This window comes from Corvus moneduloides, chromosome 1, assembly GCF_009650955.1.
Source record: "Corvus moneduloides isolate bCorMon1 chromosome 1, bCorMon1.pri, whole genome shotgun sequence".
Lineage (NCBI taxonomy): Eukaryota > Metazoa > Chordata > Aves > Passeriformes > Corvidae > Corvus > Corvus moneduloides.
This window is the reverse complement of record NC_045476.1, coordinates 75,840,577-76,106,812: the sequence shown is the minus strand read 5'-3', so window position 1 is coordinate 76,106,812 and position 266,236 is coordinate 75,840,577. Positions and strand designations below refer to the sequence as shown.

Genomic DNA, 266,236 nt, shown 5'->3' with positions numbered 1-266,236 from the left:
TGTGCCCAGGGAGCGGAGGGCTGCGGCGTGCGGTGCGGGAGCGGGCAGGTGCTGCCCACCCGCCTCTGCCATCCCGAACCCGTTTGGTTTCGGCCTCGAAAGGACTCTGGCAGGAGGCACCAGGCCTTGGGCGCCGGGGCTGCTGCCACAGCCTCCCGCTCCCAGCCCGTGCCGCTCCGGTGTGCCGGTGGCCACACGTGAAGCTGGGGCTGCGCGCCGAGCAGAGCCTCGCCCAGCCGCCTGTGCCCTCTTACGGCACCTGCGGTGGTTCCTGCTCCGTCATCCCAACCGCGCTGCGGGCAAGCTGCGATCACAGGTAGACAAAGGACATTCATGTCCTTAACTCAAACAGACAGGCACACAGGAGAGAGCAAATAGTTTGAAGCAAACATCGCAAGATCGTAGTGATTGAGATGGGAAGACCCCTCTGGAGGCTGTCTGGTCCAACCATCTTCCTCAGGCAGGGAAAGATGCTTATTGCTGAGCCTTAGCAGGCGCGGCTTCAAAACCATGCTCACTACTTCCACCCTCATGCTTTGCTACCTAATCCACAGTTAAGCATGACATGATAGAGCTGCATTCCTCTAACCATGGGGATGTTTTTCCGAGGTGTGGTGGTGTGGATCTGGTGGTTAGTGAGGGAAATTCTCTCCCAAGAGTTAATTTGATAGGGGATAGACACAGTTCGAATATGCAGGGACAGGATACTACTGCATAAGGTTTCCCATTAACCAGTGGAGTACCACTGCCTAAAAAACCTGAAATCTTTAGTGGCTCAAATGCAAAACAAAGGATGCTGCTGTGTGGCCACCATCAGATTCCCTGTGTGTTTATACATGCATCAGTGTAAAAAGTGAAGATGTCATTTTTTGGGCACACTTTGTGGAACTAGGCAGGTCAGGGGCATCTGCAGTCCAGCACAGGCAGTGAAAGGGTGAAAGATGGAGAGCACGGTAAAGCCAACAGGCAGCAAGGCCAGGTATGAAACAATAGATTGATGAACTCTGGAAACCTAGATTAGTGATGGGGGACTCTTACCTAGTGGCAGTGGTTGCCAGTAAAAGCAAACTCCAAGGGAACAATTTCACAACCTCCAGTTGCAGTCAGTTTGGCAAACAGTGTTGCCAAAGAGGCAGTCACTCGTCCTCATATTACCCTTGACAGCACCTCTGTTCCCCTTTCCTTAGGCAACCCTTGACACCTGTCTGACCCAAGACCGAACTAATTCAGAGAACAAACCCTGTAGAAAGCTGGGGAGTCACAAACCCACTCCCGTGGGGTCAGATCAGTGCACACAGAGACAGGGATCAGGACCAGCCTGATCAAGATCTGGTGCTGTTCTCACAGAAGCCAGTGACACACCTGAAAGCCAACAGAAGTTAAGCCATCAGTTTAACTACGTAAAAAGATGGAAAACCATTCTTGAACCTCTCCCTCCCTGAGGCTCAACAAAATTTGGGGGTGTATCATATCATCATCAGCCTCAAAAACATCAGAGCAGTCTCTCTGTAAGGCCAGGCAGAAGAGCCACCAGATTTAATGTACTGCCCTTCTCCCTGCCTACTGCTGAAAAGCATAGCAGTGAGCTTTATCTCAGATACTGGCTTTAATATTTCATTAGCAAAGCTCTCCAGAATGTAATTTACTTTATTCTCATTTCACGCAAAATGAATGAGGTCCAAACAGTATGAATCACAGCTTGCCATAATAACTACTAAACACATATCCCCAAAGTGAAAGTTGTCAGAAACTCTGGCAAGAAGGATAAAAAGTAAATAACATCCATAATAACTGCAGGGATCTGTGTTGTGCTCAGAGGTCCAGTATAACTGGAAGGCCTTGTGGTCAATTTGCTGGAAGCCTGAGCTCATCAATTTACTTCCTCATAACTCAGTTCCTTTATCTGAAAAACATAAATAACAATATTTCTTTTTTCAAAGAGCCTTGGAAAAGTACTGTGCATGGGCAGTTCATGTGAAATTATTACATTAAGCAAGACAGATGGAATACAAGTATATCTAACTTAGTATCTATTTTTCTGAATAGGAAGTGTTAAACATCCTCATTCTTCTGAATTGGAAGTGTGATCCTCTGTTTTAATTTCAAGTTTTGTGGCTCTCTTCAGGATGCCTACTTCAGCCTGCAGTGTTTTCTGATATTAAACTTTTATTGCATGCATACAACGTTTTACAGTGAAAGAGCAAAAACTGGAGTGGAAGAAGATAACATACGAAGATTAAAAAGCGGTGAGAGGAAATCCACTTCTCTCTTAAACATTTACCCTTGTGTATGATATACCCTTTGCCTCTCCACAGATCTACAAGGGGAATTCTGATACTGTTGCCAGACCTGCCTCTCTTGCCCAGTTATTCCAAAAAGTGATTGTTTTAGTTCTTCAGCAAATTGTTTAATAAAATATCACAGAATGCATTTATGGGGGCAGGTCTTTCTAAATCCTCCTAAATGGGCCTATATCCTCCTAAAGTGTTTATTGTCACTTTTCAAGATCTTATTCCTTGTGCTTAGTATCTGCACTGTTTTTAATATTTTGAAAGTTCATTTTAAAAAGCAAGGTATCCTGAGATGACTGGACTGAATTAATGAACTCAGAAAAAAGCAAAAAGCCCTTGCTGAATCTCAAAGTCTTCAATCAGTATCCCTGAAAAGAGATCACTTTAGCATTGCCTGTAATCCCACAAATCCAGGGATTTTCCTACTTCTCTGTGATATGAGGATCATAAATGGAGTAATCCCCACTTCTTGACTTCACGCACAAATGTATCTGGCAATGTCAAGTCTTCAACAGCAGAGACCATCTTCTAGGCAATTGCCTGAAAACTAACACCCAACCAAACTGATAACGAAACTGACCCTTCTTAAAAATTCTACAAAACTTCTGCTTTGACAGTATGTTGAGCTTACTGTGTTAAAAATAAGTAAGTAAATACTCTCTACTTCTTATCTTCTGATCTCACTTTCTCTAAACCCTAAGGTCACATGCAGCCATAGGCAGAAGGCATGTCAGCTATCCGTGATATGTCAGGGACTGATAAGACCTGGGCTGGGTTCCTGGGAAGCAGCGTCACAACTTAGTTCTCAGAGGTGGCAAGAAGGGAGATAAAAAGGATGATTGGTCAGAAATAGCCAGTAGGATGGTTTTCCTCTGAAACAGAGCAATTTGACAGAAAGGAACTGTTTCACCAAAAATAAATAATGAAACTTTAACATTCATAAATAGCACTGGGTTTGTTTTCTAACTGTGCTGAGAGGGAGGTCAATGGTAGGGAAAGAGCTTGGAGGACTCATTGCCTTCTCTTTTAATATTTCTGCATGGTAATAAACATTGCCAAAGCATGTCAAAACCTGTTTTCTCTGGATAGAAGAGATAACACCTTGATTTACTGCCACATAGCCTAAGATCAAAGTTTATGAATCATTTGATAAATTCACTGTCTTAAGGCCAAATTTGGCTTTTACTATGCCTCTGTGAATCTGCAACAGCTTCATCAAAATCAATGATTTTGCAGCAAGCTTTAAGTCCTGATAATGAAGGGAATTACCACTGTGGTTTACTTCAGTGAAAATCAGCTTTCAGGAAGCTGCTCTCAACAGGCAGAGTAGCTGGAAGACTGTAATTCTGCCTTGTACTCCTCTTGCTTCCCCTTACCATTAATGGATGGTATTCAGCAGCTTGTAGCGCATGCCAGGATGTGAGGGCTGAGCCTGCAGACGAGACCGAAGTGGCACAAAGAAAGGCTTTGCAGAAGGCAGGGCTCAAAAAAAAAAAAGGAACCAACAATTCAGACAGAAGGAACAATGCCAGAGAATGGCTGAGAAAAGCTTGTAGGGTAATTTAGACGTAGGTTAGCTGCCATGGCAACCATATACCAAATTACTCCACTTCTGTGTCTCTAAACCTGCCAGCAGCTAATTTTGTTTGTATGTACTTCAGGCTCAAAAACAAATTAATCCACCTTAAAACTTATGAGGGATTGCAAATGAAGTACTGGAACTGCTGTGGGGTGCTTGGTTTCAACATTTAGAAAATAGAGATAGAAAAAAATAATAGCCCTTGAAAATTCTGATTTCAGTAAGTGGCTAAAAAATACATAATTTCTTTAACATTCATAGCAGGCAGTTTTAACCCTGCATTTGTACTGTTTTGCCCTGCACATATTTATCAGGTCAGCTTTACAACTTTACCTCGAATGTGTTTGTAAGAAAAAAATTGGTCTTCGCAGCAGCTCTGTTTATTTTTCACTGCAGGAAACTGCCACGTTACAAAAAGAATAAGACATTCTCTTTTACTCCAGGATTCTTTGGAGATGTGGTAGAATATTAGATCCCTAAGGAATAGAAACAAGGCTATCAAAGAGCATGCTGAAAGGCACATGCATATTATTAGTTACTAAAAATAGCTCTTTGCTGAGTGTGAGTGAAAATATCCAAATGCATTCCCTTGATAAGTTAAGCATGTATTCCTCTCTCTGGGCACACGTCAAAGCGTCCTCAAATGGAAAAATCATGTTATAGCAGCCTAACCTCTGCTTCCAGGCCATATACATGTAATCCTAGAGGAACACAACAAAGCCTTTACAACACCTCTGTGGAGGAAGGCCACAGACCATTATAGCCATTGGACTCCTCTGGTAAGATCCATGAAAAGTCTTCAGAATAGAAGGAGGTCAGTTTTTGATGTGGCCACTGAAATTTGGTGAACATCATTGAGATGTTCATCCATTCATTGAGAGGCATTAGAGCTTGACCCCCCAAAATCAGCAGGAATCTTTAAATCAACTGCACAAAAAGCTGTGGTCAATGCCAGCAGATAGTTCCCCATCTCTCCATCATCACATGATACTCACTGTAGAGTGTGATATTCAGTAACCAGGGCCTGCCTCCAGGCAAAATGCTGGGCAGAGATCTTAATTTGATGCCAGTTTCCCAATAGCTTCTCTTTAATGGGTTTTGTCTTAAGATCTCCTGTGTTGGAAAAATTGAAAACAGTTCTCAATTCCATATTATGTTTTCTTGGCCGAAATTTAAGATAATAGCCCTTAAATACCACATATGAAAAACTAATCCAAATACTAATGTGACCACATTCTCCAAGAACATTCAGTTACCCTGTGAGGCCCTTGCACTGTTGCTTTTACTAGTGGCTCACTCTTGATACAAGAGTGTTTTCATCCAGGCATTAAATATTTGATTTTTCTTGCAGAATTTTCACTTGGTTTCATTATTTTAGCCTGTTGCAGTTATCTGACTGTGGCAGCAGAGTTGCTCCAAAGTTGCTTCCAAGCTATGTGGTTACCTAGAAATTCTGGCTCCAGTGCATCTGGGATTCAGCATGTCCAGGACACTTCATTGTGCTTTCTGGGAGTGGTTGGTAGCACAGCTAGGAATAGGAGATGAGTGGGAAGCAGAGCACAGAGTATGCTTACAGCCCGGAAACCTGCCTCTTGGAGTGTGTAGGTGTAAACCCTTAAGATGTTCTCAGGTTATGCTGCAAACTCTGCACTTTGCCTGCCTGCCTTCTGCAAGTTATAGTTAAAAATTTGTTTTCTCTCTGAGTATATGGCCACCTGAGACTCCCTGGGTCAGTATGATTGCAATTACTCTCAGCAATGGGTAAGGGCCTTTGTGGATGTGAATCATGTCAAGCTCAGGAAGCAGTAACAACGCCAGGACTTCAAATTCTGCTGTTTGGAAATACCTGTTCTTCTAACATCATCTCCTGCTGAGCACTGTGTCTCCTGAGGAAAGTATCCACTGCTGACAAACCATCCCACTGATGTGACCCAATTAAGTACAGATGGACACCTGATATGTAAATATGTTGATATGTAAATCTGTAGTCCCCTGCACATGGTGTAAATTAATGGTCATTAAACCGAAGATCTTTCCAGACATTATAATATCCCATATGCCTTGTCTGGTGCTACAGGCACAGTCATCAGTGAAGTTGTGTCACAGAAGCATTACTAGTCTGGGATGGCTATTGTTTCCTTTCAGGTTGGCAGTTCATTGGTCTTCTTTTCAACCAGTGCCTCCTTCCAAGGGAAGAACTACTAGAACTGCTGATACTGTCTTCTCTGCTTACACTCTGCTCTCTAAGCCGATGTCTGTCTCTTTTTGCATCTACTGGACACCTTGCAGTTCCAGGAGATATTGCTACGTCTGTCTCTGAGCTCTTCAGGTGTTTCTGTGATGTTTTATTGTTGTATTTTGGACTGTCAGTCAACCCCCATGCTAAAACACCAGAACACCCAGTAAGCTTCTAAGCTGTCAAGGGTTAATCCAGGGTCTCCTTGTGGTCTCTTCTGAGGCTTTTTTGTTTGTTCTGAATGCTTTGGTCCTTTGTCTGGGACCTGAGACGTTGGTTCTCAGGTTGTATACCTCTATGGTTTCACTTTCCTTTGTGCCTCCAGGTTAGAGCTACTCTCTCAAACTGTTCATTTGACATAAGGATATAAGAGCAGCTGTTCTAGGCCGTAGCAAAGATCCATACAGCTCCATCTTCTCTCAACAGTGGCAAGTAGTGGATACCTATGAGAAACAGGGTGAGTACAGAAGGTTCCTTCCCTTTTTATCTCTTCCAGTTTCTGGCAACCAGCAGGTCAAGTTTGTGAGCCAAGGGCACACCCAGTCCCTGGACTGAATGTTAAGCTGGTGTTTTTGTGGTAACACTTACAGTGACTGCAAGATCTCTTTCTTGAGTGACAACTGCTCATTCAGAACTGTTTGCATTTATTAGGGCTGTATTTTTTTCATAGGCACTCTTTATATTTATCAGCATTGTATTTTTCTGCCATTTTACTACCCAGTCAGTTGATAATGTGAGATCCCTGTGTTACTTTCTCAGGTAGACTTTGTTTTTGACTGTTGGAAACAACTTTGTATCATTAGCCACTTTGGCTATCCACCATCTTTTCCAACCCAGTTGTGAATGTGTTGGACAATGCAGGACCTGGCACGGTCCCCTGTGCTTGCCTTCCTCTTGCAAATTTCTTTAATTGTGAAAAATGATCAGTAGCTCCCACCTTTGTTTTTCATCCTCTAACCCATTACTAATTCACAAAAGGACCTTCCTTCAAACTAAGGCCTAACAAACCTTTTGCGATTTGGGATCCTGTGAAACGATTTCTGAAAAATGCCATTATACAAATGCATTGTAAAATTGGGAAAATGGAGTGGGAAGAAAGGTGGAGAGCAAGGAGATATATTTGTCTCTGAGACCAGAAAGTTTTAGTCTTCCTTAGGTTTAAACTTCTCCTTAACCTGAGAAAATAGTGTAGTGTTCCAGAGCACTACTTGTGAAAAGGCAGCATATTTCCACTGAAATCCATCCGGCAATGCTGATAACATGGGCAGAATGTTCAGCTTATCAGTAGAAATTACTAAGGGTTTTTTTCGTTTACTCATTTCTTTGAACCCAGTTTTGTAAGCAAGAATACTTTTGTCTCTTCATAGTGAACAATTGTTCAGAAAGAGTCAAAGCCAGTGGGAGGGAATGCAATAGTCAAACTCCAGTTAGACTTGGGTAGGGTTAATGTAAGTTTATACTGAAGTCCATGAAGGCACAGTCAGGGTTTGCATTTTTTACTGCCTAACAGGAACAGCTTATGCCGCCAGTGAAGTTAGAGTAGCTTAGTCAGTGATTTCAGTAGGAAAAGGAACACCATTTGTCATACAAGATTCACTTGACTATCTTTTTGTAAATAATAGAAGAAAACATTTCAGGAAATTTCACAGTGTCTTTTTTCATTTGATTATTATTCCACCTACTTTGATGGTTACTTTATTTGTCATCTGTCAGAAAATGAAACTCATTTTATACTCTTAATATCCGAATAGAGCTATAATGCGTGTACATGGGCTTGTATTTAGGAGTGGTGCCAACACTGAGTAATTTTAACATATTATATAGTTGATAATATCTGAACAAATATTCTACAATAAGTCACTATAGAAATGAAGGTAGGTTTCCTGTGTGGCTTACAATATTATACTAAAATACAAAAGAAACCTGACTGGGTTTCAGTTATGAAATAATAGATACTGAGCCATTTTCAGGTTTGCTCCATATTGCCAAAGTGTTTAAACAGGTGTGTTTCACAAAGTTTGTGAAACAAAAGCTCACCTCAAAGCAAATCAACATTAGGAAGCAAAACCAGTGCTGAGTGATAGTGCTTAAAAACTGAGAAACAAGAGTGGTTTTAAACAGCAACTGAAAAGATGCTTTGATGCTTTTTAAAGCAGTCCCCTATACTCTGAAAACATGTTACGAGTTTTCTGTGATTATATACAAGACACTGCATCTTATATCAGTTGTAGTTCTGTAGTTTGGATTATACATATCAAACATTACCTATTTTGTTGTAATATGAGCATGCCAGCAGTTTTTGATGATTAAGGAAACATGCTTATGAACCTAACTGCTAAAACCCATTATTTTTTATCCAGAGCATAACCTTGTATGTACAAATGGGGGAAAAGGACAATAAACCTAAAAGCCTTGTTAACTTCACTTGACCAGCAATTATCCTTATGGTTTGTAGAAACAGGCAAACCCCTCTGCAGCAAATGCAAGGGTAGGCCAAATATTGTTTGCCGAATTTAAGTGATACCTGTAATCAATATCCTAATTTGATGACAGCAGCGAAAGTACCTTTCCCTTGCACTGTGAGCTGAGCACCTCCCATTGCCGTGCAGAACAACAGGTGGCCATCCTCTGGAATGCAAAGCTCAGCAGTAGCACAGGCAGGAGTATTTGGGTCAAAGACTGCTAACAGAGGCAGAGGTAGGTAATGTGACCTGAGGAGAAATTAAGAAAATCTTAAGAGTTCTGTCTGATTTTACTTAAGTCCCAAAATCCTTTAATTCATTTGAATTCACTGAAGGCAAATCACTTCATGCCTTTAAATGTACAGAAACCTTGTGACAGCAGGGCTTGCATTGTGTAGCTCTCTGACATGACTGAGGAAGATAAGATGTGAACAATGGGGAGTTATTAACATGAATAATTTTCCATGCAAATTGGAAGCACTGCAGAACAATAGGATGGCCTGGCTTAATGGCATCAGGTTTTCTGCAGAGTTGAGTATAAAATATCACAGTAGGAAAGAAATAGTGGAGTCAAAAGCTGCTAGAACAAAACTGCTTTGAAAAATTAGCTCGGGCAGGTGGACTACAAGATCCCTTTTCCTGGAAGTGTTTCCAGAGATTTGGTGCCCAGAAAACAGGCCTGGAAATCCAGAGCTAAAGAAAAACCACAGATTTTCTAAATCTGAAGAAGTTTACACATACAATGCACGAATCTAAACATCTTCACCAGATTCACCTTCATTCCACACTTTGCGGTCAGCAGGTTTATGACAGATACATTTGCATCTATATTAATCAAATACGTTGCCTCCTTCAATACAGGAAACAGAGAAGTAACATAGAAAGATGAGCAAGTTAACTTTTCTCCATGTCTCTTTGTATGTTGTCATACTCAGAAGGAAGGATGTAGGAAGGAGGAGGGCTAGTGGAACATGTAGTGGAAGCTACACATTCCTTGGGGTGAGTAGTTGCTGGTCTGGCTTTCCCAAGACTCTGTCACATGTGATACAGCTCGCAGCTGAGCAGCAGAGCTGGTGCTAGTCTGGGTGGCAGTGTCTTATACTGGTTGAAATACCAGTCCCAAGAAGCTCAAGGGAAAAAAGGTTCTCACAAAAAATAACAGCTGTTCCACTCCCTGGCTCTTCTGTCCTCTCCTTGCTGAATCCTCCTCCACTTACACACACCTGACACCCATGGGAGTGATCCGACAGAAGTGTTTCCATTTGACATTTTGGTGGACAGTGTATGGAGCAGCAGAATGCTGTCTGAAACAAGCAGACCTCTTTTGATTTATTCACCCCAACAGTGGGGATCATTTTAGGGCACAAATGTTAGGAAATAATTTTTTCTGCAGTTCAGGAAACAGAACAGGGCAAAGCATCAGGTCTTAAGGAACAGGAGCTATGACAGGCTGCCCATGCTGCAAATTCAGTGTCTCTCTGACTGTAAAAGGAATTCAAAATAAAATGTTCATAAAAAGGGTTTATTTTGCTGAGTCAAATCAAACTACTGTATGTCTCTGTGTTCAAAAACTCCCAATGTAGTTTATGTTCTATTGGAGACCACAAGATTACAGTCAGCCAGTTCCAGTCCATCAAGTGCAACATTGGCTGCAATCAGCAGAGCTGTATCACTTGCCCCTAAGTCTGAAAGGTTTACAACAAATTGCTGACATAGAAGAGGTCACTCAACCATTTCTAGTACTAGGAAAGGAGGCAGGGAGAGATGGAAGGAATAATAGCCTCAGAACAAGATTGCTGTATGTTTGTGTTTGGGAAGTCTACATGCTGCTGCCTCTGTGAGCCTTTCTGTGGTTACAGGGAGGATTTCAGTCTCTGTGCACCTTCTGGCACACTTGGCAGTCTGGCACCTTCAATGCATACTTGATTCTCTACTGAAAGTGTTGATGCTAATTCTTAAAATTAAGAAACTGTTTTCCTCTGCCCCTGTGAAATGAGAAAGTGTAAATTTGTTTGCTTGTCAATTTCTGTTGCATTGATGAATCATCACTCAGTACAACAGCTTCTGTATTTTGTACAGAAGTTTTTTGCCTATGTGGAAGCAAGATTACCCTGTATCTGCAGTCTGATAGCATAAACCCAAACAGATCTGTAAAGTTTGTGATGGCTTCTTTCCTTCTTGAAACTTTTCTCCAGACTATCATATTATGTCCCTTAATATTTTCTATGCAAACTCATCGCTTTCAGAGTGACTGGAATATAATGTGACAAAAAGGGAGTGCTCCTGTACACATTGAGTCAAGGTGTGAAAGTCCTTGCTGCAAAAGACTGGACTTTTTCATGCAGAAATGTATCAAATATCACCTCCTTTAGTTGGTCACCTAGCTGCACCAAGGTAAAATCAGGGGAAAAACCCCTTCTTCAGTGCAAGCGATGATGACAGCTGTTCCTACAGAAGGTGGAATTCTTCCGAGGTGACTTCAGGACAGTGTCAGATTTAAACTGGCCTTTGGCTCTTCTTGGCTTTAGACACAGGTCTCTTTTAGTGAGCCTTCAGTGACCCTCTCATGATGTTAGTTTGGTGGCTGACCAGAGAAAAGTCTGCTATTTCAGCAAAAATGCAGGAGAAATGGTGACAGCTGCATGGGCAACAGCAAAGTCAGAAGCACTACACTCCTTGGAAATGAAAGACAGGCTTTGAAGCTACTTCAAGATTAAGAAACAAAAGAAAACTATCCAGTTCCTGAGACCAAGCACCAGCCTTAGCTGCATCCAAACATCAGCTTGACTGGTGTCTCACCCCAAAACGCAACTATGCTCACTGGCACTTTGGCAGTGAAGCCTAGATGCACAAACTTGTGAGGAGCTAATGTACACTCCAGCAGGTAATCTAAACTTAGACAAGGTGCATGTCTCTCCCTAGGACCTGAAATGTACTACTTCTACTATAAATTTTACTTAGCAGTTGAATAAACATCCAGGATGCTGTTTAGCTATACGTCTGATACATGCTTTTCATTCTTGCTGTGTGCCTGTGACATTCAAGCTATTGTTTCATTATTTTGTGGCCCCCTGAGACACCTTTTGATAATAAACTAGTTCTGCCTTGCCTTGGTCAGGGTGTCACACTGCCTGTGGCACAGAGGTGAGAAAACTGAGTTGATCTGGCACCTATACAAGTACATGACATTACTAGTTGTGCAATGTAACTCTCAGTCTCAAATATTATTACTTATACTTTTTTCCACCACAGTTAATATTCTGAGTGTTTCAATTGTCATCTATGGGTAGAATTTTCAAAACTGCAAAGTGTCAGCCTAACTCTGCTTTCAACAAAATCAACCGTATTTTTATTGCCCTTGAGTTTGGGTGATGGTTGTGCATTATAAACACTTGTGCACTAAATATATTTCATCTTGTATTGGGCCAAAAAGAACCTCCAAAAGAAGACCTGCTGCTGAAAGCATTTGGCTAATTAAATCTTTCTTTTTAATTCTGTCTCTGATTCCCCAGAATATTTTAAACATTGAGAAAGGTATCTGACTATGAACATATCAGACAAATGGGGGCAAAAACCTGGTTTAGAAATGTGGACAGGTCAACCATTGAAAGGGCTAACAGCTGCAAAAATCACGTAAGAATTAACTGTCTATCTACCAATGAAAATAAATTTTAAGTTTTCTTATCCCTAGAGCTCATAGGAGTGTTTTAGAAAAGTCTCAACTCTTTCTGTGCCATACTTCAAGGGCTTATACAAAATTGCTTTTGACCTGCCTTGTCTGAAACCTCATTCACTGACAACTTCTGGCACTTTGACCTAATGCTGAAATCATCCATTTAAAATTAAATGATGGTACCATTCTCCAGCATCCTACATGGTCTTCTAGAGTTCCACACCTGGTCATAGGGAGGGTGGTTAAGCACTCAAACAGGTGCTCACGGAGATTGTGTGCAACCAAAACCCAACTGGGCAAGGCCTGAGCAACCTGATCTGTCCGTGACATGCTCCCTGTTTTGAGCAGGAGCTTGTGGACTGCGTTACCTCCAGAGATCCCGTCCAACTTCAATTAAGTCTTGAACTTGATGATTTTGCTTCTTTTTCCCATACATCACCCCTTGCTAAGGGAGATCTCACATAAAAATGCAGCTATTCTAGCTGTCCCCTGCTAGCCTTGGCCTTTCACAATAATTTTTTCCTGGACCTTCCTTCTGCCTTCTTAATAAATACCCCGTTTCAGTATTTTCTCATGGTGTCTAGCCATCCAGCATAAAGGCAACACAGACAGAACTTCAAGCCTTTCTCCCAAAAACCTTCTCCTCATTCTCAGTCCTCAAGACAAAACAAACATCCTCAGTTCAATCTCACTGTTAGGTACCATCGTTTACTTATCCAGTTTTGTAAGACTACATATTCAAGCTGTATCTAAACATTGCAGTTTCTTTGTACATCAAATCTCTTACACTCATCCCTCCCTTTCAGTAATGAGGGACCTAAAATAGAGTTCCAGAGATGTGAGCTTTATATTATAGTATTCCATCTACTTCTATACATCATTTTGTGGGGGTTACTTGGTTGGGGTTTTTTCTGCACTTTTTGGTGACTCACTTGAGATATTCTACAGTTTCACAGATTGTTTTGCTTTCCATTTGTTTTTTTCTTTTGTTAAAAGACTTCTCAGACAAATTTAAAAAAAAAGGTAATTTCTATAAACTAAAATTAAGATTAATACCATGGTCATAGCTCTCCTTTCAGTTCTCATGTCACATCCATACTATTGGATGACAGGAAGGGTGGTAGCAAAGATAGTGGATATAAGATTCCTAAAACTTTGTGTTGTTTCCTGCATTTCAGTAGGTCCACAGTGCAGAGCTTCATACAAATTAGACAGCACTGCTTCAGTTGGAATATATGAAGACTTTGAGACATCTAATTTACATTTTGAAAGCAGAGTTCTTTGTTTAAGCCTGCCTTTGGTGTTTATTTACCTATTGAAGTCTAAAGGGTAAACATAACCAAAAGGTAAAAACTGCACCTCAGGAAAGTGAGGATAACACTGTTTCCTGTCTCTTAACCTTCTTCTGGGTATGACAATCTTAACATCTTTCCAGCAAGGAATATATTTTATGATATGTTTCCAAGGTATAACTGGATATCTACTCTTTTGAATGAGTGGAGAGATTTAAATGGAAATTAAGAAAAAAAGACAAAAAACCAAAACAACCAAACAACAAAACACCACCAACTGGTTCAGCTTTTAAACAGCAGCCTTTTAAGAAATGCATCTTTCCTTGTGCTTCAGCCTTTCAGAAGAGATTCCTACTTTCTAAGAAAATCAGTAAGAGTAACTTCTGTCATTTCATCTTGGTCCTATAAGTTAGGCTAGGAAATGCAGCTGAAACTAAAATCTTCCATACAGTTTCTGTTTCCTGAGAGTATTTTTGAATATCAGGTGACATATGTGGGTGGGGGAACTTCAAGATTAGCTTTAATCAAATCTCAGCTTTTGCTGGAACTTCCCAAAGCCTTTCTCACCCTTTGCTCCTGACTGAAACATTTTGCTGGTTTTGGGTGCATTCCAATTAGAACTTAAAATATTTTATTTTGGTTTGTTGTCTTGAGATGTTCCAAGTACTCCCAAGTTTCATTTCACCATTCAGATCTATCCCTTTAGGCTTCTGTTGTGAAGCTAGCTCTAAAATATTACCTCTGTATCTGAGATACAGACCACATTCAAACAAATCTGGTGATTTCCAGAAGACTTTTAGTCTGAATAAGGAAGAAAAAATTGATCTTTCACCACAGGCAATGAAGACGGAATTAACAGGACTGAAGCAAACTGAACTTATAGTGACAGCAGCTTCTTGATACCATTTTAGAAAGGAAAGATGCAATGCAGCTTCACTATGTTTCTGTGTAGAAATATCACTCATTCCAGTAGTGATCAGCAGAACTTTCTAATACAAGAGGGTAGGTTCATGAAGCGAGAGTTGGAGAGTGAACAAACAATCCATAAGTGCTTTTAACCATCTTTCTCACATGAAAAAAAATATTAATAAAAGAAAAAGGCAAATGTAAACTTGGATCTGGAATTTGTGATCAGAAAGAAGATACTTGTGGAAAGAAATTGATTTCACACAAAAAGGCCCAGCAGGAAAAACTGTTAAAATGAGTCCTTACAGCTATTTAGTGTCTAATATAACAGGTCTCTTTTCTGGTTGAGAACTTTCAGGATGTCATAGAACATGTACTAAATCATACCAGAAGCCATCAATTTCTTTCTGGTGATAACTGATTAAATACACTGTGATTTTCCTCCTCACTTTAGCTTATCTTCAATTGCTCATGCCTTTTCTTTGGCTTTCTCCTTCTTTGCACCTCACAAGTATAAATTTTCATCTGCTTTCCTTATTTAACATCTTGTCTTGCCATCATGATCCTTTCCTATTCCAGCTCCTGGTCTCTTTTGGACTTTCTTGCAACTCTCCTCCTCTCTTTTTCTAACCTTTTCTTGTCGGTCTGTTTCTCATCCCAACACAAATAATATTGATTACATTCTACTCTTAATTCTGCTACTTCTACAGATTTTTCTCTCTCATCTCTGTTGGAATAAGATTCATTAGGAAGGAGATAAATACAGTTTCTATCCATAAGGCAAAATGCCTAAAATTATGGCCAATATTCACGTACAGGACATTGATAGAAATGTGAGCAGCATATTTTTCTCTTCAAAATCAGTGCAGTGTAAACATACCTTTTCCTGTTGGTTTTAAAATGTATTTTTCTTGAACTCTATAAATTATTTCTAGTTGTTACTTTCCAATATCGCTGTTATTTTTCTTTCTTTTCACTATGTACCATTATTTGTTTGGGTTTGTTTTGATTAGTTTATATTGCATCAGTGAGGTTTTCAGGTTGCATGGGGTTTCTTTTTTTCCAAAGCATCTACTCAGGTGTTTTTTCTTTACACACATTTTTATTTCTTTCAGCTAATTCATCCTACACTACCAGTGTTCTACCTTAACTAACTACAGCTATTTCTTGCAGGCTTTATACTTGAAACATGGAAGAGGTCTTTCTTTTAGAATTATTTAGTAACATGGTCTCTACTTAGCAAACACATGCAACTGATAATTTTGGATACTCCAGGTATGTTGCACATGGCACCTGTAAGCATACTGTCTAGAGCTGGCTTTTTTAATTACATCTCAGGCCTCCCCCAGTTCAGTTCCTGGCAACTGAGCTCAACTAAACTGCTTTCATCATAGTCTCTAGTGACTTCTTAACTGCAGCTTACAGTTCTAGCACTGCAGGCTTCCCGTTCTTGGTCTGCTGCTTGTTCTTGGCACAACTACATCATTTCTGAAAATTCCACACTCTTTGGCTTCAGGGTCTCCATTCTCTCCTGATTCTCTTCCACCCTCTGTAACAGCTCACAAAGCTCTTTGGAGGCATCTTCATTCCACCCCAGCACTGCAAAGAGGATGGGGTGTTCTGTCAAACTCTGAGTTTGGTTCCCTTCTCTTCTTCTGCCCCTTATCTCTGAATAATCGCTCCCCTGGTGCACTTAACAACTTCATGCTCATCGCTTACAGATCCACATTTCCACTCCAGGCATGAATCATTCTAGCCAAGCTAACAAGACAGCCTGCCTTTCCAACAGCTCACTCTGGTTGTGTAATCATCAGTGTAAGCTTAATATAGTTAATCATTCTCCCCTAGTAATTTCTCTTCCTAGCTTTGGCAACACAGTCTTGCACCACGCAATGTTTCAGCAAAGACAAACTTTCTGCATTAAGATTTTTTATTTAATCTCATTTCTTGAGACACTTCTTATTCTTGCTTTTTTAAATCATATGAAATTTAACCCAACCAGTCTTCTCTTTGTAGGACTCATCACAGTCTAGACCCTAATCTACTTGACTGCATGTTTGCTATTGAAATGCTGAGTATGAGAGGTCCTTGCAAATATCTTGTGATACAGCCACCTGTCACATTTTGAGATCTACACCTTTGCTTTTTTCTTTTACCCTGCTTAGGTGTGCCTTCATGTTTCCCTGTAAAATGCTCCTTTGTTGTGAGTCCTAGTTATGCTAACAGTGAGATAATTCAAGTTCCCTCTTCCTTACCAGACAGTGTTCCACTGTTTTGTTTTCGACTTACTCTGAGTTTATAAGCCCCAAGAGGAGAGAACCACCTTGACAGCAAAGGGGTTTATGGTACCTGAGTAAAAATTCTAATTCTAATAAGAATATATGCAAATTAATAATATCTTGTCCTTGTATTATTCTATGGTACTGTACATAGTTCCTAAATACTATTGTATTACACATTTTCCAAATAAAATTTACTTCTAAAGTACCCTGGCGAAGATTTGTCAATTCTTGCGCATTTCAAATAATTGTGTACCAAATTCTGTAGTTTAATCCTATTTACTTACTAGAGCAGATGCATCCCATATTCCACAACAGTCCAGTAAAATGAGTACATACAACAAGTATTCTCAGACTGGAAACCTGGGAAATGAATAAGCAGTTAATAAATACAGTACAAATTAAGATTTCTGAGGAGCTCCCTAACACTTATACCTGAGCAGATTTATTTTAGAATACTTTTTTTATAAATCAGCATCCAGTGCATTGCAGAGATAATGTCTACATATGCCACTATTGGAATATGAGTTCCAAGTGAAGTGACTATGCTGTTGCATGAGCAGGGGAAAAAAAAGGCTTTTTGCATATAGAGATTTATTTAAACAGCAAAGATTCTTGATCTATATTTGAAATTTTATAACAGTGTAATTGGAAAGAACTGCTACAGAGGAATATCCTGAAATTGCTAGAAAATAAAAATGTGAATTGGTAACTAAAGAACATTTATAAATATACCATGTAACCACTTTACTATACAGAAACATATGTAAAAAATTTAAGAAAAGGTGGCAATGATAGAAATAGCTTAAGGAAATAGAAATTCTGCATATTATGCAAACTTCTTAAGAAGCAGAAGTAATTTGACTTTTAGATTTTTTCTGAATTTAAATTAATGAGTTTGCTTTCATTAAATGCTGTATGGCGTGATATATTTAATGTAACACTACACTCACGCTGAGTGACATACCTGATTTGTTTAAGGAGGTGCCAAGGTAAGGGAAATAAAAGAAACCTGTGCTTTTCACCTTTCAGGGAAGCTTTTACAGGATCCAAAATTGATCAACATTTTTATCAACATTTAATTATTTCTTAATACATTTTCTGCTGTCATTTACGTTATAGTTTTCATAAGATGGGAAAAAAACAGCACTGTGTTTTTTCTAGTCCTTCATCTATAGAAAGATCAAACCACTAACACTTCCATTATCATTCAGCTAGAAAATTATATTTTGGTCTAAAGATCTTGTGAAAGAAATAGAAAAACTTCCTTTGGTTTGGATAGGTTGAAAATTACTTCTTTTTCTGAGTTGTTCTCCCAGAACAAACTGCTTAAATAGAGACAAACTTATATATAGATTGTCACCCTAAACACAGCATAGGATGATGTCCACAGTTAACTTGGCGCAGTGATCTGTTGTCATAATTGGACCTGGAAATAAATATGGAAAGAATGGGTTTGATTTCTAGATATATTCACAAGCAGCTGAGCTACACAGCCTGGTTCCTGTCATGCTGTACCTGCCCATGTATTGACACTTACATAGATACAGATATCTTCCCTGCATAATGTCTCACCAGTCTGTGATCCAATCTGGTACATGAAATTCCTACATCCCAACTAGTAAACCTAAGCTTTATTTTTTAATTCTGCAAATATCAGAAGCTTCCTCTCTTCTTTATCTGATGAAATCTCGACATGTTCACTTAGCTTTTCCCCGCTGCATTATGAGGCAAAAGTTCCCATTACTTTCCACAACTTGCTTTCACCAACTTTCCAAACTCGTTATTTCCAGGGAGTGGCACCAAGACGGCCAGCTTGTTTCACCATGGGACTACTAGTAGGCTTAGATCTCAAGTCTACACATCTTCCAAGTTCAGTTACATCTACTGGTGTGCACTGAAGATTGCCTACAGAGATGCCTTAGTTTCTCTGAAGCAATTTCTAGGTCCTTTACCCCTCTTGCCTCTTGTCCAGTTGCCTGGGACTCCCCCAGCTGTGGCTGAATGTGGATTTCCCCCAAAATGGGGAAGTTCCCCAGAAGAGACAGGACTCACAGAGAAATAAATGCAAGTCTCCAGTTGTACTGAGCATTGAAAAGATTCCCCAAGGGACTAACAGCGGGACAATTTTCTTCCCATGAACTACCTTCTCTCTGAATCTTGTGCTCACATTTCAGATAGAAGAAAAAAAAAAAAAAGCAACACAAAAAGCAAAGACTGAAAAATATGTACAAGAATCACAATAGTCTAGCAGAGCATGCATAATCAGAAGTGGAAGCGAGGATTAAAAGGATCGTGCATGCAGATACAACATTTCCGCCTAATACTGATTTTGAGAAAATGGCCTGGACTTCTGGGAGCTTGACTTCAATAAAGGGTGAGGAAGATCTGAGGACCACATTCTGCTCTATCACACTTGAGAAGCAGAGAGGAGAGATGAAACTCTCAGGAAGGCTGGAACAGGGACAGTTGGCCCATGTAACAGCTTTCAGATCCAGCCCAGGATATCTCTGGAGGAAGTAACCAGAACAAGAGGGCAGGATATGTCAGTCCAACTGACCTTGGAAAGGGTCTGGCTGTGTCTGCAGATGCATTTTTCTTGTTAATGTTGCTCCTTTTGTGAAAATGCTGCCCTGTTGCTTAGCCTGATTACAACACATGAATCCAGTCCTACTTCTGGAAGAGTCAATTGGAGCTTGACATCAGTGGGATCATGAAAATTGAGATCCGTGCTGCACCAGACATTGTTCTACTGCATTTAGTTTAACCTCACTGAAACATGGATGAGGGCAGAAGAAAATCTCTTCATTTGGTGTAATTTTTTCTCTAATATCTACTACTTTGAAACCTCCCCTTTTTTTCCACTTTATACTGTGTTCTCTCCTCACAATTCACACACTTTCTATTCTCCATATTCTTCTTCTTTCATTTTGGTCTAATGATTCAGCCGCATCTTCTTTGGGGTCAAGAACAGTTTCACATGATATGATGTGTGAAACGTGGGGGCATTTACAGGAACTTGGAAGCATTTCTATAAGCATTCCTATCAAGAAAGGAACATTTTAAAACAGAATTTGGGGTAGGGTTTTTGGGGTTTTTTTCAGATTAATTAGTTTCACACAGTGTCTTCAGTGGTTTCCCTTTGTAGAAAGAAAGAAACTAAAAATAATCATTATTAAAGCTTAATGGTAAGATCTGAATAGTTTCAGAACAAACTTTAATTACCTCAGTGCTTTTTGTGTCTGACAGTGACATCTTTTGTTTACACTGAAGTAGTGCAACCAATAGTCTTTACTTTGGATTGTTGCTTTTAAGGGTAAACTTTGTAGCTGCAATTCAGTGGATGTACATTACATAGTATGAATTCTTTTACCCATAATTCCAGTTTTGCCTTTTCTCTTGTGTTGGTGATGAAATGAAGATTCAGACAAACACTGAAATTAATAACAAACATATTCTATATCTGAATCAGATCCTGAAGTTTCACACTTGACATCCCACTTCCTTTCTTGTCTTTATACTGCATCTTGAGAAAAAAATTTTCTACTAGATCATTATGCCACAGATACTAATCCATGCTAAGTTATTACTTTCTCCCCCTATTTTAAGAAGGAATGTCTGAGAAAGAGCCATAGGGGGAAAAAAAAATCTGTATTAATAGTTTCCTGTGGGTGTCTGTCAATATATCTTGTCACAGTCTAAATCAGGGACTGACTTTTAAGTGAAAAATATGAAAATTAAAGAAACTAAAACTGAAGAACATGAATCTCAATAACTCAATTTTAATATTCTCTTCTTTTGCATGTACAGATATTTTAATAGCAACTTAATTACCCAAGAAAAAAATGAACTTTAATCAATCTTGTAACCAAAAATCCTAGAAGGTACAAATGCTGGTCAGAGTAAGAGTTATTTTGCTACTTTGCACTAAGAAACATTTTTATATTTAACAAAGACAATAAAGCAGTAAAATGAGTATCAGTTAGAGACTGAACATGACTGTACCCACACCAGTCTTGCCTAGAGAAATTTGGGTTCATATTATGCTCTCCTTCTCTTCAGATTGATGAAGTAAGCAGTGAACAAACAATATAATGGAATATTTAGGCCCATGGCAAAGAAATATGACTCTTTAACTAGGTAGTGCAGCAAGATCAATGTGCAGGTGTTCATGTCAAGCCTTTTCAACTGTAATCTGTTTGTAATCCCTCTCCTAGAGTCTAACTCCATTGTGGATTTGAACACACCAAAAAGCCTCAGTGAAAAAACACCCCAGATCCAGGTGGTGATCATGCCAAATGGCCATGCCTTAGTTTACCTCAGTGAAAGACCCAAGTCAAGCTCTGCAAGAGCCATCAGAATGCACCTTTTGGTTAGCCTGACATGAAGCCTAAGCTTACGGTTGCCACACCAATCTTTAGTACATAACTCATATCAAACTGCTAGGCAGCAAGTTTGAGTACTAAATGCCATAGCAAGAGTAAATGCTGCATAGTTTTATTCAAAAATGCTTACACTATATTTTCAAATAACTTTGCCACGTGTAGCACAGTTACGGGTGAAACCAGCAGCTGCCTCTGGTCTAATGCCCCCATGCCAAAACCCCTCAACAGATTTGACTCTTCTTCTCCACCATCTGCTGCTTTGTTCCCCCTCTACGAGTCACCCTGTTCTAAGGACAAATTCCCAGAGACCCCTGCTTCCCCATTCCTGATGCCCTCCAGAAGGCATCTGCCAGTTGTCACCAACGAACAAGGATTTATTTTCAGACTTCAGACAGGTGAACCTTTCTTTCGCCAGCCATGATGTGTCTCTTACTCTGGGAAACCAGTAGCTATGTGGCAAGTGAAGAGTCTGCCAGGGTTTTTTTGCCACTTGAACTCAAATACAAAACCAGAAGAAACAGCAACCTTCTCCCCTAAGTGGCCACACTGGACCTGTCAACCAGACTACAAAGCATTTGTGCCCACACAAAAAGAGTGGGAAATCTCTACAGTGCTGTGCTAGGTCAAGAAAAGGGAGCCCCTTGCAGTTGTATGCGCAACTCTACTCCGCTCTGAAAACTTTTCTGAGTGGGAGTAGTGAGACAAGGCAGAAAGCTGGCTTAGCTCCTGAGAGTGCCAGATGGGCACTGGAGAGAAAGCTTATGATGAGATGCAAGCCACAGAGAACAGCTTTCCAGGAAGGGAAAGTCCCAGAAACTACCATCAGGAAAAAAAGCCTGCTGGAAAAGCAAGTCACAGTCTTTTCCAACCAAAATTAGCCTCACTTTAGGTATCATTGAACATTCAGTCTCTTGTGGTCCTGAAATACAGAAGGGAATGACCAACTACCAGATACAGATGGGGGTAACCAAGCAGCTTACATTTTCCAAAACCTTTGAGCTAATCTATATGCCTTTCCTTCATGCCCAAGCCAAACATCTTCTAAAGAAATTCCATTGGCACTCTAGGGTTCACACAAACTATTTGCTATTGATACAAACACCAGTTCATTTACTTGTTGTAGCAGGGCCACAGTGATTTTCAAATCACTTTAGATCAGGAAATGCACCAGATAATGACAGCTATTTAAAGAAACACCACACAATTTCTACACACTAACCAGGAAGCAGATTCCTCCTAGCACACAGAATGAAAACAAAACCTTCCACAGCAGGGCCACTTCTATTTTCTTTGCTGTCATCAGTTTGTTGACTGGTCCCTGAGAAACTTCTCTTTACAACATTGCATTTTGCTGTCATTCTATTACCTCCCACTCAAAACCTGGAGGAAAGCACAAAATGATTGAAGATTATCTCAAATTTGTGGCATTTGCAAGATATCCAAAGCTGTTTTGCCATAGACTTCCTCTGGATAGTGCTGGGCAACTTATTTCATCATTGTGCCAAGTCGAATGCAAGAACAATTTATTTTTCACCAGAGTACAGTGATATCAAATACTGTGCTAGTGGAGTAATTCAGATACCATAAAACAAACATAAAATTCTGTTTACAACCTTTTATGTGCTCTTCAAAGAAAAAGTCCAGGTGCAGGGAAGAGGCGTTGCCCTGCATTGGGGGCCGAGTAACATTTAGGAGTATTCCATCATTAAATAACCTCACTGTGACCTGTGAGTTGCAGGGAGCATGCGCAGCACCTTTATCATCCTTGTTACCTATTGCCTCTCACTTGCAGAGGATGTGGGTGCTGTGGGTTACCAGAAAATGTTGGTAGAATATGTTGCTCTTGCTTGAGAGCACAGTTCACAGTGAAACCAACCGTTCATGGACAATTCCATACCACAGCCTTGAACCTCATTCATATCTGCATGGGAATTGTCAAGCAAGCCAAAATGCAAGTACAGGGTTTGGAACCTGCATGGGAGCACTCTTTTCTCCAAGTCAGCTTCCCTTCAGGAACAATGAGCTGAAAACACTGCTCTTGTGCCCTGTGAAGGACTGAAAACATGTCAGGGATCTTCTATCAGTTTTAGCAAATGTTGGCCGTAAAAGTCAGTGTGGTGGTCAATTCAAACCATTCTTTACGGATTCCCATTTAAATTAACTTGAAATAAAATTGAAGTGCAATTTCATTCAGGACTTTCTTCTCTAGCTGACTGGGTATCATCATTCACCACATTAAATATTATTTATCATCTTCCTGTATATTTGGCAAGCCATTAGATCCCTGATAAAGAATGGAACTTCATAAGTGTGGCATGATTACTTTCAACTTTGCCAGGAAACTCCTACATTTACATAACTAATTGACCTTACTGTATATTTGCAATATTTCAAAAAACAGTGGTTATTGAGTATCCCAAGTGATCTCCATGAAATTAAATTTTCTAATAATGCGAGGGAGGTAAAGGAATTGTTTAGAAAGGAAACTGTGTAAGCCCTACAAATAAAAAACTGAAGAACTACAGTTCTAGATGGAGGAAAAACCCTCTCTGTAAAAAGCATCTGGGAGTCTACCAAGCAGCCAGGAAAGGTCCAAGGTCACAGAACAAGTAGAAATGCATTGATTTCAGTTCAAGTTTTTTTAATTTTATATGCAGTCAATGTATCAAGCTTTTGGACCTTTTGGAAATACGTGTTATATAAATTTTGGAGAAATGGCTACCTAATCTTTGCTGCATTTGCTAAATGTAAATATTTAGCAAAAAATTCTACTTTGGAAAAAAAAAAGATAATTCTGTGCTTTTGTGCAGGCCTTATACTCTGTCCTTTACTTTTTTACATATGAGAGTACACGCTTTTCATGTAAATACAGGCATATGCACATATATGTAGTGACTAAAAGGAAAAGAAGTTCACAGAAAATTAAGCCAAATTTATGTGACTGGAGATGTGCTGGTTTTAATCTTACTATCTCAGTGGAGATTGGGGTATGAAGAAACTTTGTCTGGCGCACACCTGAAGCAACAAGGCAAGAAGAGGTGCCTTCTGTAACATCTGTAACATACCCAGTCCCCTAACTGCACAGGAAGAATGGGAGGGATAATGATTTTCCTGGAGCCAATATGCCAGAGGGTAAATTTTTTCACATGACTCTGAACAAGAGGTGTCTTTAAGGGTCTAGATTTGCTTCACCATCAAGTGGGGTCTTCCCTTAATGGGGAAATCCCTAGCTTCTCTATCACAGTGATTTTCCAGCCAGGTCTGAAAGGGACTAGAGTAGCACCTACAAATCAGACCCTTGACATTAAACTGAGTGAGTTACAGAAAGCTCAATGAAAAATTTCTTAGCACACTGCATCTGTGTAAAAAAAAACCCAAACCAAAAAAAAAACCAAAAACAAAACAACCACCGACCAGAGGCAGCCCATCAGTACACCTCTATCCTATTTCTGATCCGTCTTTGATGTCAAATTTCAGCTTCTTATGGTGAGCACAGAAGAAATTGGCAAAAGTGCAATTTGTATAAATTGTAACATATCAGCAACACAGTATAACTTCATGTGAAACATCAGCAGCAGACTTCCTCCTAGTAACAGTCACAAGTTGAGCTCAAGAAAGATCAAGAGGAAATCATACCGGTTTAATTTTTTTAAAAGGACAATTAGAAAATTCACAAAAATAAAGGGACATAATGAGATTTTATGATCTTTTTTCTTTTTTAAATTTGGTTTCAAAATAAATTACTGGAGTTTCGGTTTAGCCTTCATCCCATGTCCATCTCCCCACACACTTCTAGAATTCCTTCAAACCAAATCAATTTCTTAAGAGATGAGCTTTTTAGCTTTTCTCCTCTCTTCTCAGAATTCAGCCATTCCAACCCAGAGGGCTCATGTTTCAAGGCAGCAAGAATTTACACTCATCAGTAAACTTGAGATTTGCTCAGTTACCAGGAAATACCTCTGTATTCAGGCAAAGCTCTTCTAAAGCAATAGAACAACAAAAAGGCACTGAAATTGATACAAGACAGCATGATGTACCTGTTCAGATTTTTGAGGTAAAATTATGGATCTTGGTGTTTTCTCAGAAATTTGGATTAAAGTAACAATACAAGTGTGGTCAATTCGCTGCCTGCTGGAAAAGCTGACACAGAATCCCATTGCTAGGACCATGCTGGGCCCAGGGAGCACTTGTAGGGAATATAAGAATAGTAAAATGAGAACTGTACAGCTTCACTCGGTTTCTGAAGAATTAAAGGGAAAGATGTTATGCGTAAGGTTCAGGATGGATATCCAAATGGCCAATTTTGTCTTGTTCAAAGCCTGGAAAGCAAGGCAGGTTACTGATGAAGGGATGGGTGTACTCAGAGAGGCAGCAACCATCAGGGAAACAGCAGCAATTGCTTCCACCATTCTTCTGTTGCCCCAGGAGCATCTGAAGGCTTTCCTAAGCTCCACCACATTTCATCTCCCAGTTCGTCCATCTTTATCTACCTCTACCCAGCCTTGGCATCCTTGGGCTAGTACTGGCACTGGGCTGCTCCTGGCCAACATGTTGGTAAGTCACCACAGAGAACATCGTGGCACTACTCATGTGTGAGACATTCTGGGCCACCAAAAAGAGAAGGGTTTTCTAAACAGGCATGGAAATGAAACAATGCCCAGTCACAGAATACAGATACAAGGAAATGAAGGCTCAGACAGATCCTGGAGAAAGGGAGGCCCACAGGCTCGGTGGTACTTTTGTTACTCATAATGTAATTTCATTATGTATGTGGTCCCTTTGCTTTCTCTCACAACTTCCTTTTCAAAAGCTTGTACAATACACGTGCTAAGATACCACACTACTGATACACCGGGACCAGCTTCTACATGGCTGCCAGACTCCTCAGGATCTCTGTCCCTTTTTAATCCCTTCATGCAGCCTCCACCATTTTTGTTGCATTTTCCAAGTGAGCTCAAAGTCTATTCTCTTCACAGGCCTCCAGCATAACCCTCAGCAAGGCAAATACAAAGTCAAACAAATACCCAAGTATTCAGCAGGACTTTGATACCTCTGCAGCAGTGGGAGGGAAGGAGGGAGGAAGGGAAGGAGGGAGGGAGAAAGGCAGGAAGGCAGAAAGGCAGGAAGGAAGGAAGGAAGGACAGGATTTTTTAAAAACTTCTCCTTTTTCACAAGCTCTTCCTGCAAGAGCTCTTGCAAGCCAGCACTGTAAACTGAGAAGCTGCAGAATCAGGCTGCAGTTTGATGCAATCAATTCACTACACACGATTTCCACTCATGGGGTTCAGTATTAAGGTGGGCACTTGGAAAAGCTTTTTGCTGCATGCTTCTTTTTGCCCCCCGGTAGTTACATGGGAAGGACACTATAGAGCAGACCTGAGCTCAACTCCTCCATAACAGCTCCTCCATAAAAGTGTTGATTGACAGAGATTAAGTCTCAATATTATTTATTAGGAATATTATACTACAGTGCTCCATGGATCAAATCCTACAGAGGCAGCTACTGGGGAGGTAGGTCCACTGAAGTTCTGTTACTAGGTTCCTGTTAGATTTAGCAACAGTAGCAGTTCAAATCCCTAGAAATTCAGCTCATCCTTCCATCTTTCAGATTACAAATATGAGATAAAGATGTGAGAGCTTTTCTGAATATGGCTTAATTTCCAAGGTGGAGTTTTGTAATACAGACACTGAGATATAACTTCATTAAAAACTGAGTTAAAATCTTCTGGCTCCTCTTTTATAGAGAAGGTGCCTCTAATTGCAGCTGCACTTAGACTTTCTGCAGTAACTGTTGCATAGCTATTTTAATTAATGTTAATCTAGGCCCTCTTAAACTGTATAAATACTTCTGATATTAAAAAACCGCCTGTAAAATTTAAGATATTTATGCATGTAACAGAAATGGCATCTTGGACTGCATGTGTTGTCTTTATAAACACAGGCTATCAGACAATAAAAGCTGACATTACGTACTGAGGTAACTCAGCTGAGTCCTTAAACCTTGTACCCCACAGATGTTAAGTAAAGACTTGTACCCAGGTTAGGATGAGCCATGTTGACAAAATAATTATTTCATTTGTTATCAATAGGGAAGATTTACTAAGACTCACAGTCTTAGTTTCATGCAAGTTATTTAGTTTTTATTCTGGATCTTACAGAAGACTTGTCCTTGGTTTTCATGCTGACAGCTGTTTTCCTGTTAGTCCTGCACTATCTTGGAATGCAGCATAAGATTGCTCTCTTTGGAAAATCACGTACAGAGGGAAACAAAGGCTCGCTTTCTCTTCTTCCACATTGCATGACATCACTTACATACAATCATTTCTCTCCACACACCCACATTTTTCATTTAAGAACCAGTATTATTACTATGACTTGGCACGTGATACTGCACGGTCCTGGGCTCTGGGAAAAAGAGAGTTAATCTTTAAAACCCAAAGCCCAAACTTGCGCAAGCTGCAGCTCAACCCTTGGCTCTGCATATGTCTTTCTAACTCCAGGGGAAGGCAGAAGAAATCATCCTGAGCAGCATCTCTAACAATGGCAGCACTACTGCAACATGATTTCTGCATTTTTTAGATGCTTCTGCCTCTGAGCCATCTCACCCTTTACACAACATGTCCCGTAGCACAGAGGGGTTAAAATATTATGTAACACGCTTTCAGTCTAAAACTATTCTTCTACACAGCCCTCACCTGTGAATTCTGCTGGGGGCCAGGAAAAAATGATGCAGTCTAGACATCTGACTAGACCACTGCCATTTCCTTCTCATCACACAGACTCTCCACCCCAAGAGGAGACCTGCAGTGGGGTTTAGAGGAAGGTGAACAGTACAACTGTTCAGTACGAGTGCTGAGTAGGATGATATGGATACAAAAGAATTGTCAGCAAGGTGCTAGCTCACACAGATCTTGGAGGCATAGACAAGCATGTATTCCCACATCTGTTCCAAACACATGGAATTTTCATAATCTTTTCTATGAATCCCAGCATGTAATTGTAAGCAGGCAGTTTTCCAAAGTACAATTGTGTTGTGGAAGTGAGAAAGCAAATAATCAATGCTATTTACTACACAAAGAACTATTACGGTGTCATTCTTCTCCAGAGACATTTTAACATAGTGAAAGAATGATTTTAGGTTTTATACTCCTCCAGGGTGGCAAGTCAAGCAAGGAGGCTGGATATGGCAATCAAAATGAAACTGAAATTTTTCTTTGAGAACAAGACTTTCCAGAAGCAATGTCATGAAGAGAAGACATGGGCATTAGAAAGTCAAGTATCAGCCCTCATCAGAAATCATAAGAAGAGCTTTAGGAGCATTTCCTGCCATGTGCATGCACACGAAGGAATTAGTCACTACATCACAAGGGATGGAACCATTAAAATTAGTGAACACTGCAGGCAATATATTCACACAGCCTTACTCCAAGTCATGCCCCAGCACATGTAAGGCTCAGGAAAAGCCTGGCTTGTTTCCAGCAGGCCTGAAAACACCACCGTGCTTCAGAAGATATTGCTGGGGAGAATGGTTTGACTAAATGCCTCTGCAGCATAACCACCAACACCTACGAGCTTATGCAAGCAACTCAGTGTTTGTTCTATGATATTGTTAGAGCAATGCTCAGAGAAATTCAAGTGTGATCCATAAACCATCAGGGTATTTATTCAATAGTATCCAAATCTGCCTGTACTGCAACAGATGAAGTAAAAAGTTTGAAGTCAGCCATGAAACAGAGATGTTTGAAGGAGAGCGGTGTAAGCATGTCTTGGTTAAAGGTTTTGGTAGGAAAAAAGGGAAGAAATTAGTTTCTGTTAGTCCCAGGCTAAATGTTCCTGCTCAAATCCTGTCAGATCACTAATAAAGCAGATGACGAGTTATCCACAGAGGTTTCTATTACCTTATTATCTTTTTAAACTCAATTCCATTACTCATGTACACAGCCTAGGAACATGTAGTGCATGTTCTTGTTCCCATTTCTCTCATATTTATGTTTATTTTTTCATATCCTTTCTTACAGTTAAAAAAACCTCAGTTGAAGAGATAATCCTATTACGTGGCAGCAAGGCCTCCTAAGATCAGCTCTAAACCACCATCATAATTTCCAGCTCTGCTGTGGAGCAACATTCAGTCACAGCAAAGATATTCTTGAGCAGAGAGCATCCAAGCTTCATCTCCCTTGGCCCCTTCTCAAGCCAGAGGGCAGAATGCTGTCAGGCTTCATATCACTTGTGGATCATGATTCCCCAGAGAAACAGCAGCAGCAAAGGAGACGCCCTTCTTCCCCTCACTCTCCTGGAACACTCATTTTGGGCACTAACCTACCTTTCGAAATAAGCATTCATGATAACCAGGATTTTCATAACCTTTGCCTTAAAGCCCTTCTTTCAAAAGTAGCTTTTTGTTTCTGGGGGCCCAATCTGAGTTTGCCCTCATGAGTGCCTACTGCCAAGGGTGCTCTAAGGAATATGCTGAGACAGGGGCTGAGTGGCCCTTTGGCACTCCCACCCCATCTGTTTCAAGATAGACATCCAAAAATCAAGATAAATTGACTTAAGTGAATGACTGTTCAAAACAGGAGTCTATGCAGCTTTCCCCTGGTCAAGGAGATTATCAGTGGAAGAAATGAATTGTTCTTACTTCCCAGACTTGCACATATTCCCCTGACTGCCCTGGCTCTAAACCACAGTAATTTTTCGTATTTTTGTATTCACTATCACAAACACTAATGCACACTTTTCCAGGAACAATTGTGCTATCATTGCAGTCATTAGAGGGGGCAAGAAATCAAACATATCCTGCTATGCTATCTTCCCCCAAGGTAAAACTGTAGTAATGAGTGATTCTGTTATGGAACATAGCAATTAAAAGGGGAAAAAAAGGCTATGATGCCTCTTTATCCAAAAATGTATGAAGAATCCTTTAGTTCAGTGTTTGAGTTTTCAGAGAGAGGAGAGGGAAAGGAACTAATCTCTCTTTCAATTTTCTACTTGGGGTTTTGCTGTCAGCTTTGACTGCTGCTACACTGCTCGTTAGGTTGAGCCCCTGAACCACAGAAATTAATCCCAGAACAAACTATTTGGGCTTGTGAGGTAGCGTGAACACAGGATGCTAGATGACAATAGGCCACAGAAAAGGTCAAAAAACCCAGTGGGGGAAGCAATGCACATGTTGAGTGCTGTGAGAGTCATGCTGAGTAGCTGCACGGATAACTGAGTTTGGGGGATTTCTCAGCTCTGCTCATTGCTCTTCGGGCTTGCAATACTGCAGGTAGCAAAGAAGAAAGGGGGAGGGGAAGGGGCTGGGCAGCACAGATGTATGGCAAGGAAGTAATTTTCAAATGTGAGGGCTCTGTGACAGCAGTGGTGGATCTGCATGACTAGTTAGGGTGCTGCAGGGAAGTAAGTTTGTGCTTGTACCTTTTGCGTAGGAGGTCTGGGAGAAAACGGGGATACCCCACAGCAACGTGAAAAAAAAAGAAGTATGCATATAGTTGTATGACTAATGCCATTTAGTGCATGGGACAGACCTCTCTGAGCCATACACAAGTCTTTGCCAACTCTATCATGCAGACCAAGCTAGAAGCAATCTGAAGTAAGGGGCACACTCAGTTGTGTGCGTTTTAGTTCACATTACAGCAACAAACTTAGTATTTCTCAAACCAGAACTCCCAAAACACTAAGCACAGGCAAAGCATTGAATTAACAACAACTTGTATGAGTATGTAATTTTGCATTGCTCTAACCTCCACTCTGCCAATTGCCAAAACCTCGTATTGGTCGTTCTGTAAAACTGTAACCTTCTACCCTTCAGGGCAGCTTACCAAGCTGGGTTCTGCACGTGCGCTGGAAGAACACCTCCTTATGCGGGAATGCCTTCCCCCTTTCCGTGCATGGGGAGGAGGCATATATGGGTATCGATTGCATTTCTGTGAAGATTACCCTTTCACACCTTTGATGACTGGGATCCCAAGAGGGCAGGAGTGGCTATCAGATACAGTAATGCTCCAGCCCTGCAAAGGCTTACATTGTATATTAATATTATACACCTAGTATTTATCCGAGAGAATCACAGCCCATGAGCAGCCCACAGCAGCACTTGGGCCCTGACCTGGCAGGGGCTGAGAGGTTGGGGTATAAGCAATCATCTTCCAGAGGGCCACCAACCAAACCCCAGCTGCTCCCCCAGGACAGCCTCTTTGCTGGCTGCAGCCTGCACTGGGGCCATTGACAGAGAGAGAAGAGCCAACACGGACATCCAGGCAAAGAGGCTTTGGACTCAGGAGTCACAGGGCCACAGTGAGAGAGGTTATCTGCAGCTAGCCAACAGTAATGCAAAAGCAAGTAATACCAGGAATATGTGTTGAATCATCTGCTTCCCCAAACGTTCTGGAATATCCCAAGGGGACAGCTACCAACAGGCCTCCATTCCCATACACAGAAGTCGGCACATATCTTTTCCCAAGTGTGCACGTGCTGATTATTTTATTTTTCCCCTTCTACGATATAGCCCAGTGATTAAGAATGGAATTGAAACCCTGTCTCCCTGGAGAGAATTTTATCACAGGTTTCACACTTCAGGGCACCTCAGCTACCAAGTCCCACGAAACTGCAGAAGAGCAGGAGGTGAGGACGGGGGGAAGGCAGGGCACGTCCGTGCTCGAGAGACTCCCACCGCAGAAGGGAGCTCTTGCAGCAGCACTACTGGGGCCTGCTGGCTAGCCCTGGTAGGGCAGAGAGAAGTTTGGATCCCAGTTCTGGCTCCAGGGACTTTCCCAGTGTTTCACGCTATACAATCATTACCTACAAAATTCCAGGTCAAATCCTAAGTCAGAAAGTTTGCTCCAGGTGGATTTTGAGCATAACAGATTGGAAAATGCACAGTTTAAAGGGCTGAAATTTTGCCCATAAGCAGATTGGAGGTGGCTGTATCTTTTTGTTGAGTCTCCCTTAGTCTCTAAGCATCAGTTTGCCTATCCATCAAATATAAACCATTATTCTTCATTTGTATCAAATACTATGATGACAATATCTGTTCTATGGGTAAACTGTTGAATGTACGGGTGAAACTCAAGATATCTAGATTCTTTATCCGACATATAAAATAGACCAAGAAAGGATGGTGGAGGTAATAAAATAGCTTCTCAGCAGAGCCACTCCCGGCAAACACAAGAAAGATTTTGATTAATTCCCAGTTCTTTTTGCAACTACCCGGGTAAGGGAGAAAACACGCTGGTATGGGGGTGGATCTGCTGCTCCGCGCGGCTCAAGTCGTTTAAAGCATCTCACGGTGCCGTTCTCGGCTCTCCAGCACCCCCAGCTGGGCTCCGGCAAGACAAGCGCCGTCCTGACTACTCTGTCGTTCACAGCAGGCTCAACTAGTTGGTGTCAGGGCACTGAAGACAATGAAACGTTGCTTTGCTCCTGTTGAAGCCCTAGGGAGTCTGGTTTTGGCAGAAATAAAGAGGGGCCTCACCCAGAATTATGTCCTCTGCATAACATTATTCTTTTGAACTTTGGCTAAGTAGTTGGATTTTTTTTTTTTTTTTTTTTAGCTAATTTTCACTGAGCTGCTCACTATTTCCAGCACCAGGTTGTTAATCTGGGCAGGACACTGTGTGTTAAAACAATGTTCGTTTGATTACTCTTTTACCAGGATGGCTAGCACTCAGATCACAGGATGGTGTGTTCCTGTACAGGACTTGATCCCATATTATAGCTTGATTCCAAGTCAATGAAAGGCTCAACAGTAACTGGGAAGCAATCACCAAGTTACTGTCATGGGTACACCCCATAACAAACTGCCAGGACAAGGTCATGGCACACTGAGCAAGCGGGTGCTCCCTCTTCATTTCCCTGGCTCTTCTCCCCATGTGGTCTGCAGGTGCACAGAGTGACCTGCCAGCAGATGTTTCAGACTAGTACTCTGGCATGCAAGAGGAACCTGTAAAAATTCCTTCGCAAAGAATATCTAAAATTAGTTGCTTCTGAAATACATAATGTCACATATCACTGGACTCACCAGAAGCAGCACCTTATGTACCTTCTGCTGCCTCTCTACACTTCATCAGCTGTACAGAATTGTTATCCCCCACCACAGCAGACTTCAGCCAGCACTCGGGCTCCTTTCCAGCATCAATTTTCAAATCTAAAGAAGCATCATCTTGAATATGAAAAAGAATGCCACCATGATGTATGATCATTTCTCCACAATAGACAAATGTAAATCTTACATGAGGGATAGAAAGTAACTTTGATGCACAATGACTATTGAAAAAGGTGTCCCAAGTTTTTGTTTCATCTAAGGGAAGAATTACTGGCATGGAAAATCTACTTACTCCCTTCTTCACCTCTTCTCTGAAAAAAACCACAACCTTTAAAACTCTATTTCGAATCTGTGTTCAAAGTCAAATAGGTAGAGCTGTAGAATATCAGGAGATTTTAAAGTACCTTCTCAGAAAACTATGCTCAAATGTATTCAAGTTTTTTAATAGCACAGCTAATGTATTGCCACTCTCAGTTCAAACACTCAATAACGTACCTTGCCCTGAAATTTAACTGCTTATTTATTACCTCTTTAAGTACCAGTTAATATTAATTTCACTCTATGTTTACATTAAATATTCCACAAGTAGTTGAGGGAGAGTGCAGACACTTCCTATTGCCTTTTGCTATCACAAACGGGGCAAAGAAAGACAGTCACATTTAGCAAAGATTCTCATTATTCAGATGCAAAGATATCTGAATAATGTCTGTGTGCTAGATCTGCTGTGCTTTACCCACAAAGACTAAGTTCACAGTCAGATTTGAAATTTCAGCCTCTCTTCAAAAGAGTATCTCAGGCCAGACTCCTCAGTCAAAAATTACAGGAGGCATTAACAATCTGAAAGTAACAAATCTGTACTTGAATGAACTAGTCCTCTTAGACCTGGCAAAAATCTGCTTGCAGAAGCTGCAATTAAGTTTCAAACAGATAAAAACCTTAGATAGATATTTCATTTATATATTTTCATAGTGTTAAATATTTAACATCACAAAGTTTAAAAAGAAGCTAAACAACTGATAAGAGCTGTTTCCCGGGACATTACCCCGTTCCTGGTTTGCTTTTGATTTAGAGACTGTATTATAGACTTGTTAACCCCAGAGGTTACCATTTTCAATTTCTGTTACTCATTACCATACAGACAGGCTGAGAAGAAAACAGGTCACAGTGAGAGGCTGTTAGTCACACAGTCCTCCTGCTTCCTTCCTTCCTTCCTGTTGCACAAGCCTATCAGCTTTTCTGCTCTACGGAGAAAGATTGATACAAGAGCGACTGTTGTCTTTACTACTTGACAGAACAAGCCTAGGAATATCGACGGTGTTATTGGGACATGTATGGGGGTGCAGACCTATTTTCTGTTGGATATGATTTCTGTTTCTCCTTTTTTCTTCCTTTTCAGTGCAGAACCACAGTAGTCACTGATTAGAACTCATTCTCCAGTGGCTGTGTTCTCTGCAAAAGTCACAGAAAACTAATCTTAAGTAGGATTTCTCTTACACTAACGATTTGTTAGCATCGTTTTTCCTTGCTGCTTACTATCGCTGGCAAGGAAGGTTCTTAAAACATTTTGTCTGGGACAGAATTTGCACTAGCGATTAAATGCTCATCCTTGGTGGAAGCTTCACTTCTGTTGTAAAGGTAAACCCTCGCACTGGGCGCTAGAGGGCACAATAAATATCCTTTAGATACACGGTATCTTAAAACCTTAATATGCTACTCCAGAGACGGAACAATGTGTACAATAAACTGCATATTAATCGTAGGAAAAGGAGTAAGAAAAGTTAAAGTAGTTCTTGCCTTGTTATATTCTAATATATTTCATTTATTCTAATTAATTTCTTCTCTAAGATAGACAACCATACCTTGCACTCTAACCCACAATATGTAATGCGTATGAAGAAAATGCACACACACACAAAAATACGACACCAGCATTTCCACATGAATTTATACAACAGCTATTATGGATCACAATATTGTCCGCTGTGTCATCTGATAAAGTGGGAGGGGGAAACTTCCATCTAGTTCATTTGCTGAAGAAATCAATCAACCTAAGTGCTGTATGTGTTGGTACTTTACAGTGGCATCTATAATGGCTTTGATTATGTTTATGACTCAACTCATTGTTGGCTTGAAGAAACAAGCCTGGCTATTTCAGAGTAGTTTGGATGGAAGTGCTGAGCTCTCCTGGATCCAGTGACAGTGGGAATGGTTCAAAGCTGCAGCAGGGCAGGTTCAGACTGGACATTAGGAAGCATTTCTTTACCAATCATTCAGAGTTGTTTCCCTCTAAACCTCCCCAAAGCATTTAGTAACAAAAACCTGGGTTACCCTGACCTTGTGCAGTGGGTCACTGCACCACCCAACTGCTGTTGCATGTTAAAAGTTTCAGCAATTCTTAACACAAAGACTGGACTCTTCCTGTTCCAAGGTCATCCCTGTGTCTAAGTAATAAAATGATGACTGCTTTCTCTCTTTTCCTTCACCCAAACACAAGATATTTTTCTGCAGTGAAACAGCTTCAACAAGAACTGATGATGCACCCACTCCAGAATAAACAACCTGAAGTTGTGGGGGTCATTCTTTAAGAAGGGATGTTTGATTTCCCTCAAGCTGAAGACAGAATTAAATCCAATTCATGAACTTTCTAAATAAGTGGACCAATAAGCAAATACTGCAGCTGTACAAAAAAAAAAAAAAAGTATTTCTTCCCTCCTCAGCTGTGTCCAATGCCCACCCCAAGAAAATCAAAGGAAAATCAAGTTTCTTTATTAGATTTTTGGAGAATAAAAGTTATTAATCTTCTTTAGAGGGTTTGAGGCTACAAATCAATAGTAAAAGTATTTTAGATACCATTAGGGAGGTGTACATATAATATATCTGAAGAATAGTATTTAAGCCACAAACCTCTGCCAAATTCCTCCGATAGCTGGGTTGTTAACAGAGCACCAGGATTGTTTCTAACCTGTATGGGAACTAAGACCAGCACAGTGTTCTGAATGCTGCTCAGGAGGTTAGACAAGTGGAGGTTATTTTTAGTCTCTGTGAACCTTAAGAGATGCTTATGGGAGACAAACCAACCTGCTTGGCCTCACTTTTAAGATAAAGGGCTTTGAGCTGACTATCACCACACAGGAGTAAAATCTTCTATTTATGAACGATAATTCCACACAGACATCAGCTCAACACTCCATAGCAGTCAAAAAAGTGCGAATTTTACAGTAGGAATTATTAGGACCACAGAGCAGAAAATCATCAGTTCACTGGGCATATCCAAGGCATGTCGACAGTGTGAAAACCATATATAGACCTGGTTCCCTCGCTTCAAGAAATGATACAGCAGAACTGGAAAGGGGCAAAGAAGAGCACTAGGAAGGACTGAAAGTACAGAGCAGCTTCTGAACACAGATCACCCCCAAAGAACAGTCCTGGGAAGAGGTGATTCAGCCGGCACACGCTGCAAGTCCACAAAATCACCAGCGGACAGAGGGGAAGAGCAGGGACTGACCCTCCACTGCCACTCACAGTGCAAGAACTACAGCTGTGGGGTATCAAATGAAACCAGATGCAGAGAAAAAAAAGGCAGAGCCGTGCCTGCGGGCTGCGCCGATCCTGAGCCCGCCCCGCGCTGGCGCTGCCCCAGGGCCAGAAAGAGTTGGACTCGATGATCATTGTGGGTCCCTTCCAGCTCAGGATATTCCGTGATTCTCTGAAGGGCCGCTCCCAGCCCCGCCGCAGGTGTGCTCCGGGTCCCAAGCAGCAGGTAAGGGCACCCGGCTTGCGCTGGGACTGCGGCGCCGGGGCCGCCCCGGAGCCGATTTCCAGAGGGCGGCACGGGACCGGGAGCGGCGCGATGCACCCGGCGATTCTCCGCGCACCTGCTCCTGGTGTTTCTCACCAGCAAATCTCTCACTTGAATTCTCAGGCAGTACCGGATTACCAGGAGACAAGCTCCCCAGCGCTCCCCAACAATGGCAGGTAAGAGCAAATGCGAATGAAAATGCTGCTCACTCCAGGCCTGGGTGCTGGGCACCTCAGGAATGGGGCCTCTCTGCCGTGTTTGCTTGGGACACTGAGGTCTTAGTTTTCCAAACGACTGAAATTACCTCAGTAAGTGATGCCTTGGAAAACTCCAGCCTCTCCAAACACTGTGTGTCCAAGTGCCCTCAGCTCTATCAAAAGGGATAACAATCTGGCAGCTTTGCAGAATCAAACTTAGCAACTTGGGGAGCTTGCATCTCCAGCCACTGAGCTCCCTGTTTGCTGGAGCTGGCAGGAACAGCAAAGAGGTGACTACTCCTGGTATTCCAGAATAAGATATATACAGGGGTTTAAAAATTTTGTACATGTGTTGAATTTATGATAGCATTTGACCTGCAAGTTTTATTAGTCTTTTTTGCATAGCTCTTGTTTCATGGACACTATGGACCCTGGAGAAATAATTACCCCTTGTCATTTAGGTTAAAAATGAGCTGTTATTTCATCAAATATTCAGCTCGGCTTCTACTAGATATCCCTGACACCGTAAATTTGCCTGTCGCTCAGCAGGTGTTGTTCTGAGCTGTGCATCCAGAAGCTATGTCCCAGAGAAACTGAGCTTAGGAGATGCCTGAGCTTTGGTCTTGGCAGTCAGAAAGCAAGAGCTGCATGTTTTACAGACCCTGTCATGTTCAATAATCCCTATAATTTTAGTTGTCTGGTTATCTATAAAAAACTCCTACCACACACAAAATATTTCCTCTTTCCTTGTTGACTGAATAGGAGGAGCAGTGTTTTCCTGATGTAGGGCAGCGTGATCTGCTATGGAATACCCCCTCTGCCCACTGAGTTCCACCTAGGAAAGCCCAGTGTAGCACAGAATTGATGGGCTGGGCACATCCAGCAATTAGTGCCTCAGGAGTCACTCACTGCTGCTGAGCAGGGGTCAAATGCTGCCACTGTCACTCTGCTTTCACTGATTTTGGGCCCCTGGGAAAGGACACTACAGAAAAAGCAAGGAACAAGCCCCAACTCTACAAACTCTTCTGCATCTGCCTCCTAAATTCCAAATGGTCTCCTGGTTTTCTTTCTGCCTCCAGGGAAGAAAGTTCTGATAGTCTATGCACATCAAGAGCCCAAGTCCTTCAACGAGTCTTTGTTGAAGATTGCTGTGGAAGAATTGACCAAGCAGGGCTGCAGTGTCACCGTGTCGGATTTATATGCCATGCAGTTTGAGCCCAGAGCAACAAGAAATGACATTGTTGGTGAGACCAGCCAAAATATACCTTTTTCAAAAACCAGTGACTTGTAAGCCCCCTGTCAGATATCAGAAGGTTGAAAAAAAAGTCTCCCTGAAATCTTCCCCATACTATACAACCCCAACTCTCAGTCTGTCTTGATAGGAGAGGTGCTCCAGCTCTTGGATCATCAAGAGATTAATAAGAAACTTATTTCATTAATAAGAAACTTATTCATGACCAGATATCTCCATTTCTAAAAGTCCACTCCTGAACATGAACTTTGTATCACAGTGAGATTACTGACAGGGAAAAACACATTAGCACGAGTTCATAATCAGTCTCTAAAGTCCATTTCTCATGGGGAGGAAATGTCTTCAGATACATTCTGGGACTTGCTACAGTTTAGTTCACAAGGCTACTACTGCCTCTGTCTTCTGCTAAGAGTGATGATGTGCTAGTTGAATCAGTAGAGCCGGCCAATACTGGTTCCCTATCCCTTGGTGAATTTCCCAGTTATAGAGGCTGGAAAGCAGCTCCATAATGCTTACAAGTGCATGATGCCTCAGTAAACCCTAAGGCAGAACAATTAACAGCATTCTCTTAAATCTTCTCCCTGCATCACCAGAGTCCTTAGGTCCTCATATTACACTTCCTGTGTTGCTACAGGAAAGTGAAGGCCCAGAACTCTGAGATCCTACATTCCTCTCCTGTCGTGGCATTTTGCAGTGCCAGATGGTGAGGTGCAGCGACCTTCTGAAAGCGTCTCCAAGGCGAAGCCACTCGGCAGGACCACCACACACTCACACACATGTACACGCACACACACACGGACAGCTCCAGGAAATGGGTCCACGACAAAGAGATGGGAAGGGTCCTCGTATGGGGTTCCACAGGAGGAGTTTAATGCAGCCACACCCGTGAAGGGTTCCAGGGACGAAGACAAAGAACATTGGAGGATCCAGGTTTACATATGAGAGCATCAGGAACCAATGGTCTGAGGGCATGGGGCCAGTACGCAGGCGGGGCTAGGGAATGGGAGCCAATGGGAAAACTCTGAGGGAGCCGCGATGGGGCAAGGGCCAATGGGGGGAACAGGGAGAGAAGAACCTTCTAGGGCAGGGACATATGAGGTAACAAATGGGCGGGGAGGCCAATGGCCAACCAGGGAAGCAGAACTGGGTACATTAGCAAAACAGAAGAATGCATCCTGGGGGAAGCCTTTTCTGTCACCCTAACCTGGGGAGGATCTTTGGTCTTAGGGACTGTCCCACCAGGGGACTCTTTTTGTCCCTTGATCCATAGGCCCACCGGCCTCCACATGCTCCATTTTAAAATCAAGTCACCATCATCTGAGATGATGCTGAATATCCAACAAAGACAAGAAAGGGGGAAAAACAGAAAGCAGTAACTCAGTTTAGAACTGTGAATAGCAACCTGCATTCAACTCTTATCTGGCTCTGATACTGGATATGGAGCAAGGAATGACTGTTCACTTCTACCCACAGGTCACCTGCACAACTCAGAAGTGTTCAATTACGGTGTGGAGACCTGGGAAGCTTACAAGAGAGGAGGTTTGTCCAAAGACCTGGTTGAAGAGCAGAAGAAGGTGCAGGAAGCAGACCTGCTGATTTTTCAGGTCATTATTTTAAACAGAATTCAGTTGAGATGTTCATTTTATCTCTAGGTAATGGTACAGTAAAAGTTACAGATCAGTAGTACAATTACCTGGGTCATTATTACAGCAAATCCAGTAACTGAGTAGCAAAGTGATGCAGGTTGAAACAACAGCAACCCCAGGAACTCCCCAACACGGGGCCAAACTTCCTGTCTCGGTGCACAATGTCCTATGTGACCATGGATGTCAGGCAGGCTGGCAGAAAGCAGAGCAAGGATTATTTTCTGGGCAAGGAGCTGGGGGCAGCCAGCAAGGTCAGGGAATTGGGCTTTCCCAAGCAGACTGTTCTCATTTGTTGCCAAGTTGCAGAAGCACTACTGGGAATTGCTAATGGATCTTTACAGCCCATCTCTATTGCCCGCTGTGTCAGCAGTGTCCCCGGTGTCTGCAAACCCCAAAGAACTGTGAAGGGAAATAGTAGCCTTACATTTCGTAGTGTGCCTGTTGGCCTTAGACATCTCTAGATATATTCCTCTGTCCAGTGTTAGATTAAATTTAGGATGGGGCCATATCTCAATGAAGCATTTCACTGTAAGTCATTGTCATTTTCACACTCTTGCTTCCCAGATGAGAACAGTAAGGCATGCCCTGAAGGAAGTGGTTGCTTGCTACTTTCTGTCTGTAGAATGCTCTGAAGAGTTGAGTGGGTTCTGGTGCAGAAAAAAAACAAGAAAAGAAAGAGATTTAAAAAGCCTCTAAGGGACATCATAAAGGAATTCAAAATTTGCTACAGACTAAACTCACCACTTGTAGTGACTGTGGTGTTTGCCCTGTGTCCACAGTGTTTCCACCTTGAATTAAGCCACGTGTGGTTACATGTTTATAGAATTTCTTCCTCTGTGTGCAGTGTGTACAAAGGTTTAGGAGTAGTGATGCAGCCTAGTATAAGAGCCCATAAAGCAGTGAAGATAATGCCACAAAGACATGATAGCTTTGGGATGCAGTCTCATGGGCTAACTGGAAGAGCTAGAAACCAAGGGTCCAACTGTTAAAGACGTCTTTTTCTTCTCAGTAAAGGGATTTGGGGTCATGATGTCAGCAGGGTTTGAAAAGAAGTCTTTCCTAAGATCCCGCGGCATTTGTCAGCAGACTGTCAGATCAGAACGGATCACCAGATGTCAATGCTGCTGATAAGATATTAGATCCTTTTGCATTTTAGCCATAGGAGACATGATTCTGTACAGTCGTAAATCTGAACTAAATGGCACCCTCCTACTTCATCAAATTCCAACTTTAATCTGGATGGGAGCCCTCACATGCAGCACGGTGTTGGTGTGCTGCAGGTGCTCAGGTCTGGCCCTGACGTTACTGCAAACAGCAAGCACTTCAGTTCCTTTTGCCAAGCAGAGTTACTGCCTCTCCTGACAGAGAGCTGCAAGAAGGCACGTACGGGATCTGAGCAGGTTCAGAGGACAGGATTTGTCCTGGAAACCAGGCCTAAGGGTGGCCCAGACTCTCTGTGCTAACCAGGAAATTTTCTCTTTGCCTAGTTTCCCTTGTTTTGGTTCAGCATGCCTGCGATCCTGAAGGGCTGGATGGACAGAGTCCTGGTCCAAGGCTTTGCTTACGATTTGTCAAAGGCTTATGATGGTGGTTTGCTCCAGGTACGTTTTTGGAATTGTTTTATTAAGGTCACGTTTTGCACCATGTCCTTTGAGGCCTTGGTCCTACTTTTCCATTGTAGGATTTAAAGCTCTCACTTTACACTGCTCTGAAATAATGCTTCAGTAACATGTTGTGTAGCTTTCTGGGCTGCTCACACTGTCTGAAGGATAGGAAAATAAGGAGACTGCAGCAGTTCCTGAAGATTTAAGCAATCTCCTAGAGATCTTTATTGGCCTACTATATGGGCTTCATCATTTATTAGGAGTATCAGAGTGCACTGTGATCACATACAGCTTGCAAACTGTTTAAGTCGATCCATTTCCTATAGCAACAGCCTATCATTCTTCCTACCACCGTAGGACTGCTCTTATCTGTAATGACTGACACAATAGAAGAGGTATCAAAGTCCTGTTCTGGGATTAGATGTTAAAAGTTGAACTATTAAACTTAACCAGAAATCTGAATATACTCAGAAAATACCCAGAGTATGAGCCTCTGTCAGAACTATCTATTTTGAACCTTTTCTTCTCTGTAGCATTTAATTTGGTAAGAACAGTATCTCTTGATGTCAATTCATACATTTTTAATTCTCCACAGCACTGGGAATATCCCTGGAAAATTCTGGCCCAGTGTCTGATAGATCTTATTTGGTAACAAATGGAGCATCAAAAAACAATCAATATTAGTTTCACATTTCTTTCACTGCATGTTAATCTCTGTTAGTTCTGATCATCTTAATAATTCCAAACATTTCAGTTTCTTCAAATGTCAGAAATCTAAAATTAAAGAAATAAAATCTAAAAAAAAAAAAAAAAAAGCCTTGCTGAGATAAATAGGCATAATCCCCAATGATTACAGCTGCATATGGCTACATATGGCTGCATATTACAGGCTCAAGACACTTGGGATACTGCACTGGGAAAATATTAGTTCGATTACAGAAGCTAAAACTGAGATGAGAGAAGCTGAGTACGTGGCTAATACCATAGTCACAGAAGCAGAAGAAACATGGTGGTTAAGCAAGGCCAAGTTTGAAGGGGGACTTTAGCAAAAATTTCTGCAGTCAGAGAGGACAGGAATAAAGATTTCCACAGTAACAGAGGGCTTTCCAGCCACAGTTTTCCAAACGTTGCATAAGGAAGAACAAGGATCAGCTCTCCTTCACACAAGGGTGTCAGACACATAATTAGTTTTCTTTTTAACCCATCTCTGCCCAAAGCCCAAACACTCAGTCCATTGATGTAATTGTATGACATCGATCTTTGCCTTACAACTGCCAATCGTTACAATGTCTGGGAAGGAAGAGGACACCCCTTCCTCTAGAAATTCATGCTGTCCAGGTTCCCCTGAATATCTCTTGAACTGTTTGGCCACTCCTCTTAAAACATGTCTAACTCAAGCACTGCTTTCCTAATTCTAGGACAAATTATCCCTGTTTTCTTTCACCACGGGAGGAAGCAAAGAGAAGCATGCAACCAGAGGTGATATTCGCTATCTCTTATGGCCCATGCAGGTATAATACAGGAATATTTGGTTACTGTTTGCCATAATTTTTACTATTCCAGCTATTTATAAACAACATTTTTATTGATTATTTTATACAAAACATAATAAGAAATAATTAAGTTGCCTGCTCCAAGCATCTGCAGGTTATAAACAGGGCCCTAAAATGCTGAGACTACTTCAAAAGTCCACAGAGTCTTAAAGTTGTTTTGTCCCCCTTCCTCCAGCTTGGAATCTGGGGAAAGCTTCTGCTGTCAGCCTTTCCAGTGTCTCTGGTGTTACAGGATTTCCTTTAGCTCAGCCATATAGGATTTCTGTTCCCTGTGGTTACCCAATTCATGTAGGATGTGGGACAGGAGGGGAGTCACACATAGTCTCCTCCCCACTACAGATACAAGCTCCCATACCCCTGAGGAGCTGTCCAACTTCAGAGCTCACAAGTAAATGTGACAGAAACATGAAACAATTCTAAATTCAGAAACACACAGAGGGAAAAGGGCAAGCTGAACTTCCACAGGCACAAGCCTTCATACAGGATCATATGGCTACGCCAGAGGCAAAAACTTGTAAACAAAACAAAACAGCAACAAACAAAAACCACCAAACAATCCAAGAAACCAACACAGAAGTAGATGTGAAACACACTGCAGTTCAGGAACAATGAGAAAGTTTAAACCGGACAATGAACTTTTGACTGTCCCTTTTCCTTGCAAATTGAACAGCATACAGCATCCAAAGAGAGCAATTAGCAGCAATTTCCTTCCCTTCTCCTGATAAATGCATAGATTTAGAGAACCTGACTGATATTGGGTCAAAGAAACAGAACAGATTTGACTCTTCCATGTTCTTCAAATGAAAGTAAAAAAGTAAATATTTCCTGAGGCATTTCCTTCTTTGTTTTGCATCCAGCATGGAATCATGCACTTCTGTGGTGTCAAAGTCCTTGAACCTCACATCTCTTATGCTCCAGAGCATGCCTCTGAGGAGAAGAGGAAGGAGATGCTGACTGCCTGGACCCAGCGTCTGAAGACTCTTTGGAAGGAAAAACCCATAGACTGCTCTCCTGAGTGGTATTTCAAGTAGTGTTCAGATATGAGACTACAGAGAGAAGATTTTTTTCTCCATTCTTTTGGATATTCTATCTAAATACCTGAACACTAATGTCCTAATTCAAATACATTTGAAGAATTTTGAATACTGCAGCTAGCAGTTTAACTGACAATATAGCATTTACCTTCACTGATTCCCAAGGGATTCCCTTCAAGGATGGGTGCAAAACTCTCTCTGAAGTTCTCCTTGCTCACATTGCCATCCTGCCTGCTTGTGGTTGCTAACACTCGTGGTATTTCATGGCAGATTATACCATTGCTGCTTGTCAAACAGCAAAGTACACGGCCAAGTTTATTTTAACACTTTTTGTACCAGTTGCCACTTTTTTTCCTTTACCAGGGAATATGGTGCCCATACTCAACCTTTAAAAGCCCAAGACTGATTGTGAGAGCACTACACTTGTGCCTTGGAGCAACAAAACCACATAATGAGTAGTGTTGCAAAAGGATATACCCTTACAGAGTGTCTTAAACAACTGGAAACCCTTATGGGCAGCCTTAGGCTTTTACACATACTTACAAGGCAATAGTAAAGCTATGACAGATACCAGAAAAGGGAAAAAATAAGTGCAAATTTTGTATATTGATATGTGCATGAATTGCCTCCCTTTGTAGACTACAGCTCCCATTTGTAAAGTATGCAGCTTCCTAAAATCAAAGGGACGTCTCTATTTTGATTAGCCTTAGTAGAGACAAAATGGGATCCTGTTTTTTTCCTGCCCTCTCACACCAGTCATGTGTTCCTGTTTGCTCCCGTATGAAGTGAAGGGCCACACCTAGCAGAGATATTTCCCAGGAAGCAAAGCTGCCCCAAACTGTAGCCCATGTCTGTTGCAGGGCATGTTAGCCAAAGTTTTCAGGTCACACAAGGATGCTGCTGTTGCAACGCTTTGGAAGCCATCAACTGTGCAGTGACAGTGGGTGCTGAGCTAAGAGTTATTGTCCTTGTCCTGACATGCTTTCAGTGCCTGCTATGCAGGGCACTGTGCTGGGCTGCACATGTGTTCTGACACATGCCTTCCAAAACTCAGGAGAATTTTACCACATAGAAAACCAACAGAGACAGGTCTGTGGTTAATAAGGAGAGACAAAGGAAGTATTACTTTCTTAGTAGCACTGGAAATGTTACAGCCATTTTAAACTAAAGAATGGTTGTCCTTCCAAATCACATTATGCTAAAAGTCAAATGTTACCCTGCCAAACCAGCATTGATTTCATGAGAATGAAACTAGAATTAGGTGTGTAACTTGTAGCTGCTCTTCAGGCTGGGGAGAAGGGTATAAGGAACATGCTTTCCACTTCCATTTAGTCTGAGGATTGGTTTTGTGTTGCTGGTGGTCCTCCTCTCCCACAGATGTCTAGGCAATGCTCTGATCTTTTTCTCTGACAATTTTTTCCAGAAATCATTACTGTATTTCTTTTATTTGATGTTCTGAAATGGCAGGTCAAACATGCTTGCAACTGCAGAACAATTGAGGAAAGCAAACAGATCCCCATTTGAACTCTGTTACCAAGAAGCTTCATAGCCTACAGAAACCAAGACTGATATCTTGTGGTAAGGTGCCTTTAATCCAGGTTTCAAAAAACCTGACATTTAAAGCCAGGTATAGTTCATTCTGTGGTTTAATATTTGGTTCCTGAAGCAACATCACTGAGATGAGCTGACTGCTTGCAGAGGAATAGACTAATTATCAAAAGGTTGTGCTGAAATGAGAAACAGCCAATAACAAATACCATGCATAATGCAAGTACGGCTTTTTTTTTTTTAAGAAAAATCCTACTGTGTTATTAGATATTTTAAAGCCTAAAGAGCCTACACTTTACAGAAGAGATGCAAAGAATTTAAGCTGAGGATGCACTTGAATTAGTGCTGGGTAATTGTCTCATCATTCTAAGAGTATTAAAATGCTCAGTTTCATGCCGCCTGAATGCACAGGAATTCCGGTATGTTTGAAAAACTCAGGAAGGAGACAAAAGAACAGCTTCATCCCTAGGACTGTGGAGTCAAAATACCCCATAGTTGTTTCTGAATTGATGAAATGAGAAAGCATTTTGTTGACATCCAACAGAGAGAATAAACCAAGACCTAACCAGCTTGTCCACACAAAAGATTGCCAAAGCTGCAAATACTGTTGTACCCCAGTGAGACACACAGAGCAAAGGTGGTTCTTCCCTGGAATTCAGCAAGAATCCAAGAGAAAATTAAATCCTCTCAATGTACTCTACACATACACCCTTGTATTTCTGTCATCTGTTGCTAGGCCACAGCTCAGCATCTATGGGAAACGTCAGGTAGTCGTCTTCTGAACTTAACTGCAGTGAAAAATTGTGGATGCGGTCAGTCACCAAACACAGTGGTTCCTAAGGCCCTTGGGCCTCCCATTCTGCATTCACACTCTCAGGGGAATGCAGCCCTTCTCCACAAGCATCAACTCTGTTGTTGCTGCAGTTTCTCCCATCGCAGCCCTCTGAGGGCTCAGAGAAAAACAACACAAGTTTTGGTTCACGCATGATCCAAAGCTAGCTGAGATCACGGCTTCTTTCTCTAAAATTACCTCTACAGCATAATATCTTGATGGCTGTTGGACAGCAGGGGGATCAATCAGACCAGATAATGCTTTATTTTTAGATTTAAAAGGTAGATTACAGAAAGATTATAGACAAGTATCTCCTTAGAGTTTTGCCCACTGATGACCCCCCGCCCCAGAGTTCTGGACAGGGTGTGGAGCCCAGAATTAACATTCCAGCATTGAGTCATCTCCGGAAAGCTCCTGTGTGAGAGAACACTCATCCTTGCTGGGCCAGGCAGAGTGTTAAGCCAGGGAGAGCCAGAGAATGATTACGCTCAGGTCCCTACAGAACTTGCAATTCATCAGAGAAATGGAGGAGGAAAAGTCTCTTTAGAGATACCTGGCAGCAAACTACAGGAGGAGAGGAAGGAGAGTTAAAAATTAAACCTTTGTTGGCAAAGCTTACTACTACAATACAGCCCTTAAAATGAATACCAGGAAAACAGATTCAAAGTTGCCTTCCCATTATGACACAAGCTTACTGTGACTGGATTTTTAGTTAAGACTAAGGAGCTAGGTAACCATTCCAGGTTGGTCTGGCACTGTGAAGATTTGATGCTTTTTATTCATCAGTCCCTACAATTTTTCCAGTGGTGCAATGAAACCTGCAAATTTCACACACAGCAATTTTCATCCTGCTGGCAAAAAAACCAGCTACATATCAAAGGTGTAACCTATAAGCACATGCAAATAGATGCCAGTTTCTCCCTTTATTTGCCTAGTACATGCTGGCAAGACCCCACTGAATGAGACTTAAACCTTTTGAACCAAGCAATTCTTATAAATTCAGCCATTTCTCTTCCTTCCATCAGCTCCATAAATAATGCAAAGCTCAAAAGTAGAAGAACCAAACAAAAACAAAAAAACAAAACAAAACAAAAAGCTGAGAAGTCAAATGTTAAAAAAAGATTTCTGTAATGTTTGGGATTGCAGGAGAAGACCAAAACTGCACAATTGGCCCACCAGAGGTACCACATCTGTATTTGCATTTGCTTTATTTAGCTGACAAATGTCCCAGACTCTCTGGACTGCAGGTTCAATAATGCTCTCCTTGAGATACCTCACAGTGTGGATGGACACAAAATTGCTACATTCAAACTACAGTGAGCTCAGTGTGGCAATTCAGCATTTGGTCCTGAGTCTCCTCTTTACAGTAGGTGTGCTCAGCCCTTGCATCGGGAGCTGTCAGAGCATTAAACTCCTGTTCTGTCTCAATACCAGCTGATCCAGAATGGATGGAAAACAGGAATGTTTTGTTCATCATTGCATCAGTTCCACTAGTTCCACTGTCAGCTTTTTTTTGAGGAGAAACAATTGCGCTCAGCCTTTTTTTGCTTTTTTTCCACCCCCCAAGGTCTTGGAAGGAAGCTGTTTATTCAGGTTGTCCAACACGGGGCAGTCTCAATACCCAGAGAGAAACCTTCCCCTTGAAAGTAATCAGCAAGGCTGTCCTACCTCTCCAAACCCACAGCCGCCCGCATCCTTCTGTGTCCCACCTGTCTTTGCCATGAGACACCTTTCAGACAGCTGGAAGGGAGGAGCCCCCTGCTCCGGGCAGATGCACGTGTGGGCCAGCCCAAGGCACAAAGGAAGAGCAGATAAGGGTAGATGGATGGTTTAGGAGTTCACATACTACGTTGCTGGGAGAAATGAAGGACGAGCTCTGTACTTGGAGAAGAGCGAAAACCCAGAATAACAAAAATATCTAGAGATGATGTAGGTCTCACATGCGGTCGCAGCAGCGGAGGCGCGCTCCCGGCCGAGCGCGCCCTCGAGCGGAGCCGGAGCCGTGGGCGGCGCCGATCCCGATCCCGCCCCGGCGCTGCCCCTGGGCCCGGGGCGGGCGGACAGCGGGGCCGCCGGGAAGGAGCGCTCCCAGCCCCGGCGCCGGTGTGCTCCGGGCCCCGAGGAGTAGGTAAGGGCACCCGGCTTGCGCTGGGGGCTGTTCCGAAGCCGCTTTCCAGAGGGCGGCACGGGACCGGGAGCGGCGCGATGCACCCGGCGCAGCCCCGGGCCGTGCCGCGGCCGCCAAGTGCCGGTCCGGCGGCCGGAGGAGAATTCCTGCTCCAGGGCTCGGGCCGAGAGCCGGGGGCTTCCCTCCTGCTCCCCAGGAATGCCGACGGCCCGGCCCGGTCGGGTCCGGAGGGTCGCGCTTGGCCAGTGCCCTTCTGTGCGTGAGCGCCTGTACTCACACCATGGCACATTTCCCACTGACGCAGCGATTCTCCGCGCACCTGCTCCTGGTGTTTCTCACCAGCAAATCTCTCACTTGAATTCTCAGGCAGTACCGGATTATCAGGAGACAAGCTCCCCAGCGCTCCCCAACAATGGCAGGTAAGAGCAAATGCGAATGAAAATGCTGCTCGCTCCAGGCCTGGGCGCTGGGCACCTCAGGGATGGGGCCTCTCTGCCGTGTTTGCTTGGGACACTGAGGTCTTAGTTTTCCAAACGACTGAAATTACCTCAGTAAGTGATGCCTTGGAAAACTCCAGCCTCTCCAGACACTGTGTGTCCAAGTGCCCTCAGCTCCACCGAAATGGAAACAAATCAGCATTTTTGCAGACTCAAACTTAGCACCTTTTGGAGCATGTGACGCGTCTGGTCACTGAGCTCTGTTCATGGAGACCTGGCAGAAACAGCAAAGCCGTAACTGCTCCTGAAATTCCAGAGTACGGTGTAGAGCAGGGGTTTAAAGAGTTTATATGCACATTGATTTTATGACAGCATTTGACCTGCAAGGTTTAATAGTCTTTTTTGCGTAGCTCTTGTTTCATGGACACTATGCACCCACATCCAGAAGCTGTCCTGCAGAGAAACTGAGTTCAGGACATGCCTGACTTTTTGTCTTGGCAGTCAGGAAGCAAGAGCTGCATGTTTTGCAGACCCTGTCATTTTCAATAGTCCCTGTAGATTTCCCTCTCTGGTTATCTACAAACAACTACTACCCCATACAAGATCTTTCCTTTGTTTTCACAAATTAATGATTTTTAATAGAATTATTAAAATTGAATTACCTAGGCGCAATAAAACTTTGAGCACACCATGGAGCGCTTTAAGCAAAACCTTGTTACATGCCTCTAAGAAGCTCCATCCCAACACACCCGCTTGGCCACTCAGTTTACCGTGAGTCGACTTTGACAGGAGTTCGAGATACACACAGCAGTCTATCTCTGAGAAAAAAATCCCGTTGCTGTCTATAGAGGTCGCTGTGATGGTGCTGAAGCGGGACAGAGGCATCTTAAACATGTATCCCGAGGCTGTCACTTCCACAGCACTAAACTGAAAGATGACGGCATCCCCCACTGCAGTAGGAAGGTGTTCTCGCAGAAGTTGTTTCCGTGACACTTTGAGGCAATCTAAGCCGGCACTGGTTTTTCGGCAGTAGTGGAATCAGACCAACAGAAATGTTGTCTCAGGAGAAGTGGGGGATTGTACTGGTGGAGGGCAGAGTGACCTGCTGTGGAATATCCCCTCTGTCCACTGAGTTCCACCTAGGAAAGCCCAGTGTAGCACAGAATTGATGGGCTGGGCACATCCAGCAATTAGTGCCTCAGGAGTCACTCACTGCTGCTGAGCAGGGGTCAAATGCTGCCACTGTCACTCTGCTTTCACTGATTTTGGGCCCCTGGGAAAGGACACTACAGAAAAAGCAAGGAACAAGCCCCAACTCTACAAACTCTTCTGCATCTGCCTCCTAAATTCCAAATGGTCTCCTGGTTTTCTTTCTGCCTCCAGGGAAGAAAGTTCTGATAGTCTATGCACATCAAGAGCCCAAGTCCTTCAACGGGTCTTTGTTGAAGATTGCTGTGGAAGAATTGACCAAGCAGGGCTGCAGTGTCACCGTGTCGGATTTATATGCCATGCAGTTTGAGCCCAGAGCAACAAGAAATGACATTGTTGGTGAGACCAGCCAAAATATACCTTTTCCAAAAACCAGTGACTTGTAAGCCCCCTGTCAGATATCAGAAGGTTGAAAAAAGTCTCCTTGAAATCTTCCCCATGCTATACAATCCCAACTACTCTGTCTTAATAGGAGAGGTGCTCCAGCCCTTGGATCATCAAGAGATTAATAAGAAACTTACTGACCTGACATCAGCATTTCTTAAAGTCCGCTCCCAAAAATAAACTGTAGATTGCAGCCTGTATTTAACTCTTATCTGGCTCTGATACTGGATATGGAGCAAGGAATGACTGTTCACTTCTACCCACAGGTCACCTGCACAACTCAGAAGTGTTCAATTACGGTGTGGAGACCTGGGAAGCTTACAAGAGAGGAGGTTTGTCCAAAGACCTGGTTGAAGAGCAGAAGAAGGTGCAGGAAGCAGACCTGCTGATTTTTCAGGTCATTATTTTAAACAGAATTCAGTTGAGATGTTCATTTTATCTCTAGGTAATGGTACAGTAAAAGTTACAGATCAGTAGTACAATTACCTGGGTCATTATTACAGCAAATCCAGTAACTGAGTAGCAAAGTGATGCAGGTTGAAACAACAGCAACCCCAGGAACTCCCCAACACGGGGCCAAACTTCCTGTCTCGGTGCACAATGTCCTATGTGACCATGGATGTCAGGCAGGCTGGCAGAAAGCAGAGCAAGGATTATTTTCTGGGCAAGGAGCTGGGGGCAGCCAGCAAGGTCAGGGAATTGGGCTTTCCCAAGCAGACTGTTCTCATTTGTTGCCAAGTTGCAGAAGCACTACTGGGAATTGCTAATGGATCTTTACAGCCCATCTCTATTGCCCGCTGTGCCAGCGGTGTCCCCGGTGTCTGCAAACCCCAAAGAACTGTGAAGGGAAATAGTAGCCTTACATTTCGTAGTGTGCCTGTTGGCCTTAGACATCTCTAGATATATTCCTCTGTCCAGTGTTAGATTAAATTTAGGATGGGGCCATATCTCAATGAAGCATTTCACTGTAAGTCATTGTCATTTTCACACTCTTGCTTCCCAGATGAGAACAGTAAGGCATGCCCTGAAGGAAGTGGTTGCTTGCTACTTTCTGTCTGTAGAATGCTCTGAAGAGTTGAGTGGGTTCTGGTGCAGAAAAAAAACAAGAAAAGAAAGAGATTTAAAAAGCCTCTAAGGGACATCATAAAGGAATTCAAAATTTGCTACAGACTAAACTCACCACTTGTAGTGACTGTGGTGTTTGCCCTGTGTCCACAGTGTTTCCACCTTGAATTAAGCCACGTGTGGTTACATGTTTATAGAATTTCTTCCTCTGTGTGCAGTGTGTACAAAGGTTTAGGAGTAGTGATGCAGCCTAGTATAAGAGCCCATAAAGCAGTGAAGATAATGCCACAAAGACATGATAGCTTTGGGATGCAGTCTCATGGGCTAACTGGAAGAGCTAGAAACCAAGGGTCCAACTGTTAAAGACGTCTTTTTCTTCTCAGTAAAGGGATTTGGGGTCATGATGTCAGCAGGGTTTGAAAAGAAGTCTTTCCTAAGATCCCGCGGCATTTGTCAGCAGACTGTCAGATCAGAACGGATCACCAGATGTCAATGCTGCTGATAAGATATTCGATCCTTTTGCATTTTAGCCATAGGAGACATGATTCTGTACAGTCGTAAATCTGAACTAAATGGCACCCTCCTACTTCATCAAATTCCAACTTTAATCTGGATGGGAGCCCTCACATGCAGCACGGTGTTGGTGTGCTGCAGGTGCTCAGGTCTGGCCCTGACGTTACTGCAAACAGCAAGCACTTCAGTTCCTTTTGCCAAGCAGAGTTACTGCCTCTCCTGACAGAGAGCTGCAAGAAGGCACGTACGGGATCTGAGCAGGTTCAGAGGACAGGATTTGTCCTGGAAACCAGGCCTAAGGGTGGCCCAGACTCTCTGTGCTAACCAGGAAATTTTCTCTTTGCCTAGTTTCCCTTGTTTTGGTTCAGCATGCCTGCGATCCTGAAGGGCTGGATGGACAGAGTCCTGGTCCAAGGCTTTGCTTACGATTTGTCAAAGGCTTATGATGGTGGTTTGCTCCAGGTACGTTTTTGGAATTGTTTTATTAAGGTCAAGGTTTGCACCATGTCCTTTGGGGCCTTGGTCCTTCTTTTCCATTGTAGCTGTTTAGAGCTCTCACTTTACACTGTGTTGAAGTAGTGTATCAGCCCTGCTTCACAGAAGGGTGTCAGCCATATAATTCCTTTTCTTTAACCTATCTCTTCCCAAAGGCACACAGTCCACTGTCTAATTGTATGACATCAATCTTTGCCTCGGAACTTCCACTTCATGTAAGGTCTGGGAAAGAAGAGGTCACCCTCTCCCCTAGAAATCTATGCTGTCCAGGTTTCCCTGAATATCTCTTGAACCATTCAGCCACTCTTCTTTAAACATGTCTTAATCAACCACCACTTTCCTAATTCTAGGACAAATTATCCCTGTTTTCTTTCACCACGGGAGGAAGCCAAGAGATTTATTCAAAAGAAGGTATCAGTGGTGATATTCGCTATGTCCTGTGGCCCATGCAGGTATAATATATGAACACTTTGTTGTTGTTTATGTCAATTTTTATTATTCCAACTATTTTTAACAATTGATTTATTCTTTGTTTTATATGGAATATAATAAGAAATAATCAAGTTATCAGTTCCAAAGATGTGCAGGTCATAAACTGTTACCTAAAATCCTGGGACTACTTTAAAAGTACACTGACTTTTAAAGTTGTTTTGTCCCTCTTCCTCCAGCTTGGAATCTAGAGAAAGCTTATGCTGTCAGCCTTTTCAGTTTCCCTGCTGTTACGGGATTTCCTTTAGCTCAGCCATGCAGGATTTCTGTTCCCCATGCTTACCCAATTCATGTAGGATGCAAGGCAGGAGGGGAGCCACACATTACCCTGGCAGTAACAATCAATACACAAAAGTTAGCATTCCTCTTCTAATTGCTACTCTTTTATCAGAAGTGCTGAGCATGGTTTGGGAAATACAGGCGGTAAGGGAAGTTTTGCCAGCTTCTTCCTGATACAATACAACAGATGAGCTAAAATTCCATGGTCTCCTCCCCACACAGTTACCAGCTGCCTGCTTCTGAAGAGCTGTCCAACTGCAGAGTTTGCAGGTCAACATGGCAAAAACGTGAATCACAACTCTGAATTCAAAAATACGCACAGGGGAAATGGCACATTCCAATAGAGCTGATTCCACAGGCACTAGCCTTCCTACAGAATCATTTGGCTAAGCCAGAGGCAAGAGGTTAAAAAAAACCCCATCTTAGAAGTAGACGTGAAACACACTGCAGTTAGAGACCAATCTGAGGAGTTTCAAACTGGAAAATGAACTTTTGGCTGCCTGTGATCCTTGCAAACTGAACAGTGAACAGCTGCCAAAGGGGACAGTTCTGTGGAATTAACAGCAGCTAAAAATAAATTCCACAGAGCAGAATAAATTAAGCTGCCCTTATCTTTCAGTGTCTTTTATGCCATTCTGCTGAATGCCTTCAATAGTGACTGCCCGGATAGGTAGTGAATTTTTGCAATTTATTTTCCTTCTCCTGATAAATGCACAGGTTTAGAGAACCTGACTGATACTGGGTCAAAGAAACAGAACAGATTTGAATCTTCCATGTTCTTCAAATGAAAGTAAAAAAGTAAATATTTCCTGAGGCATTTCCTTCTTTGTTTTGCATCCAGCATGGAATCATGCACTTCTGTGGTGTCAAAGTCCTTGAACCTCACATCTCTTATGCTCCAGAGAATGTCTCTGAGGAGAAGAGGAAGGAGATGCTGACTGCCTGGACCCAGCGTCTGAAGACTCTTTGGAAGGAAAAACCCATAGACTGCTCTCCTGAGTGGTATTTCAAGTAGTGTTCAGATATGAGACTACAGAGAGAAGATTTTTTTCTCCATTCTTTTGGATATTCTATCTAAATACCTGAACACTAATGTCCTAATTCAAATACATTTGAAGAATTTTGAATACTGCAGCTAGCAGTTTAACTGACAATATAGCATTTACCTTCACTGATTCCCAAGGGATTCCCTTCAAGGATGGGTGCAAAACTCTCTCTGAAGTTCTCCTTGCTCACATTGCCATCCTGCCTGCTTGTGGTTGCTAACACTCGTGGTATTTCATGGCAGATTATACCATTGCTGCTTGTCAAACAGCAAAGTACACGGCCAAGTTTATTTTAACACTTTTTGTACCAGTTGCCACTTTTTTTCCTTTACCAGGGAATATGGTGCCCATACTCAACCTTTAAAAGCCCAAGACTGATTGTGAGAGCACTACACTTGTGCCTTGGAGCAACAAAACACATAATGAGTAGTGTTGCAAAAGGATATACCCTTACAGAGTGTCTTAAACAACTGGAAACCCTTATGGGCAGCCTTAGGCTTTTACACATACTTACAAGGCAATAGTAAAGCTATGACAGATACCAGAAAAGGGAAAAAATAAATATGAATGTAATGGTATGTGCATGAATTGCCTTCCTTTGTAGACTACAGCTCCCATTTGTAAAGTATGCAGCTTCCCATAATCAAAGTAGAGAGAAAAAGGAATCCTGGTTTTTTCCTGCCCTCTCACACCAGTCAGTGTTGGTGTTTGGGTCTGGAGGGTGTTTGCTTCCTCTCCAGCATCAGCATCAGTGGGCTTCCTTGGAGATCTCCAGCACCAGCAGTTGGTGAGCCAGAGTGCCAACCCGAAAGCCTGCAGGAGCACTGTCTGTCTACGGGTCAGGATCTATGGGACAAATGAATTGTCTTGCTCTTAATAGCCAGGATTTTTACCTGGAACTGTAGCAGGATTATTTTTGTGCTCTAGAGTTGTTAACCCTGTTTGTGCATATGGCAAGGGGTGGGTTTCTTGCTTAGCTACTGAATTTCTAGCTTTGACCAGCTCACTCAACAGCTGCCTTTGCACTTGATATTAAAAGAATGTGGCCTCAATAAGAATCCGTCTCCTGAGTCACTGTCAAATGACACCTAGGCCTCTGTGCATCTGCCATACCTGCTTTGCAGCAGTCTTGTCACACCCCAGCTTTACAGTCCCTTAGGGACTATTTGGATAATAAATGTGCTGAGCCCAGACTCTGGAGGCTCAGTGTAAGCTGATACACCAGACTGGGAATTGCCACCACAGGGAAAGGGTCATGTGTTCCTGTTTGCTCCCATATGAGGGGCCACCTCTAGCAGAGACATTCCCCAGGAAGCAGAGCTGCCCCAAGCTGTTGCAGATTGCTGCAGGGCATGTGAGCCAAAGTCTTTACGTTGCAGAAGCAGGAAATTTGCTTTGGCTCAATGGCTCTGTTATAGGAAAAGGAAAGTGAAAGGGAGTAAGGAAGAAAGTGTTATACATCTAAGTTGCGGGGAAAGCAGATTCGTGCCTAAAAGACTTAAAGAGAACAACTTAAAAGTTACCAAGAGAAATTTGATGACAAATTTTAAAATTGCATAGAAGAGAAATCATCCTTCTATTCACTGTGTTCAGTTAGCAGACTATTCAGGAAAGAAGGAAATTGAGGTGAAAGCAGAAGTTGCAACTGTCAAACCAACATTACTGCTTTGGATCAATTGCAGAGCTTAGTGGGGTTAACTATTAGATGAAGAATGCCAGGCTGACCTGTATGTTGAGGATCCTGTACTTGACACTATCTGGCAGACACGTGCCAGCTCCCACACGCATGGTAGCACTGTTTTAATAAGATGGCTGAGATTTTTCATACAAAGTATGTGAATGGTTGAGATTAATGCAAGTTCAGTTCAAGTTAAAAGAAAATGAATAGGTTTATTAAATTTTCATTAATACTAAAATTGAAGACTTCTGCTCAGATAAAGTCATTACTGGGAAAAGCACTAAAAATGTACCGATCTTTTTGTCCATTTCAAGATAACCTTTCCTTCTTAATCAGAATTAAGACATGTCTCTGTAAATTCAGATTGCATTTCTGGATCGGTTTATTTTCCCTATTCACTTAATGAAGGAATGTCATAACTGGCAACACTGACCTCTAGGCACATACAAATAAATGACAATTTCTTTCTTTGCCTAGTGCTTGTTGGCAAATCACCACTGAATGAGACTGACACCTTTTAAACCAAGCAATTCTTATAAATTCAGCCATTTCTCTTCCTGCCTTCAGACCCATACACAAAGCAAAGCTTAACAGCAGAAGGACCAAACTAGACAAACCAACTAACCAAAGAAAGAAAGAAAGAAAAAAAAACCTCAGAAGTCAAATGTTATCAAAAGATTTCTGTAATGTTTGGGATTGCAGGAGAAGACCAAAACTGCACAATTGGCCCACCAGAGGTACCACATCTGTATTTGCATTTGCTTTATTTAGCTGACAAATGTCCCAGACTCTCTGGACTGCAGGTTCAATAATGCTCTCCTTGAGATACCTCACAGTGTGGATGGACACAAAATTGCTACATTCAAACTACAGTGAGCTCAGTGTGGCAATTCAGCATTTGGTCCTGAGTCTCCTCTTTACAGTAGGTGTGCTCAGCCCTTGCATCGGGAGCTGTCAGAGCATTAAACTCCTGTTCTGTCTCAATACCAGCTGATCCAGAATGGATGGAAAACAGGAATGTTTTGTTCATCATTGCATCAGTTCCACTAGTTCCACTGTCAGCTTTTTTTTGAGGAGAAACAATTGCGCTCAGCCTTTTTTTGCTTTTTTTCCACCCCCCAAGGTCTTGGAAGGAAGCTGTTTATTCAGGTTGTCCAACACGGGGCAGTCTCAATACCCAGAGAGAAACCTTCCCCTTGAAAGTAATCAGCAAGGCTGTCCTACCTCTCCAAACCCACAGCCGCCCGCATCCTTCTGTGTCCCACCTGTCTTTGCCATGAGACACCTTTCAGACAGCTGGAAGGGAGGAGCCCCCTGCTCCGGGCAGATGCACGTGTGGGCCAGCCCAAGGCACAAAGGAAGAGCAGATAAGGGTAGATGGATGGTTTAGGAGTTCACATACTGTGTTGCTGACCATCACAGGGAGAAATGAAAGACATGATTTGTGGGTTGCTATTGCCCTACCACATTGATCCACTACTGCTCTTCTATTAGTGCCAATTTAAAGCACCGTGGGGAATGCAACAGTTCACCAGAATGGGAAAGATCACGGTAAAGACCGTGAGACACTCATCATCGCCATCTTTTTCACAGAAGAATGGCAAAGGGATCGCCCTCATGTAAAGAAGCTGTATTAACTACACGCCTGACCTCCGGAGGAGGCTGGGCTAGGTGGTTTACGGCAATCCTTTTGGTTATGTATTTCTGCAGCTGTCCCCAGGACTGTTATCAGTGACAGTGACTCTGTTGACAAGCAGAAACGCCTGCCTCCATCCTTCCTGAACAAAAAAAATCCCCACATCTCCAGCGCCAAATCTTCCATAGAGAAAGGCATTCCCAACACGCCTCAAAATCCCAGCTGCTTGGTAACGCCGCCAGGTTTTCACGACTCATAGTGCGCAAAGCACTCAACCAGTAACCGAATCACTGCGCGGCACCGATCGGAGCGCCCAGAGAGCTCAGCCAAGGACAGAGGCACTGCGCGGCACCGATCGGAGCGCCCAGAGAGCTCAGCCGGGGACAGTCACCGCGCGGCACCCGCGCCGCTTCGGGCCTGCCCAGCTGCCTCGTTCGCTCCGCCTCCCGCAGCCCCGGGACTGAGGCGCTTACTCCGGGACCGTGAATGCGCACCCCGGGGCCGTCCGGGGAGACGGCAGGACGGAGAGCGGCCGGGGCGCGGTAAGGCAGGAGCGCCGGGAGTGGGGGCAGCGGGAGGGGGCCGCGCTGCCGCGCCGAAACCGAAAGCACCGCGGCGACCCTGCCGAGCGAAGGCGCCGCTGCGGGTCCGAGTGGCGGTGCCCGGGGGCTGCCGGGCTGCGGGGCGAGATGGCCCGGCGGGGGTGCGGCGCTACATTCCCCCCATCCCGCCCCACCGAGGAGGGTCTCCTGGGCACGGGGGAGCGGTGCGTACGGGAGGAGGCGGGCGCGGCGGCAGGAAGCCGCCGGGAGGAGAAGGGTGACATGGCAAGTCAACCAACAAGGAACTAGGCCGGAGCAGCCCCGCGTTAGGGCTTCCCGGCGCCGCGGCTGCGGCGGGGCCGCGCTGGGGCTGAGCGGGAGCGCCCGGCAGCGGCTGCAGGCGCCCGTCTCTGACAGCCACGGCCCGACGCGGCGCCGCAGCCGAGACAGCCTGCCCCGATTCCGTACGGAATGCACACCTTTGTGACCAGAACCGACTGTGACACCTTTGCACGGGTGCAGGCCACTGCACAGACCCCATCCTTTCCTCTTCCCACGCTGCCCCTGCTCGTGTGAAAACTTGTGTTGCATAACACCTTTGTTTCCCTTGTATCGGTTTCTCCTTCCCACGTGATCCTTTCTGTAACATGATGAAGATCTGACACAGGTATTTTCTTTGGTATTTCCAAAAGGAAAATAGAAAAAAAATATATCATTCCTTAGTGAAAAGATGCATCAGCTGAAAAACCGGAGCAGAAGGGAAAGGTTTAGATGAAGTGGGTTATGACAGTTACAGCAGCAGATCTGAGATGCCCTGACAGCTTTTGAAACATCATTCACACATGCAGTATTTTTGTCATCAGCTGTAAGCAACCCTTCTATTTCTCATGTTACTCATTTGGGAATACCAGCTTTGGCTTCTCTTCTGTATTCCTTTCCGTTACTGACTGATAACACAGTGGCCACGATTTTTGGCACTTGTAAACGTGCTAATCTCCAATTAAAGTTTGTAGCACCTCTGAAGAACTTATGTGCTGTGAGCATCATTAGACTACAAAGGCTGCAAGAAATGTTTTTTCATATTACTGTGCTAATGTGCTCAGCACTCCTCCTTAACTGTGCAGGCCCCATCAGATCTGCATCAGATCAGTTACAAATCATTAGAACTGAGGAAAGCACTTTTGAACAGTGATTAGGGAATATGACCCAATGACCTAATGTCCAGGGTGTGACTGTTGTGAATTTATATGCCCTTTAGGAGTTAGAGGAGAGGACGTAACCATGGTGTTAAAAAGAAAAATGCCACAAACCCACTTATTGCACTTCTGTCCTTCTCTAAGGAACACCAGTCATACTGGTGGACAAAAATCCCTCTCTTTGAGAAACCAGTATTCCAAATTTTCATAGTACATGCTGGCACTTGGTAAACATGAACCCACCCTAATACAAATGTTCAGAGTAGTATATGAAAAAACCTGCTTTGTAATTAATCAAATATACAGATGAGGGCTACTTCACAGAACATAAATTAACCGCTAGAAGTATGCATAGCTTCTCTAAGGGTAGGCTAAATCAAACTACAAAATTTCTGTTCTCTTAACCACAGATACATAAAGTATGAACTGGTGTGTCCTAAGTACTGAGGATACACATAAATTACCCTGTATCAATAAGAAGCAGTAAGGTTGGAATGAACCTGAGTGTTTGAGCTTCCGTCCTTGATTTTTTATCGTCTGACATTTCAAGGTATCCTAAGCCAATATCTCATGTTAAATAGTATACCAGAATAAGCAGTCTTTGCTTTAAAGCCTGGCTAGAGATTGTTTTCCTGTGATAGTCATTCTACAAAACACAAACTTTCGGTTTGAAATAAGTCATTAGATCTTAGAGAGCTTCTATTCAGGGTACCTCATTACTTAATAAGAACAGCAAAAAAAGTAGGAGCATCCTACCATGCCCAAGGAAGGTTCCCTCCCACCTCATTAGAAAATTCCATCTTCTTGAATGTTATCCAGCTCACTCCAGCAGATACAATGTGATTTTAGATAATTATGATGTTACTTCTTTTGAATTTCCAAGACTTCTGGTTATAGTGACTACATGCGGCTTGGTAGGACAGGTAATTAACAATGTAAACAGGAACAAGGTTCTGTATTGTTGCAGCTTTGGGCAGAGCTGTTCTTTGCCAGGTTATATGGTATTGAATGCCAGTCCCAAGCTATCAGTGGTATTAATGCAACTTTAGAGATTCACCATTCAAAAATACACATCTACTTTGCATTCACAAGAAAAGCACATGGAAGTCTTATAACTACTACCTAGATGCATAATTGCTGTTAGCATGGAAAAATTAACATACATAAGTGACTTCAAACCAATTCTTGAAAGGGAGACCCGGACAAAGAAGCAAGATGTTAGTTTATGCCACTTTTGACTCTCATGACTGAATTAAGGCCCTTGTACATGTGATATCCACCCCATCTGCACAAAAGTGAGTAGTACCACCCCAAGAAATCCAGAGAACCATCACCAGAAACTTTCAGGGAGATGAAATCTCAGCTATGAAAGCAGCAATGGCACTGCTATGAGTCATTTGTTGCCTACTATTTGATAGGCTGTTAAGGAATTAAAACAAAAAACCGAAACCAACCCAAAACAAAAAACAAACCAAAAAAAAACCAAAGAAAAAAACCCAGCTACCACAACAAACAAAACACAAGAAAAATTTCCTCTAATCATTTTTAGGTGTAGCAGGACTTACCTTCTTACTAAGTGAATACAGCCATATCTGCAGTCTAGTGCTCATAATGCAGGCTAGCACTGCAGCAAAACAAAGCCTGCATCCTTTTGAAGTCAGGAAAGCCAAAGCAGACAAGTCTGAAGAGGGGACACTGCTCTGGGTGTAGAGAGGTTGTTCGCTATCTGTACCACAGCAGCCCCTAGAGTCTCTATGTGTACTTTGAAGAGAAAGCTCTTGCTCTAACCCTTCTACAGGCACAATTTATTTATTTTTTAAAAATTAAATCTACTCTTCCCTGTTTTGACTTGTCAGTATTGAACTGATCAGACCATTTCCAGCTCAGCACTGAAACATCTCTCTTCCCTCAGATACCTACTTTCCACACACTAGCTCCTTAGTTCCCAGGCTTCCCAAAGAGGCTGTGGTAATGAGGCAGTCAAAATTAGGCTGCAGCTGGTGTTCACAACAACATTAAGCAATCTTTTCAATTAGAGATTTGATGATACAGGTGCACAGTAGTTTACAGGAGCTAGCAGTCATTTGTTGGTCTGGAAAAACTTGGGAGTCCCTTTGCTACACTATTTAGAGCTCTTAGTTACCCCAAGGAGCCAATCTGCTGTTGCTGATAGTGGCACTTAGAGGCGGTGCCTTTCTTCCAGCTCTGTCTGTGTCGTTGTTATCCAAGATGAGTGGAAAATGAACAGCCCTGCCAGTCTCTTGGACTTTGTCTTTTCTCAGCAAACTCTTTCTTTACCTGATGTAAGGTGCTTAAGTTAAAAACTTAGTGAGGGGGAAAAAAAGCAGAGCTTGTTGGCTTGCAGCAGTGCTACCAAAGCAGCTTGCTGGCATGTGCTGAAGGCAGGGGCTGGCCTGGGAAATATATTAGGCAAGAGAATACCACAGCTTTATCAAAGGATTAACATAATTCTGGTTTCCGCTGGTGTTTACTTACCTATTACTTATCTATTATTTACTTATTTTGTAGGATCCCCCAAACTCTCTTTTTGTCTTGATGCATGTAGGAGTTACTACAAGCCTTCACCATGTCTTTGTTCCTCTTCTTTAACGGGCAGAAGAGAAGTTGCCATACATATTGTTTCCTAGCACTTGTCTCCTTGAGTTCATGTGCAAATAAGTTTCCCATAGAAGCTGAGTCCTTCATTTCACCCTCCAGAGGAACCTTTTATTTGGTTGCTTGGTTTAAGCTTTAAGCAAAACCTTTAGAGCTAGGTTTGCAAAGATGCCTAAAAGGTAGCTTTAGAATTGTATAAGAATCTGAGCACCTGACAGGCCCATGTTCAGGCAATTCAGAAAACAAGATACCTATCAGAATCATTAGGCACTACCTGCCTTTGGGATTGTGGCTCTTGATTTTTCTGGGGTTTGGATTTTGCACATATGAAGTGTAGGAACAGTACTGATCTACTGCATATTGTATGGCTAAAAACTATTTATCAACAGCACTTTGAGATCCTCAGGTGAAGAAATGGTTTTACATCAAATGAATATAACTGTAGTGGGTTGACAGGATAAATCATTGTGATTCTGTGAGAACCACAGCGTTTTTGGTTTCCAACTGAGCATTCATAAGGGTCGTGAGAGTTTATGTTTCTGTCCCACTCCTTAAATGTATACTTATTTAGTGGAACAGCTAAATGCTTTTAATAACACTTCTTTTTCCTCCTTTATACTACAGGTCCAGAAGCACAAGGGCTACAATATCCCAAATTGATTTTGTTTTAATTGCTAAGCCACAAAGACTGCAGCCATGTCTCTGGAAGACATCCACATGAACACCAAGGATTTGCTTGAACAAAAACAATTAGATGCTGGAGGATTTGGAACAATTTCTTTATGCTTTCACAAGAAACATGGATATGTAGTATTAAAAAAAGTGTATACAGGACCGCAGCGCACTGAGTAAGTTACAGATCTCAGTTCTGATTTTTATTTCAGTTAGTCTAAGTCCTCTAAATTCAACTAAGATAAACCTAAATAGAGTGTAATAACTTTGGGTCTTTGGATTCTGGAGATGTGTATGTGCGGGAAATAAGACAATGCTAACAGCTGTCCTGCAAATTTTACTTTTTTCCCCTTTTAAGACAACTTTTTTAGTTTTAACTCATTGTTCCAGTGGAGTTCCTGGTTTTTGTTACAGGGTGAGCACTATCATGAATTGTTAAGAATCAAAAGGATTCTTGCACACTTATGGAAATGCAGGAACTCAGTGGCCACACAGTATCTTCAAACTTGCAGATATGTTTTCAATGAAATTATCCAACTGTAGATGTCCACTAGGAACACACATAAACTATCAACAGGACTCCAACACCATGTGTGTTAATACCAGGAATGTAACTCCCCCTCCCTTGAAAAAGAGCAGAGTGAGCCAAGCCCACTGATATAATTCAAAGATTGAATTAACTGTTGAGTTCGGTGTATTCAGGTCACATTGCAGCTCTACTACCTGACAGCCATAACAATACTAAAACTCTCCCATGAGTCATCCACTAGAAAGAGACATCCACTAGAGAGAGACAAAATTCCGGTTTTTTTCTACTTTGGGTTATGATAAATAAATTAACTGAGTTTTTATTTTGCTGATGGAACACAAATTAAGATATTCTAGTAGTTTGTAGCCTGCAATGACCGTTTGAGATGACCACAGGTAAAATGGACAAGCCTGCCAAATGTATTTTTGGGTTTGTGTTTTCATCTTCTCACTATGCAGGCTTATAATTTTGTTATTTCTTAAAATATTGAACCGAAAGTCTTTATTAAATTTTTTAACTGAGCCTAATGCAAACAAAACAACCAGTTTCTTCTCTAGAAATGTGGATGAACATGGATGGAGAAAGCAATTTCCTTTTAAGTCAGAGGGTAGGAAAGCATTAGCAAGCAGTTTAGTTTCAAGATTTTCTTACATCCTTTTGTCTGATGACTAGAACAGGAACAATAATAAAAATACCACCCCTTCTATTCATTATGTAATGGATACTATTCTTTTTTAAGACCCTTAGTGAGCTCCCAGCTATGTACCTGTGATTATTGATGGGTTGTACTGAGGCCCAAGTAAAGAGGTAGGCTCTGAATTCATCCTAAACCAGTAATTGTTAGTAAATGCTGTAATCATTTTGTGTGTGTGTGGTTCCCTTGTAATAAATCCATTTTGAACAAGAAGCCCTTTGGAAACAAGAACTCTATAAGTTTCCTGTACAAGAAGTAGTGGAGTGGATCTTGATCCTCCTTGTTCCAAGGCTCTTTCCAAGCCCTGCCCAGATCTCACCCCAGTTTAAAGATTTGGGCATCCATAGGTACTGACAAGAAGAATGCTTATGCAATTTCTGAAAAGCAGGCCTTAATCAGGTTGAGCAGACAGTCTCTGTGTAAGGCATTTGAGCAGAATCTTAGAGAATATAACCTGGTGTGAACAAAGCTGTATCAATTCAAAATCAGCTGAAGGTATGGTTAATTTTGCAGGGGCTCTAGGAATGGTGACATTTTTTGGCCATGGTTTTCATCATTAATCAGTAGGATTTTCATCCCTTTGTTCTCTCTAGGCTGGCACCTAAATTCAGGGTAATTTCTGTTTCACAGGTACAACATTTCCCTTCTTGAAGAAGGCAGGATTATGCGCAGACTGCAGCATGACCGTGTAGTAAAACTTCTGGGTGTCATTTTGGAAGACGGAAACTACTCACTTGTGATGGAGTATGTGGACCGGGGGAACATGATGAAAGTGCTACAGAATGTGAGCAGTCAATTACTTCATCCCTTAGGGCTGATGAGCTGCTTGAAAGGGACAGGATGTTACTGCCAGAGAATGGAGTCTTTCTTTTTTTGCTTTTTGTATTAAAAAGCCAGTGGCAGCACTGCCTTCTCTAGAGACAGCAGAAAATGACAATGGCTTTCCTGTGCATCATAGAGGAGCAGACCAATTACAGATTAAAAAGTTATAGAAGTGTCTGTTGAGATATATGGAGAATTTGCTAAATGTGTAGCAAATATTTTTAAATACGGAGTGACTCTAAAATTACTAATGCCAAAATTTTGATCCAAGAAGGACCTTAGAACCATAGAATATTCCTAGTTGGAAGGGACCTTGAAAGATCATCAAGTCCAACTTGCACAGTACAACCCCAAAAAACACAAGCACCCTCTGGGTGAAGAACCTCTTCCTAATATCCAACCTAAACATCGCCTAATCCAGCTTCATGCCATTCCAACAGGCCCTATCACTGACCACCAGAGAGAAGAGATCAGTGCCAGTCCCTCCACTTCCCATCATGAGGAAGCTGTAGACCATGATGAGGTCTTCCCTCAGTCTCCTCCAGGCTGAACAGACCAAGTGACCTCAGCCCCTCGTCATATGGCTTCCCCCCAGATTCTTCACCATCTTTGTGCCTTCCTTTGGACATTCTCTAATGGTTTTATATCCCTCTTAAATTGTGGCCAAAACTTCACACAGTATTCAAGGTGAGGCCACACCAGTATGGAGTAGAGTGGGACAATCACCTCCCTCAACCTGTTGGCGATGCAGGTTTTTCTTACCATAGCTTAAGCAGAGGTATTCTTGGGACTGAGGAGCTTTTTTTAAAGACTGAGTTTTAATTTGATTGTTGTAGTTGCATTTTTTAATAGATGGCACTTCTTGTTATTTCTTTTAGCTCTCACTACCTTTGTCAGTGAGAGGGCGTTTCGTGCTGGAGATCACAGAAGGAATGCTTTATCTGCATGAGCAAGGCTTTGTACACAAAGACCTAAAACCAGAAAACATCCTTGTGGACAAAGACTTCCACATTAAGGTACTTGTTAGAATGTGAATGGAGAAGGCTGGTGATTTGGGTTGAAGAACCCATTTCAGCCATGCTGGTTAGAGTTCCTAATGTGGTAGGACTGGTAGATTACTGCCTTTGTAGTTTAGCGAGCTAACACTAAGAGAGTGTTAGCCCTGGATCGCTGAATTGTGGTGGCCTATACAACCTCTGAGTCTGAGATTTGCACCGTACTCCCCCAGTTGTGGGAAAAAAAAAAAAAAAGGCATTAAAAAATATATTGTTGAGAATTAATGAGCTATAAATAACAACTAGAAAGATAAAACAAATGTTAATACAGAGTTTGAAACAAAATAGAACGTTTTATGGATAATGTCTTTTGTCCTTTATTGCTGTAATTTCTCCTCCTGCCTTCACCTCTTTCCTTCTTTTGCCTGTTATCTTTTCCTCTTTTGTATCCCTCTTTTCCCTTAGTCATCATTTTAAAATGACATCCAGGAGCTACAAAAAAAACTGCATCAGGACACTACTTCAAAGAATGGTTTATAAGCCTGTTCCAAAGCCCTTCTATTAACTTTAGTGGGGTTTTGGATCAAGACACATAGATATAGAGGCTATTGCGGAATAAACCTGAGGGGAATTTGCAGCAGTCCTCATCAAATATCATGTCTCTGGTCAAGGTGAGTTGTTGAAATAATCACCCCATTACAGTTTGAAACTACAGAATAAATTTCTGTGAAGAGAGCTCTGTCATTTTCTACTTCTCACACATAAATTAGTGAGAAGTTCTTTCACAAGGTTAATATAGTGGCAAGTGAAGTATGAGCACCTTGCAGATAAGAATTATAAATTTATTTATTTTCCAAAAATAAAAACCCCATAATGATCTGCTTTAAATGTAAATTGTATGAGGGGTTGGGTTTTGGCTTGCTTATATGGGCAGGACCAAACTAGGCTATCATCATATTTCATGACAAACTGATCTGGAGCCCAGGATCAAATTTAGAATCAGATGAGACTTCCTTAAGCATCTTGATCAAAAGTATAACTTAAGGCAGCTGTTGTATGATCTGCTTGAATGTGTCTAACATTGATAATTAGAAAGGGAAATAGTTGTTCCAGGAAATTGTAAATGTAGAAAGATTTATGTCATATCCTTCTCTATCCCTAGACCTCCTCTCACTTGCAGACATGAAGCTGGACTCCTACTTCCTCAGCAGAAGGTCGCCTACATTTTCCTCTGAATATACAATCTCTAAATGTAGCCCAAGGCTTCAGAAATTCAAGAGGAACAATAAGCTAGTTAGAGGCAATAAGAGAGAAAAGTGAGTTACAAGTGAGGCAAGATGTCACCTTACTTTTATCTGAAGTAATTGGGTTACACAACTCTGTTTGACAGCTGCCTGTCAAACAGAGACAGGCCCATTTTCTTTCAGTTTTCCTCTCCTATTGACCTCCTGTTCCCTTGTGTTAGCACTGGTGCTAATCTGAACACCGTGCCTTGATTTAGGAAGCCAAACCAGCAGATTACCATTTACCTTGTTGGCAGTGCTACCCTTCTGTTGGGGAGCACTTGGTTCAGCAATCTGCTTGACTGCCTTGCACTGCGTCTTCCCAGGTAAGTGTCAGTGCTGGAACAAGAGGAGCAGAGGGAGCACATAAAAGGAGAAAGGAGGGAAGGATTACTTTCTTCACCAGCAACCATTAGTCTAGTTGCAAAACTGAACATTAAAGTTTCAGTAATGTCACATTGTCAAGCACACAGTACCCAGGTATCTCTGCTTTAACTTTTTCCGTGCTATTCTTTTCCATGCCTCCTTGGTATACATATCACATCATTTTAGATCCTCCTCTTCTCCTTTTCTGAAGTAAGATCTAAAGAGGTTGAGTTAAATGGAATCTAAATGGAAAGGGCAGTGAGGGAGGAGGCACATCTGCCTATCTCATAGATTCTTCTCATATGAATCTTCTGTTCTTCCATGAGTGCTGCCAGCAGACCACGAACATGATTGTCAATATGAGTGAAACCAAATTTCTTCTATCCTCGCATTGTGCAAGTATTCCACAATCAATAATAGAAGTTCAGCCTAATGGCTCGCAATTGGCAGTGATACCTTATTTAGGACAAAAACCAAACCAAACAAACAAAAACAAGAAAAAAAAAATCAAATAGTTTGTTTCCGTTTCTTTAGTTGTATTTTTTCAATATTTAATTTTTAGATAAGTTATTAGATTACTATTAAGTCTTGATAAAATTGAGCACTGCATGCAATACTTCTTTATCTCCTCTTCATTAGAGCACTAGCTCTGATGTGTCTCATTTTTCAGATTGCAGATCTCGGAGTTGCCTCCTTTAAGAGCTGGAGCAGGCTGACCCAAGAAGAAACTCTCCGGCAGAAGCAAATCAAAAGCACTTGCCAGAACAATGCTGGGACTCTTTTCTATATGGCCCCGGAGCATTTACGCTGTGTTAACGCAAAACCAGTGGAGAAATCAGATGTTTACAGCTTTGGCATTGTGATCTGGGCAATTTTTGCTAACAAAGAGCCATACGAAAGTACGCTACTTCTCAAAGGATGCTATCAGAAAAATAAGTTACAAATATTAAGCAATTCACATTATAAAATTAAGATTAGTAGATTGAATCATCCGTGGCCTAGAATAGCACCGGTTTGGCACCTCATGGCCAGTGACAGGAATTAGTTGCATCATTCCTGAGTTCTAAGCATGGACAAGAACATCTGAAAGAAATGCAGCCACGAGCTGAATCTACTCACATCTACATGGTGTGGGCACAAACCAGACTTGGTGCCAGAAATTCGGCAAACCTCAGGTGGGCCAGGATGGAAACTTTGACAGACACTGTTTCCTGAGGTGGACTAGTTACACGTGGAAATGGGAATGATCCCGCAGTCAGTAACCGATTCTCAGCTGCGTGGTGCTGATTTCTCAACATGCACCAGTGGGCTTATGTAGAACAATAGGAGCCAACTGTGCAATTCCAGAGTAACACGTTTATAATTTTGATTGGATTTTTTGCTAATTAAGTGGCTAAATGTTGCCTGTGTGGCCATCTTTGTGTTCATATGTAGTGCGGAGCTGATGCACCTGAGATGCAGGTTCTAGAGAGCTACATCTGTCACCCTTACACTGCACATGTCTCACATACAAAAGTAAATCCATTCATCTTAAAATAATTCTCTAATCCATGGAAATCAGGGCAGTGGATTCAAATTCACTAGTATGAAAGATTTGTAGCTGTAACCTGGACATCTTTGAAATCATATTTTACATATCCACAAACACACAGGGAGCCACTTCATTGTTTCTTTTACCTATGGAAAGGTATCAAAATCCACGAGCAGAACCTGATGGGAAATTTTATTTTTCAGATGGTATAAATGAAGCCCAGATTTGCTTTGGCATCATAAATGGAAACAGACCAGACTTAAAGGAGATCACTGATAAATGTCCAGTGGAAATTATTGACTTAATGAAGCAATGCTGGGATGAAGAGTCAGAGAAACGCCCAACCTTTGCAGGTAAGGCATTACTTTGGGATTCGTTTTTGTTTGTGTCCGTTGATACTTTATAATGCAGCAAAACAAACCTGAGTATTTTCCTCTTGAAATAAGGTGGGGGGTTTTTTGAAAACTGAAATAGCAATTCACATATTCTGTAAAGCGTGCTCTCTGTACTATGATCAAAAATGGGATCTGATCCAGCATTTACAGGTTTGAGAAATTCTAGTAAGACTTTATACCTGATAATTTCTCTTCAGCATAGTATAATCTTACTGCTGAAACCTACAGAAAAACTAACATCAAGTGATACAGTAGATCTTGACCATGACTGGATCCTATTCAAAATATTCTAGATTCAAAAGCTGTCCTAGTTATTCTTCCATAAGCAATTCAACTGACTTTGACTAGCTAATAATCTTTTCATATGGTCAGATGCCAAAACACTTCCAATCAGTAGAAGTCTTGGCTGAATGGTCTGGGAAGGAGACTAAGAGCATTCAGCAAATAAGTCAAAATTCTATATCTCGTTGTCTCTTCTTTCTGCCTCAATATAGAGTGCCAATAAAAAAAAAAAAACCCAAACCACCCCAACCCACAGAGAAGACCCCAACATATAACAGAAAACTGAGGTTTGTATTTAGACAGGGGCATCAACAGCTTCATATACAGCAGGCATGTACTTAAATACTCAGAGGAAATTTGTATACCAGAAGGAACCCACCTATTATCTCCATATTTAACATACATAATCTACTGCTAATAGATTAATCTTATGCTTGTATTGGGTCTTAGCTCCTGATTTTCCCATATGCAAGTCAAGATGCTCTCAGCTACAGATCATAGACAGAGATTTCACTCTAAAAAGCAATACAACAACAACAAATCCCTAGAAGTCATCCTGTTCTTGCTACTGCTTTAAGATTAAATGTACCATGTGAGTGAATTCCAAATGTATATATAACTTTCCTGTTTCTGACTTCATAGAAGTCTTTGTTCAATCTTTATCCATCAAGATCATTAACAGTACAAGTCACTTTTCTTTCCATTGAAAACCACTTTCATTTAGTTCTTTACTTTTTGCAGAAATCAGTGAAATATACAAGCCATTTTACTATGAAAATCTAGGAAAAACTATTGAAGAAGACCTGAAGAATTTAAAAGTGAGTAGCTTTCTAAGCATTTTAAGGTGTCAGTTCCCCACATTGCCTCTTCCCAACCCCAATTATGGTCAGATTCTGCCACTTCAAGACTGATCATGCTTGACTGACATGATTTCCTTCTGTGATAAAATGGCTGGATTTGTGAACAAGGGGAGAGCAGTGCATGTCATTTATCTCAACCTTAGGAAGGTTTTCAAGACTCTCTCCCAAAATACTCCTGTATCAAAGTTCAGACGTTACTGTCTGGATGAGCAGATGAAAACAGGTTGGATGGCAAGTCCCAGAGGAGAGCAGTTGACGGGTCCTACTTCACCTGCAGGCCAGGAGCAGCTGCAGTAGTGCAGGTGTCTGGGACCTTCCCTTCAGTGACCTGACAGAAGCGACAGAGCACACATAAGGTGTGCAGGTGACACCAAACTAGAAGTACCAGTCAATACAGTCACAAGGACAAGGCTCGTAGCTGCAGGCTGGAGGAATGTGGCAGCAGAAACCTTGTGAAATTCAGAAAGGACAGGTGGAACATGTTGCACCTCGGATTAAATAACCTCTGGCTTCAGTGCCAACCAGGGCCTGCCCAGCCAGGGAGCAGCACTGCTGAGAAGAACCTCAGAGTGGTGGTGAGCAGTGACCTGGGTACCAGCCACAGCCTGCCTGGCACCAGCAGTGTCACAGGCACTAGATCTGCTCAGCACTTGTTAGTCCTGCCATAGGAGATGTGCCTGTTTAAGCCCAGACGTGCAATGGCTTTGGGGGACATAAACCAATAGCAACCTGCCCCTACGTGTGAGGAGTTTATTGAGAAGACAAAGCCAAGTTCTTCACAGCGGTGCATCGTGTGAGGACTAGAGAAAAAAGACAAATACAGAAATAAGAGAGACTCAAACTGGATGTAAGAGGGAAACAAAAAACCCCAAAACTTTTCCCTCTGTGGACAGCAGAGCAGTGGCACAAGTTACCTGAAGAGGTTGTCCAGTCACCTCATCAGAGGTTTTCAAACCCAACTGCACAAAGCTCTGAGCTACCAACTCTGATTTCATAAGCAACTGTGTTTTGAGCAGGAGGTGGCCTGAGGATTCCTCCAAGGTCTATTTCCACCTGAGTGACACACTAATTCTATGATGATACTTTGCAAAAGCTCCTCATATATCCATTAAGTCTCACTCATGAAATAAAATGTTATTCCTAGCAATTCAAAAGTGGCAGAATCTGATTTAAAGTAACTTTGTAAATTTTTGGTAATTTTTGCCCTGCCTTCAGGCAGTGTCTAAGGAGTCTCAGCCTGCTTGAGACCAGGAAGCTATAGCACAGCAATATCAACAGGTAAAAGTTAAATTCAGATAGTTTTCCTGAGTGTCCAAATTGGTTTCTCTTACTTTTCTGGCTGTAAGTTTAAAAATTATGATAAAAAGAATAATTTCCTGACTGAAAATAAGAACTTCTTGAACAACTGGGCTGATAATGGAACCTTTTTATCATAGCTTTTATGAATTTAATCACTTGACTATACAGACTTCACTCACAGACAATACAGACAGTATTTTTAACTAAGAAAAAAAACCAAACCAAACTTCCTTGTGAAACCATTCTTTCACAATTTTTTTAAAAGTGCTTCCTTCTCACCAAGTTTTCAATTGTGGAAATGAAATTTACTCATTTCATGTGATGTTTACAAAGCACCAGTAACTGTTCAAAAAAGCAACAGAGCTTTGCAAAATGAAATTGATGAAACAGATTTCTTGGACTGATTTGATCAAACTCCCAATGTGAACTGTATATATGTCCAATATATGATAGCAGTCCCAAATCAGGACCATGGCCAATTTTACTAGGTGCATTAGCTTTCTGCAGATGCACCTCTGAAACCATAGGGACAAAATGACTATTTAGAAAATGGGCTGTGAGTTTATTACTTTCTCAGGAAGGAAAGCACCCATTACAATCAGGGCACAGACTGTGAGTAGTGGATCCAAGCCAAGTCACTTATGTGAATTACTAGTACAGCTTCAGTAGCAACACGAGTTAGAGGATTTGGGCATAACCTCCCTGCCACCTCCCCAGCAATCATGGAAGCCTCCTAACTAAAAGGATCACAGAATGGTTGAGGTTGAAAGAGACCAGAAGTCATTTGGTCCAACCCTCCTGTTCAAACAATTCCATCACTCAAACTCTAAGGACCTATGGTTGTAATGTGTGCTAGAAATTCACCTTTTGCTTTTGGAAGGAAGTTGATTTTTTGATAAGAGATAGATAGGAATTGTTGATTTTTAATCTATGAAAGTACTTCTTGGGTTTAATTAATTAAAAAAAACCCACACAAACTCTACTTTTGGAAATTATGAGTAAGCAGCACTTCAGATGAAGTTAAGAAATAATTTTTCCAGGTTAAAAAAAAAATTACTTTCAGCAAAGCCTAGTAATGGGAACATCAAAAGAGTAGAACAGGAATAGACTTTGCCTTCACTCTGGTGAAGTGAGGATGAGGGTTATAGAAAGGAAATTGGACTGCTTCTTTTTGAAAATTTCCTCTAAACTCCTCGTTCCTACTATCTTCATAAAAGTCAATGTGTCTATACCTGAATGTTCATTATTTCTCACCTCTTCTTCCCTGTTGATGAATGAACTTACTAAATATAGATGCACAGAACAGGATGAATGTTTGCTACCTTTACCTCAGCAGCATCCCTTCACTGCGATTGGTTGCCAAAAGTCTGGCTATTAAATAGAAGCCAGACAATCCAGAGCCACTCTGGATTCAGCTCAAACTCATGGAAGCAAGGCTATTGTTTGGCCAACCCAGAGTATTATATACTGCAGTTGCATTGCAGTCCTCCCTCCTTTCATTGAAGAAAAGATTTTGCCCACCTGTAGCAAAGCAATGGGTATTTTCTATCAGGCTGTGCTCTCCTCAAGAGTACGGGATTTTTTCCCAGAGACACAGAATCTGTTCATCCAGGTTACTTCACAGTGAAGCTGTGCTGTTTCCTATTCTACAGGTTTCCTATTCTACAGGTTTCCTATTCTACTCCCTTTGGTTAAGCTTTTGCCTATAATTTGATCATTTGTTCCTTCCCACATGCAGAAAATGTGGCCTGAGTCAAATGAACTTCTGAATAGGATGGAATCCCTTCAAATAGATGCTGTACCAGAAGATACCAGCACTGGTCAAGTAGGTAAGCCACTAGCACGTAATTATTCTGTGTATTTTGCCAAAGATAAAATTGTGTACAAAGCAAGTAACCTTACCATTACGGGTTACTAAGAGACTCAATTATTCAGCATCTCAGAAAGAATTGTAATCACTGAGATGTTGTTTGCTCCCAGAAGTCACACTTACTATTTCAAATTTTCTATCATCTACAGTTCAAACCCATCTCCTTTTACACTCTTCTGCTTTCCTCTTCCATGCCAAAAATTTTGTTTAACATTAAGCTTTTCAATGGTCACTTTGATAATTACTTTTCATACTTGATCTTTCCTCTCATCTTTTTAATCATGCCAACTGCTTGGTTTGCAGGCTTTAATTTCATTAAGACATTTCTTTCCCCTCTCCATCCTTTCTTATGAATGATCTGAATATGACCAGGATACATAATTGTAAAGTATTCCTTTGTTTATGACCTCGCTCTCTAAGGAATCTGAGGAACACTAGTAGATAGTTTTTTCTCTCCTTTCCCTCATACTTCCATCAAATCTTAGATGAGTTGCATGTTTTGTGATTTTATAGAGCTGGCTCTCTAAAACGTGATGATAGAGTTTTGTAGTAGTGTATCTGGAATTTTCTTACAAAGTTTCTTAATGTCAAGGGACACAGGATCTTATTTGCAACACTGATTTACAAGAAATAATAAAAAAACCCAGTAGAAATAAACTGCTGCCAAGTTAAATCACATCACTTGAAAGACACGATTAAATTAATAATGTTGAACTGTAACATGCAACTAATAAATCTTCCCCAAAGCTAGGTTTGCCACAACTGTTCCTCAGTAGAACTGATGGACTTAGGGCAACCTCTCTGCTGTATTTTTAAGTGAGTGTAGTTGCATTTCCTGAGCAGAAAGAATCATGTATGACTGCTGCAGATTGCAGAAGCTCTCATGTTTTAAGTACAAAAGACTTTGTTGTGAATCTCCACTGCAGAAAGATGCCATCTTGACAGCCTGTCAGAGGCAGGGCTTTTTTCCTCTAGTCAATGGGCATTACTCAGACAGTGGCAGTGAAAGGCATCCCACAGGATCTGTTCATACATCTCAAGCTTGCTCTGGAGAACAGATGCCATACAGTTTATGCTAATACTGAATTACTAAGAGCTGTCACTTTGGATGGGGTTATTTCTGTATCAGCCATTCCTCCCACTCCCTCTCTAGCAGTGGTAGCAAAACAAGCAGAGCAAGTCAGACTGAAGGTGTACTAATATACAGCCATCCAAAGGAACTTGTTTTGGTCCTGCCTAATGTGGGCTGAAGTAATGTAATTTGTGGGGGAAAAACCCCTCAGTTCACAGGCATTATCTGAGCTAAATAGAAGTACATACATACACTTTATTCCAGTTTTACGGTGCTCTGTAAGTGTCCCTTGCTTCAAGCAATGTACGATATTTTCTAGAAGAGTGTGACACTTTCAGAACCTTAGGAAAGCATGTGTAGTCCTACCTTTAAAAATATTAGTACAAGTAGTAACAAGCAGATTTTTGTGTTTCTTGTTTAGCCTTGTAATGCTACAGCATCATACATATTGTAACTCCATCTAGTTCAATACTGAAGTAGAGCTTCCTTTGATACTGAGCATTAGTTTGAAAAATGTAGATGACACAAACTATTTTATCTGGTAGACATTGCTTGCAAAATCGCGTTCTTTGGGACCAGAGTATTCATCACTAAATACTCATACAGGATACTTTACATCATCATTTTTAAATATTATTTTAATGATAAATTATTTTTGCTGTATGAAGTTACACCTATTATTACAGTGGTGTTATTTTCCATCCTGTTGCACTTCAGTTTTGCACTGATTAAAGTCCAGTTAATGCCAGTGGAGACACACCAGTAAATCAGACCCTGCAAGTGCTTTCAGGAATGTTTGTTTCAATGGTTGAAAACTTGGTATCAATATAAGCAGAGTATGCAGTGAATTCTTACACTACTTGAGTGAGATTTTGACACTGATAGCTTAAGCAAACCTGTACTTCCTAGATAAAAATCTGTTCTACTTGTCAGTAAAGCCGTATTTTATTTTATAGAATGTCTTATGCTGGAAGTAATGTTTTATTTAAACCTTTTAGTATACCATAACAATAAAGTAGGTTAATAGATTTTAGTATCATTGCAACAAGTTAAATACTTGCATTTGAAATGTTTTCAAACATTTAATGTTCCTCCCTTCAGATCAGCCTAATTCTCTACATAGCTCTCAAGGTCCCATGACCAGCCAGGTTAATGAAGCCCTGTTTGCTGCCTCCCCTGAGAATCAGCCTGTTGAGAGCTGTGAGACCTCATTTGGACCTGCTGATAATCTGGAAAAAAAACTTCAGCATGAATACAACTACCACGCATTTGGGAGCCGGATGGATAAAGCAGTTCCATCTGTTGCATACAGCCCTGAAATGATAGAGGAGGAAAGGAGACGGAGAGTTTCCTGCGATCCGTTTGCAAAGCCATCTCCTACTTCTCAACGGAGTGAACTGTATCCAAGAGCTGAAAAAACAGCATCAAACACTAATCCATATTTCTGGGCAAGCATTGATCCAAATTTCTGGCCACGGGCAGCTGCAACAACACCAAAACGGGGAAATGTAGATGTTTTTTATGGGCCATACCCCAACAGTCTTCCAACAGGAAACCCAGAGGATGCCTATGGATTGGGTTCAGCCAGTAACTTTAGCCTAAGTAAACCTCCTGTGCCAGAATCTGGACAAAACCTGCAGTCACCGACCAACGTAAATTGGTATTCAAAGAATTCAGACACAGATATAGGTGAGATTCCTCTTTCCCCAACACCTATCTTTCTGAAAACACACTTTTCCACTATTCAGTGAAGTGGTCAGGAGAGTTTTGTAGCTCATGGAACAACCTGCTTTTTGCAGGTCTCTACAGGCTGATCTGTAATATAGCAAGGATGAATTTATTTCATTAAGTTCTCTTTGTTTACTCAAAGTTAAAACACTCTAGCTTAGACTTCACTATGCTGCTTTCACTGATGTCAGGCTGTCAATTTCAAATGAACCATTTCTAAAGCATCAGTGTAAGAGAACAGCACGAGACCCAACACGTGACTCTTCAGCTACCAGCCAAGGAAGAGCAGACAGCAAGTACTGCTAAAGCAGCTCCCAAAACCAGGAGCTGCTACCAGTCATTCTAGGAAAGCTGAGGAGAACATTGACTCTCAAAACCATAACATTCATACCATAGGTTCTGCTCGTGCAGAAACAACATTTGCAGCATTTCAGAAAACAGATGGGTATTTTGTAACTTGATTTGCAGCAAGCTGAGAGACTCCTGAACAGAAGGCGCCAGCAAGGAGCTAAGGCTCATAACTGGTGTCTCCAGAGAGCTCTGCCTGGTGCTGGGGAGAGCTGTTGGTGTTTGCTGGTAAGCCATGGAGTAGAAAGGTATAGAGAATACCTTCTAGGTATTCTCTAGGAAGAGAATATTGGGCATTGACAAAACATAAATAAGTGGTAACTAGAGACCTACAAGACAGAACTTTGAGGAACTAGAGATGGCATGAGATGTCTGCTCCTACTCTTGGATATTTTTAGCATGGTGTTATTTTCCAGGTCATCTCACAAGAAAATCAAAGATCCCTGGCTTTTTACAGGCAGAACGCCAGAATAGTGTTATTCTGTTAAATTATTTATGCAGAGGCTGTGATTAGTTGTTTATGTGAGTTTATTTACTGAAATGAATCCGAGGGCTGGCATGTCAGAAGGCAGGCATTAGAATTGGCAACATCACTCCTAAAGGAAAACCTTCTGTTCGAAAAAAATAAAGAAAGCAGTTATTATAGGAAGGCTGTGTGAAGCAGTGTAGCAGATACCAGACTGAGGTACACAAGAGCTGCATTTCAGCTCCTCACTGACTTGTTGGGTGACTGTAACCCAGCTGCTCTTGCTGCCCCAGTATGAGTTGCTCATCTGTGAGCATTCAAAAACTCACACTTGGGAGTTTGGAATTTGCCAGTTTGAATACTTGATACAAAGCAGCTCAGTCTGTAACTGCAGTGTGCTGTGATTCCACACTGCCAGATATTCCTACACCCACATGAAAGTCCATTGTCCTCACTGAGATCCAAAGATGGTTAAGGCTATTAGTAACTGAGCAAAACCACAATAAGATCATTGCTTAAACTAGAGTTATTCAAGGAGACACAACCCTGCTAATTAAAAAGCTTCTCATCTCTGTACTTAAGAGCACTGTATACTCACACTGTTACAAATATTAAGGACAATGTTAAGGACATCTACTTTTCTATTTATATAATGCTTTTGACATTTCTTGGGGTTTTTTCCTCTTTGTACAGGTAATAGGGATTCCACTTCTTTCACAAGGGGAACATTTGCATACTATCCTAGTGCACCCAGAGTAAGCCCAGGTAAGTGCTGTGGCCTTCATCTGCCCTGGTAGCCAACAGGCTATGCATTGCATCCTGGCCAGTAAAGCAAAAAACTTCAGGAACTTGAAATAATTTACGTTATTGCTTAATACCTCTAACCACAGCTGAAGTTTTCAGTACCAGAATGTAAAACTAATTCTCTAGCAGGACCTAAACACACCATTAAATGTGTATTTGATAAATCAAGGACAACATATTCTTTTATGTAAGAACTTCTAAAATATGAGAGCATTGCAAGATCTCCTGTACACCTGAACTAGTCACTTCCTTAGATTAAACTTCAAGTTGCTGTCACTCTGCCCAGCTCTTGAACACACACACACACATTTGGGACACTTTGTCCTATCTTGCTTTAGATTTTAATACAAATTTCTAGCTGCAGGCTTCATGGGCTTTCATTGGGGCACAGGTTCTACTGGCTTGAATCCCTAAAATCATGTAATGTCCTTCAGGAGCTGTTAATATATGCTCCTTTCAAGTTGTGTTGCTTGGGGCACTCGAATTCTTTAATTACCCTTTCAAAGGCTTGTCCAGTTTCTAAGTGGTCTACACTGCAAAGAAAACTTGAAAGAGCAGGTTTCTGTCTTTTTGACTCTGCATCCCTTAAATGATGACCCAAACCTGACAAGCTGCAAAGTGTAAAGGCTTGGGAAAGGAGACTCATAAGCATAGTAAGTTTTACTGTTAATACTGTAATATTGACAAAGTATTTGTATACATTTTCGTATCTTATGCTAAATTCATTTTGTTACCAGATAACACAGCAAACATGAGGCTTCTTTATATTTTTAACTACAAATACGAACATATTTCCTGAGTCCTCTGGCTCTTTAAAAAAAAAAAAAAGGATACAGGAATCAAAATGTTATGAGTAGAAGTTAAAATGTTATGAGACATGATAAAATGCATTCCTTTTTTACAACTTCAACAATCTAATCGTGCATACTTAAAATATTTCTGACTTGCAGTCTCAGGTTAGCATATATTAAGTGCACTTAGATTTTCACACTTCACATTGCAATTGAGTGTTTAACAAGGATGTTTGTACATCTAATCATGATTTCAGGTGATTAAATACAGAGCTTGGTGTATCATTTTAAGTATCTGTACTTCAATTTTAGACCCAGGTTATGAGATTCACCATTTAAACTAGGTTTAGAATGTTTAGTGGATGATTATCCAAGCAGAGTTCAGAAAACACTGTCCAGAGAACAGAAAACTGACATGACCTAACATGAATAGTGACTTAGTTTCACACTACATGTGGAAATCAAACAGTAAGAAAAAGATCAAATTATGTGTTTAACTAATCATATCTTAGGAGCAACATGAAATGATTTGCTGTAGTCTCACAGAACTTAGAAGTCATAACTGTAAACCCGAACTTACAGCTATGAAAAGTAAAGCTGAGAGGAAGAAGTGAGGCTTTAAGATAAAACGAAAAGAGCATTCGAGTCAAGGCTGACCTCCTGAAGCTGTTAGGCAGCAGAAAGCAAGACTGCTACTATGCATTCCCAAGGCACAGAGAACATTATTTACAGTCTAGTAACTGTCAGCTTGGTTGTGGCACTCTGTCATAAAATAGACTGGGCTTTCACTAAAGTACATTTGTGTCACACTGCATAGTGAAAATACTCTCAGCACAGTTGCCAGTAAATGGGTATTTCTACATCAAGTGCAATGAATATCACTTCCCTTACTAGTAGAACTGCTTCCTCCTTATGCTACTTCTTGAGATTTGAACCTTATGCTGATATTTGTAAATTTGTGTTAAAGTTCCTTATACAGAAGATTCAATCAAGTACAACATAAGTAACAGCTCTGGAATTCAAATTGGATCCTACAATCATATGAAGATTGATGAGCACAATCAGCATGTCAGCACTTGTCCTGTTGCTATGGAAGCAATTTATACACAGTATGAAGCAAGGGGTATATTTGGTAAGAGAAATATCTCCCTAGTTTTCATGTATTCACCCCATATAATTATCTGAGAATCATTTGGTTTGGAACGTATGAAACACTCAAACTGGTAGAAGCAAGGTCAGAATTGGAGAGCCTCACCTGACTTCTAGTTTAAATTACAGAATATCCTGAGCTGGAAGGGACCCATGCAGATCATAGAGTCCAGTGCCTGACATGACACAGGGAAAACTAAAAGTTAAACCATATATTCAAGAGCCACAACAACTTCATTCCAGTAGAAGTTGGAAGATTTTGAAATGTAATTTATTTTCATTGGTCAATACTGAATTAAACTATCCTTGTGTATTCCTCAGTAAATAAATCGTTTGTGTCTCAGAATATAAAACATGTACAACTCTTTAGGAACTCTTGGAAGGGTTTTTTCAATCTTGCAGGTTTAAGTAACAACTTATGATAGCTTCAGATCAAAGAGCAAGTCCAGCAACTGATCTGTGAATACACATGTTCTGACTGGACATTTTTTGCCCGCCATCACTGGGTTATGCTGCCTCCATGAAATCCACTTCTGATTGCATCACTAAGATTCTGTCTCCATATACTACCAATAAATAGTTGGGGGAGGACAGGAGAGAGAGTGAAAGGAGCAGAAAAACTGTTGAATTATGCCATTTTCTTACACTCTTCTTCTTTTTGCAGACAATACTACTGTCCTGACACAAAAACATTTGAATCTAGTGAGAGAAAATCTGGCTAAGCAGTGGAAGCACTGTGCTCGGAAACTGGGCTTTGGTGATCCCGAGATTGATGAAATTGATCATGACTATGAACGAGATGGACTAAAAGAGAAAGTTTACCAAATGCTGCTCAAGTGGGTAATGAGGGAAGGCTCCAAAGGTGCTACAGTTGGAAAACTTGCCAAGGCCCTCTTTGGCTGCCAAAGACTGGATCTCCTTACTAGTTTGATGCAAATCCAAGAAGAATAAGTTTACTGAGAACAGACCTTCCGGAGTTCTCCTTTTTGCACAAACTTTTGGAACATATTTTTTCCACCAACCAGTTCTCAGTGGTTGAGAACTCCAATAAATCAAAAATATTTGGTCTTCCAAAGGATAAAAAAAAAAAAAAAGCATCTTCCTTCCGAACATAACGATTGTCCAAAGATGACAACAATAAAATGCAAGACAAATGTCAATTGAAGGAGAATGTATTACATAAAATTTCTACATTATAACCTTTAAACATGTTGGTACTCTTCTTCAGTTCTGAACAAATAAGTAATAATATGTGAAGATTGACCTACTCCTTGAAAAACTTGTATAGAAGCCAAAATCAACTCTTACGTTTTGCTGGAAGTGCCAATACTTATCATGCCAGTATTATGTGACTGGTATAAGTCAACAATATTTTCAAATCTTTTTATAATTTTTATTAAATATAGATGTCTAAAATTATGCAGAACAGCAGCATAAATAAAAGCAAAACCTATTTCTGGCTTTAAAAGTCTACAATTGATATTTTATAGGTTAATGTTGCATTATATTTTTACATTGTTTGGTAGAAAAGATTTTACAGGGTAAGAGTCTCATCTGCTTTATGAAATAGTGAAAAAATAAGTTCAATCAGTATGCAATCCAAAGTAAAAACTCAGGAATACAAGAGCTTTGGGGAGGGAAAGGTGCCTTATTACGTCTTGACGGAAGACCCATTCTCCTACTCGCTCTGGGGGCTCAGAGTGTCACTACTTTCTGAATCCCTCAGGCTGCATTTATATTAGTAGATTAAATGTGCCTGGGAATGTTATTGGGTGCTGAGGTTAAACTGACATGCTGCAGCCTGCTGCCAGGAAAACAAATTCTTTAAACCTCAAGAATGTTGTGCAAAGACTATTTCACAGTGCTCAGGTTGTTTTTGGGGAACATTGAAACAGCTCTGTAGTGTAGGTGATGGTATCCCAGTGCCTGGAAACGTTCCTTCTCACTCTGACTTCCTAATATTGACATAATCTCAGTGTGTAGTATCTATGAAAGAAGAATTACTGGAAGTCCTTTGCCCAAAGAATAATTATGCCAAACTTATTCCATCAGATATTTCAAGCAGATGTTTTGGAGCAGGTAATAGTTTATGCTGTACATAAAGCACTAGGTGTTGATTAATGTTCATAACTATTCATTTTAGTTGTCAAAAAAAGCTAATTACTTAGTGGAAGTGTAGTTAGAATGGATTTCTGCTCCTTGATACAGCACCCACCATTTTAGCGGAAGCAAAATGAAACTGCATCAAAGCAAGCATCAACATATTTTTCATCTTTAAACCTACTTAAAGTTTATTGCATTGCCTTACAGTTTTAGCAACATGCTAAATTTTCTATAAACTCTTGAGTATAATAGAACAATGTGGTTTATCTAATGTAATAAGCATACACTTCCCAAGGAAAAAAAAAATACTCTCCTTTAAGCAGATAGAGAAATGGGGTAGGGAGTGTCTTCTCTATGTCAGTCTGCAGAGAGTTACAGCCAGCAGCTACGGTGTTACTTCCTGAAACAGATTCCTGAACAGATCACAAAGTCGGTTTATGTTCTGTTAACTTTGGTTGCACTGTATTGCTACATTGATTCGAGCCCTCATTGGTTTTTAAAATCTCCCATATCTGCAGTCTTTATTTATATAATACACAATTCTTCACTGATAAGATCCTTGTCTTATTCGATACTCAGAATGAGTGGTGACTATTTAATGGGCATACATTAAATGCTTCACTTGCTCATTATTAAAGCAAGTCTGGACCTTACTTTCTGAGACAACAAGAACAGAGATGTAGAGCACAAACATGAAGCATTTTAGAACAAGACTTAGGCATAGGGCAGTCCTAGATCTTTAAAGTAGAATATGGGAGATGAAGGTCATTTTAGCTTTGGTGCTTGTCAAGTCCAACTCTAGACTAGTGCTCATAGTTCATGTGACATTGTAGATGGTACAGAAAACAAACAACTGAACTCATCTAGAGACAAACTCCTTCAGTACAGCCCTTGCAGAACTCGATCACAGAGAAGATTCAGCTTCCTGGGCAGAAAGGCTAAAGTACTACAAGTCCCTTAGCATATTGTGGAAAACCACATAATAGGACACAATGCCTGGAAGCTGCAGCCAGGCATGCCAAATTAGAATACATATTTAATCATGAGGATGATTAACTATTGGCATAAACTACCTAGGGATTCTGTGGATCTTCTTGGTATCTCAATTAAGACTGGTCTTGTTTCTTAAGATGGCTATAATTGAATCAAAGCTATAAGTTTCAATACAAGGTTATCTAGGTGACACGTAAAAGCAAATGGTGTACAAGAGGTCCAAGGAAAAGAGTTAGTGCTCTCCCCGACTGTCCTGGGTTGCAGTGTATTCTATTACCATCCCCATCAGCTGTTAAAATCAGGTGGGGCAGTGTTTCCTTGCCTCCTCCCCCCAGACTATCTTTCTGTTAATTGCCCATCATTGTCCTGCCGCCTGACTCAGAGATAACTCCCTCCGGATTATCTTCTGTTAATGAGCCTGATCAACACTCTGCCTCATGACTTGTTACCCCATTGTGAGATGCTCCACCCAGAGGGAGGAACCAAGCATCCCAGCGTGGATATAAGCTGAGGCTGAACACCAGAGACACCGGCTTCCCACTGGATTTCCAGAGGACAGGAGCTACACAGCCACCATTGGACTTCCTGAGGAAGAGCAGACTGTTTTACTACAGGATCACTGCTTCAGAGGACTGCAGCCACCATTCTACCAGACTGCTACCACCACCCTGCCTAACAGGGTGTCAGGTTGTACCTTGACTCTGTCACTTTGACAGTGTTTTCTTTTACCTTTTTTTTTTTTCCCCTTTTCTTTAATTGCCATTAAATTGTTATTCTGACTTAGTGCCTCCCACTGGTTTGTTTTCAAACTAGTACACCGACCTAAAAATTTACAGAACCATTAAGTATGGAAGAGAGAGATAAGGATAGAGCTGATTTTTGAAAAGCAGGCTTTCATGAGAGATCAAAAATGCAGGAAAATAATGGGGACATGGACTAAAGAGAGTCATGTATTATGGCATAGATCTGATACATTTCACAGCAAAACAAAGGAGAGAAAGGACAGAAGAGTAATTTCACATCAAACTGGCAAGCTATCAGCCTCAAGGGCAGAGGCAGTAGTAATGCAGCAGACTTACAGAGATTTTTCATAAGATTGGTGAGGTGCAAGACAGGGAGGAAAAGGCTGGGGGTTGCAGCAGCAGACCTCCTCCTCATGGTCTCTCCTTGAAGAACAGGAGGTGAACTCATCCACTTATGCACAAGGACATTATGTTTTCCCATTTTAAGACAGTAAGTGCTTGGAGACTTTAGATCAAATACTATTCAAGTGCAACCCCTGCCCAGTAGTCACACAGCAGTCAATCTGTGCTGAAACTCTTCAATGCAGAGAGCACTGAGTCTATGTAATTCAGAGCAATTCACCTGGTTAATTTTGTTACCATGCCCCCACTAACCATGTACAAGCAGCTAAGGAATGTGAGGAATTTTTACTCCTTCAAAAATAGTTGCTAAATAATACCAATTAATAATGCTGAATTAAAAACTCAGAGAGGACATTGTTGCGAGTATTTGATATGTGACCTTTGAACCGAACTGGCTACATACAGTTCCTCTTCCTCAGAGGACAGTTTCCAAGGAGAGGCAACACTCAAGAACTTGGCCTCTGACTGATGAGCAGCTTTAAGTAAACTATGTCACTTTTCTCTGATAGATTTTTCACCACTGTTTGATATGAAAACCATCTTTCAGCATGGAGGCACACGGAAAATAGAGTGAGAATCCCTGAGCCTCCAAAACACGCCCAGCCATGTACACAATGAGAAGGAGCGACAGGGAAACAAAGTAGGAAGGATCATCCAGTACAGGCTGGGACACATTAGAGCTAAGTAGCACTTGGGAGGGCTGTCCTCCTGATCCTAGTGCCCTCCAGGCGTTTATTCCTACCCCTTTCTCATCCCAGTCTCTACAAACTGCAGAAAGTGCTCCTTGCAGCATGCTAGATTTTCCTTCTAGCATACCAATTAGCATTAGGAGTCAGCCAACCATGCTCATTTGCTCCTCAACACACAACAGCAGCTAGTGAAAGTGCAGCTCCTTAACAGCCCCTGGGAAAAAGGGAAGGGGGAAGCTAGGATCAGAACAGGGTCTAGGTTGCAGAGACTAGAAGCTATCTTTGTGCTGGAGGAAGTATTGCCTATGAGTGAAACAAAGGAGACCAGAGTTCTGACTTATGCTGGTTTTCCCCCTCCTCTACGACTCTAAGTAGGTCACTTCCTTTCTCCTCAGCATGGTTTCCTCATGTCTTTGGTACAGACACTAACTTCTGCCACACCTAAGATGTGATCTGATAATGAGCATTGCAGCCTACAGAGCTCAGAGAGATGGTTGATAAGAGCTGCTTGAAACAAAACCCCCTACTGATTTCCTTAATAAACCAGTAATACTGCTGGATTTTGAATGATGGCTTGCAACTCCTGTGCACCCCACACACACCCCTCTCTCATCAGTTGAGAGAACTAAATACAGCACTGGAAAGGATGCCTTGGTCACCGGGTTCATCAAAACAGCTTCACACAACCTCTTCCATAAACAAATCAAGAACCATCTTCTAAATGTTACTCTTGCCTACTCCAAGAGACAAGCTGTTTCCTCCTTTGTACTAGAGTATTTGGAGTAATTTCAAGTCTCTGTGTCTAGAATGTCCTAAATATGGTCAGAAATTACACCAAGACTACACTTGGATTTACAAGATGGAGATTATATTCAGCTTTGAAATTACAACACCACCTTCCACTGAAGTGCCCAAGTGCAGGCCTGTCACATTTATAATGCAGTTGTTCATGAACATATGAAGGATATGCAGACATTGTTTAAGTTGACAGACACTATCCTTTGCTAGCATAAGAAAACTGCAGGCAAGCAAAGAAAATCATTAAATATTGTGTCTATGTTTTAGATTCTTCATCAGTCTGAAATATTCTTTGAGTAAAGGTATCTGGGATCTTTTTCTATGAGCTATTCTGCTTATGACAAAGCATCCTTTCCTTTGTGATGTAAGTCTGATTGTTCTCATCTTGGCTAATATTCTACCTAAATAGGCCTCCTGCTACAAAACCGCATGCTGTACTCACCACACTTCACAGCTTCAAAAGTCATGCTGTATTCATTCAGTGTGTTTTGTTTAGAAGGTCAATACCAAATCACAGAAGTATCAGCACTTTCACATCCTTGTTCTGAATTTGACAATTCCCCACTACCTCTTTGTGGAGCTGAAGCAACAAGATTTTGTCCTAAGGTGAAAATGTAACAATCAACATCCCAGAGGCACAAGAGCCCAAGCAACAAAACAGGCCTGAAATAGCAGGATATATCACCTCATAGAAGCAGCTAAAATAAATGAGGCAAAAATGATCAGTCAATGTGTTCACAGACTCAAGAAGCAAAGTCTACAACAGTACCTGGATCACTGGAGACCTCAACAAGTCACAGACACGGCTGTAAGACAGCTGGAACAGAGGCAGGGACTGATGGCACTGTGCTGAACTGAAATTAGGCTCCAGGACCCATGAGCCAGGGTGTGGGAGAGGCCCCAGCTGAGGCTGATCATGGCCATTAAAGCCTATTAGTGCCCCGATGGCCCTGATAAATGAGTTCCTTCTTGAAAACTCCACCGTTAAATCCCTGATAATCCTAATGATTCCAGTGTCTTGTATGGGATCAGAGCTCCTGATAGGAGAATCCCATGTGTGGGTGAAAATAGTGCCTCTTGAGAACTGGAATTAGTCTTTTTGCCGGATGTTCCAGCAGATCTCAAGGGACCCACTATGTCAATAACTGACTAGGTCTTTTCTAGTTTTTCTACCACCTGCAGAAGTACAAAAATAGTAGATACATATTTTCTATCCAACCATGAGTCAGAAAACTCCTCCTTGCAATTTAATAGACATTGAAAATCTCACTGTCCTGCAGTTTTGTCCCTTAGAAGAAGTTCTAGAAAACTTTCCCCTGCTGTTCAGTTCTATAAGGAACAAATCCATGCAGCACCAACAGTGCAGCCTGGCTGCAAGGACTGTGATAGTTCATCATAGGTGACAAAGTCCCACAGTGTAGCAGTGATGCTCTCCAGAGCCTTACCTGGATGTGAGGGAAACCCTGCCAGTAGTAAATGACCCTACTGAAGAGATGGGGCAACACCAAAGGGACCAAAAAAATGACAGGGACAGTTAAAAGGAAAATCTGTCCTCAGGGACACATCCCTGGCAGAGCAGTGCTACCTCTTCCAATCACCTTTTTTTTCTTTTTGCCTTTCCTTTTTCCTTTCCTTTTCTCTCCTTTTCTCTTTTTTCTTCTCTATGAAATGGCCAGAAACAGGTAGTTTCCAGCCTGAACCATCAATAGTAATCAGACAAATAAAAATATTTCATGGTAGTGGTCAGGAAAACTAGTGCTCCAGTTGTTCTCAACTCTTTCATGTGTGTAAAAGCAAGCCAAAAAGCTTTGAGCAGCCTGTGTCTGGCTTACTCAAAGCTTTTTGTCCCCTTTCAGCCAGTAATTTATGAAAACATATTTGAGGAAATAGTTGAACTGAAATACTGTATTCTCCCAGGTGCCCATCATGTGGAAATCTGCTTTACCAACAAGACTGGATGGTCTGGTGAACTGAGTAGGTTGAACACAGTTTGAATCTGCAAGTTTACACTCTGCTTGTCCTCGGATCATCCACCACCTGCATTCAGCCTTGGCACAGTGCTGCTTCCACAGCTGTACCTGGGGCCATTGCCCTGTGGGCCCAGAGAGAAACTCTCCTTGAGTCACCCCTCACAATGCCAGTCATTTAACACACACACAAAAAAAGGGTCTTTTGCCAATGCCATTTCTGCCCAACTGCCACCTATTTTTCTCTCTTTGGGCCAAAGAAGGCAGGACACTGCCTGTGGAAGAGGTTGCATGGTCCAGGCACTTGGGAGAGGCATGGCCACTTTACAGGCCTCCTATGCTCCAGAGCTGTGATTGCAGATGGAGATGACACACGGTGCAACAGGTTGACTGTGACAGCCTTTTCTACAGAGGGACCTCTCAATTTGTGTCACACTGACGACAGAGCTAACCCATCTGAAACTTTCCCAGTTCCCCTACACTGTATGACGAATCCTTTCTACCCTATCCTTCAGCACACATTCTGAGAATTTGCTATGTTTCCTTCAGCCTTAGTAGGTAGACGATACAGAGGAAGAATAGATTGAAAGGCATTTTAACCTGAATGAAGTTGGAGACCTTTCCCTCTGAAAGCTCATAGTGACACGAGATAGGAGCCTCTTTTGATCCACAGAAAATGCAAAATTCAGAAAAAAAATTAAATTTGTACAGCAGTAGACCAAGCTACTTCTTTGTCCTAAACACAGAATAGTCATCTATCTCCTCCGGTCATTTTCCACCAGAAAGAAACTTAGAAGGTGAGACTCACAACAAAGATGAGCCTCTGAAAGTAGCCTAGGAACCAAGGAAACTGCAGGGGCTTGTAAATGTCACCAGGCAAGAGTGAAGGCAGCTTGTCCTGATGAAGGATTGCTTGTAATTATCCATACTAAAGACCTTAATCTTAAATAGTTTGATCTGCTCAGGGGATAAACTGAACCAGTATGCTGACACAGTTGAGTTAATCTCTTTATGCACTGGGATTTGTTATGACTGTCATTCGCCTCTAAGACTTGTTAGTCCCATGCACACATATGGCAATGGGGTGAGAAGGCTGACAACTGTTCACTCTCCAGGCTGTCACCAAGGTTCTGCTGGGCTGGAATATTTAACACTGACCTGTCTTGAGGAAATTCCTCTCATCCAGGTATAAGGCAGAAGACCTTTAACTCCAGGTCTGCTTCAAGCTTTGTACCAGCTCTGCAGCTTTCTGCTATTTTCCTCACTACCTTCTCCACCACCACCCTGGCTGGCTGTGACTCAGGCTCATCCATTCTCCTCCACACTTGGAAAACAGACACCAAGGAAAGCAGTTGGTCTCCTTCTTGTTTTATGAGCAAATTGTAAGAAGATCCAGAAGAAAGCCAGGCTAAGTGCTACAGCAAACAAAAGCAGTCAGGCTGCTCCAGAGGTGGCTGGGCCTGATCAGTATGGGCACTTGTCAGGCCAAAGCCCTTGGCCAGATGTTCCCCACAAGCAGGCCCTACAAATAACATTGGTGAGGCAGAGTTAATCATTCCTTCCACGGGCCTGGGAACGCCTCGACTCTCGGATGCTGAAGGCACCACCACAGGGGAGCTGCAGCCCCCAGAGCTGCCCTCACTGTCCCAGCTGCCCAGAGAACAGTTCTCCAGGCAGACCTGGAGCCACAGATGACCCCGTATCCTCTATGTTCTCACAGTCCATGCAGCTTCTGCACCACGGGCAGTGCTGGAGGGGCAGTTCATGGCTTCAAGCCCCACGTGTCTCCGAGGGCTGGGATCTTCGCTCCCTGCAGACACCCCGGGTGCTGCCGTATCTCAGTGCGTCTCCGCCTCTTGGAGAGCACGAAGGCGCTCACAGTACCCCGCTCCCCGCCACGGCCGACGGTGCAGACGAGCACCTGAGCGGCGCTGGGCGCTGCTCTACTCTCGGACACGGCTGGAGAGGGCAGAGCCCTCCAGCCTCGCCTCCTGCTCTCAAGCGGGGACAGCACTATCCCTTCCGGGGCTCCAAGGCGGGAGCAAGAACCACGAAAACGACCCGATAGGAGGCACCAACACACCCGCTGCGGCCCCTCAGCTCCCGCCGTCGGGTGACCAATCAGAGCCGCGGAGGGGCGGGGCCACAGCCCAGGAGCCAAACCCTCCCCGCCCTGCCCTGAGTGACAGCGGCGGCCACCAATCAGAGCACGGGCAGCGGACCGCCCCTCTTCCCGCACGCTCCGGCGCATCCCGGAGTTGGCCGGCCCCGCATTCCGCCCCGGCGGAGGCAGGGAACGGGAGGGGAGGCGGGCCGGTCCCGCATCCCGCCCCGGCGGGGGCAGGGCATGGGAGGGGAGGCGGGGCGGCCTCTCCGTCTCCTTCTCTCCCCGCCGGGCCGGCCTCGCTGTGCGGAATGTTTTGCCGGAGCGCGGGCCGGGCCCTCCGGGCGCTGGTGCTGCTGCAGTTGCAGCCGCCCGCCCGGGCAGTGCCGCTCACGGCCCGGGGACCGGCCGCCTGCTACGGGTAAAATCCACAGCCGCCACTTTCTTCCTTTCCCCAACTCCCTCCTCCCCTCCCGCGGCTTGGGGAAGGGGATATTTGTCAGACGGGCGGTGGGATGGACAATGTGTTAGCAGAGGGGGTGTGGACTGGATTGGGAGGGCGGGATGACAAGGTGGGGACTCAGGCGGTATCCCGAGGAGCCTGCTCCTGCTTTTCCTGTGCCGCAAGGATCTGTACCAGGAAGGCTCCGCAGCCCCGTCTGGTCACCTGTGCCTGTCACCCTCCCCTCTGGTGGTCCCCGCAAGGCAGGACGTGCCGCTGACCGCCTGCCCCTTTGGCCACCTGCTGCTGGTAAGGGGCTCCCTGGAGGTCGCCGAAGTCGCAAAGAGAACACATGTATCTAATCTGTATCACACTGCTTATTCCGCAGATCCTGTTGAGGGAAACTGACATAGTACCGTAATTTTTTTTCCCCTGCACAGATAAAGACTAGGTCGTATTGTAGCACAGCTGGAACAGAGGTAGTTCCCAGATTAAGTTGCATTCCTACAGAGTACGAGGTGAAGTACAAGATCTGCCCACTGCATCTGTGCTGCCTTGGTAAACACAGGCAGTATGTATCCAATGCTCCTCAAAGAGCTATACACCTTGACATTACTAATTCAAAATACCAGGGTGGGTTTTTTGTTTTGTTTTTCTTTACCACATTTTCCAATTCTATCAACCAATGGAAAAAACATTCTTGCTGACAAGCGCACTATGAAGTGATTTCAGGCTCACAGCAATTTGATATTGGGAAGACCAAGTCTGCCTTAGGTGTTGCCAGTTTCTCAGTGCATAAAAAAACCAACTCATTTGTTGTTAGTCCAAAAAGTATTGAAAATACCCTCTGTGTAAAACTCGTGGATTTCAGTGGACTTCACACCGAGGCACAATCCAAGAATGGAAAAGCATCGCAAACTCGGCAATTTTCTCAAGCCCCTGATGTTAATAATTAATCCTAAAAACGTAGAACTATGTGGAAAAAAAAATCTGAGTCAGGAAAGCAGAATATGTAACTGTCTATTAAACTGTACATCTCTAACTTGTTTTTAAAAAGGTAACAAAATGTTGATTATTTCTGTTTTGTTAGGAACTGAAAGTGGTTTTGGCAGTTATTATTTATAAAGAAAAAAATCACAAAATTCTTAAAATTCAATGAGAGTGATGTGCTGATATGCTGTGGTGAGAACTATAATAAAATACCTGTTGAAATTAATGACAAACCAAAAGATGGCATATGAAGAATAAAAAAAACCCTTATAAAGAGAAGAAAGTGAAAGTCAGTATTCATAAAGGAGGTAAGGCAGCAATCTGAGTGCTACATGCAGAATTTGAGTTGTGAGGTGTATAAACCACATCAAATGTGATACACAGACTTTAAGGAGGTTTAGCATTACAGTCAAACTAATAATTTGGATCATATTAGCATAGCAATTCAGCAGAACTCACTGAAGTTATAATGGCATAATGAATTTCTTGCCACAGATTTGCATTTGCACTCCAGTTCTTAAATTGGATCTGCACATAAGGAGCTGATACTATTCTGCACAGTCACAGCTTTTATTCAGGCATGTGGCATGGGTTACATAGACACAAGATTTTATGTAAAATCAAAAATGGCTTTGTGTTGAACAGGGTCTGTGGCTTAACTTCCACTTAGGTATTGGGACACTGCGTTTGCAAGCTATTGTTCATTTTTCTTATGAAAAGGTTTTAAATTAGTGGGATTGTTTTTACCTGTAATCCACCACTTTCAACTCTATACATACTGTAAGTAGTTCAGACTTTATGTATTAAAATTGAATTTTTAATGAATTGCCCAATGCATATCATGTAATAGAGATTATTGTTACATCTAAGACTGGAAAACAACATGTCTCTATGCACATGAAATCCACAGTGATTGGATTCATAGAGCAAGAATATTTAGTCTAGAAAAAATGAGGGTTAATCAATAGGTAACCAAATGGGAAGATTTTTATCATATTACCTTTAAATAAAATGTGTTAGGCTATTGAAAAGATGTTTTGCAACCATTAGGGCACAAATTTGCCTGGGAGAGCAGATGCAATGGTTTATACTGTTAAGAAGATACTTTGAATCTATGCTACTTCTGCTTTCTCATTAGGTGTTTGTATCTAGACCTGTTTCTCAGGTCACTTATCTGCTTACACGTGTCTTGCTTTGTACTGAATATTAGTGTAGGGGTTTAAGTGATGGCCTGTGCAGTCGGTTTCTGTGGTGGTTTTCTAGTAGGTGGATTTATTGCTCATGTGGTATTTTCCAATTAAGCATTATCTCCTATTGAGATTACACTGACAGAAATATTATTATCACATTCTTCTTCTCTGCTCTCATCTCAGTGCAAAGTGGTTTTCATTGCAGACCCTGTGGTTCATGAGGGACAGCAACAATAGATTGTGGTTTCTCTGGCAGATGAAGAGGCTCAGTTTAGTAACAGCAAGGTGAACACCAGCCATTTTGAAAGTTATGCTGTGACAGAATGAGGTTTCTCCTCTCTGATGTATTTATTTCAATGTTTCTGTAGCCATGTAAAACTGCCTTTATGTTTTCCTGGTTGTACCGTCAAGACTTTTTTTTTCCCCCCTATCCTTTAGCCTGGGTATGAATGCTACATAGTGGTCACAACTGAATACTTCTCTGCTCCTGAGAAGCTGTTTTTAGTCTTCTGTGCACCCATGAAAGGCAAGCAAGCCATTAAAATCTCACACTACTGTCATTAATATCTAGGAAAAGTAATTATTCTGTATTCCTGGAGTGACTATGTAGTAATGAAAATTAACTGTCTGAATGTTTTCCTATTTCTTTCCTCTTTCCCTATCCCTAGTACTTCAGTAACATCTGCCAAAATCCAGGTGAACGGAGTCCACCTGCATTATCAGCAAACAGGAGAAGGAAGCCATGCAGTTCTTCTGCTTCCAGGAATGCTAGGTTTGGAGATTTTATCTTGTCTTTGTAGAGCAACCACCTCTTTATCCATCTGGTCTCAAGCAAGAATGCATAAAAATATTTTGTAATGCATTCAACACCTGATTATGGAGCGTTTTCATTTAAAAAAAAAATGCTATACTTCAAACAGAAGGGAAAAGGCAGAGTTGTTGCCATCAGTTAACAGTTTTTAGAGGATTTCATTTATCTCACCAGGCACCTTTTATACAATGTCTGGACTTACATAGTGGTCACTTCCACTTTTGGATTTAACTGTGCAAAGGTGGCATCCAGGACAGGTGGCAAATAGCTACACAAGGTGGAAAATAGCAGAAGGGGGGAAAAATCAGGTCAGCTGTATTTGTTACACAGACAGAATTATGCATTCCTTTTTAGAAGCTGGATGGACTCCAACTGGATTAATAGACATAATGTAACCCTTGCAGTTTATTGTGGAAAAGTCACTGTTAAAACTTTTTTTTTTTTTGCTTGAAGATGTATTTTCACATTTTGTTTATTCAGGGCAACATCATTAAGATTCTCAGTGGCTTTTTGAGATGGACAACAGGTTCTGCTAGCTAAGTGGTGTCTGTCCATCAAAACCACTGTTTTTGATAACAACCTTTTAAAATTAACACAGCCTATTTTTTCTGGGTTCTTGCAGTTCTAAAGGGCCCATCAGACTTACCAACAGTTCATGGCAGGCTGTCAGTAGGACTGTTACTGGGCTCAGAGTTGGACTAATGCTTACTAGAATTGCTGGATAAGATGATAAAATGTCAGGAACTGAAGAGCAGGAAACATTTGTTCTTCTTGGCAGCAACATTTCCAAGTCTTCATGAAGTGGTTCTTTCTTTCAAAGAATTCTCAAGGGGAGGGTGGAAAAAATGAATGCTAGTTGTCCTTCAAGCAGTCATATGTTTCAACCTATTGATTTTAAACAGCTTTTTAAACTGGCAATCCTGTTGCCAGTGCAAACGCTTTAAATAGAAATCATGTATTTCTTCAGTTGTGAACAATATTATTATTGTTGTTGTTGTTTACTGTTGTTATTATGTGTACATTGCTATTGTGCAATTAGCGTTATTGCAAACAGTAAAACTTAGGCTTAGTGTCTTTAGCCTTATAAAGTTTATAGTTCAGCGCTTTTGGGCAACATGTGGGAATGAACTTCACATTCTGACCAGTGCATCCTTCTTCCCTTTGTCAGAAAACTGACACTAAGTTTTCAATATTATTTTATGCTACTTACAGTATTAACACACTAATAAGTTTGTTGTGGCAACAAGGTAAGTGCTTTTAGGTCACCAGAATTAGTCTCTAGACTATTTGTAGACTACATTCAAACAAAATAGATATATCTCTTTCTAGCTACAAAAATACTAAGAAAACCAAGAGGACACAGCATTTATATATGCTCTCAGTCTTGTGTAATTTTTAAGTGATAAAAATATAGTATAACAAGCATGCTCATGGCGATGCAGAGGTCACACAAGGCCTCTGTAAGAATATGAGATTAATCAGTTTGTGTTGGCATTTTTCTAACATCCTGATATTTTGCTTCTGACGAGCTGTTAATTGGTTTTGCAAGAGATCATGTCACTATGTAATCAGTTCATCACAGAAGGCTGTATACAGCCTCTTGTATAACTTAGACCTGTTGGTGGTATCTGAGGACAGATTTCTCCAAGTAAACAGAAAGAAAAACATTAAATGCCTTTAAATGGCCCTTTTAATATAGCAATGGATAGCCAATTTTATATTTCAGCACATTAAATTTGAACGAGTTTTACCTAAATAGCATTTAATACTGTTACCACATGACCACAACACAAGACAAACTGCAGTCTTACCTTCATGCTAGATTACCTTCATTCGTAGACAGCTTAGTGCAATAGATGGGAGTACTTCATTTTTAAATCCTTTGAAGGTCTGAGTCATTAATAGAATAAATGGTTCTGCTTCAGAAAAATTGGCTGTATTTGGCTTATTTTTACATATTAGAAAAATCAAAATATACAATTTTACACTTCTGTGTCACCACCGTCCCCTCAGCAAACAAAGTATTTAAAGGTCAGCTTTGAGCACCAATATTCTCATAGAGGTGCTTTATCAAATAACAACCGTCTGGCATGGTGCTTTTCACTTACAAATTTCTAGCAGAATATTCCTGCCCTTTCAGTTTCACCTGTGATGTCCAGGTAAACAGCAATGACCATACTACTGCTTTAAATCTGTTAAAGATAAATCCCTACTCAGTTTAAGAGAATGTATTTAAGCACATGTGAGAGCACTGTTCTTGATAACCTTTCATACCTACCAGAAATGGTTTGCTCTGAACATACTGCAGATGCTTCTAAAGATTTTAGTTGTGATACTTCCTGTCTAAGAGTTGCAATGGATAGTTACAATTAAAGAGTACTTCACTCGCTGGATAATCTCTTATTTGGAATAAAGTTACAAGTTTTCCCCAGTTTCCCTTTAGAGTATGTATACTATGTATGCATTATGGTGGTTAATAAAATTGAAAAATTATAATGTTTCAGGGAGTGGTCAAACTGATTTTGGGCCGCAGCTTAAGTCTATGAATAAGCAACTTTTCACAGTTGTTGCTTGGGATCCTCGGGGATATGGAAAGTCCATTCCTCCATCTCGAGACTTTCCTCCAGATTTCTTTGAGAGGGATGCAAAAGATGCTGTGGATCTTATGCAGGTAAATCTATTATGAGATTTCATTCTTTTATTCTTCTTTTTTTTTTTTTTTTAAAGCTGTTTTCCTTAAATTTTGAGAAGGACAAAGGTTGTTTCCAGCAGACAACAGATTATGGAAAGACCATACAAATGAAGGCTTAGAAGTGAGCATATACACACTGTTCCAGAAAATATTTTCTTCTTCCACCTATTCTGCAAGATGCATAAAGGTTCAGCAGTGGGAATGTGGGAATTAATATAAAGCAATATGCTTTTATTCCAAGACCCTACCCTAAGAGGTTTGCAGCCAAGAACTATGTAAGTTTAGGTAAAGTGTGTGTAAAAAACAAAGTCTATGCAAAGTAGCTTAGTTGAAGGGATTACCATACTGAAAGGCTCATAGAAAATTTTCTATTGAATAGAATCTTGGTGTTATGCCTTGAGCAGCCCATTTAGGAAACATTTGATTCTAAAAATTAATTTGATGCTTTGCATTTTACAGCAGATTACTGAAATCATTGTGAGAAATCAAAGTCTTCCTGTGACCATACCAAATCTTACTAACTAACACAGCAGTTGCGGTTATAAAGAATATGGCCTAAAGCTGTTATTATTTCTCCTTCTTGAAGAATTTTTTATTCAAATCTGTGTTTCTGTGTTCCTCTTTTATTCTGTCCTATAGCTGCTGACACTATTTGCTGGTTTAGTTTTAACTAATACTTTGGCTTTTTTATATTAAGATGTACAGTCTCTTCAGTCATGTTAAGAGAGTTGGCAGAGCATTAAAATTCAAAAAATATGAGGCAAGATTCAGACAGTCAGTCCAACTGTATTTCTGTAATAAACAATAACCTTGCTGAAAACCCATCTGAAACTGGAAATGTGGCCTTCCTGGTGTATTCTGCACAGTGAACCAAAGTAAGTCTGACAGCAGAATCGGGATTAAGACACAGATTTGCCCTCTAACCATAAAAGCAATCTCTCTGCACTGTAAATCTCCAATGTTTTCTGCTACACTAGCAAAGAAAATAAAGATGCTGCCATGAATAGGTGACAGACTTGCAGTCTAAATGGTTGTAACCCCCTTCTTGTCTCTGTTCAAATACTAATAAATGCAAAATATTAAACAGAGCTTTCCTCAAAGGGAGTGTAACCATGTAGCTTGCAGCCAAACAGGACAGCAGCCTACCAATCTCTAGAGCTGCCAAAGCAAATGAGACATAGCATCCTGTTTTTTTGAAGATGTTTCTCAATATAAGCATGTAATAACAACTTACTAAAACGTTACCAAGCGTGGGTAACTTGCTTCTATTTTAGGATGTTATAAAGGATAGCACAAATCCCAAGGAATCATTCCAACTATGATTTCCAGAATATAATGGTTTACATTCATCATCCTGCCTACAATCAGCCAAAAAACACATCCGTATGGGTGAGCCTCTAGAACCTTTGTTCTAGTCTCCTTCAGATTCTGGTGTCTCTGCTGGAGCTGTGAGTGATGCAAGGTTTCTATGAAATAACAAAAGCTGAAATTCTGCAGAGTATTTAGCACCTTTATGCAGAAGACACTGTTCTGTGTCCCTCTTTGTGTTCAGTGAAGGAGTTTGCTTGAAATAGGAGGAGTATAATGCACCTAAGTCCTCTTTGCTATCTTCCACCCCGATGTCTAGCTAGCAAAGTCAATAGCATTAAAACAATTATTAGGAAAATAATTTGTGTTGATATTTAAGAAGTTCTTACTCTTCAAAGCTACTGTCCTAGCAAAAGGATGATCTTGGGCTTCTCTATGTTTTTGTAGATCACCTGTAACTTTTGCTTGTGCTACACTCCCTGTGATGCAGTAAAAACATACATATAGTGCTGAGTGATGTGGTATTGCAGCTCACTGTTGTATGTGGTAATTGGATTGCATTTCACACAGGCCTGCACAGAGAAGGTGACTTCAAAATAAATTTTGTTCACTCACAGGGTGAAGGCAGCACAAAATCACCCACAGGACTGTGCTGTGCAACCAGCTTTCAGGTTACTGCCCATGTTAGGTTAGCAATCTGTAGTTCAAAATTAAAGTAAGCAAACATGCATACCTTATCCAGCATAGCTGCTGTATCACGTTGTTTTTCTGAAGGCTGCAAAGGATAAATTAAATTTCTCCTGCTGGAAAGGCGTCCTAAGATACCCCAAAGAATTCATCAAGATAAAGGCTAGTGAACAAGAGAAATACTGGAGGCAAATAGGTCTCAAATAACCTGTCATGAAGAATAAAAATTTTAATCAGCTATTCCATCCATCAGCCAACTTTGAGCTCCATAATTTGCTATTGTCAGTAGGGGAACAGTAGCAACATCAAAAACTTAACCTCTACAAGCACTGCTGCCAACCCCCGAAACCTGCCAAGACACCAGGAACACTTCAGCAGCACAATAATGAAAGTTGGACACAGACTAACTACCTCTTCAGCAGACCAGGGCCAACTTCTGATCGGCTGCAAAAATTCAAAGTTTCCTTTTCTTGCTATCAGCTCTTACACTACATGTCCCTTTCTTTCCCCTACCTTGTTTCTTTTCTGTTTAGTAATTACAGCTTTGCAGAGTGAAATCTAAAATTGGTCAACACTACAGTGAGCAGAATACCAAGGATGAAGCCAAAAACTTAATAGGGATAGAAGTCTGCTAAATATCGAGTTGATTAGTAAAGTTATGCCTCACTTGAGCATCAAGTTTACAAGCACAGTAGAAACATCTTTTTCTCTCTCTGTAGTTGTTTCTCATTACCTGCATTTTTCGTTTCTTCTGTCACAACAAAGCAGGCCTGGACTTCCAACACCACCAAATACCAAAGCAATTCATTCAACTAACTTGCTCTTTTCCCTCCAAAAGTAAAATATCCTCCTTAATTACATCTAAAAGTCTGTAATTTCTGCAGAACAAATGCAAAAAACCCTGTGAAATATATTTTCTTGTGAATGAGTTCACAAACCAAAGTTTCTGTATGCAAAACTGCAAGGATTGCCTAACCACTGAATATCATTCCTCTACAACCTTCAGATGCATTTTCTCATGAGTGCCTTTACCTTCCCCACTCTTTCCCCACAGAAAACATAACATAACACACACAAAATCCTCTCTCCTGTGACTGCCAGTACTCCCTACCACATATAGTCATTTATGAGGAAACAAGAGTTTCAAGTTGTAGTAGAAAGCATTATCACAGAATCACAGAGTAAGCTGAGTTGGAAGGGACCCATCAGGATCATTGAGTCCAACTCCTGGCCCTGCACAGGACACTCCAAGAGTCACACCATGTGCCTGAGAGCATTGTCCAAATGCTTCTTGGACTTTGTGAGGCTCAATGCTGTGACCACTGCCCTGGGGAGCCTGTTCCAGTGCCCAAACACCCTCTGGGTGAAGAACCTTTCCCTGATATCCAACCTAAACCTCCCCCAACTCAGCTTTGTGCCATTCCCTTGGGTCCTGTCAGTGGTCAGAATTAATTAAGGTCTTGGTTGTCATATTTTTTGCCCTATGCTTTCCTTTTCAAGGAGGAATTTCATTATTAATATTTTGAATTGCAACTCACCATGAAGTAACATTTAAAATATACACTTAAAAGCTTCAGAAAATGTAAATTAGCAACAAAAAATTGATACAATCCTTTAGAAAATACTTTAAGTATTTTTTGGTTGTTACAGAGCACATTTTTTTTTTTAGCTCAGCTAGTATCAGTAAATCAGATAGCTGGTTTCCATTTTTCAAGTCTTAAACTTTTCTTTTTCTTAAGTTTAGCCTAATCTTGGATTGCATACCATCCATCCTGTGATAGTCTTTGCCCACCTCGCACCAAGAGAATCCACAGATTCTTCATATCATCAGGCTCTCTGAAAAGGTCTTTACCCTCCATTTTCAATCAATTTTTCTTTTTTTTGGAGGGCTTTTTAAAATGCAGCAAGAATCTAATAGGACTACTGCCTGTTTCATTAAAGAGTTATAGAAAATTGAAATGGCAGGAGTAATTTCTTGTTTTCTAAATATTTGACCTGGTTTTTAGTATTTTTATGTATAGCAAGAAAATTATATCTTCTTATGAAAGCTAACTATAGTTCAGCTGTGTGTGTTGTGCCTAAAACTGTACAGTTAATTTTCAAGAAATATTTAACGTTTGGTTGTAAAACCAGCTGGTGATTTGCATGTAACTTTCTTGTATGAATCAAGGCACTAAAGTTTAAGAAGTTCTCCTTGCTGGGGTGGAGTGATGGTGGAATTACAGCGCTCATTGCAGCTGCAAAGTACCCAAATCTTATCCACAAGTTGGTTGTCTGGGGAGCAAATGCCAGCGTTACTCAAGAGGATGTGAGAATTTACAATGGTATGTACAAACTGCATGTTGTATTCTAAATGAATTATTTTAATTTCTAGTTGACCCAAGAATCTTAGTCATGCAACAGCTAAGTGGAGACAGAGCTGAGGACATAACAAACCTAAAGAGACAGGACACAAAATTCACTACGTTGCGAGGTATAGGGATAGATTAAATTTATAGTGAGAAACTCTCCAACACTTACTCTAGGGGCAATATAACAGATTTTTTGACAAGCCCTTACCAACTTACCCTGATGAAAGGCAGAAGTTATAATAGATTATCAGTAGTTTTCAGAAAGTCAAATTTTTGTTGTTATAACAAATTCCTAAAAATAAATTCCAAATAATACTATCAAACCCCAGATTTGATTTCTTACCTCAAATCTTGCACAACCTTTTTTGAACCAGGTCCACAGATAATCACTGGGCTAGTTCTTAACAGCTTTTGCTTCTAGAACCTATATAATATAGACAGCAAGAAAGCAATTTCATAACTTACTGTTTAAATTCAGGAAGCAAATGAATAATTCAAGTAAATGTCCCAAGATGTCTTTACCATTTGCATTCCTTTAGTTAATTATTATCATTAGAAAACCTTTGCAAAGTAAAGAAACATAGGATTTCTGATCCTTATTCCACTCATGTGAAATAGAATCTGAGATCGCTTCTCGCTATAAAGAAAAATAAGAAGGAATGGCTGGTGTACTCAGAAAGGGACCATCTTTCCTTTTGAACGTAGAAATGAAAAGAGTTAACTGTGTAGGCTCTCAACAAATGTAACCTGGTATAGTTCATTTTAGTGACTGGAGTTTGATTTATACCAGCTGTGAAATGCGTCTGGCTTCAGCAAAATTACAAGTGTAGGTATTGCCCATCTGTATTTACCTCACCTATACTAACACTAAAAGTGGTAGTAGTAGTAATATATTTTTTAGTTCAGAAAACAAAATGCTTTCTTTCTCTACATGTTTTTATATTTATTAAATTTTTATTGTACATATATGAAATGTACATCTCCTCCCTGCACTACAGGCTAAAATGTAAAAGAAAAATTTTAAAAAACCCTAAAAAAAACACGACAAAAAGAAGTCCTGTTTACATGGAACACCCACTGCAATGTTGGCCTTTGTCCTCTTTGTGGATTGTTGCTTTCAACATCTCTCCCTGGCTGATAGAGTTGAGAGTAGCAGCACAAGTCTTCTACAACTGGCTCATCAGTGCACCTCAGCTGCAGAGTTTCACAGGAGTGACATGTGTTGATTTGGTCCTTTCAATATTGGCTTCTCCCTTCTCTTTTTAAGTTAATGCAAGCCCCATGGATAAAACAGTAGATTCTATAAAGGAAACAGTTGTTCAGTAGCACCTAGCCTGGGGTGAACAGACTCATTTTCAATTAGATGCTGTTATAAAACACTTTCAGTCACTGCTACCTTTGTCATTTGGCTGGACAGGTTCTCTTTGTTAATTAACACCTCACTCCTTTCTTCCCTTAATTCCCTTTTGAAACCAGTTAAAACCTTTGCTAGTGGCATATATTGCTGTTTGATGATTCAGTACTGTCCTGTTCTCTGCGATGCCAACTTTGTTTCAGACTTTATCAGCACAAAGCTGTACAGCTGAAATATAGTTTAGTGAAAATAACCCTTTTGGATACGTAGTTTGTGAGCAGTACTGAAAATTTTAGAGGGAAATAAATAGAAGACTCTGATAAATAAATAACTAAAATGTCAAATTATTTGTACAGCTTTAGCCAGCCTGCCATGAGTCACAGGACTCTACTAAGTGGAGTCACTTGTTTTTGTGTAAAACTATGGCAAATATACCATGATGTCAGCCTGCTGGAATGTCTTAGTAAGAGCTTCCTTCCTCTGAGAGCTGGTAGGAGCCATGGAAGAACTTCCATCCATGAGTCAATGCAAAAGGCTAAAGGATATAAAAAAGAACTGCCACGTCTAGCAGTCTGTTATGAAACATTCCCATTTTTATATACAAAGTACCCCTTGAACTTCTCCTGTGAAAGTATTCCAAAAAGTTGTAAAAATTCTGATGGTTCTGAGTCCTTGGGTTATTAATTTTTTTCTGTTGTTCCTTGTGACCATAATGACAAGATGTTCCTCTACAACTCAGAAGACCACAGCAGAGATTGCACAACTGTCTTTTTTATACCCTTTCTGTACTATGAATTATTTAAAATACTCATTGCAGTTTCAAGTTTGAAACACATATTTGCAGTCTGGTTTGAAAACTTCCCTATATTAGGAGTGGGTTTTTATCTTGTTGCTGGAAAGGACATAACATATTTCAATGTTATTTTATGTAGGCATCCGAGATGTTTCAAAATGGAGTGAAAAGGTCAAGAAACCACTGGAAGAGCTGTATGGACACAAGTACTTCGCAGAAACCTGTGAGGCTTGGGTAGATGGAATATTACGCTTTGCTGACAATTCAGATGGTAAGGTTTTCACAGTGTTGAGCTGAGGCAATTAGAATAGCAGGCAGTCCTGGATAAAAAATATCTAACTACTTCTAGCAGCAGTAAAGGAAGGACTCTGCATATGAGATTAAAAGCTGGGTGTGACTCACACTCAGGAGTAATACAATTACTCTGTAGATGGCTCACAGAACCAGAAAGGTGCAGGAGAAAAATATTTATGGAAAACATTAGCAGTTGAGGCTCTCCTCTTGTTCCACCACAAAACTACATTATTAAGTCATTGCTTTTGTGCAGGCTAAACAGAAAGGATTCTGCTCAGGCAGAATCTTTTTCTCCTCTTCTGTCTCTGTGTACAAGGATTATCTCTTGGTGACATAGTTAAGATGTACCAAAAGTAAGGCATGCTCTTTCCAGTTTTTGCAAAATGGAGCTGAAAAACTCTTTCAAACCTAGTATGGTGTGAGTTAAAAAAGAAGGGACTTCAGATTTTGAGAACTCAGAACTTAAAAAAAGCATTTTAAAGACTATTGAAACAGCTCAGGTGTTTAAAAATAATTTTAAAAATTGTAAACTAGACAATATAATTCTTTATCCCTGAAGATTTTTGCAATTACTCTACATAGACCTTTTCAGCCAAGGATATTATGAATAATAATCAGTGGTTCTATTTTAATTCAGAGGAAATTTGCTTTTAATTTGCCTAAAGCAGTAATGTATAATACAGAAAAAAGGAGTTTGTAACTCTTATACACATTTTCCTGTAGCTCCCATAATGAAAGATAGGTGAAGTGCATTAACAGGCAGCAGGTACTACAACGAAAACGTTCCTTCATGTCATATTTTTTCCATAATTTTTTTGTATAGGATCAATGCAGCACTAGGATTTCTCCCAGTAAAGTGATGTAACAAATTATGTCCCAATTTTGTTTTACCCCTTCTGGAATGCTTCTCCTTAAATTATATATATATATATATATATATATATATATATATATATATTTGTATATATATATATATTTATATATATTTTTTTATATATATTTATTTATATATTTATATATATATTTTTATATATATTTATATATATATATATATATATATATATTTTTTTTTTTTTTTTTTTTTTTTTTTTTTGATATGCAAAGCCCAGTCTGGTGAATCTGTGGCTGTGACATCCTTTCACTGCCTGCACGTGCCTCAGACACTATGAGATTAAGTGGCTGTGAAAAAGAAGCCACCTAGAAACATGTAACAAGGAGCTGAATTACCTAGATGCTGAAACTGGGTCAGATATTGGAAGAAGCCTAATGTTTGCTACAAGAGATGAGCAGCTATCAGACTGCAGGTTCTTTTGCTGGGAAAAACCCGTTTTCCAACTTAGATTACAAACAGGCCACCTTGCAATTAAAGTCAAGACACTGCAACAAAGGCGCAGATACAGCAGATATAAGGAAAGGTGTTAATAAAACCCATCAGAGATAAAAGGAGGACAGCAAAGCCAATGTTGGTCAAAAACTCAAGCTGTTTTTAAAACTAGATTATTTTCCCTGAATGAGACAGCTTTTAGTGTGAAATACGATAAGAAATGACCTTTTAGAAGGAGCCAACACTTAAGGAAACTGAGTAAGTTACATAAAGTCTCAACAGCCAAGATTTTTCTTGCTGTTCTGTGCTTTTAGAGTGAATACAATTTAGTGGTTATGTTACAAAACAGTTTTAGGACTGAAAACTAGGAAATAATAGTTTGACTGCCAACTATCTCCCTAGATAAATAACCTCAATTTACTTGGTACTTGGTTCTGAAAAACAGTCAACATTTCTGCAGGTGTTAGAGGACTATGGGTAAAATGTTCTAAATGTAAATATTTCACTAGTAGTACTGCAAACAAAGGCTACATAAATAACCAAGCAATTGGTAAAACTCAAACAGCCTCTGACTTTAGAGCTAAGGAAAGCGTGCATGGATGAGCATTAATCTTACAGCTGTTGGTAGCTGCAAGGTGACAACTACAAATAGACAAAGTTATCTGAAAGAAAAATGGGACATAAAGCTCATCAAGGATGTTTTGCCCAAAGATTCCCTTGCAAGAACATGGGAAGAAGTTAGGCAACGAGTTTAGAAACTGTGTTACTAAGGGATGAGGGAAAAAAGGGGAGAAAATTCAGAGAAGTCTTTAAACAAAAGCATTAAAATTACTTCTTATGAGATTAATGACTAGTAAGCATAAAATTATGAATGGGCAGGAAAAATAGCCTTTGAATAGTTTTAGTGCAATTCCTATCAAATTGTTATGCATTTGTATTGGGTTTGCATGGCCAGGTTTTGGTACTGGGGGTTGCAGGGTGCCTAGAAGCTTCCCCTGTGTCCAGCAGAGCTAATGCCAGCCTGCTCCAAGACGGACATGCCACTGGCCAAGGCCAAGCCAATCAGTGATGGCAGTAACACCTGTGTGAAAACATATTTAAGAAGGAAAGAAAAGTCACTATGCAGACATTACTGCAGCCAGAGAAGAGCAGAGTGAGAATGTGTGAGAGGAGCAACTAAGCAGCCATCAAGGTCACTGAAGAAGGAGGGGGAGGAGTCCTCCAGGGCAGAGGTTCCCCTGCAGCCCGTGGTGCAGTCCCTGGTGAGGCAGCTGTGCCTCTGCAGCCCATGGAGGTCCACAGAGATGCAGAGATCCGCCACAGCCCATGAAGGAGCCCATGCCAGAGCAGATGTATGCCCGAGGGTTTCTGTACCTGTGGGAGGCCTGTGCTGGAGCAGGCTCCTGCTGGGACCTGCAGACCCATGGAGAGAGGAGCTCACAGTAGGGCAGTTTTCCTGGTAGGACTTGTGACCCAGTGGGGGACTCATGCTGGAGCAGGCTGTACCTGAAGGACTGCACCCCATGGAAAGGTGACCCATGTTGCAGCATTTTGTGGGGAACCATTGCTTGTGGAGTGGACTCATGTTGGAGATGTTAGTGGAGAACTGTTTCCTGTGGGAGGGACCCCACGCTGGAGCAGTGGAAGGACTCCGTGAGAAGCAGCAGGAACAACCTGTGATGAACTGACCATAACCCCCACTCCCCATCTCCCTGCACCACAGGGCACAGGAGGTAGAACCCAGGAAGAAGCTTCTAAGATTTATTTTACTTCTCATTATCCTACTCTGATCTTGTTAGTAATAAATTCAATTAATATCCCCAAGTTGAGTCTGTTTTTCCCACGATGGTATTTGGTGAGTGCTCTCTCCTGGTCCTATCCTTATAACTCAGGAACCCTTTGTTTTGTTTTCTCTTCCCTGTCCACATGTAGAGGGGAGTGATGGAGAGGCTTAGGTGGGTGCTTGGCACTCAGCCAGGGTCAATTCATTAGAGCATTGCAGACAGCAAAGGGCCTGGGAGGTGCAACAGGTATCAGTACAGCCTAAGTTAATTTGTTAAAAAAAAGTAGCAAATCGTGTAACGTGACAACCACTGTAACAAAATGCAGCTTAACCTGAGGGCCATAGGACTCTAAAGCTGAAAAGAACAAAGCTGGGAAGGAGATTCATGTATCAGCTTTGGAGAATCAAAGAGAGCCTGGGGGAAATGCAGAACAGAAGTACTTCATTCCCTCTATCCTTTTGTCCTATTATCCATTAATGGAGCCAATAGCAGTGAAGTAACATTTTGGAGTAAGAAATGTTAATTATAGTCCTGCTTACATACTTCTGTAGATTAATCACACACTATCCACAAGGAGAGGCAGTAGCTAGAACCCAGCGGAGTTCAGAGTCCTTTACGGAAGCAGTTTCATCTGTCATACAATTTTAAAGTAAAGTGTAACCTTCATTTGTTTTCTCCCTAGGTAATATCTGCCAACAGTTGCTGCCAGATATTAAATGTCCCACATTTATAATTCATGGTGAGAAAGACCCTTTGGTCCCACAAGCTCATGCAGAATACATTCATAAGCACATCAAAGGCTCTCGGTAAGTTAAATGATGGAGTTTTTATATACCATTTTTGGAGAAATGAAGCAGTTCAAACAGTGTTTGGGGGAAAAAAAAAAAAAAAAAAAAAAAAAGGTATTTGGGCAAGTTGTCTCTGCCACACAGAGAGCTATTCTAAACTTCCCTAGAAAATTACAGTGCAAACAGGGTAGCTGGGCCTTTCTTGCAATACAAAGAGTACAGTATTTTAATAAGTTCCTTCCTAAAGCCCTCTGAAATGAAGTTCATTTTCCTCTTTTCACTCCACAAACAGAACCACTACTCCCTAAGATTTATCGAAGCAAGCAAACTTGTTTTTATGACCATTGCATTTCTTTTGCTGTAAGAGACCTCATTTCTGTCCCATTCAGTTCAACAGAGAATTTAGATGCTATGAATGGAGAGAGATTCCCAGTTATTAAAGAGAGAAGCACAGTTTACTTCTGTTTGCTCTGCCCTACTGATGTGAAGAACAACCTCAGAGATTCTGTTTCCACCTGTCCCATGAATTTTCAGTGTTTTTAGGAAAAGCAGAATGAGAAAAAGATGTACAGCTGTGCTCAGAAATATTACTATATAAACAAGAAAAATATCAGGGCACCATCTGCTTCATGTGTGATGTGGTTTAACCCCAGATGACAACTCAGTACCATTCACTCCCCCACTCATGGGATCAGGGACAGAATCAGATGAATAATAATGAAAAAACCCCTCATGGGTTGAGATAAAGACAGTTTAATAGGTAAAGCAAAAGCCACGCATGCAAGCAAAGCAAAACAAGGACTTAACTCACTGCTCCCACAGGCAGACAGGCATTCAGCCATTCCCAGGAATGCCAGGCTCCATCACACATAGCAGTTACTTGGGAAGACAAATGTCATCCTTCCAAACATCCCCCTTCCTTCTTTCCCCGGCTCAGTATGCTCAGCATGATGCCATATGGTATGGAATATTCCTTTGGTCAGTTGAGGTCAGCTGTCCCAGCTGTGGCCCCTCCAAACTCCTTGAGCACCCCCAGCCTCCTCCCTAGTGGGGCAGTACGAGAAGCACAGGCAGCCTTGATGCTGTGCAAGCGCAGCTCAGCAATAACAGAAACATCTATTATCAACACTGTTTTCAGCACAAACCCAAAACACAGCCCCATAATAGCTACTGTGAAGAAAATTGACTCTATCCCAGCCAAAACTAGCACAACTTGAAAATTCCAGAAATGCTTCCTATAAAAAGCTGGGATTTTACCAGCTGAATTCTCCTCATAAATTTGCACACAAATGCAAGCGTTCTATTACTACTTAATAGCAGACTGTGATGATTAGCACTGGAGAACAGAAGTAGTGAGGGGGGAAAAAAAAGCAACACGTTTTTATGAATACAAAGTGTAGGGAACTGTTTCACTGGTGTTATCTCACTGCAAAAATGAATGATATTATCTCAAAGCCAGGCACACTGATCATAGTAATGCATGCTGCCGCAGGAAAGATGAGAACAAGAGATCTTCCTAACAATCACATGCAGGTGTTTTATTTCATGTCTGCTGGTTCCTTACTCCTACATGCCCTGCTCAGAACACCTATCATCCTGCTTGGTTTCACTGCGCTCCAAAATACTCCAGATGCTGACTAAGGCAAATTATCCCAAAAAAACTAGACAAGGATCTGATAGCTTCTCTTTGGAAGACAAGTCAAAGAGGAAACACTGTTAGAAATTGCCATCCAATAAAGTGTAAAACAGTGATTCTTTGCATGTCTTTGTGCTGAAGTGCTCCCCTGTATGCATATTTGTCAGAAAAGAAACCAGATTAATGGTGTTCTCAGAAAATAACACTTGGGTACATGGTCCCATTCTTCCCTGGTTGTATTGGAATTGACATTTTCCATTGTGAAGTAGAAGGAAAAAGCTTAAAGTTTACTTTCAGTAATACATGCTTCTACCATCAGCTTTTCTTGCCCTGATTTTTATCTAGAAGTAAAGTAGAAAAAGCTTCTTCTGATTATAGTGCAGGTACATTGCTTGTTTCTCTCATGGTGGAAGACTGTGCCATCATTCTGCATTTGCATGGTATGGCTGGAATTTGGTGGCATTGCCAGCAGTAGGAAATAGCATACACAGCACTATAGGTTTGTGCATCTGTGTGCTGCTTAGTCTTTGAAGAAACAGACTTAATAAAATTCAGACAATTCACTAGAAAAGCTGGGTATGTTCACATGCTTCTGCTCTTTTCCCGAAAGAAAACAGCACTTGTCACCACCAAAAGAAGGTCAGTCCCTCGTGTTATAGTGGTACTTTGACATGAAGGCAACAAAGTATCAGTCAGAATGGTTTTAGCTCTGTTGAAACTGCTTAGTATATGGTAGCACAAACCAATTTAAAGAATTTCCCACCCCCATATAAAGAAGTGTACATTCTTGATGTATAAAGTTTGTCTCAGATAGAAAGCAAAAGCGAGTGGAATTTTAGGCATGTCAAACTCATATTCGTATTACAAAGATTTAACCTTATTCACAGGTACTACTTCTAAGCTTTTGGTATAGCCAGAGAAGTTCTGACTTCCCTTCTTATTTTAATGGATCAATGGTTTTAGTTTTGGATTGTCTTTTTGCAAAAAGATGAGACAAAGTACAAATAATAACCAAGTTTGGGTCATGACAAGGACTCTGCATTTCACTGCCCAGCACAACTACTGTTCTCTGAAAGAGGCAAAAGTGCTCAGGTACTTTACATACCTTTCAAAGATGCATCTTACATAAGTTTTGGAATCTTATCTTCTGTGTAGATCACCAGAAAGGTTTCTAGAAACTGGGTCTAGGACAAAAATTTCTTTTAGCCATATTTTATCCTCCCCAAAGTGGGACAAGTAGTATGGTTATTGCTTCAACTGTTGCTGTGGTTCACATTCTGAACCACATGTAGAGGGACAGTACTTAAAATAAGAGTTACTACAGTTACTTACTGGGTAACCAAGAGCAAGGAAAATGCAACAAGTATTTTAATTACCTGTACTCACAGAATGAAATGTATAATCAGTGTTTGATTTTTCTCTTCTTTTAAGGCTGCTTCTGATGCCAGAAGGAAAGCATAATTTACACCTGCGTTTTGCGGAGGACTTCAACAGAGAAGTGGAAAATTTCCTACGCTGACTTGGACTGTAAAACACGTCAGAGGTGCTTGGCCTTTGCCTTGTTTAGGAATATAAGCTGGCTTTCCATTTTCAATGAAGTTATAGGTAGGTTTGAGTCCTGTAAGAAAAAACATTAAACATGTTTGCATGAGAAGGATATGTCTTAAGAACACGTAAGCCTCAGTGATCAGAGCATACCACTGTACTGCAAGACTTCTGACGTGTCCTTAAGCTTACTTGTTGCCACGCAGGCTGAACAGTTGTTCTTTGTCCAATAGAGGTGTTAAGAAAGACAGAAAACATGATCTAGAATGCATGCCTTTATGAGCTCTTAATATTAAAGGACAAAAAACATTGTAAGAATTAGGATTCAGATGTGTTACATTGAGAAACCGGCCAAAGTCACAAATGCTGAGAGGATAATTGGGTACATAATTTCTAGAAAACATGCTTCACCACCACTATCAGAAGTCATTCAGATGCATGCCTGCTTTACAGAAGTTCCTTTGATACCAGAGGGCTTAAGCCTCATCCTCCTCTCCTTCCTCTTCAAACTCGCCCTGCTCATCAGCAGTGGCATCCTGGTATTGCTGGTATTCGGAGACCAGGTCGTTCATGTTGCTCTCGGCCTCCGTGAACTCCATTTCATCCATGCCCTCACCGGTGTACCAGTGCAAGAAAGCCTTGCGCCGGAACATGGCCGTGAACTGCTCCGAGATCCTCTTGAAGAGCTCCTGGATGGCCGTGCTGTTGCCGATGAAGGTGGCGGACATCTTGAGGCCGCGCGGGGGGATGTCGCAGACGGCCGTCTTCACGTTGTTGGGGATCCACTCCACAAAGTAGCTGCTGTTCTTGTTCTGCACGTTGAGCATCTGCTCGTCCACCTCCTTCATGGACATGCGGCCCCGGAAGATGGCGGCCACCGTCAGGTAGCGGCCGTGGCGGGGGTCGCAGGCAGCCATCATGTTCTTGGAGTCGAACATCTGCTGCGTCAGCTCGGGCACCGTCAGGGCGCGGTACTGCTGGCTGCCGCGGCTGGTCAGCGGGGCGAAGCCCGGCATGAAGAAGTGCAGCCGCGGGAAAGGCACCATGTTGACCGCCAGCTTGCGCAGGTCGGCGTTCAGCTGGCCGGGGAAGCGAAGGCAGGTGGTCACGCCGCTCATGGTGGCCGACACCAGGTGGTTGAGGTCTCCGTACGTGGGAGTGGTCAGCTTCAGGGTGCGGAAGCAAATGTCATACAGGGCCTCGTTGTCAATGCAGTAGGTCTCGTCCGTGTTCTCCACCAGCTGGTGCACAGAGAGGGTGGCATTGTAGGGCTCCACCACCGTGTCCGACACCTTGGGCGAGGGCATGACGCTGAAGGTGTTCATGATGCGGTCGGGGTACTCCTCCCGGATCTTGCTGATCAGGAGGGTGCCCATGCCGGAGCCCGTGCCTCCGCCCAGCGAGTGGGTCAGCTGGAAGCCCTGGAGGCAGTCACAGCTCTCCGACTCCTTCCTCACCACATCCAGCACAGAGTCCACCAGCTCAGCGCCTTCCGTGTAGTGCCCCTTGGCCCAGTTGTTGCCAGCCCCGCTCTGACCTAAGGGCAGACCAGAAGCCAGGTGCCACATTAGCGCCCCAGGCATAAACAGAGAGGATGCCACTGCCCCTTCCCTAGGGGCTCCTCCCCTCACTTCCATCCCCACTCTGCTGTGGGGATTCAGGTTCCCCAAGGTCACTCGCATGCTCGCTCCAAGTCTTTCCTGTGTGTGGAGTTCCTGCTCTGGAACTCCTCCATCCCGCAGTCACTCACCAAAGACAAAGTTGTCGGGACGGAAGATCTGTCCAAAGGGGCCGGAGCGCACGGAGTCCATGGTGCCAGGTTCCAGGTCCACGAGGATGGCACGGGGGACATACTTGTTACCTGTGGGAGGAACCAGCACCGGCATTACAGCCTCGCAGTCGGCAGCCAGCATCGGAGGAGCCCTGCTGTGCTCCCATCCACCTCCCTGCATTTCTCTGGAGAGGCACTGTCACAATCAAGACTACCATGTTATCAGAGCCTTTCTGAGAACAAAGGTCTCTTAGAGGAGTCACTGGCAGATGACAGCTCTTGTTCAGGGATTTTTCCAGCCTCCTTGAACTGAGCCTGCCTCATTTATTTAAGGACATCTGAGGAAGCAGACACTTACCGGCAGCTTCATTGTAGTAGACATTGATCCTTTCCAGCTGCAGCTCACTGTCCCCATGGTAGCTGCCCGTGGGATCAATGCCATGCTCATCGCTGATGACCTCCCAGAACTAGAGGAAATTTTTGAAAAACGGCAATTAGCCAGTTCCAGTGGAAACAGCTGGCCAGTGCCAATCACACACCCCCAGCGCAGCCCATGCATTCCACGGCCCTGACCACTCCCTTGCATGGCAGAGCAGCTGCTGGGTGGGAAGGTGAGTCAGTGCACAAGGGCTTCGCTGACCACAGCAGCTGAACTAGCAGGGGGCAGACGAGCAGCCAGAGCACTGAAGTGCAAGTTAATTCCTTTGTAGCTTGTATCCGAAGGGTGACCACCTCTGGCTATGTCAATTTGGTGTCCTCCCATTGTCTAGCACTGGCTTAAGACCCTTTAGTCACTACAAGATGGCAACACCTGCACACGTTCGGTGGTGACGGGTAATCCGTGGCACTAAAGCACCTCCCGTTCCCTCCGCCCTCGGGAGCCGGCGCCGTGGCCACAGAGGGGCGATGGCCGCGGCTGCCTGCAGGAAGGCTGGGCACGCCGGACGGGAGCGCGGGCATATCCCTGCCCCGCGGCAGCTCAGACCAGCAGGGCCGAGGGGCTCAGGGGCAGGAGCCCCGGCGCCTCAGCAAACCCCGGGTCGCTTTTCATTTCGGGACGGAGCTGCGTGCCACCCGCAGGAGCGCCCCGCTGCCCGCGCCCGTCCGTACCTTGGCGCCGATCTGGTTGCCGCACTGCCCGGCCTGGATGTGCACGATCTCACGCATGGTGCCGGTGTCCGAAGCCGCCCCTACTGCCGCTGCCGCCTCCTTCGCCGTCCGCGCTCGCAGCTGCGGCGGCCGCGCCCCTCGCTGTCCCTTAAATCGGGCGCCGCGCCCCGCCCCCGGTGACGTGCGGCGGGAACGGCGTGGGGCGGGCCCGGCCCGGGCATTGTCTCCCGCGCCCCGGGCTGGTCCGGTCTGGGGGTGGTAGGCTACGGGCCCCTCCACGGGCTGAATGCCGCTGGCTTGGGGCGCCGGGGGAACCTCGCCTTCAGCCGTCGGGGAATAGGCAGGAATCGGACACGACATGGCTCATCTTGAGGTGAAAAAGAAAACAAAACCGCCTAACTCTTCTTTGCACACCTGTTGGAACTCCTCCTCTCGCTTCCTTCGCCTCTACTGCGCCACAGCAGCAAAGCACATGCTGCTCAGTTTCATTAGCACCCTCAAGCCTGTATTTCTAGCTTAGGCCTGCTTGATCATGTTTCAGTATGTTTGAAGCACAAGCATAATTTTTCTATAGCTCAGGCACCTGAAACAAGCAGGGATTGGGTAGTGATGTTAAAGCCCACAGCTACTTTCAAGCACGAAACTGTTTTAGGTAGTGCTGCTCCATCTGTATATGTGGGGCTCTAATTTCAGGAACACAGAGGGTTGGCATGAGATTTTATGCTGCTGCTAAAGAATGTTTTCTTCTGGGAGTTATCCAGCAGTGATAGCAGTTTAACATCCACAGGAATGGGATATCTTTCTTTTCTATAAGTGAAGTTATGTTGTGTGTTACCAGACACCTGCCACAGATCTCATTTTGGAAAACTTTGAATCCTGCTTGTGGTATCTCTGCTTGATCTCTCATAGGAAAAAAAAAAACGAGATAAGCACATGGTGGATGTCCAAGGGAGGAGAGACAGTTCAAGGATAGCAAAGAGAACATAATCGAACCAGCTGCAATACGCACCTGTATCTGCACTGCTACCAAGGAGAATATCTGAAACAAATTTCAGCAGGGTCTATAATGGATTGGGCAGAAACTGTTGAACTTGATTATAAAACATTACTTGATTCACAGCTCTAAGTTTTTTTGAGAAATGAAAGTAGCTTTGCCACCCAGCTGGTCAGCCTTGAGGACAGCTTTACACTTGCACCAGGGAAGGGAGATGACAGCCACCATGAAGCCAGGAATAGGCTGGTAAAGAGGATGCAAAATTATGTACCTTGTGTTCAGCATAATAGAACTGGAGAGAGTTCACCTTAAGCACAACATTGTAGTGCCAAGGGGACAGCATGATAATGCAAGCTCTCAAACTTTTGCCAAGTATCAACAGGCTCAGCATAGTTAACATTGTTTATTTTGTGAAGTCTTTTGAACTGTCTCCTGTAACATCCCTGTAGGCCAGTTGATGAGGTATGGCCTAGATAAATGGACAGTGAGATGGAGTGACAACTGGCTGAACTGCCAAGCTGAATGGCTTGACATCAACAACACGAAATTCAGAAGCCAGCCACTGGTGCTGTACTCCACTGACTGATCCTTGGCCAACACCATTTAACTTCTTCGTTAGTGAGTTAAATGGCAAGAGAGTACACCCTCAGCAAGTCTGCCGATGATACAAAACTGGGAGGAGGGACTGATACACCGGGGGGTTGTGCTGCCAATCCAGAGTGACCTCAGTAGGCTGGAGAAATGGGCTGACAGGATCCTCATGCAATTTAACAAAGGGAAGTGTGAAGTCTTGTACCTGGAAAGGAACAACCCCTTAAACCAGTTGGCTGGGGACCACCCGCATGGAAAGGAGCTTGGCCAAAAAGGACCCTGCATCCTGGTGGACACCAAGTTGAACATGAGTCAGCAGCATGCCCTAACAGCAAGGGTGTCCAGCAACATCCTTGTTTAAGGAAGATTGTTACCAGCAGGTCAGGGAAGGGGATAAGCTATGGTGAGACGCGTCTGGAGTTTTACATCCAGTTCTGGGCTCCCCAGTATGAGAGAGAGATGGACATTTTGGAGTGAGTCCAATGAAAGGCCATGAAGGCGGTTAAGGAAGTGAAGCATCTGTCATACAAGGAGTGGCTGACAGCTGGGACCGATTTTCCTGGAGAAGGCTCAGGGGATTCTTATCAGTGTGTATAAATACTTGATGGGAAGCTGTAAAGAAGATGGAGCCAGAGGTGCGCAGTGACAGGAGGAGAAGCGATGGACACAGACTGAAACACAGAAATCTAAACATAAGAAAAGAAACCACTTTGCTCTGGTACAGGTTGCCCAGAGAGATTGTGGAGTGTCCAGTCTCGGAAACAGTCAAAACGCTAGGGGAGACAACCCTGAGTAACCTGTTCTAGCTGACCTTCTCGGGCAAAGTAATGGACTAGACTAATGATTCCAGAGGTTCTGTCCAACCTCAGCAGTTCTGTGGTTGCATGAAAGGGAAAGAAAGGAGTGGGAGGCTGTGTGTGATCAGCAACACCAGAGTGACAGTTTATTCATCTCAGTTTCACAGTACACTATAACATTATATTGCAATTACAACACTTTCAAAACAGGAAGATTTTTTTCAAAGGTGAGGTAACAATTGATGTGGGAAATCATTACCACTATCAAAAATAAAGTCAAAATGATCAGAATTGTTTACATAATGCTCAGGTTAGCTATGCTTAACACAATATAAATCAATGCATAATGTCACCAGTTTCGCTCTTTTTTTTTTTTTCATTTACAGCAGAAAATACTAGTGGCTAAAGAAGTACCATGTCTTTGCCTGGAATTTGGCTGCTGTGACCTTGGAAAAGTACTTTGGCTGTATTTTCAAAAGTGGCTCTCAGTGTGCTCCAGTGAATTGACTTTCTTATCAACTGTAGCTCTTTTTCTTCCCCAGTGCAGAAACCTCAGCTGCTGTGAAATGTCATGAGCACAGATTGGCTTAAGCTTTGCGACACTGGGAATTAAGTGTGGTGCTATTCCATGTGGCTTTTGCAATCACAAACTATCCAGGACTGTGCTGGCACTGAGATCTTTTCACCAAATTCTTTAGAAGTTTGTGTTCTTTATATCCCAGCTGTCGTCAGTATTTTCCTTTGACATATTTCAGCAGCACTTAATCACAGGCAGCCGTTGTTACTATTCATAAAACTTGTACATATACATTTGTACTTGCTATAGGCATAACCCACCTTTTTGGGCAGCAGCAGGCAGTTACATCTTCTCACTACTGGTGGAACTGCAACACAACTGCTTCTCTGGCATCTCTGAGGGATCCACACAGACACTGAAGAGCTTTTCAGGTGCCAAAGTATTCCTGACAAGCCACAAAGGCCCGGCTTGAAGCATTATGATTCTTCTCTTGAGGACACCTGGACACTCCCTGACATGTCTTCTTCCCACGGGCACACAGTGACCTCCTTTATAGTTATTCCACTAAGGATTCTGAGCTTTTATTAGGAAACTAATTCTTAGATACTATAGTACTGGTCTCTGTAGATTCCCACTGTTTTTTTCAGGGTGGGGATGCAGCTCCAGGTTTCATTCGGAGTCCCTAAAGGGAAATACATATTTATGTGTACAAGTTCCTTCAGCAATGTTGAACATCCATGAACACACAGTGAACCAAACTAAATGTCAACTACTTCAATGTCAATTCAGAATCTTTCATTATGGCAAACACTTCTACAAATCGTAGCCATTAAAGATACTTAAATAGATATGGGAGCTCCCTGTTGTTTTGGGTTTTTTGAATATAGCTCTATAAATTCTAAGTTGTCAGAATCACAGAGGAAAGCCAAAATGCTCCCATTCATACAAAGGCAGGGCACGTGCCCAGGAACACCCATGGGCCCTTCGGCAGCCGAAACTCTGCCACAGCCTCCTCCCCGCCTGCATCAAATCCTGCCTACCCAGTTTCCAAGGCAACAGTGGAGCCTGGCGATGGATGTAAAAGGAGGCAACAGGGATCCCACAACATTTTCATGTCTGTCCCTGATTTCCCATTGTTTGAGAAAGAATCACAAGTGTACAAGTATGAAAGCTTCTCAAGCACACAAAATGTCTGCCCATGGCTTTATTCTCACTCATTTGTGATGGATGATGTCATGTGTTGTTCACGGCTTTTTGAGCCTTTCTGTTGGTACTCAAATGAGCAGGCTCTGTTCACTACCTTATTGTTTGCCTTCTACCTGGTAACTATGACATTCCCACCTGATGAGGACTGTCTGAGGTCACCTTTGGAACCTGATGCTTAATCATTTGCAATGTGCATTAAGATAGAAGAATATCCTGCCTGCAAAAGGATGGAATAATTGTGAAAGTGATTTTAATGTTAGTAATAAAATACCTAAAAGGGAAATCTATTTTATTTCAATATTACAGCTCACTGCAGGCACTAGAAGCAATTAAGTACAACAACGCTGAGTATGTTTTTATGAATGAGCAAAAGCAGTTTCATTGTAGAGCCCTCTGAACTTGTGTTTATTATACCTGAGTCTGCGTGTTTGGCCAAGAACAAAAGAGGAGAGAGGATGAATGCATGAGAAAAAAATCACATTACAGAGCAATTTGGGACACTCTCAATTCTAAAATAACCCATGCACCTTTAGAGCAGAAAACTGTTTCTCCATGAAACTAATATTTCTTCCACACCATATGGTTCCTCTTGTGAATTTAGATTATAACCTCTGAGAGTCAGGCGTTTCTGTGAATGTGCTTGTACAGGACACAGTAAACAGAACCCCACTCGTCTGCCTTCCAAAGGTACCATAATAAACACGATCATATGTCACAAAATGATTCCAAAAAGGGAAAAATGTAGTCATCATCATCATGCAGCAATTTACTGAGAAGAAAGGCAAAACAATGCAGCCTCTCATTATTTCCTCTTGGCACACCAGATGTGATGGGGTAGCAGCCAGATGGCTCCTGCCCCCATCCAGGCTGCATCTACCTTTTTAGATTGCTCAGCAGATGAAACACATCTGATATCCCTACAAACTGGGTCCTCCAGTCAAAAGAAGACTAAGATTCCAGCATCAATATAAATGAAATGCCAATATAATGTTTTCCAGGGCAGTTCATTTCCTGCACGTCACTGAGAACAAGGTACAGATAGAGACTTTGATCTGATAGTTACTGTTTCTTTTGTTCCTTAGCCTGCTTGCTTTCTTGCAATCCGATAGTTACTTGTAACTCAAACTGACACTGGGCAAACTCTGAACCACATCTTGTGAGGTCTGCTAAGACATGCAGTAGTTCGTGGTGGGATTCAGTGTACATTGTTTAAAATTGCCCAGGTTCTCTGCAGGAGAGTTCAGGGTGGTATTGCACTAGGTGGCTGAATCAACCAAATACCTTATTTTGCTCTCTCCTGCTTCCAGCTGCCCACGTTTCCCCCCCTTCTTTGCGCAAGTTCTCCCTCTGGCACACCACCTAGTTTAAGAAAAACCTTCTTCCACCCCCTCAGTTTTCTGACCTTAACTGTGGAGTTGAGGGAGAGGAGAAGACTGGTGAAAGGGTCAGACATGCCCTGGAGCTGGCAGAGGAAAAATGACACAGAGGTAACACTTGAAGTGGGGCAGGGGAATAGGACCATCATTTTTAGCAGCTGGAGGATACTGAATCAGCCCTGCCTACGGAAGTGGCAGTTTTCTCAATGCCAACAAAAATCTCTAATCCCTGCCTGCTAGGGTGGAGCTGGAAATTTCTTAGCTGAAATTTAAAAAAACCCCAGCCACACAATTAATTTATTAATTATAAGACCAGCATTATGCTGGATGCAGAGAAGCATGATGTAAGAAGTCAGTGCTTGAATTTCATTAAATGTTTGTAAAGCTTGTTGTGAGACCATTTGAATTCTGCTTGAAACCTGTGTTTAATTATTCACCAAGGAGGCAGGCAGTATCTTTCTATTACATTTATGGAAAGTGTGGAAACATTTTTCACTGCAAAACAACACAGAACCTTTTACTGAATAAGCTACACAACCTCTGCCAGGGTAGCCACTTCATTCTCTGGAGCAAGTGTGTTTTTTTCACATTCTGCTTAAACTGGACTATTATTAACTTTTTTTTTTTTTTTTTCCCCTGCAATGACAGAGGCATTCTTGCCAAAAAGGGGAAAAAAAACAACCTATGCCTTAAGCTTTCCAAGGAAGCCAAGTGAGAAAAATAACCTGATTATAAAGGATGACATATGGGTAAATTGAGACCAGTAGGAAAATCTCTACACTACAAGAACCAAATGATAATAAACAAGAATTTAACAGAGTTAACTTGATTTCTTCCCTTACAAGTGGAATTCTGCCCATAAGGGAAAAATGACTTTGAGTGGGGAGGAGGGAATGACCTACTCTTAAATGATTTCTTTTTTACCTAGATACTGTAAATAGATAGCTTTCTTATACACACGCTTCAAAGAGACACAATTTTTCTTTCTGGCAAATTCACAAATAAAATACTTAAAATAGGACTGAAGCTAGAAGCAGGGGAGCAGTTCACGTCTTGTTAAACTGCTCAGGGAGAGGAGTTGTCACCTGCACCGTGTCCTTTGCTGGCAGAATGTCTGGGGATGGGCAGGCTTTCACAGCTTCCCTCACACCCTCCCTTTGCCTTGGTTTCCAATGCTCAGAGGGCTCCAGCTGGACAAGTGTCCAGGAGACTCAGGGCCAAGAAATGTCTTTTTCCAAAATGCATCATGTCCTGTGGCACTTTCCTGTGACCAAATGCTTCCATTTTGAATTTTCTTGTAGGCAAGCTAAAGATAAGACCCATTTAAATGGGGGCATCTGAGAACAAACAGACTGCTCTTTCCCATTTTAATAAACAACAAACAGACCAGGACAGGTGATTGCTGAAGTATCAAAAGGTGGGTGCTTAGCATGAATGGATTTTAGATTGGAAAGTGAAAAATTCTCAAAAATATTTTTTTTTTTTAGTCACACACAAAATCAGCTCATTCTTCTCTTTAGAAATTTATTTTGAGCTGAAGGGGTTGGATGGGGGCAAAAATAACCTTATTTAGATTACCCCAGGCACATATAAAGCATCAAAAGTGTCACAAGCTTTGTTCTGTGGAAATGCAGAAGCAGCTGAAAAACCAAATGGGAAGATTGAGAAGGGGATTATTTGTAAACAAAAAACAGTGCCTTCCCTACAATGAACAGGTTCAAGGGAATGGTGTTACCTGTAACTCCTGTGCAGGCTACCATTTCTGAACAGCCCCTAAAAGTATTTGTTCATTATACTTTAATGTGGAAAGGAAAAGTAGAATAACATCCTTTGGGAGAAAAGTTGTATAGCGAATAATAGGGGGTAGTCACATGATTTCTTCAGAGAAGATTTTATCTCCTCATAGCTATAGCAAACAAAAATATTAGGCTTCATTAAACAGAAAGTAGTAATTAAAGCACCTCCCACCATAAGGCAGAATCTAATATAGATTAACAACTCTTCTTAAAAAACAAAAACAAAAAAAAGAAAGTAGTAGTAAAATAATGATGGGGGGGTGTTGGGTTCTTTTGGGTGGGAGGGAGGGGGGTGTTTGGAAAGTGATTTCAGTGGAACAGCCATGAAACTTGCCCTACCAAAACCCATTACTGGGTTTTATCCTGATCTTACACATAACTTGGTTATGGGGATTACAGGGAAGACAAAGGAAACGAGAAGAGAACTCACTCTAATGCAGGGAGTATTGTTAGAGGCCCCAACTTTTTCTAGTGGGGCAAGAAAACTTGTCCCTCTTGCACCCCTTTGCCAGAGTTGCTCCAGGCACCAGAGCTGTGCTTTGCAGTAGTGCATTGCAGCACCTTCCCATAAGGACTGTCAGTCCATCACAGTTTCTTTAAGCACACAGTACTTGCACATGTAGAAGAACCTACTAGCACCACACTGTTTTGAGCTATGTAGCACATGGTATCATCATCCATGAGCAGATTTCCCTGCACAGATTAGGGGTTTGCCCTATTTTTGCAGGCAATTCACTGGAGAGGAGACCCAAACATCTGGATTATCTTCTTTCTTCAGGTTATAAATCCTACTGCTACTTTGGTTTACTCTGATCTTCACCTCATAACTTCTGGAAGGATACACCTGCCAACAGGATGGGCCTCAGGTTTGGTTCTTAGACTATCATGTCACCAGGACCATTGCATGCTTAATGCAACCCAATTTCTGATTTATATAGGCACTTCATGTATCTTGGGAAAAGGAGAATCATTATTGCTCCCACCTGAAAGACTGGAAAACATCTGTTGGAAAACAGATGCAAACCTACAATCCCTTTAAGAGTTTTGAGATATCAGACTACATACTGGATTATATTTCCACAACACTGTTGGTACAATGGTTTGGATTGAGGTTCAAGAAATAAACAGGGAAGAGAAATTAGGAGAGAAGGCATCCCAATGCTACCACGACTCATGCCATTTCTATTTAAATTAAACCTACATGGCACCTAGTTGTTTTTACAACCTTATGTATCTTTACCCTCTTGCACTTAACAGCAGTCAAGCACTGATTGCCTTGGTCAAGACATTCTACTAACATGCTTAAAAATTCCACACACTTAACAAAGGGAATTTTTTAAAAAATAAGTAAAGAGATTGTTCCCTTCCCCAACACCATCAGCTCTAATTGTCAACAGAGGAGAATGCTTCCCTTCAGGCCACAGCTGATCTATTGAAATGAAAATATATTGCTTTTTATTATTAACATATCTCAACACGAATCAGTCATTATAAATGCCTTAATCTGCACACCACTAAATTTGTATTATCTATCCCCATTTCTTCCAAACAGGATGCCTCATGCAAGACCTTTAGCTCTAAATGTATTGTTCATCACATGGACAAACAAATCTACACCCAGGAGAGGTTAAGGCAGTCAGATAACCTAATCTGAAATCCTTCCAGTGGTTCTGCTTTCTTTGTGAAACAGAAAAATTGCAACCACAAAGACCTGTGAAGACACTTCTGTTGTTTGGCATATAGCAGTCAGCTCCAGGTTTTATAGTGAAAGGTCTCCTGGGCAATAAATACAACTAAAGATCAAAGATACAAAGGGAAAAAAAAAAGGTGCTGCAGTCCCAGGATGAGACTCACCCTCCCTTATATTCAACTTACTGTTCCTACCAAGCTTTGAACCTTCCCTTCAAGTCGTTCGGTATCCCATTTTTCTATATTTCTCAACTCCTACTGAAATGATAGTTTGATTTTTTTTTTTCGTTATTATGACTGGCAAATAAGACATGTAGGATTTATGAAAGGACATGTTTCTGTCTAGAGTATTTCTATGGGTTTTCTTCCTCTAGAACAACAACAAAAAAACCAGACTACAAACAACAGCAAGCCATGTAGGATGGTGTCCTGCTTTCTAGTAAGGGAGCTGTAGCGAAATGTGTCACTTGGGTAGCTATATTTAAGGATTAGGTAGAGACAGAGTGTAATTACACTGAGAATTAGATGCTAGACATGTTGAATACTACTGAAACCTGCTACAGTGTCACAGCTGAAAGGAAGATCTTTACTATCAAAGACCAAGGTCTCCTCTTTTAGTGAAACTGTTTAGATTAATTCGCTGACTCAAAGCTGTATGATCAACAATTCCAAGTGCAACCCAGCTAAGTAATTTCAAGGGAAGGTTACTTCGGCAACCAGATACAGTGTTATTTCCTCAAAGGGCCTGAGGCAGCGTGTATTAACTGAGTTACTAAAACAACCTCAATTTGTCTAATGTTTAATCCCAGAACTGCTCAAGTGTTAAGAAATACAAGTACTGTTGTGGATATATACAGCTGTATTTGTTTACTGACAGTCCAGGCAGTTTAAGTGCTTCTCACTCCTCTGTACACCAGAAACCAAATCTATAGATGACAGGAAAAGCTTTAGCAAGTGCCTGTTGTCCCACACACACCAGCAGAGCAGGCCCATCAGCAAAGGAACAGGGCACACTCAGAGCAGTGTCCACAGGCAGCGGACTCAAAACAGGCAAGATATTAGTTATGCACAGCAGCTCCCTTTTAATTCTTTATTCCAGTAATGCCTTGCAAGCATTTCAGTAAAGGATCACAATAGAGGCTGCACACATGTGAATACCAGCTCTTTGAGAGCAGTAAGGACTGCAGTAATTGTAGCATTGGGAGCGGTTCTCCTAGCAACACTTTTTTTAGTGCAGGACCATTCGCCTAAGTGGTGTTCGGATGCACTAAGGATACATATTGGATAGCTGCTAAACTCCACGAGGGATTTCACTCTTGCTTTGTAAGAGTAACAGGGTCTACGAAACTTTGCTAACTGCTGTTAACAATACTGTAGATTCATTCAGCGTTCTTGCACCCTATAAGAACACAAACATAAATCGCCCCCTCCCTCATTGTAAAGAAACCACACTTACCTTTGCAAAGATGCACAGCAGGGTGCAGCTGCACTGCTCTCCCCTGCCCGGGTAGAGGTTCATCTGCTGCGGGGACCAGGAGCAAACAACTGCCCTGTAAACACGTAACTTGGAGACAGCTACTGTCAGGGTATCTATAGGTGCCTAAGATTGTATGTGATGCTCTGGACACCCTTCTGAGCCAAGAAATCTGCCCATCACCTCATATCTCCAAAGGGGAATTGATTACCCTGTAGAATCAATCCCTTTACAGTTAAGGGCAGGTTAGTGGCTATTTTTGGGAAACGCAAATTTTATTCTTGAAGAGAAAAAGCTCTGGTTTTTACTTGAGCTCCCAAGATGCCTGCTAGTACAGACCTATGCTTCTCTGCATGGAATTTTTGTATTTAGAGAGGAGAGTTGAGGGGAAGATAAGCGAGCTTCAGCATCAAGTTAAATCACAGTCAGCCACCGATAGTACTATAGTCCCTGGAACAAGATAAATAAGCTGCTAAATGGCAGTAGGGAAGCCTGCAGCTATCCTGTCAAATCAGTTTTGACAGTTTGTTATGTGGAATTCAATACCTTCTCTCTGACCTCTCTACCATGTATGTCCATAAAGAGGAATTGCACAATTCAAGTGCAACGTCTTGTTTTTATCAGCTAAAGCAGCTTTTGCCCCAGCAATTAGCTAAGCTGTTAGACACAGGAGTTTCCATAAATTACCTGGCATCTTTAGCTGAGCTACTACAGTTTCCACATGGTGCTAAATTCACAGCCTGAGAATTCTTGTTTTATTGAGCTTAACCTTTCACTGAAGTTCAGGAATAAATGGAGAAGTTACAGAAAACTACACAATAATTACTTGCTTAATCTAGAGAGAAATAAAGTAGAGGAGACAGTTTAGGACACAAAAAGCCTTTATGTTTGAGAAGTTAACCATTTCAACAGAAGACTCTGAAGTATTTTGCAACTACTGTTACATTGGACAGTCAAGGATACAAAACTGCTGACAGAAGCAACAGTGGAGAGCACCAAATTAAAAAATGCATGCTTCAGCACAACTGCACAGATTCCTTCTCTCAATGAATACTTGCCTGCTCAGACTATACTTAACTCCTACCTATCTCAACTTTACGCCTCGTCCTCCTCTCCTTCCTCTTCAAACTCGCCCTGCTCATCAGCAGTGGCATCCTGGTATTGCTGGTATTCGGAGACCAGGTCGTTCATGTTGCTCTCGGCCTCCGTGAACTCCATTTCATCCATGCCCTCACCGGTGTACCAGTGCAAGAAAGCCTTGCGCCGGAACATGGCCGTGAACTGCTCCGAGATCCTCTTGAAGAGCTCCTGGATGGCCGTGCTGTTGCCGATGAAGGTGGCGGACATCTTGAGGCCGCGCGGGGGGATGTCGCAGACGGCCGTCTTCACGTTGTTGGGGATCCACTCCACAAAGTAGCTGCTGTTCTTGTTCTGCACGTTGAGCATCTGCTCGTCCACCTCCTTCATGGACATGCGGCCCCGGAAGATGGCGGCCACCGTCAGGTAGCGGCCGTGGCGGGGGTCGCAGGCAGCCATCATGTTCTTGGAGTCGAACATCTGCTGCGTCAGCTCGGGCACCGTCAGGGCACGGTACTGCTGGCTGCCGCGGCTGGTCAGCGGGGCGAAGCCCGGCATGAAGAAGTGCAGCCGCGGGAAAGGCACCATGTTGACCGCCAGCTTGCGCAGGTCGGCGTTCAGCTGGCCGGGGAAGCGAAGGCAGGTGGTCACACCGCTCATGGTGGCCGACACCAGGTGGTTGAGGTCTCCGTACGTGGGAGTGGTCAGCTTCAGGGTGCGGAAGCAAATGTCATACAGGGCCTCGTTGTCAATGCAGTAGGTCTCGTCCGTGTTCTCCACCAGCTGGTGCACAGAGAGGGTGGCATTGTAGGGCTCCACCACCGTGTCCGACACCTTGGGCGAGGGCATGACGCTGAAGGTGTTCATGATGCGGTCGGGGTACTCCTCCCGGATCTTGCTGATCAGGAGGGTGCCCATGCCGGAGCCCGTGCCTCCGCCCAGCGAGTGGGTCAGCTGGAAGCCCTGGAGGCAGTCACAGCTCTCCGACTCCTTCCTCACCACATCCAGCACAGAGTCCACCAGCTCAGCGCCTTCCGTGTAGTGCCCCTTGGCCCAGTTGTTGCCAGCCCCGCTCTGACCTAAGGGCAGACCAGAAGCCAGGTGCCACATTAGCGCCCCAGGCACAAACAGAGAGGATGCCACTGCCCCTTCCCTAGGGGCTCCTCCCCTCACTTCCATCCCCACTCTGCTGTGGGGATTCAGGTTCCCCAAGGTCACTCGCATGCTCGCTCCAAGTCTTTCCTGTGTGTGGAGTTCCTGCTCTGGAACTCCTCCATCCCGCAGTCACTCACCAAAGACAAAGTTGTCGGGACGGAAGATCTGTCCAAAGGGGCCGGAGCGCACGGAGTCCATGGTGCCAGGTTCCAGGTCCACGAGGATGGCACGGGGGACATACTTGTTACCTGTGGGAGGAACCAGCACCGGCATTACAGCCTCGCAGTCGGCAGCCAGCATCGGAGGAGCCCTGCTGTGCTCCCATCCGCTTCCCCATGATTTGCTGCTGAGGACATGGAGTTTGTGGGAATTTGGACAGATCCAGGGACGGGAAAACAAAGCAGCCATTTAAGCTGTGCTGGGGCGTCACCCACTGCGGGGAGGGCTGGGGGACCCCTGCCTGCACATCCTATGCCCCCTCCCCCGGGAAGCTCATTACAGATGGGCGTTACCTGTGGCTTCATTGTAGTAGACATTGATCCTCTCCAGCTGCAGGTCGCTGTCCCCGTGGTAGCTGCCCGTGGGATCGATGCCGTGCTCATCGCTGATGACCTCCCAGAACTGAGAGGACCGGAGAGCGGTCAGTGCCGCCACGCCCCTCTCTCGCCCCCTGGCCAAATCCCCGCCACGTGGCGGGCGGGGATTCGCCGCGCGTGGGTGCGGCCCCCCGGCCAGACGGAGCCGCTACCGCGCCCGTCACACCCCCCCCACCGACGGGAGGGGTGTGGCACCGGCTCGGCGCCTCTTCTCCCGCCCTCCCTGGGGGACCCCTGCATCCCACGAGGGGCTGATAGACGGCAGCTGAAGCCCCCGCCGTACCCTCCTTCCCCAAGGCGCGCCGCGCCCACGGAGTAAAAGCCCCACTGCGCTCCCCACTAAGATGCAATAGCCGGGAGTCGTTCCGCGCGGACCCTTCCAGGGGCGGGAGAGCCCGACGGTGCTCCGCAGCGGGAAGCCGGGGTCTCTCCCTCCCGGCAGTGCTCTTCCCGGGACACACGGAACCCCGCTGAGCGGGCGCCGCCCCACGCGCGGAGTCCTGTGCGGACGAGTGGGGCGCCGCTCCGTACCTTGGCGCCGATCTGGTTGCCGCACTGCCCGGCTTGGATGTGCACGATCTCACGCATGGTGCCGGTGTCCGAAGGTGCCGCGCCGCTGCTCCTGCCGCCTGCTCCGCCCGCTCCCGCACTCGCCGCTGCGGCGGCCGCGCCCCTCGCTGTCCCTTAAATCGGGCGCCGCGCCCCGCCCCCGGTGACGTCATGCGGGCGAGGCGCGCAGCCAATGGGCGCGCGGGGGCGGGGCGCGGCGGCGGCGTTGTGCCCGGCGCGGGGGCGGGGCCGGGCGCGGGGGGCGGGGCCGGGGCGGGGCCGCCGGGAGCGGCCGGGGCGCGCCGCCACCACCGCCCCGGCTCGGCGCTGACAGCGGGGACAAAGGCGCCGAGGGCCGCGATGGGGCGGCCGAACCGGGCCGCCCACGTGTGAACCGCGGAACCTCCCTGCGGCCGCTGTCCACCCTCTCTGCCCTCCTGCGGCCGCAGCCGCCGCAGCCTTTTGTTCCCCGAGACGCCTAGCCTTCCCTGCCGCAGCGGCGGGCGTTGCCGTCGGGGGGGAGGGAGGGGGAATCCCGCGGCTGCCCCCGCCTCCCCGCCCGTGTCTCCGTTCACACGGTGCCGGCGGGAGACTCCCTTCCCCGTGGGGGCACCGCGCACTCGCCGGAATCACCAGGTTCCCGTGGCTGCCGCCCGTCTCTCCGCACAAGCCCGCACCGGCCGTCAGGAGCCCCGCGCCCTGACCCGGTTTATCTACCCTGGCACGGGGGAGTAGAGGGTGGGTTTCCCCTCAGCACGGGCTATGCGGTATAAAGTGTAATCTCCTGTCGGCCAGCCCTGTCCTCGAGCGATCCCTGCCTGCCCCTCCTCGGTGCCGAGCTCGGCTTCTCTTTCTATGCCTAAAAAGGTCGGATTGGGTCCCCGAAGCTGAGCCAGGAGCCGCTCTCCAGCCAAGCGCCCCCTCCGCGCTGTCGCCCGCCCGGCCGCAGCCACCAGCGACCCGCAGGCAGACAATAGACAGCGCGGGTGCTGCTGCACCGGGCCGGGGGGCTCGGGGAGGGTGGATCCCTCAGCTCTGCAGCAAGCGGGTCTTGCTCTTCGTCGCTTCGTTGCGGATTACAGATGCTGAGGGATGAAGAAAGGAAGGGCGGGGGGGAGCACGGAGCGTTCGAACATATGGTCCCCAGAGATGATTTCTGGTCCCCAGTTTATTTTCGAGCAGCCCCGTATGTCACCGCGGGCATTACAGCGGCCGCAGGGAGGGCAGGCGGGGGCCGCGGCGGCGGCCAGGGCACGGCACATGGCCACGCCGCCGGAGGAGGAGGAGGTCGGGGGGAGGAAGAGCACAAGCAGGGCGGCACGGTTCCCGCCGTGCCCGGTGCCCTTCGGGGCGGTCAGCCCGGCGTGACGGCTCCTCCTCGGCATCGACTGCTTCACACCACGGTGTCGGTGCGCGTGTGCAGCGGAGAGAGGGTGCGGCCCCGCCGGGAGGCTGCTCCGAGCCCCGGATAGCCCTGGAGGGCTCCCCGTAGCCAGCGCCGGGCGGTACTCCGCTAAACCCCGGTTTAGTGACCCGCTAGATGAAGGCTACTTCATCTATTCTACGCGTCAGCTATTCTAGAGGTGCAGATTAAAGCACATCATCATTTTCAACCCATATTTCTTCAAGATATTTCTTCTTTCTGTCTCCTTTGTTCTATCCACGTGCCGATGTCCCTAATCTCTCTAACCTGGTTTATGCAGCTCGATAACCCTGCCTATGGATTACTCCAGATCTGATTTTACCTTCTCCCAAGGCAATCTGCAGCACAACCCGGTTTCCTCTGATTGATATGCCAACGCATCCACACCTTTCTTTTGTTTGCCTTACGGTGAGAAGGCATCCCATCTCCAAAAGGCATGCTAGAAAATACACCCTCACGTTTGTCTCCTCAGCAGTGATTTTGAGAAAAAATAATCCGATCATTTGCAGTCCCTGTGAAATCTCTTTTTACTGGCCTAAGCCAGGAGCAATTTAATTATTTGGTTGACTACGCTTTGCAAACAATGTGTAGCTGTAATTCCAAGCAAACATTTTCTCGTGGCATGCTAACTGCATAATCAACATCCTCATCTATAATTATTTGTTCAAGGATAGCTTGCAGATTAGCAGCTCCAGGAGACCACTGACCACTCCAGGTAATGATTCAAAGTAATGCCAGTCTTTCCCATGGCTGAGACGGGTGTGCTCCTGAAAACCCTGTCACAGCAAAACTCGGTGACAGCAGAGCTGGTGCAAAATACAGGTACTGTGACTGTTTGCTACTATTATTTCCAAGTATCCTGCATGTTGTACACTGCATACTAGTTTTTTACTAGGAATATTACTGACATTTCGGTGTGAAGGGGAGTAGCTGATTTTACACATCCTCCATACCTACGCTAAGCTCATTCCTAACAGCTTGAGGCTTCAAAGGAAGCCATTTTAAAATCCAATTCAAGGAAAACAGATTATTTACAGTGGAGGAAACCAACCCACCCCAACTGCCTTGCCTTAAAATAAACTAATACACATTTTTGAAGCAGGGGGATTAAAGTATATCTGCTGCATAGAACTTGTTGAGATTGTAAGAAAAATAAAATAGGTGAAATGTTTATTTCTAAAATTTACAGCTGCTTTTCAGAGGGATGAGAGAGGAGACCCAGGTCTAGCTTTTCTGCAGCCCCTAAACCAGACTCCTTAGAAGTGAATAGCAGCCGTCCAAATCACTTCAGGAGACTTTAGGCAAAGTCCGTTTTAATTCGAAGGTGAGTGTTTCGGACGGCAGGTTTCTCACAGGTTCGGCACAGGTTGTTGTGAATTATTTGCAGGGAAATGAAGTGTTCAGCTGTTCGCTGCCCGTGTTCTCTCCCCCCGCTCTGGATCTGCCTCACACTGCTGTGTCTGTCAGCGCAGCCCCTGCCCCAGCCCCGGGGCCGGCCCTGGCTGGGCTCCTCCATCCCCATCTCCCCGGCAACCGCCCCCCTCGGCAGAAACGAGCTGCACAAAAAAGAGAAAGGAACAAAAAAAAAGCCTGCAACATTTTCATTCGCCAGGCTGATTTCCCAGGATGTAAAAGCACTGTGGGTAGGGGACTGCGGAAACAGTGGCAGGGCGGATGAAATGCCAACTTGCAAGGTTGTTCACAGTCATTCTCGACATTAGAGAGGAGGAATAACACAATCACAGTCAAGAGTTTGTTTAATGAAACTCAGAGGAACAACCCAATTTTGTCTCATGTGGCCACTCCCCGTTCCCTTTTGTGGTTCCCATCCTCCCACTACAAGGTTGGGTGTGATCACCGTCAGAGCGTCTGTCCTCTGCTATTGAAGTGGTCACTGATGAAAGAAAGTCCTCCTTTCCTTGCTAGATGCAGAAGGTTGCAAAAGCCAGCTAACAAAAGCCCAAGGGAAGGAGTAATTTTACTTCATAATAGAAAATACATGCTTTTGTGGGATGTACTGCAGTATAGTTTGTGGGTCATTAGAACATTTTTTCTAAAAAGAAACTTACATCTGTCCCATGCCTCAGCATCACATTTCACAGAGATCCCATTCCTTGTCTGTGGCTCCTCTCAGAAGGATGGAAATTCCTTACAGACCTTGAATCGATGCCCAAACCCCCAAGAGAGGCCCAGAGACCTTCAGTATATTGCAGGGAGGGACGCAGTATTACACAGAAATTAGAAAGAAGTTTGGACCCTCATGAGTTGTAGTCTTAGACCACAGACCAAGCTGGACATCTAGGGGGGCTCATTTGGTCATTTAGAGCAAACCAGTATTTTATTTCTCAGTGTGAATCATTGTAACTCAGCAGAGGGTCAGTGCGAGGTGGGCTGGGAGGACCCTGTGTACATTTGAGAGGAACTCGGGGTGGTGCAGATGGAGAAGGAGCATTTTGCAAACAAAATTGTGCTGAGTATCTCCATTTCCATGTGTCTTCGTGGTTCTGCACACAGGTTGCTTACAGTCTGTGTCAGTGGCTGGAGCCAGCTGTGCCAGCAGCTGGAAAAGGACATGGCTGGTAGTAGCCACAGCTGTGTGCTGCAACCCTCATTACCCTTGCCCACAACAAAACCCCTGGCTATAACACAGCCCAACTGCACTGCCCAGATCCAGGCTCCTGAGAAAATTGCTAAGCTATGGGAAAGCCAGCAGCACAACCCCCTGCCTCACATGAAAATGTACAAATGCAGGCAGAGAGAAGATTATAGGAACATGATCATCAGTGGCTGAAGGACAGGGTAGAATCAACACCGGCATGGAAAGCTGTGAGATCCTAAAGGAAGAAAACAGAGAGGCAACAGAAAACTGCAATGCATCAACACCGAGGGTGGGTTCATGGGAGCAGCAAAGTCCAGCCCTCCTCCCTCTGCCTGTAGCTGTCCAGTCAGCACACCAGAGTCTGTCTCTGCCCATCAGTGCAGTGCTTAAACCACACAGCTCATCAAGGCCAAGCTGTCTTCAGGCCACTGTACCCAGGGTTAACACCAATGTGTACCTGATGAGACATGCCCAGAGTGACCCAGGGCTGCACAGTGAGGGGTGGTTACACTGCCAGTGGTGGCCCCACACCATTCTGTCTGCTGGGTGGGCTCTGGTCACCCAACAAGCCCCAGTGGGTGAGATCTGGGCCATGGACATGCTGTATCTGCAGCCCATGTGCCCTCCCAGGCAGCATCCCAGGGGAGCAGGGTCACCCCTATGGTGCTTCCACACTTGCCAGAGGGCCCCAGGGTCAGGGCAGCTATCCCGTAGGCCCTGCCAGTGCTGCTCATCCTGGGGCATCCCTAGCCTCATCCCTGCTGAGGCCAAGGGCTTCTGGTGCATCCTCCCCACAACAGGCTTCAGCCAGATCGCAAGATAATTTTTTTTTTACTGCTGCTACAAGTCATTGTTCCTAGCCAATAATTAAAACTCTGTGACTGTTTAATTTTTTCCAAGAGCACCTGCCTACTCACCAGTTCCTCTTTATTACATAACGTAAGGATTGCTTTCACAAAACAAAACCTGGAGCAAGGCTGTTAGCTGGAACCCCACTCAGTACTCTCAGAAAGGAAACCCCCCAGCCTCAGCTTAAGGACTCTCACTGTAGCACTTTGTCAGCAAAAATTACAGCAGTAAGAAGCCCCAAAGGAGGCTCTAAAGGACAGCCCGGGACCACATGACACCTTTCATGTGCATAATGCCACATATCGTGCACTTGATCTCCCCTAGCACATAATGGACCTGTGACAGTGTTATTTCCTGGTTCATCTTGCTCACAATAAGGTTGATGGGTGTGCCCCATATAAGCAAATTATAATAGTAATAATAGTTCAAGCATCTATAAAGTCTTCAAAAATATCTAATACATGGGAATATAAACTACAGAAGTGCAAAAGAGAAATGAAAAATGGTTTCTCTAATTAGGAAATTACTAAATGACAAGAAGCAAAGAGCAGGTAAGAAGAAGCAAAGGGCAGTTTGCCTACTACCGGGTGAGAGTGTTGATGAGAAATTGATCTGCTCTCTAATAAATCCTCTTGCCTGGCCACCAAATGTGGCACAATGTTGAATGGACACTGGGGTCCCTGAACCAATGATTGGAAGGCATTTTGATTCCTGTGTGCTCTGCTTGCCGGGCATAAATATTAATAAGGTTCCAGCCTCAGTACTGTTGCTGATGCAGCTGTTTCTACATTCATGTGGAACAAATTCAGTAAATGCAAAAGAGCAAGGCATGAAAGAAAATATTCACTTGCTTGTCTGAGTTATTCTTGAAATCTGGTCTTGGTCCTTTCTTTCCTAAGCAGGATTTTCTGGGGAGGGGCGGTGTGTGTGTATGTTCAGGCTGAAGTAAGATGGGGAAAATTTGCACAGTTTGAGGATCTTGTTGCAAATGGCAGTGCCAGAGGGTAGAACCGGTGTCACACCCTCCTTTGCAGCCATCAGGTCAGAATCTGGAACCGCAGCGCTGCAGGACCCACATGCCCAGCGAATACTCCATTTTTGTTTCAATTCTCCTTGGTTAAAATTTTTTTCTTTCCACCCCAATGACTCATCCTTGAAACCCTGATAGTAACACACTGCCCTACATCATTACTAAGTCGAGTTTCTACTGAAACCGTTGCCTCCCTCGAGCAGCTCGGATTTGGTATGTCAGGGAAGCAGGAGTCTCTGTAACCGGTTTGAACAAAGAATTTTTTTTCAAGGTCTTCTGCCGCCACCCTGCTCTCTCCTCGCTGCAGTTACATTGCGGCTGGCAGCGCTGCTTGCTGTAAGAAAGAGTGTGCTTGTCAACTCGTTAACACTTTCTTTTTCCTTTTGCTAAAGACATGGTCGTGCAAATTAATTGTAAAGACCTTATCAAGCAGCCGAGTTGGCCTCTCAGGTGCCTCTGATACACATTTTCAGAAGACTGGAAAGGAAAGAAAAGAAATATGATTTTGAAGGCTGAAAAAAACCGGCCCCAGATCACTTATATGTGTATTAAATCTCTGTCTTACTGGCAAAGAAAATGACTGAGAGATTTCTCTCTCCCTGGCACCGGTTGCTGTCCCGGGTTGGGCTGGAGGGAGATGATCTGGGTGTCAAGAGCTTGCAGCTGAGAAGAGCAGGATTTGGGGGAGCTGTGCAGGGCTGCGCTGTGCTGTCACTGCAGCAGTACAATCGTTCTCCTGACGGCAGGATTTACACAAAGGCTTTGATCGTCTGGTTTATTAAAGCTGGAAGCATCCTCACCAAGATAGAACAGAGAGCACAGATGAAAACACCAGTTCCAGCCCTTCCTTCCCCTTGTGCTTTAAGGAATCCCTGCGCTGGAGTTGCAGTGATGAGGAAAAGCCGCCAAAATTGGGGTGTGGTGACACAGGACCACTGCGCCAGCGCTGACATCGTCTCTCGGGGAGATCAGCGTAGGTGATTGAAAGGTGCTTGTAGAGGAGCAGGGGAGGGAGTTCACCTGTGCCAGCAGAGTTGCCCGGGTTTTATGGGCTGAGGCCTCACCTTGGCAAAGGTGGGGATGCAGGTAGGTAAGCAAACCATCCAGCACTACCTCTGAGCGCACCCTGCAGCATTTTACACAATGGCTAAGTGAGGTTCATCATTACAAGGTTTATCTTCTGCTCACAGGAGCAGGTGTTTTTCCAACTGATTTATGTAGAAGCTGGCTCAGATTCTGAAGGTATTTAAAAAAGATATCATTCCCAAATGGCAAGAATTCCTTTGTCCTGCTCTCTCTTCCCATTTTCCCATTTATGGGTCTTCACAGGATTTAGGGATACTTTTCACCTGATTAGTGTGTGCCTCATGAGAAACATATGACTTCATGTACACACAAATCTTTCAATCCCGAGGAAGACCACCATCCACTCCAGGACACTGTAACAGCAGCAACAGCGCAGGGCACCAGCTTTTTCAAACACAAAAGCAGAAAAGGGAGATAATTTCTCATGCTTTCTGAGGGGCAGCAGAGGATATTTTTCAGCTGCTATTCAAGAGCAGGACACAGGCTTTTTGAAGATGCAGTTTGAGCCCCTTGGGGTCATACTTTGAAAATGCAGTAAAGGGACCGATAACATTTTCCGACAGCAAAACTATTCTCTCTGTTCTGTTTTCATGCAAATAGGGAACATCCCTGTCTTTGGCTACTAGTGTGAAATATCATTTTAAATGTTTTAAACTCAGGAGTTTGGAAACAGACCACTGAAGTGATGTTTGTGGAAGTTATCCTCCGTGTAAACATCAATAGCATCAGGTGCACTGAGGAGGTGGTAGCAGTAGCTGTTTGATGTACTTGTGCTAGGAAATAAAATACATCTCTGATCTAAAGCATGCGTTTCAAGAACTGTACTAGGAGCTTGGAGATCCTGGGCAAAGCAGCCATATCCTTATGGATCAGGTTACATTTGCTGCTCTCTAGCAAGGTATAAACAATTGTTTGAGATACTCACTCTTTCTGCTAAACCACTGTGTTCAAGAGAGCAGGAAGAAAATCCAAGAGAAAAAACTGGGTTGAGCTGAGGAACTTCTGAGTGAAAACTGGAAGGCTGCTAAGGGACAATGCCAGGCTTGTTAACTTCCCTCCTTGCTCAGGGAGGAGGATGCAAAATAATCAAAGCTGATTTTGTACAGCTAGTTTTGCTTGCAAATGGAAAAATGAAAAGGCCATGGCATCACTTTCAAAAATAATGAAAGAGAGTGGGTGTTTGGAGAACCAGACTGAGAGGCAGGCCCTTGCTGGCATGCTGGGGAATGGAAGAAGCCATATGCAGGCACATCCAGTTGGACCTGCAGGTTAAGGGTCTTGTGACAGAGACTAATAAGTCCAAGTCTCAGTGTGAGAAGCAAAAAAAGATTCATGGAAATCCTGGCATCAGCAGAGGGAAAGCACCCAGAGGGGTGGGGAAGAGACCAGAAGTGCAGCAAGTTCCATAACCATGGCAACAGCAAACTATCTGTTGATAAAAGAAATTTCATTCCACTCCCAAAGCATCCTAAATCTCAGTCAAACCTTTGTTTATGTGGCTGCCAGTGCTGCACATTGAATCAGTAATTTCCATGGCCATGACTCTCTGCAGCCTGAGGAGACAAGGGAGCCCTTGAGTCTGCAGCAGACTGATGTTCCCTCTGGTTCAAGGACACAACATAACCTCTCCGTGTTCTGTACCCTGGCCTTGCATCTTGCTAGGTAACCCAAGGACAGAAATTATCAGGATTCACCAGGTGTGTTGTATGTCACATAAGATCTAGGAATTGAATTGAGCAATATAAAGGAAGACATTTTTCAGTACCATCTTAAGGGTTTTTTCTTTCCCTTCTCAGCCTCTCAAAAAGTCAGTTCCATTAGGCTTTCACACCTGTGACCTTCCCTGTCAGGTCACAGGTGTGTAATAACCCATTGCTCCTGTAGATCTCAATACAGCTGCTGACATTTATGTAGGAGAGACGGTGCTGGTAAGTTGCTTTGGGATTCTCCACCATGAAGAGGTCTATCTGCATACAAAATATGATTTCCAGTCGACTGCATAAACCTCTTGTCCCCGAGGGGAGCAATGAGTCACTCTGTGTTAGTGCCTCCCGTCCAGCAGCAACAAAAACCACAAGTCTCAAATGCTCCAACAGATCTAAGACAAGTTCCTCCAATGACTCATATGACAATGAAAGGAAACTGTGTGATTTGATAACAGCAGAAATTTAGGCTGGGCTCACAAAGGTCCTTACGGGCTGTGTGTCACACGGAGTTGTGTTCGGCTGCAGGCAGATAGGCAACAGATATTGTACTCTTCCACTCTGCAGAGGAGCAAAATAAAGCAGGGTAGAAGGGATTTGTAGGAGGCCACGATGTCAGTCAGGCACAAAACCTAACAGACATGTTTTCTAATCAAGCACACTGTGCAGGGTCACAGGATCACAGCACACAGAGAATTGCTGTGCCACCAGCATTCCAGGCTTCATCCCACCTGCAGGGAAATCCTAACAGCTGAGGTTACAAATCCCCCCAGAAAAACCCCCAAAAAACCTGGCACCTCAAGTCTTTTGGAAATCAGGAACTGAATTTCCTTGGAGCAGCCTGCCTAGGTACCAACATATATGCTGAGGATGTGTTGTAGCCATTCCGCTAACACTCTCATACAGCTACTGCAGATGTGGAATTGCTTGTACATCTATATTTTGCATCTGCTTACTAGTGGTTTTCAGACTTTTTTTCAGAGAGGGCTGGCTTTGATATTGCTTTGGATTGCAAGATTCATATCATGAACTTGGTGCGGTCCCCTTGCAGATCTCTTAAACTGATTTTCACACAAGTTCACAAGTCTGATTCCTTGATTTTCTGCAACTTTTTCAGAAGCTTGGATTCTCTTTCCATCTCTTTTCTGGGACCAGAAGTCAGGCTGATCAACACTTGACAAAGTGTTTTGAGTCCTCAGGTTACCCCTATGGCCGTGGTTAGATGATTCAGGAGCAATTTCCTATCATATCTAACCAATATGCCATGCCAGGCTCCCAGGGAAAGATTTTGACCAGTTTGGTTCCCCAGGCTGACTAATCATCCTATTAGATGAGCACAAGAAAGAAGGACTGGGTCAGACCCACCTTAAATTGGATTAGACGGCCACAGAATCACAACCATGGTAACTGCAAAGCGTAAGCAGAGACACTCCTCCATTTCTTGCTTTCCTGGTTCTGCCATCCATGGTGCCAGCACAAGTTTTTGAGCAGTGGCACAACAACCTACAGCAGAGGATGGATCCAGCTGAGAAAAACAATCCAATGATAAAAGGAAGTGTTTCTTCCAGCTCCTCAGGTGCCTCAATGGTACAGGGAGAGAAAAGGGCCCCTTCAGTTATCAATGCCACTGATGGAAGTCTACATAAAATAAGTCTCCAAATCTCAAACAAAGTAAATCTCTGAAAGCCTGAGACTGCAGCACAGCTACTACAGCAGCAGCCTGATGTCATGGAGCCTTAGCAGAGCAGCTGGAAGATTTTGCTTGGCTTTATCAAGAGCCATTTACGCCTCTTCATAAGGATGACAATCAAGAAAACTAGAACATCCTAGGCATCAACAGGAAGTTCACTGACACATGCTAATGGTTAACTCCCTTTTCACATGTCAAATTCACACTTTATTCATGCAAGAGCCAAAGCACAGAATATATTTTAGAATCAGAAAAAAATTGCTGCTTACAGTGATATCCCAGCTCACAACTATGTGCTTTACGTGTCTTGACTCCACAGTTACCAGGAAGACTTACTCCTTACTTAAAACTGTACTGGAGGGGAGATGATGGTCAGTAAAAATCAAGGTTTAGGATCTAGTGACTCTTATGGGCAACTTAACTTTTGGAGAAGAACAAGGTGCATAGAATACATACCTTTAAACCACATCGCCTGGAGCTTGGAACTCACCTGAGCAGCAATATGTACACATCCATATAAACATGCAGTGCTTTTGCTATGTTTGCTTTATCATTATTTTTCTCTCCAGTATCTCACTACAGCTGAGGCTCATTCTAGCCTCATACCTGAAAAACAAGGCAGACTTATGGGTGCTGCTTTCAAGGCCATGGAAAACAAAAGATGAGCATGTTAAAGGAAATGCAAGATACTTCATAGACATATAGAGTGCTTTCTCCTCTCATTTTGTAGGGATTCTCATGACCTGGCAGTGCAGTAATCAAAAAATTCATTTCACACTTGATGGTCTGGTTCTGCACAGCTCTACTCACACACCTGCACTGCAAATAAAAGTGCTTAACTAGCATTTTAGTCACTAGATGAATGTTTTTCCTTTTCTGAGCTTAAACAAGGATTTAGCACGATTTACAGAAAGCAGCTGCATTTCGCAGAAAAACATTAAATATGTAGAACTGCTAATGTGCAGAGGAGCCCTGTGACTTACTTTTGGAGGTCTGCAGGGTTTAGGATAAGGGAAGTTACAAGCACTTTGGAGAAGACTCCTGATGAGAAGAGGAACAGATCACAGCGTGATGAAATAGGGGCAGTTCCCCATAGGGAGAAGCAAGCCTGGAGACAGCTTTGGAAGGAACACCAGAGGTTTGCAACTGACATGGAAAGAACAGTGAAGAAAACTCTTACTTCAGTCCAGCAGATGACCTTAACAAAGGTTTAGCATGCAAGGAGGCCCAAACTTCTCCTTTGTGGGAAGATACACACTGGGCTGGAACTTTGTTAGAACAGATGCTCCACTAGGACTCCGTTGCAGAAGTTAACTCTGTCCCAGCACAGCAAAGAAACTGGCTCTGGGCATTTAGAGAAGGATTTGCCTACATGAACAAATCTGTCTGCAGAGCTGTGCAATGCCTTACCTTTCACCTTCCCTGCCTTTCAAGCCAATGGAAAACAGGCAAGAGAGGTTCCTTCTCTCTCCAAAGAGAGACCTAAAGCAGCTTAGGTGAACTGTGCCCTAATACTTTCTCTTCTCTCCACTCATCAAGCAAGCCTGGGGCAAATTCCTCCATCACCTGCAGGTGTCTAGCCACAGGAATCTCACCACCACCACCTGTGTGGTTCCCAGCAGACATTTTATCCAGTTCCTAGATTTTTAGTCCTGCAATGCTGCTGGCTCCTGGCTGTTTTATCTGGCAGCCTTACCTACCCACTAAGTGCAGAGTGAACCTGCAGCTGCAACAAGCAGAGAGGGGGAAGCATTTGGTGCAAGCAGCCAGCACTCTCTCCCTTCCAAGGTGGCTTTTGTCACCTATTTGCCTGCCCAATTCCACAGTTGCCACAGGCAAAGCATCAGTTTGCAACAGGCTGCAGGGACAGGGAAAGGCTGATATTTGAGCCCCAACGCCAGACTCAGCTTCTGCAGTACCTCACCTCGTGGGAGGCCAGCTCATGCCGAGGGAAAGAGTTGGGGCTGGCTGTGGAGTGGGGGGCATGGGGGGACCAGCACAGGCCTGATGCTGTTTCAGCAGCGAGACAGGAGACAGACAGAGTGGGGGGCTGACTCCATACATCCCATAATGCTTTGTGCAAGAAGCAAGTGACAAATGTAGGGCAGGGGAGGTGGTGTGTGAGCCCCCCTCTCTTCAAGCTGATCTTGTGCCATGGGATGTCAGGGTATGGCAGCTGAGCCGGGCTTAGCTGCCTGCCGGGATTTAGTGTCAGTGCGGCAGCATGGGCAGAAATCAGCAGGGCTGAGGATTTCCTTTTGGCAGATGCCAGGAGAGCTGGAGCGGCTCAGGGAAGAAAAGTGATGAAGGGTTCCTTTCCCTCTACCCATTTCTTCAATGGGAAATTAAAATCTTAGCATTCGGAAATGGAAATTTTGATTTCTAGCGGTATGTAGGGAACTGGAGGCAGAGGAAATGCTGATTGAAAGGCCAGTCTGTACCGTTAACTTGCTCGTTCTTTATGCAGCGACGATTGCCCTGCTGGTGGTGTGAAGATACATGCTTCCAATTGTGAAGGGTCCACGGCCATCAGGGAGCCGACAATATTCTTATCAGCAACAGACGGTACAGTTACTGAAAATCCTCTCCAGTAATGACCGACTTTACTGTGCTCCGGTTGAAAGAGTGATGAGCACAAAATTCACACCCAAAATAGGCCTTTTAATTATTCACGGCTCCATAGTCTCCAGAGCTATGCAAACCCGAATCACTCGCTTTGTAGATCCCCAATGCTGAAAACCCCACAGCTGAATGAAGCCAAGGTCGCCGTGACCTTCCTCCCCCTCCCGAGGCTGCACAGCACCGCTCCATCCCCTTCCCTTCAGCCTCAAACTCCGGGGCTCCTCTCGGGTGACTCCCCGGAGCCACCGCAGTGCCAGGCGCGCCGCCGCACGCAGGGATTCACCTGCCACCTAGTGGGGCTTCCCCATCCCTGCAGCTGCCTCCGCTTTATCGTCTCCCAGGCGGAGAGCGGGGCAATGCCCGGAGGGGTGTGAGCCCCGGGGAAGCCGTGCACGGAGCGGGTGCGCACCGGGGCCGCGGGTGTGTTCCCGCACAGGGGGTGCGCACCGGAGGGGTGCCTGCGCACGGGGAGGGGGCTGTGTCTTAGGGTGGGAGGGGAATAGTGGGAAACGGAGGGGGTGTGCACCGACCGGGGGGAGTGCGAGTTCAGGAGGTAGGGGGCACGGAGGAGGCGCGCTCCCGAGGCGCTGTAGCCGGGCGTGCGTGTTCGTCCTAGCGGCGTCTCTGCACGGACGGAGGGGTGGCCCGGGGAGGGGGGTGCAGGGAGCGGGGTGCGGGCACCGGTGTGCGTATCTGTGTGCCGTGTGCGTGTCTGGGTGGTCCCTGGGGGAGCGGGAAGCGTACACCCCCCGGGAGCCGGAGGGACGGGCGGCCGCGCGGGGCCGGTGCCAGGGGCGGTGCCTCCCGGCGGGGCGGGCACGGCGGAGCGGGGCGAGCACCGCCTCCCCGGGGCCGCGGGGCGGGCCGGGCTCGGCCTCCCGCTCGGGCCTTGCGTGTTCAGGCCCGGCCGCGCCGGGAGGAGCGGCGATGGAGGCGGCGGGCGGCGGCGCAGCGGCGGGCGGCATCGCCCTGCACGACTTCAGCGGGCAGCTGGGCGAGCAGCGGGTGCACTTCCACGCCATGCGGCTGCGGGACTCGCTCTTCCTCTGGGTGGGCGCTGCGCCCGCCCTCGCCAGCCTGGCCGTCGCCATGTGCAGCCCCCGTGTGAGTGTCGCTGCCGGGGTCCCGGCCGCCCCTCGGAGCCCCGCGGCGCTGGGGGGTGGCCCCGCCGCCCCTAACCCGCGCTGCCGGGACTAAGCCGTGCCCTGTGCTGTGCTCCGCTTGCAGGACAGCATCCCGGTGGCCGCCTCGCTCCTGGGGGACCCCTCGGACACCGCCTCCTCCTGCCTGGCGCAGCGCTTGGGTAGGTGCGGGCGCGGCGGGCGGGGGTGCGGGGGAGCCGCCCCGGCGGGTCGGGACCGGGCCGTGCCTCTCTGGTGGCCCTGAGCCACCAGCCCGGGCTGGGTGGGCGCAGAGCCTCCACTGCTGCAGGTTGCGGCAGCCTCCATCCAATCCACCGATTCCTTTTTTTTCTTTCCTTCCGTGTATGAGTCTGCGGCACCAGAGTCAGCGGCCTTGGCGTGTTGTGCACTATCAAGAGGGAATTATTTAATATCCTTATCCTGGCTGTGGGTGCGAGGCAGGGGCAGCACATGCTGCACCTGTGGAGTTGAGTTTCAAGTGACCTCCTCTCTATAAACCTGTGACACTGCCGTGCTGCGGGCGAGGTGGCCGTCGTGCCAGGCACGTGCATTTTACCTAAGATGAAGCCAGTCCTCATCACATCTAGCACCTTTTAGCCCCCACATTCCAAGAAGTTCTGGCCTGGGAAGTCCAGGGTTGTCTCACAGATGGCTGTGCTTGATCTGACTGACCCTAAAGGGCACCACTCGGGATGCCTCCTTTTCAATCACATGTAGCATGCTACACCTACTGCAGTCGCTGAAATCCTGAATCTTAATGACAGCTTGCAAACTCCCATGTCCGTACTAAAAAGATTAAAAATACACGGCCTAATGCATCCTAGCACCTTCACAGCTCTGACAGCTGTGTCATGCTGATTGCTCATCATCACCCACCAGTGGCCGATGCAGCTCCAACTGGTGAACTGCTGATGTGCTTCTTACCAGGTTTTAAAAGCAACATGCTGAGCTGCTCAATTTCACCTTACGTCTTCTGCTTCAGTTGGAAAGGCCACAGAATTATTAATGATCTGTGTGCTGATCTCCATTTCAGGCAGTATGTCCTGAGTTTGTATTGTCAGGCACTTCCATGAGTCTACACCTACTTCTCCTCCACGGCCACATATAAAAAGGGGTTGCTCACAAGACTGATCTTTGAAAAACAGTACTAGTATCTTTTCTTCTTCACAATAACTTCTCTTTTAATAAACACTGTTTTAGTCGACCCTGGTGGCACCATTTTCTTTACACACTGAGTTCAAGCCTTTCCGCTTTAAGCAATAATTTTATGGGGTACTGGATAACATGATTTCTTTATCTGTAATTAGTGCCTTATCCTTAGGAAGTCAGTTAGTAAAAATGTAGTCAGAGAGGATTTACTTTGGATAAAGTGTAATAGTTTAGTCCACTTTCCATTTGGTCTCCTTGTCACTCATTTCTTTTGAATCTTGCTCTAATCTTCTGTGTAGCATTGGGGCCCAGCTGACAGCTCTAAGTTATCTTTGTGATTCCCACATTCCTTTTGGGATTTTTGTACATGTGCTTGCTATCTTCAAAGATTTATTACATGTGTCATAGCAGAAGTTCATAATAACTTGCCATTTCTTCGATTAATTCTCTCATTGTTCTAGGACAGAGGCTGCCTGAGTCACTTGACTTTTATTCTAGTGAGTCGTCTCACTTTTGCTGTCTTTTTTCTTTTTTTTTTTTTCCTTAAGGTGCTTTCATTATTTCCATTACTAATTTCCTGTGCTTTGTTACTGAGAACTGATACTGTTGCCTGGCACTGGTGTATAGGTTACTCTTTATCCTTGGAGTATAATGCACCTTCCGATTTTCTCTGTCTTTGTGCCTGTAGGTGTCTTTTGTTATCTCATCTTAAACTTCTGAGCCAGCTGTGGCCCAGCTAGCCTTTTGGGCCATCTTCGTCTGTATCCGTGCCATCTATCCACTGGGTTGCAGGTTTCCTTGCTAGTCAGCCCCTTTCATGTTATTTATATATACCGTTCTTGCTTGTGCGATCCTGCTTAAGGTATATTATTTTGAGGAAGGCCTATAGAGCTTTTTCACCTTTGGTTCAAAGGGGAAAGTCAATAATACATTTCTGGCTTTGAATAATTTTGTGCTTCCTCTTCACTTGAGCTTCTGAGAAAAGAAATACATCTTTCTGAAATCCCACACCTTAGTACTTAATCTGGCTTTTGTCAGTCCAGCAGTTTAGGTCAACTCATGGTCACTTAGTCCAAATTTATTTATTTATCTATTTATTTATTTATCCTGAGACCAGCGGATCTGCAAGATCATCAACAAGCATCCCTGTGTCTTTGTTTCACAAAGTGCTTGGTAAGGGAATCTGTGTTCCATCTCAGCTAGAAATACCCAGCTTTGCTGATATTTGTGTTTAGTTTTCCTCTGGGAACTTAAATCCTTGTTACTCTCACAAAATCTGTAATAGCAGGGATGCTATTCACAGCCAAGTCTGGCTTGTAGTTGTACTTCCGAGGTAGCCTTTTTAACCATCCTGACATGTGGTAACCTTCAGGCAGGCAGTTTTTCCCTCCCCCCTTCCCCTCCCCCATGCTTGTCACCATTTTTTCCATGCAGTTTCTTGTCTTCACAGGCACTGACAGGACTAGCATGCAATGCCATTTGCACATAACTATTTCCATTTCTTATACTTGCCAGTTGCATTCCATCATCTGCCATGTGTTCCTGCAATGTCAGGTTTCCTGTCTTGGAGCAGGAGTTTCAGTGCTGCTGTGCATCAGTGCACACATTGTCCTTTTGTTTTCTTTATAGCTTGGTAGGGGTCCTAGCCATGACAGCTGCATTTCGTGTATTGGCTCTATCTCCTTCCTTATTTCCGATTTTTTTTCTCTTCTGTTGCTGAAGACACATATGCCTCATTCCTATTCCCCTTACTACATGTATCTATTTATATCTGCTTGTATGAGGTGCAGGGACTGTTGCCCAGCACTCTCCCTGATTGCTTTGGCACAAGATGTGTCTCACTAGTCAATAAACCCGAATTCTAAGATTGTTTCCTTAGGATGCTGGAGGCCAATTCTTGAGGAAGTCCTTGTCCATTAGTGCCTCCCTCACCTGCATATCCTGAAATCACAGTGCTTTCAGCTGCAGTACTGATTAGTGCCAGTCTTCCTTCTGTGGGGACTGGCAGATTCTTGGTGAAGATCACATCAACCTCTTCCTGGAGTATTTCTCAGCTGGGCGCTGTTCATTTCCACCACCTCTTTTGCAGCATGAATAGTTTACAAACTTACACCTAACACTTGTTCTTCCTCTTCTGCTCCCGCTGGGCTCCTCTCCAAGCTTTGATTTGGGCCTTTGCCCTGTACATGAAGTTGTAGGAATGGATCTGTGCTGGTGTAGTTTTCTCCTGGCATTCAGCATATCCCAGACAATGGCTGTCAAGGATGTTTTTCCTCCACTTTGAAGAGCCAGTGGAACAGGGGTTATTGACCAGGCTGCATAGGAAGCAGACCTACTGGAGGGCTTTTTAGGTTAACCTTGTCCTTTACAGTTTTCTGCTTTACTCTGAAGTTGCAGATGGTCTTCCATGGAGGCATAAGATCTGCCCTCTTTTGTCCTTTCCACAAGAGTGCACATGTCCAACTGAATCCTCAGGAAGCGGGGACAGAAAAGGTCCCACTGCCCCTCAGAGCCGGGGCACAGCCCTGGGAGCAGAGGTCCTTGGCACAGGCAGCCCAGAGGGATTCGCAGATTCACACTGTTCCCGGGAACTGGAACAGCATCCCAGAGACTATAGGCAAACATAATTAAGGAGTTGAGTTTTGACACTGCAGTGCGCTGTATAGTTTTGTTAGCTAGGATAATGGTATTAATTAGTTCAGAGTTAGCATTGCATTCATTGAGGGCATGATGATGAAGCACTAGTGCTTACAAAACATGCTGCTTTATACCACAAAAATCTAGTGCCAGGTGCTAATTTTTGCAATCAGAGCACCACGCTGCATTATATCAGCACTTTGTAGTGCCAAGTCTTAAAAGGCAAATGAGTCCTTGCATTTCAGAAGCAGCTCTACTTACTGAGTCAGGAAGATGGTAACCTGTTAGAATGGAAAATAATAGTAAATTCATTTGCATAATGAAAATGCCTCTAAGGAGTTGTTTAACTACATTTTATACGTACATACATACATATATATGGGTTTTCTGTAGTTAACTATTTAGTTTCCTATTTAAGAAGGGTTGAGATCTTAGAAGCCCCAATGTCTCTATTTTGAAGTTTTAAAAATTCAGATGATATTTTTGAATATTCAGCAGAACAGTCTGCTTTGTGTCTGGGATCATTAGCTCCCAGCTCATTCCCTGACAAGAATATCTCGTGACCCAAATACTGTTTTTTGTATTCTATTTTACACAACTCAATTTAAATTTAGTTCCTATTTTTCCTATATGGTGCTTACATTTTTCACAAAGTTGAATTTCAGTAATATATAAGGAGAGCCACAAATTTGCTATATTACTGTGGTAAAATCTAAGTAGGATGCCATTTTATTTATAAAACACTTCTTGGTGTTATCTCTTCTACTCTGATAATTAAGTCTTCTTGTCCCACTGGACAGGTTTATTTGTCACTGTTAATTAGCTCTGTCATGGAAAGCAGCTCTTAATTTCGTAGCACCTCTCTCTAGGTACTTGTCATTACACTAGCCTGGAACTTGTGCTTGGCTTCATCATGTTCAGCCAAAGCTCTCCAGCCTCTTGGAGCATTCATGGACACTGTGAATAAAGTTTAAAGTAAGCAAAATTGACAGAACTGGTGCATAGCTTTTTGGGGCCTTTTAAGGGGTTCATAATAAAACAGAACTTAATTAATTGGGGCCAAATCACTTTCTTGTGTGCTTTCCCTCTAATGTTTTACACAGCACAGATTTTACCAGCTCTGAATTTCAGTGCTAAGAGTCCAGTACAGTCTGTGGTTTCACTTACAATGTAAGATATTTAAGAAGTGTCCAAAAATCCACTAAAAGCACTGCTAGGCTTTCCAGTGACTAATAGTGTCTTGCGTCCCGTCAAAAACAACTTGACAGTCACCAGTCTTACATTGTTCACTTCTGTGATGTGCAAAGTCTTGCCCAATACCCCAATGGTCAGGGACTTGTTCTGCTATTCCTTTATAACTGCACTCAGCACAGCAGGAGTGGAGAACATCATCTTAGAAATCTACATGATGCAGCTTTTTAAGAGGCTTGCTCAAATACCATCATCACTTTTATATAAGAATAAACTGTGGCTGACTACTCTGTTTTGTGTTTTAGCCAGCAAGACGAAAAAGCAGATATTTGTCAGCTACAACCTTCAAAACACAGACAGCAATTTCACCTTACTCATAGAAAACAGGATCAAAGAAGAAATGACAGCTTTTCCAGAGAAATTCTGACTGCACATCACTGTAAAAGAAGATGAAGGTTTTGTTTCAGAAAAACTGATTGCAATTTTCACACTGACATTAAGTTAGTGTATTTCTTTTGTATTATTTTATTATCTTGATTGAATTGTGGTTATTATTAAATATAGATACACTTGGCTTGAATTTTTTTTTCAAACAGAATTTGAATTTTCAATTTCAAAGCAAAATTTTTTTTTTTTTTTGCTACCCTGCTAAGTAGGATAGCAAATGGATGCTGCAATGGATGATGATCATTGTAAAAGTGCCCGTGGTGTCTGGCCTGCACGCAGGACTGGCATCCGATGGGAAATCAGTTCCAGATGCTATCTGTAGAATTAATCTATTATGTATTAGCACTGAACATAATATAGCAGCTTTTAGTGTTCAAATAAAGAAACCCCACATTTTTGTATGGTAAAGCTGTGACATGAGTGTTACTTTTCTCCTTTTAGCCCCTCTTGGTTGTAGTACTGGTGCTAAACACTGGATTTCCTTCCATCCCTTGGGCACTAAGAACAGTGGCAGGGTTTCACAAAGGTTATTTTTGCATCCCTGAGGACTACATAGAAGGAAAAAGCACCAGTTGACTTCTGGAGTAATAGATAACTCTGTCAGGCTGCTAAAAGTGCATCAGATGTAAATTGAGCATATACATAAAATCAGAGAGGTCTACTACCATGACCACCAGTGAAAAACATCCTGCTGCTTCATCCCTGGACTTGCTTTCAGGTAGGATGGGTATCCTTTCGAAGGCAGATCCATGAGCTGTTTTGTCTAATGAGATGGCAGCTAGGAGTTAACTACCCAGGTTATTTTTTTTTTCTTTCTGAGTTGAGCTTTGACTCAAGCACAAGCATCAGCTTCTGATACAAACTGAAACTGCTAGTGCTGCTGCTAGACAACTGTCCTAAGCACCTACAGAAAAGTGATGAATTTACCTTGCTGTGGTGCCACAATCAGCAATTAAAAACTAACTGGGAGGCTGCTGCTGTAGAAAGCTCAACTGCTGCTGATTTCTCTGGTCCAAAAGGGTTAGAAACCCCAGTGGCATCAATGTGTCAGATTTGGTGTGAGTGCAGAGGGCCCCTCCTTACCTGGTGGGAACAGCTGCCTGTCCTTGGCCACAGTTCAAGATCAGAATAGCAAAAAGCAACTGTTGAAGGGTATTTTCTTTCTAATTTACACCACCCAGGAAACAGAGTCAACTATGCTTCTGTAATTGACTATAAAGGATAATTAGTTGCAAATCAATGTGCTGCTTTAATTAGCCTAATTTACAAACAGCTCATTCTGTTTGTAGAGCAGGGTAGGGCTGTGTGCTGAGGCAGCAGCTGCTGCTTGGTGTTTGAGAAGTCACTGCAAGGGAGCCAGATCAGGGAGAACAAACTGATGGGACAACGTCATTTTATTCTGTACATTTACATACAAAGTTCTTCTCAGTAGGTACAACAGATGTAACATCATGCAGACATTTAGCTTGTAAGACTGTTTTCAGTACGTGATTTAAGCTTGTGCTATGAGGAAGCACCACCAGACTATTCATGATCAAAACATACAGTAACACGATTCTTTAAAACTTCATCAGAAACTGAAATGGGGAGGGAGATCTCACCCACTAGACAAAACACACCGTACTCCTTTCCCAAAACATTTTACACAATACATTTAAAATGAGGTTTGTAATTTCATTTTTTTCTTAAGAAATAAAATAAAATAAAAAAAAGTTACAGTGGGGGAGATCATCCCCCCACTCAATAGTGTTGTCTTATGTGCCAGCTACAGGCGCAACTTGACTTGACATTCACAGAGTTCAGTTAATGGCACTTCTGCTTCCAATTTGGTGACCAATAAAGTGTTTGGCTCCAGGAAGTGGCAACAGTTGAGTAGAATACTTGCACTAAAAAGAATGACAACAAAAAAAGCCTGCTAAGTGAAACCCAAAAGTAAATCACACAACCCCCTTTCAGAGTGGCCACAAAGCACTTGCAAACAGGTGACTGTCGTTATCCATTTGCAGTGTGTCTGGCAACAAAAGCAGTACTGAAACCTTAAAAGGGGGACAAACCCCCCAAGATCAAGCATAATGTCACTTCACATTTTTGTTTGAACTTACAAAGATGGAGAAAGCCCTTAAATGGTAAACCCAAAGAAAAATCTACTGATGGGCTTAGAGGTTACTGAAGGTTCACAGAAAAAGGCCAAAAACGGACAAGACAGCTTGGACTGCTTCCCCTGTTGTGGTGGCCAGAAAGAGCCGCCTGAGAAAAGCCTTTCCTGGTGATGGCTGCAGAGGAGACATGGCCAAGGAGCCAATGGTGCAGTAGGCTGGGACCCCAGCTGAGAGCCCTGTCCTGCTGCAGGACTTGACAAGGCAGAGCAAGCATCCCCATGCTTCCCTTCTGCCCTGCTGCATCACCTGGTACCTGACTCCTCCATACAAGATAGGTTTAGTGAAAGCTTTCCAACTCCATGAACATGTGTGGAAGAACATAATCATCGCAGAAGTGTTCATGTTTTCAGGAAAAGGAGCAAAACTGGAACTGCCAAGGCAGGAAATTAATTTTTGCTTTATTGTTATGACAGAGGCAGAGGGCCAGACCAACTAGAGAAGCTGGGGCTCCCTTCATTGCAGATCAGTACCGACTACCTGGTTTCAAGCAAAAAACTGAAAAAGCAGCAAATCAAATCAACTTCATAAGATTTTTTTCTTAAAAAAAAAAAAAAAAATTGCTGCATGTTCCTAGTCACCTAGTGTATGTACTATCTAAATGTTGACATGTTTAAACAACTATTCTTTTCCCTGTGCCTGTCTGTCATCGGAGAGCAACCACCAGAATAGGAAACGATAAAGCGCTGTGGACAACAGCGGTGAGCTCACCAGGACCACTGACAGTGCTGGAAGCAGCCGGGTTTATAGGCTTGTGGATGGTCTGCAAGAGCTGTACCGCAGCTTGAGCACACGGGCCATGAAGAAGACCATGAAGGAAGGAGCCACTGGCTCCACAGCACGCTGGATGGCAGGACGCTGCTTTCTGCCTCTGCTCTTGCACCTTCTCCGCTCTCAGGCCCTTTTTCTCTTCCCTGAAGCCTTGTTTTGCTTCTTCAATTTTTTGTCATGAACCCCTTTTTTTCATCCCCGAATGTGTGTGGCTTGCGACAAGCATCTCGCATCGAAGGCAAGAAGTATTGCACAAATTTGGCACGTGAATACTGCACAAGTGGGGAAGGGCGGGGTTCTTTCCTCAGGTGAACACAGACTGCAAAGGTCTCGGCACAGAACAAAAAGAAGCAGCTGCACTCAAGCCTGACAATAAAACTTGAGTGTAAGGAAGATCACGCTCTTGCTGTCACAGCAAGTCTAGCAAAGCTGAAAAAAACCAGTAGTGTAACTCTGGGCGAAACTACCATCAACTGGTCCAGTGTTTCTTACCAGGCTCAAGAAGAACCCAAATGTCCACATCATCCTCTGTGGAAATTAGCAGCTTTAGGACAACATTGTTACTCTGAACACAACCACCTCTGTCGCTTCTGCAGGTCTACCTGTCCCCTTGCATCCGTTAGCATCTGAGGCTGTGCTACTTTACTGCATGGCCTGCCGGGGAGCTTGGATCTCTGATTTATTGGGGACTGTAAGAGGACATCGGCAGCCTAATGGAGGATGGAAATCGTTAGGTACAGCAGTTAATCGACAATATATACAGCAAGGGAGGAAGGGGAAGGGAAGGTAGAGGAGGAAAGTGCAAAATGAGCACTTCTCCTGCATATGAACGCAAGATGTACATCAAACAAAGTGGCAATCATACGGACACTCAGTACAACATTGACATCCTGCTGCTCTGTTTGAACGTCTGCACTACCGAGCAATCACTAATGGATAGCCTGAGTGAGAAAGGAAAAGAGGGAGGGAGAACAGGGGGGGTTAACTACAACGCAAGAAAGCTGTTTGTTTACAGAGTCCTTGCACTGAACTAGATTCTCACGATATTCTCTTGAGTGAGAACCAAAAGCCAATGGCCAAAGGAAATAGTTGGTTTGGGGGCTGGAGGAGGGAAGTCAAGTGGCCACTATCAAAGTGCCATCTGCACAGCAGGAGGTAAACTGGATGTTCACTTTGTGTAGAATCGATCCAATTTAAGTAAACTTTTTTCCTGAACTAAAATCTTACAAGAACAGTTGGGAAAGTGGGGAAATGAGGGTGAGTTCATTGTATATTCTTGGGTCAGAACCAGAACACATCTCTAAGAGCCCAAGACAGCTGAGTAAGTCATTATTCACAGGCTATAAATTCATTCCTTTCCAACAGTCATTTAAGCAGTTTGTCCACTTAAATTGAAAACCCAAACCCTTGTTCTAAAAACACTTAAGACAATACCAGGACAGTCATTTCCCAGGAGCAGAAATCCCTGCTGTGCTGCCTTTTGGAAAAAAGGTACAGGTCATTGCCCATCCTCCTTCCTCTTTATCCCTGCTGGTCTATGGTCTTTTCCTGGAGCAGTCAGAGATCCTGGGCCTCCTGATAATTATAGCCATTCTTGGCAAAATTCATTTTTGCATCATTAGTCAAACCATTTGCATCATCTACGTAACTATTAAAGACCAGTGGCAACCACCTAAAATAGATTAATATACTCTTAAAATGCAGAAGGCTGATTCTCATTGAAAAATCAGCTTGTTTGGGTAGGATTTTCTTCAATGCATTCCGTGAAAACAAAAAAGGACTAATTTAGAAAGTAACTTTTAAGTGCACATGAGCTATAAAGACAAATATAAGCTGCCTAAAATGCAGTCAGAGCTTGAGTCACAACAGGTTTTCTTTGCTTTTTCTTCTTTTTTTTTCTTTTTTTTTTAGTGTATACAAACACAGCAGGCAATCTGGGCACTTGGACTTTCTAGACAGGCAGAAGAATGTTGCACAAGTCTTAAGTCAATTCAACTTTGCAGTGGATCCCTCTTTCCTTTAAAGAAACACAAAAACAAAACAGAAAACAACACTCCCCCTCCCCCCACGGTTTCTTTCTTGGAATGGCTGCACCTCTTATAAGATGGCTTCATTTTTGTGATCTATGAAAGGAAAAGGAAATAAAGTGCTTCTTGAGAATAAATCAAAATAAATATACATATTTAATGGCAGGAAAAAAAGAGTTCTGAAGGGCTACCGCCAGCCAGGTCTTTTCTCAAATGAGTCTTTTTGCCCAAAACTTTTTCAAGAGTAATCTGCACAACTGTTGAAGATGCCAAAATTTGCTTTAGTAGCAGAGTTTGTGTCTGCTCCATCACTGGTTTGTAAAATCTGTGCAAAACACCTTTGCCCAAAGTGCTACTCCTCCTGCACAACAGCATCAAATAAAATACAAAAGGAAGAGAAGAAATATAAGAACGGGAAATAAAATAATAAAAAAAAAGGAGAAGGAAAAAAATCCACCCAGTTACATCGACTTCATCCCATTGGCAGTGGTGTTCTCCGAGATGCCGTCACTCACAGCTGCTGAGTCATGGAGGCCAGAGTAATCCTTGAGTTCAGAGTTTGTCAGGAGCAGGGGCTGCTCCCCCTTCTTGTGTGGCAGGAGGGGCTGCCGAGTGTAATGTTCCCCATCCGGGATGTTCTCAGGCAGGTTCTGGTTCTTGCTCTCTGGCAGCAGCAGGATGCAGATGATGCAGATGAGTGTGCAGCAGGCGAAGATGACGTGGTGGAGGAAGTAGCCTTTCTGGTTGTGGAGCTCCATGATGGGGGCGGTCAAGCGGCCAAAGCCTGCGCTGGCCAGGACCAGCCCCAGCCCGCCTCCCCTGCAAACAGAAGCAGAGGGGAAAAAATTACACTCAAGTATCATTTCACACCCATTTAACTGTCCCCACATAAGAAGAAGATTTACCATGTGAGTGTGTAGACAGCACTCTAAAGTACTCCCAGTTCCAAATATTCCCACATTCAGTGAGGGAAAACCAGATCTTGCTTAGCATGCCAGCCTTCTCCACTTACACAAGACCCACCAACGAGCAGTAAGTGCAGAAGTCAATTTTGGCTGCCTCTAAAGTATCTGGCACCATTCAGCAGTGGAGGCAGGAGATCAGACTTTACAAGCCACTGCCTCGATCCATTATACCAAACATTGAGTGCTGAAACATTTTCTACACAAAATCATGTTGTGGCTGGAACTTCTCAACACACTGATGATGTAATAAAATGCGTAATTTCCAGGAAAAAAGAAAGTGTAAAAAGAGACTCATCTTCCTCCAGCTAGAGGCACAGAAGCGGCTTGTGAAAGACCAATTCAGTAGTCTCTCCTGACATTTGGCTATGCAAGCAAACTCTCTTGCAATTCCTTGTCTTGCTCATCAGCATCTCTGCAGGCCTTGGTGCAGGCAGGCCTGGCACACCTCACAATACCGGGTCTGTCCCTGCTGGGTGACCCCACACAGAAGTGGCACTGCAGGTGTTTCTCTGGGGCAGGCCATTCCCTCCTGCTGTGGCATGACTGAGGTCTCGGGCGAGCAGTGTCACCCTTAAATGAATCATTTTAACAAAATCTGTCAGAGTGGCGTCTTGTCCTTTATCTTCCAAAGACCCTGCTGCCTGCAGAGGGAGATCTCCCTGTAAGTTTAATCACTGGCACCCTGCTTGCCTACCAAGCCTGTGTGAGTAAGACGCTTCCTGCACTTCCTCTGGGAAATGCCTTCTATTCCCAAACCCTCTGGAGATCAGAGGGGCTCAGGTGCTCAGTTCCTAGCCCAATGCAGAGCTGTTACTATCAGCAAAAGCTGACTCTTACAGAAGGCAACTTGCAGTAGGCAAATGGACTGCTTTACGTCAAATACTTGGGAAAAACCAGTTTCACTGACTATTAAGCACACTAGAAATCAATGTACCATAAACCTATGAATGCCAAATTCACTCAGCCAACCACCATGTTAAAGCTAATCTTCACTCAATCCTTTCCAAAACCCACTGCTGCTTACTTGACAGCCAAAGGACAGCAAACATAGTTTTCAAAAGATGCTCTTGGGACAGTGACTGGATCAAAAATTCACATATGTTCCAGTTCTTCAGACACAGCAGAGCATCTTTCACAGACAACAGGGACTTCCCCAAATGCTGCAAAAGCCCTTATTAAAAACTTGCCAGCTTTCTGATGGCAATTTAGAAACCCAGCTGAATGCAACTATTGTGCAACTGGCCTCCCTGCAACTTCATTAATACACTCACATGAGTAATTGACACAACCAGTCCCAAATGCATGGCAAATCTCTCTCCAAGCTGGCCCTGGAGCAACAAAAGCCTGGCTCATTTACATCAGTGATTGCTATGGCTAAATTGTATCTCAACCCCCCTGAGAAGGACCTGAGGTGAGTTTTAAATGCTGCTGTAGAAGGACATCAAGCAAGCTGAAAGAAAATGGGAAAAGGCAACAACAAAGACGGCTCTGTCATTTATGGATCAAGTGGCTTCAGATTTGCAGGGGGGAAAGAAGTTTTTCCATATGACGTCAGTAATCAGAGTAGGCATTACTTTTTCCAGTGCCATCAAAACCTGGCAGAAGAAGGCTTGAAAGTACATTTTGTTAAGTGTTCTAACTACATTACAGATGTGAAAATGTGAAAGGGGAAAAAAAAAAAAAGGAGAAAACTGAAAATACTGTCAGGAATTTTTTGTTGTTTCCTTGCACATCAGGAAAACAGCCACAGGGCAAGAGAGGCAGCACCCTCATGATTCACAGTTTTTGCAGGTGACAAGGGGCAGCAGGTGGAAAAGAAAAACATTCTGAGTGCTTTGGGGCATTGCTCCTCATCAGCATGAGGTCCTCCACGGCAGGGGCCACCGTCTATGCTTCAAACACTCTCCAGATGCAGAGTGGAGCCTGAAGAGGGAGTGTAAGGGCTGCTGGCACCCACAGTGAGTCCCAGCTTTCTCACTCACACTTCTGCCTGCCAGTGGCTGCTGTTGGGGACTTTCCCATGGCATGGCCCCGTGGATGATGGATCAGGGTCACTTCCCCAACCCCTGCTCACCCACTGACAGTGGGGAGGGATGGTTTGCAGGAGGTTCATGGTCCCAATGTGGGCAAATTGCAAAGGGACCTTGGTTCAAAATTTTGTCCTCAGAAAGGTCCTGCTTGTTCATGGGGTAGAATTTCCTTGCTTGCTACCTCAGTGTTTTTCCAGAGAGTAGCAAGACATCCTCACTGACATCCTAACGGAAGGGCCTTCTAAGCACTCCTCAGGAGAGCAGAGAATTGTTAATCCTGTCCTTGGACAGCCATGACTACATTGAGCACATGGGTCAACACATGGCATGGCTCAGAGTACAAGAGAGCCAGAGAGATGCCCAGGTTAAAGGAGACTTTGGGAGAGCACCTGCTTCAGCCTCCTGCACTAAAATCAGACCAGGTTTTCCAGGCTTTGCCCAGTCAGTTCAGCCACTTCTCAAAGTCAGTCCCTGAAAACCTCCACAGTTTTTCCCTGCCCCATACGTAAGTGACATTTTGTGCACTCAGTCCCCAGGCCAGAGGTTCAGTAACACACCAAGATACCCTTGGCCTCATGGAGCCTGGGAAGCCAGGCCTTGTTCAGGTCCCAGTAAACAGCCCTGCATCCCACTGTGTTGAGGAAAACATTCAGTGCAGGTAGCTGGGTGTGCAAGATTCTGTGTCAGCTGCAGATTGAGCTCTGGGGGGCAGGACCCCAAGGCAAGAGGCTGTGAACTGGTGCAGACCCTCTGTGTGAATGTGACTGCTGAGTGGCTCCTGCGTGGTCAGACAGGAAAATTTCCTCAACAACTGGAAATTTGGCTTGAGGTAGCTACTAATGGGAAAAGACCCTAATTCAGCCATTGCTGCCCACTCTCAATTCCTTTGGCTGTGTGGGCACAAAAGCAGGACACTGAGAGGAAAAAACAGAACCTTAGTTACTTTATAGTAACTAAGTATGTGGAGGATGAGGAGAGGACATTCTGTATTTTGTTCAGACTATTCCTACTTGGTAGACATGCAGGCTGTAGTGGTGTGAGGGTTATTCCACATGGATTATCAGTGACACTTGGTGCTTTAATTAGCATTGGGACAAAGGTCTGTACTTTATACCCTGGTATAAAGAAGGGTAGCTCCTGGTGAAGCCCCCCTGCCTACTGCCAGGAGACGGGGGTGCAGTGTGCAGATCCAAAGGACCCCTCTGTGACACATGACAGTGTGGAACAGTGTGGACAGTTCATGTTGCTGGAGCAGGTGGCATCTCTTAGTGATGAAGATCTGGCTGTTCTCCACCTGGAACTGTTCATCTCAACACCAGAGCAGCAGAGATGGATGGGTGCTGTGGGTTTGCTATCATGCCACTGTTACTCCGGGTAATGGCAATGCTGTTTTCTGCCCTCAGGGATGGGGGACTGCAGATAATGGATTTGATCAGGGAAACCCCAGAGACAACCCCAGTGCCTTCCTTTTCCTTAAGGTTCCTCGAGATCCAACCAAAAGCATATTAGTATCATAGAATGGTTTGGGTTGGAAGGGACCTTAAAGATCATCTAGTTCCAACCCCTAAGGGGCGTTCAGGGTGGCATTTTGGAGAGCAGGTTATGGGGAAATAGCCAGATCCCACCAAAAGACAAGACAGAAGGCAGCTTAATCACACCTCTGCCTGAGACAGATTTATGCACTGTCCTGAGCTACACCCCCTAATTACAACCCTGAGTGGATCTTACCGTGGTGGTAGGATGGCAAAGCAGTGCAGAGTGTCATCATTTCTCTAAATAAACAGGGAACCTGAGGCATATCTAGCTGTTGTCACTCGTCTGGTGTTACCCAGCAGAATCAGGGGAAGCTGAATTTTGGCTCTCAGCCAGGATTTTTTCCCCCTCCTTGTAGCAACATAAGTGATTTAAGGGAAAAAAGCTTGCTAAGTTCAGACTGCACATCTGACCCTACTTGGCAGATTCTCTTCTGGCTGACACAGTCAATTCCTTATCTGTGTGTCTTTCACACAGAGACAAGGAGAAAATTAAAGAGGCATACAAACACCAAACTGATTGACACACACATAAATAAATAGCTGTTAGTGTTTTGGGCTGCTGTGTAATCTCACTGCTCACTGTCTTTTCCTGTGGAAATAATGTTATCCGTAAAATACATTCACAAATTTAGATAGCCTGAAAAAAAGGCCATGGAGCAAGGAGACTCTGGCTACTCAGATGACAGTTTTGCAATAATACTTTTACAAAGTTACTGAAAAGGCATATAATTTGGAGGGGACAAAAAAAAAATATCCTCTTTCCTCCACTCTCTCTCCCTCCCACCCACATGACCTACATTCCTGGGAAATCCAGTGGAGTCGGAGCAGACTCCTGAATTGCTGTGGCATTGCTGAAAGCATAATCCAGAACACAGAAGCACAACCTTTGTGCTGTGAAACGTGACAGTGTGTGTATAAAATGATACAAACCCCTCACTGTACAAAGATGTGTTATGGGAAACTCTCCAACAAAGATAATTTGTCTGATTTCTCCTATTTCCCAGGATGAAAGTGCTCGTCTTCCAAAAAACTTTGAGCCTCTGCTAAGATAGATCTGTATGTGAAGAGAAAGACAACCTTATCTGCAATAAAGGCAGAGAGGCAGGCTTGCAGAGGACCTCTGAGCACCAAAGGCATTTACACCACATGTTTCAACACCTCCCTTCCACTGAAACACCCCTGCAGCTGTCCTGGTTAACCTGCCCTATGGAAGCAGGGATTGCTTGCACCTATGTCCTCCTCTGCACACTCACGTAATTTTTCTTTTACTATCAAGCTGCAGACTCACCAGATCGCTGCCTGAACAAACCCCACAGAGTTAGTGAAGCAATGACCATGTTCAGCCACACCAACTGATGCAGCTGAATATTTAAGACCCTACCATGCTGCAATTCATGTGCTGCCAGGCCTGCTCATCATCACCACGATGGGACACAAGGTGGAGCCACGGAAAACTAAGCCTCTCTATACACAGGCACACATTTGCTTTGGCAGACTGACTGCAGCAACTATAAAAAGCAGCCCCCAAGTTGCTGTGAGGTCTCCAATTACATGGGGCTTCCCCTCCCATACAATGTGTTAAGTTACACAGCCCATTATCAATTAAATGAGGATAATTTTGTCCCCATCTTTTGAGGGGGGCTCCAAAATCTCACCTGATTACTGTGGGTGTGATTTCAGCACAGAAGAACACGCTGAGGCTTCCAACAGCATGCGAAGAAAACATACCCACGATGGAAAACGCAACAGAGAATTTGTCTTTGACGCTGTCACTCATACCTGGCAAGAGAAGTGTGTTCATAAAAAGTAAGAATGAGGTCAAACTTCCAAGGAAGAAAACAAGTAAAGAGGTTTATATTCCTCTTCTCCCTTGACAAGAATTTGAGTAATTTTGTAATACTAATTTAAAACTGGTATTTATAAAATCCATTCCCCAAGCACCTGAGACACTAACACACATGAAAAAAAAGGCAGCGATGTCTGAATTTTTTATGCTCAGCCACCACAGAAAAGGTAAAACCCACAAAAAACCAGACCTTTGGTCAGTCTTTTAGGCACCAGCCTCTTCCCTCTCATGTTTGACAGACAAGTGGAGGCAGGCAACATTCCTCAAGCTGCCAAATGTCTTGTACAGTGCAGCTTGGGCACTGAGGAGGCTTCCAGGACAAGAGAGGAAAGAACTAGAAGTGCTCCCATCTCTGTACTAAGCCCCTACATGTGATCAGTCTGCAAACTCTGTTGTAACTCCCAGCCTGACAGCCTTTACCTAACAACTCTGGGCAAGAACAGCCGATGTCAAGGATGGTGAAGAGCTCCCTTAAGTCAGGGCCTTTTGCTCAATCATTTCACGGCTGGATGGCAGCAAGGTTTCTGGGAGTAAACAGTGTCTATCAAGCACTTGGAGAAACCCCAGTAAATCTTAACAAAGCTCAAAGAAACTGTCTCTGGCCATGATGATCTCTCACTTGATCCCCACTTGCCACCTTCTGCGGGCAGGGGTGGGACATCTGCTCAGGGTTGTACGAGCTCATGTGGCCTGTCCTGGCCAGCAAGGAGGCCACATCACTCACAGAGAGTATTGCACCATACAAGGGGAACACATCATGCCTGGCAAGAGCACTGGGGAAAGGACTGGAACTTTGCAGCCAACACTCCCCCCCACCTTTCTACAGCCAAGCCCCAAGGCCTGCCTGAAGAAAGAACTGCTCATCAGGGTGCAGTCCCAAGCAGGCATACTGTCTGGGTTGGAGCCAATGAAAATTAATACCTGCTTTTTTTCTTGCTGAATATATCAGCTCTCAGGTGAGCAAAAGATGTTTGGGAGCTCTTTGGTTACATCTTCTGAAATGTGCTACAGCCTGCTCAGGGCTAAGCCCTTTCTGCAGTGCACCCCAAGTCTGGGGGAGAGAGCAAATTCTGCCAGCTGATGAGGAGGTAAGCACAGCATCCTGAAAACCATGGGTCTCTGACCACTCTTGCATAGTGGGTGAGGCTACACCACTGACCCCCTCAAGGGGTCATGACTGCTCAGCAGAACAGACCTTGGAAAAGCTGGACAAGACAGGTCCATCAAATCTGATACACAAAGGTAAATTTTGCTCCCCTGTAGTTTGCCACTGCATTGCTCTTACAGTACTTCAGCTTGGGAATGAATTTTTTGAGGTGTTTAAGTCCCCTTATCAAAAGCATCCTTAAGGCGTTTTAATCCCCTTTTCTTTTCTGGAAAAAAAAATAAATCTGAGATTCCTGAACTGGGAAGGCTGCTTCTCAGGAGGAGGCTGAGAAAGCCTTACCCTGTACCTCAAACTTTGGGGGGACCAACCTCTGCACCCTCTCTTGACATGCAGAGGTGAGCCTGTGTGGAGGGGGTGCTACCAAGAGGCTGCACAAGATGAGCAGGCCTGCCTATGAATGGGGTCTCAAGGCACTGCACAGGAGTGGGCTTTCCCCCTGCACCCCTCTATGGCAGCAGCTGTGCTCTGGGTGTTTTGGCCCAGGCCTTTTGTGTCTACCTGGGGGAGTGCTTCCCACATGATGCAGATTTGTCTGTAAACCATACCTGAGTCTGGAAGTTGACTGTATTTTCCAATCACTGGATCCAAGACCGCAGAAGTCAGAGAAAGATAAAAAAGAGAAAGGGAGAGAAAACAAGAACATACTGTTTTTATATGTTCATTTATCCAAAAGAAAAGAAAAAAGGTAAATCCCACAGGCCACCCTAGCCTCACCCCCCCACTCCCAATTCTTTCCCATGCCAAAAAGGTCACATCTTTCCTCGGCCACCAGATAGGACATGCTGTTTCCAGGCTCATCTCAGCTGGTAGACTGCATAGTAATGAGACAGTGATAACAAACCAGCAGCAAAGCATATTTAAAAGCCCCAGAATTACTGCTGGGATTAACACAAAGGCCTCTTTGTTGTTAATGAAGGGGGAGAACAGAAAATGCCCTCCTGCTGCAGCCCTGAGGGAATGGCCAACAGAAGCTTGGGTTAGAGAGCAAAATCTGGGCATCAGTGCTGTCACACTGTTGGGAGACCTATTCCTCTCCAAAACCATGAGCTGATGGTCCACGTGTCACACTAGCCACCAATTCTAACCACACAGGAGCACACGGAAGCACTGGGCAGCAGCACAAGCTGGGCACAGCTCTGCTGGTCATCTCCCACCAGGATTCAGTGACTTCCCAAAGGTGACACGCCGGAGTTCATAGGAAGGGTTAAACATGGTGAGCTTCAAGGTCTGCTGCAGGTTTGTGGCTGGTGGAGAATATCCCACTCTCTCTCACACCATTCTCAAATTCTGATTTCATTTGCCAATTACACCCAACAACCATGCAGGGTGCTGTGACAGATATCACAATAAGCAGGGTCAGTGCTTCTCTCCAAACACTGTCTAGCTCTTCTGAGGAAAAGTTGTGGGGAAACTGGGGGGAGTTGAGCTGCTCTGAAGTTCGAGGATGCCTTTCTCTCCTCTTCTCAAGAAGAGTAGAGTCAGAAAGGCTGAGGAGGGCACTGCATCGAGACTGCCAATGTAGCACCAAGCACCTAAAGCCATGCCTGATCTTAGTTTTAGCAGCTTGGCTCACAAAACCACCTAAACCTGTTATGAAAAAGGTTGTAATGAGTCCTACAGGGTGTTCCTTTCCACCTCCCTCATAAATTTTTTTGTTGAAAAACTGCAACCAGATTTTTGTGGCTCTGGAGCAGACTAAAGGCTCTGACACACCTCTCAACTAAGCAAGTGTGTGTTTATTACCTCAACAGCCTCAACAAACATCTCCCATCCTTAAAAAAAAAAAAATTAAAATGGGCAAATGTAATGTAGAGAGACCCTGATGACACCACCAGAAGAATGTGGAGTTTTGGGAGGTTGCACACATGCACAGAGCGAATCTGCATGTGAATGGGCTCAGTCCATCAACAGACTGGGGATGAGGTAGGGCCATGGGACTTCTCCCACTCTCAGCTGGGATTCCTGGACATGATAAATATGTGCTCAAAGGGAATGTAAACATCTGTGCCAAGCTGGGAGCAAACACACACGATGCTGGAGTTTCCTCCATGTCATGAAAGAGGTTCCCTGTTTGCCTCCTACACTCCCACAAATAGTGTGTTTGCTAAAGGTTAACTTCATAAATGCCTCCGGGAAACACAGTCTGTAAATATGCACAATTCCTGTTGGTTTGGAGCCGCCTTCAGCGTATGCAGAAATGTGAAAACTTTCTACCCTCAATGCAAAAAGCTCTTTCTTATCAAGGCCCCCAATTATTTCTAAACTTAGAAATTAAAACCAGGAATAACCAGTGTTCTGATGTTCGTCTCACATCCAGTTTGTCCAAAGTATGTCTCAACCCTCTCCCCCCTTCCTTGGGGTGGGGTTTCATGGGACAGAGATCTATCTAATGATTGGCAACTGTGAGAGTGACAAGGCACATCCCACCTACCCTCTGCTTCAACACCTCTCTGATTCATCAAGTTCAACTTGATGAATCAAGGTGAATCTCCTCAACCAATAAAAAATGAAGACAATGAAATAAAATCAAAGAAGGAAAGGGAATATTTCTATAGAAGATTTAATAGCTGAAGCATCTCAAAAGGGCCAGACGAAAGTTACTGCCTGCAAAGGAAGGGGTGGAACACTCACTTTTGGCAAGAACAACCCATTTGAAATGCTGTGTCACCTCCCAAAATCATGTGTATACATTTACATGGACTATACAAATTCACTGTGTTAAAAGTAGGGTCTTTCAGCTGCATAACTCCATGCTGCCTGTATATTACCTATTCCTAGCAAGATGCTAAGAGCTGGCAGAGGACATACACCTACTGCTCTAACTTCTGCATGGTTTAGAGGCCACTTGAGAAGCAGACTTGAGTGGGAAAGTTTTTATTTCCCAATCCCTATCCAGTTCTTTCCCTGGGGGCTATTTCACTAAAATAAAATCAAAAGCATTTCTTGTTTCCTTGCTTGTTTTCTCAGCGGCAACCCCGGATACAGCACCAATGCTCAATAAGCTTCACCATGGGAATCACCCAGAATACAATGCCTCTTGTTAATGAGCCTGAGAAACAAGTGTTTGGGGAAACCTTCAAACAAATTCAGCTTCTCAAACTAGGCAGGTGTTTGACATGACAAATCTGGGAAAGGCAAAGGAAATGGAAGTATTTCCTGGTGCCTTATTTGCATGTTAAGCTTGCATGGTCCTGAAAAGCTCTCATCTCCAACTTACAGTTGAGAAGGCCCAGCTGCAGGAGTGATGCCAGAGCTGTAAGTATCATGAAGAGCAGGAGTCCTCCTCTCCTCCCCAGAAACCCGACCACAGGGCACATGGCCAGGCAGGATGCCAGCGCAATCCCAGCCATGGTGTAGTAGTCCGCATAGAAGTTGTGGGTAATTGCCATCTTCGCTTCATGCCCCATCATACTTTTTGCAAAACAGTGGTGTATGCCATAACCAGTCAGCCTGGAGGTAACAGGGGAAGGAAAGAGAGACCATTGCTGAGAGGGCAGAACACACTCTGCAATGTAATTCAGTGTAGGGAGATACTAAAGCAGGAATAAAACACCTTAAGTTAAGAAACTTACGTCTAGGTGCTACTGTAAAAATAAGCAATGATGAAAAGAAGCAAAAGAAAAAAATCCCTATTCAACCAAATATTTGCTGGCTTTATTCACGTAGCTGCTGCTCATGGTATGATCAGGGCATGGGGAACTTTAGAAAAAATCCTAGTGCGCGACAGGTTTTCCCACTGTATTTGAGAAATCCCATTCCCAGAGAAGGACATCCCTCCGTTCCCAGTACATCTGCTGACAGCCACAGAGCCAGCACTGCTGTGATGAAGTAGCCTGTGTGCTTGGACAGCAAAACACCAGGAACACCCACCTGTCTGTGGCATCTGGTCATACTAAGTACAAACATTACATCTCACTTCTCAAGCTAGCCTGTTAAAACTGAAAACCTCTGAGAAAGGAGTATTTGAAGTCATAGGTGCTGCAATGATTATTAGAATTGTGAAACAATAAGCTCCAATTCAGTCTACACATTTACACCTCCCTTCATAGCAATGTGTCTCCTCCTCTTTAAAAACCTTCTTTGAGATGCTGCTGATCGACATCTTACCATCGCATTTCACTCCTCTTTCTCCTGTCTCACTCTGCACCCCCAAAAAATAGAAAAGAAAAAAAAAAGGAAGAAAGAGCAGGGGGCTGGATGTACACAAGTCAGATGAGAAGCCCCAGCATCACCTCTGATGTGGTACAAAATAGCAGCAGGGGTGCAACAGGAGAGGTCAATGCTCTCAACTGCACCCATCACAGCTCAAGTACCTCTACCAGGAAGAGCCTCCTGTCCCTGGCACCTACACAAGACAAACCTCGTGGCACAAATTAATAATGGCTGAGAAAGTGGGAGACACAGATCCAGGTCTCCAAAAAAAAAAAAGGATGGCAGGTATATTACACTGATACACTTCTATCCTCCTGAAGGTCAGGAATTTGAAGCTCTGTCAGTGTAAACTGGATATCAAAATAAGCATAGAAACAGCTGGGGAGAGATGCAGTTGGTGAGTGCATGACAGCCCAGGGCCTGAAGAGCTTCTCGTGCAAACTTGTGAAACGATGCTCTAGTTCAAAACCCTACCCTCAACACCAAACACCTTCCCCCTGATAAAACCCTAGTACAAGCACTTACTGTTACAGAAAAATGACATTTGCTTTGGATAACTAGATTATAGATGATTCCTCCCATAAGAGATATATTAATCAGCAAAGCAATAGTAATGAAAGGGCAGAATTGACCAGTGTTTCTTCTGTCTTTCTCTTCTGTGCATGTGAACACACTTGTGGAAGTTGCTATTGAGGCCATGACCTATAAATTAAATTATTGTATCATTTGGACTTTACTTTCCAGCCTGTTCCCTAGGAATTACCCTATTGTCTTAACTCGGTGAGCAGCTCAGAATCGTTACTTTTAAAACTAAATCCTTGATTCCTTTAATATCTTATTGTTCTCTGCAAAAGGTTCCTTCTCCATGCACTAAAAATTCAGCACAGCCCTGTCTAACAGGAATAACAGAAGTAAAATCAAGTATTTTTTTTCACCCCCTAAAAACAAACATAAAATCTATTTCCTCAGACATACATTTGCTTCATGCTCTGCTTGGATGGCAAACAGCCTCCGTGTGCTAATGCCAGAAGTTATTCTTTGGGCTGCCTCATTCTGCTTTAGGGAATTTCCAAATATGCAAATTAATGTGGGTGAGGGAGAAGGGGAAAATTCCCCACGTAAAATGTTTTCACAAGTACATTTAACACTGCCTATTAAATGTATTTGGGGAGCCTAAGGAGAAAGCACTGTTTCAGAATAGAGGGAGTCCCTCACTGGTGGATGGAAGAGAGACACAAAACTCATAGAACCAGAGTTGGGTCTGCAACCAACAGCACTGGAGACTGACCCCTGAAGTCTGTGTGCTTCTGGGTGACTATTTGCCCAGCATAGGGGCTGTCCCCTCTGGATAATGACTGATCCACAAGCTTATTAACAGGAGTGAGGGCTGCCGAGTAGAGCCCTGAAGAGAGGAAGAAAAAGCCAAAAGAGAGCTATACACTTTGAAACCTAGCAGAGAAAGGGGATTCCCAGTCTTCTCCATCCCCACCTCCCATCTGAAAAAAAAAAAATCATGAAAAATTCAAATGGGCATTATACAAGATGGAACAATTAGAAAATGCACTGCTGGTGCCCTCCCAGAATCTGCAAGCCCATGCACTTCCTCTTTACAAGGTGTTCAGTTCTGGACAGAAGGTCTCAGAGCCTGTAACTTGCAAAACCCTCAGGCTGACGCTTGTTTTTGCCCACGTGAGTATGTCCAAAGCGAAGCCTTAGGAGGCAAGCACCACACTGTTCTGTGTGAGATCCTGTACATGATCTGGGAGTGCTGAGCACTTTGTAATCTGCCTCTGAAGACCCACCAAGCACAGCTGTTACACGAGGGAGCAGGCTTATATTTACTGGCCAGCAACATCTTCTGCTGCACCGCAGACCTATCAGATGTAAACAACTTGAACTTGCACTCCTGTGGCATAAATGGTTTCACAACTCCCACCTGGGATGCCAAGCAGATGTCTGCATGCATGAGCACCTACCAGCACGTGGCCACACGAGACCACTGGTGACAGAAATGCACTTGCAGCACGGCACCTGAGAAGATGTGGTTCTGCTGCCTGAAACAGCCAGTGAGTTCCTCCACGTTTGCCATAAAAACATAGTTCCCTACAACAGCTGGTGTTTTTCCAGGATCATTTGTCAGAGACATTAGTGAAGGGTCCCACACTAGGAAACAGTGGAGCTCCCTCATCTCTTCCCATTGCTGCTCTAGTTCACTGACCACACAACTATTTAAACAAAGAGATTGGACTTACGAGTTCACACACAACACTACGATGTTTTTCCACAGGTTCCTTGTTCCCACCACTTTAACAATGCAGACTTTCTTCGGTCTCCTGGTGATTTCCTTTTCTAGCTCTGAAAAAAACAAATCAGAATTATCATTTCACTGAGGAGAGTGAGAAGGAGAACATTTACTTGTGAACTAAGATATTCTGAGGGATGTTCTGGAGAGCAGAACACAATTGATTACACTAACAGGAACTATAAAAAAGCTGAACTGCCTGCCTAAAGTCCAGCACAGGTTCCTCCTTTCTTCCAGGCTTCCCTTCACCTTCCTGGGGCAAAAGAACTGCCTAAGAACTCCTTCACACTCCAAACCTTCTCCCAGTTAAAAATGTCTATGGAAAATGGGAGCAGTATGGAGCTTGACCCCAACAAGCATGATAGCAAATTTCTTGAAGAACTTCAGGAGTCTGTTAATTTTCAAAACCCTCCACAGGGACTGCATTCATGGAGCGACAAGCTCTGCTGCCTTTGTGCAACGCATACCTAAAAAGCCATGGAAAGGACTGAAGCTCAGACTCATTTTTCATGGGAAAAAGATTCTTCAATCTTTTGAAGTTTGTTCAAATGCAGGTTTCAGGGTGAAGTGGCTAGGACATTATGTCAGCTCATCCATCTTCCACTCCACTCCCTTTTCAAATATTTAATTTTTTTTTCTGATAGATGTCCTAAGCATTAAGACATTTCCTTAAAGAAAAACCACTGGGCATCAGCAGCTATGGTGTCTCTGCATTTCAGAACTAAAGCCCCACCATGTCCTTCAAGTGCTGGGCAGCTTCAAGTTAACTTTTCGTTGCAATGCTGAAATAACACAAAAGCCTTACAAATGTTGCATCTGATACCCTTGTTGGCACGGGACAATAATGAAGGGCACTGCTTATTTCCCAATTATCATTAAGTTAGAGCTTGAACACCTACCTAAGCGTGCCAAAGTAGCCACTGTTTCCAAGCTACCGGATCAGTGAGCAACAAGTCCAATAAAAGCGGGAGAAACTGTAGCTATAAAGAAGCATCACAAAAAGAATGCACTCCAAGAGTACAGACTAGAACTGTTTTTTGGGGCAAAGACTCGCACTGCTGCTTTCTAGCCTGACTGTGTTTAAAGGCAGCAGTGTGGCCCGGCTGTGAAGGGTGCACGTGTTCCCTTTCGTGCATATGCAATGAGCTCGGGTGTCCTCAGTTGCCCACACTGGCCTGCCCTGACCTCTGCCTTACTCTGCTGAATAGCAATTTCCTAAAGAGATGCAGGACAGGAGAAAATAAAAGCAAGCTGGTGGAGGGGAAGGGGAGGGTAAAAAAAAAAAAGTCACCAGAATTTACAAACTAAACAAAAACCACATTTGCCAGCTAATATTTGAAAAGTGCATCATAAAAATAGTAGATCAAACAAACACTATTTACATGCAAATACTTGAGCTATTCACTGCTCACAGGTCTCTCCTCATCTTTTCTCTAGAGTGGGAAGACTTCCAACAAAAGCAGCAAAGGGTATTTTACATCAGTGATTGTACTCAAGCAGAATATTGCCATGCTACTTTCCTTACAGCCTGATAATGGCCATTTCTACCCAGAATCTATGCAGCATGAAGCTCACAAACCCAGAAAAACTGAGGTGGAGCAACGGAAGAAATTGGTTAAATTAATATTTGTATTACAGAAGCCCTCTGCAGGCTCAGCAATGGATTGGGGCCATATTAAAATATAAGCAATAAAAAAAATGGAACCTAATCTCAAAGAACAAGGTCAAAATCATTTTTGCAGCAAGATTCTAGGAAGGAATAAATGGGAACAAAATAATTCAGAACAATGGAAGCAGTTAGATAAAACATAATTGTAAAGCCCATAACTGAGCCCAGGCCAAACCTTCTACAGCAAAAAAGTCAGAGCAAGCACTAGAAGCACAAGGGCTTTGAAAGGCTGTTGATGGGTGTATACTGTTTCAGCTGAAGGGCAAAAATGAAAATCACTCCCCAAACAACACATATTGCACAGATTTCATGTGGAAAAAAGGCTTCACACTCAAACTGTCTAAGAATGACCAGATCTGGCCTATAAGGTAAAACATCTCATCCTCTGACAGGTACCTATGCTATATTCTTTGGATTTTCTTAATCTGTTGGTGTTTTTTGTTTCTTGTTTCTCAGAGAAATTTTTACTTTTTTCTTTCAGGACAGAGAGTAAATTTTATTGTAAATACATGCTTTATTGACCCACAACTTAATAAAATAAAGACAAGCAACACTTAAATTGGCTACACTTTTCTTTGGAACCAAACATTATTTTGCCCTCCACTCCTGCTTTGTTCATACATCAGAGGTTCCTATAATCCATATGTTCTTTATTTATTGTCATACATCCTTCTCATGTGCACTCAGCCCCCCTCCCCCCCCTTTAACCTTTCTCATACATCAGTGCTTCTGAACTAGTTCCCATCAGTGTTTTGCACTGAACTGCTCTTCTGCCCTCAAGTGAGGGCTCAGTTGGTTATGTGAACTGACAAACACCTCCTATTCCAGCTGCAGTGAGGGTCACACATGAGAGGGGTTCATCCCTTCTCTACCCTGTCTCATGCAGCAGTCTTTTTTCAGTGGACCCTTGCTTCTGCTTTCATGGGATTTATACTCCATGGATACATTGCAGCATTATACAAAAATTCCAGAAGTAACAGCATTACAAGCATTAAAAAAAAAAGGGGGGGAAAAGGTGTGTGGGGGGAAAGAAGAAAACCAAAGAAAAAATAACCTGGCCTCAAACCTTACACCAAAGAATGGAAACAGAACCTGGCTTTTTAACGAGAGCCTTCTGGCTCTACCAGCTATTTACGCCTCCATCCATCTACAATGTTGTTAAAACTCCAAATCTAAATCACCTGCTCCAGATGAATGACTGTCTCCGAGTCTCCAACACCATCCTTCTTTCTGATGACTTTCTCCCTCCTTTGCTTCTATAAATACTAGTGAGATATTCACCAAAAATCCCCACTGTACTGCAAAATCAATGACTTGCAACAACCAAAATATCATTCCAACAGGAACAAATAAGCTATGTGACTTGCAAAAAAGTCATCAGCTACAGAACTGGCTCTCATGTAAGTGACCTGCTGTCTTTGGAGGGAGCCTGCGTGAAAGGACCTGCTCTGACTGTGATGAGCATCAGGAGAGTGACAGCTCTCAAGCTGACTGACTTCATAGGTCAAAGTTAAGGTATTAAAAGTCAAGCCAAAGCCTATTAAAACCTCATGGAAGGGAATTATTGCTCTCTCAGGACTAACACCAGAAAAACTCCTGTACCCCCAACTTATTACTTGATTTCACACTGAAGTCACCAATACAGAAGGAATTTGCATTAAATGTTTCAGTTTTGATTTACCAAAAGGGAGAGTTTGGAACATAAAAATATTTCTATCCATTTATTCAGAGGCCCCTAATAAGTTTTCCCATACTCCAGAGCGCACACACACTCTAGGCTTCCTATTCAGGGACTCAGTAGGAAAACTGTCAATAAGCTAACTCTTTATACCTCAGTGGAAATTAAAACTATTCACTGGCAGTCTCATGGGAAGGGGAACCCTACCAGCTTCCATCTTGCAACGCTGCTGAATTCTCATGGGACACTCTGCATTTCAGAAGCATGCCTTTCCAAATCAGAAAATATCTTTGAAGCCTTCAGATGAAGTCACCCATCTCTGCATCACTTGGCTTACACAAAACAGACAAAAGCGCAAATCAAGCTGCTGAAAAATGATGTCCAAAATGACAAGTGTCCTGTGATGATGGACTTCTGCTGGATTTTTCTGGCTGCTAAACGATACTGTGAGTAGCTCTTTGAACATGAAAAGAGCTATGGAAACCTAACACAGAGGCTCAATCAATCCTGGAGCATGACAGCTCTGCAGCAGGAGGTGGACCAGTCCGAAACACAGAGCTGAAGCAATCTACTCTCAGGCAGACAGAGTTACTGGTACACAGGTTTATTTACACCTTCCAGGACTTTTGTCCAGCTCTCAAGTCATATACAGAAATTATGAGGTAGGTAAAATACTGACTGATAGGCAGAGAGCAATAAGGGATGGAAAATGGAAATCATAAGTGGATGGCAGGACACTAGCAGTGGGGTGACTCGTCTTATTTAAAAAAAAAAAAAATCTCATTTAATAACCTGAGTAGGGAGCTTGGCAAAAACCTCAGAAATGTACAAAAATAAGGTCTGCTGATGACAAAGTGAGGCATTACCTTATTATCAAACTAAGTAGAATACAAATGGGCCGTTAGAGGGAACTGGGTGAGCTTGAGATCCAGTGTGTGGCAAAAGCCAGAGAACATGTGAAACACAAGGCAGAATTCTCAGTGATTAAGGAATAATGTTTCTGGTGGAAGATAAGCAAAACCTGTGTTGGACTTGGTTACATACTACCTGAACACAAGTGACTATATGGCGCCAGTTTATTGCAGCCATGAGGTATTTGTAATTCAGACAATGAAATACTGAAATTCTCTTAACAATTCTAGTCATCAGTATTTGAGAAACCAAAGCTCTGGGAAATCCATTTATAAAAGGAGAGGAGAAAGAGGAGAACTTGATCTCAGCACAGGAATGGGGCTGCTCTCTTCTCACATAGCATGAGAAAAGAGAAAAAGAGTTTTAAGATAGGCACAGACTGAAAGAAATGGGAAAGGGAAAAAAAGAACAAACCCAGACAGCTATAGTGTATTTGAATTGAATGCTAAAATGTACCCACAGTAGAAGAGGAATATGGAGACTGGGATGGACTTCTGACAAAAGCTAATAAATACTAACAGCACTTAAATTGAACCTGATTTCACGAGAGCAACTCTGTAACTCTATGACTATAATAGCTAAGGACTGATTACAACGATTTATTTCAATCCTGTATTTCTATTTACATTCAAAAAAGATCAAAAAGTCAGACATAAGGTTGCTGTTGCAATCTTCAATTGCTCATGTGCATTACGATACAGCATTTAGATGACCACATATAAGTTTTTTCCCCAGAATGCTCGCTGCAGTCAGCCAAGGGGCAGGTGTTAATGACATTTCCACCTTTCCCATTCAACATGTGCCCCTCAGCCTCATTATCCAAACTTCCCAGTGAGAACCAAAAAAATCATAGATTTCCTTAGAGACATTCCTACAGCGCTGTCAGAATATACACGTATTTCATAAATTCTAATGAAATAATCTCTACCACCTTCTTGTAAGACTAAGAGCAAAGATTACTCCTGTTTTGCAGGCAGGGAGATAAAACAGAGAGGACTTGTGTCCAGAATGAGAAAAAATCATGCTGCAATACCTCTTGTAGGTGCCAATATAAATTCTCCCAGCTTTCTGCAAATCAAGCCCCAGAATTTACATGGTAGAGACAGACACTGAAGAAATTGTGATTAGTGACAGCACTGAAAGAGCCTGACTCCAGGGAAATCTCCATCATTGTACAAGAACATCTGTGTTCAGACCCAGAGAATGAGTACAACTCTTCAGGAAGTATTCAGCTACATTTCCCCAACACTGTCCTCTTTCCTTCTGCAACCCTCTGCCTCATTCACTACACACCTTCCAAATTCTGCAACAAATGAGGAACAGACAACAGCTTCATTCCCACATCATCGTCCATCCTATGCACTGATTCGTCCATCCTATGCCCTGTGGAAAAAATAGGTCGTAATCATGTTATTAAAGGCTGTATCATCATGCCTTCATGCCAGGAGGCCAAGCAGGGGTTGCCCAGGCAACCTGACTTCTTGCACTTCCCAGAGCGTGACTTGTCAAAGCTTACATTCTTCTAACATCATCAACATTAAAAAAAACCCAAACAACACAAAGAGCACCTCCAATGTCCTTGTGTGGAGCTGTGGCCATCAGGAGGTTGCAGGTACCCACACGTGCATTGCTGCTCTCTGTTGTGGGAGCTATGGAGGGAACCTCAGCAGGCTGAGCAAGCAAGCTGGGAGCAGGGAGGTGTGAAACACACATTTTAGGAGCGGATTTTGCAAAAGAAGAGTTCTGAGACTGAATCCTGGGGCTTGACAGCTTGCTCTGGAAGGAGGGGGAAGCAAATGATTGCAGCCCCTTTGGTCTCCATGCTCTAGCTCTCCTCTGTTCTTCCTCCACAGAATGTTCTTCCTCCATTACTTCCCCCCAGCCTCTTGTTGCCTTTGCCTAAATCCCCTCCACCTATCTTTATTCTTTGCTCTCACAACTTCTTTAAGTCTCTTATTTCCTCTCTTCTCTGTCCACTGGTCCCTTCTTACTGCTCTCCTCTTCCACTTGGTTCCTGAGGTCTCCCCTCCCATTTTTCCTGTCCACATCCAGACTCACCAATCCTCTCCCCACTGATGCCTGTGGGCTGGGGAAATGCCAGCACCACCAGGGTTTGCTGCCAGCCCTCTGCACATTGTTCCTGCCCTGTAAAACTGGCTGCTCCGGGAGGATAGGTAGCACTGTGGACAAAGAGCCAAAGTGCCAGTGGGGCACAAATCAACAGGCTGGAGTGCAGCCCATGAGAGTCTGCAGAGGACTCAACTAGTGAGAAGGAGTTATTCAAACTGAAATAGAGGCTGACAGCCCCCTCTTATTTTTTTTTTCCCTTTAAATTTTCTAGCATACTTGGCTTTTCCCAGTAGCATCAAAAGGCACATTCTCAGTAGAGTGCACCCTTTTTCCCCTGTTCCCTCCCAGACCTGATACTGTCAGATATCACTACCACCCTTGCTACCACCCTTCCAATTGCCATCACCATGGCATGCATGGGCTCTCCTCTTCCATTTCCTGTACACCTAGCCAGGAGAAGAGGACCTAACTGATCGGTTTCATTCTTGTTATTCATTACCATGTACGGCACATCCTGAAAGAGTTGCACAAACTCCATCAGTTCCTGCTACTGGACAACAGGGGCCCAGCAGGAAAAACCCAGACCCTCCTGAAAGGTGCTTTAACATACAAGAGGGCAACAGAAAGCACTGGCTAGGCTTTCTTTTTTAATTTTGAAATAGAAATCTTTGTGGCTGACACACAGCCTTCAAACAGCACCTTGAACTGTTTTAACTACATTTCCCACATTCACCTGACCATCTTCTGGGAGCTGCATGGAACATTTAAATTTGGCACCATTAAACACCCAAAAAAGAGGATCTGGCAAAAGAGGACATCTGGCAGGTTTGTACATCACAATCACACGGAATCACCTGTATTATGGTGCCAGGAAACTTGCTTTCCTTCTCCAGCTAATACACTCTTCATCTATCACAAGTTTCAAACCAGTAGTGTAGTGATAGGTGTGATGGTCTAAGGGTTTGAGTAAAGCTTTACAGGGAAAGAGACCGACTTTCAGACATAAGGCATTTTCACCCTTCCCTCTGCTATTTACCCAGTGGAAAAGGAAAAAGCATATAATTACATAGATCCAAGCCTCATGCTTAGGAAAAAAATATATATAGCAAAACAAAACAGAAAAATAGCTTTTGTTTAAAGAAAAGTCATGGCAGCATGTTGTTCAGCAGCAAAAAAGGTGAAAGATAATTATTTTTTTTTCAACAGAGGGAAACTCCCTGAAAACCACAGCTTTCCTAACTGCAATCCACACACATACACACACAGAGTACTGATCACCACTGTATCCCTTCATCCTCTCCATGCTGTGTCCTGCATGCTTAAACTGGCATCTATTTGGATGCTTTATCTTTGCTGCCCACATTTTGTGATTACATCAATATTATTTCTCCAAGCTTAGAAGGGAAGGAGCCTTGGGGAGGAACAGCTATAACCTCTCTGCCCACAGGAATACCTCTGGTTTGTGTTTCCATGCTGAGAAGAGCAAAAAGAGAGCTTTGTTTTTTAGCCTGGTCAAGCAGTTATTTTTACGTTAAGGAACACCTGAAATGTCTCCCCACACAGGGGAAGCCAAAGAGAACCACACAGGTGTGGGTTTCCATAGAATCATCAGGTGTTCTGATGCTTCTGATGCTGATCCAGCATTGTCTCAAGCAGAGCATTTCCCAGGACACCCAAACATGGCAAACTCGGGCTCTGGTGCAGCCAAGGTCAGCTTGCAGCAGACAATCAGTTCCAGACAACAAACAGACCCTTCACTCCCACACAAAGAAAAAGGATGCATTCTATAAAAATAATGAAAGCCAGCTAAAGTGTAACACACCCTAGAAAGGTGTAAGGATGGTTGGTGCTTTGGGATTTCCAATGCCAATAAACACTCTTTTCTCCTCTTTGTTAAACAATCTTCATACCTCCTTAGCACTTATGTCACTAAGGTCAAAATTACTGTCCCACAGCTGGACTGAAATGTCCATTTGTTTCTTGTTCCACAGGGAAACAAAGAAGAGATGGTGAAGCTTTCTGAGAAACTGGTAGTGAAAAACCAGTGAAAATATAATTAATATTATCAAAATATTTAATTTGCTCATGATTGAAGCTGACTTTTTAGGTAATGCTTTGAAATATTTGTCAACAAAATTCAGCAAGCCTGTTTTAAAAATGTCATTTCAACACACAGTTGAATAAAAATAATTTCCTTGATGCAAAAACAGATTTTAATTTTTATTTGTAAAAGAGGACAAAGTTTAAAGCCAACTGGTGAAATTTTGAGTAAAAACATACTATGGATAATTTAACCAGGTCTAATTAGCACACCTATGTTTCTTAAGCATTAAAGAAGAAAATGCAACCACATAAACCCAAAAACCTCATTACAAAATCAAATTATTCCTGCCCAAAATCACAAGGTATACTAAGCACTCAAAAATAAAGCCACCTAAAGCTGCTGAGGAAAATGGTCCCTTTATGCAACCAACATCTGCCCTGGGACAGGCTACTGAAGATAAGGGCAATGTAAATTTACAACACTCTAGAGTCCTATCAACATCTCGTCTCACTCTGTTTCCCATGTAAGCACACTCCCATTCCACCTTGCTGGCTGGGCATTGCCCATCAGCTGCCCACCCTCATTTCTCCTTGCAGGGGTTGTTATGGCAGCTGCCAGATCTTTCAGCTGCAGGTGGATCACTGTCTGGACTTTAGCTGTTGTCTTTAGAGACATCTCCCAGGAGAGCATTGGCAAACCACTTCAACCCAAAGGACTGTGAAAAACAGCAGATAAATTTTGCTTCCTTCTTCTTTCCCCCAACTTAACACATGGGCCACCTCCCCATGGAGCAAACAGGCCCTGCAGAGTGTTAGTGGCACTCTCCACTACGGGCAGCGTAGCCAAATAGATGAGCAAAAGATTTCAGCAGGCAGTGGAAATGGTGCGATTCTTCAGAAAGGAAAATCAGCCTGCTCATTGCTTAGAGAGCAATTAAAAATTAAATTTTCTTGCGTCCCAGAAATACTTCACCCTCTCGAATGCTGCTTCTTTTTATTATGGAACTCATATCAAGTACCAAAATAGGTATATATGAAACTCCCGTAACTCCTGTAATGATCTGTTATACTGGATACACTAATTTGACTGGTATGTATGAATAAAATTACAGTGAGATTTTCAGCTGGAAGGGACTGCAAGTGAGCAGTTTATCATTTAAATGCATTGGGAGTAATTCAATCACAGGAGGCTGTTACAACAATGCAGCGAGGAATAATAAACAGCAACACAATGGGCCCTAACTAGAGCAAAACAGTTTCCAGCCCTTTCAGATGGAAAACAAAGAATAAAACAAATCACAAACAGAAATCCCTCCACACAGATAGGAAAGCTCAACAATGGAGTTAAGGGAAAACAAGAGATATCTGCACCAGGCTCAATGGCATCCTTTCTCCCAGACAAGTACCAGCTTTTTACCCATTCCATGCTAGAGCAATTATGGGCATGTTATTATAGCACACAAGGCCAGAGAAATGGGTCCTCCTCCTTCCTGACCCACTGCAAGACACAAGGCCTGCAACCTGATCACATTCTTAATTCAAGAATCCTAGTGTTCTCCTGTCCTCACTGAGACCATCAACACCCCCATGCACCCAGAATGAGAGAGGTGGTCCTTCTTTCAGTAGTTGGATAGTTAATCTTATTTCATCCTTTGGATACTGCTCCTCTCTTACTCTCCTTGCAAAAATGCAGCTCCAGGGTTGCATCAGAAAAGCCTTAAAGTGTGGGGCGGCAGAAAGAGTTTAAAGAGAAAAAGCAAGGGAAGAAATAACAAAAAACACCAACAATATCCCAAACAATCTCATCAACAACAAGGAGGCAGAAATAACCATATTCTGAATAATTTACAAATTGAAAAAGGTGTTGTACTCACAACTGCTATATCTAAATGTATTTGCAGTCAGATAATACATAGTATCAAGACGTGAAAAAACGCTCTGTTTTTTCACATGAAAGGGAGTCCCCTCCATAAACAGGAGTGTACTCCTACCATGAAACTGCTGGGAAAAGTTATCAGTCACAAATAATAGTCATAAAGCCATTTCAACATTTAGCATTCCTCCATGGGCAATATCATTATACATGGCTTAAATAAATCCCTCCAGCACACAGTTGTGTCTTTATTACTTTCCTTAGAGGAAACTCAGGTAATTTGTTTTTTCTTTCCACTAAAATACATTTTATTTCATCTGCAAATTCAAGAACCTGACTGACAAAAGCCAAATTTAGGAATTGGTTGGGAAACTCCAAGGCCAATTGTTGCCTCGGAGATCCATCATTTCTAAAGGTCCATCATTTATTCTGAGGAAGACCTGCAAAAATGAAGTGGGGGGCATGCACATCAACAGGTTAGTGACCACTCACATACCCCTAATGCTTTTCAGAACTTTACCAGACAAATAGTATTTACATTGCAAAGCCATGTTGTGTGATGCAGATCGAGGAACCGTAACCCCAGACACACAATTAGATGCAAGCCAGCTAATTAACATTAGTGTGCCAACTGCCCCAAAAATCACACCAAAGGCCTGGGTATGTATACCAGAGATTCTGAGCTGGGCTTCTTATCCCTTGCTGATGGAGACTACTTCATTCATTAGGCACTGATGTTAATGGTGACGGTTTTCTATCCTGGATGAAACCTATTCCAGGGCTGACTGATGCCTTTTATGCCGACTGACTGAAACTGCAGTTATCCCAGAGACCTTCGACAAGGATCAGACAAGTGCACAAGCATCACTTCTACCCACTGGCAGAGATACTGACAGAGGTTTTCCTGCAGCCCCTGGGGTCAGAGCAGGTAGGGTTGGAAAAGTGGGGGAAGAAAAAGAAATGTTTCCACCGTTTTCTGATAAGTGGGTAGTCTGACACAGATTGCAAGTGACAGTGCAAAATGGGTGTTTATGGTGGCAGAGTCAACTTGTGAGAAGGAAAAGGGGAGCCTGAACCAAATCTGACAGGTGCACTGGTGAGATGAAGATCCAGAAACTCTTCGCCTTTGTTGTGATTAGACACACACACGCACACACACACACACATACACACACACACAGAGTCTCTTTTGCAAAGCAACCTGCATGACAGGATTTTGGCTATTTCAGTGACAGTTCTGGTGATGAGGGGATCCAGCTCTTTCTAAAAGCATCACTACACCAAGGAATTGATAATTTAGACTCTCAAGCAAAAACTGCACCTTACCGCTGCTACTTGCAGCAACCCCCCCATCCCTAAAGCAGCATCACTCGGATGACGCAGGAGAGGAAAGCAAAACAGCTCTTGGAACAAAGCTTTAAAGAGAAACTGTAATGTGGTTTAAGTTTCCCACGGGGCTGGCACTTTAGAATAGGGGGTTTGAGTGCTGCTGCTTCTCCAAACCAACAGAATAAGTGTTGGGTGATGGGCAGGATCCCAGCAAGCAGCTTCCTTAAAACACAGTTTCCAGAGGCACACAGAGCTGAAGGCACACTCTTGTAGCTGTGGTAAAATTCTTCAAGAGATGTCTCTAAAGACACACGGCACTGCAAGACAAGACTATAATTACTAGGACTGTTCAACAGGCCATGTAGTTTTTAACACAGTGCTGGAGTTTGGAATGGATTTTCAAGAAAAGCAGAATGAATGAATGAATGAATGAATGAATGAATGAGATGATTTACAGGCAATAAATAGATAATTTAATTCTGGGTGGTAATGCCATGTGCAGTCTTTAGAAAAAAACTGGGGGATTTGTAGTTGTCTGTCCTACTCACCAGGCACCACTCCTTTGATGTCGCTTTCTGTGTTCATCCTGTTCTTGTGCGTGAACTGAAGGATCAGTTCTTTGGATGCCTCAAACTGTTGTGTAGCCATCAACCACCGAAGGGACTCTGGGAAAATACTTTAAAGAGGGAAAACAGGTTAGGACTGCTTCCAGGTTTCTGTCAGAGGATGAACTGGTAGAGTTTTAGCTGCTCATTTAACCACTCAGAAGCCATGTAGTTATTTCAAAATACAGAAGAATAACTTTTGAAACAAAAAAGAGGGAAAACTGATTCGGAATGTGCAAATTAGCGATATTTGCTTTTACCCTGATTCACAAATGATAGAAAAACTATCCTATCACATGGAAATATGACACACTGGAATTTTGTAACATAGGACAGGTGCTCTGTCCATTAATATAACTTGAAAGAAGTGAGATGAAGAGGCAGCGCTGTCTGCAATAGACATTTGCTGCCAAGAAGGGAGTGAATGAGATGTGCAGTTTGCACATGGTAATTCAGACCAAAGAAAGAAAACAGCTGACAGAAGTAATTTGGGTTCTCTTTTAAAGACAGATGAAAGAGAAGAATTACTTCTTAGGACGATAAGCTTCCCCTGCTAAAGATAATATTATGTTAGTTGAGTTGCCTTAAAAATATATACATGCACACAGTTTAAAAAGTTCACTTTCCATCCAGTTGTTTCTTTCAAGAGCTAATATTAACCAGATTCACGAGCTTAACTCTTCCTTTTTTTCCAAATGAGTTTATTTTAATACGAAACCAAAAGAAATATGTAGCTCTTAGAACAAAACCCCAAAACCTCCCATACTTCTATAGGCATGAAAACTCTCAGATCTCACTCCAAGTATATTTTTTTTCACGTTAAGAGCCCGTTTTCACTACTCTTCAAAAAGACTTCACTAAAAAAAAAATTAACAACTACTTTTAGCTTCATATACGTAATATAACCTCAAATTTCCTGCACAAAGCACTGATCTTTGCTGTGGATGCTCCCCAGTTCTTATACTTCTAAGCAGTCAATTGCACCACTATTGTACTGTCTCCTAGGGTTGATACAATTTGGAAGACACCTTAGCAAAACCTCCAGCTGAGACAGAGAAGGTATTTTTGGAAAAAGAAATAAAAAGGAGAGAAATCAGGCAGACTGCAGTCTCAATGATATCAGCCAATAAAAATATATAACAACCATGATGACAGCCATTCAGCTTGACAGATTATCTACTACCCCTTGTGCTGCACAGATGCTTTGGCATATTCTCCAGCAGAAAGTCTTGTAAAGCAAAAGCATTTTTTTGGAAGTACTAAGGACCTTTTGAATGCAAAATCTCTGCATGCTTGCCCCTGGAGAGGGTAAAGCCAGCCACTAGCCTAAAAGCTTCAGATTTTTAGCAGTCTGCTTACAGGTTCCAAGCAACAAGTCCTATGATGACCACCCGCACCAAGGGAAAGGAAAGGAGCCACAAGGATGGGCATCAGAGGGTGGGAACAAACATGTCTTTTATCTACTGGCTCCTGCAGGTTTCTCAAACTGGAAGTGGTGAAGCCTAGCATTTTTCAGGTACTCCATCACTCAGCGTGAGCAGTGAGATGTTCCTTCGGGATCCTTAAAAACCCGTGGGCTGCCTTGAGTCCAGGTCATCAGCCCAGTCGCATTCAATTAGAACCACCATGGTCACAAATTCTCAAACAATGTAACACACCAAGTCTGGTTGCACCCAATGGACTCTCACAGCCAGAGTAGAAGTCCAGTCATATTCAGTAACTCTCACGGCCAGATGCAAAAGTGTCACTTATCGAGCAACAGGAATGCAGGTTCTTGGGTTGCTGGTGATAAACAGACTGTGGAAGCACACACCAGTACCTAAAGTATGAATAACACAGCCATTGATAGATGCATTAAATTGTGAGATGACTAAGTAGCACTAAAAGTATGATCACAAACACAAGCCTGCTCTTTGAATTTCCTGAAGAAACACTTGGTATTGTTGAGTGTTTGAGTCTTACACAACAGGCGATAAGAGAGGAGACAGGTACAGCCCATCGATGGTCCCAGGATACAAAGGTGAAGTCTCCTCTGACCTCCTTCCTCAGTTAAGCTACATTTATAATGTTTTCTTTGAGGGAAAGGAAAAGGTAAACTTACAGTTGATGTCACTTCATGTTTAGGTTGGAATTTGGGTGGCTTCAATCATTAGTAAAGGTGGCGGTGTGAAAAGTAGTACATATTTTCAAGCTAATGTGGTGAAGTTTAGCTTTTGGTCACCTTTTGGGTCATTCCTTTGGTTTACAGTTCCCATCAGCTGCATTGTTTTAAACAGAGCATGGCCACAACCCCTTTGTGCCACTCCATCCTTTGTTTCCTCTCTCCCTTGGAGGTGTACACCAAGCTCCCTCAATGTTCCTGCTCCAAGGTGTGCAGGCAGTTTGTCCCTGGTGAACCACAGCCAATGCATGCACTCCTTCCTGCTGAACTTTGGTTTTCAGTATTTTCCTCACATAGCTGGTTGATGGTCTGCTACCTCCTCCATCAGCAAGGAAAAGGCCATGCTTTTACAGCTGAGTAAAAGAACAGGGGGTGGGTAGGGTTATACATTCATCTCTTGTTCCACAGTTGCTGCTGCTTGGGAGAGGAGAGGGGGATGAGTGGAAGGCAGACTGGAGAAAAAGGATCCCAAGATTCAGAAATCCTAAGAGGAGAGAAGAATCCTTGACAGACAAACACCAGGAAGGTACCACATGTAGCTGGAAGGAGAACTGTGATTCTGTGCAGATGGATGGAAAATGGACACCCATGGAAAGATTGTAATGTGTTGTCAATTAGGGGTCTGTCCCAGGGCAACAAGCCCAGTTTTTGCAACTTTGTGTCTTGGTGAGGGTAAATCCTGTCTAAAAGCACCAGAAAAGAACCAACCACCTCTTCCCATTTCTCCAGTTTTCATCAGAGGGAAGCAGGAGTTTATTTCAAATTATTGATACCTTTGCTGACATTCATGGCATCATCCTGTCTGGAGCTGCCTTCATCCAAGGGAGAGGAAATAAGGTCTCTGTATAACTGGAGCTCCCCTTCCCTTATGGCTCTAATACACGCACACCTGAAAGGAGTCTAACTTCTATTAACTTATCTTTATACACTTGTCACAAACCCCTGTGCCCATGTCGGGCTTACATGGGAGCCTTTCTGCCCTTCCAGAATGACCTAAGAGCCCAGTAGTGACGTCTGCTCCATACCTTTGTATCCAAGCCCATCTGCCCATCCCTCCCAGACAAATCTGCTGCCTCTCCCTTTCCCCCCATGCGTGCCCAGCTTCCCAATCCATTCAGCCATGCAACTTCTGGGGACTGTATAGCCTGCCATGGGCATGTGGCCTAAAGAAGAGCAAAACCCTAGGTGGGAAGAGGGCTAAGCCCCAGCCTGGAGGGGCAAACAGCACTCTCACAGCAGGAGATGGAAGCAAGGAGAGAAGAGAGGAAGGAGGAGGCAGTGCAGGGGCTATTTGCTATCTGTTATTGGACTCACTGCTTTGGGTACACGATGCAGAATTAACAAGCAGTGCAGTTTTCCAGTTCTTCTTTTATTACCAATCAGTTTTCTTCCTTTATCTGTAACACATGCTGGGGGCGCACGTTCCATTCAGAAGGAAAGAGAGAGGTAATAAAATGGTAACACTTTCCAGAGAATATGCAACAGATGGAAGTGAAAAGCCTAAGAGAAAAGCACATACTGTACTGACAATATAATTACATAGGCATCTCAACCAAGGTTCATTTCTGCAAATGGAAAAATCCTGGGCTGCGTTAATCCCGATCCTCTGGCTATTACCACTATTTATCTAGCTGCTATGTCCCACAATATGAGGGGGACTCATTTGCTTGGTTTGCCTGCCCTGCCCAGCTAAAAAGCCACAGAGCTCTTGCAGATTACAAAATAAATGTTAGCATTTCCTGTTGCTTTCAATGTCACCCAGGAACGACCTCTCAACAGGAATGTACGCGACCCTGCCAAAGCCACCTGAAAATGTGTGGCCTCCAGAAGAGGGAGGGATGTCTGCTCTCCATGCCATCCCCCATGTTCATTAGGCATCTCCATACTACTGTACCATCCTTATGGACACAAATATCTATAAACATCATGCTTGATATTGGGTTTTATCCAGTGGTGGACATCAGGCACTTCAGCTGGAGGGCATCACAACAGGAGGCTTTGGAGCAGACCAGCATGTGCATAACATACTGCAGGTATGGGAGGGGAGAACAGCATCACAGGTGAACAAAACCACTCTTCATTATTCATCAAGATTAACACTATCAAGATGAGGCTATTTAAATGTTGTATGTTGGAATACAGGGGTAACACCCCCACCTCTGCTGCCATTATCTTGCAAGGGACTTGTAACTCTCCTGAGTGCTGCATTTTGCCCATGCTGAGGCATGTCTACCTTGGGAATAAGCAGTGAAATCCCCACTGAGGGTTACCACCATCAACACCGGAGGGCTCTGTTAGAAGTTAACACAAAAATATAACTGTTAAAAGTTCTTACATACTGTAACAAGTTTTTACATGTTGTAACTTGTCAGGCATTACAACTAGCAGGCTAGCTCACCATGGTACATAACAAGCTTGGTCCTGCACAGAGTAGTGGCCTTTTTCTTCATTTTTCTCAGGGCACAACAACTAAATATTTTAGACTTGCTAGTGTTATTTTTCAAATTAATGATCTAGCATGCTCTTATTGTTATGGTTTTGTACAACACTGCTCTCATAAGTCTCTGTTGTCTTATGCCACCACTGCATGTCACTATTAAGACAGAACAACAAATAAATAGTTTTTGGAATGTTTATAAACTCACGGTGGGGATGGACGTGGCACTATTCCCAAGGTGAAAGCCATCCTACTTCTCCCAGGATAGCCATACCAACACCACAGTGCCACACGCAGAGAGGAGTGGGACCAGTTGGGAGCAGGGAATTCCTTGTAGGAACAATCCTGAGCCACTGCCTGGCACAGCCCAGCCATCCAGACTTCAGCAGAGCATGTGCTAATTTGGGCAAAATCAAGTCTAGTTCAGGGCTGATTACCTCACGCACACAAAACATCCAAGTGTGCTTGTTCCAGGGCTGACAGATGTTATTTGTAACTTTTCTTGGATCAAAGACACCAAACAGTGTCAGTCCAGAACCACAACATAGGTATTAAGGGAAAATACAGCCATGCAGTCACAATCTGACAACAGCTAGGCTGGGATGCATCCTCTCAAGAACTATTTTAGCCTTTAAAGGGGAAGTGACAGCCAGAATAATAACAAAATGCAACTTCACCTTAGTGAAAGGGGACTATCTCCCACATGCCCACCGTGTTGCAGGATGTAGTATATGTGCACACTACAGCAGATTATAAAGTTACTCTTTCTTATTTCAAAGTCAAGCCTTTGCAGAAGGTGAATGGAAGAACAGAGGGAAAGGCTCATATGTATTGTGAAGCACACACACTTCCCAAGAGCGGAGCATCTCCCAAGTCGAGCGTCAGGAGCTCGCTGTCTTTGACCTGGCAGGAGGAAGAAATACTTACACCCAGTAGAACAGCATCAGCAGGAAGGGACAGATGATGACGGCCTGGAGGACCTGCCAGTCCCTGCAGAGGGCAGCCAGCCCCGGCATGAGGAACTGCCCTGCCATCTCGATGAAGCTCGCCACCATGGTGATCATGAACCGGTGCCCGGGAGGACACAGCTCTATCCCTGAAACACAGAGCACACAGACAATCAGCCCCCCACCAGCAAAGACACCCTCAAAACATTTCTAAGAAACTTCCAGGGAGTTCATGTCCTTCAGGAGCTTCGGTCAAAGTTATGCAGAATCAAATAAATTTTGCTTCCTCCCATATTCAGGCTCTAGAGAAGCCCATTAACAGGTGTCTGGGGTGCAAACATTGCAATTTCCATATACCTGCTGTATCCTCATTGCCAGAGTTCCTTCAGTCTCTGCCTAGGGAAGCATTTTACCAAGTAATAAGGTATTTATTTTTAAAAGGGAATGTAGAGTTAAACACAAGCCAAAGATCTTGGGTCATGCCTTTTCACACTTCTCAGAGACACCACCTGCCTTTCCAAACAGTTTGCTGGGAGGCAGAAGAGCACAGCTCTCAGCAGGATGCAGGCTCTCAGCTCATATGGGATGCCACCTGCCCACAGCTTAATATGCTCTGACTCAGCCAATTCCAAGCTGGATTTTGCTGAGCGTGTTGTTTCTGGGTTTGCTTTTCCCAATAGCTTATCTTGATCAACTTTCAAACAAGCCAACCTCCCATCTGCCTTATCCTGCCCTCCATCCTTCCTTTTGCTGTGGGGCAGTTTACCATCATCACTGGCAACTTTGGTTGCCTCAGCTGTCTTGTGACAAGAGAGTAGATAAAACTCAGTTTAGTAGATAAAATGTTTCCTTAAACCCTGAATTCTGGCTATCTTTTATTCAGTCAGAAAATGAATTTATCAGAATCACAGCCTACCAACAAAAATTTAAAAAGTCACAGAAGAAACAGCAAACACAAAAATTGGACTGGCTTGTGGAAATTTTTTCACCAGTAAGATTGCAATAGAAGCCTCTATTTCATATTTCCCATTTGCCCACATCCGCTTGCACAGACTAATTCTTTAGCTCAATAAACCTGCCACAAATGTTGCGTAGCACTTATTGGAATGCTGATACAGAAAGAGGCTTGTAAACATTCGTGATATGTTGCTGTCGGCATTGTTGTTTTTCTATGGGGTGTTCCCTACGGTTGTTTTAAACTAGAATTCAATGGTTATTAAAATAGCAACTGAAAAACTGTAAGAAAATAGAAAGAGATGACAGCTGCTTCTCCATTCACTCTCTAATCTGCAGCTTGTCAGCATATATCACTGTAACACAGATTTAAACTAACCGACCAGGAACTACCTTGTAGATCAAATGTAGGATTAAACACAACACGTGCTCCCTGTCTTTACAGCCAATACAAAAACTACCAATGGATTTTTGCCAATACAAAAGGAAAATATATCTGTTGTCAGGCAGCCCAAATTTTCATTAGCCTAACCACAAACACAGCAGCTTTGGAAAGAAAATGGGGAGAAAAAGCCCTCAAAGACTCTTGTATGCTATAAAAGGCTTTTACATTTTAATTTGGTAAACAAGATTAAAACACAGAGCTCCTTATGACATTAATATGGTTTCATTCTTACTAATGAAGTACCTCAAGCCTAGGCAATTTTTTTTGTTCTATGCAAAGAGATCACTTCCGTTTTATTTCTCTAATCTCCAAATAAAACTGCTTCTGTTTGTTTTTCTAAACCTTAAAGTCACACTCCAATATTCCTTCATTAAGTACAAGGTTGAGTTCTGTTGCTACAGAAATGGGAAGTCTGCATTAGATACGTAAGGCTTTGTCATTTCAATTGCATTGCTCAGGTTAGTATCAGGTAAAAATAAAAAAAACCAAGATATCAACTTTTATATAAAGTCAGGAAGAGGTGTCCACATAATAGAAGTATATTTTTTAAATCACTGGTGCGCAGTTAAAAAACTCCACATGCAGCAGTTATTCATTGTATAGAAAGGATATGGCTTCAGAGATTGTTTAGCATCTATTTTCTTCTCTGGATTATCACACGCATATGATCAATTTCTGCCCTTTCCTCTAAAAAAGCTGGAGATGACAAAAAATAATCTCTGCTGTAGCTTGACTTTCAAGCAACAGCAGCAGCATATGAAATATCACCTCTCTGTTGAAATGTTCTAGGTATTAGGACAGCCTACTGACTTTCCAATATATCTGGCTTCAATTTTGTATAAAAAAAGATTCAGCACTGCAGTTTCTAGCAAGCATCTATCAGTCAACCCTTTCCCACCTCTGCAGCAAAGCCACTCTCCACAGCAGCTGTGCCCTAGCAGCAGGAAAGGCATCCAGTTGATGCTCACACTGAGGCCTCCATGCACCCAGGCACGAGGCCTCTGTGGCCGCAACAATTTCCACCCCGTTCACGTGATAAAACTACCAGCTCAGACAAAATCACTACAAGACTGAGATCAGCTTTACCCACCCATGGCAAATCGAGCGAGCAAGATCCAGCTTCCTGAATCAATGAAAAAGTTTCCATCTCAGTTACTTCGTGGAGCATGGAGCAAGCCCTTGTCATACACGCTAATCATGGAAATTATCATCAATACCAGAAACTCCCAGATACATCCATTTGCTCTATTTGCAAAATTTTGTGTGGGCAAGGAGACACGCATGTAAAGGATTCTGCTTCCTTGCCCAGCATTTCTACTCTATGCAGCTCAGTCAGAGCAGCAGATCCAACTCAGAGACCTAATTTCCCTAAGTCCCTGGCAAGTGATCGTACAGGCAAGTTAAAACATGCATGCAAAGCAGTCCTGCAGTACTTGGGCAGTGAAATCAGGCATGCTCAGGACACATGGGACAGGCTCTCTCACAGTCAATAGGCACTAAGCAACAGTGGACAAACAAGCTGGACCCAGACAACCCCTGTGGCAAAATTACTCCACACACAACCCAGCCTGAGGGCAGCCGTCTTACCCCAGGTATTTTCCAGACCTGGGCCCCACAGGCATCACAGGCACAGACACTGAACACACGAGACTCACTGCACAGCATATACCTTTGGCTGGGAAGTGTGGAAACCGGGTCCTGGGGCCAGACATGTTATGCCCATGAGCTCTCAGACTTGTTGGGGTGTGAGTGAGGGAGCGAATGAAAAACCTCTGCAGTGCCCCGGGGACTCAGCCCCACTGCCTTGTGCAGGACGTCACTGCCCTGGGCACCAGCAGAGAGAGGCATGATAAAACCACAGGTCGGACACCAGGTTAAACAATTCAAATGCACCAGCACTGGAGACAAGAGGTACAAGGACTTTGCATCAGAAAGGGCAAACTGTCTTTGCTAGCAGCTTCTCTCCCTGGCACTGGGATGGATAAACTGGGCTGATATCATCCTTTACAACAGTTTTTCAGGCAGCCTCTTCTGTAAAAGAAGATGGGAAATGGAGATAAAATCACTTAAATATGCCACAGCCTGACATCTGAAATGTTATCCTCTCCCCTTTCCAGCTGGCTTTTCTGTCCCATCCTCTCCACCTGCAGCTGTGGAAGAAGCAGTGAGACAGACAGGAGACTGGAAAGAACTGCAGTATCACTAGGTTAACATCAGCTCATGTTGCCACACAGCATGGCACTGCGTAGCCCACCTCCTCCAAATCCCACCAGGTAAGCTGTCACTGCCATGGAGAGACTAAGAGCCACATCCTGTCCTTTCTCACTTGATCTTCCACTTGCACACTGGTGATGATCTGTTTCAGATTTCCAAAACCCTCTCATTTGTCTTAAAAGGCTGACACTTATTCTTAGAATATTTGCACAAGGATGAAAGGCAAACAGTTTTATTTAAAGACAAAAATAAAGAAGTTAAGTCATTTGCAAACAACGTGTCAAGAGGAAAAAGAGGCCACACTGCACTGCCTGAACAATTCTCTAGCATTTACTCGCCCATCTCCAGACCCAAAACACAAAGCAATTCTTGTTCTGCAGCCCAAGTGTTAGCTGCATTTGAAACCACAAGGTAGCAGCTTTTTGTGCCTTTCCAGTTTTCTCTCTTTGCCCAGTTTCCATCTGTGAGCCACCAACACTGTAATTATATAGGAGTATCCCTTAGAGAAAATGGCCAAGACAAAGCATCTGAAGTCTGGCCAACAGCATTCACACTGAAAAAATCCCCAAGGAGACAGTCTGATTCTAGATTCAAATTCACATTTGCACATTTTATTAAAAAACCCCCAAACAAAATCCCCCAATTTGTGACAGTTTCCCCCATATTACTGCACACCCAATATCCTTAATTTAAGCACCCCTCTAAGATGTTCCTCTGCTCCAAAAGGGAGGAAAATAATGAGACTCAGGTGAAAGAAACTCATAATTTGAGAAGAATTCTCCAGCAACATAGCTTTAGGTGTAAAATGTGGGACACCAGAAATTCCCAGTGACAGTAACATACTACAGCACCAGGGCTGTGTTTGCCTCAGCCCCAGCAGTTGCTCTGCTCAGCCAAAAATCAAGTGCAGGATGTGACCCTGAGAAAGAATTTTGCATTTTGGACTCTGCTTTTCATCAGAGCACAAAAGGAAATAAAAAAAAAATCTCTAAGAGAATTTAGTTTCCCAAGCTGTTCAGCACCTCCAGCACGTCCCACCACCTCCATGCTCCCTGAGGTCACCCCTTTGGCACAAGGAACCTCTGTCACAGTGATCTTGAAGACTGCTGGGAGGTCACCCTGTCCCTGCTGCTGCTGTGTTTCCTAATTCCCACCAAGCTCTCTCAAACCTCTGGGACCTTGTCTTCTTCCAACACTCTCTGTGGGATTTGCCCTCTGCTGTACACAAATCATCTCAATACTCCTAGAATAACATGGCCCCAAAGCCAGCTTTTGGCTAGCTGATCAGATAAATTTGCAGCAAAAACTATCAATAACTCCCAGACAAGGTCGCAGCTGGCTGCTAGGGGGACAGGAAAATAAAATCCAGCATATTTGCTTATATACACAAATTTCCCCTTGGTTACTAGACACAAATTTCTAAGAGCTGCAAGCCCTACCTGTGGGCTACATACACTTCTCATCTCTCAATCACCACACTTGTGATTCAGTCCTGGCTGAAACGGCCCAGGCTAAGCCAGCACTCACTCCTGGCTGAGTTTAGACAAGGAACACATCATCTTGATTGCCTTTGCTGTCACCAGGAGGAAAGAAGCATCACATGTAAATACAGTTTATTAGGGAACAGCAAATGAAGTAACTCGTGGAAGTAAAGGTTATCACACACACAGCAGTGCACAGACAACCACCAATTGATGTAAGCACAGGACAGAGACAGAGTGAAAGGGAAGGAAAAATCTAATATCCTCTCTGGAGAAATCCAATCCACTTCCAAGCAAAGAGAACAGTAATAGACTGAACCTCCAGTGGCCGAGTAAGAAAATAGTATTATTTTCCCCCAACAGCACATCAGGACCGAAGTTACTCTAAAATACATCTGTGAAGTGACAAAGGTGCTCCTTCAAAGGTACTTTTCTACACATCATCGGTTTGGTGAGAGTTCTTTCAAACACATGCTAGCCCACCGTTTAATTAACACATTTAAAATGTGTCAAATCAGTCGCCTGTGCACTGACATAAGCTGAGCTGATGGAGCCGTCAGGCTGGCACCAAGGCAGGCAGCCAGCATGACACCTCACCAGACGTGCAGGGGCACACTTAATTTCTGACCTCAGTGGATAGCCTGGATCTACTGGATGGAGCCATCTTGATGGGGAAATATGTACTCAGAACAGATTTCTTTCTTACCAAAATTAGATCAGATGTTCATTTGGTGTGCAAGGACCAGGATAGTGCTAAAACTGATGCCAGGCAAAATACCCTTTAGATACACTATGGGGCCTCACAGAGAGGCATAGCATGAAAAAAGTAAATATGGCTACACCTCTCATGCACAATCCAACTAAAACACAAGGTGCAACTTTCCCTCTCTTTACTTTCCACATGCCTGACTCACTCCTGTAAGGCACAAATGAGCAACACACCATCCCTATTTCAAGCCTGGTACTGCTCAACTGGGTCAGGATATTTTAGGAGAAGCTCTCCTCTGAGTTGTAGACAGTCTGTAGCTACCCACAGGTGGAGGGTTTGGACCACAAACACGGAGCCAGGTTGGGTTCAACGCAGGGTGTTTGCTTAATCCTCATTACCTCAATTGCAGGAGCTGTGGACTTCCCGGGCATGATGCATATGCAGCTGAAAAGGGCAGGTCAAGGGTGACCTTGGCTTCTCCAGGGACAGGAGACCCTGAGCAGAGGCTGCCTGACCAGTGCGTGGGATGCAGAGATGTCTGCAACCATGCCCTGGCTGCAAGCTGTCTCCCAAGGAGCTTCAGTGGAAGAGAAAGAAGCACGTGTCATTCCTCTGCTCCTGCCATGGCATCTGTATTTGCCAAATTTTACATTGCACAAGACAAACAACATCTTACAAAACAGAAGGCTTGCTGTGTAAGAAACCTTTAACACACCATGCTGCCTGCCATTCACAAAGTAATAAACCCAAAGAAATGTTAAATCACATTTTAGGTACCGCAGTTGCCATTTATCCTACTTCCAGAGGAAACAAGCAGCATCTCTGCAGCTCCCAGTCAACAGTGACTTTTGGTGACAGTTCCAGTATGTGAATAACAGCATTATGAAACAACACAAGGAGAATGCCCCTGGAAACCCAATCAGCAGTGACAAAGAGCATGAGAAATGAGTAGATACAGAACACACTAATTTCAGTATTAAGATGACTTAATTTAAATGAAATTAAAAAGTGATTAAAAAGCTTTATCATGACATACATTTCTATATATGTTAATTGCCCTCTATAAAAAAATTCTCATGCACCTCCAGTCTAGAATTTCCTACCCCCCTTAAGATACTCTCCAAACCCATATAAATATTTGTTTTTTCACAAAACTCTTTCTTGTTCCAAAAAAGTGGCTTTCTCTAAAGGAAATGCACAATCAGTCATAGCAATGTTTTGCAAACGTAACACCTCTGCTGTTCTCAACAGCTGGAACCTTTTCTCTTAGCAGGATCTAAATCATTACTGGCATCTTTTTGACAGGAGTGTATGAGAGGAGCTGAAACAAAAACTGGTGTGAGATGTATCAGAGGAGCTCATTTTCTTTGATGCTTTAGTTGAAAGGGATCTGCATCTGTATTTGTTAGTGAATTTTTAACAACATTGTAGCTACTTAAAATAAGAACAGAGAAGAAATTAAATAGTTGGAAATCTGCACATCTCTTAATTTACCAACTGGCAAACAATATTCCAACAGCAGCTGTTTCAAAAGCTCAGTTTGCAACCTCCAGATGGATGATGATCCTCAAAGAAGCAGGAACAAAGACTTAACAGCCTAACACCTTGTTTCAGGTCTATTAAATGCTTCCCAGCTCACTGAGACAGCAGGGCAGCCCCTCTCTCTGCAAGCGCTGGTCCCACATGAGGTGCTCCTCCAAGGAGGATTTTTTCACCATTACCATCATGCTGTTGGATGAGTGAATAAATGCGCTGAGCCCTGGATTTGAGCACATTCTCAGCAGAACTGCATACTGCTAACAAGAATTTGACACGGGAGACTTGAGTTGGTTGCAGCCTAGCTTATCAAACAGAAAAGACAAGCATGGAAGAAAACTAAATGGAGGACCAAGAAATATACCTGGTGCTTTTTAGGTCATAATAAAGCTCTGCCTGCCCTGCACCCCCTCCCTCAGATCAAAGGGAGACAGCTCATCTGAAGCACTGCACACCCAGAGGCACAAGCCCCGGAAAGCATCTTGCTCCTTTCACTTGTGTCAACTTTAAAACAAGCCCTCCATGTGCTTACATACACAGAGCCTAAGCAAACATTGGGTGCTGTTTATTAACCACTCATAAATACAATTGTAACCCCATACACATGTGCATATATATAAACACACACACACGTGCATATTTATGGATACGTGTAACATGTAGATATAACTGTAAAGGCAAAAGCCCCTAGTTCCTTTTCCTCCCCTGATCCCCCTGTGATGTCAGATGCAATAAGTGGAAATTAGGGTGATGCCCTGAATAACCCATTCCATCTCAGAGGACCTGAATTGCTCAGGTGGCATCACCATGTCGGAGAGAGCCCAGAACACCGCAGTGCTGGCTGAAAGCATGCACTGAGGGCCAGCAGAAGTGCCGGCGATTTAATCAGAAGCAATTAGTGAGCCTCTTTGTGAAAGGCTGTCACACATTTGGCCCCCAGGGCACCCTCGTTTTAAAAGATTTATGCCACGCACTCTGGATAGATATTTAATGAACACTGTGAAAGGGGACCTGCAGGGATTCAGAGCCAATGGGCTGCTATATTTTGGGTGCTTTAAACAACACATGCATTCACTGGAGAAGGAGGTGCCACTCAGACTAAGGGGTGACTTTTGCATTAATAATTCCCTGTCTCTGGGGTTCAGCATTAACCCTGACACAGGTCTGGGGAAGGCAGAGACAGGCAGACAGACAGAATGGGGATGCCCGCCCTACAAGAGAGAACCATGCCAAACACTGCACACCACCACTGTGCCTGAATAAGCACAGGCAGGATAGCCCCTGGTCAGGCCTCCTCTAATTTTAAGCCCATAAGGATACAAAAAGAAAAATGAGGCTGTGGTAATGTATAGGTGGTGAGAAAACTCCTCCGGATATAAAAGCAGATGGTGCACAGTTAGAAGTAGTACAGATACTACTTTTTCCCTTCCGTTTCCCAGTGAGCTTTTATCTTCCAAGTAACATTCCCATAAGGGAAGAAAAAACATATTCTAGGGCAAAAAGAGGAAAGACCAGTGAAGATTTCCTTTTGGTCAATAGATTTTAAAGGGAAAAAGATATGACATCCTACCTTGGGAAAAAACCTGCTTCCTGTAGCAATGAAAGTTTCATTTTTCATTCAAATCAAGTCTTAAGTTTTTAGTAACAGGCTTTTATTCCTTATGTGAAATGCATTATCTCTATGCTGTAGAGAACACTTTCCACCCCTCTGTGCACACAGAGTGCTCTGTACAGTGGGGTCTGCTTGTGGCTGGTTTGTGGGCACTTCTGCAGCAAAGAGCATAATTCAATGGGCTCAGTGACAGTGCACAAAACTTGTCAGGGAAAGAACACTGCCTTTCCAGTCCTCTCCAAGCACATCTCTGTTTCAAGCCAAGGGTAACTCAGCAGGCTAACACACCTGTAGTTGCACACACAGAGAGGTGAGCACAGTGGAATATCTCTCAAATGCTGCTGTCACATACATAATTAAAATGACCTTGTAATTGCCAAAGCTTAAATATTCCTTAAATTTCTTCCTTGCTGTCTTTACAAATACCATGTGTGAAAACTTTTTTCCTGTTAAGTACCAGAATTCTTTGATTTGGTAAAATCTGACAAGACGGTGAAGAACAATAAAAAGGGAACTGGCATTACAACGCCTCCAGCATCTCATATCTCCATGTAAATTGCTGCACTAAGGATATCTGTGCAATACCAAACCAGACCACCCAAAAACATCCACTGGGATTCAAAGTTTATCTAGACTCAACCCTGAAAAATGTGTGAGTTTGTTCAAGAGTCTCTCACAGCCAAGATGAATATGTAGCTTCATTGGTTTCAAATATTAATGTATCCTGTTAAAACAGGGGTAAGAGCTCAATTTTTTTGCTGAATAGATGGAAAGTCTCCTATTGCTTTGTAATAACTTCGGAAAAGAGAAAGATCATGTTTCTTCACATCTTCCTTCTATGGAAGCCAGCAAGTAGGCTGGGAATAGAGGGATCTTCGCAAGTAGAAGCCATCCTCCCATGGGGTATGCTCACTTCTCTGCGGTGAAAGACCTCTTTCAAGAAACTCCTGCCACTTACAGAGGAGTTGAAATATGGCAACACTTGCTGATTTGTTCCAAATAAAACTAGAATGAATTGCTGAGCTAATTAATAACCCAATATTAAAAGGAAACCAAGCTCCTTGGAAAGAATCCAGCTGCAATTCATGAAAGCGGATTTCATGTGTTCTGATTACAACAGTAGTAGACTTTGTACACATCACAGCTACAGCTAAAATTGTGAAGATATACACCCATACCCACACCTGGAGAAATGAATGACTTTTAACCTTCTCTTAGCAGTATCTAAGTTTCTCTACATTATTTTTTGTTTCAAATTCAAGCTCCTGTTAAGTGGTGCTTTGCCGTACCTGTGATGGTACAAAGATAAGAACTGTGGGTAGAGTTAATGCTGTCTAGGAGACCACCTGGCAGAGCCTGGTGTAGACTTCACCTTGCCTAGGTACAGTCAAGCTGTACTCTTAAGGTCAGAGGATCTTAGGGAGGTTGTCTCTGCTGTAAGTTCTGCTACTGACTTTGAAGACAAATGCACACTGCAAGCAGTTTCTCCACTAATTGTATTTTTGTTTGTGCATCAATACTTAGATTGCTTATAGTATATAAATGACAACATGAATCTTATGTGCTGTTTCCTATGCATGAGTTGCATTGTGTGTGGTGTTAGATCATCCCTGCTCAGGGAACAGTTTCAGGTACTTCAAAAAAAGCTCCTATATTTACCACCCTCTTGTAGCAAGAGAAAAATGTATAGAAGGTGGGAGAGTGAGAAAGAATGACGAAAAGAAGACTGTGGTCATGGGAGGGGAGAGATAATGAACAGAGGGATTGCCCCTGGCTCATTGTATCAGATTTCCTTCCCACACTCAGCTTTGAATAAATCATTCCATTGCTTGACACAACAGAAATAATTCAGTTACTGTTTCCAAATTTTCCTTTGTCTTCTTGCAGAGCCAGCAGGGGGATAAAAAAGGGCTGAACTGGAAAAGTACAAGAGCTGAGATCAGTTTTCCACTCAAACACCTATTTGTGCCCTAACCGTATTCAACCACATAAAGGAACGTGGTAAACTACATGAGAATTTCTATCCATGAGAAAAATGCTGGGAGATAGGAGGAAAAAAGCCTCCATAGCTGATCCTGCCTTTTCTGGTGTGACAGTGGGTCCTCAGCTCCAGGGCTCGGACAACACCAGCTCCCAGGGCAAGCCCCTGTACCTGCAGACACACAGCAAACCTGAGCACACTGTGGGTATGTGTTCCCCCAAAAGCAACACAGGAATGTCTTAGGGGCTTGACTATTTCCCAAGTCAGGTAATTACACATCCAACAGAATAAGAAACACTCTCCCTGACTCCAGAGCAGCACCAGGCACATGGCTCAAGGGCAAAACATCCCTATGAAAAGAGGGCAGAGCCCTTTGCCAGACTATTCACACCACAAACCTACAAACTGCTTTCTCAAACACTTGTGGGAACAAGGAACTGATTCCTGACTACAGTCTTACCTTATGAGTTGCACAGTCCAATTAGGAAAACTGCCTTGTACCTTATATCCAGATTTTACCAAGTTACCAGTTAAAGAACTATATCCAAAAGGCATTCTGGGTTACATGGGAAGTAAGCATCACCAAATCTGAAAGATCTGTTTTTGCTGAAACAAAGACTGTGGACACATAATTCAAAAAATAAAATTAATGTTCGCTTACATTTGTATATGTTTACAGAAGCAGAGAAGACAAAAACTGCTCCCCTGTCTTGTTGGGTGATGTTTCTAATCAAATTTGGAATTTCTCCAGACCCCTAGAGAAAGCTGCTGCACAAGGCTCTCTGGCACTGGACAGTAAGCAGATCTCTTTACACCTCCCTGTTCACTTGCATGACATTCCCAGACACAGGGAAGGTTTAATCACTGTTTTTTCATCTAAAAACAGGGCCAGAGCTGGAGGAACTGGAAAACTTGGTCTGTTCCAGGTGCCTCCTGAGGGCTTTGCATGGGGAAGAACCCTCCTGCGGCACTGCCTGCCTCAATACAGAACACCAAATGTAAGCTCAGGTTTTTAATAATGGGGCCTTGTGTTATTATTATTCTTTGCTTATTTTAACAGCAATATGAGGCTATATATGGCTATGCCACAATGAAATACAGAATTTAGAAATTAGAGCTACAAAATTAATGACTAAATAACAATTCAGTTAAGCCATTTCTTCAGCCACTTCCTCACAGTTACAATTTAGCCAGATGTTTCACACGGAAGCAGGAATATCTTTTCTACCAAGAGTATGAATAGACAGAAGTAAACAAAAAAACCCCTTTTCTAAATACACCAACTTCCTTTCCAGCTCTTGCCCAAAGGAGAGGAAATGTCAGGCACTCACAAAGGCTGGGTGACATAACACCTGACTTGCTCCAGATGAGTGAGGTGCCAGACATCCGCATCAGAAATCCCAAACGTGGGAGCAGCCCAAGCCACACAGAACCTGTGCAGCTTTGTATACAATCTCGGCACAGTGCTGGGAGAGAGCACAGGTACCAGCCTGGCCCGGAGCAGCAAGTGGGGAAGGATCCTGTTATTTTGCTCGCTCTGCCTCCTGCACCCGCTGTGCAGAACAAGTGCACTGATAGTGAAATAAAAGATGACCTTTTTATGAAGAAAAAAATTGCAAAGCAGCTAATTAGCTTTTGCCCTCTGTTCCACTCTCCAGCAAGAGACTCGCAGCTCCCAGGGCACCGAGATGTACTGTCATACAGTAAAGCTCACTCCCCTGCCCTCACCTCCCTGGCTGTATTTTCCAGCATTCACTGCCCAAGTGAAAATTGCCAGTAAATACAGAGGATGGGTACTCCAAGAACAGACAACCAGCTTCCAATGTTTTCACTACCAGTAATAAGTTTCCTTCACCCCAAAATCCAGACACCACACACCTGCACCTTTGCCTACGTAGAGTTAAGTCATTGCTATAACCTTCACCCTGCGGTGGTTTTTCTTTTAACCTGACCAGAAGCTGTTGCTCAGATCACTTTGCACCTGACGCTGTAGGGTTATAAATAACACATCCACTACACAGCCTTGTACTCACATGCATTTGATTAAAATAAAGTCAACTACAAGGCAGACCACCTTTGAAATGGAAACAAATGGATACAGAAGAGCTGAGGATTTGAAAGACTGAGAATTGCTGAGCTAGTTACTGTCAGGCTGCCATTTCCATTGCTGTCCTGGTATGTTTCTGCATAATCACATAAACAAAAATCAAAGCAAAAAGAAAATACTATTTTTTTAGGGGGCGTGGAATTGAGAACAACACGTAACTATAATAACAACAATACCACCACCACCCAGGGACAACTTAACCACATTAATATATTCGCTCATGACTGGCAGAAAGTGGTATGCAAGCCCCTAAAAGGAGAAGACAAATGCTGGTAAACACAAAGAGAACAAAGCAAATCATCAGCCCCTGCCTTGCTCCAGGCTGGCAGTGCAGTTCACTGGCAGGCTGGACATGGCTGAGCCTTGTCACTTGTGGCCTTCCTCCCTTTAAGGGAACTCAATTTGTAGGCAATTTTGGAACTCCAGATATGAGAAATTGGGAACACTGATATAGACGGAGTCTCCCGGTTCTAGGCAGCACAGCTTGGTTTTAATATTGACCCAGCTGACTGGCAAAGAATCATCTGCAAACAGCAAAGAAGATTAAGATCTGAAGTGTGGCCAGCAACTTCATTTCCAAATCCTTCTGCAACACAGGAAAACTCCCTGTGCAGTTCACCACACAGAGGAGAGGGGGGAGCAAAAAATATCCAAGCTGTGTTCAAAGAAGGAGAAGTGTAGGCGTGCAGGGCTTGCACTGATTTATTACTGACTTATCAGCAACTAACATATAAAAGCAACTATAAAAGAAACAAACGTAAAATATTTTCTATTTTAAAAATCATTGCACATTCTTCCTTTCTAGAAGGTACAAAGACTCAGAGCTGACTTTTCAATTTGAACAAATGCCTGCACAAGCATAACAAAGAGGAAAAAATGTTAAGGAGAAAGGAAAAAAACCCCAAATCCAGACCTGCTCTCCCTCACCTAATCACAAATAATGTAACAAGGGTCCTTGCATTCAAATACAGGTCCTAAATACAGAAACTCCAAGCTTCATTTTTTTGGAAACTGAATTCACTGAGAGGCATGCAAAATAAATAACAATGTTTGAAATTGTTGCTAATTAGGACATCTTCATGTCTAAATATTGTAAATATTTATATCACATTTAAAACTCTAAGCCTAACCATTAATTTTCATACATCACACCAGATTCAATTGCCTGTTAAAAGGATCTTCCCTTTACTCAGTAGTCAATTATTCATTAACCTCCTAGAAACATTCAAAGAAGGCACAATTTATTTCAGAGACAGATAGGAATTTGTAATTATAAAGATATCTGAATTTAATTTTTTTTTATGACAGAAAAACCCATGAGGCAACAAGACACCTAACTGGGCAACATCAGAATGAGCTCCAGAAAAATAATTATGGGCATTATTTTTGATATTGAAAGAGCCATATGATCACAGCATCTCCAAGCATTTCCAGCTAATGAAAGTATGCCCAGCAGGAGAGTCTTACATTAAAACCACTCCTGCAGCCTGTGCAACAAGTTAGCCTGGACCCAGGGCTTCAGTTATGTTTCCACTTAGTGACTGACCACACTATTTCTGCTTTAACAAAACATGTTGAATGTTAAAGGAGCCTAACAGATATTTGTACCACTGCAAGCATCACCAAGTGTAACAGACAAGGCTTAATTAAAACAAGAGTACAGTGTATATCCAACCACCCTAAGAACACATTTCTCTTGATTATATCTCACCACCAGGTGTTTCACATCAAACAGGAGAAAGTGTCTCTGTTCCAGCCTCTTCTTTCCATGGTTTCACACATAAACCACTTAATGACTATGTGCTGCAGCATATGCAGTCAGTTAATATTTATCCACACTTCCACTACCTACCTTGTATCACCAAAGGAGCCTAACACAAAAACTACTGACTCTCAAAATATGCATCAATCTTTTTCTGTTTGCTTAGGGGCTGCCAGCTCCTGGGACAAGGTGGAGCAGCTTTGTACAAATCCACTGCAATGCTTTCTTTCCAGCTCAGAAGAGCAGCAAATTACAACAACAACAAAAAATCCTTGCTCTGAAATGAGACGGTGAATTTGCCTAGGTATGAACGTGGCTTGCAACATTCTCACTGTGAAGTAGTCTGGGCTTCTCTTTCACATCTTGCCAGAAAGGTTGGTGGGCTGGGGGAAGAGTACTTCATCTTCATGTCCTGACTTCTCTGACTCAAGCAGAACAACTACAGCTGACTCGTGGATTTTGGAAACAATTTATAATGCTTCAGAAGAAGGGGAAACTACATGTGCTTTAGTATCAGTAAGCATCAGAATGCAGCTGACTTATATTGCCGTCACTCTCCAAAAAACCAAGTTAATTAAATATATGCAGTCTCCTAAAAATTCACAAGCTGGGCCCCACAACAGCTGAAGCAAGGTTTCTGAAGTTCAGATGGCTAGAAGCTGAGAGCAACAAGCAATATTTGAGACATTATTTCATTCTGAATTCAACTGAACTAAGATATTGCATTAATTAAAAACGTCTGAAAACAGCTAACTGCAAAATTCTCTGGGGTGTGATTAACACGGTGCTATTTGCTGCTGGGGCACTCACAGTACTTGATCCCCTTCTCTGGAAAATGGACTACAGCTCTTCCACTTAAGTGAACTTCTCCCCTCTTTCGATTTTTTTTTTTTTTGCAGTGAGAACAGAAAATTATTTTGGCATTAAAGAGGGGTTTTTGTTTGGTTGGTTGTGTTGTTGTCTTTTTTTAAATAAAAAACCCCACAAAACTACTGCATGCTTTAGGCAATGATAAGTAAGATCAGGAGTGGGCAGTCTCCAGCAAGGGGGTTGCAGATATTTCTGCAAACACACGTCTGGGAACACCTTGTGCACGCTGGATCTGGCCACAGGTCACCTGGAAGAAGCCATGCATATCGTGAGCAGCATCCCTCTAGCACAGATGTTTTTGGGTATTTGCACAGGTGCCAACCCACTCAGGGCTCTCATCCCTGACCCAGGTCTTGGGGCTGCTTTGACACCAAGCTGATGATGGAGGCCATATGGGGAACAGAGCACACAGCAAGAGTGGGAGCAGGAGATGGAACAGGGAGAGCAGGGATGGCAGCAATCAGAGGCACCTTCTCTAATTATAAAGTGCAAAACAAATGCCTGAGTTCGAGGCTAACCCTGCCACACCACATGTCCCTACTGTCTCAACAGCAAGCTGTTAAGTTGTGCCAGAAAGACTACTGGTTGTGGAGCTCTGGGGAATGATGTTTGTCACCAAAGCACCACAGGCATGGCAGAGGAAACGTTTATGTTCGTGAAATATGATCCTCACCACATTCCTTGTCAGGTGAGCAACCGAAGCACTGAATTCCCAAATACACTTGCAAATGTAGATGAGATGGGGTGGGTAAGGAAGGTCTGGTTTTTATAATGCTTTAAGATAACTAGTGATGTCCACAAGTGTTACAGATTTTCAGATGAAGCACTTCAGAAAAGAAATCACAGAAGTCTAGTATTACAGTACCAGCATTTCCCACACATATTGCTCCTTGAACTAACTGATCCCTATAATAAGTTATGCACGGAAGGGTATGAAGATCCAAAGCCCAAGATCTAATGCACTTTATATAGGATTAGAAAAAAGCAAAGCCATGGCTGAAAAAATTAAGTTCTCTGTGACTGCATTCCCCATGAGAAGCTCACTACAAAGTGCTGTATGAGCTCCAAACATGAATGTCTGCTGGAGTGAACCTAACACCCTGGGACACTAAGGGGCTTAACATCTTTGGAACAAAATAAGGAGAGGCAATAGAGAAATAACTTCTTAGTATGTTTACAATGCTGGCAACACAGCAGATTTCTGTATCTTATATTAGAAAACAAAGGCATACCAATCTGTGGTGTTACAGACTTAGCGTTGTGGGCCAAATCTGCTTCTAATCCAAAGGCATAGATCTGAGTCTTAATAAATAATTCCCCAAAACAAGCAGCCTGACCTGCCCTCTTTCCCTCTTCCTATTTGCTTCTGTGTTGGATGCTTGATGCTGTGTTTCCCCAAATCTAGCCATGCCATTACTTGCATTTCAAATGCTTCAGCAGCCACCATCAGATGCCTATTTGAGAGAGGCCAGAGTCTCCTCTGGGATAGCTCTTTCAAAGAGTAAGATCTTCCTCTCCCACATATCATAAGTACACAAAGGCAAGTGACTAAAAAAGTAATTTCTTTCTCAGGAACTCGATGGAAGATGCATTCTGCATGGGAAATGAAGAAACACAAGTGGTGATGTGAAGGAATTAAGACACTTCTCTTCCTTGGAGATATTAGCCAAAATACAAAATTTGCCTATTTCATTGGTGCAGTACTGCTTATTTCCAAAACCAGGCAGCATGCCAGGTCTCTGCACTGAGTAGAGACATGGAGTGAGCAAAGGGAAGCATCCTTGTTCAGAGATCCCAGTTCTCTCTTCCAAAGGAACTGCATCCCAAGCAGCCTGGCATCCGGCCCTTTCCCACAGCCAAATACCATACAGCCCAGACATTCCTTGCTTCTGGTACAGATTTACCATCCTTTGTACCAATTTTACAGCTATGGCTAAGTTGTTTCCAGCACCTGAGATCACAAGGTACACCTTGACAGAGATGCTTTTAAATCATGTCTAAAGCATGCTCAAATCCTAAAGTGCAGTGAAGTAAGCTGGTGACCTTTCACACGGCAATTTCATTCAGACACCTCAAAAAAAATTAAAACAAAAAAAATTAAAATCAAGGAACAGTTAAATAACGGGAACAACACTTCAGACTGAGACCACTTGGGGTTTTTCCCCCCAGAGAAATTCAATGCATAAAATAAAAAAAACCTTGTCATTTCTTCTTACACCACTGCTTCTTCTTTCCCCACTGGGCACACACCCGCCCACGCAGATAAACACTGACCTTTCTCATTCCCAAACTCCTGACAGAGGATTTGTGCCAGTCTCCCTGCAAACACCACTCAAATAGTCTTCCCCGATGCAAGAACTACTGCACAGCATGGGATTCAGATAAAGTACAAAGGTAAATTTAGAAAGTGAAACACATTGAATGACATTTTTGTTGTTGCTCTCCCACACCCTGAGGTGACCCGGGCATTCCCGAGATGGGGTGAATGATGCTCCTTCTTACACAAGCAGCAGTTGATGACAGGCTTCAGCTTTAACCTGCTGACAAGTTAAGTGCACTGCAGAGACACCAGATAGCCAAGAAAACCTCACCTTATTTTCAGACATACCCCCCTGCCACTTAGTTTTATCTCCAATACTGCCATGCAAAATGTAGGACTAGTCTTTCTTTCTAGAAAACTCGTCCAGATGTGTAGCTTTTTGTCTGGAGGTAGTCCAGGTTGGCCGATTTTTATTTCAAAAAAAGGTTAACAGGCAAAGGCAAGAGCTGCTGGGGTGGGTGGTGGTTTAGGGAGAGAGGGGGAACCCTTTAAATACAAATCACTGTTCTGCACTTTTAAAGCTGGAATTATATCAGCTCTATTTGAATCTCTAAATAAAGTATTTTTAATTCTACATTTGAAAAACAGTACTTGTACCATAAATTAGATTAATTCTAAAGAAATGAAAACTGTATCAATTCAAAACACTGTTCAAGGAAACAATGGTTTGCTTCTCAAAGATTTGAAGCAAGTCAGACACTGAACTTGCAAAAGCCATAGACAAATGCTCTGAAACAAGAGTTTGCAGAAGGTCTAACTCAGCTCCTGACAGCTAAACTTTTCCTCAAATGGCCAAAACACAGTTTGTAATATAAGTTTGTTTAAATTAACATATTTCTGTCTGCTTTGAACTTGCCACTGAAAGCAAGCTATGGGAATTGGGAAGTTTCAGGATGTGGAAAGCCTATGCTTCTCTTCCCTCCAGTATCCACTAAGTTATCTACTATATCTAAACTCAGAAGGACATCAGAGCCAGAAACAAAAAACCACAATGCTTCCTTTGTTTAATGACATGATAACTTGAAAGAGCAAAACCATGTTTTGGTAAACTTCTATTTTGTTCAAAGAGAACATCATTTGAACAAGCTTTTGTTTCACTAATAATGAGTCTTTAAATGAAGTGCTTTTTAATTCCATTTTCCATCCAAACTCGGATTGGCAAAGACCACAAGGAAAAAAACAACCATTAATCAGGGATCTGAGCAAGTGTGCGCTGAGCCCTACGACTGCTTCAGTGAGCACATGTACACATGCAGTATGCATCCACCCAGTTTTCCAGGAATAGTGCCAAATGAGTGTGACAACCATATTTAATTACAAGTCAACACATTTGAATTACTACCAGCCAGTGATCACCTACTTCCTCTTGAAAAGCACCTTAAATAATGAAATGCTAACTTTAAGGTAAAGTTTCAGCCTTGCTGTCTGAAGGCAAGAATATAAAATCTATAGCCAAATCCTTGACATTCTGCATACCAAATACCTTGTGTACTTTAAGATCCAAAATTGGGATTTTGGAGGAACAGGAACCACCTCATGCACCGACTAGCAGACACTCTGCAATTCTGGGTATTACATGAAGCACTCTGCCTACTTAATTTCCTCCCTTTCCACCAACTTCTTGAATTCTGGCTGACACACAAAATGTTCAAGACCTTTGCATTTTAAAACTGCTCTGCCCGTGCTTTCATTACAGACACAGGACGGCTTTCTGGCTCAGATGTTGATGGTTGTCACCAGCCATGTTAAAAATGAATCAAGCAAAGCTTTAGACCTTGCTTCATTCAGCCAGCAAAGCCTTAGTCTTAGTACTAAGTTAAAAAAAAAAAAAAAAAAAAAAAGCATCAACATCACAGTCAGATATGCAAAACCACTCACGGTTCTCTTACAAAACCCAGCCAAGTTCAGTGCTACACAGGCTTGGACAATACTGTCCAAGGCAGGACAGCAATATCTGACAGGTACAGTCATAGTGGTAGACAGATGAGAATGGATCAAAATCATCTTCTGAGGAGGAGGTAGGATATTAAAAAAATTAAAATACACTTCATCTGTTTTTGTGTGTGCAAAGGAGATTTGTCAGAGTGAAACTGTACTGAATAAACCTATCAAGCTCACATGGTTGCAGAGTACCTCTGATCCCACAAAAGCCATCTTAAATCCAGATTTGCTGAATCAAACTCACAACCTTAATATTCTGGCCCACTGTAACTATATTTTACTAATGTAATTTTTGTTGAGACAAAGAGCTGTGCAGCTCTGGGGCAGTGAGGGCAGCCTGACCACTGATATAACTTCTTAACATTTTTTAAACACTAGAAAAGCTCTCTCTGTGTTAGTTTGGAGAGGGGAGGGGGGGCTGTTTATTTTACCACTTTGACATTTTATATCTGGAGATATAAGAAAAACAATGTTCAGAAACAACTCTGTATGAAGCTTTTAATGTGCACTAAAGGAAAAAAAAAGAAACAGGCTCATATCTCACACAAAAATTGATAGCATACATCTAAAACCACACAAAACCAAGCTAACAGGTAAAATGCATTTATAGAGCAAATTATACTTTTGTCAGAGAGATTAAACAAATATATTTAAATACACTAAATAAAATTTAAATTCACTTGCATGTGGGTTCACTACAGTTTCTCTCTTTAAATATATCCCTAAGCAGATTCATTCCATTTCCCAACACAGAGTCCCTATTGCCAGACACAAATTCAGCTCAGTTTGATGATCACGACACACTCTTCATTCTTCTCATCCTCATGTTCAAAGGGAAGTCCAAAGATTATATATCCTCACAAACAGCCTGCTCAGGCAGGAAAAATGTGGAGTCCTGTCTGACAATGGCCTTTGCTCAGAGGATGGACACACCTCACTGTGACTGCTGTGCTGCCCTTGGCTCAACTCAGCTGCCACGCTTGGATGTATTTTTTCAACAGGCACCAGCCACATCTGACCAACAGGATTACCTCCACCTGCACCACTCACCAAACCTCCAGAAGACTTCACATGAGCCAGATATCCCAAGTTCTGCCCAGCACAGGTTTCAGTCTCCCGTGAACCAAGTCAGAACATCTACCAGCCTCAGAGCTCCACACCTACTTATTTAACCTAAAGGAGAGGCCACTTCCTTTCATCTCCAGGCTGTGCTGCTTCTTTTACGCAGTTGCCTTTAGGGGACTCCTCTGCTCCAGGAATGGGAAATATTTCACATCACAGCAGTTTGTCCAGGAAGCTTCGACACACTCAAGCATTTTCCAGCCCTGTCAGCCATGTGACAAGGTTTGAACATTAGAGTCTAGTTCACCGAGTCATCAGGTCACCCAGTGCCTTGGTTACACACAGTCCTGTACAGAGTTCTATGGGAAACCTCAGTGGCCACCTACACAGAAGGAGGGCGTGGGCTGACATCTTGTTTACAGGAGCACTCAATGTTCTAAATACGTGGAAACTTGGCAATGGTGACCAAAGCTTAAATGCCTTATGAGCTTTTACCTATTTAGCTAGCTACTTTTAAAGCACATGCAAATGCCTCCTCCTGCCCTTCAGCTGAAGGCTGAGAGCCCTCTGAAGGTGCCGAATGCCAAGAGTGTTGGAGTTGGTGGAATGGTATTGCCCCAAAACAAAACAAAAATCTGGGCCAATATACCTTGCTCTGTAGGTCTGGTGACCTCTCCAATTCCAGAAGAACCTCTTTGATTTCTCCTTCTGACTTCCCCAATTGTCAAGCCTGGTTTCAGAAAGAAGGCCAAGGTAATGAGGAGGAGCTGCATGCCCAGTTTGTGGTGTGCTGCTGGCAGAGATCTTTGTAAATAAAGGAGGCTGGACCAAATCCCCAGAAACGATCCATGATTCACCATGGTATATATGGTACTTGGGGCAGCCCAAGCTGCCTTGTCTGTAAGCCAGGCTTTCACGCCAAGTTAGGGCTTAGAAGGCGGCAGGCATCTTCCTAGCTGTGCTGGTCCTGCAGTCCTATCCTTCTCTCTGGATAGCTTCTGCCAGAGCAAAGGAGCTTCCTGTAAGCAGAGTCACTAACAAAGCCTGAACTGTGCTAGGTCCTTCCTCCATCTTGAGGAAAAACCTTGAGGATTTTGGCTTCCTTTTGTGTGACTGAATCTGTTCAACAGGCTCAAAACTGATGCAGACACAGGGAAAAGGAGAAAGTAGTGGGGCAAGGAGGAGGATACACTGTGACTGAATGGGCTACACGAGTTGATTTTTCTTAGGATAACAAGTTTTTAAAAAGTTAAGTTAAATGGAACAACAAGCACCTTGCCCTAGAGACACAGAAAATTTAAGGCAAAGTTGGGAAATTTGGAGTATTGTTTCTGACTGTGGTCTGTAGTAGAACAACACAGCAAGACTTCATTCAGGATATTTACTTTACAAGGCAAGTCTCCACCTGATGCAGCCATAGAAGACAAGTTACAAAGCTATTTCAAACTACAAAGCCAGAGAAAGGATACTGCTAGAGGAAATGCTCATTGCTTTTGTGGGAGCTGTCACACCTTCAAGACTGAGTGCTCTGCCCTTCTTGGCACTGGAGACCTGTCAGAGCATTTAAAATGGCCTGGTTCTGATTAACTCTAATTTACTCTGTCACCAACTTAAGTAAGCTGCAAAGCTTGCCTGAAAGAACCACATGCAAAAAGTTGAAGATCTGTGCTGCTAAAATTAGCCACCAACCCGTTAAAAATATCTGTAATTTAGCCTTGGTGCAGCAAGGGTGGATATTATGCTCTGATGTCCACAGAGTCCTCGCAGTTACCATAAGCTGCTCATGATTCTTCCCTTACATTCTCTGCTTGTTTTCTAGTGGCAGATTTCGTCTTAAGAGCATGGAAGCAGTTAATATAGGGAATGTACAGAAAGCTTCAAAATATATATATCAAATATCAAAATACACATCAAAAAGAAAATTGTTTTTCCTTCAGATCAAGTTGGTTTGATATTTCACCAAAAAAATCTGCAGTTATTAATCTGCAGTATATGCACAATATGAGATCATATGTACCACGGAGAAGGGAGAATGTGTTGGCAGCATGGAGCATGAAATGATATGGGCAATTTGGCTGACAGCAGGAAAGATTGTTTGGATTAAATAAAAAGAAGTGTTGAATGTTTGCCCCTGCCAAGAAAGCTTGACCCCTGCTTTTGAGAAGGATATATAAATTGGTTCAACAATTTCACAAAGTTTTAATTATGCAGTACTTAATGCCTGGAGAAAAAACTCCAACATTTATACTTACTACTTGCAAACTGCTGAATCCCTGCAAGCATGTTTGTTCAACACTCTTAGCACTGCAAACACAACACCAGGAAGAATTCTTTTTCCTCCCCATTTCTTCAGGGATTCTCCGCCTTCTGCAGGGCTCCTTCAATACTGTCACAGTCTATCAGTTCTGTCTGGCACAGGGCAAAATGAAAGCGAAACAAAGTGTTCTCCCCATTCTTTCCAAAGGCTTAGTGGTATAGATAAGCCAGCAAACTGAATTTTGCTTGGGCACCTGAGAAGCAGCTTAGAGTAAACACCCTACCATGGCACACTGGAGAAGCAGTGCTCTTTGCATTAAGTTGGGTGTGACAATGCCCAAAAGAGTACGGAGAACCTACAGCACAAGGTACATCCAGACTGATACCTGTATTTCTGCATCAATTCTGTCAGTCTCAGTCCTTCTACTTGTACAAGGGGCTATAAGCACTTACCCTGAAGGACTAACAGTGCTGCCTTACATAAATAATGAATACTTCAGGTAGAGACGGAAGTCAAATTCCCTCAAATAGGGAATCAAAATCAAGAACAAATAAACCAAAAGAAAACTACAGCGAACTAACATGCTTTGTCAAGTTGGCAGCCAAGCAAGCTGTCTTCCCTGCACTCCTGCCTTACTGTCAATTATCTGATTTCACTGCATTTTCTTTCACTTCACACATTCCAACATGTCACCTCCCTGCTCACAGGTACATGATGATTACTAATAAAAAAGGCATGGGAAATTCAGTTAAATAACAGACTCAGTATGCAACATGCCGGTTTTTCACAAGGCCAACTATACAACAATAAACACAGACAAAAATGTATATTGCAGCAACAAGGAAAAACCCTACAAACCCACAGCCAACCCACATGCAGTGGGAAGTTTTGTTTGGGAAGCTTTTCTGTGTTTTTGTGGGGTTTGTGAGGGTTTCTTGTAGGTTTTCTTTTTTTTTGGTTGGGTTGTGTTGGGTTTTTTTTAGAGTTTTTTCTTTCTCATTTGCAAGTAAATAGACTTGAAGACCAGAGTTTGCAGAAGCCTCTCAATTATGATCCACAGCTACTTGTTCTCCTCAAACATAAAAAAAACCTCCAGTGGGCAGAGAATCTCACCCTGAGCATGATGCAACTGCAGTTTATGTGCACCTCAGCTCTACATGAAGCAACCTGCCAATCTGCATCCAGTTGCTTCAGATGGCTCTTATACTTGCCAAAGAGTGCCCAAGCTGCTGGGAGTGAGGGATTTCACATACCACATCAGATCACTGCTTACAGGCTAGCACATGAACTGTAATGTAATAACACTGTAAATTTTAAAGTCACAAGAATAAAAGCTCTTAACTGTTCCCACAGTCAACCCGCCTACATCCCACATCATCTTGGGCTACAGCTTATACTGAAGGAAAAAAAAAAAAAGAAAAAAGTTTCATTTTCTGAATGGCAGTCCATAAGAAAAGCCCATTAATTTAAGGAAAGGCTTTGTGATTGAGATGACAGTCTTCCCTCAGAAACTCGTCTCAGTTTTTCTGAAATAACCCAAAGTACAGGTAAAAATTAAGCAAAACGACAACAGTTTGGTCAACATCCCACTAATTCTTGCTTTAAAAAAAAACCAACCTTAATGACACTACAATCAAGAACATTATCCTCTTACAAGAGGAAGAGGACATTAACGATTTAGATCCTTGCACAAAGTACACCTCTTCAGTCACAGTGTCACAGCTCTGCCTCCATGGAGGGCTCTGGCCCTGCTGGATGCAGCCACAAGCACGGAGGATTTGGACACTTCTCTTTCATCCCATTCCTTTGGGCCACATGAACAGTAATGGACTCAAGAGCTAAATGTGACAGAGAACCAGAGCATTTCTAAATTAGCTGGAACACGAACTAAGAGCAAGAAACTGAAACTACATCAGATAAGGAAGAGCCTGAACTCAGCAGATGGTGAACAGAGGTAAATGAAGGCTCCTGCAATTTGAAAGATACTAGAAATGAACCAGGCTAGAGCAACCAACTACAGTATTGTCCCAGGACACAAGACAATATGAAAATGCAGAAGAACCAGAAAGATGTTCAAAGGACACAAACAGAATGTCATCCAACAAAACCAGAGCACTTCAGAGCTGCAGCAACACAAGATGACAAAGATAACTACACAGTTATTGATGGAGTCAGGCACATTTCTCAGAAGAGGTAGGCAGGGACAACTTGAACCCTAATCATTTTGGGGAAAGAAATGTGCACTTACTTTCCCAGTTTCACATGAACTCTCTGCAATATCTCCCAGGCTACATATACTATAGAGAAAGACCTACGTGGCTTCCACTGTAGGACCTGGATGATAGTCTTCGTCTTTGCAGAAAGCCATTCACACATTATTTGTACACCTACCTACACCTCCCTGCTCTCCCTCCTCCATGTTATTTTTCTGGTTGAGAATCAGACTCTCTTGCAGTGTGGAAATCAAGACACTGCCAAGAAGCATCACTGAATATAAATAAATTTATCAAAAATGAAGGAAGCCTAAAATACTATCACAACCTGAATGTTTCAAGTAAGAATTTCTTATCCCTGAATCAGCATATTTTACAGCTCTCTGTATGGCTTTCTTTTCCTGTTATTGCTTCAGATGAGCTCTGCATCATATGAGATATTTATATTTGTACCAAGTACACACAGAACAATTTATCAGGAAAAGACTTCTTTCACACTTCCCCCAACCTTCTCAAGTATGTCTAATACAAATCCTGTCCAAATTTTTCAGGTTTTTATTTAAAACTGAAATTGATTTACATTCTTCAGAGAAAAGTTCCCTCTCTTTTTTTAAAGTTTCTGTTAAAGCTTTCTTGAACATTTTTAAAAACAGATCAAGCAAATTCTAAATTTAGAGTTTTCGTTCAGATGATCTTCCAAAAATATTCACATACATTTTTCTATTCATATCTCAGTCAAAGTTACTTGGAAAATAATTAGCAGCATCTTCTTTGTTGTGGCTGTCTAGGAGCTATATATACATGCACAATGGCAGAAGTTTCCTGGGTCATTTCTAGTTCATTCCATTTCTGGTTCTACAAATCCCCACCCACACAATGATTATTATTAATTAATATAAGAGAGAAAAAGAGAGACAAGTGGGGTCAGGGGGAGGGGAGAACAGAGAAATGCACAGAAGAGCATCATCAACCTTGCAAACGCGTTCCCTTACAGCTTCAAGTATATTTACTACTACCCTGAATGCAGCCCGACTTCCACTCAAGCCCTAGCTCTTCTCCGAATTAAATCACATTGCTGTAACATCTGAGCTTGTCATCAGTTAAGGCAAGACCTTCATGTTCATGAGAAAGATATTGCCTGAAGCACTACTACTGACAAACAGAGAAAACAGACTTAACAGGATTTAAAAAACCCTGCAAGACCTGCTTCTTGAACCCATTCTTTCCACAACAGCATTAAAAAAGACCAAAATAAACAGGAAGAAAACCTCGTCACTCACTCATTCTAAAGCTCTCAACACATCATTCACCCTTGCTCTGAAATGCAGAAGATGCATGGCAATGATCACACTCCAGCAAGAGAGGCAAGGCCATCGCCTCCTCTAAAACAGAGTCTGAAAATAGGCTGTTGAACACAGATGGTCAAGAAGAGAGAGTCTGTGAACTAAAAGAGGAAGCCATCAATTTTTAAAACACTGATGGAGACAGATACAAGCATATATGATTAACAGCTGAAAACAGAGCTGATGCAAGAAGGAGACAGAGAGGAGGCTGACATCTCAGGAAAGCCTGATATACACACAGGACAAACAGCAAGGAGAAAAACAAATGAGAAAACCTGAGCTAGTTATTAGACAACAGGAACAAAGAGGTTCCAGGCTTACAGAACCCTATTAACTGGCAGTGCTGTTATCTACTGCTAATACAGACTAAATCCTATTTTACTTAAGCTACTGAAAAATGAGTACAAAGTTGACGAATGCCTGGCATCATTCTTATGCAGAAGATGCTGTATGTACTCAGGCAGCTGCCAGCACTGAGCTAATTGAGAGTGTGGTCTTTTCCCAAGACCACAACTATAATTTTAGTTTGTTACAGCCTGCATTGGGGTGTGCTCAGTTTACATCTTTGCACACTCTTCTTTTAATATTCTGATGAATAATTTAGTTCCACTGGCAAGCCCTTTCACATTCAGGCATTTTTTCCTCAAGACTGTCGAGGTGGTTCCTAAGTATTGAACTGGAAGACACCCAAAAGGGGCTGTATCTGCTGCTCCCTCCTCTCCCCGTATATTCCCTGTTTCATAAAAAGCAGAATGCAGAACACAGGGCAGCCCAGGACCTACAGCAAGATGCATTACCCTAAGGAAACTGTAACCATTGCATTACCCTGGTTTAAGTCACAGCGGAGCTGAAGAACAAAGGAAAGGCAAAGTGCCTTTACCTCCCTGAAAAGCATGCTCACATAATTCATCTCCCCAAACACCCAGCATGCATTGGAAGGTTTGCATGAAACACAGTCAGGGGTGTTCACAGGCAACTCAGCACCACTAGGAGCCAAGTGACAGATCTGTCAGGATCAGCCCTGAGACAGCCAGAGGAGGCTGCGGGGCTTCCTCTCGCCGCCACTTTGCAGCAGCCTCCAGCTGTGCAGACAGGTCCTGTTATGGAGATCCAGCATCATTTTTGCTCATGGGTGCTCCCTGCATGTCTGTCGCTGGCAGCTGGCACCCGGCTCTTCCTCTTGCCACTGGCACCCCCTTCCCAGTAGGGAACCTTACCTTGCAGATGAGAGTACACATCAGCAATTGATTTTGCACTGAACCAGCCGATTTCTTGCACCACAGAAGCAAATCCTCTCCTGCAATGTACAGAAGAGATTCTACCCAAATTCATATGGCCAGGACAGAGAAGGTATTTCAAGGGCATTTTTAATTTAAAAAAAAAAGGTACTATTACAGCATATGCTTGGTATAATAAACACCCTTCCTCCTACAATCTTGAGGTAAACTCGAATTTCTCCCCTAACTGCATGGAAAAGAATGTCATAAATATCCACTTTGCCATCTCTAGCATGCAAAAAAAATCCTTCCCTGCTTTATTTGTCAGCCTGACCACAAGGAAGCTCTGCACTGTGGCTGCTGAAGTCCTTCACACACAGCACACACATTCCCTGCACCATGAAAACTATAACACATTTCCAAATAGCATCACAGGTTGTTTACAGAGACAGGCTGACTAAAGATATTTTTATCCTCATCTCCCAAGACCAATTTATAATTAGTACAGCCTTTGAACAAGATGCACTTGCAGCACAGCATCAACACACTGACTCAAAATAGGGCCTCTTGTAGTGCCAGTGGCCTCCCCAGGACAGCTCTTCTCAATGGCTTTTGGTACTGGATGTTGGGCCACAATAATGCAGACACGGGCTGACTGTGGGGCACAGCATGGCCAAGGAGCTGGGCAGTGAAGGAAAACACCTTGCTCCTAGAGCTGAGAATTCCCGCAAGAACTGGTATTCCTTCTGCAAGTGGATGATGCAGCTGCCACCACAGCTCTCTCTGGCCTCTGTATCACAGGGCAGATGTCAAAGAAGTTTCTTCCATTTCATGGATATCCTTAGACTCACTTTGCTGCAACATCAACACACACAAGCTGCTCTGCAGAAACATTTCCACGGCACTGACAGCTACTGTGTTTCCATGCAGTTCACATTACAGCATCCCTCCTGTACCCCTAAAGCCTCCCTACAGCTCTGCCGCTCAGCTCGGAGGGTGCTGGCCACTCAGATCCCCTCTGAGACATCCCCAAGCACAGTCTCAAACATCAGCAGCTGCCATAATACTTTCCACAGCATTCAGATACAGCACTCCAGCTAAACACAGGCTCTCTTGTGCTACTACTGCATGGCCTGAAATGGGGTGAAAAGAGCATGCCATGGAATACGACTGCCAGGAAGTTAGAGAGAGGCATGAGGGGGTAGGAGAGCAGAGGAATGAAGCCAGATGAGGGTGAACAACAGGCAATCTGCATTGAGCTGCCTCCTCCTCCTCCCCCCCGCTTGGTTAGAGCAAAATACCCACAAAGCGCAGCACTTTCCTCCTCTCTCTGCATTTCTGAACAGGATTGCTGAAAAGCTGTAACAGAGCATGGAGGGCCTCTGTGGTCCTCCTCCTAGGAGACCTCCCACTCCTCCGGGGGCAGGGAACAAGCAGGCACCACCCAAAGGGCAGGCTCTCTTCCTGCCTCTGTCCAGAGGGCAAGGGAAGCAAAGATAAGGCAAACCTTTCAAGTCTCGTTTTTGGGATAATAAAATTACAACCCTTGGTTTGCCCAGAACCATTGTTTGTCAAGGCAGATAATTTCACCCAGCAATTAACCTTCCCAAATAAATCCGTGCAGAAACACACAAAAAAAGAAAGCAAGGAGTAAAGTCTATAGACTGCAGTGACATCCACCCTGAATTCTTCTCTTAAAAAAGAAAGTCTGTGGGCTTAAATGCGACGAGAAATATTGATGACAATCTAACAATCCTCCCAGACACAATTAGCAGTCTCATTTTACTCAATTATGAGGTCACAGAGACTTCTTTCTATACTTCACCAGCTTTTGTTATGGGGAAAAAAAAAAAAAACCAAAACAAAAGCAGCAGAAACCTCATGGGTGAAACCCACACTAAGTTAACTTGGCTTCTTGGACTACTTTGGTTTCAAATAAACAAAACCATTGCCTAGGGACAAAGTTTGACACGTGCACTCATGGCACTCCAGGACAGTTTCAATACAAGTGAGAAACCTGATCGGAACAGCCACTGCAGTGAACTGAGAAACACTGTCCAGGGAGAGCTGCTTAATTAGATCTGCCCACACTCTTACTGACAAAAGTTGTCCCGTGCCCATAAATTAGGCATTTCCAGACCACTGAAGGTAATCCTTCTATGCTAGCTTTGCTCTTTCACCAGGCAAAAGCTTGCTTTACTCTGTTCTGCTGTCAGTTAACCAAAAATTAATATGATTGTCTCCTACAACACACTCCCTAATCACAAACCAGCATTGATCTCTGCAAGTAAAACCCTCCCATTTTCAAGGAAGACAAAACATTAGTTGCATATGTGCAAGAGATAGAACTTACTGTCTCCCATGGATGGGGCAGTGCGCACTTCTGGACTGCAAACCAAGGTTTTTGAGACTTGAATTAGCCTTTGCTACCCCAAACCCAACCATTGCATTGCTTTGCCTTAACCATCATGACTATAACAACTATAATAAAGAGAAGTAATCCCATGGAAAACACTGGCCAGTTTCCAAGACAAATAAATAGCTGAGAACAGCTCAAATAGTAATTACAGACAATAGTAAGTTGTGTGGTCCATGTGAAGTAGACAGGGAGAATGGATAAAGACTAATGTGAAGGGAAGCAAGAAAGGACACCTTATCATCCCTATAAGGCAGATGGGCTAAAGATTGGGCGCTCTAAAAAAATAGTGTGTTGTCTCAAAACAAACCTCTTGTGAATCCGTGGGTGCTGTACACAGAACTGGTTCCCTAAGAGAAGCTGTGTCTAATCCCAGCACCAAGTCATCTTCTTCAGCTCCTGGAAGGAAGAGCACTCGAGCCTGTGCTAACCAACTCGGTTTTTCACATCACCAACAAAACTAAACTGTGAGCTATTAGGGCTTTGGTCTGATTTTTTACAACTATGCCTTACAGAAAGCTAAATTTCAGAGAATAAAAATAGTAATCACTGTTTATAATGTAAAATCCATATGGCTTTGCAACAAAAAAACAGTATTTCTGATGACTAAAAATGTCACTGCTACAGCAACAAACCGAGCTAAATTGTATAACATTGCAAACCTAGAATTTTGTGTGTTAAACTACAGTTAAAATAAAATTAAGAACATTTTATTTCTATGATTGCCATGGGAATGGCAATGACTTTGTTCTGATGGGGCACCCCTGCATTAGTGGTGGATATTCTGCTGCAGTCTGACAGAAACGAAGAAAGAAGCACTCCAGATTGAAAAATAGTACCAGTGTTTCTCCCAGCCACCAGCTGTAGCCATGCTCATTGTGTGTGCAGTTACAGCAGCACCACAGGGAACAAAGCAGCACAGGCCTGGTTTAAATGAAAAATCACCCACTGGCGAGGCTGGGCGGTACAACCATGCTGTCCTGTTACTTCTAAACAACCTGTACCATGTCGTTTGGAGACTGAAGAATGCCCTAACTGAATTAAAAACAGTTCAATGAGGCAGAAAAACATAACCTTTTGCCTCTGGAAACCTGGGTTAAAAGCACGGCTTCAGCCATAAAGGTAAACATCACATGCTTTTTACTGCATAGACTGCTGCTACAAATAGGAAAAAAACCCACCACCCATCAAGGAAGACTGTTCAGATGCAATTGGAGGTGCTGAAGACACCTTCAGAATTCAAGCTCTGCATATATGAAAAACACAAGTGCAAACAAAACAGGGAAGGGATTGACTCAAAAGGCTATAATGGCCACTAAGTCACTCCATGTACTAGCTGGAAATGAATCTTGTTAGAAATCAGGACTCTACCTCTCTTTCCTGTGTTTCAGAAATACATGATTGAGTCAGAATCCTGTTATTACTTGTTTCTACCCTAAGTTTCCTTGTCCTTCCCTCTCCCCAGTGCACAGACGCAGCTTCAGCAGCTCCTATTTTCATTCCTTCTGCTTCATCCACTCTCCCACAGAAGTATCCCTCTGTTCATAGTTAAGGAGGGCTTGCACAGCTGGCTGTCCCAAAGCAATTGCCTTCAGCAAGACACTTCTTTCTTAGAAGCACAAAAGCTACCTTGAGATGTGTGTTGCCTCTGCCACTCTCCACACTTCTGTTATCCCACATCCCAGCCTCACTTCCCTTCTCCCTTTTATCATAGGGATCAAAAATACACCAAACATGCCTTAAAGGATAAAAGACATTTTCCTTCATCCCATCTTTCCTAGCATGATGCTCAACATACAGGTGGAGATTTTTCTTCATGAATTGCACATTGGAGCATGAACAACATGCAATCCATGGCAGGCATCGCTCACACTTAATGGAAACCAGAAGGGTGAACAGGGCAGAGCATGGCACACAGTACTGATTCTCCCACCTGACCAAAGCAAGGGCTCCTCATTTCAGGAAACACCATCAGGAAACCTAATGGAATCTTCACAAGCAAATGGGAGCAGCTGAGCATCCTGCTTCACCCGACTTTCACTGTGGCAGACATTATGTACTAATTCAGCACTTCTCTACACCAACAAGACAGGACAGGAAAAACACAAAGTGTACAGGCACCAAAAAACTGCAGTGCCTGCTGACAGATCTAAGTAACATCTCACCAAGTGAGGTCTCTCCCAAGAAAGCACAGAAAGGCCCTGAACAGACTCAGTCATTGACATGGGGGAAGGAGTTTATCCTATAGGCAGCAAGACTTGTGTTTTAAAGGCACGCATTTCCCCACTCCTAGCGAGAGACAGGCATGCAACAGCCCTTTCAGTCATGCACATGCCTTCTTTCATAGCCTAGTTTGGAGAAACCTGCCATTTACCATTGCTAGTTGCTAATGGACCAGGCCTCCAAGCTAATGTAGGAGAGATTTGCAGAACAGCACTGGAGATTTTATGTCTGAACCTGGCAGCAGAGAGGGATTAAAGATGCTTTCTATGAAGACATACGAACACATGATCAAAAATAGAATAAGCCCCATGCAGCAGAGTCTTGTGGTACCACTTAGCTTTCAGGACAAGGTAGAAAACATGGGAATGTGAAGAGTGCATTAATCCTAGGCAAAAAGCCTGCAGCTTCCAAAGGGTAGATTAATTATTAAACCAGCAGCAATAAAAATACTCAGCAGCTCAGAGACATATACCTATATTATAGACAGATAAAAGCTCCAATAACCTTGAACTTCAATTTTTTAGATTCACTCTCCCTTCCCTGTAGATAGCAACAGTTATATTTTCTAATTCGTTCTTGCAAAGGGAAATTGATTAAAATGGTTGTTTAAATTGGCTGAGAGGCACAGTGTCCACAGCAGTAGCATTTTCCTCTACCTTTCTACCTTCTCTCCTGTCAGCCCCCATAAAAATAGAGTATGTTTGCTTCCCTGACCAATAAACCAAAAGAGGGATCATGACAATGATTAAGGGCTTTTAAGTACATCTATTTTTCCTTTAAAATAATTTAGATGGCAAATACTGGGACATAAGATATTAGGCCTGTTGGAGTTTGAAGAGACACTCCTTAAAATCCTTTCCTTTCTAAAGTCAGGTTAGTCACTAGAATACCCGAAACTCAGATATTCAGAACAGGGATGGGCACATGTGCCCTCAGGACATTGTAGTTTTGGGGTTGCTGGTACGTACGTGCAAAGATCACAAAGTTTTTTGAGTAAAAGCAGAGTCTATTCTACATTTGAATGAAGAATAGTTGTTATCAACTGACAGGAATTAAGTTTCATCTCAGTGTATTCAACCCAACTGAACTCCAAACCACCTATTTATAGATAGGAAATGCAAAAAAGCAAAAATAATGTTTTACAGTGTTTGGCTGTGTCATTGACTTGAGCAACTCCAGCTAGCAGTATTTAACATGGTTAAATGAAAAAGTTGGTAGGGAGGCTGGAATCTCAGCAATTTCTCAACAGATTAATTTATTGTATTGTCTCTTGAAGGGAGGAGTTTGAAGTCTCTGATGTGTGTATCGCTATACACTGAGCATTAAACAGGAGAGGACAAACAGTGGCCAAGCTGGCTGTCCTCCAGTTAATCATCCTGCTTTGACTCAGATTCATCTGTGAGCTGCTGTTGAAAACCAATTGCTTGTTTAATGGGGCAGAAAGATGAAATCAATTTCAATATGCATCTCTAAAGTGTCCCTCTTATGTAAAAGTGCTGCCTGAGGGAGCAAGAGACACATACATTTCCTTCTGCTTATGCCACTTTCCCTTCCAATTTGCTATCCCTACAGGTACCGAATTCTAAAATTATGTGGAGAAAGAGGCTGCAGCTGAGTGCAAACCATCTCTCTTTGGTTCACGGCATTCTCAAGACACAGACAGAGCATCTCCAGGGAGGTGACAGCCATACACCCAAGTGAGATTAGTTAACACTGACTCATCAGGTGTTTCATTAAGGAGCTGTGTGAAGAGAGAAGCCAAGTGCGGTGAGCAATGCTAGCGCCAGCGGCACGGTGCTCTGGGGAGAAGTGGTGACTGCTGGGGTGGAGGACGTTTCAGGGACAGATCGCACTGGCACGGCTGGGAAAGTCAGTCCAAGCCTGTCTCCAAACAAGCAAAAGCCATTAAGTGGCACTGCCCGGAAATTAGGATCAATAGTAATGCAGACACACACATATATTATGGGCTTTTGGTCAGGTGAGGAGCATTCAAACCAGATGAAAAGGGATTTGCTGACTGCAGGGCATCCCATAATCTTTTTCCATACCAACACTTAGAGGCAGTAGCACCGTTTGGGACTTCATATTTTTTTCCTCTTCTTTTTTTAAACACAAGAACTTTCCTAAGCTAAGAAAAAATTCAGTTTTACATTCCAACTTGGGAATTTGAAAACTGCATTAACAGAATCCAGGACTTTTGATTTTGCTGTTGTGTTTTTTTACTATGATTTAATGACAGAACATCCACACATGCACGATTTATGTGATCCCTGGCAAACACAATAGACCAGAAAACAAAATGTATGCTACTTTAGGAAAGCATAAGACAGACCACAGACTGGACCAGAGGTCAAAACACCACCTCCACTACCCGGCCCGCCTGTGCTTTCCAGCCACATTCCATTAGTCTGTGGCTATCATACAAGGAAACATTCCTGTGTCACACGTCTGTGGACCCACTGGCCAGGCACTGCACAGCGCACGGCTGTACACACGATTTCGGGTTGCCAGCCCGTATTTTGCAGTTCTCTTGAAAGCAGGCATTCCCAAAAGCGTGGCTGTCTCCATGTCCCTCACCACAGCTCCACGTGGGAGCAGCGGCCAGGGTGCTTGAGGCAATGCAAATGGCAGCGGTCAGTTTGCCAAGGCGTTAATGCCACAGGCTCCAGGCTCACCGCGAAGCTGCTTGGTGCCACCATAAGGAATTCTCGTCACTCGAGACAAGCCCAAGAGACCATGCAGATATACAAAAGCCTCCTCTTATGTCACATGCAACGCATTGACATTACAAAAAGAACCAAGCACTCAAGCATTCCAGAATTTAAATGCCTGTGTTTTCTGCGTGTCAATTGACTTCCTGATCTCATACCAATTTTATCATCACATGAATAACTAAGCTTGCACTGTGCTTTTTCACCACACTGTCTTCCTTATCTGTGGGATAAGTAAAAAGACTAAATGCTTCCAACTGCCCAAAAAGGATACGACAGAAATGAAGAAAACGCACATGCCAGCACTTGGGAATTTGTTTCACTAAATTCCAGCAGTGTGCAGGACACCAGGAGTAATGTCTGCAGATTTGGGGAGCAACTGCCTCTCCCACCAAACATCCATGCTGCACACAAGTATCACCAAATCAACACAATGTGGTGGGTTGGAAGGAACCCACAAGGATGGAGCCCAACTCAGCCCTGTACAGGACGTCCCCTGGAGTCACACCATGTGCCAGTTTCAGGCCATTCTGGATTACAGTGTTTTATGAAAACCTCTCTGGTCACTAAGAACTTGATGAAGAGGAAGAGATATGAAGGGATTGCACAGGAGACTATGCCAACAATAGATTATGCATGCTGTCTGCGTGGGATGGGGAATTTCTATCCCATGAGAAATTTTAATATTTTGACATATGCTTTCACCTAATCTGTCCTCGTTGCTTAAGCATTCCCATGATACAACAGACTAGTTTAGCAAGGAAAGAATCTGCAATGAAAATGTGATCCAGGAATCCAGACATAAGGAATAAAACACATATAGCATTTGAAAGTAATGCATTATCTCCAGAGACCACAGATATTAAATGTGACCCAGAACAAAACATCCATGGTTTCTCCAGCACCGGGAAATGCCAGAGAAGCCAAACATTTTCTGTAGAAAGTGCCTATCACAGTACAGTTTTCAAAGAAGAAATGTGTTGTGTGTACATATATATTTATATTTATTTCCAAATATTTATTTTTAGGTAATCTTCCTCTCCTCTAAGACACATTCCCCCATATGCCATACTTTTCTTTTAGTGATTCATGTGCCTTTGACCCATTTGCTGCCATTCACTCATCTATCTTTGCTAGGTCTGCTGCTAGTGTTCCAGAATTCCAAATGAAAAAAGACCACACCTTGCCACTATAAACAGTTGAGTGAGAGTCTCTTCCTCTCCCTGCTGTCCATGGGAGGGTGGCCAGCTCAGCTGGAATCCATACATGCACCAATCCTCACCCATCATTTCTTTAATCTCCTTTAGTGGGGTCCAAAGACTGTAGCCATGTCAGACAAGGTTGTGTGATGCCAATAGAAAATTTTACACTTCAAGAATTCAATTTTCCTCACAGAATGATGCTCTGATTTTTTTCCCTTTTGACTGTGCTCCACCTGAAGTGTACTCTACAGTACACAAGAAACTCATCTAAGTATAGTTCATCCTGAATGCACAGAGACAATGTGGTACAAGAAAGAAAGAACACGTTACTGGTTATGGTTCCCTTATCTGCACCAATTCCGCTGCTGTTGCAAACACACAATAATCCTAGGGTGGATCTGTCAAAAAACAGAGCAGAAGAACTGATAGTGGTGGGAGTAATATTTCAAGAGGTACTTTTGATTTATTTTGTTTAAGCCACATCACTTTGTGCAGTTGATTTTGAGTGCAGTTACAAAACCAGCCAAATTGGCAAAATTCAGGAAGTGGCAGAAAATTCTGACACTGGCAGTGTTTTCTGAGAGCTGTAATGTATTGCCACACCTTTGCTCAGTTTTCAGATTTAGCTTCAGGAGATAACTCTGGTCAGGATGGAGTTTGTCACCCCCGCACAAAATTCTCACCTCCCCTGACATTTACCACCAACATTTGCATCTGTTTGCTCCCTAAATGGATATTTCAACAAGAGTAGAAAACCGGCTCAGCAAAGTGAGTTTTTGTCAATTTGCTGGCTGGATTATATGTCTGAATAAAGCCAGCAGAGAGGAAGCAGATGCAGAGAGGGATGCAGGTGGGCAGGGCTGCTCCTCCCTGCATCAGAAGCTGCTGGGATTTCCCCAGGGTTCACCTTGGGAGTTAAAGAGCGGTTACAGGAATGCAAACGCAGTTCTCCTATGTGGTGACCACATTAACAGGAACTCTATATCCAATAATTACAGAACATCATTATCTTGGTAGGATCACAGTTGCAGTGCAGTTCCCATGCAGTAAGACTTTTCCTTAAAGACCTTCAGGAAGCACCAGTTCTCTGAGGAATGGGCAAATGGCCACATAGGCAGCAGCTCAGCTGGCCCCCAGCCCCACACCACACTGACAGCACCTCTCTCAACAGGTACCTGCACTGGGGCAGGATTAGGTGGTTTCAGAGGTACCCTTGCTGTGGCCAATTCTTCAGGTACAGACAACATGGAATGGTTTTGCCAGCAAAATGCTATTCCTGTCCTTATTCACCACTTTGCAGAACATGCAGGAAGTGAATGTTTCAACAATTTATATGTTTAGGTTCCTCAAATGTGTAATAGTTTTACATTTACAGTTAAGTGAAATTAAACCTAATGAATTTTACACTGAATGCCTGTCTTGAAATTCTCAAGGTTTACATTTCAGAAGCATCATTTCATACCAATTACACATTGTACAAGTGTAACTGCCATGCAGTATAAAAGAAATCCACTCAAAGATTGTTTGCTTTGGCATTTAGCCTTCTTGCAGTAGTAGCTTTTATTAGGTCACTAAAATTCTATTTGAAATTAGAATTGTGCATAACACTTTGCACACCAGGATTCCAATTCAGAATCATCAGGAAAAACCTGTTTTCACATGAATCTTAGTGAACACTCCTAATATAATAAGTTTTACAGTGTACCTTTCTCATAGATGTCTTCTCCAAAGAATAAGCACTATTTCATTCCAGTGTTGAGAAAGTGAAACTCACTCTTTTCAGCACTGCCATTTATGACAAAACAGGAGACACAGCTGAAGCATAAACACATAAATGCAGAAACTTCCTTTTGTATTTCCTATTTTACACAGTACATTTTAAAATAGAAGTGGACATGCTGTAGTCAGACATTCTCAGGCAACCACCTAATTAGCAATCAAAAATTAATTCAGAAAAGCAGAAATAATAAATTAAAAAACAAACAAAAGAAAACAATAAAAACCTCAAACCAACCAAACAAAACCAAAAAAACCCATGCACTGTGACAATCCCAAAGACTTTGCAAATGTTCTGAGTGTAAGACCAAGGTTATAGGAGCTCGTCAGACAATTCAGCACAGATAACATCTTTCAGCATCTTTATCCTAGACACAAATATAACCTCTGCCCCTCACTTCAAGACCTAATCTTTTCTTATCGCAAAGCCAAAAAATAAAATTTAGTCTCACTGAAAGGTAAAATTAACTGAGTAAAACTGATGGGACAGCAATAAAATAATCTTTTCAAAGCAGCTCTTTCCAGTACTGAAATATCAGATTGATGGTCTGCTTTTTTGCTCTTCAAGGTTAGAACTGCCAAGTTCATGATCAAGATGTTTTGGTCTGAGTCACAGATTTTTTGTTGTCGTTGGCAGACTGAAGGGTTTTATTTATTCACCAATTTGGATGTTGCTAAGAAAAGCCAGCCAGAAAAGTGGAAATCTCGTAACCAGGACCTGGTCATATTTGGTTCTCCAATTGAGCTTCAGAAGTTTTCAATAAATCCAAAGCCAAGCTTTTCACTCTGAAAGCTTAAACAAATGAAGTTAAAGCCATACAGATCTCTATGAATTATTTTTAAGAATTGCTTTTCTCTGCTGCCAGTTTATCTGCTTTTCTCGAAGTTATTCAGTGCCTAGAAAAGGTGGAAGGACTTCCATTTGCTACTGCTTCAAAGACAACTATCCTGAAAGGAAGTATCAACCTGTCCAAGACATATGTTTCTCAATGTATTAGACCTGCTGTCTCTGCCAAGACGCAATTAAGCACTGTCTAATCTTTAAAAAGCCTTCAAGAAGTAAGTTTTAAATCCCACATTCAAGAATGACCCACACTGAATAAAGTCAAGCTTCATCACTACTTGCAACAGCCTAATAATCTGTTTACACCAAGCGAATTTCCTGACCCGAGGTTGCTGCAGTAAGCTTGAAAGAATAGATTCATTTGCACTACAAGCAAGCCACAAGGGCTCTTAAACTGATTCTACAGCAGGGCATTATGGCAAGGCAAATTTACATGATGGCCCTTGCACCCCCTCCTCTCTCCTTGACTCCCCAGACACCTGCTCCTTCTCTCCACCTTTGTCTGCCTAGGCTTATTCAGCCCTGCAGTGAGCTTTTGTGAGGGGAAAGACCAGGGGGAAACTGACTTAAAACCAAACAAAACAATAAAATCAACAGTTTTCCGCTTGTTTACACTGCTGACTCAGTTCATTGTAGGGCCAGCAATAGGTTGGAGCACCAGCCAGGGCAGGATGGGCATACCCAGAACAGCAGAGCCAGGTCAGCTTAGGCTGTCCCCGAGCTGCTGTCAGATTCTCCTGCAGGGCAAAAGCTCCAGGCAGTTCCTCCTGCAGTCATTGTGAGATTTTAACTACTCCCAGAATCAGGGCAGAAAGGATCAGACACATAAATAAAAGGCCTTGTCCTGCTTGGACAGGCAGGTGGGTTATTTCTCGCAGAAGCCTGCTCCAGTGAGGTATTCCACCTGCACAGCACTGCCATGGGCAGAGCCACACTGCAGCTGTTGGCTGGCAGCCGAGTGGCATGGGCAAGCAGGACATGCTTCTGTGGCCTGAAGGAGGGACAGAGACTGTGGGTAAATAAATGTATCCTAGTCAGAGGTCAAACTCAAAGCTGTCCTGGCAGGAAAAAGCACTGGTGTGTCCAATGCAAGTCCCACCAGGTACAAAAACCTCCCAGCCAAGAACAGCACCGAGGCAGCAGTGCTGCTCACAGTCACATATGCTAACATGACATGCTGCCAGGTTTGGTCATCTTTTTGTTTCCAAAACAACTAGGACACAAAGTCTTTAATTGCTGTTATTATTCTTCTTTGGATAGGAGCAGATTTCTTATTTTAGAAAAATATCTGTCACATTGTCTTTTATCACAGCATGAGAGAAGAGTCAGCTGTAGTTCATACTGTATATTCTGGTTTTTTACTTTCCCTCTTTGGGTCATGCATTGGCTATTCTTTTTCTCTGCTTTGGCACTTGTTACTAACCCTAGACCCAACATGAAACACTTATTCTCAGGGAAAGACCACCATTAAATAAAAGGTTAGGAAGGGAGGAAGGGCACCTGCATGAATGCTTTTTAATTGAAATACAACACTCAGTCAAAAAGGATGAAGTCCGTCTCCTGAAAAAGTCAAATCCATCAGGTTAAAGGTTTGCAATTGCAGATTGGATTTTGCAGATTGGATTTTGCAGATTTTCTTCCAGACTTAGCACAGATATTAAAGAAAAAAAAAACAGAATGGGACAACACTTTAGGCTGATTCACAATTCTAAACTCACACATGACACATGAAAAGACTCGTATGAGTACAGTCGTATGTATCAGGTTGACATAATCAAAGCTTCTGCTGCCCAAATTCCAAAGCATTGGAGTGCACTAATTGGGTTTCTCTGTTGTACAGCTACAAGAGAAGCAATTTTTTTTTCAACAGATGACAAACACTGACAGTTTTATTTATTTATTTATCTTTCAAAGCAGAGTCATTTTTAATGGCTCTATAATTCAAAAGCTCTTTAATTAATTTTCCTCAAGCTTCCTAGAAAGACAGATTTGGCTTTCTGCATTGAAAAACAAGTCAGTCAAGTTCTAGGCAAAAAAAAACCCCAACCAAACATTTCAAAGTCAAAGCTATAAATGAAACAAAAACGGGATGCTATTAGGAACACTGGTTATTTCACCACATAAGCTGCTTCCAGCATTACACAATCTTTAAGTTGCTCTTATTTTTCTTTCCTGCCTTCAATCCATTTTTGTTTTCTATAATAATAATAATAATTTAAAAAACCCACAGAAATTCTTCCCTTATATATTGCTTTTTGCCTCACCACACTATTGATTCTGCTTCCTGTGCTTTTTTTGTTATTTTTCTTTCTTCTGACTCTGTTAATTGAATGCTCCATATCCAGGAGACAGCTACAATACCTACAAGTACAGGACTGAAATCGGAGTGGAAGCAACTTTTTCCAAGAAGAACTGGAAAAAGTCCCTGAAGAGCTGACAGGCTGACACTTTGTTCCTTCTGGACAGCAGTTTCACATCAAGGAGAAAACTCTAGGGATCCATTTATTTATTTATTTTGGACAACAACCCTGGTGCATAAATAGCCACTGAACTCAGTGCTTCATAGAGAAAATGCCCTCCTAGTTTCTCCAGGGAGTTAATCTCAAGTGTCTGGATAACAGTAACATAAAGTGACCTGCCTGTGTCTTAGTACCAGGGCACACGGGTTCTCCAGTCTGCATTTTTAACAAAATCACAGTTACAGTGCACAGTGCTCCAGCAGAGCTTGCCCTCCTCCACTGCACCACGGCACTTCTCAGGTCCTCGTCCAGCCGAGGCATGCGCAAACACTGCACTCCCCTGCTGCTTCTGCCAGAGATTATTCTCCTCAGAGAATAAACAGCAGCAGAATGAAATGTATGTCCTTAACTGAGCACATTGATTATGTGAGCTAAGCCGCTGATGGAGATGTATTTGCACTTAAATGCCTGACTGCAAGGGAGAGGGCCGAGGCATTGCTGTACAAGAGGGTGGTCTCTGCCAGGGAATAGGGCAGTAAGCTGGAAGGAGAAGCCACAAGAATTGTTAGCTTGCCAAGAATTCCTCCAAGGACAAGCCAGTTAGAGAGAAATGCTGGGACATCCAGGAGGTGAGGACATCACCCAGAGAGGTGCAAGAACATGGGTGTAGAATTTCTGATGCAAGTACTGGGCCATGCTTTCTTTGACAGTTCAGCACAGGCACTTCATCATGGGACAGCTGTATTTCCAAGGCACTGAACCTTCTTCAAGCACCCTTTTTCTCTAGAATACTATTGGGGTTTTTTTACCAGGCCTAAATTCAAGAACTGTTGAAAGAACACTTGAAAGATTCCTTACTGGATGTATAGATGACTAAAACAGACATATGGCTTATATATCCAAAATTGAAGTAGTGCTTGCAAAGAATTGCACGTCATTCATTAGACTTCAGTGAACTGATTTCATCTCTCACAATTCATACCATAACCAGAATTCAAAGAATGTGAACAAACAAGTTTCCAAGATATTAGCAAGCACTTAGGTCTCAACTTATCTCTAAAAGCTACGTAAGTGTCTGTACAAGTCATTTTAGAAGGGACCAAATGTTCTCAAAAGACAAAAACATAGCTCATACTTTTAGGTCCATCAGTAACTGCAGCATATAACTTAAGAACAAATTCATTCACAATGCAACATCAAGGAGTTTTCTTTAAAAAAAAAAGAAAAATTAGTGATACGAGCACTGGTATAGCGTGTATGATTAAATTCTGTACACTGTCAACAAATAAAATGAAGAATTAAAACAGAAGTGAACATTTTATTGTATCTGACTAAATAATACGCACTTGCAGATTTACTGCAATGAGCACTGCCTGCAAATTTCATGCTTTGAGTGAAATTTAATTAACTTGAACTAGTAAAAATCCCACAGGGTTACGTTATTTGTAAGTGAGAAAATAGGAGTCATGTCTGCGTGACTGGGGATGGGAATTTGGCTACCCTTGTTTAATTATGGTTCCTCTGGAAAGGTACATAAATATTTATGTGAATTTGTGCACTGACATTTGTTGCTGGACTTGAACATTCAAAGTCACTACAGATAACTTCCAAATGCATCTTCTACATACACATGGCTTTTCCTCTATGCACATCCTGTTGCTACAACTTGGCTTGTTTTCCTGACAAGCTAACCTGTAGGGGTAGGCAGGAAAGGGAAGTAAAGCACTATTCATTCCTAGGTGATTTATGAACCTATGCATCCTTCCTTCTGCAGCAGAAAGTTGGCACACGCACACACAAAAAAATGTATGTATGTCTGTGCCCTCACTGGAAGAAGCATCTGGGGAAAAAACAAATCCAGCCCTGATTGCTGTCTGTCTTAAGTGCAACTCCTGAGAATGTCACTACTCCTCTCATTTCCAATACTAGCCCATCCTGTTTTCAAGTGCTGCCAAGTGCTGGGACACAGATGAGGAACAGGACAGCTAAAACTCAGTAAGGCAACAGTCTCAGCACAATGGGCTTTGTATGTACAACTTCTGTCTGACGTTCTCTGTCCAAAATTTAGCTTCCTGCTAGGAAAAATTAAAAAGATTTGGAAAATCAAAGTCACTTGGACACGACCTGCACGGATGCATGCACGTGTTACGGGAAGCTTTTGCTACCAGCCACCCTACACAACACAGAACACTAGCTTGGATCCATGTAGCAAGAAAAAGCCATTTAGCAGCTGTCTTACAGCAAGAGGGGAAAAATACCAACAAACCAGCAGAGGGAACAGACACTTTACAATTTATTCTTACAGTGAGGCTATAACACCACTTCAGCTCAGTCAAGTTGCAAGTGAAAGGCAACTTTTTGGATTTAACTATCCATTTTAAACACTCCCTTATAGTCTAAAGTCATTGGTTGTACGAGCAGCTGAGACAATGCAAAGGAATTTGGAAGAGGAAGAGAAAAGCTCCTCTCATTTCCTTTCAGTGGCAGCAAGCTTTTAGCTGTGCAACAGACTTATGAATCTATTTGACATTGCTCAGATTAAAAAAACACCAATTAAAAAAGTCCCTAAAAGTGTAATTACAGTGCTGAACAGTTACAAGTAAGAAGGTAAGACAGAAGGTATGATTTTGCAGACTGAGCATACCCAGACTGTTGGAGCTGGTCTGGAACAATTAAAAGACAGACACTTCAAACAGTAAAAATGCAAGCTGTGTTCTGAGCCGGAGAAATTGCAAGTGTACTCTAGTCTCATCTGACTGTCATGATCACAAGTGTAACAACTGCAGTGTTCAATCTTAATTGCATTCACAATTGACCAGTCATACAAAAAGTACCTCAAATAAAATTAATTCCTTAGGCTTTTTGTCACATTGACAACGCACAAGATTTTCAGCAACTGAAATGGAAAAATTGATTTAAATTATATTCTGCTGCAATAGCTGCATCAAACAAATATCTTTTAACCTTCCAAGGAGCTTTAGGAAGAGCCTACTTCTATTCTCCTTTGGCATACTTGAAGACTTGGTATAAATTAAATGGGCTGCCTTCACTGGTACAGTTTTTCCAGGATTAAGGACAATATGTTAGCAATGCTTGAAGGGCACCTCTGTTCCAGAAGACAGTGTGTAGGGGTTAAAATAAGGATGAGAGTCAATGCCCTAATGGCAGACATTGTGTCCCTCGAAGGGCCTATACCCATTCTGACCATCAGAAAAGGGAAGGAAATTCAGTGGAAGTACTGAGAAAAAAGAGACAAACAGATTATATGAGTTGTGGTTTGTCTGTAGTGAGGGAAGCAATGGAACACGGAAGATTTATACTTGTAAGGAGAGTACTGTAATTCCAATAACCTTTTCCACTCTTGCATAAATTGAGCCCCCAGGCACTTGATAAAAGGCATGCACAGCACTTTTTTTGAGCAGCTGGAGAGCCCCTACTGCATACTATTTTCTTTTAACAGTACTCCCACAAAGCTATCCAAAATTGTAGCGGCGCTGTTTCCAGAAAATCGCATCCCATCTCAATGATGTGTCTGCTCTATAAACAAAGTGATTCCATATAATTTAACAATTAATGGTCACTTTAAGGTGAGCCAGTTAAGATTTTTTGTTCAGTGGATCCCTCTGTGATCACTCCTACCAGATCTGCATCAAGTGACTCAGACAAAGGAAGGCTGGTTACATAAACAGAAGGTAGGTGGCTTAACAACCTTGATCTTATCACAGACCTGTCAGTGGAGAGAACTGCACGTTTCTGCAGAGCTAACTCACATGTCAATGCACTGGGAAAGGAATCAGATGTTTTCCACATCCTCCGATTTGGGAATGCTTTGCAGGGTTATTTATTGAGCCAGTTCAGATTACACAGAATAGCTTCAGAGCCTGCAGTTTCCAGTGCTTCACCTGCCTTGCCAAGGCCATGCTTGCTACTGAAGAGTCACGAGAGGAAAACTGAGAATGAAATAAATTGTAAACTTGGAATGCTCCAAGATTTCAGAGCCTATAAACTTTTGAAAAAAAAAGAGGAAAAAAAAAAAAAAAGAAAAAAAAGATAAATCTCACCATTTCTATTAACACCTGACTGGAAGCAAAATTATTTTACAAATCTGACATCACTACAGCCCAACACTCAGAGGTGCTCCATTTTGGCACTTGCTCATTCTTCAGTCAACAGGAAACTTTCTAGCACACTGCTCTAGCTTTCCAGGATGCATGTTAATAAAAATAAAACCTTAAGCAGCCACATTTAGCCTCTCAGATCACTGCCTGTGTAATTTACAGGAGTAACAGGTTAGACTGACCTAGCTATAAATGAGAAAGATACATCACAGGTGGACATCCTAACTGGTCTGAAAGCCTTTGCCAAGCTTCCACAGGCTTTTGAAACACAACCTATGATTTTCAACAGCATTTCTACATTTTTTCTCCCAACAGTGAATGAGAAGTGCCATGCTCACATGCCCACTCATTCTGCTACTGTGCATCGGAGGGACACCCCTGCTTCCTTGCTCCAACCTGAGATGTGGTCTTCTTTCCAGCACAGCTATTTCCAGGCTTATTTACCAGTTCATTCAAGTCTAGACTTTCTAATTTTGTAGCATAATCTGTAGCTCAGTCACCCACGAAACTGCTGAACAGCCTGCAATTGTGTGCAAATCCACACCATGGCTTGTGCTGCCTGAGCTCAGGTACAGTCATTAGTGACAGCATACAGCACTTTAAAGGGAAGCTCTTTAAACCTTCCAGGAGCATTTGCCAGAAAAATATCTCTTCCCTTCCTCTCCTTCCCCTTGAATAGTTTAATTAATACCAAAGTCTTAGCTTTGGCTCCAGAAAGTGACAAAAGCAGGGATCCTGACAGGGAAACAGATACAGCATAGGACATGAACAGCAGGAAGGGAAGGCTTCCCTTCATTTATTTACTGGCCCTGCCCAGTGTGAGGCCTCTATCTAGAGCCCACTCTATCCTCCAGACTCAGGCACCACAAGAGACACTGTGCCCAGTAGATCTCCCAAAGGAAGCAGGGACAAAATCAGAGGGCATATCCCACTGACAGCAGCACACTTGGTTGTCTCCGGCGGGAAGGTGGATGGCTTGCCTGGCAGAGGGCTCAGGCAGATGCTGGCACCAGCCTGACTTGGGCAGCAGCATGTGAAAGGAGAGGGGGTGAAGGGGGAACTCCTGCCCTCAGCCATGAGAGCTCTGGTGTCAGCTGATGGCAGCGAGCCCTAAAGGAAGGGAGCTGTGCTGAGTCAGCTGCAGCATCTGCCTTTCTCCACAACCACCCAGGAAAAGGCTGCTCTGTGGCCAGCGCCAAGGCAGTGACCCAGTGAAATGAAAGTGACAACACCCTCCCCACCCTCAAAGTAATCAGATTTGCTTTCTCCCATGACTTCCACATTTGCTGAATGTACTTGACCCCATGTGAGTTGCAACCGGCCAGCAGAGCTATCTGCAGTGAGACTGGCACGCCTCACCTGCTGCAAACCCACAGACACCAGCAGAGGCATTACTCAGGCACCCCTGACCCTGCTCAGGACTCCCACACCTCTTCTGCTCCCTCAGCCTGTCCAAAGGAGAATTCCTCTCAGGGCCATCTTAGGGCTTTCCATCCCAATGGGTAAAGCTCAAACCTCCTGTCCTTCAGCTGGGCAGCAGGCTGTGGCACCGTGCATCCATCCATGCTGAGCTAGCAGGTGCAGAATGCCCATCCTTCCTCTCTGGATGTGCACACAGCAACAAATCCAAACAAAAGGCATTCTGAGAAAAAAACAGCTTTTCCTCTGCCTTCTCTTAACCTGTCTTCCTCCATCCCCCAGTTTACACTGTCTTCCACATTTAGCTGCTGGGCAGGCCATACATTCCCTTCCAACCACCGTGGCCAGAGTGCTCCTTAGCATCCCTTCACTATTTCTCTCTCCAGGGGATTTTTCCACTGGTCCCAGCACCCTCCTCCAAGAGATGGCCAATTACTACAGAAATCTGCTCAGCAAGGACAGTAGGGGACCCACCCAGCATACCACAACGGGCAGCTCCAGCTCTGTGCATCACACCACTGCTGAGTGTAGCATATTGGGAATTATTCCCCCGAAGAGCTTCCTGAGGATTCTTGTTGGTCCCTCACCAAACAAGACATGTGTTAACTGCTCAGAAGCACAGGAACCCACTTTGGAGATTGGTAGGAAAATCCGATTCCAGGAAGGAAAACACTTCTGGAAAACAGTAGAGGCTCCTCATGTTCCACATCAGCATGAAAAAAAAGCCTCTTAAAGCTGGATGTGTTTGCTCAGATTTGCTGCCTCTCATTCTCCTAGATGATGCAAGGACCCACAGCAGCTAGGAGGGGAAAATCCTGGGCTCGTTTCTCCTCTGCTTCCCTCACCCACAGCAAGCACCATCACCTGCACAAAGCCTGTCTCTTCCTGCAGCTTCACTAAAAATTTCACCTGAAACACCTCTTCCAACAAAACTATGGCAGCTGCAAAAAAAAAATTTCAGTTTAACAAATCAACATCCCAAGGTGGCTCCTTCAGATAAGCCCTGAGCAGCTCCAGGCAAGAGACTGTACTTGGAGGCCACAAGAAGCAAGCTCACCACAGCACTGAGGAAAGCCTGCAGAGGAGCACAGGCAGCTCCATGCTGTCCCCCCACAGAAGGCAGGGCTCATGCCTGGAGCACTCTGCACCTTAGGGCAGACAGCTTGGAAAACAGCACTAGGCTACAAAGAAGAGTGTGGTTTGAATGGGGAAGTCAACTCAATCCTGGCAGCTCTATGTTTTAAAGACAGCACTTTGGTGCTCTTCCCACTCCCAAAGCATTCTGAACTGTTATTTACAATTTCCCTCAGGCAGGCCGTAAATCCAAGCACAACTAGCAAGCTCAACACAGTGAAAAGGATCCCAGAGGCAGACTAATTACCTTTGCAGGCTATGCAAGCCTATGCAGTTTTCTTCTGCCCGGTAGCTTTGGAAACTTTGGCCAATGGCTGCAACTAACAGGTCAAACTTTCCACTTTCCATTGTTCTGTTCAGGGCAGCCAGCTGGGAATTCAGGGGCAACAAGTCTCCAGGGGAAGAAATCAAGGCCATTTAGGGAAAGGGAAGAGGGGCTATGAACCATAAGAATACTCCACACACTTTCCTGAATCCATCAAAAAAGATAGTAAATAAAGACTGAGAGGAAGCCTAACAGATTATGAGGACTAAAATCAAAACCACCACTAAACAGAAAACCCTACTACTCCCATTCTCTTGACACTTTAGGGGTTACTTCTCTGCAAGTACCCTATACCAAGGCGACAACTTTTGTTTAAAATAAAGTATTTAGTACAGTAAAAACCCACACTTCCTCATCTCTTGAGACAGAAGGTCAGAAGATTTATCAGAGGCACAGGTGCTGCATCTTTCACATTTTCTCACCTCCATGGAAGTGTGCTGATGTTCAGCCTGCAGCTGATTTCACAGGGATCTCTCCTAACACCTACTAGCTCTGTTTAGGCATTGTCTATTCAGACAGCAGTGGTTATAGCAAACATCTGAATTTTAGAGAGGGTGGGGATAAAATATGAGACTCAAATCATTGCTCTGGACCAAGTAGTGCATGAAGCAACCAGAATATCCCATTTTCTGAATGAAAGCCTGGGCTGACAAGCTATTGTCTAAATATGGTCTAAAGCAACACATACACCCTTTCACTCCAATCATAAAAAGGCCCCTAATGAAACTTTTACTTAGTTGGCATTTACTTATGGAAATAATCAGTTACAATCTCCTGAAAGTTAAAAAACCTCCCATCAACTAAGAAAAACTAACATGCTGCACCAGGCTATGAAAAATCCTGGCAAGCCTATTATCCAGCTGAGCATCACACTGGTAATGGCTGAAGCTCCCTTCCACAGGAACCACACCGGTTAAATTACTTCCCAATAAAAGTGTAATGTCTTCAGAGGTAGTTTCATTTTTAGGTGAAAAATTCTCACTTGAGATTACATGAGCAAAGGCAAGAGAATTAAAAAATTATGTATCTTTGGTGCCATATCAGGTATAACAGTGAAGTGCAATACAGACCAAACTCTTGTCTGTTGCAGTCAGGCATCTTCCCCTTGGCACAGACCAAAAATAAAACAAAAACTGTGGAGTTTAATACTAAAAAACACTCTGTGCAAAGTAAGGATACTGTCCTAAATCTTAATGGGCTAGATACTGTCCACAATAGCGAGTAAATAAAATTTTATGAAGATCTGTACAGCAGCTTCCAGAATATAATCAGATAATACTTTTCCAGAGCCATAATAAAGAGGAGGAAATTTTGTGTTTTCTTTGGTTGGTGTGGTGCTACCTGTTAATTACAAACAGCCAAGGAAGTGGAAGATGATCTCTGGAACATATCCAAGGAACACAAATTAGGCTGGTGGATGTACTCTCCAAAGGCAAGGCCTCCAGAGGGGGTTTTCAAGTGTTCTGGCTACGAGTTTACTAGTCACCCCAGATGGGAGTATGTAGGTATTTCTTACATGCTTTCCCTCAAGTTTCTCTCTGAGATTTTTTCCCCCTCATGAAACAGACAAAAACAACAACAACATCAACAACCAAACAGAAACCCAAAACTACCCAACCAAAAAATAAAAAGAGTTGATAAAAGGACTTCAGGGTGTTCTAACATATTTTTGCTGTAACTTTACAATCCTGAGGCAGGGACACAGGATATTTCTGCAAGCAATAGAGGAAGTTCTGAAAAAGTGCCAAACTGCTAGAGGCAGCCAAAGTGGTAAGTCTCCCACTGAGCTCAATATTGCAGGGTGAAATCTACTCCCATTACATGTTATGGATGTGACACAGGTAACTTCTAGGTTTAAAAAAACAACAGGCAAACACAAACCACCTTTTAACTTTTAAAATGAGCTCTGAGACAACTTCAGAGACTGCTTTGTAGCAACATAAAGAGCTGCAAAATCCTCCTTACCAAAATTCGGGCTAAAGCTTTTGCAATCAATATGATTCTGGTTTGATCTGTTTGAACAAAAGCAGGAAGTCAGAGAACAGCAAACCACTACTCAATAAAAGCACATTTGTATGGGCAATGAAGGAATACTCACGCAGTGCATACAGGGAGAGGACTATTCCAGCCAGGCAAAATCCCTCGAAAAACCTGAGTGTGCTGAACATGGTCACATTCACTGAGAGTGCCACTGTCAGTCCAAATATCAAAATGAATATGACAGAGAAGAGCAGTACAGGCCGTCGACCAACCCTAAAAATAAGGAAGTATGGAGAAACAGTGTTAAAAGCCAGGATGGACATAACTCTGGATCATTAAAACTGGCAAAAAAGGGAACAAGTCAGGCAATCTCTTCCAAATATTACCACCCATTTTTAATGCTTATTACAGTCTTCTCTTTTTTTCTTACTAAATCCCAGATTTCTCTGCCAGCTTTGCATTGACATGTTCATTTCAGAAAGGATTAAGCTGAGACAACACATTGTATTAGTGCTTGATTTAACCAGCATTTTTAAAACAACAAAGATAAACAAGGAAGCATCTAGGAGCTACTGTAAGGCCATAAATAAGTCCCTTGGAGATGAAAATCAACTTCTCAGAGATTTCTGTAGTAGCACAGGAGGATATATGGTATTATATGCTGTATGGCGTAACATATTATTAGCTTCAGAGGTCTCCTCTTCCCAATAGACATGTGCTTTTCAGTCTCATCTACAAGAGCAGCCAGCTCAAAAGACTACTTTTCTTGGTCTCATTTCTTGAGAAGAAGCCTAACAAACACGGACTGAGCACAAAATAGGGCTCATGTCATTTCACTGAGCCTTAGGGAGAAGATAATAACACTCACCAGAAAACTGTGAGCTCCAAGTCTCTCCACCTTGTATCCCCATATCAGTTGAAGAGACCCACAAAACCAGCCTGATGGGAGGGTAGGGTGAGGAGTAAACCACTTCAAAAATCATTACAGGCAACAGGAGCAGAGGACTTGCAGCCCTCCTTCGCTGCTGCAACCTGCAGTTGCATGTATTGGTACAGTGCTGACGAGGAGGAAGAGTTATGCTATCACTGGATGTGGGGGCAGCTGCTACAGAGTTTGGCTCTTTCATGTCCAAGGAGCATGAGATTTTTGCATCTCTTATTCATATGTTCAGTGTTTATAATTCCCCTTTCTCTCCCCTCTTTCTGTGCAAGGAGAATGATATGAAGCACCAGAGCACATGGCTATTTTTAAGCAAGAATTGGATCATTATGTGGAGATTTCCAAAATTTTTCAACTTGTCAACTCCCACAAGTTTTCCAGTGGAACTGAGGATCCCTTTTAGTCAGCTCCATATGCCATTTTCACAAAGAATACATGAACTTGCTTTTCGTAGGCAGCTTTCACAGACCCATTTAAAGCAGACTGTCAGCTGCAAGCCAGCCATCAGGTTGAATGTCAGCACAATAAAGAGCATTTAAACCTCACAACTTAGTCCAGTTTCACATGCTGTAGCATTTCTATTCAATTATTTCAGCAGATTGTCACCAGCAGTTATAAAATACATTATATATATGCATTCACAATTAGAACTTTGGATTTTGCAGTACTTAAAATAAAATAGGGAGTGAAGGGCTAAAAAAGAGACATCATTATAATTTTTTTCATTTTTGGCAACTGGAAGAGTGCACCAGCCATCATTCAGGCTTTTTCAAAGTCACACCTAAGAAAGTGTTGTTATGGCTCCTTGGATGTGAACAGGCTTATTATTGTTTTCAGCTCTAGTATCACCTGTGGGGCCCCTCAAAGATTTAACTTGTTGGCATTAGCCATTCAAAGCTTTTTGAAACAGAACCAACATGCAAGCTGAAGAAAGCAAGGTCAAAGCAGGCTGCTCTCCAGGGTACAAGCACAGCCCACTGGAAGATGAGCTGCAGTGGAGCTAAGGGTGGGAACACAGAATCACTGGCTCTGTGATGCACAACATGCTGGGGACACACTGGATACTGGGGCAGTGACTGCTGTGTGTGCTTCAGATTTTGTGTTTATGGAACACAAAGCACTTGGGCAGGGAGGGGAAGTACCTCACATAAAACCTTGAATACAGAAAAAAAAAAAGCCTATGAACTTTGTGTTATCAGCTATCTGCACAGACTTTTGCAGCCCCATTTTTGTTATGCCAAACTGTAATTCATACCAATAAGTATTTGTGGAAGTGTTTTGCAGATGAAAGGCATTATGCAAACACTCAGAATTAGGAACTTAATTCTCATCACAAGCCTGACCTGCCATTCCCTGATGTTGATTGAAAAAGACCTCATGCTTAGCATACTTCAGCTCCCTTCCTCCCCTCCTCTGTACTCAAGGTTATCCATCGTTAGGACACAGAATTTCTTCTACCCTTATACAAGTTATGCAAATGAACAGTTGCTGCTAATGAAAAAATCAGAAAAACCAAGAGCCTCCTGAGCCTGTAAAAACCAACTGAGGCCAGATAAGCCCTCTGGTAAGAGGCATTTCCTCACAAGCACAAAACTAGTCATCTTCTTCACCAAGGCATGCAGCACACTTCTCAAAAAACAAAGCTTCAGGGCAGCTATCAGCCATATATTTGGTGATCCAGCAGTGTTTTGACAGGATGGTGTCTTAGAGCATAAAAAAAAGCCTTTTATATGCAGACAGAATTATGTGTCTAACAGTACATGGAAATGCTTGTGAGAAATTAAACCATACACAATTTCCCTGGTAAAACAGCCCCAGGATGCTATCTGCTGCTATCCAAACTGTTCCAGAGAGAGATTACTGTATCACGGAAGTCGGCCTACACTGCATGCTATTATCTAGATCAAATGCTAAATGCTGCCTGCACAGGTAAATAACCAGGGATACAAGCAACCCCAGGCTTTTGAAGAATCTGCAGCCCACATGGTGTGATAAGCAAATGCATCAAAAAGATATTCCTAATGTCAGAGTTGCACCACAGGGGGAGAGTGAATGGGCTGAGGACAAGACCTGCTCTTCCCATACTCCTACGTGTGTACCTTGCCACCCTGAGATAACTAAGCTTTGCTCTCGTAGCTGATCAAATTGCTCTTCCTGTGCCATTCTTTGCAGGCTCTCGCTTGGTTTGAACTGACTCAGCTTGGTTTGAACTGACTCAGCTTGGTTGGAACTGATTCAAAGGCTCCAAAGGGCATCAGAGAAGGTGCAAAGCAGGGGCACTACTGGGCAATGAGATGTACAGACCTACTGTCTTGATGCTACATGAACACCAAGCCCACCTGGTCCAGGAGGAAGCCCTCCCCACAAACCTCAACAGCCTCTGTCCAGAGCAGGCAGAATTCCCAGCAGCACTGTCTGCCTGTGGAGCAAGTAACTTATTCAGGCATTGGACACAGCTGGTCTTCCCACAGCCAAGCATGTTTGCAGACCTTCCTCCTATAGATTTTCCATACAGAGCTATCCCAGCATGCACACCTACTGTGTTTTGAACATGGAGCACTCAGTTTACTTAGCAAATTGCCTTAATACACTCTATGCCTTTGCCTCATTCAGCTTTAAAAGCGTCTTCAAAAAGGAAAAGCAAAGCTCCTAATGGTACAAAAACCCCAAAGCATCTTCTAATTATCTAAACTGGAGAGTGGTATATAAGTGAAATGAAAACAGATTTTGAAATTTTGTAACACTTTTTATACATTACTCTGTTAAATCTCTCTTGCTCTTGCTTGGGACTGACATTCTTTTCCACTAAATTTTCTCCTTCTACCAGGTACAATCTGTACAACCCCTTTGTATCCACCTCTTTATACAACCCCACACCTTAGCAGAAATTCAAGCTGTGATTAAATAGCAAAGTAAATTCGATTTAGGTCTTCTTTTACCAGCCCCCAATGCTACTGCTAAATGACAAAAAACCTATTGAACACAGGAGCCCTGCTGTGTCAGGTGCATCAGCTGGCAATGTGGACCAAACATGAGTATGAGGACCAACTTTGGTGGCAGCAAATCATGTCCATTCCAGTCATCCACAAAAAGGTCACTGTTCCCTCCAGCCACCAAGTTATCCTTTTTCTCCTTTGCACCACAGCTGGAAACCAATTCTCCTAAATTCACTAGACATTTCTAGATGTTTGAAAATCAGGGTAATTTTATGCTGCATTAGCTCAGCTAAGCAGCTTGTGGAGGGGTCCAACACACTCATGTGGCAGCTCAAATGGATGGAAGCACAGGATGCTCCTTTTGGTGGCAGAGAGCTATTAAATCTGCTTACTGCAATTCTCTCTCAAAGCCAGTGCCTTAGGCAACAAGTTGTTCACTTATTTGTGGCTTATTTGTCAATTACAGCAGCACTTTCCTAACTTGGTAATAAGTCTGCTTTCTCCACACTGATTCCTTTTTAGGAAAGCCAAGCAAGATCCCTCATTTACTTCTCCTCTATACTTTCTATGAGTTCTTAGAGCCCCATTCTACTGTGGTATTTTAATCAAATTCAACTGCATTTCATGCGTGTTCCCTACTTCACTGGAAAGTCATGATTCCGCTCTTGCCCAAAAATTTTCAGCGACTATTCAGGAATTAAGATGCAATTTTGCTGGGAATGCTTGTTTCAAATTACTGCAGAGATGCAGGGGGGCTTTTCTCTCCCAGCTGACTGGCTAGTTGCTGAGGTTTTGTAAGATTTCCCTAGTAGGCAACTCTTCTTCTTTTCCTGTTTTAATGAATGGCAAAAGAGTTAACTTGGGGCCATTTAAAGCACCAGCATTGGCAACTGTGCTGGAAGGCAGTGAAGTGAGTGGGACAGCGTTGTAGAGCTATTGTTTCATATGCTTCAAGTTTCCACTGAAATCACTTCGAGTCATCCATGTAATCCTTTCCCTCTCCCCCCCCTTTCTGCACTACAAGACTATCTTTTAAAATAAAAGCTGAACCCTCAGCATCACTGGGGTATCCAATAATGTTTTAACTGCCTAAATATAAGGAATTGTGAGCTAGTCTTTTAAGTTTAATACCCCAATACTAGCAGCATGTAAGTCAGCAAATCCTTTACACTACATCACAATGTTTGATTAACAAGAACTTTAAAAAAAGAACAATGGAAAGGTTTGCAAAAATCAGCCTTCAACTCACCAAAAGATACCATGTAAGCATGAGGTTGACATTACATTAGTCACGTATTCAATGAAATCAATGCTGCTTTCAATTTTTTTTGGTCTTCTCACTTGGTTAAGAAAACAAAAACCAACCCTAAACTACAGGATTCACTTGTATAATTAGAAAATACTTAATTCTATACTAGCTTTACAGCTGCAATAAATTGTGTCAGTTGGAAATAAGTAAGTCAAATATCAAATAGTTTGTGCTACTTAGCTTGATAAAAGTTACTCAGGTCCAATTAACACACTTCTGCACTGTTTGTCCATCATGGTTCTTTCAGAACCTCAAAAATCATTATGCAAAGGTTCTTGATGAATACAAAGTGGATGGCAATCAAAACAATATTTAATACTGTTATTTATTATTATTATTGACATCGTATTAAAAGATTTTTCACTTACCAGTCGGCTATACATCCTGTTATCAAGTGGCCGAAGATTAATCCTACAAGCAGGGAGAACTTCGCAATGTGGACTTTCCAGGCAGAATCACAAACAAGATCCCACTGGAAGAAAAAAGAGACAGATAAACCAAAATAAATTCATTTCTCAGATGTGTTCAAACATACTAATACAGTGTAGAGTTTCTTCCCAATGTCAATCCTAGCACAAGTGCAAGGAAATAGCAGAGGAAAGCTTTCCCCCTCAAGTCAAATCCCAGATGCCAAGAAGCAAATCAAAGACTCATTTACCTCAGTGAGTTTTATCAGATCCTTAACTATAAGATGACAATATCCAACACTTTAGTGTCCCCCTCTCCAGGCCACAGGAGTTTAGCCTAAGGGGATATCTCCAGCAGGCACTGGCAGTATCACTGCTGCTGCTGGAGCATCTCACCATGGCAGCCCCAGACACCTATTACCAGAGCCCAGTGAAGCCCACCAGCAGCAAGCCCGACAATTTAAGAGCAAGTGCTCCAATTAATCTCCTCAGGGCTGCTTGGAAACACAGGGAAAAGCAGCTGCTTTAGCAGACCCCTAATGGCCATTTGCTCCAGGCTCTTACAGTGTCAAGACACTTTTGCTTTTGAAAAGCATCTTGATTTCCCTAGGTGGTGGAAGGGGGATGAAGACTAAATAAAGGCACAGCTTGTCAGGACAAGTCCTGGCATGAAGCCAGACAGAGCAGCTGGAAACCCCAGTGCAGCTGTGCAACTTCTTGGGACAGCAGCCCCACAGTGACTTTTCACAGCTCAGAGACCAGACAGGATCTGAACCTTGACAATAAAGCTATGCTGATACTGAAATTAACGTTTTTGTCCAAAGAAAAGGGAAATGGACCATTTCAGGCAACCTGCCACTAGGGCACTGCCTCATTCCCACGAGAAAGATAGGAAAACCAAGGTTTCTAGTGAGGCTTCCCTAAACTCTTAGCCATTTTCCTCTGAGGCAGAGGAAACCAGAAGAACCAGACTGCATTCCTGGCTTTAGCCCAGCATCCTCTTTGCCCTCAGACATGTAACGTAATCTTTCTTATGTGTAAAGTGTGGATAGTTACTATTATATCCTTGAATAAATGTAAGAGGATAGGTTTGTCCATGGTTTGTGAAGTGTTCAAATATTGATGGTAATGGCAGCCATACACATTTCATGACAAGTAAGTACAGCTAACTTTGGAGAGTCAGATAGTCCAGAATTGAAACTTTGCAGAATAAATGGCTGTTTGTGTGTAATGTAATAGTAGCAGCCCTTCTGACACCAGTAACTGAAGTTTCATAGCCAAAACCACAAAGTATGCAATTTATTTTTAAAAGTCAGATCCAACTTCAAAAAACTTCCCTCAAAGGAGTTCAATTAGGTGCATTGCACTTTTAAGCATTTCCGTGATGTGCAGCCCTTCCACAAACAAGGCAAGACTCAGCCTTCCTCTGGTCCAACACCACAGATATCCTCACTACAATATGCCATCTCACCAAGAGGTATAGCAATTTTGTGGCCAAAAGAAATGTGCCAGCCTTCAGGCTCAGGCTTTTTGTTTAAGTTAAATGTATCTTGAGTTCCCCACTGCACTGATTTGTAGAAGTTGGGACATAGAATGTCTCATCTTCCACCCTACAGACTGGAGGCACTAAAGAACCATAAGCAAGTATTATGAGCAAGGATTTTTTCCACCAAATACCTGTGAATAATTTGCAGCAAACAACTCAGCAAGGCAGTGTGAATTGCTCTCCAAAAATGTTGACTTTTCAGAAGCAAGCAGAGGAAATGCACTAATACTAGCAGTTCTAGAACCAATCTCCAGCTAGGAAACAAAAATATCTGCCCAGACAAGCTGCAAACACAAAAAAATTTGGAAGATACATCTGAGGCAGAAGCAGGATTTAAAATTCTCCAGGTTCATTTTCACAAGCCAGAAGGTGTATGATGCTTAAAACAGAGAAATCATTTTTGTTTGTAGATAAAAAATTAGGTTTATTAAAAACAGTCATATTTTTACGAGAACAGATTTAAAAATACAATCATTAATTTTTATATTAATTGATGTCAGAGGGACAGTAGTGTCCTCCAAGTGCAAAAAGAAAAATGAGATGTCCTGGTACCTTTCCATTTCCACAGCTTACTATTGCTAGCCAGTGATAGCCGGCCATCACACAAGCCCCAGGCAGAGAACATGCAGTACCAGATTACACACAGGCAAAGGCTTGTGGTTGGAAGAGCCAAAATCTCAAGAAGGGCTGTTGAGAAATTTCAGGCCAGGACAACAGATGTCAAACCCCTCTGGCACACTGGCACAGAGACTAAGAGTTTAAAAGCAGGAGAAAAGTCAGTCTATCAGCTCGTCCTTCAGCGGTGCCCAAAACACACCCACTCCTTTTGATAACTTATCTGCAAGTCATCCTTTCTTTGTTTGTTTGTTTTTGAGGCTATTGTCCAACTCCCCAGCTGTTCTGAAAATAAAAATATGTATTTCCTTGCAAACACTGCATCTGGCCCTTTCCTGCCCTCTGTTAAATGTTCATTGCAGGCCAGCAGAAATCAGAGCTGATCCCCCAAGCCCACATGGGCAGACTCATGTGGGTGTTGACAGACCCTGACCTTCCCAAAATATCTCCCTCTGCAAAACCCTCCAAATTTGTAAATAGACAAATAGTGAAATACATCAACAGTTGCTTTAGCACACAATTCTGGAGAATCTGCCACGACCCCAAAGTACTTGCTCAGTACTAAGAGCTGAATTACATCCTGGTTTCTCCTCTGGCAGCTGTCACAAACCAGAGAGAGTTCACCATGAAGCGGTTACCCAAAATAAATTTGGCAGGACAGTGGTAGGTGCCACCAGGGCATTCAACTTGCAAAGGGAGACGAGAATAAGGAGAGAGAAGAAAAATGGATGCTGGAGTCAAAAGCAGCATCAGGTAAAGATGACATTAATAGGACAAAATACATATTTAATAGTGAATGTATCATCCCCACCCATCTTAACGCAGCAGCAGAGCAAACCAGCAGAGCTTTGTCATGCTGAAAGCACAGAAATTTTCCCTGAGACCTGTGTTCCCCCTTCCCCTCCCCATGGAAAAGCCTCACCTTTGAAGAGCTAGAAATAAAGCCGGAACCATTATACAACATCAGTGCTGCCTCTCCCCTTACACACCCCTGGGGTCAGCAGAGCAGAACAGAGCTGACATGTGCCCACACATGGCTGTGCCCAGGGCCATGGCAGGTCCTGCTCCAAGTGCCAGTAGTTTCATCCTGCAAAGATGACACTCAGATTTTCTCCACAGAGAAAGGAGTGACGGGTTTCCATGGCCCTGCAGAACAAAACACTGGGGTGGGCAGAGCTGATGATAGTTCAAGTGGCACTCCAAGTAAATCTGCACTAGGAGATTGTTTTGGCTGGAGACTGGACAGTAATCCTCTATCACATCTTGCAAAGGGTAGATTAATCTGTAACAAGCAGGGAGACCATTAAACCCTAAAACTGCACTGGCTGAATCCCCTGGTATCCCACTTGGGAGTTCACAGTGCTGACCCTGAAGAAAGGATGGTACTAAACTTTCCCTGGGATTTCTCTGTGTGCCCCTGGGTTTTGTATGCCTTTCTGTCCTCCATCCATCCTCCCAATACAAGAGATCAGATGAAGTGACTTGCTAAACAAAAAGAACTGTATTGTTATGCCAAAACAAAAATAACTGTATATAAAATATGCTCGTGGAAAAGAAACATTAAAAAACAAAAGCTTCTTTTTCATAGCAGTACAGCAATGTAGAGAATTTGCCATCTATGAAGATGTGAAATATATTGCAAGTGGTTTTTTCATGTTGTGACAGCACATTTTGGCCAAAACTGAAGGATTCACACCTTCAGGAGCCTAATGTTTAACTGGTATCAGTAAGTCACCACCCATGCTGTGACTCACTATAATTCACATCAAGATGGAGGACTATTTAAAACATGGGATGCTTGGGAAGACACCTGGCAAAAGGTAACACACCCAAATAGTAACCATCATGTAACTTCTTTACGAGGGATGACATCTGGACAGGGCTCACGTGATGCATCAATGTTTGCACTGCTATAAATTATAAAAGTAAAGTCTGCTGCATGTTTTTAACTACAAACACAAGCTGTCTGAATTAAGGGCTCTTGTCTCAAAAGCCCCTGTCCTCCAGAGGCCATAATGCTGTCTGTGGTACCTAAGCACACTGAATAGCCACTACTAAAAGGTAAGATACCTATTGAGGATTTGGCTGGTTCTACCTTCACCACCATATCATGAGATGTGCAAGGCAGACCCTTCTGTCCTAAAAAAGAGCAATGAGAACGCAGGGGAGATGCTCTGGTAAAACGCTAACCCAGAGTCTGGCACAAAAAGCCCACGAGAGAGGAACTGGACACACACCCCCTCTTCCCACACTGCGGGTTCACAGTCTGCTTCCAATGATCAACGCCCAGATGGCAGTTGAAAGAAAGCACCCCATTCCCCAAACCGTCTCCAGGTGGATTGTAGCTCTGTTGTGACGGCTCTCTGCAATGGTTTCAGCAATTTGAGACCAGAAGATCACCAGAGCTGCTGCCTTGGGAGGCCCTAAGCCAAGCATGAAGCTGCAGCCTTGGTCCTTCCCCAGCCAGGCAGCACCTGCTGCCGTGTCAGCCTTCATACACTCCATCTTGATGCCTCCCACACCACCTATGACCCCACTTGGGGAGCCCTGTCCTCTATGTATCGTATGCCACAGCTTGTCACAGCAGCACCAAACCCTGCCTGGGGAAAAGCCACCAGCTTGCCAGCTTATTAGGTAACGATTTTAGGACCAATAAATGAAAATAAGAATCTGTTCTTCATCACTGAATTGTGTTGGGTCTCATCTTTCATTGTTCCTCTCCTACCTGTTTCACCTTTTTGTAACCAAACCCCGTCAATTTACCCTGAACAGACGTAGATGCCATCCTCTCTGTAAATACCTTATCCAGTGAGACTTAAATCTATGATTCCTTCATATTCTCTTAGAGTGGTTGTTTTTTTTTTAAACCCCAACAACCTGAACCAAAGTTATTTTTAAAAAGAAAAAAAAATAATAAAAAAATACAGTTATGTTTCTCATAAAATATACGTAAAGAAAGGCAGAACAGTCTCCAGAACAGTTTTCCTGGAGGAAAAGCTCCAAGTCAGCAGACCAAGCACTATTAAAAAAGCCCCAAAACAAATAGGAAAGCAAAGCAGTCAGTAGTTCTAATACAATATACCTACCAGTAATTCCTTTTCACAGAACTGAATAATCTGAGTAATACTCATAATTACAGCCACAGGACACCAATGTACCAAGATTTCCCTCTAGACTGCTAAAGGACATCATTTCTCTCCTCCCTTGCTCAGCCTCTGGCCAAAGATGACACTCTGGCTGCATTTAATCTTAAAGAAAGTGCATGAGATCCAGAAAGTGGCGTGACGCTCAACTCTACAGAAAATAAGTGTGCAGTAAAACCACACAAGGGAGGTTGCAAAAGAAGCCTCCCAGAGGGATGCTCCAGCCCAACTGCAACACCTAAAGCTGAGGGGGGGGGCGGGTTTTACTGCCACAGGCTTCTCTGTATCTTCTCAGCCATGGCAATGTGAGAGCATTCAGGGTTCAGAGTAAGGATGCCTCTCTTTTGAGATCACAGCTGGATAAAGCACTTCTGATCTGTATTTTAAGCGTCAATAAAGTGTTCTTGAGAACACATGGCGTTTTTGTGACCATCAGTACAATCAGCTGGGTGGAAATATCAAGGTCACATTTGAAAATAAGAACATTAAGTAGAGTAAAAAACTAATAGAAATAACCCTGGAAGACTTGAGAAGAAGGTATAAAAATTAATAACTTTCTCTTTTTTTAACCAGCCACATTCAGAACCAAGCATCTCCAAACTACAGCTTTCCTTATGTTTTTAATCAGACACAAGTGGACTGGAAACCAGAAGAGTCATTAAAAACACAGCTTGCAAGAAAAACAACAAACCAGCTATTGAGAGTTTTTGTTGTTTGTTTTCTTTGAACAGCCACTCAAATACGCCTACACCACACCTACACAGGATTGCCTCAACCCAACACACAGTCAACACCTCACTTTCAAGCTACTTCCTCTCTGTATGATGCTAGACCTCTAAACGCCAAGAACATCTAACATTGTTCAGCTTTATCATAAGTGGATGCTTTTGCTGAAAATTTCTGACCAGAGCCTAAGCGCTTAGAGCCTCAATACTTCAAAACAAAATTTTTACTGAGCAAGTACACACTGGTATTTTGAGAGGTTTATAATCACCCAGATTTGCAAGAACTTTTACTCAGGTGTCAAGAGAAATGTTGTTGGTACCACAGTACGACCTTTAGCTCAACATCTACCTTCTTCCCATTCCTAACAAACCCGGGGTCCCTATTCCCATACACTGGAGTTTGCTAACTCAACAGATGCAAGGGCTTGTTTGGTTCAGCTTCTTATCCAATTTGTTTTTCTTACAGTGGAAACACCATTTTCTGTACTTTTCATTCTCAGAAACCAGGAATCCATTTTTGACCACAGCAGACACCTGGCAAGGAAAGCTGCAGCCCAGAAAAATGACTTGTGAACAGTGAACACAAGGTCATGCACACAGAAGCTGTCAGATTGCTTCAACTGCGGACATGACTGACCACCTGGGCAATGCACCATTTGAAAAGTAAAGCAAAGAAACTACTTTTGATGCTACCACAAAGACAAAGGTTTTGGGGACATGGGGAGGGAGAGAAGTGGGGAGAGAAAAAGGGGGTGGCACGTGAGCCAGGGGACACATGCTTAGCTGTCTTCCAAGAAAGATATAATTAGACTGTGCAGCATAATATGTACCTATGAAAACAGTTTCCATCCCCACAAGATGGTACAGGACTGCATCACTGTGGACTTCACAAGTTTCCTTAATGGTTTCTGAAGTTTAATATAGTTTAAAGTGTTGAAATACATCCTTTGAAACCACACTTTTCTGATGTACACGATGTAGCTGTGTAATTTCTGCATTAACTTTTTAAGTGCATATTTTTTTTAGTCTGGTATTTCAGCCTTAAAAATAAAGCGCAAAGCCTCGGTGCTGCACATTGCAGTGAACACTGATACAGAACACAGCACTTCCTCCTAGTGTGCAACCTTTGGCTCCATCATCATAATGGGAAACCTAAGGCACATGTTCCCTCGAGCTGCTTGACACTGGCGACGCAGAGACACACTGCCTCTTACATGAATTACCTCGGGGTAAGCAGGCTGTGCCCACTATGCCCCCAGGGAGATGCTGTCCTGCTCATGAACAGTATGTACCTGGCTCCATTCCCCCCTTTCAGGCAGCTGAAAGGTCTTTCTAAAGCCTTTCAGTCATGGCTTACCTTTAAGGGCCCTATCCCCAGTGGGAAGAGAAGGCTCAAGCAACACTGCAATCACAAAACAAGCTCAGAATTTCAAGTATGCAAAAGGGCACTTATTGACTCCATTTCAATGCCAGTAAACTAACTTGGAAAAGATTTTACATTTAGTGCTCTGCACTAAATTGTTCCTTAGTCTATGCCATAAGCAAAAAAAGACCTTCCAAGCTCTCCAATGGGCACATTGACAGAATCCCAAGATAATGCCACCTGAAACACTGCAGAACCGAAAAATTTCATCTACCCTTCAACTTCACACTTTCATCAGGAGCAATTAGCTCTTCTATTCTCAAACTTGCCCTCATAACAGATCTGTTTCTTCTCCCCCCTGGGAGAGGGAAGAAGGAAGTTTGCTAAGTAAATAATAATTGCTAATATGCTAACAATTAAAATATTATTTGTTAATCATATGACAATCTTCTGAATACTCAATATGATTAAACCAACTTTAGTAGCATCCAAGTACCACCCACTTCTCCATCACTACTTCTTTTATTTTCAGTAGGAGTTCCATTTATTCTGAGACATTTAGATCTTTTCCAGCCTTCGCCCTCCACAGATTAGTCAACTAACTTGTTTCTCAGCTTATATGATCTGCTTAGTTTTTCCCAACTCCATAATGTCATCTAACATCAAAGAGCTGGGTGATACAAAATCTTGCTTGCAGCTTTCCTGCACAGTATTCGTAACACTATATTAATAATGTTTCACAGCACAACATCAGGATATTTCACCATCACTTTTACATCTCTGCGCTGCAACTAAGTAACTTTTCTACATGTATTCTGACATGATTAGAAGACTTTGCCACAAAACTGACTTTAATTTTAAATCTACTCTTTGCTGTAAGACCTTGCAGCTGTTTGCCTCCCTCTGGCTGCATGAAAAGACCATTGAGCAACCACGCCCATCCCTAGAATTGAGATGCACACACTGGAAAGTGTCATTTGCGTTCCATTCCTCAGTTTTCAGCTGACCTTTATTCTGGAAGAAGTATTTTGTGCTGGGACTGACATCGCAACCAGACTAAAAAAGTTAAACTAGCTATCAAATTTGTATTTAGAACTGGTCTAAGCACTGTAAATAGAAGCCACACATAAAAAACCCCTGCAACATTGTAGTTAAATATTAACATCCACTATCATCTCATTATCAAGAATAAGCCAATACTTTGTGGACTGGTATTTTTCAGGCTGCCAAAACATGCATGCACAGAACATGTTGCAGGCTTGAGAGGGCTGACATGGCAAAACCTAGTTCACTGTCTTGTTGGGCTTTTGTAAATCCTGGGGGGGAAAAAAAGAGAAAATGTCAAGCATGGCATAAAACTCTGAAATGGAGAAGGGTGAAGCAGTAGACAAGAGAAGAAAGTCATTGCTCATGAGAAATACTTGCCACCTTAGATAAAAAGATCAGACGCCTCAACTTTGACATGCAATTATTGCTGCCGTGACCTTGCCCTCTCATCATTTGCAAACTATGGCTATTGCAACTCAGGCAAGAAGAAAAGGAGAGGGGAAAAAAACCCCAGGGTCTGGTATTAATTCAGACCTAAATAAATATTAAGGGTAGAGATGAAGGGAGAAAAATATTCCACTTGTTTCACAAATCAGAAGGTGAAACTGGTCTGTCAAGCTTGTATTGTTCAAGCAGAAAAAGTTTTACACAGCCCTGGAAGACACAGCAGGGGAAAGGTCTTACAGTTTAATGTACAGTCCCTATCCTTAATAATATTTGTAGGGTGGACATTGCAACACTGTCTGCGTGTTCATGGACTTTGGCCTGAAGGCCAGGGGGAAAGCAGGCAGCTCCAGAGTGCTGTAGAATAGCAGGGAGACCATACTTGGGCCAAAACGAATTCCTCCACGGCTGTCTGGAGGCAAAGAACCTTTTTTAGGGAACCAGACCACCCTGCTCTGAAAACAATGCACAAGGGTAACTATAAATCACTTGCTGCTGGAGAAGGTGAACATACCACTTCCCTGCATTTCACAAGCAGCATTCCTGATTCTCACAGCTTTGCTCCTTGGGGATCTAGACAGGCATCCCAGAAATGAGTATCAGGATACATCCACTTATCTAATCTTTTGTTCTTGTGTTTCAGTATAACAACTGGCAATTGGGGCTCTCCCAGATTATAAGAAAAAATAAAAAACCCCAACAAAGCCTTGTACTACACAGTAAAATTCCCTATTCAGCCCATCATGCCCAGAGCACATTTATCCTCCCCTCATCAGCTCACAGGACAGGCAGGAGGTTCCAACCCAAGCATGCAAGTCACACCAAGCACAGCACTGATCCTTCTTTGTGGGAATAGCTACAAACCTATTGCGTGTTCCCAGAAGGTATGACATGGCCTGGATCAGCAGGAACAACTCAACACACATATTAATTCCTGTTGCCTGCCAGTTTTTACAGGCTGGTGTGGGGGCAGGCTCCCCAGCACCCATACTGGGTGTGGACCAGTGCAGTTCAGTAGCGCTGAGCAGTTATCAGACACTGAAATGAGGTTTGCCTGGAAGCCTCTGCAACACACCCATATGACATGGATTGAAAGGGTGTTGAAACTCTTTTCTCCCTCCTTCAGGTTCCTTCCTTCCCCCTTGACTTTAAAATGGTATTCAGAATGCACACAAAGTCATCTGCTGTCAAAAGTCAGCTGGTAAAAAATAGAAAAATAAATTACGTTACGAGAGTTAAGCACACACTTGAGTCGAGGTGACCAAAACCTGAGAGAAGCGGTTTTGATGGAATTCGGTGCAAGAACTGAACACTCAGCACTGCTGCAAAGCTGCAGCGTATTCCTACAACAGGCTACTCTGATCTTCTACACACTGTCTGCAGCAAACCCCAGTCCTTTGTTCTGTAGCAAGATCTCAGCCTAATTAATTCCACAGTTACTTGCGGGTAAGCCAGCGCCAGTCTGGCTGCGCTGAAGAAGAGCGGGAAGAGGAAGGAGTATGAAAGGGAGGGAGTGAGAGTAACTGTCCTGAGCAGGGATGCCAGGTAGGCGGGAAAAAATAGACTGATAGAGAAAACAACAGATGAGGTACACAAAAGCACTTAATCTCTTTCAGCATTTTCTAAATTTAGCAGCTCTCTAGAACTGATTTGGAAAGATTTAATTTAAGACTTTTCACCATTAGTACAACCAAAGTTTCGAACTTCAAGAAAATCATAAATCTCATGTTACTCCAGACATTGTTTCAGTAAGAAGTGAACCCCTGAAGTTTGGCTGTCCTGTAAGCCTCATCTCAACATTACCATCAGAACTGGCTCCAAATTACATGCCTTCTTGAGTGCCAGTCCCTTTCTTTGACAAATGCTCTAAAAAACCACGAGGTCACCTTTTATAATTGCAGTCTTGTAGCCAGGGTAAGAAGAGGTAAAACTGTTAGTGCACTTCAGAAATTTGGGGTTAGTCTGCCTGCACAGCTGGTAAACATCCACCACAGCCAGCAACTTCTGTCACAACATGGGCAGGGTCGGCATATTTAAATTATGTGACAGAGATACAGGATGTATTAGGGAGTGGAAACAAAAACAAACAGAACCCCATGCATTTCAAACATCATGTCCATCCAGGAGGCTAGAAAAAAAAAAAAAAAAAGGCAGTTGTTTGACATATGCAGAAAAAATTACTGATATGAAAGGCTCAATAGCAAGCTTTGGAAAGCTGAGAATGTCTTTAAAAGATTTCAATATGGAATTACCTTTCTGGAGGATCATTGTTAGTTCTAGCAGTGCTACAAACTATTTATGGTAAGCTGAAATCAGATTCCTGTAACTGAGACGCTTTATCTTAAGGGTGATAATAAACATGAACTCTACATACATTTCCTGTAGTGAAAAAGAATCCATGCCAGACGAAAACCCTAACCCTACCTGTGTTCTGATGTCAGTATCAGTCTTAATCCAGTCTCTGTTTTCTAGACCAACTGATTCAAAATACTTTGGCCAGTACATAGCACCCCCGAATATGTAAAACCAGTAGCTAGGCTCACTAAACAAGAAGCCTTGTGATATCATACTTGGTTATTTCAAACATCAGATTATTTACTGTTTGCAGGCAGAGGACAGTTCTTCACATGGGAAGTTGCATGTGCTGCTGCCAAAACAGCCATCCCCTTCCTTGATGCCACTCAGCCAGAAACTCACCCTGTTCTTTCAGGGTGTTGTTCGCTAGCACCCTGATAATCGGGAGACTCCATCACCACACTCAATGTGTGCAAGCAGGCCTCAAGGCAGCTGCAGGAGGACAAGCCAACAGCTCCCCTTTGCTTCCTCTTCGACAAAAAGATTTTTCAAGTCTGCAAAGGCTTAGAGCAGTACACAGACTCTTTATCAGCTAACTTGCAGAGGGAAGAAGAAAAAAAAGTTTGGGATCTCTCATATGGCTGAGGAAGACATGAAATAAAATAGCAGTAGACATTTGCTCTGGTCTGGCAGTACTTCTGGATACCTCTGACCACAAGGACTTGTTGACCCCTTCAGCACCCATTAGAAGCTGAGAGCCATTCCAAAGCTTTGGCTGAAAGAAATTTAGAATAGACTTTCTGCCCATTGCAGGTATCTGCCTTTCAGGTCCCTACATCCCCTTCAATCTGTTCAGTGGAAACAAAGTGATGTAGTATCTTCAATATTGCCACTTCTGACCCAACTACCACAGTGGGTACAATAACTCAAGGTTTTCATTGATTTGGGACTAGGTAGAAGCCAGTCAGCCAGAAACTAACACTGACAAGACAAATCCTGTCAGTTACAGGGAAAAAAAAAAAAAGAAGCACCAGCATTTCTAAAGTCTCTTTGTAGAGACCAGCCAACTGGAGAATACATAGAAAACAAATGAAATTACAGGCACAAATGTGAGGAGATAAGGGTGGCACAGTTCTTATTTTGGGAAGGACCTCGTCAGAGTGATCTCTTCAAAGTAATTAATAATTATATTCTGAAAGCCCCTTTAAAATGTACACCTATCCTCTACCCCAAAAAATATTCTGCCAGCTGTGCCAAATTTATCATTACTATTATCACAAAGAAATTTGTTTGTTTTATTATTTCTGGCTACTTGAGGATACCTGCAATAATCCCACAAGACAACACCACAGACTAAAGCACATGTTATGCACCCAGTAGAACACTCAGGAAAAGAAGAAAACATTTCTTTTAAGAGGAAGTTTTCTACCAGGCTGACAAGCTGAATCAGATGAAGGTGTGCCCAGAAAAGTGCCAGAACTGCAACAAAACCAAGGAGAAGGAAGACTGGGAGAGCACGGGCATCTCCCCTTGCAGGAGCAAAGAGCACCAGTCACAGATCCAACCAATCCATGTTCACCAAGACATCATTGCTCCTGGACCACTTGGCTCTTCTGACTTCAGCTCTGCTTTTTTTTGGCAGGGACAATTTTCTAGAGGCTCAGCCAAACTGGCATGAGAATGTTTGAAGCTGTGGCAAATAGGTAAAATGATTGCCATGTTACTTTGGAAGGAAGATGACTCAAACCAAATCAAGTGGGAAGTTGAGAGCCAAGCGAACAGTATTGCAGGAAAACAAGGCATCTGGAGCATAAAAGCAGCCACAACAGGAATTCCCTTGTGACTAGACATGAAATATTATTACATAATTGCTCTGAGTGATTAAAATGCAGCCTTCAACTAACCACTTCCCTCTTATGCCAACCCCAAGAGGTGGAACGATCTGGAATGTTGCAAGTGCACACAGAAGGATGCTGTACCATCAACCTCTGCAATCTAATCAAGCCCAGTCCTTGCCCATCACCAGCTTTTGGTCTCCATTATACAAATCATCATGCAGAACAACAAACAACCCCACCACTTAATGCAATCAAATACAGAGGACAGGTCATCCTAGTAACGGAGGGGAAAAACCAACAACCATCAATCCTGTAACTAAGAGCTTCCATGAAAATGTTGTCCCAAGATAACAGCTGGCTTTGCAGATGGTCAGAAGATGCAGGCACTACAGAAGTTAATGAGAGAGTTAGAAAAGTCCCTGCTGAGCACACAGAGCCCAACTTCCTGCTAAGCTTCATGGCTATGTGTATTTAGTTGTCATTATGTTGCTCATTGTGTTATGCTAATCATTTACCTGAAGCACCACTTTGCAAACGGCTAAAAGGAGATCTCAGGTTTCTCCACAGAAAAAAAATAAAACAGGTATTTCTCAGCATTTTTCCTTTGGACACTGGTGAGATACATGGACTATTAAAAAGACTTTTTTGTTTTAACTAGTATTTTGCCTAAACGCTAGTTTAGGATGTACCTCTCAAGAAATACACGTGCACTCTCTTTATAGCAGTATGGTGTTGTTGATACTGTGATAAAGAATAAATTAAAATCTTCAAAGAACCACTTAGGAGTGAAAAAGCCTTACAAGTGAATTGTGCTTTGGGAAGATATTTATGTACAAACCAAGCTAAAGACCAAGATTTATGTGCCAAGTCAGGACATTAGCTCAGAAGGGTGATTTAACATGGCCACTGGAATCCCTGTGGTTAAATTATGCATCTGACCTCTTCACTACATGCATTTCAGCAGTGTTAAATAATAAGCGCTATGTCCTTTATTACCAATTCCAGTTCTAATGACTGGCAGCACTATAAAAAGCACCGTTCCCAGTGACTCAGTCAAGGAGGTCAGGATAATGACAGCGTCTAACACAGCAATGCCAGTCTTCAAGGAAGGCACAAGACCACCCCTGGCTGCAGCAAACACTCAAAAAAGAACTGGGGCTAAACAAAGCAATGAGAAGGGCTGGAAACAGCAAGACCTCCACTCCATCAATCCCAAGCATGACACAGGCTGGGAGAAAATGAGCACTGGGAAAGGGAGACCTGAGAAAGCCTGGACAGGGGCACAGCATCTGATGAAGGGTGTACCATTAGAAGAGAGGCTATGGAGACAGTGGAATTTAACACAGTTAAGGACAGCTATCCTGCTCCTGAGGAATAGGGGGAACAGTGATGTCTCATACGCACATACGTCAAATATGCTTTGTGCTAAATAACCAGAATTGTTTCATTGTTTCTGAAGACAAAGCAATGATGGAGCATCCAGCAGCTATTAGCTCAGACCACTGAAGATAAGTACAAGAGGATTTACTTGCCAAACAAAGTACATTTTTTATTAATATACTTTTGGCTCTCTTTATGATATTTCAATATAACCCCTGGCTACTACACAGATGAGCATATATTAGACTAAGATTTAATAAAACTCTATTTAGAAAGATGAGAACATTGCATAATACATTACAGAAACAAATGTATTTTTGAGGAGAGTTAAGGGTATCTAAACATCCAGTCTCTTGAATTCATGCAGAGCAGCTCTTTCTCACAAAGGACAGTGAGATGCATGTAAGAGGAGTCAGCAGTTACAAGAACTGGTCCCACAGTATCAGAGCTCCTGGGGATTGATAAGAAATGAAGTCCAAATCAAGCTATGCTGATGTTCTGTCTGGGTTTTTCCTCTCTTTCTTCATTAGAATAAAAACAGGAAGCACACCCACCCAGAAAACCCCCAAAACAAAACCAAAGCACAAACTAAGGAGGAATCCTGACCCCGAGAAAACAACCTAATTATAATTACATGGGATTACAAATCAAAGCAAAAAAGCTGCCAGGCTTTTGGAAGTGAACATACAATAAAAATAAAAAGTCCACACTGGAAAAACCCGTAGTCTCAAAAGATGATTATTATTCTTTCTAATAGAAAACAAGACAGCAGGGGCCACAGATGTTTGTTTATCCCCTAAAATTGATCTGCCCTTTACCGCAAGTTCTTCCAAAGAACACTTTTTTTATTGTCTCTAAAGAAGCATGCAAGACAGCAAACTAACTCTCCCTTGACCTTTTGTGGCCAACTTGACAATGACCTTCAAAAGATTCAAATATTTCAAAAAAAATTTTTTAAAGTTCAGACTAAAAGAAAATATTTCAACATAATTTTTTTCATGCTAAAACTTCAGTGTTAAATTCCAAAAAATATTAATAGCTCAGTCTCTGGATGTAAACAAGAAAATCTGATGTTCTTAAATATCTAATTTTCTTACGTATTTCTGTGTCACAAACCATTTACACCCACCATGTGCCTGTGTTTCTCTCATGAAACGAGTGTAGCTGGGTTACCTCCCTTTTTAATCCATTCTGGGTTCAAGGTTTTGAGGGATTTGCTTTTTCCCTGTTGCACACTCTTTCAAGGGACACAAAGAGAAGTTGAAATGATTTTCAATGCTTCAATCTAAGTGCGTGCTGGCTGACTAAAGCACAATTATGCTGTTCATCTGATTGTTGTTGTGTTTCTTTATCCCAACTAGATAAACACAGCTAAGACAAAACACTGCTTCCAGGCAGGAAGTAATTTTTGCTGACTTTAGGAGGGGGTCTTGAGATTAAGGGAACTACTTCCCTGGTGTAACCATTTCATTTTACATTTCCAGGAGCTCCAGCTGCCGGCTAATATCAATAACGCCCATCTGCAGCCAGCGGGGCTTTCACAGGGCCAATATTATAAACAAGATAAAGCTTTCAGGTGAAAAGGAGGGGTGATTTTTTAATATGCACTACTCAGCAAACATGAAGCAAGAGCAGAAAGTGACACATTCTCTTCACTAGAAAATTTTCACTTTAGCCATTGCATGAGGAAACACAAAACAGAGCAGCATGCACTTTCCGCCTCTGGAGTAAAACAACTTGTGTGAGACATTTCTTTAACTGCTCTGCCAAAACAGTTTTCAAGAGAATAAGTACAAAACCGGAAGAATTCATGAGAACTTTGTCTTATTTTACTCACAACAGTCACCATTTCTTCAGCTTCCCCAAAAATCAACCTGGTTTTTGATGTGTAGGGCTGCTTTAGTATACTTGCATAAAGATCAGCTGGAGCCCTCTCCGCAACACTTTCCCCTTATCAGCTTGGGCACATGCCTTCAGCATCTTTCCCACAGACACCCAGAGGGAGCAGGACAGTACCAGGAACCCAAGGAGACACACAGGATCCCATTTCAGGACATAACTTTGCAGCTTAGTGCTGCAGTGTGCGGGTACAAGTCCAGAGGCTCGACACCTGGTGTGACACTCAGGGACGGAAAGGGCTGCGCGGATGTGGGATTTATTTTCTCCTGGTGGAAGGGTAACCCACGGGGACGTGACTGACCCAGCTACCGCACGCAAGGACAGATCCGTATCGTGTCCAGCTACTCCCCTTGCATTGGAAAAGAGCGAGTGCCGAGAGGGTCCGCGAGGGCTGGACAGGGAGGGGGGCCGAGGGAAGTCGCCTTTCTCACCTTGCTCACGACGTTTTGGACGAGGCCGGCTCTGATGCGGTAGTGCCACTCGCGGCAGCCGCACTCGCTGGCGTTGCCCCCCGCAGGGGTGGGCAGCACGGGCGGCGGGAAGATGCTCCCGTTGCCGCTGTGGTTGGCGTGGATAGGCGCCAGGGTCCCGCTCCAGTTGCCCTGCCCGTCCGCCTCCCGGCACCAGAAATCGGGCTGGTCCAGGAGGAAGGAGTCCGAGAACTTGCTGAAGCCGATGACGAGAGCCGGGACCCAGGTGAGCAGCACCAGGGTCCGCTGGTACCGGCCGCCCAGCCCCCCAAGGAAGGGTAGCACCGAGCCGTCATAGTCGAGGAGCAGCGGGCTGCAGGCGGCGGCGGGCGGCGGCACCGGCACCGCCTGGATCTCGGCCCCGGCGGCGTTGGCGGGGGGCGGCCCCGAGGGGGCGGCGGCGCCCCCCCCCACGGCCCCCGGCACCGAGCCGTTCTCCTCCGGCAGCGGCCGGCCCCCGCCGCCCGCCTCACGGCGTCGGTCTATCGCCATCCAGCCGCCCGGGGAGGCTCACATAGGGGGGGCCGGGGCAGCCCCGGCTCCCTCGCGAGTCCTTCCCTCCCTCTGCTCCGCTCACGCACACACACACCTTGCAACGTAAGATATTGCACACACGCTCCCAGCCGGACCGGCAGGAGACCGATGGGGGAGGGAGAGAGGGAGGAGGGGAAGAAGGACAGGGGCGAAGAAAGGGGGAGGCACCGAGGGAGCCCCTCGCTCGCTCCGTTCCTCACCCGCACCCTGCGGCCACGAACCGCTGCAGCTGCCGGCGGTGCCCCCCCTCTCCTCGCCTGTGCGTCAAGCTGCACTCATCCCAGCTCTCCCTTCCCCCTTCCGAGAGGCACCGCCGAAAATAAAAGGAAGGATCCAGCCGGATCCGAGCATGCAATGGGCCAAAGGAGAGGAGGGAGAAGGCGGGGAGGTTGGAAGAGAAAAGAGAAAAGAAAGAAACCAGCCACCCCGCGAACCAAGCCCTGCAACAACAAACCAAGCAAAACCGGTGCAGCAAGGCACCGAACACGCCTCCTCTCCCGGTTTTGGTGAGGAGGGGGAGGAGGGACAAGAGGGAAGGCAAAGGAAGGAGGAGAAGAAAATAACAGCTCCCGACACGGCTTTCCCACTTCCCGCACAGCTAAGGGCTCCCCCCCGGTCGCGGCAGCAGCGGCGGCGGCAGCCCCCAGCACCTCCCCGCCGACCCCTCGCAGCCCCGCGTCCCGCACATCTGGCTCTGCAGCAAGGGGCCCCGTCGACCCCTCCGCGGCCCGGGCCGCGGATGCGGACACCACCGCCGCCACCGCTGCTGCCGCCGCCGTACGCCTCCCGCGGCAGCCCGCTCGCCGCGCCGTGCCGCCGGCCGCACCTCCGGAGGCGGACAGGCAAACCCGCCCGGCTCCTCGCCCTCCGCCTCCCGGCAGCCCCCACCTGCCGGCCCGGCGCCGGCGCCACCGCCGCCCGCTCTGCCCCCGCGGTGCCTGGCGGCCGCACCTGCTCCCACCACGCCGCCGGCCCGGCCCGGCCCGGCCCCCCCGCCAGGGACCCGCCGCCGCCGGGGGCGGGACGGCGCCGCGGGGCGGGGAGGGCGCGGGGCGGCTTCGCGGGGGCTCCGCGCCGCCCCGCGGCCGCGCTGCGCTCCGGCGGGCCGGGGCAGGTAGGGCGGCGGAGCGGGCAGGGCGAGGGCTGGGGGAGGAGGAGGAGGAGGCGGAGGCGGCGGCCGCGGCCGTGGCAGCGACGGCGGAGACGGCGACGGCGGCGCTCCCGCTCCACAGCGCGCTAGGTCCGTATCAATTATTTACACGGTATGTGTGCCTTTAATAACGCAGCGCGGCTGCAGCGGGCTGGGCGGGAGCGCACCGCATCGCCGAGCCGCAGGAACACCCTGTGGCTGAAGAAAGGACGAGACTTGGAGGGAAGAACCGAAAGGTGAAGGGGGCATTTCTGAGGCCTAGATGGCTGCGAGGAGACGTGCCTGCATCGCTTCAGTCAGCCTGTCACATTAGTACACACTTTGAAGAAAATTATATCCTGTTAGCACCTGACGTTAATTGTAAAACAGGCATTTAAAATTTGTGAAGGTTATTTTTATGTTAAGCTAAATTTACTTTAGCGTGTAAGTGCCTCAGACTATTTTCATCGTGGAGCACAGCCTGTGCATTACTGAACTGTGCGGTTATTTTTTCCTTTGTAAGAAAGGAAGGAGAGAAAACAGATCAATATATGCTTGTACACATGAACACAGCTAGTGAGCAGAAAATGCCTGTGTGCATTAGAAGAGGATGGGTGTCATTGCCAAATATAAATGGAAGAGCCAGTTGTTGATGTAACTTCATTTACTTGATCTGGTCTCTGCTAGCAAGTTATTGTACACCATTAATGCCTTAAATCTATCCCCCTTTAGCTCCTTGTCTTACAGAGGACACCAGTTTTGCACCTACACCACTTCAGTGTGTCTCTGTGTCCCTTTTGTGGGGCTTCCCTCAGTTCTGCTCTGAGGAACACTCAGTACTTCAGAGGGCCTACAGCCTCTCCAAGTGACACTTCATCCTCCTCTATGAATATTCCTTACTGAAATGTGAATGTGGTGGTCTCTGCCAAGGAAAGTCTCCTCTTTCTGTGTTGCAGTGTCCTTTTACATCTGATGGCTGCCATCACCTCCCTGTGCCATGTTTTCTTTACGATGACCAGCTGCAATTTGTCCACTTCTCCTGCAGTCTCTTTGGCCCCTGACTGCCTGCAGCTCTCCTCTGGTCTCACCTCTGCTGGTGCCTGCAGCCTGTGCTGAGCAGTGCCCCAGTCTCTGTGCATGCAGGGGATAACCCTGCTTGCAAAAACAACTCCTTTCATTGCTTTTCAGTCATGTTCTTTGCTTTCCAAGCAACTTCTTAGTGTTACCTTGAATTCTTATCTCATCCTCTGATATGTTCACAATTGCTCCCCAATTAATGCCAGCTCTGAAGGCTGCAGACGAACCATCCTGGAACTGGAATTGCATTTATAACCCTCTTGCTTGTAAACCACTGACAACTGCTGTTTACAAACTTTCATACCCCCTGCCCAAATTTTTCAAATAAACTGAACTCCCTTCCTCATAAGCACATGCATAGAGCCTAACCAAGGCACAGATGAGTAGAGTCCATGCCCCCTTCTTCCATAACATGGTCTGCTCCTCGTTGCCAAGGGAAATTTGGCCAGATTGTTCCAGTTTCTAGTTGACAAGTTTGTATTAATAGTTGCTTATCCTATTGTTTCCTTCTACCTGTTTACAAATTGTGTGTCTATTTGTACTAGATGCTTTCTAGTAGGGGCAAAAATCTGGCTTATTTATTTATTTTCAAATGCCACCTTTAAAGACAGGCATCAGTTTGCTTATTTCTTGGCCATCTTCTCTGGATTCTCAGAGAGAACTACTAGTGTTTCCAATGCTGTTTGAGCCACTTCCTTCACTACCCTGGCATGAAGTGCAGCCAGACTGTTGGTTTGAACATCTCTAGGTTACCTAAGTACTCTAGTAACTGGTTCTGCCCCGGTGTGGGCTGAAGCCTTATTCCCTTGTCATTAATGTGTATTATGTCAGTCACCGGATCACAAGTGACCTCTTTTAGCCAAGACTGGTGCAAAGAAGGCCTGAGACAGTCTGAGTCTTCTCCGGCATCAGTCAATAGCTTTCTCTCTCTGATGAGTAATCCACTTGCTTTTGACTTCCTCTTACCACTGATGTACTTATGAAACGATTTCTCATTACTTGGGATACTCTTGCTAGTTAAGTTTTATTTGTTGTATTGGCTTTTTTTTGGTGTGTTTGTCCTTACCTATTCTTGCTGAGCAGCACTTTGCACTCATCCCATGGAAACCTGATCTGCTTTCTCTGTGCTTGCTTTTTGTGAGCTCATGATTAGCCCAATTGCTTGCTTCCTAACATTGCGAAATTTCTTCTGCAACTGGATCATTTGTGCCAGGTCTTCTAGAAACTCCCAGCTACCACTCACTGTCTTTTCCCACAGAGGGGAAAAGGCTTCATCATGGCTTGGGACTGGCAGAGAGAAATGTTGAGGGGAAGAGAACTTTAGGAGTGGAGGTCTCGAGTTGAAGTTCTGAGGAAAGAGAAATTTGACTGAAGAAAGCAAAGAATTGAAAACTGGAAGAGATGGGAAGGAAAAGAAGAGCCCTTAGAGAAGCAAGTAGGTGTAGTAGATCTGTAGAAAGAGAACAAAATCATACAGTACAATGAAAAGCCTGTAATGAGAGGTTACAACCCTTACTCAAGCTGATCAAACATTTTCATCCCAAACACGTTTTCTGGGCTGCTTCTACATCCTGAGTTTTTGTTTAGAACTGAAAAATTTCAAAGATAGCGTATTCCTGAGGGTTACATATTTTTACATAGTAGGAGTTCTGCCCTTGAAACAGTGATCCTCAAGAGACTGTTTGTAAGTAGAAGAAAGTTGTAGACAAAAGAGGAAAGAAAACACATATCTAGGAACTAAGAAATAAATTTTTTATGAAATAACTAGTACCAAAGCAAAACTTTATGGAAAATATGTTTCAAATAAGAGAAATGCCTTTACATATTCCTGTGAAAACTGGTTTTAGTTTAAATGAGGAAATGAAAAATGTTTGAAAGGAATATTCCAGCTGTCTGGTAGAAACTGCACGTGAACAAATGCTGAAGTTAAGCATCAAGACTCTCTCTCCTGAGCAAGGCTTCATGAGGAGCTACATTTTGTGATCAAGCAAGGTTTCTCCAACAGTGGCTCTTTGACCTCAGAGAGAAGAAACAGGATCTTTGGGGTAATCCTTCTACGAAAAGATACAGTTTAAAAGATAAGTTGCATTAAGGAAGAGAATGAATCAATGTATTTTGGCTGATTTTATCCACTTTCATTGAGTTATATTAGAAAAATTGTGTACCATTATGACCTGGGTCATCAACAGTTTGGGGTGGAGGAAGAGAAGGTGACTATGGCCTGACAGGAGCAGTTTGATTGCCCTATTGCAGAGCAAGCCTCCTGTTGCAGAACAAACATCCTGTCTGTTGGCACCCACTGCAGCTCAAGAGGGCTTCAAGCCAGGACCCAGAGAAATATTATCATGTTTACACAAAGGAAGGGAAAAAAAAAAATCAAGCTCCCTTGGCGTTAATATTTTCACATTCTTGGAAGGCCAGCCACAGTACTTTGAAGAACTCCTGGCATAAATTCCTGGTTTATGTGGAATTTGCAGCAACTTCATTCCATAGCAACAACCGTAGCTATATTTTATTGCTTTATGGGATGCATGCTTCATTGCCTTTTTTGTCTAAAGGAATCCTCTACTGCAGAGGTGAAATTATGACAGTGTAATAAACCAAAACTACTTGGTACAGAGTTTGATTAATAAACTTACCTATTGGAATGAAGACTATTTATATACTGGAGAAAAGCATGGTGCCTTCATAGCATTACAAGAAAATTCAAGTTGAAAAGGATCAGGATGTCTCTAGTCTCCCCTTCTCTTGGAGCAGGATTGGCTATGGGGTTGGATCTGGATGTGCAGTGCTTTATCAAAATGCTGTAGGGAATTTTTCAGCTCAGGAGGGTCAGGTGAGTACTGTCAAAGCTGGATGAGGCAAGATAAACCAAAAGAAAGAAGAATGAGTTGAAAGTGGTAAAAGGGGCTAAAGCCACCTAGGGAACCGGTAGAAAACCCTGTGCTTATTTCAGTCTGCTCTCTTATGATCTTGATTGAATCAACAGCACTTGACTTTCACCATTGTTCTGATGTCAGCAAACATTGGTGAAACTCACTGGCAAGAAGTTCCATCCCTCCTGACGCTGATTCAAAAAAGATGACAACCTATTATTTGTGTCATTTACTCTGCTGGCAGAGGTATCTACCACATATGGGGAGAGAAGCAGCAGGAGAAGGGCTCCCATTCCCTGTCTCCTAGGGAAGCATGCTGAGGAATGTGGATGACTTCATGTATTATCCTAAAACCAGAGGAAATTATTTGCACACTAATTACTGGAAAAAATCATATGTGTTGCAAAGTCAAGCAATCTGACATTGGTAAATGCTGTAACTAAGGTTGCTTGGGCAATGTCAATTTGTGCCCTAGATCTAGCACGCGTGCATTCTGATGCAAACTTTAATGAATAGTGCATTATGCTACAACCTATAATTACATAATTGCTGACAATTTTTCTTGCAGATCTCCTGTTTTGTTCAGATAAAAATAAAAATAAATTTAAAAAGAATAGATGCTCACTTAAGAAGCTTGATTTTCAGCACTTGAAAGACCATTGAGAATATGTGTCTTAATGAGAAGCATTTCAATATTTTGTTTTCTCCTTGTTCAGTATGGAGCCCCATGACATATTTAATGCACTGTCTTCCATTCTGCTCTCAAAAACTAATGATTAATGTCCTCACAGGACTTCTTATAATTCTCCCTTTTGAAGTATCCAAGTGTTTCACAAATACTAGCACATTTATTTTCATGGTGTCTCTGTAAGGGGAAGGTTTATTGCCTTCTTTTCATATTGGTAATCTCAGAGGCAGATAGGTTAAGGTAAAAACCTTGATGTTTTGGGTACTTGCAGCTCACAGAAATTTAGCATTCTAGAGCATGGTGCAGCATTATGCATTTTTGAAGCACAGCTCCTGTTGGCAACTGTGATTGTGCAGTGCTTTTGCAAATCAAATTCCAGAGTCTCAAGGCATGCGCTCACAAAATTAGACAAATGCAACTGGAATAACATCACATAGTGTTTTGAGGAAGAGAGAGAAGCCTGATTATCACTCCTGGGCAAAGTGATGGAGCAACTGATGCAGTACTGGATTAATAAAGAATTAAAACTAGGTAAGATAATTAGAGTAAGTTAACCTGGATTTAAGGAAAGCAAACCGTGTTATATTACCTTTTTTTTTTAAATAAGTTTATGAATTTGGCTAATGATAGAGTACAATGGTACTGATGTGGACTCTTAATGACTGTACAGCAAGAAAGACAGAGATTCACAATCTGAACCAAGATGTTCTCACTGGTGCCAGCAGAAGAGTTTACCTCCACACTATATCCTAGCTAGAAATTAGTTCCCCTTCCAACCTGCATTTAGGGCAGTTCCTGCACGGACTGCCTGCTTTACAGTCATGTAAATCGGTGAGGTTCACTCTGAACAGCAACTTGAATTGCATAACCTTGCCCTGATAATTTCCTTGAGGAGTGTTGAGGGGCTCTCTCAGATACCTCTATGGCTGTCAGCAGCCAGCCAGTTGACTTTCTAAGTTATGAATTTAATTCTCTGGAGAAGCAGTGACTCTTCATCCAGTCTCCCACCTCACTTGTGATTCACCTGCCTCTACAATTAACGAGGCAGTGCCATATAGGGAAGAGCTGCCTTCTCAGGAAGGTGACCCACATGTAAAGCAGGTCTATCCTGTTCACTCAATAAAGCAAACATTCTGCAGACAAAAAAGTAGTCACATAATTAAAGGCTTTTCTCACTGGACATACAAAAGTATGATACACTTTATATATATGTATATGTGTATAACACACAGACATTACCTGAACACACAGAGAAGCCAAATTAGACTTACACAAGCTATTTTACCTTGCGTAATTTCTGACTTTCAACTGCCTAATTTTGCATTCGTTGTGGTGTTTAAATGTAAAGCTTTTTTTCCTGTGTATATATATTAAAACAATGCAAAAAACTAATGAGTGCTTACACAAGACAAGTTCTACAGTGTACATAATTTTTACACACAGCTTGTTTGAATGCCTCAATGGAATGCAGTGAAAGCAAGTAGGAATTAAGTCACTTCAATGGCTTTTTTTTTTTAAAACAGACTTCAAATGCTGGAGTTAAATAAATGAAATTAAATGAACAATTAAATTAAAGAGGCTTTGAGCTGGATTTCTGTTTCAAAAGACCAAAGTCTCTAACATTAATTTTACATTCCCTTGGTCATAACATGGTAGCTGAACATCTGATGTTGAAAAACCACTTGGTGCAAATATATGCATGTATTTTCTGCATCCTCCTCTAAGGCTGCTGACAGATTCTTAACAGAAATACTGAGGCTGAAATAGTAATACTTATTTCAGGAGTAGGTTGGGTACATTTTCACCTATAATGGGAGTCATAAGCGGCTACATGCAGATGTCTACCATCGCTTTCACTGTATAACTCAGTTTCCAAAGGGAAAGCAAAAAACCAAAGAGCACCTAGGACACTCCTGAAGGATTATTGAAAGAAAGGAATCAGGACACCCTGAGGGAACTCAGTGACTCAGACTGCAGTCCTCAGACAGATAAATTACACCTTGCATGCACATTAACTGTGCAAGCACATGTATGTGCTACAGAAAGTAACCCAACAAATGTAAGGATGGCAGCTCAAAGACTAATTGTCTAAAATGTATGAATCACCAAGTCTTCCAAACTGCAGGATCTAACTGAAATACTTAATAAAAATGGAACCTATAAACAAGAACCTTATTTGCACATCAAATATTTGCCTTTGATTTTTTCTCCCCTTTACACCTGGTTAAGAAGCATTCTTGAGGCGGAGTTCTTCTTTCCCTGTTTGCTTCTATATTGTATATGCAAGCTCAGACTCACCTAGCATCCAAACAATTTTGCCCTGAGTCCAATGCTGACATGGGCTGGGAGCTAGCTCCAAGGTCCAATAGCAAGACTTGAGCCTCTTCTTCTATCCTTCAACACAGGACCAAACTGGTTGTTACACGTGGAGAGGCTGAGAAGGGGCATAGTGTCAATTAAACCATGTTGTGTAGTCACTGATGTTGGCACATATACACTTGTCTATTTGTTGCCTGGCACTCACTGCTGCTTGCACCCTGCAAGACCTGATTGCAGTTAGAGTAGCTGGCCGTTGTAGGTCCCTTCTAACTCTTCTCTTCCAGAAATTACTGGGTTCCTTGCACAGACCTTGCTAAATTTGATCTGAATAAGCGAAGCCCTTGATACTCTCCCACTGCCCATCTGCAGTAGACAGCTGCACCTGTGGCTCACAGCTCAGCTCATAGTTCTCCTGAATAAATTCTTTTTCAAAATGTCAAGGAGAAGAGTATATTCTTTCTTGTCTACATACAAACCAAATATGACAGCGCATGTAAGGCTTAAAATGGAAATAAGAGCATTAATTAGTTCAAGTTGTGGAAAGAGCATGTTGATTTTGCTCAAGAAAATTGTTATGAAACAAAATAATGGTCTTAAGAACAAAAGAGAAAAAAAGAGGTTGGGGGAAAAATCATAACACAATATTTAATATTTTTGTTGTATTTTCTATCAACATTTGAAGATTTGAAAGATAAGAGGCTTTCACTGCTGCAGTTAAATAGTTTGTAATTATTTGGAACCCAAGCCAGCTTGTGCAAATACAGCTCTGCAGTGTGGTCAGTCTGGCAGATTTTGTCTCTTCAGGCATAACCACTGATTTATACCTTACCCCATAAAGGTCAAAACCCACTTTACAGCATGCTAGCAATGTTGTCTTGAGCTGTTAACCACTACCCTGGAAATGCCAAGCACTTCTATCATAATGGAGTTTTTTTACTTGAATTTATGCAGCTTGAAATCAAGGAGTCTGTGGATTACTGAAATTAAAAAAAAAAAAAGAGAGAGAGAGAGAGAGAGAAAGGGAGAGAAGGAGAGAGGTGGCCCCCTTTGTTCATCCACAGAGCTCTGTATCTTACACTACTAGAGCCTCAGGACCTAGTGCATCAGAAGTGAAGGGTGAAATTCCAGCTAATTTTGTTCTGGGCTGGTAGGGTCTGGCTGACACATGCAGCTTGCCAGGATGTTTGCTCAGCACACACCCAGCTAGCTGAAGAAAGGTAAGAAGCATTAGTCATACCATGTATACTGCAAAAAATAACCCACTGCAGACTTGTCCCAGCTTTTTTCCTTCTGCTGCCCAGTGAAGATGCTGAGTCTGAAAACACAGAAGACAATCTGGAAACTCAAGTTCCTTTGCAGCTGCAGACATCTAGTTAGAAATGTTTTGCTAGAATAGAAAAGCTGCCAGCAGCAAGCAGAGAATGAGAGGTTACACCTGGATTGAGAAGAAATGTTACAAGGGAGGAGTCAGCTTGGAGATGTTTGGCTTAAAAAATGAACAAACAGCAACAGAAAACCCCAGGCTTAAAAAACCCAAAGAAAACAGCAGACTGTAAACAATACCATGGAGAAACAAACCTTGTATAGGACGATGTTGAAAAACAAAATTACTTTC

The 266,236-nt window shown here is 43.2% G+C and overlaps 8 protein-coding genes and 1 long non-coding RNA gene across 12 annotated transcripts; 6 read left to right on the top strand and 3 right to left on the bottom strand.

Annotated features, from left to right (window-relative positions):
• Nucleotides 1-4,215: 4,215 nt before the first annotated feature.
• Nucleotides 4,216-18,946, top strand: LOC116447409. The gene is made up of 3 exons (XR_004241566.1): nt 4,216-6,563; nt 15,613-15,714; nt 18,512-18,946. It is a non-coding gene; the product is annotated as an uncharacterized LOC116447409 (long non-coding RNA).
• Nucleotides 18,947-38,227: 19,281 nt separating this feature from the next.
• LOC116447398 (ribosyldihydronicotinamide dehydrogenase [quinone]-like) lies at nt 38,228-46,487 on the top strand. The gene is given in 6 exon segments (XM_032116546.1): nt 38,228-38,264; nt 38,267-38,386; nt 39,868-39,998; nt 41,528-41,641; nt 43,063-43,155; nt 44,055-46,487. Coding segments are annotated over 6 exon segments (654 nt in total). The 5' UTR covers nt 38,228-38,242; the 3' UTR covers nt 44,229-46,487.
• Nucleotides 46,488-48,551: 2,064 nt separating this feature from the next.
• On the top strand, nt 48,552-56,794 carry LOC116442501 (ribosyldihydronicotinamide dehydrogenase [quinone]-like). The gene is made up of 7 exons (XM_032105607.1): nt 48,552-48,739; nt 49,106-49,158; nt 50,560-50,724; nt 51,036-51,166; nt 52,696-52,809; nt 53,193-53,294; nt 54,452-56,794. The coding sequence occupies exons 1-7, from the start codon at nt 48,552-48,554 to the stop codon at nt 54,623-54,625; spliced, it is 927 nt and encodes a 308-aa protein (XP_031961498.1). The 3' UTR covers nt 54,626-56,794.
• Nucleotides 56,795-58,214: 1,420 nt separating this feature from the next.
• RIPK1 (receptor interacting serine/threonine kinase 1) lies at nt 58,215-81,748 on the top strand. 3 transcript variants are annotated; one of them, XM_032116517.1, is made up of 12 exons: nt 58,215-58,512; nt 62,949-63,172; nt 64,850-65,003; nt 65,920-66,057; nt 68,356-68,584; nt 69,420-69,569; nt 70,635-70,711; nt 73,791-73,881; nt 76,096-76,683; nt 78,230-78,301; nt 80,099-80,263; nt 80,945-81,748. In XM_032116517.1, the coding sequence occupies exons 2-12, from the start codon at nt 63,021-63,023 to the stop codon at nt 81,229-81,231; spliced, it is 2,103 nt and encodes a 700-aa protein (XP_031972408.1). In that variant the 5' UTR covers nt 58,215-58,512; nt 62,949-63,020; the 3' UTR covers nt 81,232-81,748. The 3 variants fall into 3 exon arrangements, with proteins under 3 accessions (XP_031972408.1, XP_031972416.1, XP_031972426.1); XM_032116525.1 differs by lacking the exon at nt 58,215-58,512 and adding an exon at nt 60,239-60,258; XM_032116535.1 differs by lacking the exons at nt 58,215-58,512; nt 62,949-63,172; nt 64,850-65,003 and adding an exon at nt 66,502-66,707 and having other exon boundaries at nt 65,969-66,057.
• Nucleotides 81,749-90,329: 8,581 nt separating this feature from the next.
• BPHL (biphenyl hydrolase like) lies at nt 90,330-110,383 on the top strand. Its single transcript, XM_032116506.1, has 7 exons — nt 90,330-90,500; nt 93,370-93,473; nt 96,017-96,183; nt 100,370-100,523; nt 102,837-102,968; nt 106,782-106,905; nt 109,955-110,383. The coding sequence occupies exons 1-7, from the start codon at nt 90,391-90,393 to the stop codon at nt 110,040-110,042; spliced, it is 879 nt and encodes a 292-aa protein (XP_031972397.1). The 5' UTR covers nt 90,330-90,390; the 3' UTR covers nt 110,043-110,383.
• On the bottom strand, nt 110,329-113,071 carry LOC116447361 (tubulin beta-1 chain). Its single transcript, XM_032116494.1, has 4 exons — nt 112,950-113,071; nt 112,198-112,306; nt 111,819-111,929; nt 110,329-111,605 (listed from the first exon to the last, which is right to left on the bottom strand). Exons 1-4 carry the CDS (start codon nt 113,004-113,006, stop codon nt 110,545-110,547), a joined length of 1,338 nt encoding a protein of 445 aa, XP_031972385.1. The 5' UTR covers nt 113,007-113,071; the 3' UTR covers nt 110,329-110,544.
• An 11,181-nt stretch (nt 113,072-124,252) lies between these two features.
• On the bottom strand, nt 124,253-126,898 carry LOC116447353 (tubulin beta-2 chain). Its single transcript, XM_032116483.1, has 4 exons — nt 126,749-126,898; nt 126,134-126,242; nt 125,759-125,869; nt 124,253-125,545 (listed from the first exon to the last, which is right to left on the bottom strand). Exons 1-4 carry the CDS (start codon nt 126,803-126,805, stop codon nt 124,485-124,487), a joined length of 1,338 nt encoding a protein of 445 aa, XP_031972374.1. The 5' UTR covers nt 126,806-126,898; the 3' UTR covers nt 124,253-124,484.
• Nucleotides 126,899-140,612: 13,714 nt separating this feature from the next.
• PSMG4 (proteasome assembly chaperone 4) lies at nt 140,613-146,742 on the top strand. Its single transcript, XM_032116470.1, has 3 exons — nt 140,613-140,872; nt 140,996-141,071; nt 146,193-146,742. The coding sequence occupies exons 1-3, from the start codon at nt 140,696-140,698 to the stop codon at nt 146,312-146,314; spliced, it is 375 nt and encodes a 124-aa protein (XP_031972361.1). The 5' UTR covers nt 140,613-140,695; the 3' UTR covers nt 146,315-146,742.
• Nucleotides 146,743-147,710: 968 nt separating this feature from the next.
• SLC22A23 (solute carrier family 22 member 23) lies at nt 147,711-256,490 on the bottom strand. Of its 2 annotated transcripts, XM_032116448.1 has the most exons (11): nt 255,960-256,490; nt 239,195-239,298; nt 233,760-233,914; nt 182,991-183,159; nt 177,409-177,536; nt 170,839-170,928; nt 165,237-165,339; nt 162,050-162,282; nt 159,378-159,410; nt 157,474-157,597; nt 147,711-152,107 (listed from the first exon to the last, which is right to left on the bottom strand). In XM_032116448.1, exons 1-11 carry the CDS (start codon nt 256,488-256,490, stop codon nt 151,750-151,752), a joined length of 2,028 nt encoding a protein of 675 aa, XP_031972339.1. In that variant the 3' UTR covers nt 147,711-151,749. The 2 variants fall into 2 exon arrangements, with proteins under 2 accessions (XP_031972339.1, XP_031972347.1); XM_032116456.1 differs by lacking the exon at nt 170,839-170,928 and having other exon boundaries at nt 151,750-152,107.
• Between the last annotated feature and the right edge of the window lie 9,746 nt (nt 256,491-266,236).

What these genes read in the sequence shown, in the direction of transcription:
- LOC116442501 (XM_032105607.1), top strand. Translation starts at nt 48,552, where the DNA reads ATGCGGTCGCAGCAGCGGAGGCGCGCTCCCGGCCGAGCGCGCCCTCGA. An exon ending in AACAAGAAATGACATTGTTG is followed by an intron (nt 50,725 to 51,035) that starts GTGAGACCAGCC and finishes TTCTACCCACAG; the next exon opens with GTCACCTGCACAACTCAGAA. An exon ending in CAGACCTGCTGATTTTTCAG is followed by an intron (nt 51,167 to 52,695) that starts GTCATTATTTTA and finishes CTCTTTGCCTAG; the next exon opens with TTTCCCTTGTTTTGGTTCAG.
- RIPK1 (XM_032116517.1), top strand. Translation starts at nt 63,021, where the DNA reads ATGTCTCTGGAAGACATCCACATGAACACCAAGGATTTGCTTGAACAA. An exon ending in ACAGGACCGCAGCGCACTGA is followed by an intron (nt 63,173 to 64,849) that starts GTAAGTTACAGA and finishes TCTGTTTCACAG; the next exon opens with GTACAACATTTCCCTTCTTG. An exon ending in GAATTCAGACACAGATATAG is followed by an intron (nt 76,684 to 78,229) that starts GTGAGATTCCTC and finishes CTCTTTGTACAG; the next exon opens with GTAATAGGGATTCCACTTCT.
- BPHL (XM_032116506.1), top strand. Translation starts at nt 90,391, where the DNA reads ATGTTTTGCCGGAGCGCGGGCCGGGCCCTCCGGGCGCTGGTGCTGCTG. An exon ending in TCTGCTTCCAGGAATGCTAG is followed by an intron (nt 93,474 to 96,016) that starts GTTTGGAGATTT and finishes ATAATGTTTCAG; the next exon opens with GGAGTGGTCAAACTGATTTT. An exon ending in AAGCACATCAAAGGCTCTCG is followed by an intron (nt 106,906 to 109,954) that starts GTAAGTTAAATG and finishes TCTTCTTTTAAG; the next exon opens with GCTGCTTCTGATGCCAGAAG.
- LOC116447361 (XM_032116494.1), bottom strand. Translation starts at nt 113,006, where the DNA reads ATGCGTGAGATCGTGCACATCCAGGCCGGGCAGTGCGGCAACCAGATC. An exon ending in GCAACCAGATCGGCGCCAAG is followed by an intron (nt 112,307 to 112,949) that starts GTACGGACGGGC and finishes AATTTCCTCTAG; the next exon opens with TTCTGGGAGGTCATCAGCGA. An exon ending in TCCCGACAACTTTGTCTTTG is followed by an intron (nt 111,606 to 111,818) that starts GTGAGTGACTGC and finishes GTCTGCCCTTAG; the next exon opens with GTCAGAGCGGGGCTGGCAAC.
- LOC116447353 (XM_032116483.1), bottom strand. Translation starts at nt 126,805, where the DNA reads ATGCGTGAGATCGTGCACATCCAAGCCGGGCAGTGCGGCAACCAGATC. An exon ending in GCAACCAGATCGGCGCCAAG is followed by an intron (nt 126,243 to 126,748) that starts GTACGGAGCGGC and finishes CGGTCCTCTCAG; the next exon opens with TTCTGGGAGGTCATCAGCGA. An exon ending in TCCCGACAACTTTGTCTTTG is followed by an intron (nt 125,546 to 125,758) that starts GTGAGTGACTGC and finishes GTCTGCCCTTAG; the next exon opens with GTCAGAGCGGGGCTGGCAAC.
- PSMG4 (XM_032116470.1), top strand. Translation starts at nt 140,696, where the DNA reads ATGGAGGCGGCGGGCGGCGGCGCAGCGGCGGGCGGCATCGCCCTGCAC. An exon ending in TCGCCATGTGCAGCCCCCGT is followed by an intron (nt 140,873 to 140,995) that starts GTGAGTGTCGCT and finishes CTCCGCTTGCAG; the next exon opens with GACAGCATCCCGGTGGCCGC. An exon ending in CTGCCTGGCGCAGCGCTTGG is followed by an intron (nt 141,072 to 146,192) that starts GTAGGTGCGGGC and finishes TTTGTGTTTTAG; the next exon opens with CCAGCAAGACGAAAAAGCAG.
- SLC22A23 (XM_032116448.1), bottom strand. Translation starts at nt 256,490, where the DNA reads ATGGCGATAGACCGACGCCGTGAGGCGGGCGGCGGGGGCCGGCCGCTG. An exon ending in TCCAAAACGTCGTGAGCAAG is followed by an intron (nt 239,299 to 255,959) that starts GTGAGAAAGGCG and finishes TTTTTCTTCCAG; the next exon opens with TGGGATCTTGTTTGTGATTC. An exon ending in ACAGGATGTATAGCCGACTG is followed by an intron (nt 233,915 to 239,194) that starts GTAAGTGAAAAA and finishes CCTTATTTTTAG; the next exon opens with GGTTGGTCGACGGCCTGTAC.